Raw genomic sequence first — 235,487 nt, 5'->3', positions numbered from 1 at the left:
AGCCCTGTAACCACTTTTGTCTTCTTAAAGGCCCGGTTTTTCTATTCCGCAGCTTATAAAAACTTATAACCACCACACAACAGCTTTTAGGGTATTTTTCTGTTTGCTAGCGGACAGAAGTGACAAGGAGGCACCTTCACTCAATACAAAGTCAATGGAGAGTAGTGATTGTTTTCCCCTCGCAGGTGGGCGGGATTTAACTGCGCTCTGTCTCTATGTGCATATGTTTTACTCACTTATACACTTATACACAGTTTTACTTATACAAATACCTTGCATGTGAATGTTAACACCCATAGAGAGCTATGTCAAGACTTTTGGACGAATTTAAATGTCAAAATTGTTATCCCAGCTATGTTCTCAAGATTTCAGGTTTGATCCGTCATGACTCTGAAATCTTGTCTCAGTTTTCCACCTTCCTTTGACATGCTCTAGTAGTAGATATGTGTGGGGTAAAATTTACCCATTCAACTCTTATGTCTATACACAATTGATGTTAAAAGTATCTTTTTACAACTTATTTTATGTTTTGTTTTTTTTTTTAACAATTTGCATTTTTAAAATGTCCTTCAGAAGTGTCAGATTAGATAATAAGTAGCTGTAATATCAACATTGACCTTAAAAATAGCTTCAAACAACAACAAAAATATTGTCTCATGTAAAGTTACATTCAAGCAAACTCAGTTACACATGTAACAGAAATGGGTAAATCATGGCCCTACAATTTATAATCCAAAGACACATTTGGCACATGGAGGAAACATCTCTGTCAGCCTCCATTTCACGTAGCCAACCATAAGCCATGTGGCCTTGTGCCATATCATCTATTCCTCCATTACTAATCTTATTCTCCTCACATAACAATACAATAGATACAAATTTGAACTTTTTCATATTCAGTTGTCAAGCAAACTAGATAAGCAACTAGGCCACATGTTCATGTTTTTAGACAGTCCACTTGTTTTTTTCAATATGATATTCACACACCTAAAACAAATTAAACAGTTTGCAAAGTTTTCCACTGTGTACAGAAAATTGAAAATGTCAGTCCACTGCTGCGGCCCTGGAGAAGGTATTCGCAGCCTTTAGGCCAACACACAATTGAAATATCAAAGTCCTGCCACCGGAAGCTCAGTTTGATTTGAGAAACTGACTTGAAAAACCTAATTTTAAGTCAAAATCACATTCAATAGTAATCACAATAATTTTCAAATCATTGTATTCAAATTTGAATTGTACCTTACAGATGTCAATATATATCAATTTAAGCAAAGAGTTAAAAATCCAAAGACAAACTTTTTACAACAATTTAAATGCAGTCTCTCCTTAGCACAGAGCTGCACTACATTTATTCCTGTGTCGATCTCTGCAGTAAGAGGTTAAAGGAAGTAAATGAGAGTCTGGCGCATGATGTCCATCCACAACTCCTGGATGTGGAGAAGTAATACAAGAATTGCGTTTGGACAATCAACACCAAACTCCCTGTCAAACTTGGGATGAACTGAAATTGCATCTCCTGGCCCTGGAAGTAAAAGCTGCAATGAAGAAATCAATAACTTGTTAAATTGAAACAAATGCAAAAATTTGTAATATAAAATATACTCAAATCTTCAAAGCTTTTGTTCAAGCATTTGCTGCTGGTTAGGAGAGTGTCGAATTAATTAAATGTCAAAAGAAAGCAGGCTACACACCAAGAGAAGTGCTTTCTTAAACTAGATTATAAGTAATCCATGTTTTAAAGGAACTATCCATGAGTCCTCTATTATATATATTGTTTATCTAACAATTTGCTTCACTCCTTATCTATAAACTGACTCTTTAGAGAATAAACTTGTACTTACAAGTGAAAATGTAAACTATTTAAATACTTACATCATGCACCATCAATAATACAGTGATAATAATCCGAGATAAACAGCTATTAATCATGTGTCCCTATGCATGTTAAATATTAAACTATTATTATTTATGTCTAACTTTTTAAAAAATATTGTTAAGTCCACCCTGCGTCCGTCCTCAACCGCTGCTTGTTCAGTTTGTCCGTTCATGTCCCTCTCTCCGGCTCTTCCCCTCTATCCATCTCATTTCATGCAGGAGTGGGGTTACCTAAGAGACTCGGCCTCAATGGAGAAAATCTCTTTTTCTACAATTAACTGTGAAAGTGACAGAAGGAAAAGAAGGGAGGGATCTACAGAGGGGTGCAGACTCAGAGAAGAAAAGGAGAGAGGGGATGACAGAAGTGCACATGACAGGTAGAGAGATGTAAAGTTACAAACTAATATTTGCACTCAATTCAAAAGTTTTAACTTTAGACATTTTAGAATAAATAGCTATAATGAAAAGTGTGCTTGCTGACCACACTTATAGATCAATTTTAGTTGAGTGTTGTGGCCTTGGACAGCACTATTTAATCCAATCTTGTGATTTAATAAACATATTCTCTGTGGTATTGAGTGAGGCTAAATAATTTTTAAAATATGAGCTACAGTGAAGGATATATTTTTATTCTGTATTTGGAACTGAAAAGAGTTTACACACCTCTAATGAACATATATGTTTCAGTCTTGTAGCATCACATACTTGAATTGGGATTAGGCCAAATTAGGTTGCATTACACTGATCCCAGTGAAAGTGAATTATGTCGATCACCATAATCTCTAAAAATGCAGAGGGAGTGACCATCAGGTTACCATGGAAAGATGTACACAAAAGGGTGTGGCGTGGGAATGTCCCCGGGGGTCAGGAGTGAGGGTGAAAGGGTCAGAGGTCAGAGCCAGCTGGACAGCACACAAGAGGAGATGAGGGTGAGAAAAGGAGGCAGCCCAGGGACTGACTGACTGGACCCAATGAGACATTAACATTGAACTGATGGGAGGCTCACTGACCAATGCCTATTCAGGGAGAAACTAAGCTATGACACACTCATGTGTAATGGTCCGTGGTAATTGACAAGTGACAAGAGCCTCATTGTGGATGCAAAAGCAGTTGTCAAAATGCAGCAGCGGATTACAAGCTATACGTATTGGTATTCAGCAGTTATATGGAGATATTTAATTATATCGTGCAAAGATACAAATAAAAAGCTTATGTGTATTATCCTTAAAACTGGGTGATATATCTAAGTATTGAAAAATATTAAGGTCACTTCCTCTTAAATAGTTGGCCATAGGAATGTGGGATGCAGACACGAGAAGATTTTATTATTAAATTGTGGTTTAAGGACTCTCAATATCCACCAAATCTCATAATTCGTTTCTCAAGAGTTGAAACTGACAGCAGTCACAATCAAATGCAGTAATAAACACATATTTTGCAACAATTTTTAATGTTTTTCCACATAGTTTCTCCTTTTTCTACCACAACGAACATAGACTTTAACATGTACTAACTGACAATGAGAACCTATTTATATATTCATGTAAAATCATTCATTTGAGGAAAGGAATGGAGTTTCTATTGTGCTGTGAAAAGTGAAAGGAGTACAATAAAAATACACAAACACTGATGATATTTCTCCAGCCACTACTTCTATGGAACAAAAGTAAAGACAGTTAATTAAGAGTAGCATTTATGTCATACAGTTTGTCACAGAGATCAATAAAATCCAGTTTTGAATATTGACAGTGTTTTATCATTGCCAGTTCCCATGGTTATATATGATCCGTGTACCTCAAGGGTGCAGACAGGAAGGTGAGCGTCTGTGTGCTCTGTCCTCCATGTGGCTGCTAGTGAAGGTCAGGTCAGTGAGGGCAGCAGGCAGTCTGGATCGGGGCCGTACTTTGGTGGTCTAAAAAGACAATCTTAGGGGCCCAACCCAGGAGGTCAACATGCAAATAGTAACCCCCGAGTGAAAGGCATGGAACAGATCAATCTTCTCACATTACTCTTGCTGCCCATGACTGTGAATATGCACGCCTACGCACCACATGAGGTTTTCATATTTAATGAAATTCAGTCTCAACAATAGAGGAGGCAGCTGTATTTCAACAAAAGTAAAAGTGTGATGTCATAAGTGAGAATTAAAATCATCATATCTCTTCTCACGCAGAGTCCACTAGCTTAACGTTACAGTAGTCAAAAATACTGTATTGAATGTTAAACCCATAACTGTATAAGCAAAGCAAGTATAACCAGCACAAATAAAGCATCTCCTCACTTATCCAGCACATGCATGGCAGATGAAATTCAGTTTTTCTGTCTCAGGCAAGCCGACCCACTGCTGCCTCCCAGTGGCCTCAATGGCACCAGTAACACCACAGTCATATTTAACCTCAGATCCTTGTCCTGGGGCCCAGTTCTGGTAACAGCCTGTGGCTGAACTGGTCCAGAACCAAAAGTCAAAGTTACAGGTGTAGCGTAGGCCTAGCCAGACATGGGCTGATGTGGCGTTTCTTGCCTTTTCAGCCACTTTCTTCTGAATGTCTCTGGATGTAATGTAGACAAGGTCAAAATGATGCTCCCTGCAGTAACTCATAGCTTCAGTCCATGTCATGTTTTCCTGGATTAATATCAGGTTTCCTATAGGAGGACAATAGAAAGGAAAATAAAGAGCTAGTACTTATTATATCATGGTGCACATTTTTATGCAAAATGAACACAGGACTGTTGAAAACACTTTGCACAAAATAACGATAAATGTACCTGAAGTCAAATCTTGATTATTTTCAGTGGGCAGTAGAGTTGAAGACTGTGTAGTGTTCTGGCTTGAAGTCGTCAGTGTTGTTAAAGCAGAGACTTGCACAGTAGTTGTGGGTGGTAGATGTGTCGCTGTCATACTTGACATTTCTGTAGTTGCATTGTTGAGCACAGTAGAGTTCACATATGACAAAGGATCTGCTGTTGCTGTTGTTGTTGTTGTTGGCAGGTTACTGGCTGTTGTTGCTTCTTTGGTGGTAAAATTACTGCTATTTGATTGGTGGCTAACAGCGACCTCAGTGAAATGAAATGTTATGACCCCTTGAGATGAACTGTTTGGAGGCATCGTCAGATTGGTTGGCACTTTATGTGTTACAAGAGTCTCATGTGTACTTGTCTGATCGGTGGTTGTTGCAATTGATTTCTTTGCTGTAAGAAAAAAATGAATTAATAGACACTGAGAGGATGACAAAGATAGATGTAGCTCTTTTGTGTGCTGTATAACGTTACACTACATTGGCATATAGCATTAAACACACTCTACACAGTCACTTTGCTGACAGAGAAAGCATCTAACACCACAAACAGAGAACAGCCACTTACCCCCATGACAGACAAAATTGCGTTTGCCTGTGCATCTCAGGTCATTCCAACGCCCATTGTCTTTGAATATGGCAGCAACACAATCCTGACCTTCAAGATAGTTCGGTTGAATCGGTTTCCAGTAACGGAATGACGAGTTGCTCCCATCAGACCACTTCCATGGATCTCTGAAGAGGCCAATCCACACATCTCGTGACACCGACACATTACGTACTGCCTCATTCTCTTCTTCTGAGTGTATGCTGACCAGATCTGACGATAAACCCCTGCAATGATTCTGAGCGTCTCTCCATGATTTGGTATCAGAAACAAACATGTGACCACCGGTATCACTATTGCCTGCAAATCCCAGGGTTTGATATTTTTATCACACAGAACATAGTGGAATTAAACATTATTTGTGGCATTGGAAATAACTTTGACTGCAATATTGTCATTTTACTTACCATGACAAAGAAACCTTCTTTTAGTCCCACAGCTGCTTTCAAACCATTCACCACGTTCATCCATTGCTGCACATGCATCTTCATTCTTTTCTTTAGGTTCCCCTGCCCTCCATTTAAAAAAATCCACTTTTTGATCAGGCCAAGACCAGTGCCACATCCATACATTGTCATTCTCCAGTCCTATCCAGGCTCTGGGAGTGGTATTTGAAACCAAAGTAATCAAATTGTTCATATCTGTCGCGTCGTGGACTGTAGCTAAATCAGTGTACATCTCTCTGCAGTGGCTCTTCGCTTCTTGGTAGTTCTTTAAAAGAGTAATAAGGTGAAAGTCTGAAGATCCCACTGTGAGGTGGCAAAATCCTGTAAGATTACAGGTAGCGTGTTTAGTCGCAGCAGTTTGAATACCAGCAATAACAAAAGAAAATGTGATTCTGTGGATCATTTCCAACTCTTTTATGCCATTTTATTTCAAAATGTCATCTTTTTTCACTATTAAAAAGGCTTCTACACAAATAGCCAACTTCAGTAATGCATTTACACTGTATTATACATTTATAAATGGGATATCACAAAAAGAAGTTACAGTAGGAAAAAAAAACATGAGGTACAAACCTGAGATGAACAGCAGATAGAGAGTTGGGGTCCTTTTCATCATGATGGATCTGTTTTGAGTCATGATGGCGAAACTGCAGTGCAAAAATAAAAAAATATATACACTGTATATAATATAGTTGGATGATCTCTTGTAAGCAGCTGTTAGTCCTGACATGAGGTGCTAGCAGCTGTGAGTGACAGTGTTTGTAGCAAGAATGCCACTTGGCTTGTTAAGAGACACCTCGTCAGGAGAACCCGCAGACAAAGCACTTTTTCAAGTTTCTTTTTTTCTCTTCTATATACAATACAGCACATGGCTTTCTGCTTTGTTGAGATTAAATTATATGAAATCAGCTACCTGCCATGAAATACAGCAATGACAAATAGGAAACTGCTGATAAATTAATGATGATTAATAATTTGGCACAGTCTTTTACATCTGTGACGTGGTTGGTAAACCACTTTCTTATGTCTCCCTCTCCTGTCCGATACTGAAGATAAACAAATACTGATATTTAGTTAATATTTAATCGTACTGGCCATAAATAACTTCAGATAATCTATTCAAATGTCAAATTAAACCACTTAATAATTGAATAAACAAAACCAAAAACATATTAATCAATCTAAATAAAAGGAACTGTGATCCAACACTGAAAATGTGATAACGTAATTGCAATGACTGCATGTAACAAAGGGCAACTCTTGTGAAAAGTTTTTAGCTTTTGTGACAAATTAATATGTGCTGATAGGATTAAAAACTATTTCCAGTAATTTACAACCTTGGAGAACAGGGAAGTTTAAAGTTGAGCTCAAAAGATTAAAAAACAGAACAATGTGTTAAATATTTTTGATAGTGGAAAATAACACTAACCTCCCTGGTGCAAGAACAAGTTGTGTAATGCTGTATATACCCTCCTGCCAAAGACAAAAGCATTCCAGCTCTTCTTATAGGTGTGGCTGTCCATGAGCTTTGCTCAGGTTGGGTCTATTGTGTCATAGTTAGTCCAAACAAATAGCACATTTATATATGATTTAGCTGTGATTTACCTTTGCATGCTTGAATTTTAGTTTACACTTACCTTGTCATAACTGACACAATAAAAATGTCCCAGTTGTCCAGGTAGAAAAGTGTTCAAGATGCAGGCAAATTTGCAATTAGTCATTTTCCTATAACTTCCCCATATGTTACTTCCCCATCGATGCATCTGTGTTATGACAGTGTGTTCAGTTTGATGTGTGCATGTGTAGACTGGTTTTGTAAAGTAATTTTCTGAATTTCAGAATAGTCTAATTGTACAGTGTACTAGAACAAACCAGTAGGTGTAATTGACCATCATTTTCAAACCATGCATATATTTTAAACGGTTGCAGAGAAAAGACACACTCTGTTAAAAATCAACAATATGAGCCTGATTATATACTCAATAAAGATCATCTACTGTAGGAGTGTCATATGACAGTGCTGGTATGGGTGGTCCCATGAGACATTTTGCCTCAAGGGAGACTGCTGGCACTGAGCCATCATGGCCTGTAAACAACAACAGCGTCAAGTTGAAGTAAACTGGATCTGAGTATCGGCCTCTTGTCTGCTGCTTGTTTGAGCACGACCGATATATAGACAAATATAAAGACAACAATGCGTCGATGGTGTGTCTGGTAAGTTATTCCAACCTTCAAACGACCGTAAGCTATTTTTGTTAACATCTGCTTCTTCAGACTTAGCAACCCGAACCGTGCATTGGAGCTAATGTTAGCTATATTGGCTGAGTTAGCCGTAAGCTCACCTTCGCTAAGCAGATATAATTGTGCTACTTGTGCGGATATGTTGTTTTGTTTGATGACTGTCGGACTTAAAAGCTGTATATTTGATAAAGATTTAAGGGGTATGTTCACTTATCACTTTAGTGCAGCGTTATAGGAAGCAATATCAGCCAGACGAATTGTAACCAAAGCTAATGCTAGCTCGTATTAACTAGCCAGGTTGCTTCGAGCTTTTATGGATTTGCAGCTAACTAGCTAACGGCTACAGCAAACGTAGTGATACGTGTTATGATAAGTAATACGCTGCACCAATATCACTTTAATTACACACTAATGGGCATTAGCAGTCCCATTTATGGTGAGCTTTTAACATTAACTAAATACGGCTCTCAAGGAGCAAGTTAATGTTAACGTTGTTGCGTATCGTTAGCAGCGTTTAACTAGCAAACGTGTAACTCAGCGGTAACGTTAAGACTAACGTTACTGCGATGCCAACCGGAGCCAGCTAACACTGACTAACGTAAGCAAATGTTACTGTAATTAGTGGTTTGCTCCGCTTAAACGAAGATTTACGGTCACATAAAGGTTGTATTTCCCTTTTTTACTTGTTCAGTTTGATTTTGGGGGACTCATTGAAACCAATTTGGATGTGGGGTTTTGATTTAAGCTAACTTAGTTAACGTACTGAACGGTGTGGTTTCCTTCATTTTTTTAGCCATTAAATTACTCTTTGTCTGCGATAATTAGCGTTAGTTTACGCATGTCATGTAGATTGTTGGAGTTTTAGTTTAGCGGTAGGTTAGCAGGTAACTTCGCTAACGTTGTGTTGGGGATTTTATTTGCTTCAGTTTATTTGCTTGCACAGAAGACCAAATACCATTTCTACCTCATGTGTTGCTGCCATTTGGCGTTTTGGTTGCCATTAATCCCATGATTAAAAGCAACCAAAACTATGATTTTTTTTTAGCTTGAGATGGGTTGGCTCATTAACATTAGTGATTCTTCCTTCTTGATTATTAGTTGCTTCAGCTAACACTTAATGCCAAGTCAATTTTAGTCTTGCAAGACACGCAGACAGATTCAGGAAATGTTTTCAAAAAAACAAAAACATTGCATTCCTAATGATGTCCTTTTGTGTCACTCTCAGATTGATATCCTTCAGGCGGGACATCATCCTCTCCATTGGGTAGTTTACTAGCCATGTCCTCACAGCAACCCAACAGCTCAGCCTCAAACAGCCCCACCAACATCTTGGGTTCTCCTTTCTCAGTCATCAGTCCCTCACTTAACTCCCCAGTGGTCTCACCTTCTCTTGGATTTGGACCCATCAGCAACAGTCAGGTAATTGGCACCCATTAGAGCGAATGAATGAACAATGCAGAGACATCAGTTACATGTTGAACTATACTCAAAGGCTGAAGTCACACCAAATTAGGTGTTGTGGCGCACCCATGCAGGGTTGTGTGGAGGTGCAGGGTGGGGTTGTGGGCGTGTTTGCCTGTAACCGCCGTGACACAATCAGAAAATAATGTTTTATTCCTCTCATTCACTGGCTCTCCCTTTACCACTGCTCACTCTCTTCGTTTACTCTCTAGCTCGCTTAATCACCACTGCTCTCTCTGTCTCTCTCTCTCTCTCTCTCGCTGGTGCTCTCTGCTTACTTGAGCTCTCTCATTTTTTCTCTTGTCTTGAATTGGGAAGCCGCCAGCAAAGCCTAACTTTACTTTTAATGTTATCAAACAAAGAGAAATGTCCTCCCCTCCTCCTAGTAACGAATTTGTCCTCCCCTCGTGGCAGTGTTGACAGCTCTGATCAGTCTGATCTCCGGCTGCGATTGGCCACTGCAGCGTGACATCGGGTTGCATTTCTCCAAAAGTTGATTCTGGTTCAACTTTCTAGCTGCAGGCTGCTGCGACGCCCCTGCGGCCCCCACCCTCGCAGCCTAAATGCACTACCTGCCTGATTTGGTGTGAATTCAGCCTAATTCAGTGGTTCTCAAAGCAGGGTCCGGGGACCCACAGGGGTCCTTGAGGGAGTTCCAAGGGGTCCCCAGCAAAAAGGGAAATAATTTATTTTCACCATAATTCCATACATAATTAACACAATGACAGATTGAATGAATAATTTGGTCATGAGTTTCATACACTTTCTGTAATAAAATATCTAAAAGCAAAAATCTTATCAGACGAGGGACGCTGGGACAAAATCTTATTAAATGAGGGTCCATGGTTTAATTTGTGTCACTTTAGGGTCCTTGATGTGAAAAAGTTTGAGAACCACTGCTCTAATTACACTGGTATGGAAATATTTAGTAGCACTGGGCAGATGTTTATGGGCATAATGAATTAAAATGGCCAGTGGACGATGATGGCAGTTGCAGTTGCAAATTTTAAGTCAGGATTGTTTATACATTCTATTGACTTAACTTGTCAGACTTGTTGAGGTGATTTGCAGGAAATAAACAGGAACAATTTTGAATGGCAGAAGATCTTGTGGCATGCTAGACGTGTTACCCAAAAACCTAGATGATAATATCATTTAGATAACGCCAGTTGCCAGAAGATTTTGCATGCACACTAGACACTGTCAGTAATTTTATAATACATCGAATTATGTGACTAATGTGTCAAACTAACACACAAATGTGTGTAGTAGTATTTTAACATCATATGTAATAAACTTATCTCTGTCATCTTACTTTTTTATCTCAGTTTTTATCTCAGTTGGTATGCAACACAACAATGTTTTAAATATTTTATTTGGTTACGTTGTATATCCAGATCTCTTCTTCAGCGCCTATATCAGGGATGCACTCGATCAGCAGCTCAGAGGATATCAAACCTCCATTTGGCCTGAGGCCCATGCCAGCTCACAGTCCTGGAATAATGTTGTCTCAGAAACGCATGTGTGTCATCTGTGGAGACCGCTCTTCTGGTGAGTGAGTGCACTAAGAGCAGGATTAACAGAAGTAAAACATCAGCTGGGGAGTGTTTAACTCATGGCAATTTTAGTGTGGATAATCCTGTACCATCAGATGTCTGTGGCTGTGTTTACTCAACATTTTAACAAAATGAATCTGAGTCATTGTTAATAGAAACACAAAAAGTGTTTGTAGACCGCAGCATTGACTGTAATTTGACACTCGATCTGATGTCCCCATTAACCTCTAACTCTTTCATTTGTGTTATTTACAGGCAAGCACTATGGAGTGTACAGCTGTGAGGGTTGCAAAGGTTTCTTCAAACGAACTGTACGCAAAGACCTGAGCTATACCTGCAGGGATAACAAAGAGTGCCTGGTTGACAAACGCCAGCGCAACCGCTGCCAGTACTGCCGCTACCAGAAGTGCCTGGCCATGGGCATGAAGAGGGAAGGTATGCAAGCAGCAGCGTCGTATTGGAGCTTTTAGTTCATACGTAGAGCCTGTTTGCCTTATGGAGGTTTAGGAACTTTCTTTTGTTGTAAATTGTCTCAAAGAAAGAAAAAAAGGGAGAATCTTCCTAACCCAAAGGTGCCATACATTAGACTTAACTACAGGCAAGAGTTGAATACTTATATTTGCAACAGATTAGATGTCTTAAATAGATTAATTATGCCAAAGGTTGTTCCGTTAAATTGATAAAGTAAGACAGGATTAGTACAGTATTTCTGTGGCAGGTGAGGGTGGATGCTAGACTAGAATTTAAAAAGGGGTAGAGACTGGTGTATTGGGGCCGGTTCATATAACTAACCCCTCTCCATCTCTTCCCTTCATTTTCTCCTATTCTACCCTTTCTCCATCTTTCAATAGTGATCAAACATGTAAGGTGGATAAAAGAAGATGGAAAAGATGAGGGATGGATGAGTATGACATTGAAATTTTAAGGATATTGTATTGTAATGTTGCGTAGAGAATTAGCCTGTTGTGTTGAACATGCATAGATTGATAAACTTCGGGGTTAATGTGTGGAAAGTTGACTGGGCTGAGAAAAGGTTCTACCCAGAAATGTTTAACTGTGGTGTTGAGTTGGAGATCGAGGGCTGCTGTGGCGTATTGCCTTGTGATCAGGGTGGGAAATTAGCACCAGCCACCAGCCAGATGCTGGTCAAATATTAAAGTGGCTGGTGGATTTCAGACACACAATAATGATTTACTATTGAGTGGCTGTTGAATTTGAACATTTATCTGTTAGCGGCTGGTAGATGTTCATATTTAAAAAAGTTAATTTCCCACCCTGCTTGTGACGATAGGCTGCTTCATAAAATCCTCCAGTCAGCCAGTCGTAGTTCTTTGCTGAATATGTGTAAATTGATTTAAAATATGATGGAGTGGTTCAGTGTTGAAGAGGCAAAGAATATAATGAATCACATTTTCTAAAGAAGGTCAGTTTTAAGTATCTTGAATACATAACCGACTACTGTACATGTAGCATTAGCGGTGACTTAACTTAATCTGTGCAGCTCTAATTTAGGCACATTTACACTTTCCTTCACCACTAATTAAAACACCTTCCAATCTCTCTTTCCTATGGCTGCACTTTTTGTCAATGTCTAATCTGCCAGTGAGACGGGCAGATTATATATTACAGTTTCAGTATTTTCCAAGATGTTCTGACAATTCTGATGTTCCCCCCCCCCCAATTAAAGGACAACTTGTATTCACTTTTTCCCAGCTATAAAGTTCTAACAAACTTCATATAATAGCCTCTAAGCTCAGTTGTCCTCATGATGCACTGTAATGTCGAGGACAGCACCTCTCTGTAATAATGCTGCCATTTCATTGGGGGGTGGGAAATATCATTGATTCTTAGATGCATTGTGATTCTGTCTTTAATAATTAGATATTAGATTGTGTAACATTAAGCTAATGCATGTGAGCTACCTGGAGGACATCAGAGCACGCTGATAACAAACTCACGCATGTAACCTCAACCTGGCAGTTGCTGTACTTCTGTTGATGATAGAAGTAAATTCAGCTGACTTTTGTCATGATGGATATTATTATGCCGTTGTGAATTTACAGTAGGAAAAAAAAATCTGCAAACATTTGAGAAGTACAAAGATGCATTGAGAAACATTTCATAATTGGTTCTTAATTGAAATCAAATTTACAGATTCTCAGCTCTAAATTTTAGTAATAATTGACAGCAATCAACTGAATGCAACATCTGAAACGTGTTTTTACTGACGCCAACAGGGCTTCTCAATGCAGCAAAACACTGCAATTAGGCAGAGTATTTTGCATAATATCACTTTAACCCATACATTCATCAGTTCACCTTTTTTTTCCCCCAAACAGTCTATTCATCCTTCAGTATTAACCTCCCTGTCATTCCTTCCTCCTCCCCACCCCCCCCACCCACCTCCCTACCACTTTTCCCTCCTGTGTTGTCTGGTGCAGCGGTCCAGGAGGAGCGCCAGAGGAACCGAGAGCGTGAAGGAGAGCTGGAGTTCAGTGTCGGAGTTAATGAGGAGATGCCAGTGGAGAAGATCTTGGAAGCAGAGACTGCTGTGGAGCAGAAGACTGAGCTTCACTCCTCTGACGGAGGCTCTGTAGGCAACTCTGTGAGTAGTTGGAACAAAGTAATCAATAGATTTACTAACTGTGACAGTCTAGTGTTTTTCTCACGGCAGCTTGATGGGGTTGGGGCCTTTTTTTTTTTCTTTTTCTTTTATAGCATATTCTAATCATAACATGCTATCAAGTACAGAGTTACTGTAATTCCTGGAAGTATTAAGTTTGGATGTATCACTAAGTAATCATGACATTGTATTATTTGATTTTAGCCCCATGATGCAGTCACCAACATCTGTCAGACTGCAGACAAACAGCTGTTTGCCTTGGTGGAGTGGGCAAAGAGAATCCCTCATTTCTCTGAACTGCCCCTTGATGACCAGGTCATCCTTCTGCGTGCAGGTGAGAATGAACACCTTCAGTCATGATTGGTTTATATGAAACAATGCCTTCAAAATCAACACATAGAACATTTACGATTTATGAAAGACTGAGATCAGATTGACATGTTTATTAGGGGGGAAATTGAGGCTACAGCAAATGAATATTGCAATGTTACAAAGTAAAAATTCTGAAAGAGTGCGGCAAGGACAAGGACATCTCCTCTTTTCATTTTTAAACTTAATGCCAAAAGTTATGTCCTAAAGCTAATAATAACAATAATTTCTTTATTTTTTACATTTGGTTTTATTATGTGGCTGCTTCTTTACATCAATTCTTGGATAAAAAGTATCTACAAAGGAATTTTCATGCAAACTTCTGTGAAAACCCAAAACTTTGTTTATATTGTTAATAGCCTGAATGTTGGTGTTTGTACATTAATACACCATAAAAAACACTGTAAACTATTGCAAAATGAAATATTTTCAGATGCTAAACACTTTACACATAATTTCATGTGGCTGTAGTTGGAGAGGTACAATTGAGTGCGAGTCAAGATACTGAAATAACAGCAGCCTCTACAACCAGTTCATTATGCAAACTGTTGTATAACATAATCTTTTCAATCAGAGGCCTGTTTCACAAAAATAATTTGCAATCTGCTTACACGCAGATCCCAAATTGTGCTAATGCCCTGTTTCACAAATGACTGTCACTCACAAATTGCAGATACATTTATGAGAAGTTCAGTCCTCCTGCATGCTAATGCAAGTATCCTGTTTCTTTTGATAAGTTAAATGTGTCAAAATGAACTCAAGTGGAAATTATCTCATGCTGCAAGTCGCAACTCGCATTTTGCAACTTTGGTGAAACAGACCCGAGGACTGCAAGAACACACACCATGTTGTAGTCGGTGCTGATTGGTCCTTGTTGTGTGTTTTGTGGCGATGTTGTCCAAAGGTGCTTCTTCCCAACCCAGCAAACCCCAAGGGAAAGCTGAGAATAATGACACCAGTTTGTTTGTGATACAGTGGCACTGGTGATACTGGGCTAGCAAGCAGTTACAATAGCAAGAGTGTTTTTGTAGTGCTGGTTTTCATCACAGAGGGTAATTCTGGACACAAAACAAAGAATTTCACTTTATAACAGATATTAATTTGGATTTTTTTGATTCTCCAAATTTAAAGCCTCTGGAAATGTGGCTTGTCTTATTAAGCATCCACAAAAATCTGAATGAAAATAAACTTTCATAACTATTAGAAAACCTAGCTCCAAAACAGCTCATTTGGCTGCTTAAACCATTTCTGAGGACTGTGGGGGTGTGATCAGATCACGTTTGATTGACAGCTCAATTTCAGCTCCAGTACCATTATATTTTCCATTCAATCACTAAAATGTTTTGCTGTCGTGGAATAAACTACCACATCTATCAAATGGACCCCACTTGGTTAGAAAGCTTGACTAATCAACTAACAATCAAAATAGGTTAAACCACCCAAATCTGTGTTTTTATTTAACAATACCCCCCAGAGTATGGTGCTGATTGTTTTAGCATCTTGCATGGAATTGTTAGCATTAGCTTTTCTATGCAAAAGTTTTGAGCTTAGTATCAACTACCCCAGTAGTCTGCAAGTTATCTTGACTAATCAGCTAACTAGCAGACTAGTGTAGACCACACATATGTGTTTTTTATTGAACTATACCTCCCAGACTATGAAGCTAAATGTTTTAGCATCTGTCATTCACTTACATGAAATGGTTAGCATTAGCTTTGCTATGCTACACTTTTAGCTCCTTATCCACTCTGTGATTAATACAGATTTGGATGGTGTACCCAAGTCTGCTAGTTAGCTTAACACAGTAACTTTCAAACAATGTCAGTCTAATTTGAATTCTCAGTTTAGCTAAAAGCAAAGAAAAGTGCAGTGCATTGTTTCTCATGGGGAAGACGATAGTAAGTGTTGTGAAGTCAGCTTGGCCGGATAGCCACATCAATCATCGTTCTCCTAAATATGATCAGGCAGGTATTTATTACGTAATAAATTCCCTTGCGTAACCCCGCCCAACTGCAACCCAGTAACAAGGGAAGGGAGAGAGACTTTCTAAAGAATTACATAGGCTATGTCAAAGGCTGTGTTCTCATACTTTTTAGATGTTTACTATATGCACGTTTGATCCCAAATTACATAATTAAGAGACAAACATGGATTTTCCTCTCCAGGGGCTTTAAAACATGTTCAGACAAAAAGATACTGTATCTAGTGTCATAAATCAATAAAAGCTCAGAGACTTCATTTCATTTTGTAACTTTCTTGGTGTAGTATTGTGTTGTATATGATAATGTTTTCACTGCTATCATTAGACACCAGTGTTGAATTGTGTTTCTTTTTTCAGGGTGGAACGAGCTCCTTATTGCCTCGTTCTCTCATCGCTCCATCGGTCTGAAGGATGGAGTTCTTCTGGCTTCTGAGCTGCAGCGCGACAACGCACACAGTGCAGGAGTCGGAGCCATTTTTGACAGGTATATCGTTAGAAGCAGACGCTTGCCAGTTTTTAAAAAAATATGATTTGTTCCTAATTGCGATATCTTTCTTCTGATATTTTTATATTTGTGTAGTTTCTGCATAGTAACCAGTTTTATTTAATTCAGGGAGAGTGTGCAGAGTGCAGAGGTCGGTGCCATATTTGACAGGTAATTTTATTCTTTGTGATATTAATCTGAGTGTTTTTGAGTCAAGGAAATGTCTGATTATACTGTTTTACTTTTACACTCTGAAATCTCTGAACAATATTTGTGATAATTGTCATTATTAAGGGTTCTTACCGAGCTTGTCAATAAAATGAGAGATATGCAAATGGACAAGACAGAGCTGGGCTGCCTCCGAGCCATCGTCCTCTTCAACCCAGGTGCCTGACACTGCTGATATCTAAATAAGAAAGATTTGAATTTTTTTTATAAAGTAGGAAATGAACTAGATGCAAATATTTTCTACATTTTTCTGCAGATGCTAAAGGGCTCTCCAACACCGGTGAGGTGGAGCTCCTTAGAGAAAAGGTCTATGCATCATTGGAAGCCTACTGCAAACAGAAATACCCAGAGCAGCAGGGAAGGTAAATGTCCTCCGCTACTTTCAATGTAAAATATCAATCTTGAACACACATCTTTTAATACTTTTATCTCGTTGAACTAAATGATATCCTCTCTGCAGGTTCGCTAAACTCCTTCTTCGACTGCCAGCACTGCGATCCATTGGCTTGAAATGTTTGGAGCATCTCTTCTTCTTCAAGCTGATCGGTGACACGCCTATTGACACTTTCCTCATGGAAATGCTTGAAGCTCCCCATCAGTTGTCTTAGATAGGAAATGTGTACTGTGGTTAGGTTTAGATAGCTGAAGTCTGGGAAGCTGGAGTGGGACTGGAGTGGCACTTTAAGTTCTTTGAAGATTTGTCAGTTTGTCTCACTGCTGTCTGGGTTACACTATCTTAGTGCAGCACAGATTTGCTCTTTAGACCAAACCCAAGGCTTGGCATGATCTACAAGCTGGTGCTATATGTTGAAATAACTTCATGAGTAACTATGGTTAAAAAGTATTTTTAAAAATGTAAACATTTACATATTTCCCTCACAGGAGCTATAATTTGGGTATACATTTTTATATAAGCTTTTTAGACACCTCAAACATTGAGTTTCAGTTGTTTCTTCAACTGAACGGATCCCTAAAACCTATTTTTAAACGGAAGTCAACCTGGATCATGAGCACGCGTTAAAGACACAGTCTTCTTTTTATCATTTTTAATTCAAGTCAGATCTAAAAGTGTATTAATTGTACCAAACATCCTCTGGGAACAGTTCAGAGTGTACTTGTATCCATTGCAGAAGATAAAATCTTAACAGTGACCTGGTATAGAAGACGAGTCAGTGGGTGAAACTGTCAGGTCCGACTTGTCTGTGTTGGACGGAGGATCAGCTTTATGTGTCTGGTAGTATACAGTTAGTGTTGTTTACTTCTTTGCCATTTTATAAATCGAATCACTTTGTGGTTAACGATTAGACTGCACTGCACACTTGCTATGTACTATTTCTAAAGCCTACTTTTAACAAACGCCCGGCCGCTAAATGGTCAGGCGTTTGGTGTTTTGGTGCTATTTCAGAGATAATTTGACATTATTGGTGCAGACGCACACCAAACCACAAACCTAAGAAAATATGCAAAAATGAAAAATCCCTTTGTTAATCTTTGTTAAAAAAAATGTAGCAATATAAGATGTAAACTGCAGCAATATAAAATGTAAACTGCATAAGAGCTTTCTGCCTGTCAGTCATTCAGGGGTTTTACAAAGTAAATCATGTCTGGTGGAAAGGGAATACTCCATTTTGTAATTTATCTATACAATTCTAAGGTACTGTGCAAAAGCAATTGTTCAGGGAAAATGTATATTGATAAATTTGAATTATGATCAGGAGATACAAATTATATAATTCTTAATATGTGCCCTTGTTTTTAGTTTTCAGCTAGTATTAAGCAGAACGTGTCTTGGGTTGCACTGGATTTGCTGACAGTGTTTCAGCTGATTTTTTTTTTTAATGCTTTTTTTTTTTTGTATTTCCTACCTTTCCTCCCTTTTTTTAGGTAGCTGTCTTGTTCATTGTAATGTCTCTGCAATTTATTAAAAGCAAATCATAATCACATTTAGATCCATAACACCTGTGGACATATAGGAATTTTAAACAAGACCAAATGAGGTCTGTATGATGGCCATGTGTAAACACCAGATGAGCTGTATTGATAAACCTGTCATCGACCTCAATATGCTCTTGATGAATATAAAGTGACTTGAAGCATGGGTTGTGTGGACTAAAAAAAAATAAACGAGGCTTAAGTTTTTTTGTTTGCTTTTTTTTTTTTTCTTTTCCAAAAGTGTTTGATGTGACGCTTATTTTTTCTCTGCAGGAAATTGAGTTGAAAGATGATAAAAACATTAGTCCAAATGTGTTTTTATGAGCCTTTTTATTGTCGTTACATAGGAATTGCTGTGGGCATAGACGCAATAGAAGCCTTGGTTTGTATAGCACTTGTGTCCAAGTTCCACAGTGACGTTATGGCACAGGCAGCAATGTGTGTGTGTATGTGTGTGTGTGTGTGTGTGTGGTGGGCTAAATATTAAATTAAAAGAAGAAAAACTTTGAGTGCAATGAAATCAAAAAGGCTTCTAAGGAATTCCACAGGACTCGCTGGTAAAAATGTGACCACTGCGTGTTTCACCACATTTGTTCACTGAACAGTACATGAAGTAAAAAGATTTTAATAACACGCACACACAAACCTACAGCTCTGAGAATCAAAAGTGAACCTGCCGTTGTATTTAGCAGAAGTGACACCTTTTTAAACCACGCATGGCTTGGTTTGCTTAAATTATATTTTAGAATAATACTGCTTTTAGTCTATAATACACTATTCTACACATGGAGCAAAAAAAAAAAAAAAAAAAACAGAACATAAATGACATTGTCATGACATATACATCATTTTACAGCATTCCCCCATATTACTTTACACATCTATTCTGTCTTGTATTTGATAAAAACAGTACAATCTGGGAAAACAATGAGCTCCTCCCCCAAAACTTCAGTTCTACTTTTCTTCAGCTAGAAGTTGCATGCTACACATTGAATCTAAGGTGCTGAATAGTTTTCAGTAAATTCTACAAAAAAAAAAAAAAAAAAAAAAAAAAAGTACTGCTGGTGGTGTTTTATGAAGCTTTATCATGATGTTGCGCTAGATTCTTGTTTCAATGGCTATGTTTCCATCACAGTGAAAAATTTGCGAGCGGATAGATTTAGTTTGCAACTTGCGAGCCAAGACATAAACTGAAATTACGCATGTTATGAATTTAGCCATTCCAAATTAATTAATAGCACAATGAGCTCAGAAATAGTCAAAAAAAAAAAAAAAAACAAATAACAGGCCTACATAATCAAAAAAAAAAAAAAAAAAAAATCAACCGCGGACTCCTTCTCTTCTTCACTTCAATACAGATTTACATGTTTAAAAATCGATAAGTTACGGAGATTTTTTATGTGCGTCCATATTACTAATAAATCATGTAACCCCTGATGTTCACATTCAAAGTTAAAGAAAGGAGCGTCTCCTGCAAATGACAAAGATCTCCAGTGATGCAAGTTGAACTTACACATTAATTTGGCCTGGCCCGTTTTAAAACATTTCAACAAGATCTTGACTCGAGTGGAACAACGCGCGTCCGTATTCTACAGTAAGGCAACAGGATACAGCTAATGTGCATAACCGATCCTCGAGTTGTCATAAATACTTTAAAGCTATCTCCATAACAAACTATTTGATCCGAGACGTAACATGGAAAAAAAAAAAGAAAAAAAAAACAGAAATTTTTTGTCAGGACAAGTTTAAAAACACTGGTTAAAAATAAATCACAGCTCGTGAATGATGCAATATCATCCTCACCCCTCACAGACTGCACATCTGTTGTATTAACATTTTCTTGATTACATGTCCCTGAAAACGTCTTAATAAATAACTGTCTCTGAAAGGCACTCTGAAATGTGCAGCTCATAAGTTTCTACAAAATAACTCAATGAAGATAGCTCACATGTAACATTTGTGCCTGCTTTTCTCCGTCCAGTCGGTGCCACTAAAGACAGTGAACTGCATCAGTGAGAACAGGTCACATGATGCGATTTATCTCTATTTGTTTAAGCTAAAAACATGAGCATGATGAGCATTAATTAGTCTGAATCTAGTGGTATCACCAGTTTTATCCACAGTTATTGAACTGTAGTTAATCATTTGCACTGTTTCCTGCTCTAATTTCCTTCTTAAATCACTAAAATTACACAAAATTTAGTTGCACGTATGTGATGAAACTCTTTGATCAGACATCGTGAAGATAACTGTGCTACTGTTGAACTGCTGGTTGATCTGTTAAAAGTATATTTTTTTCGGATTCAGATGTCAAGAGTGGTTCATCAGTGTCAAGGATTTCACATTCCATTGATACCCAACTTTTACATCCAGTGCACTTGTTCCTTTTTTGAGCACCTTGAGCAAAATGACTAGAAACACAAAACTACCACAGTAGTATATTACAGAATAACCCTCTGCACGCAGACATCTACTCAATAGATGAAAAAGTCTTTGAATTTGTCACTAAAAGCTGCAGGGCTGACACTAAACCCGAGCAAACAGTTAGTGGAGAGTTTAGTGTCTGTATCAGGCTTCGTGCCGCACACCTTTCAGCCCTCTGGATTCAGTCAAGGCCACGGAGATTGAAGCATACGCACTGCCATCTTTTTTTGATGCCTTCGGCCTTTTAAAAAAACAAAAAAAACAAAACACACTTTTGCGTGGGGTGTTTGTGTGCAATGTCAAAGGATGATTGTGATTTTAGCCTCATGAGTGCAGATCGTCGATGTTTATCCATTAACAGCAAAGCTTAGTGGTTTGAATGCAGCGCTCTGCCCGTGAATAAAACTCTCGTTCAGCCTTGTATCCACTCTCCTCAGGAAGCGCTTGTGTCAAGCCTGTGTAAACCGAACGCATAAAGATGAGATCAACTCATCAAAGCTGGGGAAGGGGTGGGAGGGGGCGGGGCGGTGTGGGGGGGGGGGATTTTAGCGCCAAGCCAGAGTAGTGGGTTGCCAGGATGAGTGAAGGCAGTGGAGGGGCAGTGAAAGGGCTTGCAGACGTCTTCGTGTCTGATGGGATCCGGGTTCTGCTCACACCTGCATCTCTGAACCGCTGGACAAGCCGAGAGCGTTGGCCTCCTCTGTCGTCAAACCGTTCTTCAGTGTCCTTCTCACTGTGCAGCAAGAAAACAAAAAAAGACAAATATATTACTATAGAATTTGCACGTGAGAACGAATTAAGGCGCTCGTCCGATGCTTCTCGTAACTCACATGATTTTCGGTTGGCTCGGGAGCGCCTCCTCTCTCGAGGTTGCGTCCGCTGGCTGGGCCCCTGAGTGGCTGACCTAACTATCCTCTCCATGATCTCATCAGCTGTATCATCTGTGCAGTTCACTGGGTCGTCACTGCTAGTGCACCATGGGGGGACACGCCCTGAAAAATAAAATAAAGACAGAACGGATAAGAAAACAGCAGGCTAAATAATGAAGCTCGTGGGATATGACTGAACGCTCCGCAACAGCTACTAAATGGACCTTGAGGTGAGATTGATTGCTTCTTCAGGGCTCCTGAAGCTGTTACTGTACACCCACATAGGAGAACTAATCTCAGTGTTCTGGATATATGATGAGATTATATAAATATATGAAAGTTACGTAGGTGCTGTAACAGTGTAGCACGTTTATGAGGCTGACCTCTAGTGCTGCTGGCTCTGGTGCGTGTACGGAGGCCCGGCACCGTTGACACTCCGCTCTCTCCGCCCTGCAGGCTGCTCTTCAGCACGGCCTTCATGTTCTCGTGTTCAGCTGCATCTTCAGCGTACTGGATACCCTGAGGCTGGCTTTCCTGTGCGTCTGGTGGGCCGTTGCCGAATTTACCACTCTGTAGGGGAGCGGGGAGGACACAAGATTATGATATCTGACATTTTTCTTAGTAGGAGATGGTGCGAATCACGGCCATGCTCTGGTTACACTGGTTAATTTTTACTATGACGCAGCATTTTCCAGCCTAAAATAAGAACAGTTAGTTATTTCAAAGAGTCACAAGTTCCAGATACACTGTTTATTCTGTAAGTAAACAACGAGGCAACAATCTCCCTTTTCTCCATGACTGTACCTTTCAACAATGCAGACATGCGAGTGTGAGCTACGTATGTTGGACATATGAATCTCATTCAGGTTCAAAAGTCAAACTTTGAGTCCTCCTGAGGTCCATTAATCTCTACCAGGAAGTAGCTGTGACTCCTTCCAGTGAGATTCACTCAACACTCCTGCCGACAGCATGCAAACACCTCGCTGTCATCGCTGTCGAGCTTCCTCATTCATGTGAGGTCACGCAGACACACACAGAACCCGTCAGTCTGACTAATGACACGTCCTTTGTTAATGCACAAAATGTAAACGCACCCGTTATTGTTCAAAGTTACAACAACAAAGTCTGTTTGAATGTTAATCACGAGGTTTGCATGCACTTGACTGCACACAAAGTCACCTCCTACCTCACCATCTTCATCCTCACTCTACAGAGATTAGGGAAATGGGGAAAAATGCTGTGAAGTGTGTTGTAAGAACAGTATACAGCTGTTATCATATATATACAAAATGTAACCACAAAGTTGGTCTCACAAACCCTGAGGTTGTTTCTCAAACCACAAAGAGGCACCTAATCTTTGATTTGTATTGTAAACATTAAATGAATAGTTCTTACTTGCTTTCATGCCAGAGGTAGATGAGAAAATCAATAGAACTCTCATGTTTGTACAGTAAATATGAAGCTGGAGCCAGCAGACAGTTAGCTTAGCTTAGCATAAAGACTGAAAACAGGGGGAAACGGCTAGCCTGGCTCTGGCTGCAGCGTCATAGTGAATAGAGAGATGAGAGAGTGGAATCAATCTTCTCATCTAACTCTCAGCAAGAAAGCAAAAAAAGGTCCAACAATGTCTAACTATTCCTTTAAACTTCAAAACGGCTATGAGGTTTACACCCCCTATCAGCAATATACTATAAATGTGTAATAGCATAAAACACATTGAAAATGGATGCAAGCTGTGGAAGAAGAGAGCACATTTGATTGAACATCTTTGTAAGAGTGTGGTTAAGGTGTGGACCTTGTTATTTCTCCTTTAGGAACATCCAAAGGTTTGAATTTTCACACAGTGATTGAATTAGGGTCCCTTTGAAGAGAGAGGGGCCCCTGCCAAGGCTCGCTGTGGAGTCCACTCTGAGCAGCCGACTCCTCGGGGTTTAAGGGATTTTAATCATACAGGGAGGTGTTTGCACTGGCCTTTCTTAGCCTGCTGCAGCTACAGAATGGGATACACTAAAAACAACTCACTGATTGTTGTTACAGTAACCTATACATACGAAGACAGAGGAACTATGCTGATGTCATCACAAATGTATGCCATGTCTGTCAGAGACGGCCACATTTGGTGCCTTAACCAGATTATGGATATAACCAGCATCTGGGGATTGTTCATATTGTTTCATAAAATTGAGAAAGTACAAACCAAACAAAGACGAGGATCAGGAAATGGAGAAAGTGTACATGTGACCCTTGCTTGTGGTGAAGACCACTTACATCTGTTATCATTTTTCCCCTGGTCTTGTTCCTCTCTCGGTGGTTGGCCCTCTTCTGTTTCTGTTGTAGCACGCGCTCTCGTGTTGTGCGATACTCCAGGGCAAATTCACTCAGGATCTTGCTAAAGCGATGAATGCTGACCTCACGTACCGCGTATATCGGATGACCCAGGAATAGCAGAAAGGCGTGAAACCTGCAGATGTGTAATGAAAAATCACATCACTGTCAACATGAACAAACACAAAGAAATTGCACTGACACTGAAACAGAAATAAATAGATTGACAGTGTATTTAATCCTGGAAAAATGCAAGAAAACAGACTCATTCGGTCTATAACTGAACGTACCTGTTGAGTATTCTTCGATGTACGATCTTCAGAATAATAATCCTCTCCGCACAGTCTTTAAGGAAGTCTGACATTTTTTGTTTCAATGCTGGTTTCATCTCATGTTTCGCAATGACCTTGAGGTGATCCCATGATGCTTTGCACCTTCGCTCCATCTGGGCCAGATTGTCTTGAAGCTGGTCGAAATCCACCTGACAACAATACCACAGAACAGAACTCACTACAGATGGTTGGTGACATTTGCGACTGCTGCTACTAAAAATGTGTTTAAAAACACAAACTGACGCTTTGCAGAAATCGTTTCATGAGTTTTTTTTAAAAAAAAGTGAATAATTCAAACTTTTGTCAGGCGGGTGATAGCTCCTATCTCGGAGTAGAGGTCAGTGCTGTCTGGAAACTTCTCCACCACGATGGTGCAGGCATGGTGCAGCAGGGACTGCTTGTGAACTGTGTCCTTCACCTCTGGGACTTTCTCCAAGTAACTCAGCTCAAAGCCTTTAGCCTACAGATGTACACACACACACACACAGCAACACACTCAGGAAGAGCGGCAGAAACAACTGTCTGAAATTAACAATCAAGAGCCCCGACTAGAGGACCAAATTGCGGTGAATTTCCTTTCTGGCACAGTCAGAAAAAGGGACTCAATGGAGTGCGCCGAGCAGATATGTAGATTCATTAGGCTGTGATTATCAGAAACCACAATCTACTTCAGACCCGACCGATTGTTCTGCTCACCACAGCGGAGCTAAAAAAGCCAGAACATATCATGAAAGACATAATCCTAACAGGATCTCCCTTGTTCTTCTGCCAGTTTTAAATGGCTTACTGCAAAATATAAATGCAGCCATTATTTACGGGAACTACTTGTTTTGATGTTGATGACTTATGTTTTCCTTTTGCATGTTTGGCTCTTGTAAGGTTCAAACACACACACACACACACACTCATTCATAGACTTAACACATAGATGCATGCACACAAAGGGAACACGCAAGGCCACAGAAACCCCCATCACAAAGCGAGACAAAAAAAAAAAAAAAAAAAGCAGTCTGAGACACAGATGCAAGTTCCACACAACCAAACACAAACTTCCAGAAAACACAATCACACAATCTCCCTCCTTTTTTCTTCTCAGACAGACAGAGCCAGGTTCAGCAGAGGCCTGGACGAGCTTTTTTTTACTGTAGAAGGACAGTGTCCGGTGCAGACAGTCAGGCAGCACACAGCACATTCTTTAACACACAGAGAGTCCACTGTTATCCTTGCCAAATAAATATGTTGTCGGGGGAGTTGAGGGAGGAGGAGGAGCAAGAAAGGAAACAGAGGAAGTGAGTTAGAGACATAGCGGGAGAGAAAGTGGAAAAAAAAAAGAGGAACCTCTAAGCCGTATATATGTCTTGAGGGTTACTCACGGTAGTGCCGTTGAGGAAGTTGCCGATGGTCAGCAACGTGGTTAAGATGTAGCGGAGTGTTTTGTTTTTCTCTAACTGGTCCATCCCTTCTTTAAGATCCTGAAGAGGCTCCGCTACCTCCTAAAAGAGCATAAAAAGACACACATTATCTATATTTGCTAGTTCATATATTTCCAAAGAATTCTGCTCTTTTTTTTCCCTGATGAGGATGTTTGATTACGTAGTAATGAGAAGATTGATACTTCTCTCACATCTGTACGGTAAATATAAAGCTACAGCCAGCAGCTGTTAGCTTAACTTAAAGACTAGAAACAGCTAGCCGGACTCTGCCCACAGTCATTGCGCCCGCCAAAGAAATGGTCCCACACATAAACTCCCATAAAACCACAATAAGTGTTTAAACAAACGAGACATGATGTGTTAATTAGTGAGCAGATTTTTTTGCCTTTTCTTGCTGTTTCCAGCCTTCATATTTGTTTCCAAACTTCATATTTACCGTACAGACGTCAGAGCGATAAACTTCTCATCTAACACTCTGCAAGAGCGGATAAGTATATTTCCCAAAATATCAAACTATTCCTTTAATTCATGATTCAATTTAAAGCGTCCAATTCTAATTGTTTTACTTACTTACTTACTTATATAGCTGGCCAAGGTGTGATGTATCTGCATTAGGGCTAAACAATTAATCCAAATTTTATCGAAATCGCAATATGGCCTACTGCAATTTTCAAATTGCAGGAGGCGCAAAATTTAAGGAGAAATGTGTGTCAAAATACCATTTGTGCATCGTATTCTACAGACTTAAGAAAACATCTTTGGTACAGATCACACCGTAATCATTTTAATATGTTTTTAAATGAGAATAATGATGTATAAATCATCATTCCCTCTAATAATGTAAATCATGCAGTATCAGTCAAAATAGTTCAGTCCTAATCTGCACGGACTCAAGAGTGAACAGGAATAACCTTCTCAATAAGCTCATAGTCCATCTTGAATGCCCACAGCTGCAGGCGAGCAGACAGCTCTGTGATGGAGGAGAGGGTGAGAAGGAACTGCTCAGCGCTGCCCAAGGGGATATCAGGGTTGACCAGCTGAGCCTCCTGGATCCTCTGCTTCTCTTCCTCTGTGGGGATCATCGTCAGGATTTTCTAGGGGTGGGATGGAGACATGAGAGGAGGGGAGGGGAAGGGAAAGTCTTACCGGCTCATTCATCAAGTCAGCATATCAAAAATGTTTCAATGCCTGCGCAAAACTTTTACACAATATGTCAGGGAGTAAATCATAAAGAGGGAGAGGAAACAAATTGATTCTGACATTTCCAGCTCTGTTTATCTAAGATGTTTCCAGCTTTCCCACAGACTTGTGTGACATCTGAACTTTCAACCTTACGCTTGTCGTCTGGCTGAAAATACTTCCAGAGGCAAAAGGCGGAAAGGAATACTCCTCTCCTCTGAACTCAAGGAGAAGCTCTGAAAACGGCAGGTTATATAATACCAAAGGGATGCAACATTCATCATTATCTGCTGATGTGCAGCCCCTCAAAAGCCTACAGTATGGTTTTTATAAAGACCTGAAAATATGCATGTGGAGCTACCTTTTAATCATCACTGTGATTAATTATATGAAAACAGCCGTGCAGCCAGAAAATCACATGATATGTCAACATTGTGGTCAACCCATGCTGGGTAAATATCATTCAAGAAAACCATGTTTACTTTGGATCCTGTGAGCTTGAATGGGTTTTTATTTGATGGGACTACACTAGACAGTACTTACTGTAATAATATGGAGCACAAATTTAGTTGTACTGTATTCATCCTAAAACAAAATCTCTTTAAAAACTGCTTACCTCAATGCCCTCTTTGTTCAGTGCGTACTCATCAAAGTTGAGGATAGCTGTCTTGATGGTGCGAGGAGGGGGTAAGACAGTCAAGCCGATGTTTATTGCGTTGCTTCGTTTGGAATCCAGGACTATGATTTCTTGTCGTTTGCCATCAACTGCAGCTTTCTATGAGACAAACAAGGGTTAAATGGTGCATATTAGACAACAAACACATACAAAACAAGACAATTCATCATTTTCATTCCTGTATCCTGATGTGATCTCCTGCCTCTTCCTAATATTGTCATGCTTATTTGCTCACCGGATAACCTCATTTATGTAAGACACCAGTAGTTTAGCCACACTAAATTCACAAAATAATCCATTTCAAATACATTTCCTGGTAGCAGGAAGTCCTGAACTATGGGAAAGGAACCTTGACAAATCAGAGCTGCAACATTAATCTGGTTATGAAAAATATATTAATACTGCATGGTTCTACTGTAAGTTCGACAATAAGTTACCTTTGTAACAGGCAGCTCCTTGGATTTGGACTCAAACAGCTGCTCCAGTTTGGACGTGTCCAGTTTAATTGGCTCCAGTTTGGACCACAGGGACTCCTTACAGAATTTATGGCTCTTACACTGCCAGTCCACGGGACGCACCTCGTTCCAGAAGAGACGGATGGTCTTCTTCTTCTTCTGGAAGAGAGGCACCTCCCCTCGACTCAGTTGAGGGGAAGGTGGAGGGATGGGGGCCATGAATGGTGGAGGTGGGGGCATCATTTTGCCGAGGATGGGAGGAGGTGGGGGGCACCCGAACAAGGGCGGGGGTGGCGGTAGGGCAGCGTTGCACGGGGGAGGAGGAGGTGGTGGTAAAAGATCGCCCGACCCCATCACGTTGTCCATATCTAAAATATCCATGTCATCCTCATCCTTCAGGTCTGTGAAGTCCATTTCTTTGATCCGTAGCTCCCTGGGTGTGGCCATCAGCTGATCCCAGATATAGTCTGACTCTTTCTTCGGGGGTAAAGCTGATGAGACAGCAGTTGATGATTTGTCAGTCTGCTGCTGTTGCTGCTGCTGCTGCTGCTGCTGCTGCTGCTCTTTTGAGGCCTCCACCTCAGGAGGAGATGATAGGCCTTTGACCAAATCTCCAAATTTCTCCGCCACTGCTCGGACACTGCCCTGGTTGTCCAGATGCCCGACTTCCAGTTTTTTCACATTTTCTTCTCTGGCCTGTCTGTGAGCCTCCAGTGTGGAGATCCTGCTGGCCAGGCTCGCCACAGAAGAGTCACTGACCTCTGTCTCCTTCTCACATTTACAGTTTTCTTTCTCTGTCTCACCTACATTCTCTTCATCCTTGCTGGTCGCCTTCTGAGCATAGAGCATGTCCAGCATGAAGCGCTTGCTATTGAGTATTTTGTTGCACTGGTCGTTCACATCTGCATCTTTAATGCACTGCGTCCATTGGCCTGTTGTTGTGGAAACAATTTGACATATAGTACCAGTCAAAAGTTTGGACACACTTTCTCATTCAACATCCCTTTGATAGATATACATGGATGATTATCAAAGCATGTGAAATCAGCACCAAATCATACCTGCTTCAATGTCATTGGTGAGTTTCTCCTCCCGCTCCTCCCTCTCCAGAGTGCTACTCGTAGAGGAGATGCTGGATGCGGAGCAGTTGTCCTTCTCATTCACTTCCTCGTTCTGTCTCTCCTTCTCACTCAGCATTACACTGTCTTCTACATCCCTTTCCATCGGCTGCTCCTTCTCTAACCCCTCCTCTAACTCAACATCCACCTCCACTTCTGTCTCTGCCACCTCCGCTACATCGGCTACCTCCGCTTCTTCCACCTGCTCTTCTACGTCTCCCTCATTCATGCACTGTTTCTGTTCCTCCAGCTTCTCCTGCTCTCGCCTCTCTTCTTTCTCTGTGCCTGCCTGTTCGTCTGCTGCTGGCTCCGCAATTACACTCTGGTCAGACTGAGTCTCATCAACATCCTCCGTCTCTGCAGGCGACTCAGTCTCAGTCTGCTGCTTGTCTGGCTCAGGAGGAGGTGTGGGGGAAGGTTCTGATACTGTTAACTCTGGCGCTGGGCTTTTGGTTCTGGTCTGTGGGTCAAGGTTTGGCTCTGAGATGTGTTCTGTTCCTGGAAGAGAAATCAGAACGTGGAAAAAAAAAAGTTACTTTAAGTACTTCAGTTATGTGACTGTACATTATCTGATAGTCTTCAGAGACATTCTTCGTTTATGATTAAAAGAGCTTTAAATTGTTTCCTGACATGTCCTTAATTGCAGTGAGAAATTGTCTAAACTCAACTTACGGTTCCAGACTTTAAAAGTAATTCAAAAAGCAATCAAATTCTATTACCATGGCTCATGACCGTACAACATGACTGTAACTCTCAGCGTTACTGGCTCTGAGAGAGTTTACAACTCCTGAGAGAAAAATAGTTATATTTAAATATTCTCTTTAGTAGACACCAACTAAGTACGTTTAAAAAAAACAGCTACTATATTTGATAGGTAGGTAAAAAATAAAAGGAAAATCTTTTTTTTCTTCTGCAAAATGTCCAGAATTACACAAGAAACAAAGCTTTTTTTCATTGCAGCCATGACAAATTACCTTTAAGTCACTGAGGCTGTTTTATCAGGATCTCATTAAAGCTATTTCAAATGTAGGAAATTTAGAAGTATATGTGCACCTCCACCTCCTCATAACCACTCTTCACCCTCTTTAGACACACTTACACACTCAAAATCTCTGTATCTTTTCTCTGACAATAACCCTGTTTCACATATACACTTTGACTTGTATTTCTAGACACAGGGAGTTATTCTCAATAATAAGAAGTGCAGCTGAATCAAATTTCAGCACTATAATCACCCTGCAAGTGTTAATGCCGAGCCCTGTGTGTGTGACAGGTGCACTGACAGTTTGTATTGTCTCTGCCAGCTCTGTAAGCCAACATTACAGTCCATTCATGCTCATATCTCTCAAGTGCTAATGATGAATAAATGGTTGGCAAACACCATTTACCCGATGTCTGCTGTGCGCTGGCGACCGTGTCTTCTTGTGAGATGATGGATGAGGGTGTGGCAGAGCGAGATACAGAGCGGCTGGCAGGGTTGGAACTCAAACACAAAGTGATCTCTGTCCGTCCTCTTGTTGGCGCTCTGGGTCGCTCCCGCTCAAACTCCTCTGCAGCTAGCCTCTCCACAGCCTTGTACCTGCAACAGCAAAGAGTAGCTTCTAGATGTCTGCGCGCTGTGGTTTAGATGTGTGCTGATCCGCACTAAAAGTTAGCAACTGTTCAAATCTTAGTTCAGCCAATTCGATAGTTGTGGTATAATTTAACAGAAACTTATTGACTATCATGTGAAAATATTACAACTGCAATTGAAGGGATTATACCATCCTCATTCTATGATTTTTTTTCTAAGAAATTCACAAATTCAAAAAATTCAACCTCCTGAGAAGATAACTTTTTAGAGATATGAGGATTTCATCCAACAGTGATGAAAAATTCAGTTGGGTTTTAGTGAACACTAGCTATGATGTCGGCATTTATGCTGTTAACAGTCATGACAGGTTTGTCTTATTCCTGGGTAATTATGGAAAAACGGAGTTGTAATCTCATTACTGGAGGGACTCAAATGATGACTGATGAAATCCTTTTTCAAAGTTTCCAAAGTGTCATTAAACGTTTCTGGCTAGTGTTTTCTGATCTCAGTACACTGAACCAGAAGCACATTCCAGTTCACAGGGGTGAAATAGGTGATGGAGGTAAGAATAAGCTATAAAACATACAGATGAAGTCATTGGGAGACAACTGGACCAGATCGAAGCCAAAACACAATTACACACTTGTCCTGTTAACGTTGGGATATCTTAATGGTGAGCAGGCCTAGAGGGGCCCTGACACCTATAATTCAGCCTGACGCTGGGTGTAATGCACTTTACATCTGCTATCAATTTTAGAAGAGGATCTCAAAGCATTTACAAATCTCCTTTGTTTTTTATGTATCTTCACAACTGGAGCATTATTGTGAATCCATGTGAAAGTATGAAAGTTATGAAAGTTTACTCACCTTTCCTCTCTGGCTTGTCTTACTTCATCCCTCTTGTCTACATAATCTTGACTGAGACAAAAATGTAGAAAGACAGAAACAGCCAGAAGAGAGTGATAAAGAGAAAATTTAGAACATAATATGGATAAATTATTTTTTTTATATCTGTTTGCATTTTATGTGGATATTAAATGTGATGATTGCATAACTGAAAATTATATTTTAAGCACAAAGAAATAAAACTGAGCAATATAATATGCTAAGGCAATACACCTGAGCTGACCAAGCTGCTACCCAGGTCCTCCTGCCATGATTCACTATCTATATATGAGCCTTAACAAGAGACACAACCCAGCTCTCATGAGTTTGACTCAAGACTAGAGCCACATGTTTCTCAAAATTTCAAAGGTCAATTCGAATGTCTTCATTGGCTGTGTAGCTACCCATGATACAATTTAAAGAAATAATATTGCCACTCTGATATGAAGTCATACAGTGCTCTGACAGTAGCTGTGTCTGATTTGTAAGTTGAGACTGACTTTAAGCGGTTCCTCTCTTCCCTTTCGATCCTCTGCAGACGCTCCTCTCTTTCCAAGCGCCTCCTCTCTCTCTCTGCAGCCAGAGACTCCTGATGTTGTCTGAAAGATGAAGTTAGCAAGCCCCCTAAGGAAGGTCTGCATGCAAAAGAGACAAAAAATATGTGAAAACATGAATAACATTGAGTGATGAGTCTGTGTTTTCATTTAAATATGTTCACATTTGTTCAAAGGGAACTTTACAGATGGGGTGAGTAACATTTTAACAGCCATATCCAAAAAATGTTCTGCCTTAGCTGTGGAACAGTTGACATGCCAACCTGTCAGGTTTGGTGTCTGCTGTGGAAGTCGCTGAACTAGTGAAACGATGGATGGGTGATGTAGGAGCCTGGTGCCTGCCAGGGTATGGAGTGCCATTGGCACTTATTCTGTAAAAAGGGAAAAATAAAAAAGGGGGAAAATAAATGCTTTGTTCTCTTCTAACATATTTTTCCAAGACAGAGAAGAGGGCTGGACATTACTTCAAGGATCTGCGAGGTGCGATGTGAATTCCAATGCCATACTGCAGGGCAGTTTACACTGAGATATGACTGTGCTGGATAAAAGAACAATGCTGCTAAGCACTCTGCCTTTGGAATTTAAACAACTTTCCTGTAAAGAAATCCATGCCAAAAACCCTGAAAGGGTACCTGCAGGTGCATTGCTTATCCGTGCTTGTGCATGGGGGCAATCTTTCATAAATTCATCTTTTTACCAGACCTAGTCTTTTATGAGAGGCCTTGTAATTGTTCTGTGGAATTTGCATCATGCACATTTTGTCCTAGAAAAGTTGTGCAATACATTGTGTGTAAATAAAAACAGTTAACAAAGATGATAGAATAATAATTGAAAACAAACTAGTGTTCTTTTACTAGTGCTACAGCTACAAAACTTTTATGTGGACTTCACTATGTCCACGTCTCCCTGAAACTACTAATGCATCTCAAAAGTCAGTTCAGTAAAACAACTCATGTGGAATAGATTATTATGTAAATGTAGAACATGTACAAGGTTAATGTTAATGTTTGGCATCTAGGCTCGGACCTCCTCCCACAAGCAAACGCCATGCTCAGGACAGCAGGGAGTGGGGACGATGACACTAACTTGCCTCCTAGGGGAAAGTAGATTCAGAGCCTACAGGTGGATGCAGGGCTTTTGAATTGCTATAAGAACAGCAGAAGTGGCAGCAGAAGTGGCAGCAGCCGTAGCAGCAAGTGACAGCATAGCTTTCAGATGAGCGGTGTGGCAGCAAGCAGGCAGAAAAAGAGCAATCAGAGCACTGATGCTGTGCGTTGGATACAGGCTGTTGTGAGAGGAGTACGCCCTGTTTGAACTAGCTCGCAGGCTTCGCTTCATAAATAATATGCGTCTTGCCTCTGCACACTCTTGTAACAGTTGACCTGTTGACTTCTGTCCTTACCTTTCAGCCCAGCAGGGCTTTCTAGCAGTGAAAGATGAAGGGGAGTTGTTTGTGTCTGTCAGACTGAAGATGGAAGGCACAGTAAAAAAAAAAAAAAGAGAGTAACAGTCAGGTCAGACACTCCAAAGATAAAAGAATAAGGTGTTAGTCACACAGACAAGATAGTAAGGTAGTAGTTGAAGGTTGAAGGGCTGCAAGACCACACGACAGAGACGACAGGGGCAAGACATTATCTCTGTTAGTCTTACCCATTCCATGTGCTATTTAGAAAGCAAGAAAACTACTGTAAACTAGATCACTTTTTATGTTCCGTTGCATAAAAAACAGGGAATCATTTTTTTCTTAGATGGCATCAGGGATACACACGCAGAGGAACTACTGTGCCAGTTTAGATGTGGCTGTCCATCCTGTTTCCATTGCAACAGATCTCTGCAGGACTGTGAACAACTAAGAGTGACTATGACTCATGCTAATACTAAAAGTTCCTTAATACTTTGAATTAATTTATTGACTTGTCTTGGATTAAGTGTGGTGCAGAGCCACAATGAAAGACAGATGAGTAGTAAATACAGTATCTGCAAAATAACTGTTTCCAGCAACTGAGAAGAGAAAAGGAAGTAATTATGACTTTCCTTTTTTCTGGTACCGTGTGTCTTTGGAGATGACAGATGCCACATAAATCACTTTTGGTGGAAAATAAAGACCTTATGCTCACTATGATGAAGAAAACATTTTTTAAGGATGAAGGAGGTGGAGAGGAGACTAAGCTATAGTATGTTCACCACAAATAACTTCATGGTATGCACTTATGAAGAGCATCATTTTAAAATAATATTTAGAATTTTAGCATTTTTGTATTTCTGTTTTTACTCTGATGATGCTTGTGGGTGTCTCTGCTGAGTGTACAGTGAGCTACATAGAGACACAGACATCAGTGATGGGGGGAGGACAGTGTGTTTGGACATTGTAAAAGATATAATGGGAGTCCGTATGCAACACATGTAGGTGAACTGTAGCTCCTACGCTCTACCTGAAGTGCCTTTCTCTTTTCGAGCCCGTCTCACTCTCCTTGGACCCAACAGACACCTGGCTCTGGTTCAAGTCAGGGGATGGTGAGAGAGGAAAGGGGGATGTGGTTGGGGTAGACTGACAGTGACATTGGCTCAGACGGTGAGCAGAGCCTGGCACTTTACTCAGAGCGACAGGGAAGACACTGTCAGGTGGCTGGGGAGGTGCAGACCAAGGACTAAAGGTCCTCTGTTTAGGTGCGACGGACACAGGAGAAGATGTCCTGGTCTTGAAGCCGAGATATTCTCTCTGCCCTTCAGGGTCACTGGCTTTAGGGAGGACGCTGGCCATACACTTTAAGTTCAAACACATGTTAGGGGTGTCTGCTACAGCTGGTGCCCCACTAGGATGACAAAATACAAGAGAGCAGGAGTCCAGATGGGTAGAAGGACAGAATTATACTTTGAAACTATGGCAGAGAAACTATGGAAATACAAAGGGAATGGGGGATTGTTTCACACCTAGCAAACTAGTTATCCTAAAATACCTGTGAGCGCCCTGTCTAGAGGACTCAATGACTGGATGACTTTCATCATCTGCCTCTTCCTCGTCCTCCTCATCCTCCTCCTCCTCCTCCTCCTCCTCATCTCCTTCCTCCTCCTCCTCCTCTTCCTCTTCCTCTTCTCTGTGGCGAGAGGATGGTTCGAGGGTTGAAAGGAGGAAAGGGAGGATGTAGGCAGGCAAGAGGGAAGAGAAGTTGGACAGAGACAACATGAAAACACACAGAGGCAAATGAGCCCAGAGAGACAACACAGAAACGACAAACACCACACACAGTGCATGCTTGTCAGAAAAGCAAGAGGCTATTAGTGCGGAAGATTGAGAAGGTTAGTAGGTTTTTACAACAATCTCTCTTGACATCTCAAAATGTTAACAACGCACAGGCACAGGCAACAGTTCAAACTACACATAAATGACATTTCTGTAGTCACATTAATAAAAATTACTTCTACTTCTTCTAATTGAGAAAAAAAAAAAAGATTCATTTCAATAAGCAGTGTTAGGGCTGTAGGAGATATCTTCTGTGTTTGAACTGATAGTCTGGGATACATCGTCATACATGAGTCTGTGGCCGGTTTGCTACTTGGATCCATCCCTCTTGGCTGTCTGGATTTCATTAACAATATGGAAAATGGTGATCTTCAAAGGCGGCTTGAATTTCCTGTGGTGGGCTGGACGAAACTAGTCTGGTATCATATGACCTGCTGGATTGAATTTAAGTATACCTGAAGACCTGAATACTACCACAAATTTTAGTAGGTATGCCACTTAAAAAAAAAAAAAAAAAAAAAAAAAAAAGAAGCTGTTTGTTATTAATTATAGGGGATTGGAAAATGTGGTACTAGGAAAGGCTGTGATCGGTGGTGATTTTAAAGACAAAAAGGAAGACTTTTAGTAATTCCCTGTTTAAAATTCAAACCCAAATTTTGTCTGATGACTCATGACCTATAATAAAAAGCAGAATAACAGGTTAATATAATTTCCATGAATAGGGACTGTCTGACTAGGTTTTCCCGGTGTTTTTATAGGGCAGAGTCCAAGCTACTGTATAATTAAACGAGATTGCAATTAGCTTCTTGCCTGAATCACCAGTTGCGGTTTCCCTTGAGTTTGTTTAGTCACAAAAGGTTGACGGTATATAAAACTGATGGCTTGGTGGAGTTTAAGTTCAATACGCTCTCAATGAAGGAAGCGTGACTTGAAACAGATCGCAGATAGTTCATATCATGTGTTTACAGAAGCTTCCTATTTCCATCAGTGGCAGAAGAATGTCTTTGACAGTGGGAAAATTAATTTAAATGTCACTTTGCAGCAGCAGTTTCTTCTTCGCCTTTCTTTAAATGACTATATAATTAAATTCTCTGCTTTGGCTCTGGATAGAGTGAAAGCATCTCTCCAAGACTGAAATATAATACAACACTTGCCGTTAAGCTGTTCCCAGTGAAAAAACGAAATACTCCATGGACGCAGGAATAGTCTGTGATACCTTTTTTTTTTTGTTGCAGCTATTTCTCAGGGTTTAAAATATACAAGATCAAAACAAATCCTCCTGGCTGAACCCTTTAAAACCAGCATCAAACCAAGTTCAAGCTAAAATGGAAGCAAGGATCAAGTGTCTTTTTTTTTTTTCTTGGATATCTTCCATTTTTCCACTTTCCCATCCATCTCTGTCCTCCCCTCACCTCACCTTTCACTGATGTCTTCAACACGTTGGCCGCCAAAGGGCAGGAAGCTGCTTGTATGAGTATGAGGGCTGCTGGGTGATGCTGGGGCAGAGGCGGGACCTCTGCCATTCTGGAGCGAATGTCTCCGGCTGCGTCTTCTCTCCAGGCCTCGCTTTTCGTTGGAGCCCCCGACACTAGCCCGACGTCGGTCCTTCCGGGCGTTAGGAGGCAACTGAGATTCTTCATCACCGTCCTCATGGCGGAGAGTCATCTGGGACAATGAAGCCGAACAGAGAAACTGAGTAAATAAACTGCTTTATAAACTTCATAAACAGCAACCTTGAACATCACTTTTTGGTACATACTGCACATCTGGCAGCCCGTCAGAAGTCATGTGGCCTACGCTCTATTATGAGACGCATGTTAACACCACATTAAGCTTGTTTGTTATATGATGTGTAGGCTTCCTGACCTCATAGATGTTGAACTGCTCTACGAGGTCGAGGTCAGTGCCCTTCCTGCTCAGATGTCTCTGGGCCATGGCTTCAATGCTCTGCTCCTCCAGACAGTCTACCATGTCGTAGTAGGAGTCCTGGTCTGGGAGGCCTGCCAGAGTCTGAAACATAAGCACACACATAAGTTCTATACTGTCATGTCTCTGTCATGTTTCAGATTAACTGTTAAGAGAAAAAGAAAAGTTGGAACGTTAGAGAAGGATCACCTGAGAGACAGAATGGAGTAAAAACACTAAATCTGTTTTCTTTAAACCTTGTATTGAAAATGTGATCTGTAGCAAGATATGCTATCTAAATAAAATTCATTCAGTAGTATTTAAATGGATTTATAATGTTTGTATTTTGAATCAAGTCTAATCAGATCAGAATTTCAGTCAACTAATGAAAACATGGCATGTGAATGATGTGAATGATATTGTAGAGTTTTTACATAGTTTTTTATGTTAATGAAGGTAATTTCAGGATTCTTTTGTTGCCTCCTTCACTAGATGAATGGATAGAAAACTTTTCAGTCATCAACATTTTATTCTAGGTGACACATCTCAAATGCAATCACACACTACAGATTGGTTGACATGGGCTGGCAGATCTGTTGCGTTCGCACAAGAAATGGGGTTCCAAAGAGGCATATGCCACTTCCCAAAAGTTGCGATCTACAAAAACAAACTTGATGGGAGAATGTGCGCACCTGTACGTGAACTCTGACCCATGCGTACGAACATTTTGGAGACAGGGGGAAATTAGCGTCACAGATGGTGAGGTGTTTAATTGAATAAGTATTCCTCTCACGCATTTAATTTCACTTCATATCATGCGTTGATTCCAGAGATCCACTTTATCATAAACATTCAAACCTGCAGTGTTATCTGTACTTGTGCTTGTAGTGAGACATAACTATTCCATAAGCACCTTTCAATTTGAAAAGATATGAGCCAACTCAAATCTTAAATCAAAGTCCGCTTTCATCGGCGCTGTCTCACCCGGAGCACAGAGGAGAGGGTCAGTTGAGGAGCAGCATAGCAGCTGTTGAAATGAATGATGTGGCAGGTGGCAGGATCCTGGAAAGTCTGGCTTGCTGTTCCCCGATATTAACCCTGAATATACTGATTCCTTTTCACCTCAACCGCGTCAACTAACTGATGAACTTGTCATCGTCAGTTGTAGTAAGGTGACATCAAATAACTTAAACAAATGTAACTTAAAAATCATTGCAGAACACAGTGCTGATAGATTTTTAATAATATCTTCTAATACTGTGTAAATATCACCAAGTACGAGTGCACTGGAGACACAACGATGGCTGCCACACACATGCTGCCTTCTCCAGTCAGCTAACCCAGCACATCTTCACTACCTGCACTCATATATGGACTGTGTAGATTAGAGAAACACTTGTATGCTGGATTTTGGAGTAAATATAAATGAATACAGTGTTTATTTTATTGTAGATATTGAGTGTTACTTAAAACTACTTAAAATTGGTTAGCTGGGAACTGGCCTGCTGCAGGGTGTGGTAATAACTTAACCAAAGAAGTCTGACTTTATGATCCAGAGGAATGTTTATTGAAGTTGTACATGGTTGTTTTGTGTTACGCAACCTTACATAACTTCAAGAAGTCCAAAAACGTGGAAATAAAACAGTAAAAGTCAGTTTACGGCTGTTGCGGCCCTTCCTCTGCAGCTGGCCAAGCACAAGTGATGAGCGAAAGGGTGCGTACACTGACCATTGACACTGATTGGTCAGCCGTCTCAAGACAGAGAGACTGATTGGTGCGGCTAAAGAAACACATGTACATCAATATTCACGAATACTTTTGCATTGACAATTTATGGTTGAATGCGGGCGTGTAGAGGGATAGATATGAGGCTGATCCAGGTGCGCATATTTCCAGGTGGACTGTGATTTATAAAGGGAAAAATATGTGCATTCATGCGTACACACGGTTTTATAAATCTGATTATTTTTTGACGCACTTTTGTGTGCATGCACTTTTATTATGGATCCTATGCACTGTTTTAGAAATGAGACCCCTTATCACATTTTGGAAACAATGCTGCTGTGCTGTGAGCATTTACACCTTATATTGGCATACTTTTCTCCTCATCCAGATCAGATATTCAGATGTCAATCTAATTTTAATGTGAAAATTGGGTCTTGAAGCTAGAGGCCTAAAAGAGGGAGCTAATAGAGCAAATCATGTTAGAAAATAACTGGTATACTGCTTGTTGATACTGTAGTAATGTAAGGAAGGCTGCAAATGATTTACTGACCTTATTGATGAGTGTCATTGCATACACCAGCAGCTCTGTATCCACTCCATCCTTCTCATCCAAAATCTCCATGACATTTGACCACAGTTTTGTGCCTGCACCAGCAAAACACATACAACGCATTATAAATCACAAGACAAGCTTCAAACGAAACAGCTAGACACAGCTACCTTTACTTCAAGGTTTAAAAAGACACTGAATGATAATAGTAAAGGCTGAATAATGTCCATGTGCTCATCTTACGGCGTAAAAAAACTGTTGTAGCTCCACCAACACCAAGGAATCAAAAGAATTGCAAAGTCTTTAGCAAAGTGGAAATGGAAAAACAGAGCAGAGGCGACTTGATCTCCAACGAGAAAGAAGCTGCTCTGAGCCTGAGCCACAAGGGTCAAGTCCATCTCCTTTTCATCAGGAGACCGGGGATCAGGTTTAGTCTTCTTACGCAACAGCAGAAGTGACGGGATAAGACAGAGCTGAGACAGAGGGATACCCGACCCCTGCACGCTGATGCTCAACCCCCTGTTGTACGCCACAGCACAATGTGGAGCTTTTAGAGTGGCAGGTAACTGAACCCCAGTGCAGGCGAGAGTTGCAGTCTTTCTCAATAAGCCTCGTTCCATGCATGGCCAGGGAGCTGCTCAGGGCAACTGATCTGACTACCGTGTAATGGGAAACTGTCTGTGATCTGCGGTCACCTGAAGAGCACCACAGCACTACCAAAATGGATAGCTAGAAGGGTGGAATTGAATGGAAAAATCTACCCTAAAGAGGAAATGTACATGTTTTTTCTATAATATTTGACTGCTCAGGGTTAACTGGTGAGTTTGAACAAGTCTCCTCTTAAGATGAACAACAGATGATTAAAACCGGTCTGATGATGTGATGCAGAGACAAATCCTGGATCATTTCTGATCAGTGGGAGGCCCACAATTCAAATAAAACTCATTTGGATGTAATATCAACATCAAAAAGTGTCACCTGATTAAATTATCAATTCAAAGTCTTGAAAAGTTGACAGATGTCTCTGTCTGCAGATATGGATCTAGACGTCTGAATTGTTTTCAGTGAGACAAATGACAACCAGTGTGTTCGGTATACCAGTTTGTTTATCTGCTCACTGTCTGGTTTGCCTGCGTGTGCTTTTACCTCTTTTGGCATCCACAACATTCACAGCCTTTATGAGCAGGGTGGCGTTAGACTCTGTGTACTCCACAAACACCAGCAGAAGCTTTAGGGCTGTCTTCACCACTAGACGGAACTACACAAAGAAAAACAAAACAAAAACACAGTTAATACAGAAACTACAGTTCAGCCTCTAAGTCCAAGCACTTAACACACAATCCATTTGATTCCAACTGTAAACTTTTGTGTATTTGTTCACACTCATGGACCTACATGACACAGCACGTGTGAATATGTGTTGCCTTAGAAATTTCAAATGCTAAGTGGTATCGTATTGTCTTATAAAAGCTTTTCCTGTCTGAACCATCTGGAGTGGTTTGATAAGAGCCATGTGTGACGTTGAGGCAATACTAAATAGACCTTTTACAGCTCATGGGAACGCACTGTACAACATAGCATTTCCATATTGTAAGCGTGACAACAGCACAAAAGTTTAAAAAAAAAGCGCTGAAATCAGAATAAAATAAAAACATAGCAATGATGACCAGGGAACAGAGAGAAGTCTTAAAATACTGCGAGATAACTAAAGCAGCCCTCTAACAGATATATACACTCCCAAATTTACTAAAATGTGAAAAGACGAGAGAAATACTATGAGTAGGAGAGTAAAAGGCCTGATACAAACCAGAGTTGTCAATGTTAATTTGCCTAGGAGTGAAAATCAGCATCATGTCAGAGGCAATAAAACCATGAGAAGTAATTTAATGCCTCTGAGCAGCCGCCACATCAGCACACTGACTAGACAAGCAACACCCAAATCATCATCGTCGAAATGACTGTTAACGATGGAGATTTGCCACATAAAATGATTGGAAAGACGAGGTTTTGATTAAAAAAAACAAAGATGATGCCAAACATTATATCAAAATGTACACAGGAAGGCAGAAAATTAATTAGTAGGAACAAAAAACAAAACAGACTGACATTGGGGAGAGGCAGGAGAAGCTATGCAGTTCCCTCATCTGCTGCAAGCCTGCTGCACATGAAACAATTTGCCCACTAGAGGGCTGAGTTCACCACAGTGACATGAGCTCACGTTGACAAAGCAGTGAGGTATGAAATTTCAGAGTATATGATTATTTCAGATTTGTCAGTGCACAGATGGTGTTGCTGAGTTGATTTTTACAGTACATCTACTGTACTGGAGGAGCTTTGTGAAAATTAATGTTCATATTCTTTACCTTGGACCCGACCAGGCTGTAAAGCCACTGGACCGTTTCATTGTGAGATATGAGGCCATTCATCCCATCCACATACAGCATTATCTGTCCAAGAGCTGGAGAAAGAGAAAAAAAAGAGAGATCGACAGACAGAGATAGGGTTTGGTTAAACATCTACCGTTCCAGTTCTGTTATATTCTTTATGTCTATAAAAACTGACCATCACATTTGTCTTGTTCAACACCCAAAATAACTAGAAAAACAGTAAACTCTGCATGTTTTTGTGTGTTTTGAACATTGTTCATGAATGTCAGAGTCTCTCTGTCTTTAGATTGTGAAATATGTGTGTGAAGAATGATCTAGTACAGACAGAAAGGTAAGATATAGAGGTTTTGGAGGGAGTGTAGTCTGTATCTCTGGTATGATAAAAATAAAAGATAATTTAAAATTAATAACATATGAAATATTCATTTCAAATCATTGGGAGAATTCAGTCCACACTGTGTGTAAGAGGATAATATACATGTATTATATAACTTCTGCCTGTGCTGTGTACAAATGCACACATAGTAGCCAAGACAACTACACACAAACAGATGTGTATTGTTGTGAAAGGTGTTAATGAGAGTCCTCTCCCCATTATGATTAAAAACTACATAGAAACTGGAGCTGTTGTGGAGATAAACTTTTCGAAAACATTTAAGGCAAAGACCAAAAAAAAAAAAAAGAAAAAAGAAAAACAGCACCCGTCCAGTCATCCCTCAAGTCAATGGAGATGACTGGAGGGAAAATATTTGAGCAGACTACCTCACTGGATGCTGACATGACTTCCATCTGTAACAGGATACATAAATAAGAACAAAATAAGAGCCAAGGGATCTCAGTGGGGGGCAGTAAAAGTGTAGAGCTTCTGTTAAAGAAGGAGCTGGGGGGAAGGGAGAGAAACACTGCTGGACAGACAAAAGCCCCTTTAAATATGTAGCCTTTTTTTTTTTTTTACAGTCAGTGCTTCATCTCAGTGGCCGTCCACACACAGGGAGTTACTGCATTCAGCAGACCACATGAACAGGATGAGCTCAGCTTGACCCCGCTGCGACTAAATGTGATACATAAGCTGACAGTGAAAAAAGAAGAACTATGAACATGCAAAAAACATAAGAGAGTGGAACAGTTTTGGAAGGCCTATTTGAATAGGGGGCTAAAACACCTGAGAGTTTAGTCATGAAATTCCTTTCACAAACATGAGCAAAGTGATGTGTTCATAGTGATCAAGTTCAGAGATGTATTAATAGCTGAAGGATTCATGGGCTGCAAAAGGTGAAACACCAGGTGCTTTGTAATGTTAAAAATCCTGGAAAAAAACAGAGCAATAGACAAAAGTTTCATCTCTGACAACAACTAAATAAAATACTTAAACAGACTTGCAGAGAATTCCTTTCAAGACTCCCATCTAATCTCCTCTTGCTGTGTTTAAAACAACTCCTTATAACATCTGATGATGAGAGGCTGCAGCTTCTGTCATATATTTTTCCTCTCCTCTTCTCTAGAGGGGCATGAAAATCGTGAATACGCTGTAGATAAGCCAAAATTCCCAGGTGCAGCTGCTGTGTGTGCATGGTGCGTGAGAGTGTGTGGGTAGATGCATGAGTGCATGTGTGTGCGTCCCATGCTGACGGCCCGCTGCAGCAGCGGCAGTTCATCTTTTATCAATCAGGGTTAATTACTCACAACATGTCAGGCCAGAGCATTCCTAACAGTCCTCTCCTGCTGCGAGCTCTGAGCCGGGTGTCACAGCAGTGAGCAGCACGGACAATATGGCGTATCAAAGCAGACCACATCAGAGTGTGTTTATGAAAACATGATTAACCCCCTCAGTCAGTGCAGACTAGAGTGTCACCCTCTCGCGTAACTCCCCCACTTTGTATGGGACCACCGCTGACAGATGAGTGACAGCAGTAATGAAATGACATACAGCTGCTCTACTGAGTCCAGAATGGATTCCTATAGATTCCTAGCATCTAAAAAGTGGCTGAAATAAGGAGTTATAGTGATTCTTAATACAGGATTCTGAGAAAAGTAATGGTATCTCTAACCAGGACACAAACAGCTGTGACTTTTGCCGGATGAGTAATGAGCTACATGCTTCTTTTTGAATTGGTAGCCGATGTCTGACCTGCAGTATCATCACTGCGCAGACTTTTATCTCTTGGCTGCACCTGTGTACAGTATCTGCCCTGGTGTGCAGAGGTTTTGAGGAATGTCTATTGAAAACAGGGGTGAGAAAAGATAGGTGGCCTTAATGAGGCTTTTAAATGTGTCATTACACAACATGAATGTTCAGCTGCTGACAGATGAGACATTAGTGATTGTTCCCAAAGTCTACCACATAATGAAATGACTTTTAGATCATTCTGACATATTATCATAAGACGTTATTTAAAGATATTACAGATAGGTTACGGTTTTCTCTTTTACTTGAGCATGCAGCCAAGTGAAATAAAATCAGAATGAATGTCTATATCATATGTGAATTTAATTTTAGTGAGCAGCTAAGATACAGAAAAGATACGGTATGCAAACACGCCAGAAACCACACAATCATTACCTTTTCTCTCAGATTCATTAAAACTGCTGCTTCATGGAATTATTCAGTGCCAGCTGCCATTTATGTACATTTCAACTTTAAGTACCAGAAACCACATGGACTGCAGTTACCCTGTGAACAGTTAGGTAAAACGATACCGTAACTGTTTCAAAAAAATAAAATTACCTTCCATTATGGGAAACTGCAACCAGTCTGGTCAGAAACAGTTTAAAGGAAACATCTAATTACTCTCAAAGCAATCACTTTTCTGAACTGCGAATGGAACTTATTTCCACACACTTGTGATTAAATTAGTCATGAAAGAGCTCTGGAAAATGAAAAGTTACCTGTGGGTTGCAATTCAGGCTTTAAAATGTGTGATCATATCATAATAACGTAGTGTACGACCCCCCCCCCCTTGTACCTTTGTGGATAACAGCAAATAGCTGAGACTGTGGCTCCAGAACCGGGGATTTGTTTTTAAACTCTACAACAGACAGTCATCAATAACTTTGGAAGAGGGTTAATAAGAAGAGCATGTGAGTGCTGAGTCTGTACAGGACACCCTCCACTTCAAGCGCTGATCTGGGGCCAAAAATGTGGGCCTCCATTCAAGTAATCATGAGCAGCTCTAAAATACCTCACACAAAGTACAACAATAACATTGCTCAGTCCTTTTGCATGTATGTCACGTAATGAGATGTTGGCAGACAATGAGCTGCCTTCAAAGCACAGTGATTAGAATTTAAATGTAAGCCATTATGGGAAAGGATAGCTGAGGAAGAAAGATTTAGCTTAAAAGAAACTTGGAAGTGTTCAATGAGGAGTCTGGCAGCTGTGCAGCACTCTCACACTCAATTTCTTTCAATACTTAACATACATTGCCTTGAGAGTAAATACAAGATTTGAATGGTATCAAGATGCAGAAGAGAACCTACTGACTGGAAGAGACAGACCCAATTCCTGTGTCTGAACCAGAAACTCTAAGAGAAAACTCATGCAACTGAGTGGAAGTGTTTCTTAAGGGCCTCTCCCTCTCATAAACCACAGCAATTATCTTCCACAGCCCCAGGAATGTGCAGGAAGGGCTGCTCCCTGACCACTGTTGAGGTGAGAAGCAGTCTGAGGTCTGGGTGGCAGCACCAACACGAGCCAGCTGACTCATATGTTGTTGTAAAAAACATAAAGACAACCTTATCTGTGAAGATGCAAGAAATTGACTCAACAGCTTCCCCTCTACAAACCCCGTCCACCACATTTTGGAATTCATCAAAACTGGGTCAGCCAAACTGTCAGTCATCATGCAACATTTATTTTACCATGACTTTGGGAGAGGGGCCAAATCTCCAACCCTTACAGGGCAACTTAGAGCCTCTTATCTTGTTATGCTCTGCATTAGCTGGGAGCTGCACTCACAGGTCTCCCCCTGTATCCACGTGAGCCGGAGGTGCTTTACTGCGAGGTCTGGCAAAGACGTTTTACGTAGATTCTTGTTCTATTATGTCACTAAAATCACTGTTATTATTATTTAAATTTCAAAATGTGGATTTTACTGCCCTCACTGGATTCTAGGAACATACGGGAAGTGACATGGATAATCACTCAAAATTGACCTGTGAATTTATTGCTTCTCACGTCCTCTTTATAGTTAATATTGATAACGAGTGATCAGGTACATTAAGGCATCTTGCATCAAACTCATTAAAAGTTCAAGAATCTCTGAGTGTGTAAATATTGGTAATTTCTAAAGTTTTCCTGCTGGACACAAGATGTCTCCTACTTCACTGAAAAGTCAATTCTCAGTGTTTGTGCACTGGAGGCTTCAAGTTTCCACATCACACTTTTGTACGTTGAATATTGGACCACGATTGGCTCCAAACTAGTTGTGATCTCACAAATCATGCTCATAGGTCCACCCCTTAAAGTCTGATTTTAAGTGAGCTCGGAGAAACTTTCCACTTTCTGAAGATGAATGTGAAAACAGCCTTCTAGTGTCAAACTGCACATACATCATTCTGCACAGTGAAGCTCAAACATCCAACTGAAGGAACAAGAAGAAAAACATATTTTTGAGTGGAGGGGGACTGTAAATAACCTTGCTTCAACCGGCCTAAGACAAACATTTTTAATATTACATAATGTTTAATATACTGTAGGTTCTGCCCACTCTGTAAAAGTAAATATTTAGAGCAGTATTTGATGATTAATGAATGTTGTGGCCACCTGGAGGCAGTGAAACAAGTTGTAAACACAAATGGATACACAGTATTATCACTTCATAAAGTGTTATGGCCAACATGCTAGCAAACAAGTACCTATTTATACAGCAGACATGGCGCAACATTAGTAGTCATTTAGAGTTGTGTTTCAATGAAAGTAAGTCCATATTCACTCTTCTTTAGCTCTTCTTTGGCCTCCAGCAACTCTTAAGGGAAATATCTGAGTCTTTGGCTGGTAAATGCTCCATTATGTTCACCTGCTAGTCAAAAACGTTGCATAGTGCAGTATGCAAAGTGGGTTTATCAATTTTTTTTCTCTGAAAACAGCTGAAAACAGGGTTGATGAGAGCCGTGACAGTGAAGTTAAACAGTAAAGTCTCAAGCCATAAAACCAAAACAAGCTGAAAGACACTAAAATGCTCCGTAAACTGAGGGGAACCGCAGAGTTTTTTCTTCTCTGTGGCTTCATCACAAAGAGTGACTCCTTTCACAGTACACACAGTGATTTAATGAATTGTTAATACAAAAATATTGATTACAGCAGCTTTTAATAAAAAAAATACATTCCTTTTGTGTTGTTTTTTTTTTCTGCACAATCTAGTGTCTTGAAAAAAAGTAGTGAAACTGTGTTTAATGGCACTTTGATCATGTTAAAAGCTGAAAATTCCTTCTGTTACTGGCATTTATCATTACTGCATCCATGCTTCAAGCTAGATTCAGATTGAGAGTCTGTCTACCATAAAAAGACAAGTTTATTACTCAGGCCAATTAAACAGCTCTTACTGTATATGAACTGGATAAGACATGTTCATGGGTTACGTTCCATTTGTTGTTCAGCTAATCACCCAGGCCATTAGAGCCAGACAAACAGTGTCTGCCAAACCTATTTCAGTCACCAAGCCGACTGCCAGACTTACATTAAGTCACATACAGTAAAACAACAGGGGGATGCTTCGATTTCAGACCTGAATACATGTCTGCCAGCATTTGACACAATTTACCGTGGGCCTAAGCCCAAACAAATTCCCTAAAGACAAACAAACAAACCTAATGGAACAATAGCATGAAGTAAGGCAGGGGAGGCTCGCCATTATTTGGCTGAGCTAATTCTACAGGCACTGCAGACCTGGTGAACTACTGCAGTGCTAAGCAGGCCACAATGAGTTGAGTTGAGTAGACTACAGCACTGTAAGAAAAATTCAAATGCTAAAATATGTACTACTTTCTATACATCTCTACTTCCTCTGTATTCAAAGAAGTATAAAGCTAATCGCTTAGAGGGCTACTACAGAAATTTTAGAAAATCATTTCAGGACAATGAAAAAGTGGAGAAAGCCCAGCTGATGAGCTTTTCCACATCTCATCCAAGCGGGGAAGACTTTGGAGAAAAGCTACCGCATGACATCCACCCACTTGTAAAGTGAACTGAAAGATGAGCTGCTGTAAATTCTTACTGCTCTTGAGAGAATAGTGGTGTGATTCGCTCTGGTTCTGGCCAGCCATATGCTGAATGCAGTCCCAAAAAACAGTCAGCTCACAGGAATCAGCCGTAAAACCCACTTGAATGCAGAGCATTTGAGTCTATGCCTGTGTGCTACATTTCTGTAAAAGATTTATTTTTTTTCCAAATTATAGTTTATGTATCTTAGTCTGCAAGGTCAGAGATGATAAAATAAGAGCTAGAGAAATGAACCAAATCAAACAGTTCTTATAATATAATTAGCTTGTATAGTGAATTCTGTTACAGTATAAAAGGCTCCATCACAGGGTTGTAACTCCACTGCCAGTGAGTTTGCGAAGGCTGAAAACTTCTACAGATGAAGGGAGAAGAAAAAAGGGGGGAGGAAGAATATAGGTCAGGCAGGTGGGGTTGAATTGGGTTCAGATGCAAGCTGTCTGCTCATGTGAGGGGGATCTGAAGGGGTCTGTGGGGGTCTGACAGAGGGGGAGGACAGGGTGGAATGTATCCGGCAGGAACATGGCTGTACGCTTAACCAAAAACAAGACAACAGGTTATGTTTTCCATTCAGTTAAAGGTTGCTTGGTCAAAAGTTTTTTTGCCTCATTAAAACTTGACCTGTACAGTAGGTAAAGGATTTTTAAAATTTCAAAAATTTCAGGCTGTTTTATTTTTTCAGTGGAGTATAGTGTATGTTTCATTGCAGCCTGTATGTAAGCTGGTGATTTAATTAAATAGAAAGAGGCCACGCTGGAGGCAAAGACAAAATGTTGCCAGTGGAGTTGAGAAGTTGTGGGCTGAAACCATGTGTCGCGCTCATTTCCCAAATTTCCTCTGACTAAATGAAGTCATTCCTGTTATCCAAAAGTCTCAGACAGGTACAGGAGGCTGAATTATGTATGAAAATATTATCGGCTTTTTTTTAGCAGGAAAAAACCTGATGAGCAATGACGATACCTTTTTTTCCAAATGAGATTCTTTATATTCATGTTTTTCTTTTTCGGGGAGATGGGGTGGACCAGGTTAGGGTTAGGGAATATTATTATTTATATCATAAAATGAAAACTAAAACTAAGACAAAAAACTGTCAGTGGCCCTTGGATCAAAACCTGCACCTGTAAAAGATAAATGCAAACAAATGCGTAAGAGAGAGTGAGTGTTTTGCATATTGAAGAGCTTTGCACAAAAGGCCATCAGGAGCAGTGAGTTGCAGGAGATGGGGTGAAAAAAATACATATGTCCCCATGGGATCTCATTACAGATCAGGAGTTCAACTTTCTATTGGTACGACAAGGGCATTCCTAGATATCTTCTTTTCACTCCAAACACAGAGCTTGTCCACATATGTGTGTCAGCAGTTCCTTTGTTTTCTCTCTCTCACATTTCCTTTATCCTTGAGGAATTACCAGAGACTTTCCTCATCTTTTCCTGTGCATCATTCTTGCCTGATCAGAAAAACAAGGAAAACATTGCACCTATAATAAGCAGTTTTGCACAAAGCTGCTCAGCCCAGCGTAGACAGAATGGAAATGTTTATCCAGACGATGGGCCATAGTAAAGGTCTCCCCCCTCTAGAACAGGCGACCTATAACACAGCCAGACAACATAATACACACTGTTTCCAACAAGAGCTTCCAACAGCACTGTTAACCCAACCGTGCCTGGGCTTTCACTTAGTGCTCAGCAAAATGGTCAAACCAGAGAGGTTAGAATTCAGTTAGTTAAATATACAAAAAACTCAGGTCAGGGGATTACACATAAAACATTGGGCCTCCGGCTCGTATGTTTTCTTATTTTCCTCTCATATTTGTTCTTGCACAAAGCAAGAGGAAAATAAGAAAATCCTACGTGGGATTCAACAAACTCTCTTAACTGCCTGAACTCATTTCAGCCTGATGAATGTCACCTGTTCACGAGGAGGTGCGCGTTCGTGAGACTTGATCATTGGTATAATTGACGCCCCTAAAATTGCCATATAAGGCTCCTTGTTCCGCTCCGTTTGTGGGTGAGTTTCATTCACAAAAAATTCCCAAAGTGTGAAAACACTGCACAGCTTCAATTCCTACTTTCAGAAATCAGAAGACAAACACATGGAGTCCTGAAAGAATGAGAAAATATGAATTCAGCTAACATGTCATCGAAGCAGCTCTGCGCTGTGACAAATGTAAAGAGGGAACACTTTGATGTGAAGTAAGATGCTAAAAAAACATCTTTCTAAAGCAAAGTAGTCCCAGAGATATTAGAGAGAATATTATAGTCTGCAGGTAATGTTACATTGTCAGCTGCAACACAAGATGATATTGGACAGAGACCTGCAGAAAGACAACGAGGCAGCTGTTGGGAGTGAGAAGTTTCCTAGCAAATACTGAAATGTAGAAGTTGCTCTGCCAAAATATGGCCATAAAATCATAAAATCTAAAAAAACCTTTCAAATTAATTGGCAGCCATGATGATGAAAATATAAACAGAAAATAAATTTTAAGTTTGTTTTACTTATATACATTTTATACACTCCAAATTAATTCAGATTAGGACATTGTGATTGTAAATCAAACAAGTGTTTCTCCCCTGTGAAGAAAGCCAGAGATGATCTATTCATGACACGTATGACAAAGAAAATTGATGAATGCCACAAATTATGACAACATCCATTTGGCAGCTGTTCTTGAGCTTTGAATCGTATCACACAATTTTCCTCAGCAGATGGAGTTTGTCTAGTTGTCACAGAATTGTAGATGCTAAAATTTCCATTTCCTTCTGAAAACTTTTAGTCTTGTCCATGTTGACACAAAAGTTGAGATTGAAAGTTCCTTCTTGACCTAGTTTTAGAAATCTGAGTAGTAGTAACATTAGCTAGAAGGGATTCATTTCTATGAGTGCATTATTATCTCAACACAATAACACATTTAAAGTTAGTCCAGCATCCAACTCACTTTTTTACGTGAACAAATGATTCAATACTTACAACAATACTTACCTAGTTTGTCAAAAGATATGAACTTTAATTATTCCTATATTGGTGTCATGAAGGTCTAACAGTTTGCAGGTTATCAATCCAACCAAGCACTACAGCAGTTGGTTTTACCAATTAAACCGCCTGCTGAAAAAGGAGAAGTGAATAAGTGAAATTAGCAGCTGCTTTGTTTGTTTACAGTGAAGAGCCTCTTGGATCACACACTTTTGGCACACAGTTGAAAACCACTTCACTGATGTGTCACTGGATATTCTGCTTTGCTGACCGGCCACATTTAGTACAACATTTTATGCCACTACACTGAGAAACACTATAAAGTCCAACCATTATTTCAACAAAAGGGTCTTGTGTTTCAGGTGCATTTGTAGCTTTGTGAGAAAGACTGCTGCCCACTAAAGTTACTGCTGTGTGACACTAAAAAAGCTGGACTGAGCGCTGTTCCAGGTCCCAGACAGTTTAAGAGGCAATGAAACACTTGACTAGAGCACATCTCCCTTTCTCACTGAGGTTCTCTGAGCAGCTCCCTCTGGAAACCAGGAAGTCAAGGTGCTTTAACTTGTGGCATTGTAACGACCGTGTCATTAAAAACAGGAGACCTCAAAATGGTAGCAGGAGAAAGAGAGAGAGAGAGATACACAGATAGAAAGAGAGAGGAAGAAAAGATGAGATAAAAGCACCAAGTGAAATATGGGCATGACTTATTTCATACAGTAATACTTTTGGACGGTTCACAACATGACTCCCATTTCTGTGGAAGTTTTAAATTCATGAGTATAAGTTATAGCATGTAAGCCTGTGTATATACAATATAATACAGCATGAAATGAGATATGGCCTTCTGGGTATAAAAGTAATTTATGGAATGTTTAAGAATGTGTTTTCCAAAAATGTATCCAAGACTTATTTGAAAGGTGTAAAAAAGATTGTTTCTCGAAATTCCTATAGATCAAAAACTTAAGCTTCACTTCCAATTTTATTCCACCGAGGCTTAGAGATGGTGAGTGTTTTGTAAACAATAGTGTGCAGACAGAAATGGCAAGGCCTTCAAGAGGTGCAAAACAGAGAAAGTGTAGCTAAAAACATAGCTTATGGTGAGGAATGTCAACAGTGAACATTTCAAAGCCCGGAATAATTGCTTCAAGTTGACTGTAATTGGTTTGTTTTTAATCTGCCCTCTGTCTGCCGCTCCCATTTTTACAGTTACCACTTAAACACAGTTGTTACATGTGTTAGCGCTCTTTTTGTAAATACTAGAAATGGAACCTTGATCCAGGAAAAACCTTGTTGTTTGTATGATTATTTGTACTAGTTTTGCTTATGATAATTGGTACTATAGCCATGTCCTCATTCAACCGCTGGCTGTCGAGGTGGTGTCAAGCAAATGACACTACCTCGATGACATGGGTTTTATAGATAATTGGTGGACTTTCTGGGGAAGATCTGGTCTGATTAGGAGAGACGGCGTACATCCCACTTTTGAAGGTTCAGCTCTCATATTTAGAAATATGGCTGAGTTTGTTAGACCAAAAGCATGACAACCTAGAGACAACTTTAATTAAAACTCATCCGAAAATCTTGTTCTTAAGTCTTTCACACCCAACTTGGAAAACTTAACAGCCAATTCTATTTGTTATGGTGCACCGTCCTCCTGGTCCGTACTCTGAATTTTTATCTGAATTCTCAGAGTTTTTATGAAGTTTAGTCCTTAGTACAGATAAAGTAATTATAGTAGGTAATTTAAATATTCATGTGGATGTTGACGATAGCATCAGCACTTCGACTCAACTGGATTCTCACCTAGCGTAAATAAATCCACTTACTGTCTTAACCATACCCTCAACCTTGTTCTGACATATGGCATTGAAATTGAACATTTAATACTCTTTCCACAAAATCCTATTTTATCAGACCATTTATTAGTAACTTTTGAATTCCTATTACTGGACTACATGCCGTTAGACAAAAATGTCTTCACCAGATGTCTATCTGATAGTGCTGTAGCTAAATTTAAGGAAGCAATTCCATCAGCATTTAATTCAATGCCATGTCTCAATACAACAGAGGACTCTTATGCTAAGTTTAGTCCCTTTCAAATTGACCATCTTGTTGATAGAGTGGTAGTGCTCACTGCAAATGACACCCAACCACCTGAAATTCAAAGTAAACATCATGAAAATTTGAAAGGATATGGTGTTCCACTAAACTGGAAAAATGTTGCTTAGTCTGGTAAGATAGTCTTAAAACATACAGGAAGGCTCTCTGTAATGCCAGAGCCACCTATTATTCATTAATAGAGGAGAATAAAAACAGCCCTAGGTTCCTTTTCAGCACTTTGGCCAGGCTGACAAAGAGTCATAACTCTATTGATCAATGTACTCCTATAGCTCTCAGTAGTAATGACTTCATGAGCTTCTTTAATGATAAAATTCTAACAATTAGAGACAAAATTCATCACCTCCAACCCTCAACAGGCACCGATTTATGCCCAAACACAGGAACCTTAGAAACAGCTGTAAAACCTGATATATATTTAGACTGTTTTCTCCAATTGATCTTCCTGAACTAAATTTAATGATTTCTTTGTCTGAACAAACCTCTCAACCTCTCCCTTAGACCCCATCCCAACTAGGCTGCTTAAGGAAGTTTAAATGCAACATTTAATTGGCATCAAAGGAATTGTATTAAGCTGGTTTAAGTCCTATTTATCAGATTGATTTTAGTTTGTACATGTTAACGATGAATCAGGAACACATAGGAACACTCCATAAATGTTCATTGTTATGCAGATGATATCCAATTATATTTATCAATGAAGCCAGATGAAACCAATAAGTTAACTAAACTCCAAACATGCCTTAAGGACATAAAGACCTGAATGACCTGCAATTTTCTGCTACTAAACTCAGACAGAATTGAAGTTAGGCCGTATTTCACACCTCCACAGGGTTGTGCGGAGGTATCTTCACCAGGTTGGTGAAGACCCTTTCTTTCACATCTTTTTAAAAATGTGTCAGGAAGCTGTAAGCAAAGCCTAACTTTACTTTTAACGTTATCAAATGAAGAGAAATGTCCTCCCCTCCTCCTAGTAACATATTTGTCCTCCCTCATGGCAGGGTTGTATAGCTCTGATCAGTCTGATCGTTGGCTGTGATTGGTCACCACAGCATAACATCGGGTTGCATTCTCCAAAAGTTGATTCTGGTTCAACTTTCTAGCTGCAGCGGCCTGTGGCACCCCTGCCACCCCGACCCTTGCAGCCTAAACGCAATACCCCCACTCAAATGAATGGGAGGACTGGCTTTTCACTGCAACCCATGATTTGGTGTGAATTCAGCCTCATTGTGCGTGGCCCTTAGAAACACATTATTTAATGATAAAGCTACTCTGGGTGGCATTACTCTGGCCTCCAGCACCATCATAGGGAATCTGGGAGTTATCTTTGATCAGGATATGTCTTTTAACTCCCACATAAAACAAATGTCAAGGACTACCTTTTTTCACCTACCTAACATTACAAAAATCAGGCACACCTTGTCTCAAAAAGATGCAGAAAAAAGTTATAATGCTGCCCCAGCAAGTCTCTAAAGACTCTCCAGCTGGTCCAGAATGCAACTGCACGTGTAGTGACACAAACGAGAAAAAGAAATCATATTTCTCCCATTTTAGCTTCTCTGCACTGGTTCCCTGTAAAATCCAGAATAGAATTTAAAATCCTTCTCCTCACCTACAAAGCCCTTAATGGTTAAGCACCATGATATCTTAAAGAGCTCATAGTACCCTATTATCCCACTAGAATACTGCGCTCCCAGAATGCAGGCTTACTTGTGGTTCCCAGAATCTGCAAAAGTAGAATGGGAGGCAGAGCCTTCAACTATCAGGCTCCTCTCCTGTGGAACCTCGGACCAGCCCCTACTTATACTGCTTTAGGCTTAGACTGCCGGGGGACTTCCCATGATGCACCGGGCTCCTCTCTCCTCCTCCTCCTCTCCATCTGTATGCATTCATGTACCATTAATGCATGTTACTAACTTGGCATCTTCCCATCTTCTTTTGTGCTTTCTTGTCTCGCAGGAGACCTCCGGCTACGGACTGACTGCTGTCCAAATGACGCCCACCACTGCTGCTATTATTATTAGTCATTTTTGCCCACTGCAACCGCTATTAATATTAGTCATATTTCTATTATGATTATTGTTATTGTTATTATTGTTGTTGCTGTGCTTCTCTGAGTCTCTCTCTCCCCTCTCCCCCTCCCTCTTTCTGTCTCAACCCAACTGGTCAAGGTAGATAGCTGCTCACCTAGAGCCTGGTTCTGCTTGAGGTTTTTTCTGTTAAGGGGAGTTTTTCCTTGCTGCTGTCGCCAAGTGCTTGCTCATGGGGGAATGTTGGGTCTCTCTAAATTAAAGAGTACAGTCTAGACCTGCTCTATGTGAAAAGTGCCCTGAGATAACTTCTGTTGTGATTTGACGCTATATAAAAAAATTGACCTGACCTGGCTACTCTAGGGCTATTTTTCTTACTACAATGCAATTGTTTGAACTTGTTTGAAACTTCTTTGACCTTTTGCACAAGCTGGTTTCATTTTAAGGCTGTTGAGGCATGTAGTGTTCTGTGAACAGCAATCTGGATGGCTGTCTAGTCTCTTTGTATCTCTACACTGTAGAATTTCTAATATGGGCTTGATGACTCAGTTTTAAGAATTGTAATTATTAGACCTTGGCTCACATGTGCAACACAAGCATTGCCGATTAGGTAGCTACATATACGTGCAGTATGAGTGATATCAAACCTGCGTTCATTTATTTTCTTGGCCACTTGGGGGCAGTGCAATAAGCTGTAAACACAATATTAACACATCACCACCTTATAAAGTTGTTCTGGTGAACATGTTAGCAAACCTTTGCCTATTCACACATCCAGGAGACATAGAGCAACATTAGCATTCATATGGAGTCATATTTCTGGCAACTTGAAAAATGCAAATCTATTATCCAGTCCCATTCCAGCTCTGGTTTGGTCTCTACCAACTCCTGAAAAAAATCAGTCTCTCGCTGCAAGATGTTTCAGTCTCATCCCCGGGTAGTCGGTAATTTTGTCTGTCTGTTGTTTGATACTGGGTATGTAGTGTGCTATGGGTTTATCAGAGCTTTATCTATGAAACAGCTGCCTGTTGCTGCTGGAAATGAAACAGATGAGAGCAGTGAGAGTGAACAAACAGTGGACCTATGGGACGTAAAATCTAAACAATGAGCAGAAAGATAAGATACTCCATAGACCTGAGGAAAAGTGCAGAGTCTGGTGATAATTCGCAGTGGATTTCACACTATGAGCGACCCCCTGTCACACTACATTTAATCCATTCTTATAATTAGATTATATTTTATTTTAAAAAGATCCAGTTACAGTATTTTGCCTACTACCTGGATGTTAAAAGAGGCAGAAAAAAGTAACTTTTCTATAACTGTGAGGTGAGCACAGAGTTGTTAATTAAGGACCAAAGAGCCCGGGAGTAGCTTAAAATGTAGCACTAACAATAATTCATATATAATTGGTAATAAATAAAAATGTCAAAAGAAAAAAAACATTTTACAACCCCATGAGACCTTACAGTTAGACAAACAACATTCTTAACTACAAAACAGGCACTATGCAACATTCACTCAGCTTTTCATTTCATCAAAGATTGATAGTTTCAAGAACTATTGTAGAAAGTTTCTAAATGTGCATAGATGTTCTTTATTGAATGAAACATAACTTCTGTGTTCATCTAATTTTTTTTAAATGAACATGCAAATGCATTTTTCTAAATTAAGAATGAATAACCCTTATGAACCCTTGTGGCATTTTAGTATTTGTGGCATTAGGACTGCATGTACAGTTTACAGGAGGACCAGATTGCATAGGCACCTCTGAAAAAGTGACTTCACACCCATTCTCCTGATGGGGTGATAAAGGCATACAAGGTCTCCCCTGGGTCAGAAACGCAGGCCTCCAACAAGCTAAGCCCAGGTCTGGAAGCCCTCCGAGCCAGGTGTGAGGGGCCCAGAGAGGGACCAGACCCGAGTCAGGCAGACCCAGAAAATACCCACAACACTGGGGGAGCACTAACTGGCCACAGACACCTCCAGGGCTTTGGGAAGGCGGAATGAAAAAATGAGAAGAAGGGAAAAAAAGTGAGATGGTGTAGATTGCCGAGAGAGTGGCAGGAACCGCCATTTACAATGACGGCAATGTTCCAAAGAGCTAAGGCTGGGAACCTGTTCTTGTAAAATGCATGCAGACTGGGGCGCATGTGCGACTGTGCCTTTTTTATCTACAAAAGACCCATAAGATTGATTTTTATTCATGAAAGAGAGCAAAATTGTTTTGTCGGGAGGTTTTTAATGCACTCCAGACAGATGGGTTCAAGACTGCATTCCGACTTCTTCTTCTTTTTTTTTTTACTGGCCTCGACTTGAAAGACATTACAGCAAAAAAGACCACAAGAGAAGTGATCAATGTTTGATACCAAAACAATTACTGCTGTTGTGCTTAGTGCGCTCTCTGTCTCTCTCCCTCTCTCTGTGTGCACGTGTGAAAATTTCAGGCATCTAATTTACTTCTCTCCTGGGAATCCTTATGACATAGCTCCTCTTGGAAGTCATCAACAGTAAAACAGCCAGATCTATATACATTTCTGACCTGTGCATCTGTGCTCCAGCACATGCTCTACTTGTGTTCTCCAACACATGGCTCACAAGGGAGGGTGATCTACTGCACTCCACATTTCCTCAGCTGGTCAGGAGAAATTAGGTCAGGAGTTGAAACAGGTTAAAGGGGCTTTTGGGAGAGTGGTAGTTTGGTTTAGTTTCTCATAGTGATGTAGAAACACACAAGGAGAAACTGTAGAGTCTGCAAAGATTAAGCGATAAATTAACACATGAAAGAATAAAGACAGTCCCACAGAAACACACTGACACAGATGTTTTATCAGAACTCTTGGGGAAATGAAGGGGGAAAAAGGACAATAAGGAGGGGTGAAAAGATATGAGAAGTGGTCTCATCATTCACAGCACAATGACACTAACAACTCTTACATGTGGTAAACTCTTAAGTTTCCAAAAGCCTGCCATTCTCCTCCTCTGCCTTGTTTGGCCATTTAACCCGTGTGATTTATCTGTCTGAGTCAGGGACTAGGCTGAGTCCAGATGAAACATCAAACATTAAAGATCAGCCTATAGAAGTAGTCCAAGCAGGGGTCATGTTCATGTTTATAACCTGCCCAGGGGGCAACATCAGTACTCTGTCACAGATATCCGCCCTTTGCTCTTTGATTTTTTGATTAGAGAAGGTCAACAATGAGCAGGTTGAAAAATTAGAGAGCAAGCATGTAGGAACATTCTGCGTTTAAATGAATAAACATGACGGGGGCCAACATCTGATTACAATGTTTAAATCATGAGGGTCAACTCATTGTGACTCAGTTCAGCAAGGCTTAATGAAGTAATAACAAAGAGGTGTCTGGGTTATTCAATTCCTGTTATGAAACAATTAACTAAAAAAGTTGGAATCAAATTATGTGTTTGTGTCTATGTGCATGTTTATCATGTTCTGTACATATAACAGAATACAAACATATAACACATCAACTAATAAAACCTGACATATTGGCTCAGGTTAAATTAAAAAAAAAAAAGATAAGGGAACACATAAGGAGAAAGAAAGACGACAGAAAGGAAATAAAGGGAAGAGGGGAAATTTGTTTTATGATCTGCAATATCCTGACAGAACTTTTATTAGCTACTTAAGCATGTGTGACCTGCCCCCTCACAGCGGGCTGTTAAATGGTAGTGACCTTGAAGCGAGCGGTCCTCTAGTATCTCCGAACATGCTGCCCCCGCCCCTCATCGACCTTAACACATATGATCTTTCACCTCACTGACATGGGACGGATAAATTAACCAGCTGCTCAACTTTGCCTAGCTTCCACATTGTCTGTGGCACACATTTGAGTTTGTTTATGTGCTGGAAGTGTGTAAGTGTGAGAAGGTCATCGGACAGAATCATCAATTTACATGGTGTATGTAAACACATGTGGTTTTGGATAGGTTTATGGAAAGAAAAGTGTTACAGGATTGATTAATAACATCCTCAATTAGGCGGTGCTATAAATTGAGGTGTGAGAAAGTAGAGAAGAGGAAAGCATGTTGTTAATGTGATGAAGCAAAGCTGTGCTTTTCTGCAGTGGACGTACCCCTGAGGATATAATTCTGGTAGTTCTGGTCGGCTTCAGCTCCCACTTTTATCAAACATGTCAGTCCTTCGGCCACCACAAACTCGTGCACCAGGTCCTTGTCATCCTAGAAAGAAGTGGGAGAGAGAGAGAGAAAAATATTCAACATGCATCATACACTATGGACAGAGCCAAAGATAACACTGTTCCAATAGTTTTTTTTTTATAACTAACATTACTTTGATTTTTGGATTTAATTTGGCCTTCCAGTACATAACTATCCTCAGGGTTAAATACACCTTTAAGTGCATGAACATCTGGCTGCAAATCATAGACTAAGAATTAAAGAGCATGCAGAGAAATAAAGATCTGAAACATGTTGTCTCGTAGCTCGGTCTTTTTACGTGACACTTGAGTTTTATGTGAAAAATAGTTAAATCAGTCCAAGAAAGCTCCAGGAACTGTTGATATGATTTATGCCAAATTCAATGTGAATAAATTATACATACGTCTTGTATGTAGACACAGGTTAACACACACATGCGCACACACAGACACACACACAAACACTGTACAAATTACTTGTTATGCCTGAAGCAGAAAATTTCATGCAACAAGACAACTCTTTCTCCGTTTTCAACACCTCTTTCACCGCTTTTCTGTATTATTAAGAAATGAAAATAAGTTGAGAGGCCAGGTAGGTACAAAGACTTCTTTATGTGATGTACTATTTGCCAGAGTGCACGAGCACACTTCTCATCACACCTATTACAAAATCCTCAGCTGGATAAATGTTATCTATCCACTATTTTCTACTTCCCGTCCTAGCCAGCATGTGCAATGAGCAGTGTAGCAAGTGGCCTCTCCACTTCATCCCACATTTCGTCCTTGATGACAAAACCACCTGCATCGCTCACACCTGTCAATGACTCCCTAATTCAAGGCCAAGCAGGAGGTTTTTTGCAGGATTGAACATTTTCTGATAGACTCTACTGTTCAGATGGGATAAAGAGGAAGACAGTAATAAACACTGTGGGGTGGTCAGGGCTCCTTCTCTCCCAGGAGGATGAGTAAGTGCTTCCAGAACAGTTTTACCATAGATCTGTGATGGAGACTCCAGTCATTTGGCAAACTGTCTAAACGTACAGGAGTGCATTACAGAAACAGAATGAACAGCAGTTCTGAGACACATACAGGAACGCTACAGTTCTGCAGCGTACAGACGTCATACTGATATCAGGTCAAGTGGATATTTCATTACACAACAAGAATGACCAATATCCTCTACAACTAAAACCCCACAAAGCTACTCATAGTGAGGTTTTCTGATCTATTCTGGGCCTGCATCAAAGTCTGTTGCTCTCTTTTCCATCCAACTGTCAGTTATCCCTCCCACTCTACGGCCGACTGCCCACCAGGCCAGCCCATCCCAGCCCAGTGTGTGAAGTATGACCAGACCTGAACACTCCACAGCTGCCACGAATGCAGACTCTCAGCAGCACAACTCTGCCTCAAGAAAACAATGCTTTGTGTGAGTGTGCACAGATGCATGTGTTTTGTCTACATGGAGTTCTTGCATGTGCATGTGTGTATGTGCACGTGCATATACAAAGCCCATGAACACAACACAGTAGTGGATACTTCTCATGCTGCATTTTTGAGATCATGACAAACATAAAAGGCAATGGAATTCATTGGATCTTGTGAGCTGCAGATATTCTTATGGGTCAAGGAAGAGCTAAAATAAGAGAGAAAAATAATTACCTGAAAAATCTGCTTGAGGGAAAAGAGGGCTCTCCGTAGCTCCCTTCCAGTTGAGTTGTAGAGTTTTTCTGTATGGAGAGAGAAAAGGGGGGAGTTTAAAAATCAGTAACATGTAGTATATTTCTATGATGTTGTCAGATAAAAAGTGAATAAAACAAATGGACAAGGGGTATAGGATGAATTTTTTTGAAAAAATCAGTGCCTGTCTACTAGTGTATCAGTGTATCACTTGCTTTACACATGATGCATCCATGAACAACAAATTTTCCCTTCAAAATAACTTCCTTGTAATGTACATATCATTGGCAACAATTATCCCAAGTAGCTAAATGTGAAAAATATGCTGTGAGAGAAAAAGTGAGAGCACAAGAACAGTAGGAGCAACTCAGAGCACATCTGTGGAGAGTTAGTGAACAGTGGATGTTTCCTGCTGACAAAGCCATATCTGTAGCTTACCATAACACAAAGTCATGGCAGAAACTTAAGCCAATAGCCACCACAATGGCTAAGAAACAAGACACCCATTAATCAGTTATGGAAACTCCACATATTGCTAAAGGAGAGATATGACGGATGACAGATCCTTGTGATGCAGGCAAACACTTCCTGCAACTACTTTTGACAATCCTTCACCCTGCATGCAGTCTGCACAGTCTGCCAGGGAGTGGCAGCGTTGAGCGCAATCATAGTGTCTCACTTATCACTGCTGTGTGAGCTCTCTCTGACTCAGCAAAACCTGCCTGTTAACTGCTGCAGATGCAGCAACATACAGTCAAATCCATTGCAGTGCAGTACGTTTTAGTACTCCCACTCTCCGCCTCTCGTTCTCTCTCAGCAGTTTCTTTTTATTTACACATTGATTTTTTTATTGTGATGCACAATGTTACCTTTTCAGTGTTTGACAGATACATTCTAGCTTGAAGACATGATGATATGTCTTAACAAAAATCTGACAGGCATGTACACAATCAGGCATGAACACAGCAAGGCATTTTCTCTCTCTCTCTCTCTGACACACACACAAACACAAACCTTCACACAGACATTACTAGCACTTTGCAATGTCACTCTAGTCTGTCTGTTGCGGCACTGCAGCTGTTGCAGTCATGACTGGACGGGCAGGAAGATGATTTATTGCTGTTGGTGCATGAGTGTGTTTGAGTTAGAACTTGTATACCCAAACATGCAAGTGACAGAAACAAATATGCAGCCACAACATATGTATCCTTATGTTGCCTTCTTACACCCTTCATACACATAAACATACACACACAAAAATCTCTTGTGCTCATGAGCTCCTTGTCTTTACAAACAGCTGCCGCTAATTCTATTCAAAAGTGTGAGAAACACACACCGATGAGTGCATACGCTTGGGATTCAGAGCAACAGACTTCTATTCATTATTGTTGTTGGCCTCCTCAGCCGCAGAGTAAATCCCTTCAGCTGATGAACTGAGAGAGCGAGAGAGACAGAGGGAAACAGAGAGAGAGAGAGAGACAGAGTGTATTGTTGCCTGCCAGTTCTGTGGGAACACACAGGCTACTTCTAGACACTGGACCAGACAGAGTGAGTACTCGTGGTCTGATGTCTTTGGGTGCCTTTCCAGTGACACACAACATTTTCACAACACACATAAAACTTCACACGCAGTGTATACTGCTAGTATATGTAAGCCCCCTAAGATAGATATCACGCAACATCATAAAATCCAACCCTGCACTCTATCAGTGAAAAGGATGTAAACAGGTCAACAAGCTGGTTTTTCTTTTAAATGATTAACACTATATTTTACCTCAATGGCCCCTCAATTCATCTTAATAATGTTAAATTTAAGTCAAAGTTTGGTGTACAGCCTTGAATTAAAGTTCTGGTTAAAACAACGTTCTGGTATGTTCCAGGACATGTCATTGCAGGGTAAAGTTGTACACAACATTGATGTAATCCACTCTTCCTCAGACAGACAAGACACTGGAGATGCATCTGTGAAGCAGACTGCCTGGGACTGGGCCATATGTGGTTGAAAGGCTCCCATTTGATGAGGTTGCATACTGAAATCAAACACCTCACAATCCAATTCCAGCGGAGTTACTCATCTTAAGAGGATGTGTTGTTTCTAATTTATGACTGTGATGGTATTTGGTATGAGCGGATCAGACCTTTAAATGTTTTGTGCATTCAGTGCCGTACATGGTTCAGATGGCTAATGAGTACATGAGTATTGGTCTTTTACGGAAAGTGTTCCAGCATGTCACTGGCAACAACATCCACAAGGAATAAATCTCTACAAGTCCAGAGGTATTAAGAGGGAAAGCTTTGTGATGTTGGTGATTTATGTCTTTATAAATAACAGGAAGAAATTGTGACTGGGCTTTTTTGGTTCTGCCCCCCCAGCTGTGGAACTCCCTGCCTGAGCATCTCGGGGTTGCCAAGTCGGCATCATTTTTTCAAATCTCTTCCCAAAACTGACACATTTTTGTAGTTGTATCTTTCCCTGCTTTTATGTACTCCTTTTTAAACTCATGGTGACATTTTTATTGACTTAAACTAACCTTCGTCTTTTTCTTTTTAGTCTTTTTGTCTTGCATATCTTGTGGACAAAGTAAGGGCTCAGGGTGTTGTGGTTGATTCTTCACAATGTAAAAAGGAACTACAGCTTTGTAATTACTGCACCCTCCCCTGCAGGTCAAGGTAGGGCCATATTCATTGCTCTTTAACTCAGGAAGATGACTCAGAGTTCAGATTAGGGGTCTCTAAACATACAAGCTCTCTGATCACTGGAGTGGAAAGACAGAGGAAGATACATTGGGTTACTCATCACACCTTCTCCATACAAAAAGCAAACTTGATTTGTGGCCCTGTTTCAGCATTTAAATCCAAGTTGTATTGGTGTTCTCTTTTCCTTGTCAAAATCTTACTGTAGCTACACTTCCTCATAGACATTGAATGTTAATCAGTCAACAGATAAATTACACCCAGCACTGCTGAACAACCAGTGATGATTCTGCCCAGATCACAGCACAGCACCATGGCAGTGATGCATCAGCACCTTTCCTGCCATTGATTGGGTTTCAGTAAATCCCAGGAGGATGTTTTGTGTTTGTGTGTGCATCAATCAGCAACAGCATGGCAGAGAATTTCTTCCATGCAGAGTTCCACTGCCATTTGCACAGGGCTTGTGATCCTCTACTTAGCCCTGTACTTTGGGCTGCAATAAAACTGTCAGAAAGTTATTCCTGCCCAACACTAAATGAAGCCCATCTGCAGGAACAGACAGTTCCTTCCCTGTCCACGGTCCGCACACCGATGAACCTCCCAGAGGCCCATCTCTAATGAGAAATAGCTCAGTGGAGATTAGTTCCATACCATTTGGCACAGATATGCACCCAAAAGTATGGGCCTTCTGAATTTCCCTATTTACAAAAGGAACCTAGGCACTCATTTATTCAGAGGAAATGTTTGTGAACCCCAACTCTCACAGTCATGATCACCTGAAACCCTGAAAACAGCGGAAACTTCAAACCCAATAGCTCTCTACATTTGTCATGGATTTTTTCATTGTGCCAAGGCAATTCTACGACTAGCAGAGCAAAGAAAGATATGATGGATAACACATATTTGGGACCATGGTTGGGACACTTAAACTCCCTCTGGCCACTTGAGATGTGCCTTTTGTTCTGACTGTACTTGAGCCATAGTACAGCTACAACACAAACAAACTGCAGCAGCCAAGTAGCTCTCCACAGCTTGACTTTAGGATTAATTCAAAATACCTTTTTAATGTCAATAAGAAGTTGAATCAGAGCCTTCCACTCATGTTTCATACCACAAAAAAGCCACATTAAAAGAAAGCGTGAGTTCAGCTAAGGACAACCAGTCAGTTTGTCCCGTCATATTTACATTCACCTTAGGCTTTTACCGACAAGAACATGACAATAGAATGACTCAACAGACTGGAAGTGTGTCTTTGATGCCTCATACTGATGTACCATAGGCAGCAGCTGTTTTCTCCTCTTAAACTGCAATACACAGTCCCGTTTTCTCAGCTGCAACAGCTACAGGGAGGTAATGGTCTCGTAATTATAACAATCATAAAAGTAGTAGCGGAATTTCTATAATCATCAGGAATGCGCTCAGCTATCCACAGTAAAGAGAGAGAGTGAAGAAAAATCTGCTTTGGGGCCAGACACATTTACAGGCCAGGGTTTCATGAGACGGTCTCGCTTTTGATGAGAAGACGACTTTTAGTAGTAGATCTGTCCAGTGATACTTCAGACACCTTCTGATTCTCTGTGTGAGTGCCAGCACATTCCAGTAATGCTGTTGTTTTATTATGAGTCATGATTATCTCTGCATGCCAATTTCAAGAACAATCTTCACCTCTCACTGCTAGACAGCTAATAAATGATCAAGAAATTTGTTTGCCAGTAAAGCCATTAACCTTGCTCTTTTTCTGTCTATAAACACATGTAACATGCTTAGTTACTCATCTCTTTGAATGTCTTTATTTAAAACGAGTGCCATAAAATGAGAAGGATGACTACCACGGCTCATGCTTTGCACAGCAGGCGGAACACATAAACCGCATCCAAAACATAGCCAAGAAACCCACAAAGACCCCACTGGGCAGGACAACACTGCACACACTGCTGTAAATTAAACTGTGTTTGCTTTCAGGAGCGGAGCTGTCAGACAAGAAGCTGAGGATAGAACTGTTGATTGTATATACTGTAAAACTTTCACAATACACAATCAAAAGAACAACATTCATGTGGGATGTGGATATGCTACAGTTGAGATACATAAACTGATTTACATACTGTAAATCAGTGGTTCCCAACAAGCAGAGGCGACTTCAACACTTTCTGTCTTGCCTAAAACAACAGGATACTGACTTTAACTAATGTAGGTCATTAGTATGCAGGCTCATCAGTCTATCATCACCCACTCAGCTACTTGATCCATGTGTGCTGTGTTGTTTTTACTGTTGCAACTAGCTGGCTAACAAACAAAATACAAAAACATTGATTTGACCTGCTTAGAGCTAAGCTTTATTTCAGTCATGACACCATCAACCACCATGACACCCTTTTCCCTGACCTTATCACTCCTGGCAAGCAAAGATGAAACTCGGCACAAAGAATAATGGAGAGTGACGACAAATTTTGGATTCTGGGTTTGAAGTCTGGGGGCTTGTTAAATCCTAATTGAGCAGCAGAGCAAAAGAGTAAGAAAAGCATTGTCAGCTTCAATAGATCTCCTTATAGCAAATGGTATCCTGGATAGATGGTAGAATTTGTTATGTGCGACTGCAGCAGTGGCATTGAAGCTGGGCCAGCTTGCAGGCATTGATCTATTTATTGCACGAAGCTGCCTTGATCACTGTTTACACTTCGGGCCGATCACACAAAATTTTGTTTATCTGAAAAGCATCAGAGCACATAAGTGAAGGTTAAGGCAACTGACTACTAAACTAAGCTCCTCTACACTAATCAAATGGCAGCTGATGTATCTTATTTATGTGAAAAAGAAAAGTCAGTTTGTGTTGCAATTTCTTTTTGTTTGGTCAAAGATGGACATTAAGAGTGGACTTCAGTCCTAAGCCAGTGCCCTGCCCATGTCTGCATTTAGCCCTGTCCCAGAGAGCCCGGAGCCTGTTCCACTGGTCAGCAAAGGCCTCAGACTCTGTGAGAGGTGATGGCGGTCAGACTGAGGTCAGGCAAACTGTAGCCATCTGGGAGAGCACAGTCCCATGTGTGCCAGCATCGCCACATCACTGCCTGCCATGTGTAAGGATAAAGCGATCCATCTTTCATTTTCGGCCCCTGGTATTTTCATGAGAAACCGTTGAGTTTACAGTACGCGTAATGGCCCTCTGCAGTCACGAAACACAGCAGCACAACAACAAAAAGAGTGCTTCCTTCTCATTTTTTCCCCCCCTTTTCTCCTTTCTCGCTCTGTAAAGGAAACCTCCTGTTCCAAAATTTATGAAGAGAAAACACAAGTAATTAAGGTGGAAGACCTCCCAACATGTGCATCGGCTTGTTGCTACTTTGTGGACTGGGGTTTCTTCTGCTCTTTTTTATCCCTTTCTCCCTCAACAAAAACATAAGGTGAATGATGGGTCAATAAAAGCAGATTATAGCACTCAGGTGGAAATCATTAAGCAGGAATGCAGGTAAGAGTGAGATCACTTTATGTGTTTGGGTTTTGAGTGCAAATGAAAAGTGGATCAAGAGAATTATACAGAAAAATGCGTGTGTAGGTCTGTACATGTGTAGCTGTACATGCGAGAATATGTGCACACTCGCACAGGCCGTTTACAAAGTGCACAGAGGAATAAAGACATTAATTAATTTGTTCCTGTTGCCTGGAGTTAATTCAAATGCTTTGGAAGCTGTGATGGAAGACATATGGAGATGATTGGTTTAGATTAGAGAAAACTGAGCCTGGCCACACAGACTGAAGAAGTCTCTGTCATTGGGAGCTGGCCTCACAGGAATGCCTGCGTGGACCCACAAGGCATGAAAGTCTCTAAGCAGACAAAAGGCTGAGGCATGGGACAAGATCGAAATCATCAAATGAACGACTGAATCAGAGTATAATCTGGTAATAAGGAAACCATCATCATACAGTGCAAGACCGTAAGAACTTTTTGTTAAATATGTGCTGCCTTTGTGCATGTTTTGCTAACATTAAAGAACAGAACTGCTTATCAATATCAGGTGCTGTTAAAAAGATATTGTAAGGTTCGCAATAGGATATATGTGGACACATGTTTTAATGACAGTGTTAAGAACATGCAAATAAACCACGCTAATTCATTCTGATTTTGTTTCCTTTGCGGATGTTGTACCTGGACTTCCGCTACATATCATGCAGAGAGCATGGTGTCTAAAACCTCAAGGGAGCAGGGGAGAGATTAGATTTCTCCGCTGCGACACTCTATCCTGGCAGACGCATTTGATACCAAGACATACCACAGCCAAGTTCCAATAAACATACAACCTGGACCACAGAGCTCAACGGTACTCATTGTCCCTCGGTGGAAATGGGGAAATTGGATTGTTGTGTTTATTGATGTGTTTACTTCAGACTTTCAGTGAAAGTTTATGTTTTTGTCAGTCACAATAATTCTTCTGGAAGGCAGCAGTGGCACTTGTCTTTTACCTTTGAGTAGTTAAGTAGTTTGACTCAAAATCCTACTGTTTAGCTTCATACACCCTTTCATTATTCTTGAGAGGTTGAACATGTTCTGCAGAGCACTTAAAGGGCATCGCAGGCTAATTATGTCCTAGTAAGTCTCTTCAATAAACTGTACGTTAACCACACGTCAAGATGCTATCTGATGCTGTCAAAGAGAAACAGTAGAGGAAAGTGAGGGTGGAATCCACAGAATTCCAGAGAGAGACGTGACAGCAAGGCCAATGTGAGGACAGACAAATCTTTCATTAGTGCCTGCCTGTCTAATGAGTCATTCCTTAGCTACCAGGTGGGGTGACCCTCAATACACCCCCTGCCAAATACCCCCCCTCTCTTCCCTCTGCTTTTTTTTGTAGCCCATCGCCCCCCTTTCACCTCCTCAGCAGGGTTTCCCCACACTCACCACCACTGACACAGATACGTAGTGGAGCGGAGAGTAGGGTAAAGGCATGTACCCATTCAGCAGACAAGACAAAAGCCTGACACAGATATAAACTAGAATATCAACAATTGAAGTGGGTCTGGTTGGGGGTGGGGCACGGCCAGCTGTAACATAGTTAAACCAAGTTATGGTAACTGCTGACAGAGGTGAGGCTGGTCATTAGCATTGTTTTTGTGACTCTGTTGGTGAAAGCTCCTCTAATAATCTCTGTATATAAGGGTTGGAAGGAGGTTGGGTCAAGGCCGTTCAACATGTGTTACTTGGCAGCTGCTGCAGCCAAACAGCTTTTCTTACTGCAGTAAAACCAGCCATGTGCATATAGATGCAGGGCCAGATGCTTTAAGAGTAAGATTTAAAATATCAGTCTATATGTTCCAGTACTATCACATGTGCACACATATGCTGTAGTTCTTTTTTTTATATCCTGCGATTTTTATCTTTTAATCCATAAAAGACAGCTCCACAAAGCCAAATGCTTTTCTCAATTTAGACTTTATGAGCCTTAGAATCAAAAACGTTTCATTTCATGTACTGCAATTAAACGACAAATTTTTAAAGTCTTTTTTTCTTTGCTGGAAAATGTTCTGAACAATGACCTCAGTGACTCTCTGCTAACCTACTTCACTCCCCTCTTACTCTTTCACTCCTCTTGGCTGTCTCTCTGCCTCTGACTTTCTCTGCTCCTTCCTATTCTCAACAACCTGACACGTGGGGAAATGCGCCACTGCAAACTCCGTCCAATAAACACAGTTGTGCTGAGACCACATCTATTTCAGACTCGGCTCTAGGAATAGGAAGCAGACCGATGTGGAGGCACACACAGCTGTGACAGTACACCTTCTCATTTCCATACTGGCCACACTGTGACTGTACTTAATGGAAAAAAAGCTCTCCCATTTCATATAGTCTTTCTGTCAAAACACCTGGTTTCTGCACGAGTACGTCTCTCTCCAATTCCTGTCTTTTTCAATTTCTCCCAGGGCAAAGTGTGTTTCCTCCTGTCTTCTCAGTGAGGAGGAGGTACACCTTTGGCACCTGTCTGTCAGTGCCTTAGGTAAGGACACAATCTAGTTAACCTGACATCCAGTCTAATGAGAGAAGCCCCCTGTCATCAGTGTTGCTCCCATCCCATAATGACCCTGGGTAATTACTTCCACCAGTCATAGACAGATGGACGCTTAAAAACACATTTGAGTGTGGGAGGGAGAAACATCTGATCTTTAGATTTTACAAAACATTGCTATTCAGTGAAATGTACATACAGTATGTAACAAAACTGAGTGCACCCCTGGTCGATATCACTAAAATGTTAAGTAATTAAAAACAAAAAACAAATCCTGTCCATTCAATGCAATTTTGTTTGTTTTTAGACAAAACCCAAGAAGAATTAAGCCAATTATAATGAAAAAAACAGAATGTTTGACTAATTAAACTATAATGACAGGTCCATATTTAAGAACGAAATGCAACAAAAGTCAGTACACCCTTCGTAAGCGAGACTCCATTCTTTTATTTTTCAATATTTGGTATGCCCGTCTGTGTTTCTGATGACAGATTGGATCCTCCTGGGCATGGATGCTACCAGTCTTGCACAAATCTGGGGAGAGATGTTCTGCCATTCTTCACAGATGATTCTTTTCAGCTGCTCTTTGCTGGAGGGATTCTGTTGCTCTACTTTTTGCTTTAAAGTACTCCGAAGGTGTTCTATTGGATCCAAGTCAGGGGAAATACTTGTTCAGGTCATAGTTTTCACTTTTTTCTTCTTTAAAAACTTGTGTGTGATTTTTGCAGTGTGTTTGGGATCATTGTCCTGTTGAAAGATTCCTCTCCTGCCCAGCTCCTTGAGACTGGAGTCATCTTTTCATTCAGTATTTGGATGTACAAAGTTGCATTCATAGTGCCATCTATAAATGTCATCTCCCCTACACCTTTTGCACTCATGCAGCCACATATCAGCACTTTCACGGTCAGCACTATGCAGTCACTGCAGTAGTCCTGGCCAGGTCCACGCCAAACATGCTGGATCCTATCTGATCCAAACTAATTTATTTTGGTTTCATCTGACCAAAGAATGTGCTGCCAGTATTCATCAGGCTTCTTTTCATGTTCTTTGGCAAAGTTTAATCTTGCTGTTTTGTGAGCAATGGTTTTCTTCTTGGATGTCATCCATAGAGGTTGCAATGCAATGTCCTTTGAACTGTCTGAGCAGTCACTAAAACACCAATTTCCACAGATAATCCTTGTGCCAAGTCAGAAGCACTTGATCGTCTGTTTTTCAATGCAAGGTTGTGTAAATAGCAAATTGTGCACACTGCCTTTATGCAAGGAAGGCCACTACACCTCCTGTTATTGCTAGTATGGGTCTTCCTGCTAACCTCTGCTGCTACTGTGTTTTGGCTTCTGTTCAGTAGCCTACTGATGATTTAGTACCCTCACCCATCTTTATGAATTCTCACAATTTGGTTTCTCACTTATTCAGGCAATTCCTTACCACATAAACCCATGTCGCATTAGACACAACCGAGGTCAAAATTGAGAAAATTGTGGTGGTCACAGGTTCTTTTATAACCTTGTTCAGGAAATTGGTCTTAATTGAAAGCCACAGGTGTACTCACTTTTGTTTCAGTGGTCACAGGTGTAATCACTTTTGTTGCATTGAGGATGTACTTTGAGGCCTGTATTTTCAATTTTGTTTATTTAACCTTGTTTTTAATTAGAAATAAGATCAAATACCCTACACTCCACCCTAAAAATACTACAATTATACTAAGACGATACAGTGTTGAATCATTTAACATTTTAGTGATACTGCACAGGAGTGCACTCAGTTTTGTTACAGTGCTGCTTGAAAGTTTGCAAACCCTTTAGAATTTGCTCTATTTCTGCATAAATATGACCTAAAACATGATCAGATTTCCATGCAAGTCCAAAAACTAGATAAAGAGACGTCAGTTAAACGAATGAGACAAAAACCTTTCACTTGTTTGTTTATTTATTGAGGAAAATGATCCAATGTGGAAATTAGAGTCGGGTGTTTCAGTCAATGGGATGACAATCAAGCGTGAGTCTGGGAGGCCCTGCCTTATTTAAAGAAGATAAATCTGGGTCTTCACCATCAAAGTCTGAGCTTCACAACAGGAAGTGTGTCATGGTTCGAACAAAAAAGATTTCTTAGGACCTTAGAGGAAGAGTTGCTGATACTTACCAGGCTGGAAAGGATTACAAAACCATTTCTAAAGAGTTTAGACTCCACCAGTTGACTGTCAGACAGATTGTTTACAAATGGAAGACATCCAACACTGTTGTTACCCTCCCCAGGAGTGGTCAAACAACAAAGATCACACCAAGAGCAAGGTGTGTAATAGTCCAGGAGGCCACAAGGGACACCAGGGTAACATCTAGGAAACTAAAGGCCTCTCTTGCAGTGGCTACAGTCAATGCTCATGAGTCTACCATCAAGAGAACATTGAACATCAATGGTGTGCATGGCAGAGTTGCAAGGAAAAAAGCCACTTCTCTCCAAAAAGAACATTGCTGCCGTCTACAGTTTGCTCAAGACCATGTGGATAAACCAGAAGGCTAGTGGGAAAATGTTCTGTGGACGAATGACACCAAAATTGAACTTTTCGACTTGAATGAGAAGCGTTTTATTTGGCAAAGAGCAAACACTGCATTCCAGCATAAGAACCTTAAACCATCTGTGAAACATGGTGGTGGTAGTATCATGGTTTGGGCCTGCTTTGCTTTGTCTGGACCAGGACGACTTGCAATCATTGAAGGAACTATGAGTTCTGAGTTGTACCAGCAAATTCTACAGGAAAATGTCAAGGTATCCATCTGTAACCTGAAGCTCAACAGAAAATGGGTCATGCAGTAAGACAACGACCCTAAACACAGAAGTCAGTCTACCAAAGAATGGTTAGAGCAGAAGAAAGTTAAAATTATGCAATGGCCAAGTCAAAGTCCTGATCTTAATCCTATAGAAAAGCTATGGAAGGAGCTGAAGTGGGCAGTTCATGCAAAGAAGCCCACCAACATCCCTGAGTTGAGACTGTTCTGTAAGGAGGAATGGACTAAAATTCCTCCAAGCCGATGTGCAGGGCTGATAAACAGTTACCGGAAATGTTTGGTTGAAGTTATTGCTGCAAAAGGGGGTCACACCAGTTACTGAAAGCAAGGGTTCACATACTTTCCCTCACACAAATATGTAAGATTGGATAATTTTCCTCAATAAATAAATGAATAAGTTCAATATTTTTGTCTCATTTGTTTAATTTGGTTCCCTTTATCTAGTTTTAGGATTTTTGTAAAAATCTGATCACATTTTTGGTCATATTTATGCAGAAATAGAGAAAATTCTAAAGGGTTCACAAACTTTCAAGCAACACTATATACTGTATCTCTAAATTAGGTGATTTTGAATTGTTCACATACATTGAATGATTAAGTGTTCCTTTATGGGTTGAAAAAGTTCTCCTACTTCTACTAAAATAAATTTATCTGAAACCCAATGGATTATCAGAAAAAATGCATTGTCACACAGCTGAAAACCTGGAATAAAATCAGCACCTGAGAGCAGAACATATGTATAAGAAAGACTTTACTGTTGTAAATGGAGCAGAGGATTGCACAATTATGGACAATCCTCACGGAGTTAGATATGTAGACAGTAACAACAGCTCTATTTTTCTCATGTACACTGTAATACCTCCAAACACCACTCATTTCTTGGCTGTGTGGAGTTTATGCCATTATCTTTGATCCGCATCCACAATCTAACTGGCACAGATGTTACCTACAATACAATCATCAAACAAGCAAGCTCATGAGTCATTTTGTATAGTGTGTAATCTTTCGCTTTTGGAACTGGCCCTCAAAGTCTTTACAGTCGAAGGATTTGTAATTAACCCATGGAGGACGTACAATGAGGAATTTGATTTATCAAAATGCTATCCAGCTTTAATGGATATAGATGGACATAAAATGGGACATAAGTGATACTCTGTGATCATGAACATCAGTTACGACGACTTTCTTGGCCTTGCATGAGTGCCCTGTCAGATTGTTGCACTTTGGCACTGGCTTTGCTATGCCAAACTGGGTGTGAGGTGTGATCTGACTGCTGACAGGTGGCAGATTCTGGGAAAGGGTCAAGTCAGCAGCTATTATTGACAATCAAAGATGGAGTGGACTTGTATGAACAGCATACTGTAATTAGAGGCATGATATTATTGTTAATGGTAGACTTACTAGAACTGAAATTGTAAATATTAAAGACGAAATATAATTATAGTCCAACTGAATATGAATCAGGGGAGGCCGTTTCTTACTGAATTGATAATTATCCTCTGTTGTCAAGGAGGTGTTTTGTTTGGATAGACACTGCTTTATTCAGAGGTGTCACTGAAATGAATATAATCCATGCTTGGCACAGTCACAGGGCTGAAAGACCTGTTTTGTCCTCTGGGGCCAACCTGTTTGCCCAACTGGAACAAACTAACAATCAACATGACTGACTGCTTTCTCTTCAAAATCCTACTTAACAATGCCAAATGACTGATGTGTTTCACTTGTGGATCATATCAGAAATTTCCCACTCATGTTAGTGCTGGCAGATACGGTTTAAATATTTGCTTGGCAAGCCAAATAAGTACAGTCAACGGCCGCTTAATGGCATAATAAAACCTTTTTTTTTCTTCGTCTTGTACAAACTGATGGTGATAACAGACAAGCACTGTTGCTCAACATATACTTCAACTCCTGGCATGAAAAATGTGATTTATATAGCAGTTTTCTACAGCTACATCCTCCTTGTCACCTTGTTCAAATGTCATTTTTCTGTGTCACTGGGCCTCACAACACCCCTGACATATTTTGACTTGTCTGAATAAATACGGTGATACACTACCCTGGATGACTGTACCACACTGGGTCTGTCTCAGAGAGGAAAGGTAAGTGCAGCAGAAATCCATCAAACACTTACACACTCACACACAAACAGACATTAATTCATATTATGAGGAAAGGAGATACAGAGTGACTCCACCAACGTGAGATAAAATGCAAAATACTTCTTTGATAGATTTGAGTGCCCTATGAGATCTCATGTTACCCAAGATAATCAACAAGAGACGGTCCAGTATATTTAAGTAGGCTTTTTGTCTACATTTTTCACCAATACACTGGGCCTCTTGCTCATCATTCATCTGTCACGTGAGAGGGTATCTACTGCATTTTCCAAAAACTGCTGTTCACCCATTTGGATGAAACTGGAGGAGAGCCCCTTCTTCCATGCCTAATCCTTAATGAGCTAATGTAACCATGACCTGCATTGTTGGGACGGAGCTCAGTTTGCAATAATGTTGATGAAAAACAGTTAAGAGTAAATGTCTCTAAAAGCAAGAGTTTCCTAAACTGACTCAACTATGAGTCACAGAATATTTAGGTCATATTTTAAACAATTAGAAAATCTTATGTCTCCTGTTTACAAATGGAAAACTTGAACTGAAAAAGAACAGCAAACCCATGCACTACAGCAAATCCTGGCTACATTTAAACCAAGAGAGAGTTCTGATGCTTTATTTATTAGTTTCTCAGTTTGACAACCCAACCAATGTATTCCCAGAATGACTATTTTGAAAAATATGCATGCTTGGGAAATGAAACACACCCCGTATCTCCAATACAAAACAAAGGGGAAAAATTACTGCCTCAATGAAAAGTGAAATGAGAGAAGGTCTGCTTTACCAGCAACTGCTGCCCATTTTGTAGAGAGACATACCTGGCTTTCAACAAACATGCCCTTGCAATATACAGTAAATCACACTCAGAGATTTTTGAAAACCACCATTAGGAGCCAGTCATGCATCCCTACAGCATGACAGTGTCAAGGTGGAGAGGGATTGGCTGGCACACCTAAAGCACCCTCAATTTCTGATAGGATAAAAAGGCGTTCTGGCTCGCAGCACTACAGAGGATCAGTCGTCTTTTGGCAAGAAAGAATGTAAAGTGTTCTCTTACCTTATTTAGCCAAAGCCAGCCATCATATCACAGAGCGTGCAATGGAAAAAAGGGAGAGATATAGCCAAGATTATGGTCTAAAGCTATGAAAAACAATGTGAACAAAACATACCTCAAAGTAATGAAAGATATTCATGGTATGAGGATGACAAGAGGTGTGCACAGCCCAACACTCAAATTATTTAGGGAGGAACCACATGCCATAGGATAAGAGAGTCTCCATATTCATTTTGTAAGAGTGACATGCAGTGATAATACGGCATGGCTTGTTATTCCAATAAGTGAGTTATTCAAAAACTAATTCTAGATTAATGTAGCTTTCTGCTAAGTGTATGAATCTGACATTATCAACCATGACAAGACACACAGTGAGTGGTTTACCTTAGCCACTCTTGTTTATTTTCCAGCTAATGACACATTAGACTCAAACACTAATGGCTAAAACAACCTTTCTCACTTCTGACACAATCTGATATACCTTTTAATTAGCTTATTGCTGTATTTTGCCAAGTCTTAATTCTTTTTTTAACACAACCTCTGCAGGACTATTACTTGTATCTTTATGTGAAGATTGGCTGTTTGTGTGTCTCTTAGGATGATAGAGATAAGAGATTCCTGGCATTCTTTAAAAGGAAAAGTACTGACATATGGGAGTGGGAACTAAATATGTTACAGTAAATACAATGAAAGAGAACTTATTCTTCAAAACCTCAATTGAAAAGTTAAGAATGAAATGAATTCTTCCTCTCAAAACACCAGTGACTCAGTTACACCTTAGTAATAATAGTTCACAACTGATGTGTTTTTACCAACCCAGCCCCTAGAGGTCTCTGTCTGGTGTTTTTTTTCCAAGCACCACTGTGTAGAGCAGAGTTAACAGGTTTAACTATCCCACCAAGACAGGAGGCCAGTGTAATAAAGCCAGAGAAAAAAATGAGAGAAGGACCTTGCTCTCTGCTTAGCAGGGGGTAAGCTTTACGCATGGCTGCATCTACATCTATGGAAACTAAAGTGGGGGGGGGAAAAAAAAAAAGCTCTTGCATAATTTTGGTCAGTGTGGTGGCATTTGGTGTTGGTAATTTCATTCTACTCTTTCAAGGGGAAAAAAGTGCATAGTCTAACCAAAATACTGTCTGGCTGATATTGGCTTATCACAAATATAGCAGTATCAATATGTTGGCAGATGTGCACATACGAAGTTGTACATAACTGTTTTATAGGCTGCTTTTCTGTGTATATTCAACCCTTATTTTTTATTAATTCATGTTAAATGTAAATTCAGAAGTGCTTTTATTTACACTCTTTACCAGTAAAAAAAAGTTCTTGGGGGTAAGCTCTTTGGAAACAAAGAAAAATCAAGGGATTGATGTTGCTGCCAATCAGGTTCAAGATACATAACCCTCCTATCTTCCCAAATCTGCTGCATTGTGTTGTTGTGCATATAGTAATGTCTTCAGAACAAATTCACTGGACAATTGTTAAAGAAAAAATAACTTGGCTAAAATAATCAACAAAAGTGGCCGGGTTTGGACTGTTAATGACCACACATACCTTTGCAGTATGGTTTGCATGAGGTTGTGGGTGTACTGTGGGGTGTAGCCCTGATGCCTTTTAAAATATAAGACTTCATGGTAGAGAGATTTTTTTTTTTTTTTGCCCCACTGGGCTAGTTGTACAGAGACCACGATGGATTGTAAATCTTAAAACTTACCTCATTTGTCTTTAATCTCGATTGACCATTGCCTACCCTTAAAAATCAGATTTAAGAGCCAGGTCTTGAAAATAATATACAACTTCACACGGCCCACATATATGCTCGTTCCTTCGTTCACCCTTTGCCTCCAAAAAACGGCAGAGAAAAAATACAAGTTTTTTGGGGGGGCTTTCTGGGTCTGCGTGAGACAAGGCAACAGGCAACAGCCCTGCACGATCACACCGTAACAAGTTCAGACACCTTAGCCTAACACTCTGGTACCAGATTCAGGCTGTTTGATGTTTTCACATTAAGCAACTCCATTCCTCTGGTACTCACCCCTCCTACTTCCACCCAGTCTTGACCCTGTGCCAGTTTCACCAAAACCTTTTCAAGCACACCTGGTAGTGGTTACGCTCAATCACAGCATAAAGCTCCTGAGCGCTGCTGCAGAAGACAAGAAGAACTTGACAAAAAAGGTGTTCTCATTAACACATCTACACTATATACTGCATTTCATAGTTGGAGTAAGATGTATATAAGTGAATGCATTTTAAACTGCATGCTTTCTTTAATATCCAACTTTTTATCCAGCTACTTTGTGTGTTTATATGTAGTACAGTTGGACCAAAGGTAACTGCAGTTAAGTTTAGAAAGCCTAATAAATGTCTCCAAGTGTAAAAGTGTCATATACTGTATTATTTATTATTTTTAGATCCTCTGTGAGAAATAATAGTCCAAAAAATAGGTTTGACCCACATGGAGAGGGTGGTATTTTGTGACAAAGATTAACAGAGGTTGGTCAGTATAGAACAGGGGTGAGGTTCAACTAACATTTTGCCACACCTGCTAAGGATTGTTGGAAAGTTAAAGAACTTTACCACGGGCAGGGACAGGATTGTGTGTGTGCAGCAATGATGGGGTTACAATTTCACATTCACCACCTGCTGAATCACAGGCCTAATGGATGGTGTAATTTCACAGATTCAGATCAACTTTCACATTTAAAAACGAATATTACTCCAAATTCCAGGAACGATCCTCACCATGTAACAATAGTAATAATAATAATAATAATAAAAAACTCTATTTGTATAGCAACTTTCAAACCACAGTTATAAAGTGCTATACAGAAGATAGAATAGTACACACAGTCAGGATAAAAACAACAAAAACATAAATAAAATATAGAAAATAAGACCTGATAAAACAAAATGTATAATCAAACAAGTGAAATAACAGTGATAAAAAGGGATAGAAACTTGACAAACAACAGATTTACCATAAAAAAAGAAGCCACTGAGTTTACTGACTTAAGTTTGTCAGGTAGGGAGTTCCACAGCTGCAGGGCTCTAATGGAAAACGCCCAGTTTCCTTTTGTAATGAGGCGGACTGTGGGAACACTTAGGAGGGTCCTATTTGAGGAGCACAGGCAGCAGCTAGGCTCACAGGGCGCAAGTAAATCTATGATATAGGTAAGAGCAAGGCCATGTAGGGCTTTATGCGTAATTAGTAAAAGTTTACATTCTATACCTAACAGGTGGCCAGTGTAGCGTTGTATGGATAAGAGCGATATGGTCTTGTCTAACAATTTGTTCTGGCCAAGATTTGAACGAGCTGGAGACAGGACATGGCTTTTGGCTGAGCCCCGAATACAGGGAATTACAATAATCCAGTCGTGACGAGATGAATTCATGGATGACTTTTTCAAGGTCCGCTTGAGTTAAAAAATGTTTAACTTTTGCAATGTTCCTAATTTGGAGAAAGCATGGTTTTACTACCTTGGTGATTTGTAGTCAAAACAAAGCTCAGAGTCAAAGATGACACCCAAATTGCAGGCGGAATGCTTAACATTGGAGGACAGGTTGCCAAGATTCTTTTTCAAGGCACCGGTCAGGTTAGGGGGACCGAATAAAAGGACCTCAGATTTGATATCAGACAGACAAACCATAACATCAGAAAGTTTGTCTATGTCACTACCAGTAAGTGGAACATAAAGTTGCGTGTCGTCTGCATAACAGTGGAAATTAATATTATAGCTACGGATGATCTGACCCAAAGGAAGCATATAAATGGAAAATAATACAGAACCAAGAATTGACCCCTGGGGAACATCACATGAGAGGGCGGCAGGGGATGGGGAGAATTCTCCTATTACAACAGAGAAAGATCTGTCAGAGAGGTAGGAACGAAACCAGGCAAGAGCAGTGTCCTTAATGCCAACAGTTTTCCAGGCAGTTTAAAAGGATATCGTGGTCCAAGCACCAGAGTCAGCAGTGAACAGTAAGTCTTTGGTAACCTTAATAAGAGCTGTTTGTGTGCTGTGCTGGGCACGGAATCCTGATCATTATTTCTCAAAAATACTACAGTTATTCATATGTGGGATTGAGAGGCAACAGACTTTTCAAATATTTTAGATAAAAAAGGTAAGTTTGAAACTGGTCAAGAGGGTTATGTTTTGCTTGTTTCATCTTGATAAGGGTGATGTCATCAAGGAAAGTCTGACATGTTCTATTAAAATTATCTAGTAGATCACTGACAGAGAGACCCATCTGATTAAGGGTATTACTGTCAGAAGCAGCTAAGAATTTTTTGCAAAAATTGCTAGCTGACCTGGAATGTAAAGACTGAGAGCGGGTACAGGTAGATGGCTTATGAGCAGGAAATGGGAGCAAGGTATGGAAAATCCCAGCCTTGTGATAAGAGACATTAAAATCTAGCAGTTCAATATTAGTTTACTATTTAGAGAAACACAAGGTCAAGAGTATGTCCCTTATTATGAGTTGGATTTTTAAAATTGTTCAAGATTAAAAGACTAAAAGAGATTAATAAAATAAGCAGTTAAACAAGACTTGGAGGGGTGATCACATTAAAATCACCAAGGATAAGAACTCTATCATATTTGGCCATAATAAATGAAATTTAAAAAAAAATCTTGATTAAAACCAGTGTTAGCCTTAGGTCTCCTATAGATTAAAACACACAGTATAGGATGCTGGGCATTTAAAAGAAAACACAGAGATTCAAAAGAAGAAAAAATATTAAGAGAGACAGGGGAACATTTGTAGTGGTTATTAAAAATGATAGCTACCCAACCTCCACGGCCAGACAGCCTGGGTTGATTAAAACAGGAGTAGTTAGGGGAGCATGCCTCAGTTAGTGGGGCAAAGTATCCAGGGCTCAACAAGAACTCAGTGATGAATAAGAAATCAATATTGTTAGTCATAATAAAATCTTGGCATAAAAAAAGACTTGTTTGCAAGGGACCTCACATTAAGTAGACTAAACACAGCTGAAATGCTGTAGATGGATTCAGAAGTAGACACAGTTGCAGGGTGTAATTGATGCTGAGATGAAAATATTTCTGATTTTGTTTTTGGAGTGGGTGGAACAGAAACTAAGGTTGCTCTTATTGTAGAATTAGCGGAGCAGCTGTGTCTATAGGTGGTTACGGAGTTTGACTGATTGTTTATCCATGATGTCAATGGTGCCCACATGAACAATTAGTGTATGAGCTGAGGGATGGAGGTCTGTGAGCATTGGTGACAGTTCGATAATGTCTGCAACTTCGCTACAAGGAAGACAGTAGGTAATAGCACCTGGGAGTTCAACAGATCTGATGATGGAATCACCAATAATAAGGATTTCATATTGCCTGTCCCTACAGCCCCCATTGTAGACGGAGAGTTTGGATGAAAGAAGTAGCTGATTGTCATTAGCCACATCAGTTAGAGCAGCATCAGGGACAACAGAATTAACTGACAGATTTTCACCTAGTAATGAAGACAGAGGGATAGCGCCGCTGAAGATGACATTGCCACTAGCCACAGCAGTGTCCAGTGCTCTGTTGTGCAGGTGGATCAGAAGCTAGAGGCGAGCAGGAGCGCACTCAAAATTGGAGAAAGGAGGAGGGGAAAGGTATCAGCAATGTTTCCCATGGGATACCAGGGTCGTCGAGGAAGTCAAGGCTTTCTCGTTGTGTTGGAGTGGACTGGGACAGGCTTCTCTGGAGCAGTTGGTGTACGTGTAGCCACTAGCTCAGTTCACTTTTCAAGTGGAGCAAAGAAGTTTGACACCAGGACAGGGTCGTCATCCTTGTCTGGTGAGAACAGAGGAAAATAAATCCTTCTCCCCCTATTCACAACGGACACCCAAAAGAAAGGATGGACAACGGATGGGCCGGGCGTGTCACTTTTGACTCCCAGAGCTACAGGGAATGTCCAGCTGCAGCACATCCAAAGAGGAAGAGGAGCAGGGATTGGACATCGTACAGGAGGTTCTCAATGGAATGGAGTTCGGATCTCAGACTGGACAGCTCAGATTCCACTGTGGTAAGTGGAGGCATGCTATGGAGAGAAAAATAACTGCTGGTTCACAGAATTAAAAGTAATAGCAAGGAGCTAATATTAGCTGTTAGCAAATAGGTACCAACAGTAACTACACGCATGGGCTCTGATTAGGTGTCCACTGCAATGATCTGGTTTAGTAGTGTTATTGATGCACAGATGGACAGCTTCAGGGGACAAGACGCAAGGAGTTATTAGAAGTTGTTAAAAAGTAGGACTAGTATCTGATATTGGAATGAAAACAATAATACGGTCCCAGTGTTTAATCTGTATAAATGTGTCCATGTTCTCCAAAAGCCCTCACTGTCCTCAAGGCTGTAGTGGGTGTCTGACTGGACTATGTTTGGCTCTGATCTGGTTCAGACAAGTGTGGAACTTTGGAAATGCTGGTCTAAGCCAGCTGGATTCCATAAAGGCCTCAAACCGGCCATTGCACTCTCTGTAAAAGCCACGGGATTTAACCAGCGGACAACGTAACCTCTATATATTCTAAATATTACATGATTAGAAAGAGGGGAGGTTAGATAAGCAGTGCAGAATATACCACACAATTACAGACTTACAAACACAAGCTGTGTTTGGATTGAGAACAATGGCGGCTTGTGAATGAATGCTATGATTTGCATACTATTGAAGTATGAAGAGGAAGAAAGAACACATTTCGCTCAATGACTAAAACAAACATTGAAACATTCCTAATGGGATCCAGAGGGGGAAACAGACATGTTTGTTTACATGTCAGGATAATGGCTGTGCTATTTTATTTGGTCTCATTCAAGTGGATTGTTGTTGATATGTTTGATCACAGGGTAGGGAGGATTTGATTTTGAATTGTATTATCGCTTTTCTAAATTTTCCGTGATTAGACAGAGGGGCGGTTTGATAACTGTGCTAGAGTATACCACCGAGAATAACTACCAGTCAACACAAGTTGTAGACTAACTAGTAAAATCAAATACTCAAAAATATTTTAAAATTGGCTTCATTAAATATTCAGATCTCAGTGCCTGCTGTAGATAAAGCTGTGATTTGTAAGATGGCGTCTTCAAAAAAGTCTGATGAGTAGCAAGCAGTCATTGCTGTGGTGTTTGTGTTGAACTTCCCAGAGATCATTTTGTAATCAAACAGTGTAGCCATGCAGGGCTTCAGCATCTTTGTTTTGATTTCTGTAGCAAGCTCCTGGTCTTTTCTATGTCTTCCCTTTGTTGGTCATGTTAACTATTCAGTTTTTTCTTCTGTTAATTCAACACAAAGTGCTTTTGGTGCTGGCAGAGTTGTAAAGCTTATCAATTCCTGTGCACCACAGAATGGGGAAAGATGAAATTTAGCAAATACACACAGTAAGGTTTCATTCTGAGAGTGAAACTACCATTCAGTGGTAGTTGTATCGTGTTACTTAGTCATAGCGATGCTTTGAGGTAAACTCTAATGTCAGCATGCTAACATGCTCACAATGACAATGTTAACATGATGACGTTTAGCTGGTATGATGTTTACTAGGGGTGTAATGGTACATGTATTTGTTGCAAACCATCACGGTATGGACGTTACAGTTTGGTGCATGTAGGCATATGAAGAATATGCTCCGTGACCCAAACAATTACTATCAAAATATTTTAATAATCCACTTAATCCCACGTGCAGAACAATAATTCTATGGCGCAAGTAAAGTGAGTGGATCAAAGTGATTGACCGATCTGATCAACCGACTGACATTGCCATCCCCAGAGTCACTCTGCTGGAGAGGATACAAATGGACATTTTACACATGAAAATGTCACTGACTTTTACTTCAAAAGATGGCGGGCAAAATAAACTTTGAATAGTACACATTCACCGATAAACATCTAATTATCCTCTCAAGCCCTCATATAAAAGTCAATACTCTTAACCACAAACCACCATTTACTGGAAGTATAACCAGACCAACTTCCACTGAATCTGAAACATGTTATGACTTATTCTTTGGATATTTGGGGGGACAATGATCTCCTCGCTTTGAACTGTGAACTGAATGTGTCACAAATATATTAACAATGAACAACTTATCAGCATCTTGTACCAATTCAAATAGACTCAACACACAAATAAGAAAAAGCCTGGTAATGTTTTCCCACTGGAGAAGCAGGTCCATGCCACTGGCTTTTCCGCTTCAAAAAGTGACCTTTGACTCCCTGATATCAACAGCTCCTAGTGCCCGACTGCCTCATCAAGAGCTAATTGTCTCCTTTAAGAAAATACACTATGTTTGAGGATCTGCAGGGGGAAACCCCCCCCCCCCCCCCCAAGCCCAGCGCAACAGTTAGTCATTTGTTACCAGTCATGTCGGTGAGTTCTTGTGCCCCCCACATCTTATTCTCATCACTGTAAAGGTTTGATTTAAACAGCTTGATTCAGCTTCTTAGTGAGACAGCCAAGGCTTTTCCCAAAGAGACATCACACCAAATGTTGAGAGAGAATTGTACAGTTTCCAATTCTGATTTGATGCACTGCGTAGGCCTGATAATCTTATACTGGCAAAATGTGTTCTGCAGCCACATAAGTGCTACATCATGTCAAATGACTGGTCTGTCTGATTTAGAAGCAATTCAGGCAGGGCACAAAATTAGCACCGGCCACATGTTGGTAAAATATGCAAGTGGCTGGTAGAATTGCTTCACTCACCAGCCAAAAACAAAAAACAATGCTAATCTACTGAGTGGCTGGTAAAATTTGAACATTCATTAGTCATTTGGCTGAGGGACAAAAAAGTTAATTTGGCACCCTGAATTCAGGTGTTTAAGAATAGCTCTATTTACAAAGGTCACAGACTTAAAATGTGATCTGAAACTAGAGAAGGGTCAGGAGCAATCCTGAGACTGCTGGGTTTTAATTTGAGAGACTCATTTGAAGAGGCTGGCTTGCATGTGTCCCCTCTTTCTATGTAGCCTGAATGCAATTAATTGGAAAATTGTAAACCATGTACTTTATTGAAATTTGATTTCTACAGTAACATAAGGGTGATGTGCAGAGCTATAGTAACTACAGAGGTATAAAGTTAATCAGCAACAGCATAAAGTTATGGGAAAGAGTAGTAGAAGCTAGGTTGAGAGGAGAGGTGATGATTAGTGAGCAGCAGTATGGTTTCATGCCAGGAAAGAGCAGTACAAATGCAATGGTGGGATTACAAAGATCGGCTCTGAGCCCTTTCTTGTTTGCAATGGTGATGGACAGGTTGATGGACGAGGTCAGGCGGGAGTGTCCGTGGACTATGAAGCGGATGACATTGTGATCTGTAGTGAGAGTAGGGGGCAGGTTGAGGAGTGCCTGGAGAGGTGGAGGTATGCACTGGAGAGAAGAGGAATGAAAGTCAGTAGGCGCAAGACAGAATACATGTGCATGAATGGGAGGGAGGACAGCGAATGGTGAGGATGCAACGAGTAGAGGTGGTGAAGGTGGATGAGTTTAAATACTTGGGGTCAACTGTTCAAAGTAACAGGGAGTGCGGAAGAGAGGTTAAGAAGAGACAGGCAGGGTGGAGTGGGTGGAGAAGAGTGTCAGGAGTGATCTGAGACAGAAAGGTACCAGCAAGAGTGAAAGGGAAGGTCACAAGAGGGTAGTGAGACCAGCTGTGTTGTATGGTTTGGAGGCGGTGGCACTGACGAAAAGACAGGAGACAGAGCTGGAGGTGGCAGAGTTGAAAATGCTAAGATTTTCAGTGGGAGTGACAAGGATGGACAGGATTAGGAATGAGTACATTAGAGGGAGATGGTTTGGATATGTGCGGAGGAGAGATGCTGGTTATATTGGGATGCTGAAGAGTTGCTAAACAAGAGGAAAAGAGGAAGGCCAAAGAGCAGATGAGGGAAGACATGCAGGTGGTTGGCGCTATAGAGGAAGATGCAGAGGACAGGAAGAGATGGAAACGGATGATCTGCTGTCGCAACTCCTATCGGGAACAGCCAAAAGAAGATTTCAACAATAACATATTGTGCACTGAATCCCCTCCCATATCTTCATGGTGTTATGGTACCTAAAGATTCCCTAGTATTTCCCGGTTCCTCCCCTTCCCTGTGTTTCCAGTGTTCCCCTGTCTGTCTCTCTCTCTGTGTTTGTTTGTGTGGGTGTTTGTGTTGGCCTGGGCGTGGCTCTCCTGGCTTCCAGCTCATCACCTCTCCCAGTCTGCTCACCTGACGCTCATCAGTTCATCAGCTTGCAGTGTATATATACCCCGGCTCTTCATCCACTCATCGCCAGATAGTTGTTTCTACTCAAGTGGTAGCGTACGCTTCAGGCCTCTCACTTAGATACCGTAATTTCTCCAAGTTTGGATTTTTGCTAACTACTGTCTCTCTCTCTAGTGCTCCTGGACCATCGCTCGCCTGCCTGCCAGCTTGCCCGCTCTCTGGCCCATCACCACCTGCTCCCTTCTGCCAGCCCTTGCCATTCTCCCTCACACCTCTCAGCCCTCCAGTCCTCTGCCTCAGCCTGCTTCATCTCCACTCCATCCACCTCCATGCCCCCACTTCCCTGGCAATAAAGCCTTATTTCATTCACTGTCACTTTTGTCTGTGTCTGCATTTGGGTTCACACTGCAAACCACAACACATGGTTAATCATTGACCTTTATAATCTGTTTTTTTTACCCTTTCAAATTCATATTAACACAGCAACTTGAAGCCAAAAAACGTCTCTATATCTTGTGACTTTCCCTGAAACAAGCATTTACATGAATATAAAGAAAGCTGTCTCCCCTGCTGTCCATGTCAAAATGTGTATAATTGCAGCTGAGCAAATGCTTTGTGTTTGCATTGCGGGAGGGCAAGTCTGTACTTAGCATGTTGTTTTTAGCTTGTCTTAATGTCTTCCATGTCTGGGCCTATTTGTCCCTGGGCTGACTGGGCCACATCAGTAGGGAATGAGAAGGAGAAAAGTGAAGTCTGCATGTGTGTGACAGCTGCAGGCATGGTTCACAGGGCCACTGTGACCCACTCTGTCACACCAGCCAACAAACCCTCAACTGTAATTAGCAGATCCATGGTGAGATTTTTATTTGAACTGGTGTTTGTTGGCGCCTTATTCTTGTCTATGCATTTAGCAGATATAAAAAGAGGCCAATGTAAGCAGCAAAATGATCATTTAACAGTGGTGCATGCTGTTGTGCAGTATTGGGAAAAATTATATCATCATTATTTGATTTGAGAAAGAAACATTAGATATGAGTCTGAAAAAAGAGGAGGGAATGAGGTGTGGTTAGGGTGGTGGCGACAGTGTAGGCTGGAAGTGCTTACTGTTTGAGGGGATCCGTATCAGTCTGTTTGACAGTGAGGTCAGACTGAGTCCTCCACTGTTTATCCATACTGCCAAGCAGAGAGCTGGTACAGGCAAATGTCTGATCCCTGGACCTAAAACTCTTCAACATGCCTGATTCCCTCTTCTCTGTTTACTGATAGTGAGGGATAATTCTGCAAACCTTTCATGGAGGGTATAGTTGTGGCTCCATTGCCATAATAATAATGTAGATGTATTGTGTTTGCTAGGGATGGGTAACGTTAGGATTTTATCGATACTGGTACTGCTTATCGATACCGATAGTTATCGATACTCTTATCGATACTACTCGCCATAATTTGGTGCAAAAAATAAAGACATGCCATGAAACGATGTGAAAAGATTCAACAGTTATTTTCTTTACAACAGTTAAATTAGAAGTGCTTTAAACCAATGCTGTGTCCTGAGAAGAAACAAAGAAAATCTTGGTCGACTGAAATTCTACCTACTCGTCAACCAATCAATTGGTCGATGGGGAAAAAAGCGACGTTCACGTAACATAAACAAGCCAAGTTAGCTGTCTGAGCTAATGCATGCTAACTACTTAGTGAGTGATATGTTGGTGATGTCCATTGTCTGCAACATTTTTTCCTGACACTAGATATCAAACAAAAGTCAGAGACTGAGGCTCCGAGCTGCTCTCCTGCTCCTGCTTCCATCTCAGACTGACCCCGGTTGGCAGCCAAGGAGACAACCGGGGTCAATGTAATCCATCCATTTCCTTCTATACCTGCTTATCCGGTTCAGGATCAGTAAGGACTGAAGCCTATCCCAGAATGCACTTGGTGAGAGGCAGGGAAACACTGTGGACAGGTCTCTGGTCCAACACAAGGCTACAGACAAAGAAAGCTACACTCACATTCACACCTGTGAGTAGTTTAGAGTTTCCCATTCATCTGACCCAAATATCTGCTTCCAGAGGAAACCCACACAAACACAGGGAGAGCAGAAAGGCAGCGGTCAGCCTGGGATGGGATTCAACCCTGGACCTGTTTCACTGCAAGTCAACAGTGCTGATGCTACATTTTGCAATTTTCTGTCAGCATCAATACTGTGTATGTGATTTGGAGCTACTGTAAATAATTCATAAGCCTCAAGTCAGCCAAAGTCCATTATTCAAATAAACTAAACCTGAATGTAGTGCTACTTTGACCATGCACATTATTTTGGAAACTGAAAATTTTAAATTTTGAATGGATGGTGTAAGTGTATGATCAGTCCTAGTTCATTACATGGATGCAGCTTCACACCCTCCATCCAAAATAAGGCAATAACCCACTGTGCCGCCTCATGAAAAGTCATAAATAATAAGAAGAAAGATGTCCTGCTAGCCTCATATGAAATAAAATGGTTATAGAGTCCAGTTAAATTGTCCATCCAATCACATGGATGTGAATGCCCAGTGCAGCAGAACACTGGAAAATTAGACAATGACAGGGAAAATATGAATGTGATTGTTAAAAGAATAAAGATAAACATTTGTTTGACAATATTATATTATTTATAAGAATATCCAACAGAGATCAAAAGAAATAACAGACTTATGTATTCTTCAGGGGATGGAAAAATACCAAATATGTCCACCCAGAGCAATTTGTGACCACAATAGTATAACAAACAAACAATAAAATAAGTAAAAAAAATACTAACATTATATTCATTACATCTAACTGACATGTTCAAAACCCCAAACAGCAATAAAGTCCCAGGGAGCTAAGCAAAGGGACATGTGAATTCACTTTGTGCGAATACAATGGCTGGAAACGGTGCCGAAAGTGGTCTCACAGTTCTTTGCTACAGCGATGTGTAAATGTTTGACACTCAGATTTCAGTTATTTGTTTGCACTTCTGATTGTTATCTCTTAATGACTGATAATCAGTCACTTGGGATTAGATATTTTAAAGCTGAGTTGAAGTAGCAATGCTGGGTGTGGAGTCTGTGTCCCATCATTCCCCCTCTGGACAACACTTACTTTTCCAAACAGCTGTATTAGTTCATATGACTTAAGCAAGATAAAGGTCTCTTATAAGACTGTGAGCCAGGGGACATAATCATCTGATTTTCCTGACCCATATTTTTGTGTTGATGCATTATTTTGTCCCTAAAGTGAAATGCAGGGGTGGGGAGGATTTATTTCCATCTGTTCATTTGTTCACATCTAGTTTACATCTGTCAAATACAGAATATACCTCAGACACCACTAGCTTGGGGAATTTCTCATCACTGCATTGTTGTACTTGAAATGAATCCCCTCCAATTACAGGTCAAATTCATGTGACATATTTATGACCAGATGGCCCAGAGGTGGACTGCATCATTCCTAGGTGATGACATGTTCCCTTTTTGTGTTTTTGCTGTTGTCAAGGTGATAACCTGATAATGGGGGGTATACAAAACTGGACTCACCACATGAAAAGGATGTTACCTTTGAAGTAACCAAATCACAGTTATAATGGTTGCTACAAAGGGCAGTCACATACCAATACCGATTACTAGTGTGCCAGTGCGAGGTTTGACAACAATTTAATATATGAGTTTTCAAAGTACATTCACAAAGCACCAGAGAGGTGTGTCTAACAGGCAATAGCATCAGTCCCCAAACCTCCCGAATTATTAAATGTGCCGAGAAGAATCATCTAAGGGAATACTGATGTCATGTTGGAAAGATGTACAAGCTGCATCAGCTACAACAAAAGTTGGAGAGGTATAGATAAACATTTAAAAGGGAAGTTGCTCAATACCAAAAGAGAATGACCTAACATTTGCAGAGAGACATCAGCTTCCCAGAGATGATATTTACAGCTGTACTGCCATTTAGAAACCATTTGGGCCTATATCCAAGGTTAACACGCAATGACGTATACTCTGGCATAAGGTGTACAAAGCTGGCACCCCAGAATACTGGAAAAAGCAATATGGTGTGATAAGTCGTTTTCACCCGTCTCCTGCATGCAGATCAGCATGGTGGATCTGTAGGCATCTCATGCCAGGCATTAGGTATGATCTTAGCTCTGCATCATAGTGTAACTGCCAAGAAATATGAAGCATTTTTACAGGACCAGGTGCACCTTTTGATGCATTGTTCCCTCAGCGTGTTCAGAGATGGCAAAGCCCCCATACACACAGCTCAAACAAATTCGAGAGTGGTTTCACGAACACTGGGGTGAATTCCAACACCTTCACGGTCAAACCTCCTCATACACACAGCTCAGTACTTGTATTACAGCATTCCTTGGAGAATTGAAGTTGTTATAAAGGCTGAAAATGGCTCCAGTCCTTCTTAGGTATTATGCTTTTGGTTTATGAACCAGGGAGGCCCCTCAGATCCTCTGGTTCTTCTCTTTTAGCTGTTCCACAAAGCAGAACAAAAAAATTTGGTGATGCTGCTTTCAGGCATTACGCTCCAAGCTGCTGGAAAATCCTTCCAGAGAGGAGCTGAAAATATTCATATTTAAAAACCCATCTAGTTAGTCTGGTTTTTATGCAGTGTTTTATAATTTTATGGTTTTATTATTTATACTTATTTTCTTTATTATCATTATCATTTATTTTAATGTATTTTGTTTTATTAAAATTTTACTTTTTCACTATGATCTATTTATTTTGTGTAGTATTTCATCATTTTATTTTTTTATTGTTATTTTTACTGCTTGTATTATCTTTTATTCACATTTTATTATCTTAATTACTCATCTTTTATTGTTGTCTTATTCAATTGACTTTTTTTAAGTTGTTTTGCATTAATCTCTAAATTCATTTTTAACATCCTACGTTTTGTCAATAAAGCACTTTGAGTTGCATTTGATTTGTTTGAAAGGTGATATATATGTATAAAGCTTGATCGATTGATTAATTAGGTAATTGATATTAGTGGTTTTTCTGTATATTTTTGACCATTTCCCAGCGTCACAGTAGAAAACAATAAAAACATTCCAGTATAGAGAGGAACACTGTGTTTTCTTCCACTCTGTTTACTTGAATTTGCACACAGACCTCATCTGAATAGAATAACGGAAAGAAAAAAAAAAAGAAAGAAGTAGGGGTGGGAAGGGTTTAACCAAGCAAAGACAAACTGATTATGTACACACAGTTGCCATATGTAGACATTAGCAAAATTAAAGACAGTTCCCAAATGCTTATCCCTGCTCCCCTCTTTTTCTGAGCTTTACTGAGCATGACCGAAATTCCTCGGACATCCTGTAAAGCCATCAACCTGATTTCCCCTCATGTCACAAGTTAATGGGTGGTGGAATACTGTAGGTTAGCACAGCAGAGAGCAAAAATATCCAGGCAATGAGAAAACACTCCGTTACCAATTGCATGAACAGCAGTGTAAGCAACTTTGTGCTACACCTTGGCAAAGGTAAAGAGTGGAGACAGACATTTGTTACATAATACTGAAAATGACAGAAAAGGGATTATTCACTTCAAGTGGTAATATGAAGTCAAACTCTCAGCAGGTGGTTGAGGTGCTATACAGTAACATGGTCCAGTGGATTGGATCATTTAAAAACCATGACATCACACCTCTCCATGAACTATTAATGGCTAATTTACTCGCTTAACATAGAGCATGTTTCTAAACTGATCAGTTGAAGAGAGCTGACACAGCTGGTGCATGCTGTACGTATGTGAGAGGAAAGTGAAACCTGTCTATACTCAGAATATGTGGGTTAGATCAAAAAATAAATTAGCAGCATTGCAAACACTCTAAATGAGTCACCAGTTAAAGGAAGGGAGGTTATGCTAAATATAAATATGAGCACGTGTTAAACCGTGAGATAAAAATACAATGTGTTGCGTTAGACTTATGAGGCACATGGCATGTGGTGAAATCTCTAAACAACAATTTACCCTGCTGATGCTCAGCTCTTCTCTAAAAGGCAAAATGACAAAGCCTCTCTGTTAATATCCAGGTCAGTCTTTCATTATCAGTCTTTATCTAACTGAGAATATTATATATGAGTATTATTACCACAGCTGATGTGATTATTTTAGTCATGCAAGCAGATCAAGTGACTCAGAGTGCTTGGTCTGGTGATGATAAGAACAAAAGTCCTTTTAATTTCCCACCTCTAAGATTTCAATAAGTCATCCAGAAAAACTTTAGTGTATTTTAAGGGCTGTGGTGCAAGTATTAAAACAAATATTTATTTTTCAGTCAATCAAACATAAAATATCACAGTTAGCAAAGTGAACTAAATTGAATACCTTTGTGATTTTGCTCAGATTAATGAGGCCTAACTTTGGCTCAGCTAACATGCGATAGGCCATTTTTAACATTTGTTAGTCACTTTAAAGGGGACGTATCTTGCACATTTCCAAGTCTACATTTATATTCTGGAGCTCTACTGGAATATCTTTGCATGATTTACAGTTAAAAATAACTCTTATTTATCTTATACTATACTTATACTATACTATACTGGTCCTTGATGCAGCTCCTCAGTTCAGCCTCTGTCTGAAACAGGCCATTTTAGCTCCTGTCTCTTTAAGGCCCCCCTCCCGATGAGCTGTAAATGTAAATCTTCTCAAATACATCGATACTTTTTCAAGCCCAATTCCCATCTGAAATATGCAAGTGGACAATGCAAAAACCTTAGCAACAACCTTAGCAACAAAGGCTATGGAACGGATGGCCATTTGTGGGCGTGTGCGAACAATCTGACATCATCACGAGGAGGAATCCAGCATCATAGCAGTAAAAAAAAATAACAGAATCACAAAAAGCATGATATATCCCCTTTAAAAAACACTTGTTCCTCTCCCTATTTTGTATATGGGGAGAGGATGGGTGTATTTAGCGTTTCAGTGTGTATGACTTGATATCGTGCACGCCTTTGGTCATATATGACATGAAAAGATATTTAGTTTCTTGAATTTACAGTATGGCAATACATGATACCGATAAATAATAAGATTAAGTTGAGACTACAATAAAATATTCAAGTATGTAGTGCATATGCCTGAGGTAAGAACTGATACCAGACACTTGAGAGTTAAACATAGAATACAGCTTATTATATACAGTGTACTTTGGTTTACTTAAGTATACAGTCTACTTTCATCTGGTACCAAATGGGATGCACAGCCAACTGTGTTAAAAAAGTTTGAAATTGTATTATAACAATGAAATAAACTCTTCCATCAAAAGAAAACAGTGGATCTGATGAGAAACTGTCCCTGCTTGAAAGCCTTATGAATGTTCCATTATACCAGAACCTTCTGTTTGCCAAGTCAGGAAATGGCCATGCTGTTTTGATGAGACAAACATCCATAGAAATTCAGCATTTCTGCAGGGTGCTAATTTGTCATGCCCCGCCACAACATGCAGAATGTATAGGAGGCCATCCAATCTCCTGCTGGCTCTTGGGGGTCATTATGAAGGGAAAAATCACAGCAATATAGACAGACAGAATGAGATGGATTCCTGCATTAAGTGGATGAGGCCCTCCTCACTACAGGACTTGGGTTACACTACAGTCTACTACAAATATGGAGCTCTTTGTCCCACATTCCCTCAGATTCATGACAAAAAAAAACCCCTAGCTGTGTCAGCTACAAGAAACCCCAAATCTTGGACCATCTCCTTGGACCTCAATGTCAGAGTCAGAGTGCTCATCATGTTCCCTTATGTGGTCTTTTCAAACATGTCTGTGGTCTTTGCTGTTTGTGGAGGTTGAGAAAATGTTCAGCAAACTACAACGTTAATCAGTTTTCCTCAGTGAAATCACTAAATATTGGATATCCAGAAACATAACCAGGCAAGAAATGTTTCCTATTTTTGCTACGACAGTATAATCCTTTCATACTTCTCAAATGTGTTCCTATTCTCTACTGCTTTCTGCAACTCTCTCTATTCTGGTGCAGCACAATGTCTCCATCTTTCCTTAGTAATAGTGAGCCTGGGATGTCTAGCTGACACTGGACTCCATGCTCCTGGGTTTCTGTGGACTCGACACTTTCCAAAGATAACACGGGCCAAAGATTTCCACTCACGGGCAGGCTGAGGCCCTGCTGAGGCAGCCTGCCTGATGGGGAACAGACCAAAAAGAGCTGGCTCAAGACATCTCTTCATATCCATAGCACTGTACTATGTGATATCCCTTCAAGGTCTATAGTTAGTTACTACAGATGAGAGAAACAGGGACCAACAGTGGAAGAAAGAGGCAGATCAGCATGATTAGGGAGATCTGTGCTCCTTAAATGCACCCACATGATAAAAAACATGAGTCACAGGATGCTCAGCTGGCTTGATAATATGATACCAAAGGTTAAGAGTAATAAGGATGTCATCAAATACTAAAACGGCAAACAGCTACATTTGTAAAGGCATTTCTATATCTTACTATAACTCTTCACTAATAGCTCCTGTTCCCCATTAACATACACGTCTATGATATATTGTCCCTTTTCTATTATTCAGAGGTAAATTGAGATTTCCAGGAAAGGCTTGTCCCTCCAAGAGTGCCTGGAGAGCCCGGCCTGGCGGTGTGCACAGTCATACACCACATGACGTCTTAGCAGGGGAACATTCCTCCAAGTCTTTTTCTCTCCCTCTAAAACCATCTTTCTCGATTTAGAAATGGGGGGCACAAAAAGTGGTTTAGCGGCAAAAATATGGGGCATCAGATTAATGCAAAATTAAGCCATAAAAAAACCCCTGACATATGTGAAATGTCCCAGACAGGGAATGAAAAATCATTTCTTCTATTCAGGAATTTTCCACAGGAAGAAATACAGGGGACTGAATTCCACTTAACCTCTTTCTTTTGCATGCCAATGAAAAAAAAAAAAGAAAGAAAAAATTGTTGAAAGTTTTACCATTGCCAAACATTACCATGACCTAACAGAATCTCAGAGGGGAGCAGGTATCTACAGTATGTCAAAAAAGGTAATGTCTTGGAAGGAAGTCAATACAACTCATGCCAAACAGTCTCTTTAAAATATTTTCTTTCCAACTATGCCCCACTAAACAGAACAGAGGAAGGCAGAGGATTGAAATGATGTTATGGCTTCAGTATTGAACGTAGCTTACAGGAGCTGGGATTGTGTCTCTTCTCCATAAATCACTTCATGTTGACAGGAGGTGGTCCTCTAGTCACTCAGCCCACCCCCGCCGGCTGACCTCAGGGGCGACAGCTTCCCTCAAGCATCAACCCAAACAAAAAGTGGTGCAGCCAGCTCCCAAAGCCGAAACTATAGAGGTCACACAGGCCTGTACCAAGACAGCCCTTTCATCCTATAGCATTTACAGGATCAGCATCCTAGAACACAGGCATCAAAGTCTGAAGAAAGGAGAGAGAGAGAGAGACTGTGTATGTGTGTGTGTGTGTGAGAGAGAGAGCAACAGAGACAGAAATGACCTCTATGACCCTTAATATGTGTGCAGCCCATGTGTAGGAGGGTGTGGGATAATCCTGGTGAGCTGTGTAGGGGGGGGGTCTCCAGGTGGTCCAGAGGGTTAGCCAGGGTTAACCCCAATTGACCCTGGCTTTCTGCTGTCAGAAGTAGGAGATCTACCCTTAGCTTGTCAAGGAAACTAGAACAATGTGGCATGTCAATCATGTAAGACAGCCACGGAACAGAGATGAACTGAAATTCCCTTGCATGTGTCCTTTCATCAGAAAGAAAATGTAAAAATTACAGTCAGTTATTACAGTTATAGTCTTTTTATGAAATCAAATCATACTTTTAAATCATACTAATTTGCTCATATTGTCTAGGTATTAAATGTCATAATGACAACATGAAATCATGCCCAAACAAAAGAATTTCAGTCTAGCTCCCATTATGTGTGTGCCAAGTTCAAAGAAAATACCAATAGTATTTGTTCCACTAAAGTGAAATGATAGTGTCTGTCTGAGGACAAGCCTCAGCAGAAACATATGGCTGGTTGGCAGGTTGGGCCTAAACAGATCTTCTAATGCCGAGACACAAAGACTTCAGATAGCAGCACAAGGCAGAGGAAGGGGGGGAGGGCTCTTTAAGTGTCATTTTGGGTAGTTTAGGAGTTCTTGCTGCTTGAAACAGCTGACTGTTGGGACGTGGAGGTCACACCACACAAGTCTAATTTTACAGATCGGCATGAAGTGGGGAAACATTCTTGAGATTATTGAGTTGTGCTCAGACATCCTGGTGACGATAAAACACAAGTTTGAGTTATGTTGAGTTATGGTGAATGCTGTCTGGGAAATTTTCCTGAAATAGAAAACTGTTACAGTAAATTTGATCTGGGAAGGATGACGAAAAAGGAGATTATGTACATAAACTAGCAAAAGGTATCTTACGGCAACAACAAATACAAGCCCGAATCATGTGTTGTAGTGATAATCATGTAAGAATCACTTACAACATATATGTGTCAGTATGGGGTCCTGCATACATATTGATATACTGATAACATATAGTATACTCACTTTTGGTGCATTTAGGTTTAGTCTATTACACACACAGTTTGCATCATATAGTTAACATTTTCCCAGCCTTTAAGACCTTTTAATTAGTCACTCAGTGAGGCTGGAATTGTAGTCTGATCGACAATGGGGTCATGTGTTTGTGGAGAGAGGAGAGAAGGGAAGTCTGCTTTCTCCCCTTTGACGTGGGAAAAGGTGTAGCAGACAACCATAGTCATAAAGTATGTGTGAGCACAGACTAGCATGTGTAGACTTTTGGCAATGTTGAGTCATAGAAAACTTTGTGCTTGTAAATTTTAAATTAGACAGAGCACATCAACTACTGTACTCTTCAAGTGATGATCTTTTTTTTTTTTTAGAAGTTCACATGCCAAATGATGCATGTGTGACTAAATAAATGATAGCAATGAATAATGGGTTAGGTTCCCTTTTGTCTGGAGACAACTATTAATAACTACATATGTAGATGCAGTTACACCAACGAGCAACAGATTATTATTGGTTGATCTGCCATCAATGTAAAAAGTTAGTCTGAAACCATGAATGTGTAAATCCAAAGATGTTTGACGGTCTCATAAGATCAGCTGTCTTATAACAGATTACACTCACAGTCCTTGTTCGTCAACTGTCTCTTGTGAACAAAAGCAATTCTGAGGTAAGCAGTCAACCTAGAGGTCCGATATATGTTTTTAGGTCACAAAACACAGATGAACAGAAGAAACCATACTCTTTTTCTTGATGTCACTATTCCAGCACAGCTGCTCCTGTTGCCTGCCACTGTAGGCTGTGCTCAGCTGCAGGGATGGAAACTTAGGAAGGAGTCTGGGGCTAATATGTGGTTCGTGATGACATATAAGATACTGTAGAGCAAAATGTGCACTTATTGCATTCTTTGCATGAAGTATCCAAACTAAACTCAAACTTTTGGAATCCTGGAGTGCACTGTAAATGACTTCCCATCTTTGCCAAATAAGGTCATCAGTGCTCTATGCTATTAAGTTGAGAATAGATTTTGTACTTCCTACTGTAGCTGTGTCACAGTCACGCAGTGTGAACATACAACATAATCTGCTCACATTATTGTGCAGTATGGATTTAGGACACATGTCTGGCCTGTTAGCAGCACAAATATATGGACAAAAGAGACTTAGTTAAGAGTTAAGATTATTGATTGTTTTTTTATTGATTGTAAAAAACACTCAGTTAAGTGGTTAACCTCAGCCGGGGCCTGCTATTATGTCTATATATGTTAGTATTATATACACTAGTATGTATATAGTGTTAAGATCACCTACCATCCCACCATGAATCCATCATCGTGTTTAATGGTTGTGATTTGTCCCTTTGTTTTCTAAAACTGCATACTGGATGTAGGAATAAATGACTGACCATCATATGTTAGGTTTATTTTCACTGGTCCAGCCTCCAGGTTTCATACTTAATATTAGATTATAAGGCTTCATGCACTGGAATTTAGCTAGTTGTCTCCTGTAACTTAACAATATTAAGTTTGATTGTCAGAACTATTTTATAGTTTACACAGCTAGTTAGTATTCAGTTTGAGTAGGTTCCTTTGCAATCGCTAAAGGTATTTTGTGCTATTATTGCTTTTTCATACATGTCTAAGTGGAGATCATAATAACACCTGTACAATGTGAAGCTACCTTTGTAAAACTTAATTGTTTCATTGGATTGCATTATATTTTAAAGGTAGCTTGTGGAGTTTTTTTGTTAACAAAGTTATGTTTACATTCACTGTTTCTTAACAAAACACATTGTGAAACCTAACAAACAATCAATTTCAATTCAAAATCAATTCAATTTCCTTCCTCATAAAACATTTGTCAGGCAGATTCTTAGAAGAATTCTAAACTTATATTGTTTTCGTCCATGTTTGCTTGCTTGCAGTCTTCTTCTTTGCCTTTACTAGCACACTTCTACATTTCTTGACCATTTGACAATTTCTTGGATGTATTATAAGAGCTGGATACTGGACCAAAAATGGCGCTACTACTTACTTAATTACTACTGTAGCAATAGCGTGAAAAGGCACCTTGTCTGATTTATTTTTTTTAAATTTGAAAATAAAAACAAAAAAATAAATAAAAGAACTTGACATAATGCTAAGGAAGATAATGCTATGTTATTGAACAGATGTTTGTATATTATGTCCACCCACTGTATTTTGTATTTGTGTGTGCTCACAGCAAATTAGCAGGCTAGACTACCGTAACTACTGTAGCTCTCCTTTCTGCTTTACTGAAGAATACAATAAATCAGCTACAATTAATTCAATATTCTGCTGAACGAGTGCTGACTAAGACCAAAAGGAGAGCACGCATTACATCAATTTTAAAGTCTTTACACTGGTTACCTGTTAATTTTAGTATTGACTGATTTTATAATTCTTTTATTAGTTTATAAGGCACTACATGGCCTTGCACCAGACTTCTTAGAAATGCTTTTGGTTTATGAACCAAGAAGGCCCCTCAGATCCTCTGGTTCTTTGGTGAAGCTGCTTTCAGGCATTACGCTCCAAGCTGCTGGAACAGCCTTCCAGAGGATCTGAGAGGAGCTGAAAATATTGATATCTTTAAACATAAACTAAAAACCAATCTAGTAAGTCTGGCTTTTATGTAGTGTTTTATAATTGTATGGTTTTATTATTTATACTTATTTTATTTATTATCATCATCATTATTATTATTCATATATCCTTATTTATTTATTTTGCTTTAGTTGTTTTGATGTGCATTAGTCTCAATCCATTTTTAACATCCTACGTTTTGTCAATCGCTTTGAATTGCACTTGATTTGTTTGAAAGGAGCTATATAAATAAAGTCTGATTGACTGATTGATATGCGGGGTTATCTTAGCTTTGTGTTGAACCTCGCTAATACGAAAGGCATTCATCACAGAACAAGCAGAAAGAACAGACACTGATGTCATTGAATTCTGAGGTCCAGACACTGGGAGAGATTCAAACATTTTTCACATTTCCAAACACAGAGATTAAAGGCTTATATACAGGCTTTTATCTTATAAACAAGAGGTCTAAGCAAAACATTTTACTGCTTTGTGTGTTCAATGATCCTTAAGTGACCACTGAGAAAACCACCATAGAACACATAGGAACAGATCTGAATAGATCCCAACAATGTCTAACATTTTCACTGAAAGATGAGACTTAACTTTACACAGATTTAACCACAACAATGATGTAAACATGGCTTGCTTTCCTACCAACTTCAGGAATCACTTATGGTTTATACCAATAGATATTTTCACTCCTCTTTATAACCCAGACTAAGCAAAAACAGACAATGTTTCTTTTACTTTCACCACGGAGGAAGATTGGGTAGCTGTTTGTGCGATTGTAATTAGTGCAGAATTTATTCTTTTTTTCTTCAGTTTGAAGTTTGACTATGTATTGTTGAATTTAAGAATATTCTCTAATTACAAATTTCTTCCATTCCAGCTCTGCTACAAATAATAAAAAGCTATTTTACGCAAAATGTTCATATGCTCTGCATGAGCGTTCTTCATTTGTAAGACACTTCACTTCCATGTGCAGCATACATTTCAGACAGACACTTTGAATCCTCTTGTAACCTGCAGTTCAGATGGAGCCATCCCAACTGCCCAACATGCCTGAACTGATGAAGTAGGCTCTTGGCTGATATTCACGCAAAGCTTTGGAACCTCTTCTCTTCACCCCCCCTTTTCCTTTCATTCTGTTTAAAGCATGTAACAAAGGTTGTCCAATCTTCTCCTGCTAAGGCCACTCTAGAGTGGTCCTCTTCAGAGCAATGGGTGGCAACAAGAGGAGATTCTCCTGGTGCTTGAGCTCTTTATTCCAGCTTCATTCTCCAATTACCCAACAACGTCTGGAATTGAGGTGAGAGGATCAAGTACTTCAGCTTCAGTTGCTGCTATAATCAGAAGCCAAGTGAGAAGACTGTGTTACTTTTGCTATTTTTGATTGCTTAAAATGTACTTCCAATCTGACGAAAATGTGCTTAAACTGCCATGCTGCACTGTGTACAGTATCCTCTTTTGTGATTCTTTATAGGAGTCTTATATTTGTAAAATATCTTCTTCTTAACTTGTTGTCCCTGTTTCATCAGTGTTGAATTATTCTGTGCTCTATTCTGCATCACATGCTCCAGGGTTTTTACAAGTTACACAACCTCCCGAATCCCTCCCTCACATCAATGTTTAGTATAAACTGAATAGAAAATGACAATACTGACGCAGTGTTGTGTGGTTCACAGCGAAAATGATATTATTGTTTCATTAAAGGCCCTACAATATAAATATTACTTATCCCACTCCTGGCGTGCACTTGAGCTTACTTCAGCTCTAAAAATAACAACTATAGTTGTTCCTTGGCCATGAACATGTTTGCAGTTGATAAAATGAAACAGATACCTGGTGGCCTAGCTAATATTTACAATGAATCACAAGATGGTCTACAATATACACAGTCATTTTAAAGCTATGGATCATGCTTCTTTATGCTGTTGTGAACCAGAACACAAGTGGTTGGCTCTCAAGTCATTAACGCATCCCCGCAAAATGTCACATACTTTCTACCTTTGCCAAATGGCTCACGATGAATATGCCTGAAATCTCTGCTGGCTCACAGCCAGTAACCACAGCAAAACAATGAAGCATGGGAAGCCACAGGTGTTCCAATGCTACAGCATAGTGAGATAAGGGAAAAAAAAGGACACTGTTAATCTGTCTTACATCCTGAAATGAAATGGCTACTGTTTACCTGATAATAGAGAAACATAACATTTGCAAGGTTCCGACTGCATCATCAGCTGGCAAGTCAAAGGGAGCGAGATGACGAAGCAGGAGGCACAGAGCAAGGAGAGCATGACAGCTGTGGAAGATGAGGGATTTAGATGGCTTGTGCAGAAAATAGAAATATGCAGCACTCAAACGTTTTACCTCAGTTCTACAAATCTCTCCACACAGTAACAGTGTTCTGAAAGTCTCTCCATCACAGTTTCACAAGTGATATTTTTAGTCCAAGAATCCAGTTTGGACTTCTGACGAGACGTGCAAAAAAAAAAATGACTGTCACATCCTTCTATACTCAGGGCTAAACAGGTCATGTCAATCTTTATTTTTCCAGCTGATGTCAGCCTAAAGTCTAAATCAATCTCAGCACATGAATGTGACAAAAATCCAATAAATCCTCCTTCAAAGCAAAACAGCAATGGTAAATGATTCAAAGCTAGCCAGCTGTGGCAACACTACTTGATCCAAGGTGAGAGAAGAAATAACAACCCCGATTGATAGAACATTGGATGAGTGACAGTACTGTAACGACAAACAGAGAAAATATGTGTTTTGGTTCTCTTAAGCATTTCTCATATTCTCCTGATAGACGCGGAGAGGGAAAGAGACGTTTCCTTACAAAGACATTGACATCAAAGCTGAGGGAAAGAAAAGGAGCCAGCATGACATGTGAGGGAGGATGTGAGATGGAATTCCATGGCACACTAGGATTTGGCTGAAGGCCAGTGGGGTACTGAGTTAAAGGTCAGGGTTTTTTCTAGTCGATACTGGCATTCAAATCCTTCCTGTCCATATAGTATAACCATCCATTCATAACCCCGAATGCAAATCTCAAACATGACAAAGATAAATATATAAACTGAGCACTGCTTACGACTCTGTTAAACAGGGATTAAATGGTCAGAGGTATATGATATATGGTGGCATAAAAGCATAAAAAAACATATACAGTAAAACACATTTTCCAGAGTAACAGGTAAGAGTGATTGGCTCCTTAGTTCAAGGGGAAAACAACTTTTGTTGGAGATTCCTCATCAAATAAAATCTCATAATTGCTTCCATCAAACATATAGGCAGTTAAATCAGATATTATGTCAAATAAGTCAGACTTTTTTTTTTTAAAAAGCCCACAATTTTTATAGGTCTTCTCCTCCTGATTCTTCCCCCATTAAGGATACAGAAAAGAGGGCAAACACTGGCTGTGCGGAGGCGCCTCAAACCTCAACTCTTAACCATCATAGACCCCTGTGTAAATATACGATAAACAATTCTATGCAGACATCAAACAGATGTTGGTTTGAGCAAAACAAACTCAGATTCCTTCCAAATTTTCCTTCCTGCGAGGAGTCAGCTGTTTAAAGTCTGTGAAGTCTGCGGCTACTGAGGTTACACACCTGTCCACTTCAACAAGGACTGCTCCAGTCTCGCAGCAGTGGTAAACCCCAGAGCGGTCTGGTTCACATGGCATCCACTCTTAGTAGTCCAACTCATATGTCATGATGTGCCACTTTCAAAAACTATATTTTACTATGAGCTGACTGCAAAATGTAAGTTATACCAATCATTTCATTCGTGACAGGAGTTTGGCTGATTGTCAGGAGTGAATGGAGCAGAATAAAAAAGGACTCGATATATGTATTTACAGAACTTTAAAGAGGATACAAGAGTTGTCCACAGGAATACAGCTTTGGCTGCATGTTCACCCCATCTCTATGTCCTGTAAACAGAGAAAGGTAAAAAAAAAAAAAAAAACCTCCCCTCTTGGATGAAAATGTAGACAGCTCTCTTCTTTTTGGACGAGTGAGGAGCAGCGCTGAGGGGACTTACAACTGGAACCAGATGGGTTCTTAATATGTGCATGCCTTTGCATGAGTGTGTGTACGTGAGCACATGAGTGCGCTCATATGAATTAATGTTGTAGCAGTCTACAGCCTTGTACAGTACGTGAGGCAAATCTGCAAAAGAGTCAACAATTAGCCGTAATCCTTCCAAATGGAAAAGGAAAATGATGTGTTCTAGTTGCAGAGGCACAGAGACAAAGTGAGGGGAAACATTATCCTGTACCGCTGCCCGTAAATGAAGCATTAATCTTTGCTATGTTGTTATCTCGCTGCATGGGGCTGTTCGGGCTTATGTCCAAACTAAAAGTATATAAAAAAACACAAGTGTGAGGTGAGTGATACCATCAATCCCACCGCTGATCTACTTTTGCTATCAGCTGTGATTTGAAGAGTAAAACTCGCTTCACTCTGAGATGTTTGCTGCCTCAGATTTCTCCTCTCTGGCACAATGTTGTTTAAGTTGGCCTCCCGGGGTGACTCTAAGTCCATGATCCCATTTTGGGGTCTCTTTGAGGGAAATCTAAGAGATGAGAGACTAGGCCATTTGATCTTCCACTGTGTCTCATGGGTGCCATGTGATACGTGTGTTTTGAATCATTCTCAGCTTGCTTGACACTCCCTGGACACAGAAACACGACTATATTTGATTTAATTGCTTGATTGTGACTCCAAAAAGTGGTTTTGTGCTTACAATCCTTTGTATGTGATACTCTAACTAACTGACTAAAGGTGAATTATGAGCTATAGATATCAAACCAGATAAGGATGACAAATAAATTCTTATATTTTTAATATTTTCTCTGAATTAGTTTTAAGCAATCCAGAGAAATAGATATGACCTTGGGTACAATTAGCTGGCGCCTTTCAAAAGGATAGCAATAATTTAAAGCTGATCTTCTCTTGAATAGGCAGGTTAACAACTGGAATTGTTTTTTTTATGTGTGCTCACAAAAGTGCAGATGGCTTAGCACAGACCTGGCAGAGTGTGTGGAAAAGACAGGCACTGTGGTTGGGAGCTTCCAAGATAACCCGCAGGTGATTTTATCGTCTTAAGTCAATGCGCTGACATCCCACACACACACGCGCACACACACACACAACAATATATTAATTAGATAAACAAAAACAACATCCCACATTTCAACAGTGTACATTTTCATGCAACTATGTTGTTAGCGGCCAGGAACTCATCTTCCCAACATGGTTTGCAGAGGAATAATCGTAGAAAATTTACTGCTTCCATTTTAACAACCACAGAGTTTCCAGTTGTCAACCTGAAGATCAAAACTACCAATTTGAAAAAATTACAGCCCGAAAGAGAAACACAAGTCAACAGCGGTCACAATGAATCATGCCCTGAGCCCAGATTATAAGAGGTTGTAAAAGACAAGGCAGATAATCCACTAAGAATGTGTCACCTCTGATTACAGCTGTCACTCCTCAGCTGGGATCAATGTGTTGACAGATGAACCTGCTCTTAAAGGGGAACACCGACTTATATTAGCTTTGAACTGTAATATTTGGGTTTTTTTATACATTTGTGACTAATAACTACCAGCCAGAAACAAACAAATAAAACATCGTCCATGTCCAATTGATGTCCAGCTGGCGAGAGCATGACTATGATAAGAGCTCAAGATGATTTTCTGGAGATCAGGCAACATTTTCTGGATTGCAGTTGACAGATTTATCGTATCAAATGCTATAGCTGTGTTGCATAAATGCTATTAATTGCCGGAGGAGCTTCTGGCTGTAAATCTGTCAAACTCAAGAACTCTTTTATTTTGTTAGAGCTGCTGCTGCTGATGATGAACATTTGGGATATTTGTTGATTCTTAACTCATCGTTTAAAGTCTGTAACTCTCCCGCTATAGGCTGTCTATGTTTCTCTCCCGGCCTTGAAAGTCTCCACAGCATCACATCGCAGCAACGTGGACAGCTTCAAAAATAAAAGGCTGCTTTAATCAGGCCCTCACTACCACATCTAGTCCACCGACAACAACAAAAGCCCAATGATTATAACAGTCTGTGGCCAATGCTAACACGCAGAGGGACGAGTTCAGTTTATTTTCTGAATCCCGGGCTTTTGTGCTGGTCAAACAAATATAAACAAAGATCAAACCATTAGTACTACTGGTTATCTGGGGACAAAAAAACACATTTATTTTAAGAAATACTCCTTTTATCCCTTTCAAAGGACTAATACCCACATCAGGTTATACTTACACATGTTTATATCCGAGAGGCTTCATACTGTCATGATACAGTAGCACAGCTCTTCTTCAGGAGGAGGTCTCTTTTGTGAATTTTCCTTTAACCTGCTTAGTTTTTTGGGGGTTTTTTGGGTAAAGTGAACATAACGCTGGTACAAACGCCTGGTTTTGATTTCATCACTGTAACACATACAGTATACTACATCTATATTCATCACATCTATCAGCTGGGAGCACTGATTTTTGCCTTTGAACTCCAGGAAGGCCATTATACTGTCCCAATGGAGGTCACTCCGGACATGTGTGACCAGAACACCTAAAATGTTAATGTGAGTCATTAGGGCTTTATTTGTACGAAAGATTAGTGGTCATAAAACAGGCCAAGCTAATGAGGCTACACTCAGAGATAAATATTTGTATTGTGCCTGATAGACACTTTAAGAACACAAAAGAGCCTGGACTGTCTCAGTGCGTGATTACAACAAATCACTGTGCCAGGAGTGGATCAGTTAAAAGCAGTTTAATAAACCATTAGCTCTTTGGGTGAGCACATTCCTCCCTCTGCTGACTTTGTTGCATAGATTTTTGGCTGGTCCATGTAGAGCCATATGTATGTCAGCGTTAATGACTATGATTAGGGAAGCCTGGATTAGGTCTCGCTGTGGTTTATGACACATACACACTGGCACCCAGACACACACACATACACACACACACACAGACAAACTGAAAGCTAGCTGTCTGATGTGTAAATCCGGAGAAAACCAAAAAAACCAGATAACATAAACAAAGTTATGTACAGCTTAATTAAAACTTGAAACACACACATTTGGTTTTCCGTAAAACACTGCTAAATGACACAGATTACATACATGATGGTAACCAACTCATCATCATCTTCATGTTCATGGAGGGGCCTCTGGGATAACATATCTAAACAACAAAGTGCTAATTTAGTACCCCGTCATTAAGTGAGGGTATGTTTAAAATGGGAGATTTTATTTAACACTAAACTGAGCATTACTACAGCGCTGCTAACATTTGATAATGACCTAAAGCTAACTCAAGAGTGGTGCTATTAGTTCAAGCTTGTCAGATTTAAACAAAAGCAGCAATTCTGACGGATTTCGAGAGATTCAGAAAATCACAGTGTTAAAGCTCTGATGACTGTGTACATTGTGTTCTGGCTATTCTCCAAAAGCACTTGTAACAGAGCGTGGCTTTTTTTTTTTTTCTCATTGCATAACAACTCTCATTTAGAAAGACAAAAGAGTACGGCCGGCGACAAAAAGCACTGACAATATGGGGGCTCCTCTTTGGGGACATTTTGGCTTTTATGAACTGACAGCAGGGAAACGCTCAATCCCTTAATACAGAGCAAGTGCACGACCTAAAGCATACCATCCCATTTGTCTGTGGAAGACTAACGAATTATCTCTTGTGTGGAGCAGGAAAATCACCCAGTAATTCTGCACTCAGAGGGGCTACGGGGTAAGCCCTCTAGTCAGATAAAATTAGGCTCAAATGTCTGGACAAGTTACAGTAACAGTGACCACCTCGCCTAGAAGAAAATAAATCAGCTAGCCATGAGGCAGCCACTGAGGGAGACTAGAGAAGGGCAACAGGTGGCTGTCAACTTAAAGAGAAAGAGGGTCATCATCCACTTAAGAGAGGAGCAGCAAGTCTGTCTGCCACTCCGCAGGCTCCACTAAGCTGAGCCAAGCAACAGCAGGAAGAGAGAATAAGGTAAAGCCAGTTCAGTGTAGTGTGGACTGTTGACAAGGGAGACATAATCGACCAAATATTCACAAGTACAGCCATGTTCAGCATGTGACCTGTTACATCAGGTAAAATCTGGCAATGTCTTTTAGGTATCCAGTGTTATAAAATAAAGGAGCATCTCCCAACAATATGATTTATAACAGGAATTAAGCAACGTTCGAAAAACCTGTTAATATATTACATGATAGGCTTACTGTATCAGTTACATAATTATAGTGTCAAGAGCATCAAAGACAAACCCTTTTTTTTTCAACATGTCCAAACTAGACCTCATCAGCTGCGAGCAAAAGCTGTCTCACCGATAGTTTAATGAACTGTCATGACAAAACAATTCACCAAAAAATCCAAACTTTTCCATTACACATCATGCATCAGTAGATAAAATAAATAACCAGACAGAAGACTACGGTATTAGAGATTGCTCAGATCATAGTGACTTCATTCATACAAAAAAAAAAAAAAAGTATCTGCGCCTTTGTTTTACTTCATACTACTTCACTACAGAAAAACGACCAATTTTAAAATCTGACAATTTACAGCCTAATAGCTTTAGCAGACCTCGGGTTATGTTTGCACTTGCAGCCTGCAGAGGAGGTACTGTGTGGCTTTGTGTGACCATGTGCGCTCCTCTATGTTCTGCTACTGACATTGGCCATTGTGCCGATCGCTAACAAACCTTACAAGTCTCTGGCAAATTACTTTTCAAGAGTTTTTTTTGTATTAATGTATTAAATTATATATACATTAAACAAGGCAGCAGAATAATTAACACCTATTAATCACAGAAAGATGCAAGAAAAATAACCCTAAAGCAGGAACTTGTGCCAAAATCTGACTGAATTTATGTCAGTTCGTAAAAAACTTAGGCAGTTAACATCCTCAGTTTAATCAAAATCCAACCTCTGATTTGCACATTGTGTATGTGTGTGTGTGTGTGTGTGTTTGCACGCAGGTCACGTGCATGCATGTTTGCATATGTTTTCACTCAGCTCTTTGTGCTAGTTCCCTCACATTACTCAAAGACACCAGGAGGCCCAATAAAACAAAGTGACAGAACACAGTAACTCTAAAGACATAAAATGTTTTAAGTCTCTGCTCGGTGCCAGCGCTCTGTTTTTCAGTGTTGTTGTTAATTCTCCTTCAAATTAAGATTCCGAGCTGTTTCCCAAAACTGCCACTGTGCGAGTTCAACAAGAGCCTCAATAAAATAATCCGCTGGTAATAGAGGTCATTAAAGCCTCATACCTCACTGGTGATACAGACCGAGGAAGACAAATTAACCATCGTAAAGTGAGACGTGACAAATGTACAGTATAGAGTACAGTACGGTTTATTACTCACCGATGCAGGCGTGAACTCTGACTGACAGCTGTGTTCGGAGAATAATGCTGTGTTTCTTGCCTCTCCTGTGAAGAAAGCAGGACAAATGGAGGGGAAAGAGAAATGTTACAGGGACACGAGGACCACAGTGATTATTTCAATGTGTGTGTGTGTGGGCTTTGGTGAATCTGTATAGGGGTAGTGAGCACACAACAGCTTTATACAGTTACTGTATCAAGAAACAAAGAGAATGTCTTTCCGAATCTGAGGGATCCATCAATATGCCAGAGGAAGGCAAGTGCTGACAAGAAAATATAGCTGAATAGCTACTGTGTAAAAGGTGCAAAATAATCTTTAAGCTAATTCTTTTCAACAAATCACAAAGTTCAGTCTGGGTGTTGTCTGCAGGTTTTAACATAACAGGGAACAGGTCAAGGAACAGAACAGGGAAAAGGTCTCCATGGGTGAAAATGAAGGATGGGAGCAACTCAGAAGTCAACTCCGCCCCCTGTGTTAATGGAGATATGCAAAGACCCGATCACTATCCTGTCAACCGCTCACAATGTCTGAATGACAATCCAAAACAAAGACATCAACAATGCACCACAATGCTATTCAGCTGTGAAAGTGAACAGGGGAGCAGTGTAGTTTGTTGTCCTGCAAAGGATAATTTTTTCTACTTAGAAGCCCACTGTTATTTGTGTGTGAAGATTCAAGTAAAATTGGGATTTTTTAAGGTTTAAGGCCTGGCGTTATTGTCATTTTTTCTTGTGTATTTCAACAAATCAGAGGAGAAGACAATTTATTCCTAATGAAGACGTCGATCTTCAAAAACAGGTCACGTACTGTGTATATAGTTTCATTTGTTTTTTAAATGAAACAAAAAACTGCTGGACACTAGTTTTTTTGTAGACAGAAGTAAATAGTGCACTTTGCAGTACACATTTGATTCGCTAGTGAGTATTTATGGCAGCGAGACAGTGTTTGAGGGATCGACAGTGTTCTAATTTGATTGTGTGGCTCATTGATGTATTTTTAGACAACACACAGAGCAATAATCTATATCTTGCTTTACAACAGCTACATAAGCCAAACTTATTTGCAGGATCAATTCATTGCTGGCTTTTGCTCTTTTCATGGGATTTGCTGATGATAAGAAAAATATAGAACATCTTCAGCCTCGTTCAGTGAGTCATAATTTCAAACATATGCTTGTGTTTGCATCCCAAATGTAAACAATCCTATAAGAACATTAGAAAAAAAAATACATAACTCAGATTTAGTTGTGTCTAAGTTGACAGTGATAGCATGTTCCAATGTGTTTTGAATTTTGACGGTGGGGCCGTCCTTTTTTTTTTTTTTTTTTTTTTTTTACATTTGGATCACAGATTGTGCTTTTAACCTCCAGACTAGTTAAAGAAGCATTTAAACAAACCCAGTAGACACAACTGTAGACAAGAGCACAGCAGGTAGAGTTGCGCAACACCCTCCCCCCCCCTTCCTAATTCATCTCTCTGACAAATGGGCTTTTATGCTGGCTGCACAAAGGCTGTGTGATTTTTCCGACTGGCGCGGTGCCAACGGCAGACTGTCACTGTTAGTGACAATCAGGCAGCAGTGGGTCTGACAGAGAGAAAAAAAAGCCTATCAGCACAGACGGCAGATCATACTGCTGCCTCACCATAAACAAGCAGCATTACTGCAGAACTCTGCTCTACACATCCAGACAGACACACATACTGACATCTTTCCTGCCCTGACCAGTCAGTGGGAGAGACTGCGCTGACATGCACACGAGCAGATTACATGGCAGGGGAAGTCTGTATATGCTCACTATTTATCAAATATAATATCCAGCAACAAGCAGAGGCGACGCAGGAGCAACATCTGTCAACATGGACCTTCACCGGTGAGATGAGACGGCACACGGGAACTTAATCCTCTGTGATGCTGTTGAGGCAAACGGGTAACCAGAGCCATTTTGTCACGAACGTCTGCTTTCTCTCTGCCTCGCTGCAACAGTATCCCTGTACTTAACCGAGACCTGAGGCTACACAGGCCAACGTGCTCATTATCAAATTAAACAAACGTGCATGGAATATAAGTGAGGTTTTCAGACCCCCCCCCCCTATCTCACCAATTAAACAGGAAAATTGGACACTCCCACAGACAGCGCTGCAGGCCTGTAAAAGGTGGAGCCCAAAATTACAGAAATAATCATAACTAAAAAGAATGTCAGCCAAACAACAAATTGACTACATGTTGGAATATAATACTTACTAAACTGCTTGGTTCTTTCTTAGTCTTGCGTTCTTCTGTGCCAGAATGTTCTGGGGTTTTTTTTCTAGTGGTGGTATTGTATAATCAAGCTAAGCCAGGGTCCCATTAAATCTGATTGCTGTTCCTGAGAGATCATGTGCAACATCATGCTTCTGAAATACCACTGCTGATATCATTTGAATAATTGTGACTGTTTTTAATAATCTCATAAAAAAGAGTGAACTTGACCATTACCCAAAACAATTACTTCTTACCTCCTTACTTACCTCCTGACCATTACCGAAGGCAATTTGTCAAAACTATATGGCTTTAAAAACCATAAATGTGTTTATGAATGAATGTATTTTTATTTCATCTGTACATGAAAGCGAGTGCACTATAAATCTTTTCCTTAATGGCATAAATCTGATATTCATCATCATCACTTTGCCTATCAAACGTTCCAAACAGGATGCAGCTGTGAAACTTAACAACTATTCCTCCCAAGAATATACTCTGCATTATTTTCTTCTCTATTCATCTGCATTCTCCTATAAGAGCTCTGTTGTATAGCACACTCATAAAGCTCTGTCTTAATCCTAATACCAAGAGCAGCAGCGACTGGACCGGTGGATGCCTGCCAGCTCCATGCTCTCTGGCTTTATCTAAGGGAGCATTACTGGCCCTGTTTATAAAACAACACAAAATGTGTACCCACAGAAAGTGAACACACATACTTGGAATACAGTAAAGCCAGTACTTCCCCTCAAAGACCAATTAATGCCAGACAAGAAGGCCCCACAGAGGTCTACTGACTCAGCACTTCTTGGTGAACACCACTGCTTGAGAAACTCCTGCATCAGTGTCTGTGGAGAGACCCGCAGTGCCCAAGAACGCTAAAGATGTAACGACGCTGAAGAATCAGACTAAGAACTATCTGCGGGGTTTATTTCTCTAAAAGGGGGACTGCTGCTTCACTAACCATTGACCAGGTCTCACACACACACAGACATGCACACGTACACACAACCGCATATACACACACACACTAAACAATCACCAAGCTGTTCTATTCTGTTAATAATACCCTTAAACTGCTCTGCAAACACAGAAGGGACAACTGGTGTTTTATTTCCCTCCTTGAAGTTTAAACTGTACTGTGTTTGACAATTCCTCTGGTTCTTTTCAAATGCGCTTTTTTTTCTTTCAAAATGAAAATCTTGTGTGCTGCGAGTATCTCCGAAACAATGTCCAAGTGGGTCAGAAAAAAATGAAAATAATGAAAGCGGAGCTGTCCTAAGAGAGATGAAAGGATGTGATGAGAAACTCTGAATAGTTGAGGCCTCCGCAGAAAGAACAGTGGGATTTTAATATGCTCGACTTGTAATTGGTTGTCGAACACATCAAGAACACTCAATAAAACCGAGAAGGGCATATTCAGCTAAAAATGGTTGGCTTTCAGATGGGCTTTATGTGTACCAAGGCAGTGAAATGTTAAAACGCGTCTTCTTCCATGCTATACACATTTCACATGCTGAATCAATTATGCAGTCAATAACAGCACCTCATATTATCTTCTAAAGACAAGCCAGGGAATATGTCCTTGAGGACTTAAAACTTTACTAATCATCTGTCAATCACTGTCAAATATCTGAGCAAAAACAACACTGAGCCCAGCACATAACTCCACACACGAGTTCACTACAACATTTTTCCTACAACATCAGACCCAAGTTCCTCTGAAACACTGAAACAGGCTCCCACTCTTCAATCCATGTAATCCGCAAAAATATTCAAAGACTATAAATGTCTCTGAGCTCATGTCAGGCCATCTGATCCTAACTATGTCCCCCATACTCCACCTCTGCTCAGGGCTACAAATGCTTGAAATTGCGTGTATGCGGTTCAATCAATCTATCGTAGCTGGAAACCTGAATGACACACTGACTAGCTAAAACTGTGCAGATATGTCTGAGCACATGTCTGGGCTGTATGGTCAGTTTATAACTTGAAGTTAGGCTGTATCAGAGATGGGACAGGGGATTTATGAGTCACAATCTCCTATAGCTGAGCTTCATAACATGGTGTGGAAGTGATTATGGCCCTTAAGCTCCCGTGACATGGATATCTCCTGGCTCTGCAGCACTCTGTCAGAGGATCATACTTTAATCTGATTGTAAAGACACTAGGTATGACACAGGCGCCTCAGGAATGTAACCTGTCATTAATATCAATTACAGATGGATTCAATGGCCAATGATCAGGAGAGTGCAGGAACTCAGGCAGTATATGAATAAAGTCTTTCCCTGGGAAGGTGGCTAGGCTAGTGGGCTTAAAACAAAAATAATGAAAGCACCATTTTGCTTGTTAACTGGAGTTAGAGCTGGGGTGTTACATTGAGATCAACTTGTAAAAAAAAATACCAAAAAAAAAACTGGGAAATGACACAAGTGATTTTCTGTAGGTTAAATGAGTTCTGACTGCTGTTGACAGATTTTATGCAGAAAAAAGGAGAGTGAAAACAAAAACAAAATGGAACAAGTAAAGGTGAAATGCCTCATCAGACGTTTTATTAGCTCAATAATCATCAAATCAACAATGCTGAGCAGTGGGGGTTGTAATCCTGGGCACATCATCACTATAAAAAGCCAGCAAGAACTGCCCTATTTTTACAAAATAATTGGCAAACCACCTTCACCTTCAGCCTCCTCAGACAACACTGTGTGGGTTTAATGACACACATCCATAACAGCCTGTGCCAGCTGGCACGACACGGGCCCTGGCAGGCTTGATCTGTGATGAGAGAAGAAGTGGACCACTTTAACCTCACAGCTCTCAATAGCCTCCCATAAGCTCCCAACAATTTCGAATGGAACTGGGAAAGGACAGCGCTCTCAACGTCCAATAGAAACACCAAGCCAGAGAGCAGCTTATGAATTCCAAGTTAGACAAATAAATCCATACATGTTTGTGGTCCAGCCGACCAGGAACTCTCATGCCAACCTTTGGTTTGTGAGCATCTAAAGTGGGCGGCACATGAATGATATATCAACATACTCCACAGTACATGAAAAAACATATGGAGTCAATAAAGTAACTGGCCAAAGAAAGTGTATGAAACAGGAATGAAACTAGCACAATTTTTGAACCTTTCTCTTCTCCATCCAGGTCTAGGAGTTATGTCCAGACAAAGCCTGATTTAACTACATATTACAGGAAAACAACACAGCTAAATTAGAAGCTGAGTTATATGATGGAGGTTGTACAACTGTAGTTTGGCCACTTCTAATGAGAGCAGTGAGGTAACATTCAATTGCGATGAAGGTGAGATGCTCATGAGACGTTTCTACACCTCGTAAGGAGTTTAGATGACATCACCGCTGCCACTCGGCCAGGGAGGCCAGGTATTTTAAGGGACACGATTGGATGAATGCCATGGAAACTCTTTAACATCTTGTCTTTGAGAGAAGAGAAGAGAGAACCATATGTTTTCTTCCTCTTAAATACAATCATAATTTGGGAAGAGGTCCCACTAACTTGCCCACAGACAAAAATCACATAACCTGATTCAGTGAGTCTGTTGAGACATTTGGTGACAGATTCACAGATGAGTTAGTGAATAGTACTGATATTCATTTCCCCCAAGAGTCTCAAAGTGCTGAAAGACTTTTGAACCTCAGAGTCCCTCAGGTGGGGTAAAGACTGTCCCTTTAGCTCTTTGACAGACAGACCCAGCCACCCCCTGAGAGCAGCCTTTCGGCAGGAGAGCTCAATCAGCTAAGGCCCGGAAAAGGGATTATTTCACTAATTCATCCTGGAACGAAATGGGTATCATTATGATTCAAATCGCTGTAATAGAATCAAATTAGGCAAAGGAATATGGCAGATTATTAATATATATCCCCATGGCCAAGGATTTAAATACAGAATCTTTTCTCTCTATCTGCATTTTTATGTCTCGCTCTAAAAACAGTAATCACATTGTTCATGATTATGTCTGACTATGAGAAGAGAAATATTTTGGAGTCTCTCTCTTCTCAGGGGGTATTTTTAAAACCCATACTGTTGTAATGAACTTCAAGTCAGTCACTCTTGAATAATATATCTTTATTGCTGGTTTATATTTTAACTCTTATTAGCATTTAACTCTTGTTTTATTTATGTTGTGTGTTCTGTTACTGTAGCAATTTGAGTTTCACTATGAATGAAAAGTGTGGTACAAATTAAATGTATTATCATCATCATCATTATTATTATTATTATTATTATTATTATTATTACAGCTAATTTGATCACAACAACATGAACAATCCTTGACCTACATTATGCACCTGGTAGGCATCGCCAGTCCCTCTTATATTTTCAATCTGAGCTGCTCTGACATGAATAAAGTAATCTAGAGTCATTTAAATTTCAATGTTTTTTTCATCATGTTGCGTGTTTGCAATTGCTGGAAGTTTGATGATAGTTAAGGGCAAGCACAAAAGTTACAGAGTGAAACAAAGACATTCAAAGACTGAGGTGATTGTTATCTTACCCTCCTTCCTCTTGAAATCCCTCCAGTTCATCTCTCTGTTCTGCCAGGGTAGACTCCAAGTCCAGATAGCTTCCATTATGGGACAGCTGAAGGGCGCAGTCATCAGGCTAAACAGGAGAGAGACATGAGTTGAAACACTGATTTGTCTTCAGCACTCTAAAAAGGTCACATTTACACCTCACAATGGGTCAAGAATGTGAAACATTAAGTAGGGGATGTTTATGGTCAGTTGATGCTGGGAAGCCATTTGAAGGTCTGTACTAATGGCTGCTCCATACTGATCAGATCGGAGCCTACACAGCTCACAAACAGTCTGATTTGGGGACTCAGTTGTTGTCTTGTTACAATCACGACCATGTCTGTTATCAAACTTATACAAAGTCAATCTTTCCCAGGCTGTGAGCAGGGCAACTAGATTGTTTTTTTTTTTTTTTAAATGGCATGGACCTCTTGAGAGTTTAGTTTGATGCTTCAGGAAAACAGATGAATTAATGTTACATGTCAATAATTCAAGCAGAATATTCTTTCTTTAAATGACTCTTTCAGTTGCATCACAAATACATGCCCATGTTTGCTGCATTGAAAACACATTTTATGTTTAGACCTAGTTGTATACAAAACATAACTTTATTATTTTTATGGTTCAATGGCTAATTGTACAATGTGTTTTAGGTTCATATGTCTGGTCTGCAGTAGACCATGGACAGTCATTTTATCAGCTTCTGTCAGCGCTTTACAATGACAATCTGAGCAAGGTTAGAGAGAAGTCAAGCAGACTTGGAGCAACTTGGCAGTCTGGTGCCTCTTATCTCTCCTTTCTCTCTGTGTGATAAACTATCGTCACACGAGATGATTTTGCGGAGGAGGTATGATTTGTCTGGTCTTGACTGGTTGTCATCAGCCGACTATGTTCAAGGAGATGAAGAATGAGAAGTGTCTGTTAACGTGTCTGGTTGACCTCCAAATTGGAGGTATTAACCTATTTATATTCTGCATCTGTCAGCTCCGCAGGACAGCGGCTCCAACAGTGAAGCAGAGGACAGGAAAACAAATACCATTACAGGGGGCAAACATATGACTTAAGTGGTGAGAGCTGCACTGCACTGCCTCCATCAACAGTCAGGATGTCTAAATCAACAACATACTGTACAATCCACAAAAACTATAATACACTTGCATAAACTACTATTTACACATCCAATATAAGCAGCCTGCAAGAATTTTCTTATTTCAACAAAAGAAGAGCAACATATGTAAACATGTAAAAGCATGTGTTTTTTAAATTAGACCATTTATTTCCAGGTCTGACGGAGTTCAATTTCCTCCCACAGACAGTAACTTAATTGAACATGAAGGAATAAGGCTTGGAAAGACATTATAGGTCTGATGGCTTTGATCTGTTCAGCCACTCTGTTTGTATTACTGCACTACAGCATTCAAGGACCGCGTCATACTTGAAAACTGAAACAAAATATGTGGTTGGTTAGAATAACTCTCACTCTCTCTCCAACTCTCTCTCCAACTCTGAACTGTCTTGTTTGCTTTCCATGCATGCTGAACCAAAAGATTATTGGTAATATAATAGTTCTAACGATTATAGGGGCTGAACATCGTCATTTTAAGAGGACACAAGAGATGAGGCAAAGCATGAGGCAGATGCAGTAAACGTACGCCAAGAACTTTAATCACTCAGGAAATCCTATTGTTGTTGACAAGTCATATTTAGATTGTTGTTGATGTTCTTCTTACAGTGAGACAGACTGAGAAAGACATAGATTGAGATAAAGAGAAAGGAAGAGCAGGTAGAAAAAAAGCAAACAAAGCTGTACTGTACACAGATAGAGGAGGGAGGTGAGCGCTTCTCCAGATTACAGGACAGATTTTGGACTGACAGGAAATCCAGGCACAAGGACCAGAGTTAGACTCACTATTTTTATGCCTATGGACTTACATGTTTTTGAAAGTAATGGGTGTGACAGTGATATGAAATGCAGCATGAAGGCGAAGACACACTAAATCATATATGCTGACCATAGAAAAAACCTGTTCTCATATTGAATGTTTGTTTTATTCCCATCAGGAGTCTCGGGAGTCTGCCTAATGTCTACAAGTGTACAGTGATCACAAAATATGCAAGATTTCTTTAGGTACTAGTTGTTTTCATTTTGATTCTATCTTTGGTGCTGATCAGTATATGCTATTGTGTACTGTGCCAGCCAGAGATTTTTGTCAGTGAAACCATGTGGAAATGTTTTCATATGAAGAAGTTAATTTTCTAGTCATCATTCTCTAGTTTGTCTCTTTAAACCTGCGATAACCAGAAACAAGGTGACATATTGAAATTACTTTTTAAGTTGATCTGGTGAACTTGTTATTTACACATCCAGCAGCTACAGAGCAACATTATCATTCATTTGAAGTTGTGTTTCTGGCCACTTAATGAATATAAGTCCAATATTTAGTCTCTCTTAACTGTTCTTGGTCTCCCGAGGGAAATATCTTCGGCTGCTAAATGCTCGACCGTGTTCACCAACTAGTCGCAGACTGTGTCTTTTTATTCTTTGGTACTGTGCGGGGTACTGTATTCAGTTTTTTGAGCTTTTTTGCTGAAAACAGCTGAATGCTGCAGCCAAAAACAATGCTATGAGAGCAGTGTGAGAGGGAACTAAAGCAGTAAAGTTACAGGCCGGACAGCTAAACAATGAGCTGAAACTCACAACAAAGCTCTGTAAAGCTGAGGTGAGCTGCGCATTCAGGTGATAATTCTCTGTAAGTTTATTCACTACAAACAACGCCTCTCACATTACACACTGTTATTTGATACATTGTTATAGTAAAAATACTGATTATAGCTGCTTTAAGGATTTCATGGTGTCAATACTGTTTATTCCAACCATCAATTTCTTCTTCTGATTATTCCAAAAAAAATGCTGCTACTGTTCCAAGCAGAAAGTACTTATATTAATATATTTTGCAAGTATAAAACCTTTCAACCCTAACCCTAACCCAGTGAGATGTTTTTAAATATTGTGATACCTCAATCAGCAAGAGAATGTATAAAAATGTACAAGAGCTCATTAATTATTTTCCTAGCTGGTGTTCTTCACTCTTTGTAAATCTTTAAGTTCCTCAAATTATACTTCAAGTACTGTATGGATTGGATAACAAAAAAAGAAAATGTTTGTTCTCTTTAAGCTCTGCATCATGACCTGAAATAGACAAAACATCAGCCTGAAGTTGCAGCTGTAACCAGTAATTAGCCAACTGTGGAACCAAGAAATGCATTTCCCCACTTAAGCTTTTGACTTGCACACCAAGGGCATATAAAGCAGAATAGTCTACACAAACTCTTCGTCTATCCATTAATCTATCTGGCTCTGCACAGTACATCAATCCATTCATCTACTCTTCCATGTATCGACACATCCATCCTGTAACCGGTGTCACTTTAGGTTCTCGTTATATAATCGACCCGGATTACTAATTACAGGTCTTGCCATGTATAACAAGGCCAGGGTGATGTACATAAATGGCCCCTAATCCAGGAACAGTACTATCAGATTATCAGGAGCAAAGGCTTCCTTAGCTGTCCCCCGCCCAGGACTTGAACCCACGGTGGCCCTGTGATGGCCAAGTCCAGAGAAGTAACCACAAGTGCTCTGCTCACACACTGAGGTCTGGCCTCTCCCTTCAACCACCATACTGTGGTCCACTGACCAGGGAGGCAGTTAAGGCAGAAAGGACTAAAAATAAACACCATGCAATTTACAATTTAAAACTGCTATCTCACTCCAAATTGCTTTGTATTCAACAGAGGAAAGGCATCTGGGATGAGATAGCATATACTACATGCAACTTGCACATTTTAAACTCAAATGTGTTTGCCAACCTTACATATCTTTGTCTGCAGACTGCACTGCTCTCAAAATGACTTAAAGTAGGCCACTTTAAAGTTTGTTTGATAAAGGTGACGATGGTATTTGAGGTCTTTCTATGAAGGCAAGTGATTTAGAACACATTACGACACACTTGATGCATGAAAGAGAAACCACAACAGTAATCTTCAGTTCCTGTCAAGCATGCAGAGGATGAGTTGGTCCACGGATGCTGCATTCTTCTGAAAGGAGCCCTCTGCTGAGCAAACACTCCAAAATGCAGAGACCAGCAAAACCTCAACTCTGCATAACAATGTGTAAAAGAATTCAAAGGAGCTCTGACAGGCATGAAGGAGGAACCTGTATTTTACAGCATTTAACATAACTTCTCATTATGGGACTCTGTAATTTCTGAAGAAAAAAAAATGCAGGAAAACAACCGGTCCAAAAATTGAAATTGTTAAAGTGAGAGTCCATTCTCCAAGACTTAGCCACATTTTCCCTTCCTTGAATTATGCTTTGCAAACTGATGCAAGGCCTCAAGGCCACCAAGCCACAGACTACAAAGCACTGACAGAGAAGAAAGCATATGAAGGACTACTGATTTATGGGTTTATATTGACACAAACAGCAGATCTGGAACAATTCCAGCAGATTTTGAACAGCATGCACACTTCCTCATCTGACAAGGACGATGCATTATTCATCACAAAATCAAATGGTTGATTCAGGTAGTGACTAGTCATACTTTCCATCTGCAGAGGCAACAGAAAAGCTTGTTTATAGATGAGGTGCTACATCTATACATGGTATGGATGAACATATAGCCTATGTCTTTATCACAAATGGTCTCCTTCAAACAGGTTTGAATTTCTAATAAAGCCTTCAGAATATTCAACATTACTGCAGTAACACCAAACGTTATGTACTGCATTATAATACATGGTAACATGGCATTTTACAAAAGGCTGCAGGGTCAAAGAACTGACTTCACAGTGTGTTTGCTGTCCTGACAAATATGTTGTTGCTACACAACAAGCATTTACAGCTTGAATCCTTATTGCTATAAAATATAAACCCTGGTCCTAATAGCCTTTGATGGTTAAAACTTACAGTTACTCCTAATTGATAATTGACTCTGTACAGCAGCATAGCCAAGGTGCCAACCCATACCCAATCATCCCCAAACCCACACGTACACAAAACAACCGCACACACACATTTTTCCCCTCTTGAGACTGCAGACTGAGACTGACAGGAACAGCCCAGAGACAGCATATGCTTGCTGTTTTGACTCCCTCAGCACCATGTGTTAGCAGTGTGCTATTTATACCAAGCTGACCTGCACATCCAGAGTGACGGAGCTCAAAGACAACAGGTTTGTCATCAGAGGTATTTACAGGGTCACCTCAAAGTCACCTCTGAATCAAGTAAATTCATTGCTTAAATGTGGTGACACGGTCCTGTCATCCACCTGAGTGTTCTTGTCATGAAAAATACCATGGCTGCTTCCCTGAGTTATTGCTAACCACTAATGCCCATGTGACCAAAGCTCACTAACCAGGCGCTGCAGATCCTACCACTGGTACTCCCTCTCTGTCTAGTTTGTGGTCCAGCTGGCCTGCTGCTAAACTGAGACCAGTCGCCTGTGCAAAGTACATCAGCTCTTTGTTTGTGTTTTTAATTCTGCCCGCTTCCCTCCCTTCTCCTCTCTCAAACAGTGGAAAGCGTTCCCATCCCATCCTGCTGGTCAGACTGAGTGGGCTGCAGAATGAGAGCCAGGCTTGTGGTGATCCACAGCATCCTGAGGCTTCCGTGACTTATCTTACCAGCTCCACTCACACAAGATGGAGTACCACTGATCTGACAGAATGAAGAAAGACCTAAATTAGCTGTCTATTTACGCGACTTCACGGCCAGACTCAGATGAATGCTCAATAAAGACTCAACCTCAGATGCAGTGGCCCCTTTGCTTTGTTTAAATTTAAAGGTCAGTGGATGAGGCCTTTTGAAATGTTGTTTGGATGCAAATGCTCTCATCAGAAGGCAACAAACAGGCTACAGCATTTCTCAAGAAATACAGCAACCAGAGGCCTCTAAAAGAACAAAAGAATTATTTGTCACTGGCTTTCTTTGGGGAAACTTAAACAGGGCTATTGCAACATACTAAAGAGGAACATTAACTTATTTTAAGCTGTTTAAAACTGGCTATGAAGTTGGAGATCTTGAGAAGGCCAACTTTTGCAACCAAAACAATGTGTGCATCTACTCAAAGTCAAAAAATAAATGACAGCCAACATGATGCAGCTGAGCAAACACAACAATGTTGAAGTACAAGACTAATGAAAAAAACTGAATATGCCAAAAAGGTAACATGTCGAAATACTAATTTATGGGAAAATATGTTATGACAGTTTGGATGGATTGATGAGACGTTTTGTGAATTCAAATCTGGCACAAACTGGCTGGTGTATTACCCTCTTCCATCCCTCATCAACTGACCAACTGGGCACTTGACCCCACCTCCTCTAATTGAAGCTGTGTAGTGACAGGAGCAGTAGTGTTTTCCTACATGGACTTCAAGCCAGCTCATTCATGGTATCACAAATATAGAATAGGCTACTATGCCCATAAATTTTTTTGTATGTTTCTTGGTAGCATCATAACATGCAATACCCAGATTCTTTATGGTTAAGACAAGAAGAACTCCACTGAAAGTTGAGCTGTTGAACATTTTAGGTAAAGTCATATTAATATATTGTGTATACCACCTTTGCACCATCCATTACCTTGTTTGTCTTATACCCTTAGGCAAAATAACTTGCAGATTTTTAAAAGAAATTTTGAAAGTTCTCCAAAAGTGGAAATGATAAATAGCAAGCAAAAAAGCAGGTTAAATTGAAAAGGGATTACTGTTGTTGTAGGTAAACATTAATAGATGCCTGCCTCCTCCCCTCAGAATGGGGGTCCAATCCAAGATCATCTATATTAATATATATATAATATAATATTCCATGTCACACTGTAGGCCTATCATACTGAAATTGTGCACATAACTATTTGAATGAATGTCAATGCTCCATCAGCATCCCACATCAGCAAACCACTATAAGTCACTGGCTCAATGGTCCATTAGTTTTTGTTGGTAGTAACCATTATCAACATAGCTAATCATTAATTTGAAATTATGTTGTAAGTTTCACTAGGCTTTGAAGAAACATGTACAACGTGTAAAAAGGAAGCAATGGAGATTTAAAAAGTATATTGCATACCTTCTGTGGGGCTTTTAGCAGCCTGTGGACTCCAGCAATCTGATTTATCAGAGGAATATCTTCCCTGAAAGTGTACAGAGGTGGCCTGGTGGGCTCGGGGAAATTAGTGCTGTTAAATGGATCAGTATCATCTAAGAACTGCACCCTGCATACAAACGTAGCCATGATGTATCCATGCAAGGCGAATTTAGATGATCAAAATAGTGGATGCGACACCAAAGCCTTTGACAGACGCGCAGCCCCTCGGGCAGAGAACCACCGGCAGGTCTTCTGCAGTAGCAAAATCCTGCACCCTCTGTTATCCTTGGACCTTCTCCATTCGCTTCATGCAGCGCAGATGACTCAGGACAGTGTACACAGCAGTCCAAAAGTAAAGATCCAGGGTACCTCGTTGAGAGGTAGAGCTACTCAGTGCGGCGTGGAAATGAGCGGGGCGGCAGTATCCACTGGCATTGCGGGCAGTTGAAGTGCTGAGGCAGACTGCGGACGGGACTGCTACACTTGGCGCCTGGTCTGTGAGAGCGATGCGAAATCGGCTCCCTCCTCCAGCGCAAACTCTTTCCAGAGGACACAGCAGCCAAACCTCAGCCGGCCGAGAGAGCTCATATTACAGGCACAAGAGCGGCCTCCAGTGGTGAATATGAAAAGTGCACAAGACGAAGCTGGCAAAAACCAAACCATAAAATATGCTAATAGACACTGTATATATACAGATAGATACACATAGAAAGTCTGTTTATTGCTGCTGATTTTTTTAATGTAGTTCTTAAATGTAAAAGCACCATGCACTGACAAAATTTCATTCATCTCCATTGCATCAAGTTATCAACCTGGTAAATAATACCAATATCTATGGTTAGAATAGGGATGGATATAATTAGAATTTTTTGATACTATTTCACAACACAGATGAGTTTCAACACTGACACAAAACAATATCTTTTTGATACCTTATTGTACATACAGTATATACAGAAACCTATATATAGAATATAGACTTTTTTTTCTACAAAACTCCTTTTTCGTTCAATTAAGGAAACCAAATTTTGTTTGTTTCTTTTTGTGTTTGTGTTTCTAAACACAAACACAAAAAGAACCTTCCCTAAATAAAATGCAGTCTGAATTGGGGAATTCTGATCTAAAAATAAAGAAAAATCTAATTGAGTAGGTGAACAAGACTGAATCTAAGCATGCAATGCCAACTTTAGTACTTAATAGTTTTTGATACCCAGAGCTATAGATACAATTTGGTCGATACCAAAGACTACTGAGAGGGCCCGTATCACTTAGAGGATAGGTTCTCAATTTTTCATTCATCATCAACTATTTATAAAAACAATAGTTAGGTGTCCAAATGAACATTGAAATAGGTTTTTCTTGCTATAATCATTCCTCCTGTTCATACTGGCCATGAGAAGATCCCTTCAAGTAAGTACGATGTAAGTAATACAAACATGTATTTAAAAGTTTGTCTGAAGCTGATATGAAGCTTCAGCTGTCCAGATTAGTCAAATCAAGTAGATATCTTTCAACATTACAGTTTTTTTAGTTCCTCTTTTTGTTACTATACTTCCACCACAGTTCAACAGGGAAACACTGAGGAAACACAAAGAGGGAAATTGATGCTAAAGAGATTGTAAATGTGGCAGATATCCACTTGATTTGACTAACTCAGACAGCTGAAGTCTCATATAAGCTCAGATAAACTTCTGAAATACATTTTTGCACAAAATGACTGTGTGGACACACTATGGATTTTGGCCCCCATCACTTACATTGAAAGCACATTTGAAGGGCATCTTTTAATAGCCAGTATGAATAGGACGAATGATTACAGCGAGGAAAACCTCTTTCAGTGTTTATATGGGACTTGTAAAATTGTGAACCTGTCCTTTAAGTGAGAAAATATGTTTTTTTGTCATGTGCGTGACCAAACCCTTTAAGTCATTACCATACAACAAATGCCATAAAAATGTTATTTTTATGGCATTTTTAGTCACAAGAACAGTAACATCTGTGCATTGACCCTTCCCCATCAGATAAGACACTAGTTAACTGTCATGCATGTTCCTACTCAGCTCAGGCTTCAAAGGCTTCACACCTACAGCTGATGCTTTCTGACACTACAGTCTAGTCAATCTATTACAGAGGTCGACTACATAGGAACTCACAGTGTGAGCTACAATTTTACATTCCATTGCTGTACAGTGTGCGATTGTATCAGTACAATACTACAGTGTTTAACAGATCATGAAGCTACAACTACCAAATCCAGGCCTGGAGGACAGGATATTGTCCCATCAGCAGCTGGACAAGCTGGAGGAGGAAGAGGCTGGAGACAGACCAAAGTGGGACAACAAGGCCCAGTACATGCTGACCTGTGTGGGGTTTTGTGTGGGACTTGGAAATGTCTGGCGCTTCCCCTATTTGTGTCAGAGTCATGGAGGAGGCAAGTGATGCTTTTATGGTTTATAGCACTTATTCCACATTTTTAATAATGTATTTTTAATAAACACTGCTTGAGCAGAGGAAACATAATTAATTATAACTCATTCTGGTCAATTCAGACCTACCGAACAGTGTAACATTTAATTCACAGCTTATTTTGTACTTGCTGTGCATCATTTTATTTTGTGAACAATTAAAATTTTTCCAAAAGTGTTTGTCTGCCTGATAATGCCGTCAAAAAGCTTTTAATATTGTGTGTTTGAAAAACAAACAGAAGAAAGTTTGCTTTTATTACAGAAGTCATAAGGCCTGTCAGCCAAAGTTAACTGATAAATGCACTTACACTCATTTACATACAGTTAAGTGTCTTTACAGTATTGAAGTGTTGGTCAGCCATAGATTTTTTTGTTTGTTTCTGCTTTATTTTTTATCTTCATATGAACATATTTTGTATTTTTACATTGTTTTTGTGTGTGAATGAATTGTTTGTTGTGATTTTATGATTTGTTATTGTTTTATTTTTGCAAACCTTTGTTCAAATTGCTGAGGGATGAATAAAGTGTTTTTTGAGCTGAATAGAATTGAACTGAAGTTATGGATCACTGGGTATGATGAGGTCTGTAAAATATTGGACATCCTTCTCCAAGTTAAGTAGTTAATGACCAACATCACAAGACCGCTGATGCAACAGCAACTATACCCTCGTAAGATCTGTCAAATGGTAGATTTAAGAAAACAAGCTCAAAGATAAGACATTTTATACCCTCTGAATAACAGGAAATTCTTGTAAAGTGCTCAATACAAAGGGCAAATGGCTCGCAATTTGCATTATAAACCCTACTGCATTAGCTGTGTGATTGTATCTCCACACATGCATCAAAAATGATTAACATCGAAGTAGACATTTAAATATATTTTCTCTTGAATATAAGGTCTTCTTATCTTGTCTTCAAAGATAGTTTGTACTCTGCTTCTGTATTTATTTCTATACTTCCATAATCCTGTATTCAATGATATAAAAAAATACAAATATTTACTAACACCATGACACAACAGTTTTTCTGTTTTTCTTTCAGGTGCCTTTATGATTCCATTTCTGATCCTGCTGGTTCTTGAAGGAATCCCACTTCTGCATCTTGAGTTTGCCATTGGTCAACGTTTGAGAAGAGGCAGTTTGGGAGTGTGGGCAACCATTCATCCTTATTTGACTGGGATTGGTAAGCAACATTTTGCATAATGTTTACAATAATTTCCGGAAAGGTGCCTTAAAAAATTGTTATGGAAACATGTATTTGCAGGGATTGCGTCCATGTGTGTATCTCTAACAATCAGCCTCTACTACAACACCATCATTGCCTGGATTCTTTGGTACTTTTTCAACTCATTTCAAGAGCCTCTACCTTGGAGCCACTGTCCCATGAATGCCAATTTAACAGGTAGTGCTACAACCTATACTGTACCTCTGCAGAATGGAAATTGAGGTTAGAATCTCTTGATTTCGGCGAATTGACACATACTGCTGTTAAATTCTGTCAGGCCTTGTCTCAGAGTGTGAGAGAAGCTCCCCAGTGGATTATTTCTGGTACAGGGAGACCCTAAACACAACTCCAAGGATTGAAGAGGATGGTGGAATGCAGTGGTGGATACTGTTATGTCATATTTGTGCGTGGTCTGTCCTCTATATCTGCATCATACGCGGGATTGAGACCACTGGGAAGGTACAGCATTTTTTCCAGCAATAATAGAGAAAATGTTCATTTAACTAACTAATAATGATGGAAATATCTTTTTTTCCTGAGGCTGTATATGTGACTTCAACCCTTCCCTATGTGGTGCTGACAATTTTTCTGATCAGAGGATTGACCCTGAAGGGCTCTCTGAATGGAGTGAAGTTTCTCTTCACACCAGATGTAAGTTGTATTTTTAAAACTAATTTCAACAAACATACTTGTCTTACTGCAGATAACAAATCAGAATGCATGAAACAAAAAAAATGCATGGAATTATTACAACCCTGTTTTAGTATTGTTTATTAATCACTGAGATAATATTATGTATAATGAATAACCACATTTTTATCTATCTTGGAGAATCTACCAACCAACTGTCCAGCAATTTTAGTCCTCTGAATGCGCATTAACCTTAATTTTTTCATGAGAGTACCATACTGTGTATATCTCATACAATACAATAACTGGTTAAACAATAATTGTCTACATTACACAGTTGTCAGAGCTGGCAAAACCATCAACATGGTTGGATGCAGGTGCTCAGGTTTTCTATTCCTTCTCTCTGGCTTTTGGCGGTCTCATTTCCTTCTCCAGCTACAACTCAGTGCAGTAAGTTTGGAATTTTGTTCAACCCTGCGTCACTGAAAGCGACAAGTATATGCACTCTTCTATTAATATATAAAAAACTTCCAACATTTTTCTTTCAGTAACAACTGTGAACAGGATGCAGTGATCATCTCTGTTATCAATGGTATCACCTCTGTCTATGCTGCCACTGTCATTTACACAATCATTGGCTTCAGAGCAACAGAAAGATTTGACAACTGTCTTGCTGGGTGCAGTATATCTTTTGTGTCTAATTATACATGTTAGCATCTCATATATTTTTCTTCTTCTTCCTCAACTGTGAAGACTTTTTTTTTTTAACCGAATGAATTTGTGGTTTTAGAAACATCATGACATTACTAAATGTGTTTGATCTTGCTGAGGACAACATCACTGACAGCAACTACAATCAAGTTTTACAACGTCTTAACGAAACATATCCTGATGTAATTCAAAAGATGGATCTGAAAACCTGTGATTTGAATACTTTTCTCAGTGAGGTAAGATTTCATCAGTTCTGTGTAGGACAATTTATCCACCAGGGCAGCAGATTCACTTTTAATGGCAAAATGACGTGTTAATTTTCAAACGATGCATGTCATTCTTTGCTGTGCTGTGTCTGGACCTAGGGAGTTGAAGGAACTGGTTTAGCCTTCATTGTGTTCACTGAGGCCATTACAAAGATGCCCTTCTCACCACTGTGGGCGGTCCTTTTCTTCATAATGCTCTTCTGCCTCGGCCTGTCTTCTATGTTTGGTAACATTGAAGGAGTTCTAGTACCACTGCAAGACCTCAAAGTTTTCCCTAAGACATGGCCAAAAGAGGCTGTCACTGGTAATTCCACAGCTACAGTATTCTCAAATTTTACATTAATAAAGATCTCTATTACATTTTTTCAATTACAGTATTTGCCGTCCTTTAGGTGTAACGTGCGTGCTCTGCTGTCTGGTGGGTCTGATATTTCTCCAAGGCTCAGGGAACTATTGGCTTTCACTCTTTGACACTTATGGAGGATCCATCCCTCTGCTAGTTGTTGCGTTCTGCGAGATGATCTCAGTGGTATACATATATGGAATAGACAGGTGAAATTACAGTACAAATACAGTATTTTATAACTATATTCTTTCCTTTAAAATCATGTGTGTTGATGCTTCTTGATGTCTGTCTTCATTAATTGTACAGCACAGACACATTACATAATATCATGATTTTTCATATACTGTAAGGGATGTGAGCATCATACTAATAGCTCTGATATAATTTGCTTTATTGTTACTTGCATTTTCAGATTAGGGAAAATCAATCCTCAATCAATTTTCACCACCTCCATGATGGGTAATGCCCTTCGGGATGCCTTCACTCTTTTAAAGAAACGCTGTGTCATCACACAGTAGTTTAAAGCAGCATTATAAAGTTGATATCCACTAGGAACGTACTTCCTCTATCCTTCCTCCCACACTAGTATTTCACCACCTTTTCTATGCTATTACTTATTTTGTTTTGGCCACATCTTGATAATGTAATCTATTTTATCTCCTTAGGTTCAATGATGATATTCAGTTCATGATTGGGCACAAACCCAACATGTTCTGGCAAGCATCCTGGAGATTCATCAGCCCACTCATTATGTTTTTCATCTTGGTCTTTTACTTCATCACTAAAGTATCTGAAAAGGTCCTTTACAAAACCTGGGATCCTGAATCGGTAAATATTGGAATTATCTCCCTAGCATTATGGATGTTGATCTTGTAAAACATACTGTAAATGTACTATCAAAACCTCAAAAATATAATTTTTTCTCTCTTTGCAGGAGAATTTCCCAACACTGATAGAAAAGCCATATCCAGTCTGGATCTATGTGATCATCTTCATATTGGCAGGAATTCCAAGTATTGCTATACCTTTAGTCGGTGTATGGAAATGTTTCAAGACAAAGAAGAGTGATAAGTCACATCTCTACATTATCTCTGACCAAATTCTACTGAACAATATGACCCGAAAGTCCTCAGCCTAATACTCGTTTGTTAAATTCCAATTATTTTTAGAAGATAAACCCCCACTACTTTCTACTGAATCCAGCAAAAGCATATACTGTAATCTTAAAATACATGCACAACAGGTTGACAAACTAATGTGAATAACTCATGATTTAATATAATTCAATGCACTCCAAAAAACCCCCAAAACACAAAAACTATGAAGTTGAGTCACCTCAGTCTCAAGGTCAGGTTTCATAAGGGCAACCTTTTGGTGGCTATTATATTGGGTTGCATTATGCTGTAGTTCCTGTACTCATGATATTATGGCAATCATCTGTTTTCTTTTAGGAACATGGTATGCACCATTGGGCACAATATCTGAAATAAAATGATATGATTTATAATCTGTTCTTGAAACACTGTCTGAAGCCTCATATATAAGCCTGGTATATAAGGCCTGAGACAAAACCCTGCAATTTAGATCCCTGTAACTTCAGGTCAGACTCTGGTAACAGTGTATATTCCTAAGCAAGTTTATATAATGTGTCTGCAAATGAATTGACACAAGGGCAACCCATAAGGTTTCGGTATAAGCCTGTAGCAGATTTTTACCTTTGTAGGTTAAATTTGACTGGGTGTATAGGTATAGTCTATCATGTTGTTAAATACTTGGATTTAAGATTAACAGGAGGAGCTGCCCCATAACTTGGAGCCATGTAATGTAGTTACTCCTTGATGTCCAGCTGGGGTCACTATTGTGACGTGTTTATGGTGTTTGAGGAATGGACAAAAAAAGAGATTAAATCAGCTGCACATTATTATTTGTAATCACTTTCTGCATTTGACTACAATTTGTATCGTGAATTACACTACTGGTGCTTCATGACTGTATTCTGTATGAATATGATATACAATAGAAATTCAATACAAGGCATTTTGAATAGTGTTTCTGGTGACTAAGACTGATAAGGAATTGCATACACTGCATGTTTTTGATTCCAATGTAAATGGCATTTGGTCACTAATGTTGACCGAAATAACCCAGACTGTATGCAAATAACAGTAATGTAAACTGTATCACAGAACAAATTAAAAGGCATGTCTAGAATCAGTTTTATTTTCTGGGTTCCTTATTCTGTTTTTGCCTCTGTTATCGACATCATATCATGATGCTGATAGCATGAGGGCTTTTAATTAGACAAACAAGCCACACTGTTCCCTCAACTTCAAAAGCCAACAAGAAAAACGAGGCTGATAAAGTTAATGTCACCCTTTCGTCTCCTGAAACATACAGGTAACAAGTCACCAGGTCCTCCCCTTCTCCTCAGAACGAGTATAGACAAGCAAGACAGAACGGATCAGCGTTTGCCTCATAAAATATACCAAAAATGACAAAGGACAAACAAGTGATAGATGATGGTGCTGAGCAGGAAGACATCACTGAAAGACCAAAGTGGGACAATCAAGTTCAATATTTGCTAACCTGCATAGGTTTTGCTGTGGGACTTGGAAATGTGTGGAGATTTCCATATTTGTGTCAAATCTATGGTGGAGGTAAGAACATTTTATTAACAGTGTGCTTTCTATCATCCTGTGGCTTTCTCACTAAAATAAAATATATCAATAGTTTATACACTGCTTTAAGGGGGTGAGGTTAAAAGACATGCTTGACGTTGAACATTTATCACATCAAAAATGCATAACTTTGATTCTTGCAACATTTAATCTTTTCCATTTTCTCCATATCTATGATTTATCTACTTCAGATGTTTCCCGCTTGTATAATTCACCACTGTGCAAAATGGATGCATCATTAAAAATTGAGCAAAATGTTATCACACCTCCATACAGACAAAATGTATAGCATAGAGATAGCAAACAGTTACAATATGTCTAGCGTTAAGTTCTATTGCTTGGTATGAGTGAGTGCGATAAAGTTCTGATTGTTGATAATAAGATGTAAACGGAAACTGAATGACCTTCAACCATATACTGTATGCAATGCCATTTTTAAGGTTAAGTTGATTGCTCACTGAAAAAGTCTTGTTTAATGTTTATTTGAGAGTTATTGTAAGTAGTTTGGATCTGACTTTGTCATTTTGATCATTATTATCAGTGTTAAATTTGTTTTATTTCAAGGGGCGTTTTTGATTCCTTATATCATCGCCTTGGTGTTTGAGGGACTTCCTCTGCTGCACATGGAATTGGCCATTGGACAACGATTCCGCATGGGAAGTGTTGGAGTGTGGAATTCTATCTCCCCGTATCTGGGAGGTTTAGGTGAAATGGTTTGATATCAATGAACTTTATCCACTCAGGAAAGCAAGATGCCAAAATAAGGAAATGTCCAGAACATATATTCTGTATGATTGTCTTTATCTCACTGTCATCTGTACATTAATTTTTGATCGATATGTGTATACACAGGTGTGGCTTCTTTGTTAGTATCCTTCCTGGTTGGTCTGTTCTACAACATGATCCTGGCTTGGGTCCTCTGGTACTTCTTCCACTCCTTTCAAAGTCCACTTCCCTGGAGGGACTGCCCAGTAAACTTGAACCATACCGGTAATCTTTTTTTTTTTATCATAATAATATAAATTAACAATAAATGCTGAATAATAACTGAAGTAAAAGATAGAGGGTTCCATTAATTAATCACAATATGAATAATCTCTTTGATGCAGGCTATGTAAGTGAATGTGAAAAGAGCTCACCAGTGAACTATTTTTGGTATCATGAAACACTGAACATAACACCAAACATCGAGACCAGCGGGTCCTTACAGTGGTGGCTTGTGTTGTGTCTTGCATCTGCTTGGTGCCTCGTGTATATCTGCTTCATACGTGGAATTGAGACTATAGGAAAGGTAATTCATTATTTTGTACCATTAACAGTGTCTAAACAACTCATGGCAAAAATGTCAATACCATTAGATGACCACTGGTTTTAAATAATCATGAATTTGAGTTGTATCCTTAAGTTGCACTATTCAAGTAGGAATACACCTGCCCTATCAGCCTTAATCATGGATTCTGGCCTCAGCTTTCATTATTGGGAGGAATTTACCATGAATACAAGTTACTAATCTAAATTTAACAGCTAATAAAATCATGTCTTCTTAACATCACAAGGCGGTAAGTCCAGAAAAAGCAGGACTTACCAGAAATGTTGTTCTGTGTGTTTAATAAGCTTTTAACATGTTTACAGGCCCTGTTAAGGATAAGGATTAGAGCTATTAAAAACCTCTCAAACCTTAAGGCTCTTAACAATATCCTTCCAAAACAGACACACATTGCACATTGGCAATCAACTACATTGTAAAAGTGTTATAAATGGGAGTTTATGCAAATTATCCAAAAGTATACAAATGAAATGCATGTGTTTGACATGGATATTAAACAGTATCTAAACTTTCTCAACAGGCTATTTATGTCACAGCCACCTTTCCATATCTTGTCTTAACTATCTTCCTGGTCAGAGCCTTGACTCTGCCTGGAGCAAGTGATGGCTTAATATATCTCTTCACTCCAGATGTAAGTATGTTATTAGTTTCTTAGTGATACAGTTTTATGTCAAGACTTCATGAGTAAAATCTGAAAACTAACTGAAGTTAATATGTTCATCACAGTGGGAAACCTTGAAAAATCCTAAGGTCTGGTTGGATGCTGCTACTCAGATCTTTTTCTCTTTGTCTTTGGCCTTTGGAGGACTTATTGCTTTTTCCAGTTATAATCCCCAGAAGTAAGATATTTTTGAATATATTTCATTCATGAAAAACAGTATAATGTACAAAATACAAAAAATAAAAGACAGTATTTTATCTTTGCAGAAATAATTGTGAGAGAGATGCCCTAATTGTTGGATGTGTGAACAGTTTTACATCAATATATGCGTCAATTCCTATTTTTGCCATTCTTGGATTCAAAGCAAATGAAAACTACAATGACTGCCGAAATTGGTATGTACCAATGTAATTATGGTGTTCTATAGTACAGTATATCCAGCTTGATAATTATACAGTATTGTTATTGTATGCACAACTGATGATTATTTAATTATAAATCATTCAGACCTCAAAGCAGTGTGACTGCTGTAACTATACTATAGTCACTGTATTATTACTTAAGTATCAGTCAAAAAAAAGTTTGATATGAAACTGAAATAAGTTTTTTAAAAAAAAAAAAAGGAAAGGAAGTCTTACCTCTAACACTACAAGTAACAGATATTTTGTATTTTTACTTACATACATAACTTAAACAATCAATTAATCGTTCAAAAGAATATTTTCTATTTCCCCATCTAGTTAGTATTAATAATAACAAACTTGTAATACAAATATTAACTGACTGGTTTAATTTCTTGTTGATTTCAGGAACATACTGACATTGACAAATGCATTTGACATTGGCGATGAAAACATAACACTTAAAAACTACGATGACTGGTTCAACTATCTCAATAGAACTGATCCCATGAAGGTTGAAAACCTCAATCTAAAGACCTGCAATCTACAGACTTTCCTGGACCAGGTATAGTACATCTCTTACTATTAAAAGAGATTTCTGAATGAAGTTTAGTGAGGGTGTCTATGACGTCATGTGTCCTGTCCTACCTGTAGAGTGCCTCTGGAACTGGACTGGCCTTTATTGTGTTCACTGAGGCGGTGATAAAAATGCCAGGCTCTCAGGTGTGGTCAGTGCTCTTCTTTGTCATGCTCTTCAGCCTGGGCCTGTCCTCCATGTTTGGAAATCTAGAGGGGGTCCTCACTCCTTTACTGGATCTGCACATGGTTCCACCCTGGATGCCTAAGGAGATATTCACAGGTAAATTGAACAATGTGATATGTAAGGTATTTGCAGTTTAGCCATTTAGGGCACTGACAGCATTAATTTGTATTATATTATTTTTTTAAAATTAAAGCGCAAAAGAACTATTTTACTTTCTCTACATAACAGTGATTATAACACACATTTAAAAATATTGCATGTGGAAATCTCAATCAAACATACACAGTGTTTCAACATATTTGATTTCATAACTTTCCCATTTCCATGTGTAATTATATCTTCACATTTAAAATAAATATTGGCATATGTAGTGGCAGATTTATATACTAAAAAAATTGCTTATATGTGTGAAAAATAGCATCTAAAGTGACATTGGCTGCATGATGTCTAAATGCAGGCGCACTTTTCTTTTACACACACATGTATTCAAATGATTTTTGTACAGGTAGGCTGTCTAAAGATTTCCATATTGGTGAACAAAATCTTGATTGCTACATTTACTCTTTTTTTGCTCATAGGGTTAATATGTCTCACCTCCTTTACTGTGGCCCTCATCTTTACTCTGGGCTCTGGAAACTACTGGCTAGAGATATTCAACAGCTATGTGGGATCCATGCCTCTGCTCATCATAGCATTCTTTGAGATCATGAGTGTGGTATACATCTATGGAATAAATAGGTGATATTGTAATTTCTGTCAACATTATACTTTCAATATTACTAAGTATATGAATGATTTGTTGAAAAGCGCCCATTTGCTCGCAGGTTTAATGACGATGTTGAATGGATGACGGGTCGGAGGCCGAACATGTACTGGCAGGTCACTTGGCGCTTTATCAGCCCTTTCATGCTTCTTGTGGTTTTTCTGGCATACATTGTGATTGAGGCTGAAAAACGACCGACATACAACGCTTGGAATCCAGATTATGTAAGGCAGATTTTACAATTGTTCTACAACCTCACTGTGTGGAATTTCTTAAATCCGGCACATAATGAAGAAAAAAAAACATTGACTTTCCACTCCATTATTCCCACAGGTGCACTTCCCGCTTGCTGATGTTCTGCACTACCCTGAATGGGTTTTCGTTATCTGTGTGCTCTTATCTGTCTTTCCTGTTGTCTCCATTCCTCTTGTGGCTCTCTACAAATTCACGGGCTTCCTGAAGAAGCGCATCATGAACAGGCACAATCAAAACCCATATGCAAACGAATTCTGAAATGGAGATTTGTAAATGAAAATTTTAATCTGTTTTATCAGACTGGTGGTGACGACTACAAGTACATGTGAGAGATTTTGTCATTTAATAACGTCTTATTGTCTGTATTTTCCTTTTGGAACAGAAAGACAAACACTGAATCTTTTCATGTGTTTTTTTTCTGTATTTTGTATTATACAGCATTGCATTTTTCTAATTATGTTACAGCTTTAATGACATTATCACTGGTACAGTATTGGCAGTAACAGCTGTAATATAAGAATATTTGTACAGTTAAAATGCATACATTTTGTCTTAATTTACACAAGTGTATTTATTTTGGTGGAGGAAATACAAACTCTGTCAGCCAGATCAAATCCATAGAAACATATTAACTAGAGAATACCACAGACAGGAAGTCAATATCAGGTTTGTGTTGATATGTGATTAAAGGAAGACAACAATTAATTTCCTGTGTTGTTGTTTTGAATGGGAACAAACACAGAATGATGGATCACTTCGCTGAATTGTTTGCGATAAGCGCATTATTAATTCTCAAAAAAAATATCACAATTCATTTCAGTACACATGAACAAGCAATGCTGCACAAGTTAATATTTGTAGCGCTGTATTTTTTGTATGATCTGTTAACATCATCTGTCATTCCTTAATATTATGCATCGTCCTGTAAATCACATTCTTATCTGTCTAACGAACACATTGTGTTTAGTGATGTAGTATAGTTATGTTTTCTACCCTCTTTTACCTGCAGGTGTTAATAGTGAAATGTGTTGCATGATGTATCCTTTATGTAACTTTTTTGCATGTCAACAGTGCATGTGGGAGTACGAGAGAGGGAAAGAGAGAGAGAGAGAGAGAGAGAGAGAGAGAGAGAGAGAGAGAGAGACAGAGAGAGAGAGAGACAGACAGAGAGAGAGAGAGAGTATTAGGACTGCGCTTGTGTGCGTGATGGTGCATGTATGTGCTCACTGACCATGCGCATGTGCGTATTTTGAGTCATACGAGTTACACAGTTGTGCTTTTTGTGGTGTGGGTGGACAGTGATATTGTCCTCCCTGTGTCACGTGCTTTGGAATATGCTGGCTGCCTTTGTTGTCTCTCTGCCTGTTCTGCTTTTCTGGCACTTTCATACAATGGTGCACTTGAACACTGTGATGTTATTAAGCCTTTCAAACTACTACAGCTTGAATTCCAGCTCTCAGGAAAGACAAGCAACCCAATGTAGGATACATGGCACAAGATACATCATCAAGGAACAAGAGAAAGGATTGAGTGTAACACCAGAACAAAGGTGACTGACCCTGTTTTGACTTTAATTATTGTCAGTTTAAGACTGCATTTATAGAGCTATGCAAGGTGTCATGCTAATGCTATTTTCGCCACTGCCATATATGAATGACTTAACGAAATCTTATTGTATGCTTTTTCTGTTTGTTTTCTGGTTCACAATTTGACTTACCGAGCTATGGGAGCCATTATTTATGTGTCTTGTATATTTAAAAACCAAATGTGATGTGACTGATGTGAAGGAAATAAAACATGGAGTACTTAAAAGAGTAGTGTTGCAACATCCTTAAAAGGTTACAGCAGTTTGTTTAATCTAAAAACTTTTACTTTTTGGTGCTGTTCTAAAATTATTTCCTAGTATGTTAATGAGTAAATAACCAATACTCCTATAAGTGTTCTAAACATTACTGTAGTCGTCATCAACTGAGCTGCCTTAGAAGAAAAAGTAAAAACTGAACTGTCTGTCAACACGTCTAAGTGATGCTGTGACCTACAGTAATAAAAACGCTGTGCTATCAACAGTGGGAAAACAGTGCATCAAGTTCAACTGTTCTTTAACCTGCGATCCTACTCTAGGCAATGTCCCAGCGAGAAGATGCCTCTCAGTGTGGTGGAGTTGTGGTCGAGTTTGAGTCTGATGACATCAGGGATGCCAGAGCCAAGAAAGCTAGGAGTATACCAGGTGAACTCAATTTTGAATATCAACAGAATCTGTGCAAAGTGTTTCCAGCATATATAACGTGTCCTTATTCGATTTTCATGCGTTTCCTTGTAAGGTTCAGCTCTTATCTACCTCAAGGGTCCCAAGTTTCTCATCTATGTCAGTGGAGCCTTGTCAATGTGGGTAAGAATCATTTCCTGAAGAAACAGATTCCTGGAGCAATAGATAAGACATCGAAACTTAAATAAAAGCAAGGTAGACTACTTACTGTAAACTGTGTGTCAGCATCCGAACAGCACCTTGAAAAGCAAGACATAATGATGACCATTTATGTTGTGTTAAACAGGGTGACCGCATGTGGCACTTTGCAATCTCTGTGTTCCTGATTGAGCTGTACGGCCGTAACCTGCTGTTGACTGCAGTGTTTGGATTGGTAGTGGCTGGGTCTGTGCTCCTGCTTGGAGCTTTAATTGGAGACTGGGTTGATCGCAATCCAAGGAATAAAGGTATGCATGACAATTTTACATCCCTTAAAAATTTTAGCATGCAGTCTGTGTATCATAGAAAAGTGATATAGATCAGTGGATCTCAATCTTGGGCCCTGAAGTCTGCTAGTTTCCTATCCTACCAGGTGGTAAATTGTATTCAACTAATGTCTCAAGTGTAAATCAGTTCCTGATTCAATAGCTAGACTCAACACCTGCAGGACTCTAGGCACAAGGTTCACAGCCACTGACTCATATCTGTCATGGCTAACGTTCATTTCTTACAGAATATATTATCTATGTTCTGAGAGTCTGAAATTGTTTTTTTTGTTCCCTATTTTAGTTGCACATGCATCTCTTTTCATTCAGAACATCTCAGTGACAGTATGTAGCATTGTGCTCATGTTGGTGTTCTCATATAAGCAAAGGATTGAACAGATCTGGGATGGATGGCTTACTGTGAGTAGACACTACATATTTGGCTAATAATTACATTTCATTACTTGATACCATGTTGATTTGCATATAGGATATTCACCGTGATTACTACACAGAGGAGTTATTGCTGCTGTTGTTCCCTCTGTCCTGTGTCCCTGTTGTCTCTGCTTCTGAGCTTGTGGCTACTCTGTGCTGTCATAGTAACATGTTGCATCACAAAACTTACACAAGGTGGTTTGTTATACGGTGGTGATCGTCCTGGCAGATGTGGCAAACCTTGCAAGCACAGCGCTGACCATTGCCATTCAGAGGGACTGGATTGTGGTTATCACCGGCTACAACCGAGGTCACCTAGCTGGTAAGGGGATTCGCTCTCTGTGAATGCGCATATTCGTTGTGCTCCATGTTTGTCATGGGTTTCAGTCAGGTCAGACAAGTCCTCTAGTGGAAGCACATTAACCTCTGTGTCTTTGATCCTGACAAAAGGGATGAATGCGACCATGAGGCGGATAGATCAGGTGACTAACATCCTGGCCCCACTAGCAGTGGGACAGGTCATGACCCTGGCCTCCAATGTAGTTGGCTGTGGCTTCATCCTGGGATGGAACCTTGTGTCTCTCATAGTGGAATTCTTCTTCTTGTCACGGGTGTACCGCATCGTCCCCGCTCTTTCAATCAAACCACCGGCGGAGGAAGTAGATGAGGTGTATCTGCAAAGGATCGAGAGGAGAGACTCACAAGGTATGGACTGATCAAAGTGTGATTTTTTTAAAAATGTTTTTTGACGTCCCCTGTCATCCTAGAGTTTAACATTAGAATGCTATGCCCTGAAGTCTAAAGCCTGCACCATTGCAGATTCACAGAAAGTAAGCATAAAGGACACAATAAGTGTGAAATTAGGATAAACTACTGTATGCTGCCAGTGCTTGCTTGTAGTTGGCAATATAGAGACACACAGCAGCAACTTTTAACAGCAGGTGATTATGCAATGCAAGCTGGAATCAGATGAGCTATTAAGGATGCTGTTGAAGTGAGAGATTGGTGCCACAGGATTTTCATGTGCAGGTGGTTTGAAGGAAAGACATTAGTAAGTAAGCAAGTTAAAAAAATAGACCATCAAACAATCAGCTACCATGGGACTGTTGATCATTAAAAGGACTTACAGCAAGTAATTATAGAATTGACAGATGGCACCTGAGAGCGGTGTACATTATTAAAGACAGTCCTCAGTTTGTGTATAGTACCTTACTGCCACATGGTTTGAATTCCAATTGTGACCCATGAATTTGAGTGTAATTGGTCTGCATTTGACATGATGTAGACTCAACCATGACATGATGGTTGGAGCAAAAAGAGTGCAGTACACCAACTGAGGATCCAGCCTTTAAAATTGATGGATAGAGGTGACTGAAAAACGTCCTATTTCTCATCAGGGGAAGGTAATGTTGTGCAACCTCAACCTCTGACAGAAGGCAACTGCAACACGAGCCTCCACCTAAAAGAAATCACGAACCTACCCCTGTGCTTCCGGAGGTTTCGCTGGCTGGTGAGCACCTGTAAAGACGGCTGGAGGGCCTACTATCGCCAGCCTGTTTTCCTGGCAGGCATGGGTCTAGCTTTCCTCTACACCACAGTGCTGGGCTTTGACTGCATCACCACTGGCTACGCCTATACTCAGGGCATAAGTGGCTCGCTCCTTAGTCTACTGATGGGTGTGTCAGCTATCACAGGGCTTTTGGGCACCGTGATGTTCACCAGACTGAGGAAGACTTATGGCCTGGTTAACACAGGCATCATCTCCAGCTGCCTTCACCTGTGCTGCTTGCTACTGTGTGTGGCCTCTGTGTTTGCCCCTGGCAGCCCTATGGATCTTAGCTTGCTGATGCCCTACATCACCTCCAATTCCTCCACTGAGCTTGGAAGGATGGCTAGCCAAAGGCAAAAACACACTTATCCTCTAAGGGGAGGCAGCAATCAGCCATTGCTACCCGACCGCTCCTCCATCCATTGGACGAACAACACTGTGCTTTTTGACAATGTGCCCTCTGATACAGCACCTGAATCATACATCTCCATTATCCTGCTGTTCTTGGGTGTCATCACGGCACGCATTGGTGAGTAGACAGGCATACAAAACTGTCTGGAATCAATAGTATTGACCCTAAAAGTTAGATGAATCCACATATTACATTGATGATTATGATGCATGGGAATACTGTTAACTGTAGACCCTGACCAATACAGTGGCTTGGCCAATATCATCAGCTGAATTTTTTTAAATCATAGATATGGTGGCATTTATGTGGGGGCAATAAATAATAAGTTGAACAAAGATATGTTTGAGGTAATCTATAAAATGTTGCCATTACGTAGTTTGTCCACCAGAGAGCACTATCATTTTTTTCAAATGTAAAATGTCCTGTGCAGTACATATACTGGTCTATTTTTTGACATTTATTGATAGTTGACAGTGGAGAGTTGCAATTTCAGAGCAGGTACAATTTCAGATCAAATTTATTGAATATTCATCAAAATTATTTGATAATCATACTTAAGGGATCCTTAAAACTGTTTTTTTTTAAACTCAAATATCAATGTCAGTATCAGCCTCAAAAATCCAGTATTGGTCCGTGTGTGAACAGCTGAATATTTCTAGAACTGTTGTGACTATTGGCTAAGACTATTTAATGACTAGGTCAACTTTTAAACCCCGTTGACATCTGTGTTTTAGGTCTCTGGTCCTTCGACCTGACAGTGACTCAGCTCCTGCAGGAGAACATCTGTGAGTCAGAAAGAGGTGTGGTAAATGGGGTACAGAGCTCTATGAATTACCTGATGGACCTGCTCCACTTCATCATGGTCATCTCTGCTCCACAGCCACAGCACTTTGGTATCCTAGTTATCATTTCTGTACTATTCATCACCACTGGGCATACTATGTACTTCCTGTATGCGCACAAAGCCAAGAGAAAACGCCGCCTCGACACATAAGGAGCAGCCACGGCCCACACATCCAGGCACGAGATGCCAGCACTGACTCCACTCTGCACATGTGAAATGAATGTCTCCCTCCTGTTCCTTCAGCAATCTTATTGCATCACTCCACTCCCGACTTAGCCATTCATTTCAGCACAACACAGCAAGAGTCTGTCCCACCTCGGCTGCTTTCTTCCTGCAGGGCCATGTGCCACAGCAGCAAACAAGAACTCAGGTGAAGTAGAGTGGGAGACACACTCTGTTTCGTGTACATAAGTTGAGGTGGCCACAATAAACGCAGCAATGGTACCTCCAGGGGAGATGTCCTAATCTAACATACAACAGGACTCTAAGGCACCAGCACATGCCTTTGCAAACCCTGTGGGATTACTGCAAGACTTTCATCAAACTAGCCTGTTATCTTACATAGCTTTTTGGATGGAAGGGTGGATGGATGGAGAGATTTTTTCTAACCTTCACACAGTAAAGAACTGGTGTTGTGAGGAAAACAGTGATACATAAAAAATAAAAACAAGACGAGACGGTACTTTTACAAGTGGCATAGATGTTACTGATCCGTCCACTTGGAAATATTCCAGGATGTCCAAAAAGGAATATAAAGGGAACTTGACGTGAGATTGTCTAATTAAAAAAAATAAAAAATAAAATCAGAAAGGCAGCCTCCCCTTTTAATGGACAGCAGTGAAAGGACAAAATACTTCCTTCCCCTGGTTTGTTTCTCTGTGGATGAATCAAGCAAACATTTGCCTTTCTTTTAAGCATGTAAACCTGCTTTATGGATTACAGCAATAAAACCAACATTTTTTTCTAGAGAGCAGAACTGCCAGCTTTTATCACATCCCGTCATTTACTTTAAACACAATCCAATACAAAAAACTTTATTCGAATTGCTTGTGTATTTATATAAATGAAAAATAGTTTCCAAACTTTCTTTCCTTCCCATATAAAGAGTGATATTAATAGTTTTATAGAAATCCAAAAGGAAAGTAATCTTCATTTTGTGACATGTTTGAAATCAACAATAGCTGTATGTTGATAGCAAACGTCTATCACTACTATTGGCAGTATTGTTTTACATTTTGCTTCATACTTTTGTAGTTCTGATGAACTTAACATTACCTTACCTCAACAAAGAACAAGAACACTGTTGGGAATATGACTTGGGAATTACTCTCAGCTACTGTATGTTTTCATATTTCCTTCATGTACAGTGGAAATAGAATCAAAGTTGAACATTTTGTCATACAATCAGCAACACATCTCCATATATTTGTATAATTTTCCTGTGAAGTTTATGTATTGTGTGTTGTCATTATTTGTTTTAGACTGATAATTATTATAATAAAGATGAATGAAGATGATGTTTGACATCAAATCTTTTGACAAGAATATTCAACAAATAAATATATGTGATTTAAAACAAAGTGCTACACATCCAAGATGAATTTTTACTCAGGGATCTAAATATACTGCAAAATGTCATTGATGACATTGTGACAGTAAATGTGTTTGACTCTATTCGGTCACAGTCTGATATTTAAAACAAGACAGAGTCTGCAGCCATGCTTGCAGCTCTGTGATACTGTACTTTAGCACAGTGGTGCACTGAGCTAAATGCTAATGTCAGCATGCTAACATGCTCACAATGACAATGCCAACATACAGATATATAATGTTTACCATTTTCACCATCTTAGTTTGCCATGCTTACATTTGCTAATTGGCACCAAACACAAAGTACAGCTGAGGCTGATGGGAATGTCATTAATTTTGCAGGTATTTGGCCATAAACCAAACTATTGGAAAATTATACTTTTGAACTGTTGATGGCACTAGATGTAAAGTAAGGGAATCGCCAAATGTATTACAGTGAGGGTGACATGAATTTTCCTTGCATTCTATCCAACACTTACCAAGAATTTTGACTCAAAATCACATGGTGGCACTTGGGGAAAAGTCAAGGGTCATTTGCATCATTATCCTCTTGGCAACATTAATATTTCAGCCTGGAACAAAGTGGTAGACCAACCTAAACAAACCGACATTGCCATCCCAAAATGTCTCACCAATTAAACCTTCATAAATTAATCTTAGTACTGGAATTATTCCAAGAAAACGAACAGCACCGCAGTTTAATGCTGTCTGTCTCTTGTGAACTCATATTTCATATTTAAGGGAATACATTTACAGAATCCTTGACTCTCAAAGGTTCATTAAAGATTCTGCAGATGGGCTTCCCCTAATAACCCCTGACCTTGCAGTCCAACCACTAGAGAGCATACACACCCTGAAAAAATAGTACCTCATGTAGTTCACTATCAATCAGAATAGAGCTGTAGCACCTACAAAGCTATCACAGCATAGCATAAATACCCATTGAAGGGTAAAGCAACAGCAAGGAGAAGAATATAATACACACAACACAGTATATAAAGGACATTAACATATCACGGCCGGGGAATATACTGTAACCTTATGCAAAAGCAATGACTTTTCGTGGCCAGTAGAGGTCAATGTCACCTTTAATGGTCAACACTATGCCAATAGACAGTAGAGAAGCTTTAGACATTTGTGCATTAGTACCACAGAAATGATGTGTAAAAAATATGTGTATAAATGTAAAAAATGTCTTTCTAAAAATTGTCTGCTTCATCCAACAGTGATTATCATACTGGTGATTATCATCCACAGGAGAACAGGACATACAAGGGTCGACAGAAAATTGGTAACACAAATTGTTTTGAAGGTGATGGAAGTCCAGCTGGCCCTCCAGATACTCCCATCTGCAGTGTCTGATATCACCAGCATGTATCTCAAGTCATATTTTCAGTGAACAGGTGCACCAGTAGTACTGAACAGTTACAATACAGTACTAAAGTATGTACAGGAATCCCAGAAATGAGTGGTGTCCGCAATATTGCCACCATACAAGTCAAATGGAGTTCCAATAAACTGGTTAGTACTAATTAGCGTTAGCACAGTAAATCTGAATTTGTATGGTTATGGGGGGCATCTGTTTCATATTACTGTGTGTTAAGTCATTCCACAATGATGCTGATGACCAGCTTCTGCCACTATTATAAATCCCAATCCAATTGCTGCCCTAACTTGTAACACTGAATTTAGACTGTAATGCATCCATCGCAACCATGGGAAGTGTGTAATTACTCTGGTAATGAGCAGACAAAAGTCAAAAGTATATACAGTCCATGGGTGAAGGCAACTAGCCAGTGCTGTTGTGGAACTAGCTGATATGTTTCAAACTTGAAAATGAATCAGTACAGGTGATGCAATCATTCATTTGCAGGAGTTATTTTGCAGGAGTCTACGTTTTCTGTGGTGCAGGGTAAGAAACCCATTGAAAGAGAAATAAAAAGTATGCAGAATGTTACGTCAAGATGTTTGCTGCCTTTTTAATGCAGACATTATGCAGGTCATAGAAATAATTTTAAATAAGGCAAAGTGAAAAATAACAAAATTCCACCTAAAAAATGCAACTGGCATCACTGAAAAGAGAAAGGAAAAAACTAAATGAACAAATAAACTTTCATCATTTTCTGGTGGGGCATTATCATCTCAGGTGTCAGGATATTATTTTTCATCCAATAAATATACCAGAAAACAAAGCTTCCCTGATTAAAACAACAGCATTTTAATTAACTTTTCTGTGGTGCAATAAATTCCTTTCCAGTTGGAAGTAAAAATGTGTTCTCAGTGGCACTTCACTGAGGCAAGGTGCCAGCTGTGCCAAGCTCAGGTGACTAGCCAAGTTTAATGATGAAGAGGCACCCCACCGCCAATGCAGCTGCACTATTAAAAAAGACGCTTCATATTAACTCGTCTCCAAGACTTGCTTTAATACAGCTACTGGAAATTGCTGTATTAGATTTGACCAAGCCCCATTTTGTACCTTACATGTATTATTATCACATTTTAACATAGTGATATTACAGTAAAATCCACCTGTCTAGCATGATAATAGGGTCACTGCAGGAAATAAACCCCTAAGTTACCTTATAGATCAGCTGTTTGGATCAGAAAGTGCTGTTGTGGCATAATACCGTATGCGGTATGCGTAGGAATATGGAAGTTTTACAGCTTAGAAAATCTAGTGCCAAAGGAAAGGGCTGTCTGATGGCAAGATAAAGCAGTGAAAATATTCTAAATATAGTGTACACTTAAAACTGATTTGATTTTTTTAGGTGGGTAAAATACGCTTTGCTGCTGGCCCCGTCCACAGCAACACATTGCTTAGCCTCCGTACCAGTACTCCTGTCTGCTTCTCCAAACTGGGAGCGTGCGGACCCCAATCCACTGCAGGTAATACACTGACTATGGATAACTACCTCATACAACCCTACTTCAAAAAACTATCCCTTTAACCTGTGCTCAATGGCTCCACCCTACGGTAGAGGCAAGAACGCACAATGGAAATACAAACATCAAGTTCAAGGACAACGAGAAAAAAGTAAGTTAATTACCAAACAAATATATATATTTATTGCCATACTAACTGATATTTTTTTGCTTCTGTAGCTGCAGTCTAGTTGTGGTTCTTGAGTATCCTTTAATTTCAGTGCAAGTTGCTAATTGTTTTAGTAGTTTTTTGCTAGTAGCTAACAGTTAGCATCGCTCTGAGACTGAACGTTGATGAACGTTAACTACTGGTCACAGAGTTAGCGGTACTAATTTTCTCTAAAGCAAAACCACTAAAAAAGACGTTGTTTGACAAGACTTACCAATGCTTTGAATACATTTCTAGGTTCCCAAAGACGTACTGACAGTATAGAGTATTTTTTTTCCCACTTAATTATATATCCATGGTATTTCCCTAAATTGCAAGTTCAAACGAAGATGGTACCCGGAAGTCATGACGCATCATTCATTTATTAAAAGATTTATACTTATATTAAATGTCTAATCCATTGTTATTTCCTTTATTATTCAATTATTTTTTCATATATAACAGTTTCTTGCAATTATAAATAAAAGGACAAGAATTCAACAGCACCAAAAACAGCATCCTTTTTTACACATTTTCAACAGAACTGAACATTATAACCTTCATGAAAATAGGATTAGATGCAGAGCTGTTTTAGTTAGGTGAAGGTCTGAACTGGCGACATGTATATTACCTATAGCTATAAAGAGTTGCAACATAGAAAACAGGTTTAAAATCTGCTTTATTGTAGCAGATGGAATATTTTTTGTTTCAAGTTGGATACTTGAAGGATCTAGAAAAACTGTGTACACCTATTTTTTCAATTTACTCATGTCTTTTCAAAGTTTGGCTGGTATTATCTTTTAGATCAGATAAGACTATCCTAGCTTCCTTGGAGACAATGCTGTTGCTATGCTCCATTAATGTCCCTTTGAAGGTATAACTGCATTCGATACTGTCTCCTCAAATTAGCCACCATGTCGGAGAGAACAATATCACATTGCGTATTGCTTTTGTAATTTTGATTTGGGCTTGAAAAACACAGTAGGTATTAATGGAGGAAATATCATTCACTAGTGGTGATGTCATTGTTTCTGTAGCCTGTTATCTTCTATTTCTAGTTGATTGTACAGAAGATGAAATACTTTGTTATTGTGGAAATGGAACACTGTAACAAGCTAAATACAGTTTCATCACTTTTTTGAAATGCTGCAGGCCTACTATACCAGTGTACCCCAGATGGTTGTCATGGTAGTGCCTGATTAAAGGCAGCACTTTTAAAGCGAGTACACTAACACGTCTGACTTAAGGCACACTCACTTTGCAATTCATTTACTTGAGAAACTGGGTCAGTGGTAGCACATTAAAGCTAGAGTTGTCCTCCTGGCTTTGTCTCACTAAGGAATGTTCACTGGGAAGGAGCAGCAAGGAAGCCGTGGTTTTTCAGATATTCAAGGCCATTTATTTCCTTTGTTTCTTTCCCATAGTGAAATGGTATAGAATAACCTACTGCAGACAGACAGTAACATACAGTAGACTGGCTATGTATACTATCCAAAAAGGTTAAAAATAAGCTTGCTTGTTTTATTATTATTTAACATCAGTCCGTGAAGTTGAATTGATAAGCAATGCTTAATCAGCTCACCGTGAATATTGAGACCTCAGCAATAATGAAGTGCCAGTTAAGAAATAAGGGATGAAATTACTTAGCTGAAGTTGAGCAGGCTTTTAAAGGCATATGTTGTATATGAGGGCAGTGGGCATCTTCCCAATCAGTTACCTCGAAAGAACAAAAGAGCACAGTGGAATGATGGGACTCAACCTCACATGAAAGAGAACCAGCACCTAGAGATGGGGACCTTTTCTCATTCGGCAGTTTGCTGTATCAGCAGTTTGGAACAGCAGCACAATTGAATGGCTTTACAAGGACCCAGTCAAGCATCACACTGCTGACAGAGGGAAAAAAGATATAACGATAATAGATAAAGTGTTCATATGAAGAATTAATGTCCTTGCTTTTCCTTGGTCAATACACGTAGGATCACACTGTTCCTTCTGACAAGTCTAATTTAATTAGCAAGTGTCTGACAATTCATTGATCTTTAATAAAAAACAGTCACTTTGTGCTCGTAGAACACAAGATACAGGGACCAGCTTAACAAAACACTGCTATACATCACATATAGTGGTCAAAAAACTTTACAGGGCACTTTTAAGGCTGCACTGTTGCTTACCTAGTTAGAAAAAATAGCCGGTATTAGGGCTATGATGAGGATTTTTTCATTTATTTATTATTCTATCAATTGACTTTACAGTTAGTCAGTGAAGAACTGAAATAATTTGTCAATTAATCAATTAGCTGATCAACCAAAAAATAATTGGAAACTATTTTTATAATCACTTAATTGTTTAAATAATTTTTTCAGGCAAAAATATTCTCTGGTTTCAGCTTCTCCAATGTGAAGATTTGCTTCTTTTCTTTCTGCAGTGAACTCTTTGGGTTTTGGTGCAAATTGATAACATCACCTTGGATTTGGGGAAACTGTGATGGACATTGTGACTGTTTTCTGACATTTTACAGACCGAATCAAGAAAATAATCAGCAGATTAATTGATAAATGTTTTTTTTTGTTGCATAAAAATGTCACCAGTTCAATTTCCCAGGGCACAAGATGATGTTTTCAAATTGCTTTCCTTGCTTGCCTTGTTCAACCAACAGTGCATAATCCAAAGACATTTGATTTACAACAGAGAAAAACAGCTGATTCTTGTATTTGATGAGATGGAACCGTTAAATGTTTGTTATTTTTTCTTTAAAAACACACTATTAAGGTATTATCAAAATCTTTCCAAAGACAAATCGAATAATTGTTTCAGCAGTTACCAAAGGGTGTTGACAGTTCTTATCATTCTGCTTGCTCTTTAAACAAGTGACAAGTGGAGACATACTGTTCTCTTTCACAAAATGCTCCACATAACACATTCAAATGTGTGTCTGCATTCATTGTTTCCTCTTTCTCTCCCCATCTCTCTCCTTTGTTGTGTGATGAATATCTGGACAGTTTACTCATAACAAGTCTGTGACATGTGTTTGCTTTTTATGCTAGAGTCTGCTTACAGGTGACATTCAGTTGTTTTATTATTACTGACAAAACAGAACAGCTTGTATCACTTTAGTGCTTGTGCCCGAATGACCTTAAACCTACACACACATACAACACATCTCCCGCCCAACAAGTGTTTGACCTTCTAGTGTAATGTGCCCTACTCTCTCCTGCTTTCGTGAGATTTTGAAACTTCCTTTTTGGGGCAGTCTAGCTCACCAGATGTTTCCTGAACCCACCGTGTTCCTAACTCACTCCCCTCCCCAGTGGTGAAAGGCAGGGGGAGGACGGAGAGAGGGAGTCTGTCATTCACTCTCTTTAAAGCCAAACACACAGATACCTGGAGTCCAACTGATGAAATTTTTCCTGCGTGTCTCTCTCTCTGCTATAGAGCTACAGAGCTACAGAGCTGATCAAGGCACACATCGATTAGATTTTTACTTTGGCTGCAGTGACAGAGGAGGCTGTAACTCACCTGGACAGCACACACAGAAACACAAATGATTTTTGAGCTGCCTACCCCCTCTTGCCATTTCTTAGAGTAGTGTGAGCTCACAGACAGGAGTTCTGCTGTTTTGCCTGGTAGACAGCCAGAAGTTTGTAAGCCGGCGATGTCGTGGGACTGTGGCCTGAGGTATATGTTCTCTGTGTCCCCTGTGCTACAGCCAGGGAGCATCTGCATCCTGCATGACAAGGAGGACTTGTCCAGACTGGAGATGGTCCAGAGACTGGCCAAGGATGGCTGCCGCTTCCTGCAGAGTCACAGCAAGGGCCCAGAGAGGACAAGTGAGGTGAGATACACAACACTGCAGCAGTCAGAATGCTCTGATATTTTTACAACTTTTTTCACAACAAAACAGTGTGAAATGCTGCACTCTGTGATACATTCCACTGAACAGCTATCTTTGGTCCAGTCACAGTGAAAACATTAGTCAAGCTACTTATCAGACCTCTTTATGTCATTATGAACACCACTCAGTTAGCATACTTTCTCCCTGAATGTACAGTTAGAGCACATTAGATAGTTCATTTTACTCTGGACTATAATGTAATGTTTCATGCTGCTGTTGTGTGAGCATTGTGCCTTAGCATCCCCTCTTGCACTCCCCGTAGTGTTCCATTTATCAAACTGATGTTAATTTGTTGTCTGTTTTTATTGGCCTCTATACGTTCTATAATGCCTCTGCTCTCTCTCAAGATGAATGTTGTCATTTAGATTCTCTCCAGAGTAGGAAAATCTTCAATTAAATATACCAAAATAATCTCTAGACCACAGCAAACAAGATGTAAAACTTGGAAGATATTTTTACAGTATGCTGTAAAGTGTATTGCATTCATATGCATAACATTTGACATTATAAATGCACTGTATCTATTGTATTAATTCATCTATTTATATGTATGTTTTGCCTCCAAATACATTTTTCTCAGTGTCATTACCTTAACAGAAATGTAGATAGGCTACATGAACATACTTTAAGAATGCAGTTTGGCTCTATCAGTACAGCAGTTTCCTCATGTTTCAGGAGGGTTTCATTTCAAAGTCGTACCACTACAACCTGTCATTACTGAAAAGGTAACTACATGTCCCGTACGTTCAGTGCAACCTGCACACTTTTTTTTGAAACATTACATCACCTTCCAGTGAACTGACGTTTTAATTGGCTGACCTCATGGTGGGCTCAACTTCTCCCTTCCTGCCAGCTGTGCTAAACTGTACAACAATGGCAGGAAGAGTTGACGCAAGTGACCCAGGCCAGACCGCCATGCCAAGACATTGTGTGGTTTCAGGGTGGATTCCAGTGCATCAGGTCTCTGACCTTTTCTTCAAACCCTAAGCTAGTCTTCATCTGTGCTTTTATTCAATATAATGACATTTTGTCTGCACTACACCACTGCCAACCTGCGTATGTTCAAATGTTACTGCCGCATAATACAATAAGCTGTTGTATCTTTGTTGTTTTAGTTACAAGCATTGTGCCAAGTTTCTTATATTGTGAATTCAAAAACTGGAAAATTAAGCGTACCAATGGCACGTGTGTTTGTGTCATTTGCGTAATCCTAACAGCCAGATATGCTGACCTTGTATTTAATACTTCACATTATCTGGAAATGTTAAGAATATGTGAGATTATCTAGCAGTCTGTCTAGATTATAAAATGGTTTACAGTAATCCAATGATGCTACAATGCACATATTACATGTGACTCATATAAATATCTAAGCCCAGACATCAAAGAGCTTAGAAATCAGTTAAATCCCAGCTGGTGGAAACAGGGATGCTTAATATACAGCACTCTGTGGAAATGTGTGAGAGATTCTGGTGCAGGGAGACTGTGAGTGTTATGCAATCTCCTTTAATCTCAAAAGAAAAATGTTTAGGTTTTTCAACAAACATGTTTGTTGGTCTTTTCCTATGATAGTTCAGAGGCTGAAAGATTGACTGGTTTAAATGAAATAGTTTACAGTTTTGACAAAAATCACATCACTTCATGTCTTCAGAGGCATCAGAGAGTTTCTAGTTACTTGTAATTTGAGGTTTCTGTTGCTACATACATCTGATTAGAACATAGAACTGATGATTTTTGCCAGTACATGAAGCAAAGCACTGTTTATGTGCAAATATTTTACAAAACATGCACATATTCTTGATTATTGTATGCTACCAGAGTTGAACTGCATGAAAACAGAAATTTTAGCAGGTTACTTTTGGAGATAATAAAGTGCATTGTCATCAAAGGCTTCTTTAAAAACAACAATGATGTATGAATGCTTGGTCTTGTTCTTTTTCTTTTTCCCATTCCGTATGATCCACGCTATTCCTTAAGAGTAATTTAAACATAATCAGCACCCTGTCAGTACTGACACCTTCCAGGTCCGTGTTAAGTGTTCCATACCATTCGTGCCTGACCTGCTGCAGCAGCACAGAGACATGCAGACAGAAAGTGTCCGTCCAGCCAGTGGAATGCATCTGGAACCCTGAAAGAGACAGTAAACCACTGACGGGACATGAGTTTATGCAGAGGCCTGATAAGTAATGTTTACTCTTCTGCTGGCTGTGTCCATGTTGGGAGGACTTCAGGGGTAGCTGTAAGTCGAGGTCACCTCCAGGCCAGGGTTGGAACTGTGCAGCACAGGCACTCTGTCACATTATAAGCATCCACTCTAGAGGCCTGATTGTTTTTTGCTTTTTTTGTTTTGTTTTTTTTTTGTATTGGGACACTGGTAACCACAAAGCCCAGCGCACACTGAGGGGTGGCCTGCAGCAGCAGAGGCTAGATCAATAATTCATTGTGAGAAAAATGTTTGTTTGCTGTCTGACCCGTTAGCAGTAGACTGAGACACTCTGTTAATTATAGTCAAGAATTTAACTTGCTCCAGTGTCACGCTTAGTCAGACAAAAACTGCACTTTAATGACTTTCATGAAGCTAAGAGCACACAGTGCACGTCATGTCTTGATAAAGATAGAACCACCGGTGTCTTTTTCCTAAGAAGCAGGAAGCTAATCAGTGCTGCCTTTCCTTTCTGGGAATTTTCTAGTTCTTTGCTTTTTGTCACGCCCCTAAGCTTACATCATACTGTAGGTCCTGTGACAGGATAATACAGTCTGTTATTACCCTTAAGTATATGAAAGCAATTTTCGTGTGTGTGTGTGTGTTTGTATTGAGATAAATAAGGAATAAATTCATAAGTTGTCACTTTGACAGACATCTAAACTACACAATCACAACACTGAAGGAACACTGGAGCAGTGGTGACCTAAAGGTTAGAGAAGGGAGCTGGTTCAATCCCCCAGACTGGCAGCATAAATCTGGGTGGGGAAAGTGAAGAAGCAGTGCTCACATCTCCCTCATTACCACCACTGAGGTGCCCTTGAGCAAGGCCCTTAACCCCAACTGCTCCAGTGGAGGTGCTCAGTGGCCACCAGATCAGACTGTGGTTGTGCTGGGCAGTTTCCAGGTATGATTGTGTAACTGTGTTAATGGGATCAGGGCGTTTCTGAAAAAGAGAACATTGCTTTCAGAGAAACTCCCCTGAATAAATAAAGGTTAAAAAAAAGAACTGCCAGCAAACATTGCCATTAATGGTCCTTTCTGATGGTTTGAAAATATCTCTGCTGTTTATAGATGTGACTGCTCGACTGGGTAATGTTAATGCTGAAATCTTGGCCCACCATGATGCAGTTACGTGTTTCTGTTGTGTTGTGGAGTATGAGTGTGTCTGTGTGTTGTGTTAATGTATGCATCTCTGTTGTGTGTTGTGCACTTATGTCTGTTTGTGTATACAATATACATACACACTGATAAGTGTTAATGTGCCAGGAAGTCATGCTTAACTGAAGGGCCCTGGATGCTTCTCTGCAAAAGGCAATTAGGGCAGAAAACTGCAACCACTTCCAGTCTGTCTGCCTGACTAATTGCATGCACAGAGGCTTGTATTGCATTGACTGATGGCTGAGGAGAGGGGGGTTGAAGTGGGGAGCTGATGCAGGATGCATGTGCGTGCACCATACAGTGAACTCCTCATTAAGACCAATATCTCTGATCCAGACTCTCCATTGTCAAGCAGCTACCACAGTCTTTATTCTTCAGAGTGGCTGTAACAAATCATTGTTTTAAAAAGCTAGGGTTAAAAAAGTTCAGTTCAGGGACTTCACATGAATATATCCTTGAGTGTCTTAACCAGTGATGTATAAGAGCACAACAATTTATTCAGCTGGGAAACTCAATATGGTAGATATTACTGCTCTACCTTCATTTGGTACTCAAAGTAGGTATATTTGCTTCCCAATTTGGAAACTTTTGACTGGTCTTGGAACAAATATAAGCGAGAAAAAAAAAATTAAACACCACAATCTACCTAGTTGGATCCCACTTTTTCTTTAATTATCTGGCTAGTGAAACAATTAGTTGATTAAACGATTAGTCAATCGATGTAAAAATTAATGAACAACAATCTGGATAGTCAAGATAGTCAGTCTCTTAAGGAGTTTGTCAAATTCTAGCCTCTCAAAATGTGAGGAGTTGCTGCTACACGCCATTTTATATCATTGTAAATGGAATGTTTGGGGGTTTTGGACTATTGGTTGGAAAAACAAGCAGTTTAAAGATATGTCACATTGGACCTTGGGAAATTGTAATTGTGGGCATTTTTCACTATTTTATAGACAAAAAAATTATTGATTGATTTTTGTATTTAGTGTTTGTTTGTTTTTTCCATTTCAGCTCATATATCTGACTATTATAAGATTTTAAACCGATACATTGCCCTGTATTGAAGAGAGGGAGATGCCTTACATTAAAGAGAAGCCCAGCCTATTAACCTGGTGAAGATTTAAAGAGCAGGATAGAGGTGACAAATTGAAGGACTTTTACTGTCTTTCACTCTGGTTCTAAAAGATTGATAACATGGTGACATTGGGTGACATTGTGTGACTGCATGACTAAGAGGGCAAAGAGACAAAGAGAAAGACAGAGTGAGACAGAGAAGGAAAGTGGGAGACAGCTCAGGCATGAGGCGAAATTGATCATTCATAGCAACCCATGGTGATCATAAGACAAGGACCTAGCATGTGAGTTTAAGTCTAAACTAAACTCTGAATGACTAAACCATTCTTTAGTTTAACTATATGATGGCTTGAAAATAGATTGTCTCTCTAGACACCACTCATAATTTAATACGCTCAACATAGGAATCGGTAATTAAAATATGCATGAGTCTTTTATGTTAATCCCTGAATGGGCTCCACCGATAAGAACTGAATAATGATATATGGAAATTCTCTTTCATTTACAGTGCTGGCTCTGACAGAGTATTATGATGGAAATCAGTGGTGATTTGTGTGAGTGGGAGAAAATACAGGGGAATCTCCTTGGTGATAACACAGTCCTTCCCTCCCTCCCCTTCTCTCCCTACACAGCCCCAGAGTGACGAGGGAGTCCACGTGTGTCTGAGGGAGAGGGGCCACGATGTGCTCGTTCTCCAGAGAATGTCGTCAGAGCAGCCAGCCCTCTCCGCATCAGCGAGGGGAGGAGGGAGAGAGGAGGCGAGGAACAGGAGGTAAGCCTCTCCTCTCCCCTCCTCTCTAGATTCCCTCCCTCTCTCTCTCTTTCACTATCTATTTCTCTGCTACAGCACTCTCCCTCTCATCATTCTCCTTCTCTGTCTCTCCGGATCACACACGCACTCAGGCATGCTTACATCACAACTCCCTACACATAAACGACTACATTAAATACATATAAGTTAGCAGCATGGGACTGTGAGGCAGAGCTCTGCTGGCTGCCTTCCCATTCAAGTCATACTGAAGCTTTTTTAGTCGTGAAAATACCGGGATTCCTCAGTGAGGGATAGACAGCAGTGGACTCCGGGCTGTAGCAGCTGCAGGTGGATGGATGGATGGGTAAAGGGGGCATGCAGCAGTAACCACGGCAACGTTGCCGGTGTGAGGGCACGGGAACTCTGTAAGGATGGGCTCTCAACAGCAGCCCCGGAACCTGCGACTGGAGGAGGGCAGGCTGCTGCATGCTGCCTTGGTAGAGCAGGAGGAGGACGAGGATGACGAGGAGGGTTCCGAGGAGAGCAGCAGTGACAGCACCAGCCGGGCAGAGCCGCTGACTATGCCCACCTTTGACGTCCCCTACTTTCGCTACATAGACGATGAAGGGACAGAGGGAGAGGATGAATGGAGCAGCAGTCGCTCACTGTCCTCTATCGAGGAGGACTCATCCACTGACTCTGTTGTGTCTGACAGGTACATGGTGGTATCAGGGACCCCAGAGAAGATCCTGGAACACTTGCTGAATGACCTGACACTGGACGATGACCAGGGGATAACACAGGGCAAAGAGTCAGGTCAGTATTCATACTTTAATATCCTGCAACACCCTCTTCACCCCCCTTTGTCATTACTGTGTTTTGTAACTGTGTGAATGATTAATCCTTGTAATTAAGAGAGCAAAACTAAAAAAAAGAAAAATATTCAGTTGGTAGACTTTATGACTACAGCATTGTTATGGTAGTCTGCTTATATAGGTCCTTGTGATGTTTTTGTATGTTTGTGAAAGATAGATAGAAAGAGAGACATAGCTCCCTTTACTTTCCTTTTTACTTTCTCTTTTCCCCGCCTCTCCCTCAGCAGCCCCCCACCCCCCTCCCTCGCTCCCTCCCTCCCTCCCTCCCTCCCAACCCACCACACCCCCCCACACCCCAGGCAATATTACTGGGCTACTGGGTACTATCGTTCCCAGACTGCCACTAAGTTCAAGCCTGTTCATTTAAAAGCAAGATAAGAGACAGAGGTTACTCATATCTTTTGAGAGTGAGGCTGTAACGGACACGCAATCCAGCTTCACAGAAAAAACAAATCAACACATTTCCTCTCATCGCAGCAGGTACATGATAATGTGACACTGTTGCCAAGGCAGAGGACACTCTCTGTTGCTGAAGCTGAGAGGATGGCTCGGTGAAAAATTATGATTGCAGGCAGAAGCACAGTCAGACAAGGAGAGAAAGGATGAACACTGTAAAGGGGGGGAAAGAGAGAGGAAGAGGAATGCATGTTTTTCCTGGGAGATGGAGGTGGTCACAGATGATCTCTCACTGGGATGGAGGCAGGCTAACCTCATACTAGAGATCATTACTCATTATGATGAGGAAGTGAGTGAAATTGATCTAAATGTACTCTCAGGAGATGTGCCTGCAGTTGCAAGATGGTGCATTTGGCATGAATCATAGCAATGCATTTTATGGTGAAACTTATTGCTATAATTGAGTATTTAATATTAATGTCATGTTTAACATAGAGCTAAATAATTTGCCAAATGAATAAGACATCCTTCTATTTTTCAGTTTGTGTATTCACAATAAACCCATCCGTACTTTACCTCTTAGCTCATTTCCTATGTGGTCAGTAGGCAGTGGTTTGTTGATGAATCATTCACCATTAGCTCACCTTGCAATGAGTGTATTGAAGGTAAGATGCTGAGCGATGTTCCAGGGTCAAAGAGCCAGAGACCTGAGGAGGAAAAGGGATGAACTGAGTCCTGAACAGCAATTGATCTGCACTCAGTAATGTTTAATAGTCTGACTCCTGTTGGCCTTGGTTCTCTCCATGTGAATACTGAAACTCAGTATGCTCCAGTGCTACTTCTTAGTGTGCCCTTGGAGGTGCAGCTCCCCAGAAAGATGATGGCATGAGATCCTTGATTTCATCAAAAAGAGATTTATCTGAGCATCCAACAAGCTGCCATGTTTGGTATGACTCTCAAGGATGGCTCAGAAAGATCGTGCAGCTACATGACTGATGATTGCAGCAGATTATTGATGTTGTGTTTATGACTTCATGGTCATTCATGGTAGCACTTGCTTGCATCTATACTCAGTACACAACATTAAGAATGCAGAGGAGCTTTACATCTTTCTGCAAGAGATGGCAGTTTTCTAGAAAGAACCACAGGCATGTTTGAGTAAAAGCAATGTTGTGTGAACCACTGCAGGAGTGTATACTGTGCAGATATGCTATGGTGTCCTTCTGTGGGAAAGCATTCACAGCTGTTCAGTGTTTAGTTCTTTCCTGTGCCCAATCTCTGAGTGCAGCTATTGATTCTTGCTCTGCACAGATTCACACTGCACACTGCCAGCGCTGAAAAACATGTAATGGAACATTTGGGTTGTTAATGAGAGGATGTTCCAGCACTTTCAGTGATACACCATGTGGAGAGATGTTGATGCTTAACTATAGTTTTAAAAAGAATCAGTATTGTGAGTGAGTAGATAAAGAATTTTAAATAATTCCACTTAAATACAGGCTATTATAAGGCTTTTAAAGTAAGAGGATGGCATCTGGTTACTGCTGCAGCCAATAAGTGACACATTAACATGCTTATTTTAAAGGTTGCATTAATCAATTTTACAAATGCTTATTGAAATGCAAAAGGGATTGGCATGTTGATTGACAGGTTGATTGATTTCAATGTAGAATGACAAGCTAGATCAATTAATCCATTCTGAATTTCCTCAGAAAAAGAAAATAAATTTGTTTTGGTTTGAGTGCAGTACTATGCAGAACAGTAGAATACACTTTTGATTTTATTATCAGCTCTAGCAGATTAACACTTGAGATATGCTTACTACATGGTACATTCACATCTCTGATCCAGGCCAATTACTGATGATAGATGAATATTTTCAATGGTGTGATGTTTAAGGGTCACAAAAAACAAACATCTGGACAGACTATTAGACTTGATTTATGCAGCACAATTCAAACATAGAGATTTTTGTCACACTGAAACTAACGGGTCCTCTGCTAAATTGTTTGGATTAAATCTTTACCCTGCAGTACATTGTCTGCTTTTTTGCTGTTACCAAGAAAAACTTAAGATATGACTTTAGGTTGTAAAATTAAATATTTATTCAGTTTTTCTAACTTCAAAAAACTTGCAGAGCGTACAGCCTGGGGAGCAGTATCTAAGCTGTTACTCATGAGAAAGTGTTTCAGTTAAGATAGCTTGGAGAAAATACACAAATATACAGCGGTGTGTGTGTGAGTGGTTCAGGATGAATGTGTGTATGTGTGTGGGCGGGGGGAGTAGGTACAGTATGTGAGTGTTGTTTTTTGGCTTTGTGTTAAGGTGTGTTATGTATTCTTTATGGGAGCTACATGTGTATGAGTGTGTAACCTCTCATAAGCAGTGAGTGATGCATCCACAGCTGCTCTGTACGGATTAACATAATGATGTCAGGGAGTCCTGTGGACCAGAACGCACACAAAGGCCCTGGGAAGCCAGTGTGAAATTAAAAGGGAGAATTTACAATTCTGGGTGTGGGGCACACTTACAGAGGGGTTGAGAGGAGGTTTGCCCTAATAGGATTTGTAAAGCTTTTCGCTTGTGGCAGGAGTTGCTGTCCTTCTCTTTCTTTTTATGCCTTAGAAATGTATTTCAGTGACTTCCACGTCAATTTCTGAAACACACTTTTACAGCTTGTTTTTTATCTAATAAGAACAAACCGTACAATTGTGAAATAAAAAATGAATTTCTTACATTTTAATAACAGATTCTGACAGAAAGCTTTGTATGAGATTTTAAAAGTGCTGCTTAATTAAAGGGAGTCAGGCTTAGTCTTTTTTTATCATGGTAAAAAATGATGAAAAGTGTAGACTGCATTTCATGCTATGGAAACTTGTTAAAGTAAGCTTTCAGTAAAGTGGTCTATTTTACCAACTTTGATTTAATCAATTTACAGAAACACTTAGCCATGTGTAACCTTGGGGAAAAAATCATACAAGGGTACAGTGGCAGAAAATTCTGCTTATAAACACATTTGGATGATGGCTAAGTAATATCAGATTGCTACTATGTGAGCGAGATTATAACAATGAAAACGCAGACTTCATCAGAGGTCAGAGAGAGTCAATGTACACATTACACTATCGGCTTATGGTCACTGATACAGCCTGTGATGGCGAATGTGCGAGATTGAAGATAAAGCCGGTAAAGGCTCGTTTGAACTTGTTCGAGCAAAAGAGCGCGGAAGAATCCTCACCGGTTTCAGCACAAGTCATTATCGGTTACTGACCATGAAGGATTATGTGCCATTGAAAGGTCTCGCACATTATGCTTGCCTTTGAAATGTCTCTGCTTAGTGCTTGTTAACTGATATGTATTATTAAGATGGAATAGGAAATATTGAAGCCACGTCTTTGAGTTTCCATCTCCATCTCAGTGCAGCTCAGCAATCATACAGTTGTCAAGGTCACCGGTGTTCCTGTCCCCAAGCGTTCTGTAACGTGGTATAAACCTAATGAGGCTATGTATGTAGGATTCATAAGATGAGCTGCAAAGAATTTCAACTTGTTTTAAGTTTCTCTGTGCAGTGAGATACAGTATATTTTATATATTTTATAACTCTGTGGAAATAGTAGCATTTGAACTCTTTCTAAAGTTACCTAAAAATGTATCATACTGTATTTTTGTGTCTCTCTTTACAGATACACTTCTGGATGACTTCCTGCTAACTTACCCAGTGTTCATGTCAACCAGTGATTTATGTCAAGCTCTGCTGGGACAATATCCTTGTTTTTACAGGCATATTATAACAAAGATTCACATGTAATAACCCTTTTTTGTGGATGCTTCAGAGAGAAATAGATGAATACAAAAGCATGACTGAATTATTGACTCACTCAACCGTGTTTATCCAACAGACTCTCTCTCCACCCATCCTTAAATAAACATCACACACATTTGCTCCCTTCCTCTGCATGATATTGTATACTGTATTGGATCTCACACTCCATCTGTGCTGAAGCCTTAACCTAATACCACCTATTGCACTAAGAGATACAGAGGGAAAGAGGACAGGAAGGAGGCTCTGGAGAGGAAACAAAAAGTCCTGCACCTGGTGTCACAGTGGGTGGCTCTCTGCAAAGACTTCCTGAGAGAAGACGAGCATGTCAAACTGTTCATGAAGGTAGGAAACACGCAAGGAAAAAGGTTGGAAACTGGGTGTGAGGGCAACTTAAAATGGGTGTGACAGGGAGAAATGAAAAATTGACATTTCCTTCCAGACTTTGTGTCGTTACGTGTTGGATGATCTTTATGAGCACCCAGCCCTGGAGAAGGACATGAGGGAACTGCAGAGAGCCTACCAGCTGCATCGCAGACAGTGAGTGACCATGTGATAACTTACTTTGCTTGTCATTGGTAGGAATTAGAGACAGAGTTATTCAATACTATGTATTATATATATACTATTATAGTATATATAGTATATATACTATACTATAATACATACATAAATAATCTATAGAATGGAAAAAATTTATATGATATCAATAATGTATTTATTGATATCAAGTCTGGGTGTGTTCAACACTAAGTACAAACATGACTGTTGGAGATCTGAAAAGAAGCAGAGAGACTGGCTGGTCTCTCTTTCTCTACAAAGAAAGAGCCTCTTCTCTGCTTGTAGCCTTTATTTAGCTTCTCATCAATGACTTCTTTCAGAGATCGAAGAGTAAATGCAGTGTTCTGGGGTGTTATGCAAGAAAATATGAAGGTCATGGAGTTTTTTTTATCTAGAATCCCCAAAATTGAGGAAATACAGACATTTTGAGGGTTAATGATAAGCTGTCAGATTTGGGACATTAATTTTTGTCAAGAGAAAAAGGAATAAACATCAAAGAACCTGCACAAGTTTTTGCTCAACCACTTTTTTACTGCTGCTGGTTCTTCATGGTGTCAAACACATCCGCTTATATAATCACAGTGATACACATCATTTAGCAATTATGACTTCAGACCTGTTAAGTAATAAAGCACTTATGTAATTTAGTCCATAGCCTTAATGGAAAATACTGGGTAGTACTATAAAATAGACATATCCAGAAACCCTACAAAATATTGCATGAATAAAGTAATACTGACAATTATCACCTTTGGAGACATTGTGCCAAGTTTATAAATCCAATAAGACTTTTTCCGGAGAAAAACACCTTCATAAAATGCATGGCCACTGGACTCTTTGGGTAAATGATGCAAACTGTGTTCTGCTCTGCATGTTTACAGCACAGATTGTTTAATAGCATAGCTGAGATAAAATTTCCATTTATAGTAACCAAATTTTAGCACAAGTTCTGTCCTTGCAAGATATTGAGATAGATGATCACTGTGATGATTCAGCGTTTTTGTGTATTTTTCAATCAATCAATTCCAGTCTGTCAAATAAAGCTGAATTATAATACAAAGTGTACCAAAGTGCTTAAACAGACACAAAATAATGAATCTATGTCAAAAAGAAATAATAACAATGTCTGAAAAGGTATTTGCTGATATATCTGTACAAAAATATATGAAATATATGAACTGCATGAGCTGCACACTCCAGACAATGAGTAAATGTTAGCTCTGCTATACAAACATACTGTATATATAGAATATCCATGTACATGCATGTGCGCACATACACACATGTTTACATACTCACATGCATATCAGCAATATACTGTATCAACAGAACTAATCAACAAACTAAAGCACATGTACATATCTTCACTGACTCAACTAGTATCAGATTCTGATTTATTGCTGAATGCAGTAAAAGTAACTTTTGTAATACATGCCACTTATGAGTCAAAGCTCCTATATACAGCATTAAACAAACTTAATCTGGTTCTGTCTGCACCTAGTCTGTCTTTAAATCCTTAATTATAACTGTTCCATTCCTATGTTTCATTTTTGTAAGCACTTTAAGAGAAAGGAATGCTTTTCAAGTTATGGTTTCACCTTAACATTGGACAATATTTTATATCAGAGAGTCTCAGCTTTTAAAACTCTGTATATATATAGACTAGTGATTCATATACACCAAGTACTGTATGTACATAATTGGTGTACAGTAAACACTCCATCAAACAGAATTTTAACACACATCTCTCTGAATCATAATATTAGTCTGATTTGTTGTTAAAGTAGAACTGTTGCTTGGCTACAATTTCTTGGTTTAATAAATATAAGCATCAAATGGCTCCTTGGTGTTACAGTGTAAACAACCCCCAGTCACCAGACATACTGCCACACCCATGTCCCCCTTCACCCTCCCTCAACCACAGTCTCCAATCAGAGCCTCTCCCTGGGGATGCTCCAACCTGCCGCCCATTAGAAGCCAGTGCAGATAATTCAGCCTGACTCTGCTGCCAGTATCTGGCTCTGTCTTATTCATGTTTATATCCAGGGAGGGAGATCCACAACACCCACTCATTTAAAGCAGTGGACTTTGTGTAGGTGTTACTAACTGACATACTCTACTATTTATGAGCTTTTCACAATCAGGCTCTCCCTGTGGGAGGACAAGATTGACTGCTTTGTTGCAATCTGCTGCTGAGTGAAAAACTAAAAGGTGTCATTTTTTTTATACAAAGAAGACTCTTTAAGTCCTTTGCTCCCATTAACTTCCATCTGGCCTTTGTACAAAAGAAAGTCATATGTTTCTGAAAGGTTATAAAGCAAACACCACTCGTTCTGTTGCACTCTCTCATCATGTGGCATCATTATAATTCACAACACTGAGCTCATTGATGTCCACAGTGACTCTGTGTTTTTTGAGCAGTAGGGGATCACAAGCTCTGTTTTGAGATGACAGTGGGAATCAGGTTTTTCATTAGCGCAGGACTGCTGCTGGCCAGCGAGAGGGGATCCCTTAGGGCAGGCTTTGTGCCAACATGTCTATTGTGATGCAGAGCCCAGTAAAAGCTGAGGGATGATAATGGACACAGGGCTATCTATCATGCTAGCCAGGCCTAACTGATGAGAATAGGGTGATTAAATGAAGGGATCAGATTGGAAGGTCTAAAATCTACAAACCACTTTAATCTTGGCCTGACACTGAGCTTAAATAATGGACTGAAAGCAGCAGAAGAGTGTATATGTACATCCACTTTACCTTGATTATAGACTGTGTGGATGGTGAAGTTGTTTTTGTACTAAACATAGTTGCAGCCTAAGGAAAATCACCAGATCAGGTTTTTAGGACAAAATAACAAAATCTTTTTGTGCCTGTGTGGGCACATGATGGTGAGCTTTACTGATTTCTTCCTCCTGTTTTTTTTTCCAGCGCGGTGGATGAATATTCCCCTCAAAGAAAAGTAAGTGAAAAGATCTTGTGTTTTCTCTCTTTACAACACTAAGACAGAAAAAATTTAATTTAACAGAGCTGGCTGTCCTCCTCGACATACTGGTTTGGGTGTTGAGGCTATTGTCCTGACATTTCCTGCTGAAAACATTGTTCTGTAGTTAAACCGAAAGCGCTCAGTGTTCTCAGGCAATATGAATGTGTGTCAAAATCCACGCATTTCCCCTCTTTTAGAGCAAAGCACTTTTCCACCAATTGAGCCTGAAGGAGAACGGGCTCCAGTCCAGGGGCACACAGAGAGAGACCAAGGAAGGTAAGTCATAAAACATGAAAACATGGCAGTCTTCACACATTCCTGCCATCATACGTTGTTTCCAAAGTTGTTGAAGTGAGACATTTAGTCTGAACATTGGGACAATGGGAATCTTTCCAGGGAATAATGAGAAGGTTTGGAAATGCAAATTCCTAACTTATGACTTATGAATTCCCATTGTGTTATTGATGTCTTATAGGATCAGCTTTTTCTTTTAAGGGTCTGTTTCACCCATATTACAAAGACAGATTTTCTCACTTACATTAAGTGGTATCTAGCCAAGCGAGATAGTCTTGATTTTATCTATTAAGGTTTTGAGGTATTTGTCTCCAACAGCTCTTAATTTGAGAATTTTTTTATGGAATTACTTTCTAACAAAGATACCAACCCTTTAACCTTCGTCAAGAGATCTGTTGATTATGGTCTATCCCCAACAAACTGTTGACCTCTGAGTGGCTCCACTGAAGCAGTTGAGGGTCAGTTGCCTTACTCAAGGTCCCCTTATCAATCAGGGCAGCCTTGCTAAACCCTTTCCCTCCTATTGTTTCTCAAGAAGTCCAAACCTACTTTTCTCACCACTAAATTAGGGGTGTTCAACCACATACCATGACAGGGAAAGTTTTTATTTAAACCAGAGACTGTAGTGGGTTAGATCATTTGTTTTTCTTTTTATGGTTGAAGATGCTCTAAACAGTAAAATAATCTGCTTTGGTCTGTGTCTGAGCAATTAGGTTTAACCATGGGCCAGTTTTTTTAGGATTTTTCATTGGGGGGGCTCCTAACCATTGTAGTGGGAATGGAGGCCTGTATGTTATGTTTATTTCTTCTATTTACAGTAGATTTGTAAAAAAAAAAAAAAAAAAAAGTCAACCCAAAGTGTCTTGTACACCAGATGTACTTAATATAAGCATTGTGCATTCTGTATTGTGCCGTACTGAAACAATACTTTCTCTCTGTTGCAGTGCTGTGTCATGTGTACATCACCATGGACTCATACCTGAGCATGAGGGCCCATGCTGGAGTAGTGGCCCAGGAGCTGCTGCAGGCAGTGGCAGAAAGGATGGATGTCCCCCAGGGGGAACTGGTACTAGTGGCTGTCACTTATCCTGGAGGTAAATATCATTCAAATCAGCCAACACAACTGTCATTAAAGTGCTACAGTATATAACAACTGTGAAAGTCAGAAAGTCAGACTTTAACTGTAGTCTGTTGCACATTTCATGATGGTGAACAGTAAACAGGCATGTGTTTTTCGATGCTTGTAGATCATGTGGAATGAGAAGCAGTAACAATATTGTTCCTATTATTTTTATACTCATTATAAACCAAAACATATCACTTTCTGTCCAGCACTATCCTATCCTGTTTGAATCATCTACAACACTAGTAAAAATGGAAATATTATTTTATGTAAAATTCATTGTAACATGATTTTCCCACAATATTTAATGCTTTTTTTTCTATATTGAGTTGTATTTTTAGGCCAGATATGAATGGGTGAGATTGTTATCTCATATCTTCCCAGTGACAACAGTTAAAAGAAGAAGCATTTACAGTCAGTTATATAAATATAATATAAAGTCAGTTTCTTGTTATCAGTGACTGAGGTGACTGGCTTCCTCAGAGTGGAGCCTGGCACAGCGAGTCTTATCTCTAACTACTGATAGCTGCTCACACGCTGCCTGACAGATTTTTAATGGTGTTCTGCTGTTGGTGATATGTTTCCTCTCCTGCAGGAAGGCTCCTCCTGCAGCCTCAGGACAGAGTTTTCTCCGATTCCTTGCGGCCTGTGGGGAGGCTGCATGTTTGCAGGAAGGACCTGGGTGAAGTCCTGGTAGGGATATCATTGTAATGTGTCACTTCAACCACAATTTCCTTATCTTTATATCTGCTAACATGAAATAACTTGTGCACAAACATGTCTTTGAATGTTCACGTCAATCTTTCAGGCGGAAGAATAACCAAAAAATCGTGTTTTCTTTTGTTTTCCCTCTTCAGAACCCATTCACAGACAACTCAGAGCTACAACAGAGGACAGCTCGCATGCTCAGTTTGAACACATGGGACGTGGCTGTTGCTCTCACCAACTTCGACTGGACCATTTTTGACTCAATGCATGAGGTTTGTCCCACAGCCTGAAATCCTATAATCCTATAATTTGTTGCCTTTAAAATGTGCCTTGTAGGTCTAAAGGGTCTGATTCATTTTAAAAGACTTCAGACATTCTTTCAGCATCAGGCGCCCTACTCTGCTCAACTCATCAGAATGTGTTGGGTCTTTTTTTTTTTTTACAGCAAGAGCTGGTCTATTTCACCTTCAACCGCCACGCTAGCAGTAGCCACACAGTGGCGTTGGAGCTGCTGCTGCAGCGCTGCAATGAAGTCCAGCTATGGGTGATGACGGAGGTGTTGCTGTGCCCAACGCTCTGCAAAAGAGTACAACTCATCAAGAAGTTCATCAAGATTGCTGCCCAGTTAGTAGCTTTACTCACGTCATTCTGCATTTTGTTTAGAGATTTATTTATTGTAATTATATACACACACTGACTTCTCACACTGCCAGTCACAACATCAGCATAACCGGGCCCAAATCTTTAGGGGAGATGTCAAGATTTGCATGGGAATGCTGCGCCCTCCAGTGGCAATTAATAAACTGCATCTCCTTTTGTGCGGTTGAGCTGTCCATGGAAGTCACTGAATTGTGTGCTCATTTCATCTTTTACAGCTGTAAAGCACAGAGGAACCTCAACTGTTTCTTTGCCATTATATTGGGCCTGAACACTGCAGCTGTTAGCCGCCTCAGTCAGACATGGGAGGTAAGGATCTCCCTTTTCTTACATCATTCATCTGTGCCACATTCATGTATGTAGTTGAAGTCTATAGTACAGTATAGAATAAATAAATTATTTTGCCCCTGCAGAAAATTCCTGGGAAATTCAAAAAGCTGTTTTCAGAGCTGGAGACAATTACAGTAAGTATAACTCTTGCTCAGTGTTTACAACACACTGTACATCTGTTCCCTTTATAAAAATTTAAGTGAAAAACATTGACATCAATCCAGGGAATAACAGGGAATATAAAACCCCTGCTTCAGTGTTTATGTGCTGAAACAAACACACACAATTCATTTAATTTCTAAACATCAGACAAAACATCAGGTGTTTTGAATGATGATTAGTTTCTAATGCTGCCATAATTAAGCTCTAACAACGTGTGCATGCACAGGCACACACATTCACCCCCAGAAGGATTGCACTCATTCGATTTGAAAATGTCTTCACAGGATCCTTCGCTGAACCACAAGGCCTACAGGGACTCCTTCAAGAAGATGAAGGCGCCAAAGATCCCCTTTCTTCCTCTGCTACTGAAAGGTGCGCTCGTTATTCTGTCACTTCAATGCCACAGATCTAGTCCAACTACAGGAGGAGAGCGTTGAGAGATATCAGGATTTGACATACAGAAACATTTTATCTCAAACATCCATTGTTGACAAACATCCATACCAACACAATGTTTATCTCTTTTAGATATTACATTCATCCATGAAGGCAACAAGACATTTCATGACAACCTGGTCAATTTTGAAAAGCTGGTAAGTCTGTGAAGTCTTTGTAGCACTGCTTCTGCATATTTCTCTGCACTAAACACGGTGCTGAATTTTGAAATGTCATGTTTTTAATGAATGTACATCTTGTTTCCCAGCACATGATTGCAGACACGGTTCGGCTCATCAGACAGTGTCAGAAAGATCACATGGGTCAGTATTCAGATCATGCAGTACTCATTTTATGGTGATGACATAACCAAAACTTTTCTTGAACTTAATGTCATCATAAAATCAGGTATCACCTCCATCAGGCAATCTTAAGTAAATAACCAAATATGAAGAAAATCAGTTAATTTTAATTTTCCTTGAAACACACTATTTCCACATAGTTTAAATCAGGTTTATACTACTTACTGTGATGTAAACAATCATTTCACTGTTCATCATCCACAACATGTCCATGTGTAATAAGCTTAAACTTACACAAATGTCCTGTTGTAATAGATAGAAAGATACCTCTTTTGATTAAAATGATCTAAAGATAAGAACAGCATTCAATATGATATTTTTCACCAGGCCATCAATAACAAATGTGATTGTCAACAGAAGCTCATTTGAATCAATGTTGAAAAATGACAAAAATGCACATTCTTAGACAGACAAGTTGTCCTGGATGCTGCTGTCTTGGCTTGAAAGTAAAAAAAAAACGTATTATTTTCTTTCCAGGAAATGGCATCACCCAGAAGAGCAGCTCAGAAGTGCGAGCTTACACTGATTACCTTCATATCATTGACAATCAGCAGACTCTGTTTGAACTGTCACACAGGCTGGAGCCTCGCGCTTAGAGGACAGCTCGTACTGTATTTCCCACTCTGTCGGATTGCCAAGGACCCGTTTATTGCTGTCCCATCTTTTTACTCAGGACTCAGTCAGCAAACAGAGGACACTGCATGATCCTGGCCAACCACAGGTGGGAGTTGGTCAATCAGGAATATCAGAAAAAGACACATCTTGGGTTAAATGCATAAATATTTGCAGAGATTCACAACAGTCACGGATCCAAAGCACCTGAAACCAAGCCCAGCCAGTATCATTTCACTGCAGTGCCAGCAGTTCCACTCCAGCTTGTGCTGCCTGTTGGCAAGAAAAAGTAACGCCAACAGTAAGATGTTAATGAGTATGTCTCCATTGTGCAGGTCCTAACTGCTGCTGTTGCTTTCATTTCCGACAGGTGGCAGAGGTTGTTATATGTAGAGCTGCTCTGATAATGACACAACAGCTCCCCTTTGTGGAGGATTAGCAGCCTGCAAGATGATTTTGTGAGTTAGATGTGAGTTGCAGGTGAGGATGTGCTTCCCAGCTAAGGAAAAAACTACATAAAACAAACGTGGAGATACACAAGTGTTGAGCATGAAAGTTCAGTCTTAAATTTAACCTTTAATGACTTATCAACCACACACATCTTAAGATGCAGATTCACACCATTCATCTTTTTGCATTTACAGACAGTGATGATAAATGTTGCATCAGAGGGTTGTGTCATCAGATTTAACCAAAGAGTATTTCAACTAACAAGTCTTTCTGTTTCCTCACAATCCAATACAGTTCATGCACAACAAGCTCATATCTTTCTAAAGTGACTCAAGACTACAAATATAGTGAAAATGATTGTTAAACCTATGTTTAAATATTTAACATTTTCATATATAATTTCCATTATCTATTTTTACATTGCAGAATACTATAGGAAATTAGAAGAGGATGTACAGTATAGTGTATTTCTTTGGTGTGTGTGTGTGTGAAAATTTAAGTTATAATCATGTATGTTAGTGCCAAAAACCATAATGCCCATTCAAATGAATGTTGTGGACAATCAGTTAAATGAAGCAGCAGACCCATCCTGTTACATCTCTGTATCTGTCTGTGTTCAACCTAAAGCCCAATGCAATGTATTTTTCCTCTGACTGAAGAGGATCCACTCCAGTTGGTTTTGGTTTGATTTGTTGAGATTTGAAGATATATTAGCTTTGTGGTACTGTGAGTACCAGAAATTAGCATTTGAAAAACAACATGTCATCCCGAAAACAATTACATGATGACTCACAACAACCCACGATAATCCCTGTACTGACAACTGCTTTCTGGTTAAACCAAACACTTCTGAGCCACATTATGGGGGTGAGCCTTTAATTCTCAGTACATGTTTGGATAGATATTGTTAGATAAGAGGAAAAATAAGTGTTATTGTGTTTTTGGATGAGCTGTCCCTCTAAAGAGAAAGAGCAATAGCAAAATCAAATACTACAGCACCTTCTGGACAAAAAGGAGAAAATAGAAGCCATTTGCTTACTGTATGTACAGTATAGTGTGTAGTCATAGAAAATACTGTATTTGTTCTCTAAATTGGTTGGCTGAGAATTTTCACTTTTGTCCTAAAGTTAGACCATTTCAAGTAGGCGTTGTGAAGTGTTATAGATGGAGTTTTGCATTATATTCTTAATTTTTTTTGTATATTTTGGAATTAAAAGCCCACAGTGAACATGGAGAGACTTTGCTTTAGCATTATCCATCTAATTGTAAATTTGCTTTTTATCACAATGATGTAGAGTTTATTCTATTTATACTGTGTGTGTGTGTGTATATATACACATATATATATATAGAAATTCTGGACAAGGATATTTATTTATTTCAGAATTATTTATTTGTTTCTATAGACATTACTTATAATAATTCTGTTTAATTTCATGCTTCGTATGCACCGTTTTGGCTGGTCTGCATGATGTGGCGAACCATGGATTGACCACCAGTGTCAACTGTGCATGCAATAAAATATTTTTCATCAACATGAGCTGGTTATTATAAAAGCTGTCCTTTTATAAAGGTGGTGACATTTAAAAGTTGTTTCAAACAGGCAAATGGAACTTTCTAACTCTATTCTTTAAATAAAAACTACACAGTAAGATAGCAGATCAATAACACTGTTCATTGCTAATGCATTTACAATAGTGTCAATGTAGAACTGGTACAAGCAAAAGCACCCAAAGGAACACAACAGACACATTATCCATTGTACGAGATGAACTATCTCAGATGATTATACTTTGTACACAGTATTTAAACTGTTGTTTATAATTTCACATAAGCACAATATAATGATTCATGTTCATGTTTCCTGTAGTTTTAAAGGGGTTAAACTATGATTCTTAGCACAGTCATGATAAAAAGTATTTTTAGAAATCCACCACAAACAATGGAAAAAGGCTTCCCAAATGGGTCTGTAATAACACAAAGAAGAAAGGAGGGGAGCTGTTGAATGCAAAAAAGTGAGGCAATTTCATTTGCTCAAAGTGTGCACAAATGCAGGCACGTCATGACATGAGTGGCACAAAAAAAACCCACGGATGTTACTCTAGACTGCAAAGCATTTTAAGCTTGGCACTTGGCACATATTTAACTTTTCTGTATCCTTTCTTCTTCATGAAAAATGTATTTTTATAATCATCTGTTAGCACTAAAAGAGTTCACCTGCCTTCTGTTTCAATATCAGACCATCTCAGCCACCAATGAAGCGTCACTGCCTCTCTGTGGCTGCAAAAGAGCACTGTACAATTTAGTTCTTCAAAACTGGAAAGGTTACAGGCAACAGTAATTGCACAAAGACCTTAGTTAATTTTGTAATATCACAGGTGACTAGGCTAGATCTTGACATTTTCCTGCAGCTTAAAAATCATTTTGGGATCTGTACTTGCCAAGACGCAATATTTTACTAAATGAGAAGCTGCTTCTTCATGATACAAATGTGGAATTTTTGTGACATTTTTGGATAAAAATCAATGTCTTGCTTGGGTTCTGTGAGGCGGAGGTGTGACCCAGATGCCCTTGCTGACTTTAACCAGGTGTCCTGCTTGGCCTTTAACATGACTATCTGTGGCACGACCCCTGCTGCGCCACAGCCCTGTACCCTGCCATTTCCTCCCAAACACTGCAAGCATGGTATCATTTCCCTGTCACCAAATGACTGGCTAGCCGCTGTGGCGTGCTAATGAGAGGAAGAGAGGGCAGATGAAGAGAAACTACAGGAAGACTGGTTCTTCATTTCCCCCCGTGCAATACAATACACAGAATCAATCCTCCATCCTCCACATGTCTGTCTGCAGCCACTTTGGCTGCAAGGAGAAATTAAGAGCAGCACAGCGGTTATTAGCGTTGGAGAAAAAGAAATCAGTGTGGCTCAGTGGCTGTAATTTGTACATCATAATGTCACTTGTTTGTCTTTTCCTGAGCATATTTTTGCTGATATATCAAGTTCCTTGTTTGACATTCGTTAAGAATAATGAATGTTCAAAATATTTAAAGAAAGAATGATAAACGCAGCCGATTATTTCTTCAGTTACATCTCATTTATTCAATTGCACAAAGTTCTCTCGGAGCACCATTTCTTTGTGTTGATTAAACATATATTTTCGCTGTGTAAAGCAGCTAAATCTCAACCTTGACTCTGTAACTCCTGCAATATTTCACTCTATCTTTGATGTACATATTAACAAATACAAAGCATGTGAATCCTCCTGTGCACTTCAGTATGAATATATAATCATAGTTAAACTTTAATCTGCACATCTCAGTTTTCAATTAACCTAAGTTAAATCAATTTTAGATAAGATCGTGCTGCTTTAGATTTTTTAAAAGTTAAAGGTTTCATTTGCTTCATATGAAGTTAATCAGATGCTAACAGAGAGTGCAGACAGATAAAAGATGCGTAATCTAATGTGTTGCTTTCTCATAGAGAGCTATCAGTGTCTTTGAATAGGTTTCTCCAACAGGCCAGGCTGAATGAATTACACTAGTCTGTTAGTATTCTGCCTCCGCCGTACAAAAGGTCAATGTCAAATGCACCTCATTTAAAAGTCAATAGCAACCATGCACATCATCTCCTGGGAATTCTGTCCGGGAACCCTCCAGACGGCATTGTGTATCACTCAGTTAGTAGAGGGCAGCCGGAGAGCTTTTTTAATCTTGACCTTCCAATAAAATATGCTCCCTATCCAGAATTACATGGTCTAAAATGGAGACATAAGCTCCCAACAAATCATGCCCAGACTGAACCATCTCAGGGGAGAGGTTCAACAGCGTCAGACACAACAGGTTTAACACTGCCTGAACATGTATCTCCACTTCTTTATTTGCTTTATCTTCAAATCTATAACACGTTCACACACTACTACATCAGTATTGACACCTATAAACCAAATTGGATACAATAATAGAAATGCAAGATTATAAAATTATATATTTGTTTTTATCTTGTTAGAGTATATTAGTAATATTTACAAAACATGATAAAAATCAAAACGATAATACATGATTAAAGATCCCCTCCAGACATGTATTAAGACACATAAAATACTCTGCTTGAAACAATAATGTGTGTCTGATATTGTTTTTCCACAAAAAAGTAGAATTACTACATTGAAATCCTTAAAATTACATCTCCTTCTCCTTCCTTAAAAATTCCAGAATATATGAATATGCAAATATTTTTCATTTCAAAAGTTTAACTGCTGGATACAAGATGTCTCTTACTTCATGGTAAAGTCCATTATTAGTGTTTGTGCACTGGAGGCTTCAAGTTTCCACATCACACTTATCTGAGTTGAATATTGGACCAGAATTGGCTCCAAGCTAGTTGTGATGTCACAAATCATGATCGTAGGACCACAACTTAAAATCAGATTTTCACTGAGCTCAGAGAAACTTTCCACTTTCAGCAGATGAATATGAAAACAGGCTTCTAGTGTCAAACATATACATCATTCTGCACAGTGAAGCTCAAACATCCAACTGTATGAACAAGAAAAACACATTTTTGAGTGAAGGGGAACTTTAAATATTGTCTCAATAAGGGAAGAAATAATCACTTCTAAAACTATCCAGGTAACACTGTTTACAGAATACTGTTTTAAGATATAATAAAATACTTCTCTGTCACACGGAAAGCAGCAGTGCCACTCCAGCTACAATCCACTTGGCAGGAGGCTGTTTGTTTCTGAGGTGGAGGGTCCAGACATATGTGGGTCCACGTTGTTTAGTGCGATACACTGGACACTCGTAAGTATTCTTGAGCTCTTGCTCCTCCGCTGGCACGGCTCTAACATACAGCACCGGCATGGCTGGGGTCAGATCCCTCAAAACCGCCTCAGAGATGACTCCAGACTGAGTGTCCCAACGTGCCCCTGGGAGGACACAGGACATGCTGGATTGTGAGTTTGACTATTTTACCAACACATATGTCACTAAACATCGTCAAAAATCTATGAAACTGAATTGAGCCCAGCAGGATGTATTGCAGGGATATAAGTATAACTGATTAATCCTGACCTTCCATGAAGAGGCCGTGGATGTAGGCCCCTTCACGTGGTGGATGTCCAAAGTCGTCTTTCGTCTTCTTTGTTACATCTACAGTCAAAGTCATCTTGTCCAGGGGCCACTGATTCTTGCGAGCGATGCTCTGCAGAACAGCTGGGAGGGAGGGGGGGGGGGGGGGGGGGGGGGGATGTTTATAACTCTGGAGCACACATTATCTGAATTATCTGTCTTGTTGATTTTAAGACTGTGACCTCACCAGTGAGGAAAGACTGCAGGTTGAAGAGTCCTGAGAGCCAAACAACTGCTGGTAGAACAAAGTCCTGAGTCCAGCTGTCCAGCTCGCGACAGCTACACATTAGATCAATAAACCTAGAAAACAAATAATCAATCAATTACATAATTTATTGAAGGACTAATATCCAATCAGATCCCTTTATAATGTGTCTGTAAGGATCACACTAACATTTGCACATGTTTGAAGAAATTTAATGACTGATTTTCTACTTTGATGACCAATGCAGTGTATCAAAAGGAAACATACTAAAGGGCACAATAAAGTGGAAATGATAAAGGCCATGTTGAGTAGAAAAATACTGTGTTATTAGGAAGCAGCAGTTACCACTGTGCAAGTGTTTTAGTGGAGGGATAAGCCAGTCTGGACCATGAATCTGGAACAGAGTCACTGAACAGGACTGCCTGCAGAGCCTCCATACTGGAAGAGATGGTGAGTTCTCCCTGTGAACAGAGAAATCCTCATTAATGATAAGAGTATCACTGTTGATTTTTAGATGTGTTAACAGTACAGTAAACTACTGCTGTACCTTCAGGCCAAGATCCAGCTCATTAAGTGACTTCCTTATTTCTGCCAGCAGAAGATTCATGCGTTCACACTCCTGCAAACAGACTGAAATGTACGGGCTTCGCTCTGTTGTCTTTGTCATCATCTCTGCCATGTTATACTCCTCAGGAAGCTTATCAAGGATATCTTCAATGACAGATTTGACCTGACGAACACCAATAAACATGGTTAGGTTATTTATGTAGGTAAATCATTGTGCTTTTTTCAATAATGTTTCTTTCTGTCTGTCCTCACCTTCTCCTCTGTGTTCTGAGCTGTCCTCTCTCCTCTGGAGGAGTCCTGCGGCTGTAGCTCCAGCAGAGTCCTTAAGAGGTTGTCTGAGGTGACAGTGAGGCACTCAAGTTCAGCATTTGGATGTAGACCATACAGAGTGGGATTCTCAGATGGAAGATGTTCATCAGTGTAACTGTGGTATCCACTGTAGTCCATGAACGGGGGAGCCAGGAACCCGGGACACAGAAAGAGCTCCCCTTCAAACTATGAATTGAAATTTTGATTAATACACATACAGCACAATAAGACAGCAGTGTACCTGTAAAATTGTTGCTGCACCTACAAAAAAACACACTGATTAATGCCTGATTGTGCAAATTGCATTTGAGGAGATGCAGTAGCTGTGTAGTTTGGTGGTAAAGGTCAACCGGCAGTTCTTTGTGGGGTTGAAGAAGATGAACTCCAATTGGTGCATCTATCAAGCAAACACTTAAAGACAAAAGCACCAAATAATCGCCTGTTAATGAGTGCAGTGGGGTTTCAGGCAGCTGGGCATCTAGCACAGTGCATATTACCAAAGTGAGAGAGGTAAAGTAGCAACAGCAAAGACAGAAAGTGCACTATTGCAGTTTAGTTTCACATCCCAAGAGGGCACCCTTTACCTTAACAACACCACCAAGACATTCAAAACAGCTTTGTAGATTTCCTTTACTATTTGGCACCATCAATTTGTCCATAGCCATACTTTAGGTCGGTATCCAGATTAATGAGTAGGAAAAAAAGTGAAAATTATACAATTAAACCAGTAAAAATCAATTTTTGGTGCAATCCCAAATGCATAAAAGAAGACAAAAAATATATAGTTTATTCTTAGATGAACACTGACTCACCATTTTTGGATGCATGAATTCTTCCAGATAAGTCTTACACAGTCTTCTATCCCAGTCATCAGTAATGTGTCCTCCATACATGATCTCTCCAAAAAGATAACACAGATCTTCCCAAGGCACCTGCATAGACTGTAATAGACTTAGACTGATATGACAATGCACATACAAGAATATGAGCATCTAAAACCTTTATTAAAAAAAATTGTTCCATCATCTCATATTTCCATTTTTTATTTAAATTCTTCTACGTCATAATATTCCTTCTTTGAGGCTTCAAGCAGTAACTTTACGATCTCTTCCCAAATAAGCTCTTTTAATAATGTTAACAGTAGGGAAATGTAACAAAATTATGTTTCTTTAAACACACTGATCTAATGTATGACAGAAGAGTCTTTTTCCTCAGCGGGAGATTATGATCCGTGAGGGTGAAGGAGGAAGAAAAGAACCTGTGATTCATAACAAATTACAAAAGCTGGAGGTTCACAATCATTTGTACCTGTATTGTTTTGCAAATTGCTTCCTTCATCAGCTCTAATTGCAGTGATCACTTATGTAGCGTTGTGAACTGTCACATTGGCTGCATGTAATTACATTTAGGATAACGCTTCATTGCCCTCCTAATGAATTCTCTGTATACGCACATACAGGTTACTGTTTGGTTAACATAATGAAGGACATTCGTTTTTGGAGGGCAGTATACCTAGGAGACATAATTGGTTGTGACCAGAGTAATAGGAGTTCTAAGAGAAATGCATTAGGAGTTGTGAGGGGTGCAGCACCCCAAGAATGGATTTTTTGTCTTCCTGAAATAAAGCTAAATTATAGGTTGCGTGTTCATAGTTATAAGAAGAAATGTGGAGAGAAAAAAAGACGGGAATGAACATTTTTCACAAATAACAGAACAAATGATTTCAATAAGTAATTGGAGATACTGTACAGTAATTCAACATCCCTGTCTGACAATAACACCACTGCAAACACTATTATCATTACAAATTCACACAGAGGAAGAGAGAAGTAGTTAAAAAAAAACAATTTAAAAGTTTTATAAATATAAATTAAAATATTAATAAAATTAAGTGAAAATATTGAATTATCTTTAAAAAAATTGTGGTAAAATTACTTTGGTGTTCGCCTCTAAGTAGTTGTATAAGACATTTGCTGAGATGGTGAGGTCTCCTGTGCTGAAGGGGTAGTTATGATTCCACCCCTGGGGGCCAAATTTTCGGCGTTCCGTAACACAAGCGTGAAAGAAGCAGAGAGAGAAGAACATGGAGTTGAATTCCTGTTCCCTGGAACACATATCCAGAGTGTCCTGAAAAAAGAGAGAGAAAGAAAAGCAGAATAAATACATTTTGTTAATTAAATATAATACATTTATTGAAATTACTTAAAATTTTCAACGCACTTGACTGAAGTTGTTGAGGGCTGTGTGCAGACTGGCGTTCATGCCAGTGGGGGGCTCATTAGTGATTTTGACAGCGTTCTCCAGTATGCCTCTGGGGATAACATGCTGCTCAGGGCTCGGTGCTGGTTCGCCAGTGATGAACACTCTGTGTTTGGGGTGACTGTCCACTGCTGCTGTCTCCAGAAGAGCATCTAGAGAGGGCAGCCAGCGAGCCACCAGGTGTACATTCTGACCAACCGAAATATCAAAAACTTTAGAAAAAATATTAGAAAGAATATGCTACAAGGTTGATAAAATAAATATGTATAGCTTTGTTTGTGTTAATTTGCAGAGGATTCACTCTGAAAAAAGTCTTGTTTTGTTCTGAATTAGTAAAGAAACCTCCAGGGACTCACTTGGCTGCAGACACTTCCCTTTAAAGGAGGCATTTATAGAGCTGATCTAGCCAATTATGGTTTTTATTGAACCAAATTGAGTTTATTTCCCTTACGCAGAGGATGAGATAATATAATTAGGTGCATTACAGGCTGGCTGCAAGAACAGCCTGATGTCACTGCAATAGCCTAGTCACTGAATGGTGATGCTCCCTACCTGTAGAATGACCCAGTGCCCAAGTTCAGAGGCCTTCCTCACAACCCTTTCAGCTACTTCCTCCTGTCCCTGTCCCAGGGAAACATTGTGCAAATTTCCCTGGTCAATGGAAAATCCCAGCTTCAATCCTGCACAGAAAAAAAGTATTTAGAAAATGTATCTCTACCAAGTGATATGAGATGTATGTATAACACAAAATATATCCAGTACCTAGTTTCTCTACATCTTTGAGTGGATCCACCCCAGGTGAGAGAATAAAAAACACAGGAGTGGAGGGGCCACTATCCTCATACAACTTGTCAAATTCCAGCCCAGGCACCTCCACATATTTTGTTCCCATGCTCTCCTCCACAAAGTTCCTGCCAGGAAACATTGTCAAATCTTAATGATATATAGCGCTTACATATATAAATGTACTTTGGTCATTTACTTACCTTAGTGTGTAGGTCATCCTATCAGGGCGGAGTGCTCTCAGGATGATGAGCTTCTGGAGGGAACTCTTATTTTTCCAGTCCTGCGGAAGCCTTTCCTTTTCAGGACAACTGGATTCAACGATCTTCCTCCAGCGCTTGGGTGAGCTTTCCATGTCTCTGTCCAGTCCACTGAAGTTCTCCATTATAGAAATAGTCTATATCAGAATGACAGACATTGCCATATCACTTGAAGCAGTGTACTAGGGTACAGAGTGATGACGTGATGGTTGACAAAGTGAAAATGTGACCCTTTCACATGTAAAGGTAATGAGCCTGCAGTATACTGTACCTTAATGGCCCCCCAGGCATGTGGAGAGAGGAAGGACACTGGGCTAACTGTGCTAGCTTCCACAGGGAAATGCAGAAGGAAGTCAAATTCCTGAGCATCAATCGAGCCCTGCTTGAGCAGAATCTGAGGGGAAGGACCAAGAGTAGTTTGTGATGATCTATGTTGTATTGATCGCTTTTCAATCATTTCCACATTTCCAACAATTCAAAACTGTAAGAGAACTCTTTGGCAAAAGGATTGGGTAACCTCATCCAGCTGAATAAGTGCTTCAGAATGTGAAATAGCGACATGAAGGACAGCCTTCAGAAGCCGCACAATTTCTAAGATGAAAACAGTTGTCGCAATGACAGATAATTGCATTATGCCATCAGAACCAACCCCCTTGTCAGAACCAACTGTCTGAACAGCAGCCACAGAGCAAGGTGTGAGAGGTAATCAATAGCAGCGTATGGTCCTGCTGACTGCTTTTAATTGAAGTTAATGTGGGGGCAGAAAAGTACTTTGATTGATGGGGATGACAGGAGGCCCCACCTTTGAGGCGGCCCTGAGTCCCTCACCTGGAAGGCAGTGTGTGACAAGAAGGTTAACTTGTCTCTCTCAAACAGGCCCTGGCTGGTGTACAGGAATACTGAATAGGTGATGGCCTCAGTCAGAGTGTGCACTCTGGTCTTCACATCCTCGTCCCATTCTGCGCACTCCATTGCTTTGATAAACACAGAGTTAAAAGTCTGCAAAACAAAAGAATAAATGGATAAAGAATAAATGCATTTAGCACTGAATTAACAACTAAACACTAAAAAGGGCTCAAACGCTCAATTTTTGGAAGTAAAATTAGAAGTACACAATTAGGCTAAATTGCACAGACAGGATTGTGCTTAATGACAAATGATAAACAATTCTAATTTTAAAAATCCAACAGATTGTGTTTGAAATACTACTGAAAATGATAAGTGTCCTCTGAGAGCACTTGAGGGGTAAAGGTTTCACCTTGAGAGAAAACTGGTACATGGGGTTAATCTTGCTGAGGTCATTGATGATGAAGAAGAGGAGTGACGCTCTCTCAGCTGCTGGGCGGTATATTTCTCGAGCCTCGTTGATCTTTGTCTCGTTCTCTCTGGCCTCCACCACCTGTGTGTTCCAATTGCACAAAATGAGCTATTAGGCTCTCAGTCATGCTCCAAAACCCTCTCATTACACATATTCCAAACTACAAATAATTTGCAGCTAATGCAATAAAATGAGGCGCTTGCTGTTGTGTGACATTCAAAAACACTTGAGTGACAAAAAAACACAATGCGCTCAACTACAACTGGACAACAGAGAGGACCCTGTCGGTGTTATATCCTCACCTTGTACTGAATGTGAGCAGCTGTGGTCTTGGTGTTCTCCAGTTGCTCCACCAGAGAAATATCACCGAGAAAATTACCATGAGCTGCAGAGAGGCGACTCAATAGGTCATCCTCTAACCTCTTGAGCTCAATCTTGAAGTGGTTCTGCTGTGTGGTCAGCTCCATCTTGGGCAGAATACACAAAACAGTTTCTTTTCTCTTCAGTTTTAGGGATTGAGGTCTTGCATGTAAATTCAATACAATCAAAATGTGTCTTTGACTTAGGGATTCACCTTTAAGGCCTCCAGGTCGGGCCTTTCCCGGGACACTACCTGTCCCAGCAGCTGTTCCTCCAGGCCCACAGGAGTCACTGTGAAGTTGATGAGGGTGGTTTGCGCCTGGAGCTCAGGAGGGAAATGGGGATTGGCTAACTTGGTGTGGATAATAAGTTGGAAGTTACTGTTGTATTCACACTCCTTTCCCCCAATCCGAATGTACCTGGATCACAGGGGAGTACAATTTTTTTTTTTCACATGCCAATGATTTAATAGCTGTGTTGTTCTGTTCCTTAAGGCGATGGGTCACTTATGAGAAATTTAATGAACATCAATGAGTGTACTCTACAATTTTGTTATGGGGCTGTTAAGGTTTAAAACATGTGGAACAGATCTCAGCTTTGTTGCTGTTAGACAAGAATTCACTGAAGCTTTAAAGACATTGAGAACAATCCCAGTAAGGTCCACTTATTAGCTTTCAATGGTATCATAGATCTTCATCTATCTTCATTTATCATTATAGCCAATATAAATAAAAAGTCCTAAAAGTGTTATGGATTCATTCATAACAGCTACTAAGCTCACATGTTAACAGATCCATCTCCAGGGCAACTGAGTAAACTCCATCTGTAAATGAAAACTGAAGAAAAAGGGCTGCAATGAAGCCCAAGAAAAAGCTAGTAAGTGGAACTTCAGAGTTAGGATTGTTTTGTCAAACTTCCAAGGTCAAGAGTGAATTATCATGTTTAAAACTATTGTTCACAATTCAAGCACTAATTTGCTGAAAACATAATTATTTTTTCTGCCTGCAAAGAACAAAATGATTAGAAATAGACAGTTACAATTTTTTAAAAAAAGGATCATAATGATGATTATGATCCTCTAGAAGCTAAGAACTGTTGCAGTGCAAAGCCTTCATATCTTGAAACCTACAGTATCTCTTTTTTCTGTGTGCATGTGAGCCCATCGACCTCACACTTTTCAAGCATCGCCACTCAAACAGGAGGACGAACTTCACTTTGGCTCCAAATGTCACTTGTACTCTAGACAAATAATCTTGAATAAATATGAAAGATTATCACCACAGCAGCCAATATTTATCTGTTCCTGCATTTCAATTAAATTAGCACTGGCTTGACGAACCCGGTGGCTTTTCATTTTTCTCTAATTACCCCTTGGATGTCAGGCAAGGCCCCAATTTTACAGCACAGGTTCCTCATGGCCTGGGTCTGGTTCAACTCTATATCTTCACAAGCCAGAATTAATGTACTATTGATAGAACCATTACTCCACCAAATTAAAGTCCTTGCTGATGGATTGGCTTGTAGTCTTCCGTCAGCCATGAAAGGAATAATTAGTATTCATTACTTCACACTCTACAACATTCCAATTATTAATGAACTTCAGCTGTGGAGCCGTACCAGATCCATCATGGCTGCCCCAGCAGGTTGTATTAATCATCAACAGAAACAAGTGTGTGGGTCATCTACAAGGGATAAACTTATAATCAGATTTAGTATGATGAATTGTTACGTCTGGACAGACAGGACTTCAGAAGGAGCTCGATGAACATGCACCGAGTTGCTCAATATTCATAGTCATGCATAGATCAGAACAAGAAAGATGTAAACACTTTTGAGGGGAAAGTCAAAGCAGAATGTCAATATGTGGTATTTTCAATTTTCTATTTACTCTACTATTAGTATCCAATTTATGAAATTTGCCGGATTTTGCCTGTTGAAGGTAATTGGTAAGTGAACAAAGGTAATTACAGAGCAGCTATGTTGGTGGCAGTGTTATATTTTTGAAATGCTTTACACTGGACAACAGTGGTCATGAGGTTTGAGAATTATCCTTGAAACCAGAAAGAATCACTAAATACAGGATGGCATTTATAACTCTCAAATACATTATTTGAAGCATAAATGGTAGACTTATCCAAAGTGAAATGACACAAAATATCCAAATATGGCCAAAATACATGACTACTAACATCTAGTACTTGATTTAAGATCATCCACATACAACAAGTCATCTTAGTGAGTGTAAAGCTGATTCAGTGATGCTGTTTTTCTGTTTCCAAATAGATGAATGAAGACGAATGCTGGCAAATCACCTACTAGCATTATGAAATTATTGCACCTAGATTGAGTTTGCCATAATGATGGAAGACCACTGAATTTAGTGTGTTACATGCCAGCTTTTCGCAGGAGACAGGAGTCCTTATACATAACCATGACTGCCCTCAATTCAGCTTATACACTGAGGCTCAGCTGTTCAATATTCATCGCACCTAAAGAATATGAACACACAAATATACATCTATCACCTGTCTTGATGGGCCAATCAATATGTTGGCCTCAGGGATTCAGAACACGAACCGCAAATTCATTTATAATCTTAAGAGTGGGCAATAATAATGCATTCAGTCATGTCTCACTGCTGTTTCAATGCTCAGTGAGATTCAACCATATGGTAAATCTGCACCCATTGTCTCACACCACAGACGCACCGGGACAAGTTGTGGGCATATCGACTGCCGTATCAACAATATAAAAACCACACATTGATTTAAAAAGTTTTTGGTATGTAACAGCTCCCATGCTAAAAAGCTTCTGAAAAACAGAGCCTTTACTAAGCTGAACTTTGGCCTTCAGGCATATTGGTTTGATGCTACTTATATATGTTTTCCTAGCTTTGTAAGTACGACAATTTAAATACACTGTATTGTTGCAGTTTCAGTACTAACCTTCCTCTTTTGATAGTGTTTCTGCCCAGTAGAGGCTCCAAGACTGGGTCTATCTTTTCCTGCAGATTCTCTATCAAAACGGTTTCACCACAGGCTAGGGCCTGTTCAATCACATCTAGATATCTGCAGAATAAACAAGGCAAAACAAATGTGGTTGGGCATGATTTACCATCCTTCATCCCAACACTCCCTGTTGACTTTTGTAGAGAGAAATGTTTCAGACTCTAAAAAAAATGCTGATTAATAAATGACAATAAACAACACAAACTAACACATTAAAATGTGATTGTGATTGCAAATCAGAATACAGCCCCTTCTCACCCTTTCTGTCCCAGCTGCACCACCCTCAGGTCTGACCCTAGCCGGTTTCGAATCCACTTGATGCCCTGCTGCTGGGGGTCGATGATGAGTGGCCAACGCTCACTGGTGGTCAGGATGGCAGCGTTCTCGGTGGACATCCTATCATTTGGCAAGCCCTGGTTATGCCAGGCAGCCACAGTGGCATCATCTGTAAGCATGAGGATTGGATCCAAGCCGTCTGTCAGGGGTATGGAGATCTGGAACAGAAACCAATGAGTGATGTCACTCTAGTTGGAGCACTAGTGGCAGTAGGATTAGCTCCAGTTTAAAGACTCTACTGAGGATAATTGAGGTAAGAAAGGTTTTCTCTGAACAATTACACTATAAACAACAACAGAGTTTGCAAAACTGACTACCTTTTGAGACTGAAGGAAAGGGATCCATTTGTTGTTGAAGAGCTCCAATCGATACTGCCTGGTAAAGTAACCCATGTAAGAGACGAATGCTGAAGTGAGGACGATGTCGCCACACAGAGTTTTCTGTTGCTTCTCATACTGAACAAGTGCCTGTGACCAGCGCTCCCTCTCTGACTGCAAGACAAACAAAGACTTTAATATAAGGCTTTAATATCATTTGAATAATGCACAGGAGACACATGAGAAAAAAAAAATCAAAAAGAATGCTTCCAGACCACCTGAGCACAGTTAAAAGTAAAGAGCTAAACAAGAATCTACACTGCAAGGAAATGCACTGGGCTACCTCACACTATATTTAATGTACAAACTAAGAAGATGCAAGCAGTAAAGAATACAAATGCAATTCCCTTAAAATAGCTTTGGAAGTTTGGCTGTAGATTCACTCTGCATCAATTTACCATTCATTTAAACCTTCAATACAATGACTGTGACAGCTCTACAACAATAAATCATGCATGGCATTTTCTTACAAGGGGCTGTGGATCTAGAATATGTCACATAATAAATTCTCAGACAGTTAAAAATCACTATAATTTTACTCTAATGTATTATGGATTGCCTGTAATATCACTCAGTCTGGGGTGAGACATTGTTAATTTCCAACAGCTGTTGAGGCTTTGAGGTAAGTTAATGATTAAATATAGACGGTCTGATTTATTAGTCTGAACACTATTGCTTCCAGGTCAATGCCATAAAGACAAAACATTTATCTTGATATGCTTAAAAGCCAAGCTGTTCCATGCAAACCACATTTATTTTCTGGGATAAGAAAGTCGAACTTACAAAATGGCCAATGAAATGGCCATCTTTTATCTCATATTAGCACCCATAAACATAACAGATACTGCAGCCTGAAAAAGGCATGCACATGAATGTAAAAGACTTCAAAATAATATTCACCAACTACACAACATTGCACACACACACACACACACACACATATATATATGTTACATATATATATATTCTTTAACTTTCCCTTAATACTTTTTCAATTAGTCAAAAAATGCTGGAGAATGAATTGTTATCACAGCTCCCCTGTACATATATATATATATATGTATACATATATATGTATCTGCACAGACTGAGAGCAGTGTTAGTGTAGCGTTCTCTTCATCTCTCTTCTTTTCTCCATTTGGAAACTGTTCAGCTCAGCCAGTTGCCCAGTTCAGCCATGCGTTTTCTGTGGTCCAGCCCTCTCTACCTGTCTCACAAGTCCCCGGTATGCTGCTGAGCCAGGCTGTAAAAATCTCCCTTTGCCTGATCTACTCACACAACTGTCAGGCTATCGTGCCAAGACATAACAACTTCTAGTCCAGATTACTGATGCAATTCGATTACCAGCGCCTCTCCATGCATGCCTCTGACAAATTGACAGTTTACTTTATGCCAGGTCAGCCCAAATGACACCACCAAACTCCTCTTCCTCTCCCTCTCTCTCCTTGTTTACCTCTAAGCCCTTGACTAGTCGGTTGGCCAGCTCTATGGTCTGGTTGGTGCAGGTCACCTCTGCCTGACAACTGATTTTCTCAGCTGTAGCTCTTTCAAACTGAGCTGTAAGGTTCTGGAGGCTGGCATCAAGATCCTGGAGAAACAAATGACAGGAAAAGAGAGAAAAGACACCATTGAGAAAATATAGCTTGTAAACTAAGATAGTTTATTAACTATAATCATAAAATGTCACTCACCACTAATTTCTTTTGAACTGCCGACAGTTTGGCTGTTGCTGTCTCTAGTTCTGCATTAGCTTGTAATAATGCATGTCTCTTTGGAATGACCTCACAATAAATCTACAAAAAAGGAGGCATACTTTATGAAAAAAAAAACTCCATAATAAAAATCAAACCTTTTTGTAGTAAATATAAGAAAATGCCTGCCTGACCTCGTAGTATCTGACAATGTTAATAGTCCAGGCACAGAGTCCAGCTGCAGCTGTAGACTTGGTCCGAACTAGATCAGGGTGGAACTCTGGATTTCTCAGATACTCTTGTTTCACCACATTCAAACAGGATTCATGGATGTGCTCTTTGTCACATGACACCAGGGCCTGCAGAAAATCATCCACCTGAAAGACGTAAACATGGATTCAAAGGATACATCAATACCTGCACTGGAATTTCAGGCAGATATCGGTCTAAAATCAAGTGATGTCAACAAAATCTTACAATAAGAGAAAAATAGAGTCAGAAACCAGGAAAGGCCAAAAAAACAAGAGACACAAACATGTATTATAACTTGACTTCTTTCTCCAGTAACCTCCAGACTAATTATCCAACCTCTGTTGTTGTGCAAAATGTATAAATTGAATTGATGTTCGGTTTGGACTTATACTTGAAGTTTAATCCTTAGCAGTGATGCTGGAAGGGTTATCAACAAGCAAATAACAGCCTCTGTATAGTCATACTAAAAGCACAGTGGCTTTTCACTGACTACCTACTGGATTAATGTATTTATTACACATGAATGTAAAATATAAATGTATCATCCTGAATGTAAAAAGGTTTTTAAAGTTACAAAAAATAATAATTTGACCTTTTTCTTTTCTTTGACCTGTTGCCCACCTACACCTACCTCACATTCAGGACCACAGGGAAAATAAGATATTTAGCTTTTTTTGAAAATGATGCGTGTGTATATAAAAGGCATGTCTAAATGCATATGCTTTTTAACTTATCAAATAAATTCAATCAACTGATCTAAAAAATGTAAAGCTATTTATAAAATGCTAAAGAATATGCCTTTGGGATAGAAAGAACTGACCCCCATTTCATGTTAAAATTTACTGGCTTTTTAAAAAGCAAATGCATCATTTTATTGCCACAGTTGCATTAATAGCGTCTAGAGGTTGAGGAACGGGTCGACTCACTTGCTCCCCTTGTGAGGGAGCATATTCATAGAGCCATCCAGCTGTAATGTGAGCATGGGAGAGATGGTGGGCAGGGCCAGGGTCAAGGCCCACACACAAATTAGATTGGCATTAATCAGGCAGATGTGATTGACATGATGACAGCTTAACCTTGCCCATGAAGGCTCGCGCTGCCTTCCAGCTCCGATCCTTAGGCACTCGACCGCGGGGAGCTAGCAGAACCATCACAGCTGCGGCTACATTGATCACTGCCGCAGGAGGGTTGGGAAAGGCCTTCAGCTCGGTTAGGTTCACCTAAAACAGGATTATAAACATTTCACAATCTTTAGAATGACTGAAGATTAAATTGACTTTTGCCAAGTTTAATAACATAGAGCACCTTGTTGAGTGTGTCCAGTGCTGCCGTAGCAGCTGACAGTGAAGGCTCCGCTTTTTCGAGGTCTTTCTCACAGTCCTTCTGTTTGACTGAGACTTCTGCCTGGATGACAGTAACCTGTACCAATTACAAAAGCAAGATAATGAACTGCATGACAAAAAGTGTGTGTAGTGAATGGAGCAATATGAAGTGCAATGAAGAGGGAAACAGAATGATCACCAGTATGTGAAAGGATATCTAACCTTTTGTGCCTCGACATCCGCAGCCTCTTTCTTCCTGCTAACCCTCTCAGTCTGTAGTCCAATCTTTGTAATTAAAGCCTCAATATTCTGGTTTTTAAAGGTCAGCTCAGCTTCTTGGGATGCCAATTTGGCTTTTAGATCCTCAACCTAAAACAGAGAAAAAATGATTACACATGCTTCAACGTGTAATATACTTAAAGTCAGGGAAAAATCAACACTGTTAAGAACCAGTCCTAATTTTTATACCACAACCTTGTACCTCAAACCTTAATATTAGATCTCTACGGAATATAGTAAACGCTTACCTGAGTGGCAGTGGTTTGGAGTTTTTGAAGGCCGCTGTCAAGCCGGTTCATCTTGTGCTGGAGCTGAGCCCGGCTCTTCTCCAGAAGGTTCATGTACAGGGTGATTTGCTGGAGAAAGCTCTTGGGGGTGGTGTAATTGTACCTCTTCTCATTGCGCTGGTATTTTTCACTTGCCTGGTTGACACTGGTGTGAACGTAGGCCATGAAAAGACTGATGGATTCCTGGACGGCAGGCTGTAAAAATAAGCAGACAAGGAGGGGGAGAGGGCGAGCTGGATTGAGTAGAGTTTAACATCCCCTACCTGATGGGGACTGAAATATTATCTTCATAAATTTTGAATTCATCTACAAGTTTTGCCATCTTACTTGGCTGGCCCTGACTTACTCAATCTGAAATTTAGGTGCAGCTAGCAGGACTGATTAGGCTTTGAAACCTCTGTGAAAATAATGTGTTTAGACCACTGACATGCAGTTTGTAAAACATGCACACTGTTTACATTATCTCCAACTTTCTAAACACTATCTACAGTGGCTGCTACATTCCAACTGGGTATTCATCATATGGTGCTCAATGACACAGAGCCTCTATTAATCATACAGTTAGCGATCAATTAAAGCAAAAACAAATGAGCAGAGAATACAAGGATCAAACCAAACCATAACTCACAAAAAAGCCATTGTTAATGATCATGGAGCCAGTAGGAAAAAAATCATTATTAATTAAGATCTGACATAATGCTTTTTGACAAAGCATGTTATCTTCAGTTGAAATGCAAAAAAAGTTCTCATTGATTGTCTGTTGTAGCTGTTAGTGGGTTGTGCATTTCTAAACTTTAAATAAATTATCATTTCATTTCTTGTATTCCTGTCTCTTTAAGAATGTACAAAAAATCATTGATGATAGATATAATGTCTTACATATTGTTTTGTTTCAACTTAACACAATTTTTGTTATTAATGCACATTAACTTAAACTAGTACAAAGTCTTTTCTGCACCCACAAAATGCTATTATTCCTCAATTATTCCTTTGACTACCTTATTAATACAACTTAACTAATAACTCCAGGCTTGAATATTAGTCTACGATAGCTACTCTACGACCATTCTGCCTCCTACTTCTAATATTATTAGTGCTTAAGTCACCGCTATTACTATCACCTCGGTACTAATACTCTAATAATTCCAAAAATTCTTCTATATTTTTTACACATGAACATCCAAACATGGACAGATGTACACACACAAACAGTGGAGACTAATACTCTGGCACATGTTCACATGTGTGATGACACTTCCTGGTTGTGACAGCTGTGCCTCCTTAGAGGGTCGTTATGTGCTTAATCACTCTTCCTTCATTAACATAAATGATCCTGGGTTGTGATCGTTCCACTGCTATGATGGAAAACAATGGTATGCCTGCACTCACTGTGTGTCTCCAGGCATGTGTTCAGCAATTTGTCAGTACCTCAGCAGAGAACTAATGATGAGGGATCTATGGAAAAGTTAATCCAGCTGCACTGTAGTAATTAAAAGGTGTTCATTAAAGTCGAACTCAGTTTAGAATATGGGGTACATGGCAAACCGAGGGAAGATATGTCACACACAGATGGATCTCTGACAGCTTATGTTGATATTTGCAGTAGAATTACATAGTTCACACAAGTATGGTTGAAAGAACGGAGCAACAAAAATAATTTCATTGAGAATTTCACTATCAGGTTGAGAGAGATTAAGTACTTGGGTTCAAAGGTCTGACCTCAATGCCTTCAATCTCTTGGATGAACCTGTGGCTGACCAACTGCAGAGCTTCTGAGGTCCATGGATGGAACCAGTCAATGGTGGTGCATTGGATGAGGGCGGGGAATCGACGGGCCCTGAGACGAAGGGCACTGCCCACTGGAGACAAACACATTATCACCTACAAAGAAGGAAGCAGGAAGAGTCATCTAAAACAAATCTGTACAAACATGCACACATATAGAGTGCCTGCATGCCCCTACTTAAAAAGGACAAGATGTACAGCCAAGTCCACATAAGTAAATCAACGCAGGTCATAGATACTGCAGATGCATCCTAAAGGGAAACCCATAACTGGCAGCCTTCTATGCCCCCACTTTCATCACCTTGGCATGTGGACAGACAGCCACATTACCAGTTGGCTGAAGCAGACGGTGACGCTACCAGAGGCCCTGGCGCAAAGATTAGCTGGACCGCATACGTGTGTACTGAGACAAGAATTTCCTTCCTTTTAACCCCCCAGTTTGTCTGGGTCTGTTAATTCAGCTTGTCAAACATTTTTAATAACATTACACAGCAGTAGTGCCCTTCATTTAGTAGCTCAAAGGTGCTAGAGTATATGTACGATTTGCTCTTTCATTTCTTGTTGCTAATGTCAGCTGTGATGGTATATTACAGTGCAATCAAAAATGTCATCTTTAGTATAAGTTTTCAATTTCTGCAGGTCAATTTTCTTCACCTCAATCCATAATGGTATCTGATTTTTTTTCCAATAGGCTACTGAAAAACCAAGCAGCAAATTATATGCCATAAGAAGTAATGGCTGCTAGATGTTGGCTCCAGAAAATTCAGTTATTTAAGTCTTTGTTTTTTCCCCAAGAATTTTCCTCAAAGCAGCTCACCTAGACATGTTCACACAATAGTGATGGCAAATAATTGAACATGTTATCAAGACAGAAACTACTTAAGTGGAAGAGCAACAGTATATGACAGTATATGACAGTAATTCGTCAGACTGATAAGGGTATAAGCACTAGTGGATAACACTGTCATTAGAAGGGAAATTTACTAGAAAAATACCAGACCGTCAGCTGTAGTCGGACTCTGTCAGTAAAGAATCTCAAGCAATTCTCCCTGGTGTCAAGTAGTCCAAGTGCTCGGACTTCAGCTCTCAAACTCGACACAATCCCTTCAATCTCCTCCTCACTGAAGAGTTCAGGAATTTCTCCTGCAGGGAGAGGCACAGTCATTATCACAAACTGACAAGCTCGAACAATACTCACTCTTCATGCTACATTCTGATTTCACAATCATTTGATAGACTGAATAAGGTTGAAAACTATGTACACGGCATACATGGACATAATGACACATATACAGCCATTCAAGAACAATGTAGGAGGATGACAATAGACAATACAACTATGTTGACATCAAGCTTTTAGTCTCAGGAAGATAAAGCTGAACAGTACAGTATGACACTGGAGTTGGAATCTGACCTGATGCCAGTAAGTCATTAATAATGACCAGAAAGCGCTCATCAGGTATCTGTGCATCAGTCAGGAGCAGAGCCACACGCTGGTTCTTCACACCAGTCTTTAGGAATAAACCTGCCAGATCCATCTAAACAAAACAGGCATGGCATGAATGTACACCCATCACTGTTCACACTAAACACTGCCAACATAAAAATTGTCCAACAATAATAACAGCATAAACCTCATGATGACACCTTGCACTTTTAAGTGATTATTAAATGATTAACTTGACAAAACTTGTTTCATCGACAAGATATTGAAATATTTTCCAGTGCCCTTTAATAGTATCTGACAATGATTTCCCACATTAGTGGAGAAGCTGAACAAAACTGATTTGCATCAATATCCTGCATGCAGCCAGAGGGAATATTGATCAGGGAATTTTTTTAAAAAACCTTAGTATTTACAGCCATTTTGAATAAAAACAATATCATTCAAGACCCTATCTAAGGATTGTAATATGTGTCTCTTGAAGGTTATACATTTTAATAACAGCATATTTTATAAAGTTATACAGTGCTTCATGTTCTGCTTAGCTGTAACCTATTAACGGCATCAATATTTACCTTGAGGTCCTGGATGCTATAACCCTTACTCAGAGTGATTTGGAAGACTTCCACAGAGGATATGTAAGCAGCCAGACGAGTCAGGCTCTGCTTCCCACTGCCTCCGACCCCAACCAGTAAGCCATGACCCCTCGGAGACTCCAGGATACGACTGATGCGACAGCTGGTAACAACACAACCTTTGTTATGCCACTAAACATCTTTATCTCTCCACATTATATTAACTTCCCTTCCAGCAGGCCTTTCTTATCATTTCATAAAATTGCTTATGTCCATTGATTACATTTATTTATTAATTGTTTGAGGAAAACATGTATTATTTACACTATAGTTGCAATCAACTATACTTACACATGTTGCATTGCATCTTCAAACAGCACCAGATTCATGGCTGCATTGAGCTCATTGTAATTCTCCAGTGCATCTGTGAGGATGGTCCTGAGCACAGACCAGTCTGTAACAGGAGTGTAGGAGGCTTCCTCACCCATATGGGCAAAGTGGCAATAGAGGAGGGGCTGCTTTGTCACCTTTTTGTCCTCCACTCCCTGGAAAAGGACAAACATAATAAATCATTTGAATCTTTAGGCCAGTGTTGGTATCTGAAGGTGAAGAACAGCTATTAATACTGTTTACACCCTTAATCAGAATCTGCATCGCACCTCAAAGCATTCGTGCACAGTCTCAGTCTGGAGTCTCTGGAAGAGTTGAAGGTCCTTGACATCTACCAGTCTGTCTGAGTACACTCTGCAGGACTCGTGGAGCCACAGCAGTACCAGGTCAGTGTTGTCTTTTACACTCTCAGGCCCAGCCAAGAGAATGCCCTGAAATAACACACAGAATTATATTAATAGTTAGCTTTCAGTCAAAAGTCTAATAGTAAACTTGCTGAAAATCAGCATTACCTGAAAGGTGTTAGACAAGTCTCGCAGATTAAATGTGTAGTGAAATTTGATAGCCGTGGGCAGAAAGCTGTGAACCATCTTGTGATGAAGTGTTATGGCAGCCTGGACCACAGCTGCAGCGCTCCTCTGAACCAGCATACTGAAGGGCTGCTGCGTCAGATGGCCACACAAGATCTGACTGAAGATCGACATCTGAGCCTCAGATGAAGGGAAGTTCACAGCAAACACTGAGAAGTGTCTCTGTAGAAAGCGAAGGAACAACCAAGCAATGTATAGTAGTTAATGATAGTTAAATAATAGTTAAATAATAATGGTTACAATGATTTTTAAAAGAAAGTACTGATACTAGTTTAGGGGTGACCTTCTACCTGCAACATGTTTAAATACATCCTTGGCAGGCCTTTTGGGTTAAAACTGATTCATCTGGAGATTGTATTTAAACTAGATTACAGGGTTGTTTCTTTGTAGTGCAGTAGTAGGAATAGTTGCTAAATCATTAAAATACATCCCCACCATGCTGCCACTTGTGTATAAAATATTGTGTTAAAATCTGTTGCATGATTTATGATGATTTATTTATGCTCCAAACCACACAGGGGATTTAAGATCATGATCATTTATGGCAAATGCAATATTATGATTTTAATGTTTCTTCCCATGATAATCTTTCCACTGCAAACGTGTAAGTGAGAATGTTGGAAAGTTTGTGCAGATGAAGATTTGCTATTGACTGAAGAGTCTTCACAGCATTTTTAATGGATAAGCTGTACTTTTGTCAAAGGGAGCTGTAAAATAACAACTTGTGCACTAATTTACACATACTGTAATCTATACTTTCTTAAAACTATTCTCTATGTAAAACTTTTAAAATCATATAATTCAGTCAACACAGGTGATGAAATTTTTATAGAAAAATGAATTATGCTGCTATGCTTCTTTTAATCCATCTTCAGAAAATAAGGGCAGTTTCACTGGCAAACATACTGTACCTGTAGTCTGGGGTTGATATTGAAGCTCCCAGCAGTTGGATTCATACAGGCAACATACTGGGTGTTGTGTATTTCTTTAAGGGTCCATTTCTGTCTGTCATACCTACAGAGATAGCAGATGGTTTGATTTGAGAAAAAAGTACAACATATGTGGCTTGGAAAAACATTTTTTGTTGCGGAATGAGACTAAAACTCACTAGTGAAAAACTGGTACAACTAAGTGTATAGGGTGTTCTCACCAGTGCCCATAATCCAAATGTTGGCGTATAAGTGTGTGAGGCTGCACTGTTCCGTAACTGTCAACAGCTGGCATGTTCATATCGTCGATGAAGTAGACCAGCCTTTTGTTGCCTACAGAGGAGTAGCTTCTGCCTGCTCTTTTCTCTAATGGTCGTTCTAGGATCACTATAAAAGAAGGCAAAGTGATTTGTCACAAATTAACAACTAACTAAGATAATGACTGAAATAATATCTGAGGGTGAAGTTCGCTCCCCCTCCACCTTCTTTAAATCTGAACATTACCAGCAGATGGTGCTACAGTTTACCTGATCTGCAACTCTGTGCCACAGAACAACAGAAAAACTCCACTCACCCTGCAGCATGAGGGAGGTAGTGTAGTAGTTGAAGGGTACTTTTGTAGTCATGTAACTCTCTGGCAGACAGTCTAACTTGTTCCTGACAAGTGCAGTCTTTCCCACTCCAGCATTCCCCACAAGCATCACTGGCTGTCTCCTCTCCAGCAACAAGTCCATGAAGTACCGAAGACGCACAGTCTCTGCTGTGTGTACCAGAACAGCCTGCAATCATAGAAACAGCAGGAAGACAGAGAACAGAAACATACATGGTTATTATGGCTTTCTTTGAGTGTGATTTATTGACAGACATGTGTTCAGTGAATTGTATGTGATTTATAATTTCTTGTATTTCCCTAGTACACCGCAACTATTCTGTCATAATAGCATCATTTGCTCAGAACAAAACCCCACTAATTATGGCTCAGCAAGAGCCTTTGGAGCATTCACAGCTGTACGCAGGAGCATAAAGAAAGACAATAGAGCGTGGGTGATAGCTCAAGCCTTGTTGCTCATGCCTTCACCCCCACACAGTCTGGTATGGGGTGTAGTAGATGGTAATCAGACACAGTGGCAGGCCTATCATCCATTCTAGCACCCCTGCCATAACCTCATGATGTGACTTTACCCTCTCTTATTATGTTCATTGAGGCGTACATACATTTTTAATATGAGTGTATTGTTCATTTTTGGTTATTTTTCTTTAAAAAGGTTGCTTCTTATGATTGTGTATGTGACCATCTGTCAAACCTCTTTGAAAAGTTTGTGTTTCTTGTTTGTGAGTCACATGAACGGTCCTACATGGCTACACTGACTGTAACTCATATGTTCTCACCTGTAACGGTGTACAAGTTTCCATTTCAAACAGAGGCACAGTATCACTCCAGGGCAGGAACCGTCTGGTTTGTGGATCAAGGTAGTAGTCAAACACTGTCCCCTGTGCTGGTAGCTTCACTGTCTTCATTTCTTTGGTCCACCACTGACTGAACTCCACCTGGTAATCATAGAGCTAGACAATCATTGAAGATATAATATCATGCAATAATTCATATCATTTCAATGGACAGCCCCACCATTAGTCCAAATGACAGACAGTTAAGCTTAATTTATTCTTGGTCACTTGACACTCTCGACATGTCTCTCAACAAAGGACGCTGTCGAGCATCACCCTGTATTTATACCTTTGTTACAGAAGTACAAAGACAAGGCAAGTGGAGTGATAACTAAGTGGAGTATTACCAGGAGTATTACCTTTGTAACAAACTATCCAATAACACTAAAGCCCAGGTACACATTTTTCTATCAAAAATGCATCATTTCAATTGTTGAGAGTTTTGAGCACCCAAGCAAAAAATAAGCTTTATCAGGACACTGTCATGTCAAAACTCTTGCACCAAAATTGTTCTAATTGTTGCCTATCAGGTATGTAAAAAACAAAAATGTGAACTGTTATTGTTACCATACTCAATTTCATCGACTTGAATGAGACAAAAATAATACCTGATCTTGATACAAGGCCCCACCAAAAGCCCAGATGCAGGCAAAGGTGAAGTAGGTCTCATAAAGCTCACGTGGAGAGTCAGATGGAATATTTTCTGGTGTAAGAAGGCAATCAAGCAAAGTGCAGAGTGTCTGAACGAGAAGAAATGGGTTAAGGTTATTTTACTGTGTGTGTTTCTGATTGTACAAACATAAAAATGAAGACATAAATACAGTGCACATGCTTGTGTGTTGTGTACCTGCACCATAGAGTTCTCTGGGATAGGAGTGATTGTCTTGAACGTGTTTCTCATCCGTTCTAGACAGCGAGGAACATATTTCTCAAACAGTATGGTAAGGTGGGCCCTTTCTGTCTGGCGTTCCCGTTGGTCAATCCAACTGGTGACGTACCTGAGCAACAATTAAAGCAATCACCTCTTAATTTATTGCTGAGCTGACCTGATCAGGATTTGAATCAATGTTGGCACCCTCATACACATAACATGCTGACTTTGGTACAACAAGCACAAGAAGATGTCAGACAGATGACAGAAAGAAAACAGCACTGAATTAAAAACCTTCAGTGTTAACTATGTGAATAGCTCTGTGTCACTCACGGGTTCCAGCCCAGGTCTTGCTGGTTGACATAGAGGATTCCTGCTCTGGACACAGTGGCAGGAGTGGCCGTTCTTAGGTGACTGATTTCAAACACCAGTCTCATGGATGAGGTGAGCGGCACTCGTTCATTACTGGCTAGAGTCAGGACCTGAAAAATGTTGTGAAGCATTGCGGTTTCTAAATATCATAACATTTGAATGGTCAATATGATGGACAAGACACTACCCAAACGATGAGAAAAACACCTTCATATCTCATCAGGTTTGACAGACTTGCTTTGGAATATTTCAAAGACTCAAGATCACTGTGACATGATTCATCACTCTAGAAAAAGACCTCCAAGTACTCACACTCCGGGAAGTGATTGGTGAAGGAGAGAGAAAGAAACATCTTTTTCTATCTATACCACCTTGGTTGCTATGTGTTGTACAATAGTGTATGAGTGAACAGGAGGGAGGTACCTTGTTGTCATCCATCACTGTGTTGAGTGATTCAATCCACATCGGATCAATGTCTCCATCCAACACAATCCACTTAGGTCCTAGGTGGGAGATGTTTGCCTGCTCTCGCATCAGTGATGCAAGCAAACCTTACACAGAGATTGAAACAAACAACAACTGAGACTGCAAGGGGCAAACATTATTTACACTTCAAAATTGTTAACCATAACACCTACTATCAGTAAGCACTGTTTCTTGTAGCTCTAACTTTTGTTATTCTCATTCAAAATCATCTGTTTACCATCTTTCCACTCGCGAGTTGCGGGATGGATGAAGCCAAACAATTCATCTCTGTCTACTGCCTTTGGATTGAGGTCATTCCAAACTGGCTTTCTCCTCAAGTTTACGTAGGTTTTATGAAGAACTCTCAATATCTATTGAAAAACAAATATCTGATATTTGAAAACTACTCTACAAAATTATGGTGAGGTTTTACAATATACAAGGAATGAAAATCAAACCTGGCTTTTCCCAGTTCCCGCATTTCCAATAACAAAGACAGAATGACGCACAGCCATGAGTTCCACCAACTGCATCACCTGACAAAATAAAGACAGTTTTGATATTTTAGAAACTTTTTAATTCTTTTTTTTTTAAAAAAACACTAACAATTTATACACTATATTGTGTCAAACCTTGAGGATAAATGTCTCCTCAGGCTGGAGTCGGAGCTCCACAGTGGTCTTTCTGATGGCCTTTTCAAAGTCATAGTCTCTCTCTCTCTCCACATCCAAGCCTGGGAATAGATCTCCCAACAGTCCCAAGAAGATAGTCACATCTTCAGTCACAATTTTTGGCATGTTGAAGTCCCTCAGAGCACGCATCAGCACCTGAGAAATACCATGCACTTTAGATTATGTATGACAATGCTTCTTCCTCCTTTGGCTGTAGGATGAAGTTCACATATAAGTCACCTGATCCTCTGGTCTTGTCTTGTCTCTTCTCCTCAGTGCTCCTGCCACAACCAGAACAGACTTGACAGCACGCAAGCCCCAGTCATAGTGGTCCTAATAGACAAATAAGGATAGACAGTAAAGACGTGTATTACTATGTCTACGCGTGCCATAAATCCTATCAAACAAACTACTAAGATTTATTGAATGGTTTCATGCATTGCTGTGCTCCTGAGGTATAACTGAAAAGATTTATTATTGATGTTCTCTGTTGTAATCTAACATTATGAAATATAACAGTGTGACTAAGTGTTTTTCTCCTACCTGCCTGGAGAGCAGTTCTTTGCAGAGAGTGTACAGAGTGATAAACTTCCTGGCTAAAAGCTTAGCACCACGGAAGCCCTCTGCGACCAACATTATCTCACAAATAAGTTCAGTGTCAGGCACCACCATGGCACAGGGTCTACAGCAGGACAAAGATAGAGCGGACAGTGAACCTCACGCTAAGTAAAAGCACACGAAGGAAGGTTATCAAAGAAGGTTATCATTCCCACCTGAATAGAGCCTTGAGGTTCTCAGGTAGCTCTGTCCTGCCCGCATAGCCAGGATTCATGGTGATGAAAATCCCCACCGAGGGCTTTAAGACAATGTCCGTGTTTAGGAACAGGAACCTGTGAGATTTCACAGAGAGTTAACCTGTTTTTAACAATAAACTGCTACAACATGAGGGACTCATGTATTCAGCTATTACTACTTACCTTTTCTTTTTAGAGCGAATGGCGTCCTGTATAGTTTTGACCTGCACTGCTACTACAGACAGAACATCCACAGGAATACGATTGAACTCATCAAAGCAGCCCCATGCTCCAGTCTGGGCCAGACCCTTGTAGATATTACCAATCGACTAAAAATAAACAGGAACTGCATTTAGGACTGATGAATACATGTTTACTGAAACAACTGATCAATATATGAACTAAGCAAAGGGCTGTCAAATTTCAAACCTTGTAGTCCATCTGTTCAGAACAGTTGAATATGTACACCATGACGCCCATTGCTCTGCCAAGATCCTTAGTGGTCTCAGTCTTCCCTGTTCCAGCGGGACCTGCTGGGGCTCCACTCATGGTCAGGTGGAGTGACTGAGTCAGGGTGATGTAGCACCTAAACTTGCCCATGGCAATAGCACACAGAGAAACATACAACACTGAATGTAGCAAATGTGTTGAAACGTTAAATGCATAGGTTGAACAATGATAAGGAGCAATCTTACCGGTCCGTGAGGGGAGTGATGACTAGACGTGGTGTATTTCCAAGATACTCGTAAAGGTAAAGAAACTGAGCATCACAGATATTAACAAAGCAATGGCGCTGCTGCTCATTCCAGCAATGTCGGAGCTGGGAAAGCCACTGGAAGGCCTGTGAGGTGGTGACCTGTGAACACAGTTGACTTCTATCAAACTATCTTAAAGGCATAATATGTCACAAGACATACAGCACAAGTAGATACTAGGAGCAGGCAGTATGATAATTATAACTAGTTAAAATGTTTTGCTTCTAAGTCTATAATCTATATTTTTGTCTATCCATTTTGTTGAAATGAAAGCTGTGCCTTTATTTATATTTTGTTTAAAAAAAAAGTGAATAAATGTACTGTTGTTATTTGTTAATTTGTTACAACAGCATATTTATTTGTTAACTCAAAAAACAAACATATAGGTTGCAAATGGAGAACTGAACTATTACTATACGGGTTGTGATTTTCAGTGAATTCTTAATCTAACTTTCAAAAGTAAAATTTAAAGGAGGATCTAAGGATAGGGGATATCACATGCTGTGCAGATTGTGAAGCCCCTTAAGGCACATTTGTGATTTGTGATATTGGGCTATATAAATAAAACTGATTTGACACTACGATATGTTCATTTACATAACTATATGAGATTTTTTTTATAATGTCAGAGTTAGTTCAATCAGACAAAAATCCAATGCAGATCATGAGATGACTTATTGGTGTTAACCTTTTGTGCAATAAGGCTTGCAACAACATCTCTAGCATGCACATCAATAGTGCATATAGTCATGATCTTCTGCCGGTCGCCTGAGCTTAGCTCACCCAACAGGATGCTGATCAACAAGTTCAGTTGAGAAATCTGGAGGAGATAAGAAAAACAGTTATTCTGGGCGACAGTTAGGATTTTAGGCAAACATGAAAATTTTAAATTCACATAAGATTTCTGAATTGTCATCATTCTGATATAACATTGCTTAGACATTTCCTGTCTTGCTTGTATTAGTACTGTTCATACACTTGTATTTGTAAAGGTTGTAAAGGGAGGGGGGGTCTATGGGATTATGTTTAAAGAAAAAACTTACAAGTTGTTAACACCCCAATTGTATTGGTGTAAAGTACTGTTTCTGAGTCAGCATCATGCATGCTGCAAATGCAGCTTATATGAATGTGGACCCTGTGGATTTATTGATTTGGCAAAAACAGCACTGAACACAAATCAAGGATTGTGACTTAAGAAACAATCAAAAGTAATCTTGTGCTCTTATTTTGACCAAAACATCACTGGATATCTTGCATTTATCACAGGTCCTGTATGACAGCAGATCTAATCAGTGCAGTACAGTGGGTTGAACGGAGAGAGAGATTATTCAAACAGCAGCCAAGGACATGCTAACCTTAAATAGTGCTGATGAAACTGACAAGAGTAATAATACTACTGTGAGCATAGCCCACAACAAGGGGCTCAGGTCACTGACTCTCCTGTGATTATGATGGCATTATGGAAAATGTGTCCATCCTCTTTTCCAGCTGCCACTTAAACCTCAGATTACACACAAATCCATGTAAATGTAGTACAATCTTAACATTTAAATATATATACATGTATGTATGCCGTATGTGTAAATAAAATGATATTTTAAACCAATAATGTAATTTTACACCAACTGTCAATTAATATATTATGTGATGTTGAAATAATACTGATAGCAACCCGAAGAGGAGCCAGTTTATGTTTAATATGTGTTTGAGGTGAGAGATACATGTTTTTAAGGAGTTATTCTTATTTCTAAATATTAGGTACTCCTTGCAATAATATGCTACAATCCCATTCAACACATCACACATTATGGTATCACCAATTAACACAGAATTAAATCAACACCCCTCTCACAACACCATAACAAGAAACTGTTAGTTACTATACATACTGCTGCTTATGTATGTGGCCCAATATCTTCAAGTGAAGTTTCAGCAATTTAAAGATGAAGTTTATTGCAAAAGGCCCTCGTCAAGCAAATATTCAAAAAAATGTTCATGTTCATTATTTTGGATCTTTGGCAGCTTTTCTTCTGTGCAGCGCTGACTTGTTGAGAGCTACTATTTATTACTAGTATTTAAATGTTACTGTGTTAGCTCATCCTAAAATGTACCTGTTTCTTGTTGTAGTCTTTCAGTGCTGACTCAAATCCTTCTTCCAGTCTTTTAAACACCAGCTCCATGTCATTACTCCACCAGATCTGAGATCCAGTGAGAGCAACTTGGGCAGGGAAGTCGAGAATCCACTGCTCTCTGGGTCTGTCCTCGTACACAGACACGGCCTCAGACAGGTGACCCCTGACACATTCCTTCATGGACTCTTCCAGACAAGTAAGCCATGCCTCCACCTGATATCAAGTATTCTTATCATTAGTGAAATTATGAAAAATTAGAAAGTTAATTCAGAATCTTTGATACTGAATGTAATGTCTTACCGGCCCATTACAGCAACAACCAGTCTGGAAGGGGACATATTCCCTTTCTTTGCTGTACATTCCCACTGCAAGTCTAGGATTATCCAACTGTTCATTTCTGGAGAATTCCAGATCTGACATGTTGTCAAATAATTTTGAGAGGTGGACAGTTACCTGAAAAAGATGTTGAATGTTTTATGTCACATACAGTTAGCATAAAAATAGTGACACTTGGATTGATACTACAAAAGTTTCAGAAAATTCTACACAAATGTACCTCTTTGGGACGACTCCCTTTAGAGAGAATGTCCAACAAGTCTGCAGATGAAATAAAGTAGAATCTTGGAAAGGCAAGTCTCTTTGTCTCCAGGTATTCAGCAAGAGCTTTTTCACACAATGCCAGCCTGTTGTAAGAAAAGATGCAGGAATATTACGCACAAAACATCAAACTGTCGACAGTACAATAAAAATCAAAGATTAAAATAAACATCAACCTTTTCTGAAGATCCCCCAACTTCTCATATAGTTCAGGCTTGTTGGTGGCCTCAATGACATTTTTGGTCTTAGTGCTGTCCAACATTAACTCCTGAAAGAAACCACATTTAAAACGTTGAGAACAGTGGAATTAGCATACGTGCATGACTTAAGACTTAAGACTAAGTGCAGACCTGAAATTCTGCATCTATAACGTGGAATCTGTGTGTATCTGCAGGCAGCTGTTGGCAGATGTCATCACAGCCTTTGAAGATGCTTTCCAAGTAGGCCCATGTCCTCTGGACCTCCATCCAGACCATCAGCACAGAGTCAGCCACAGTGAGCTGTTTTTGTAGTTCCACTACTTGGAGAAGGAAGTGATCGACATGCTTGCTCTGAAAGATGCCCTGGAGCTGAAGCTTGAGGATGAGGACATAGAGACATTTGAGCATAGCCTGTCAAAAGGTCCGACCTAAAACTCAAACATGTCAAACTACCACCCAATCTGTGGTAAAAGAGAGCCATATCTTGATAACCTCACATCATCACATGTATCAGTTTAATTCCCAAGCATATTCATCAGCTAGCCATGCCATAAAAAAGTGGGGGAGGGAAACAGTCTGTTTACACAAAGACAGAGGCACTAAAGTGGCAAGACTTCTAATTGCTGGCTATAACCCCCCAATACATCTGGTGTACATGTACAAAGACTGCCATGGTGCAACAATGCCCTGTGTCTGACAGCAGCTATAAATCTGAGGACTCAATAGGGACCTCTCCACTCTCAGCTGTGCTGTTAGACAGTCAGACAGGGCGGCCCCTTCCTGCATTCTCATCTCTATTCAGCACTTAACTATCAGTGCTTCTCACAGACAACTGATCTTGAGAACTAGTTGTTGTGCTTTACAGCCATTATGCAGTTTTCTACGCTATAAGGTCACACAAAGAATCTCTTTAAGTAACTTAGAAATTTACCTGATGATCTTCAAGAGTCTCAATAAGTTCCTCGTCACATTTAAGAAGTGGCACAGAGGTTTGGTAATGATCTTCATATGAAAGCTCCATTGACGCCCACATTTGACTTATTTCTGTTACAACCTGAAATAAAATAATGGACAGCACAATCCTGACGATGTTTGACTAATAAAACTCTACTGTAAAAGATTTAATAATAGTAAAACATCTACTAATGGACCATGTTCATAAGATTTACACTCTTTAAATGTAGTCCTAAACTTTGATTCAAGAGTTTGGACATCTATCTATAATGCAGAGAACTGTGAAGGATTTGGTTTGTTAATTCAGGGCCTTATTCTTCAGTTGAAACTAGAGCAGCAACAATTATGATTGACAGAACATTAATTAGCAATCATTTTAAAAATCAATTGTTTAAGTAATTTGTTGAGGAAAAATGACAATTCATAGGTTCAAGCTTCTCAACTGCTTATGTTTGTCCTAATCCTCTATGATGGTAAAATTAATATCTTTCGGTTTTGGACTGTCAGTTGGATAAAACAAGACATTTGAAAATATCACCTTAGGAACTTGTGATAGACGTAGCAAAAGGGTAATGTTGACCGATGTTATAATGGGTAATGTTTTCTAGAAATCTATGAAGTGGGGATAACTGTTCATATATCCACACCTTGCTGTGACATTTTAATTTAAAAGTTAACTTATAAATTGCTTAATAACATAGCGTTAATAACTGAGGAAGAACCTTCTCAATGGCCATTTCTTTGACCGCCTTATCCACTATGTTGCGAACTTCCTCTTCAAAAAAGTGGAGTTGCAGAGCCAAGAGGTCTTCCAAGGTGGTACTATCAGTCACGGTGAAGTCCATCTATTTAAAAAATAATTATTGTCATGACGTAAAGACTCAAATTTTTATGTTGCAAAAAAAGACCTCTACTGTGGTTATATATGCACCTGTGTTGTTCTAATTAGCTGCACCCAATGGCGCTCCCGTATTGCCAGGTTCTGTAGCTGACTCACGGCCCGCAGTGACGTCAACATGTTCTTTACATAAAGGTCTAACCCGGAATACACATCCCACATGCGGGCCTCTTTGTCAAGCTTCCGTATGTCCTACACAAACAGAAGGTAGGTAAACATAATTAGTTATTAGGGGCATCTGTTACAAACAGCAATGGTGCATGACAGCAAGACAGCAGGAGAGATGTGCTGGTGTGATGTAGCACTGTTGGTGACCTCACCTTGGCAAACCTCCTCAATTCTGCATCCATCTGGTCCACGTTTATCTGCCTCCATTTGGTCATTGTCCAGTTTTCCACACTGCTCTGTATAGATAAAGACGCATGCAGAGGGGTCAATGGGCTGAGGGTACTTAATGGGGACGTTTAGAGGCTACATGGTATTCACAGAATCAATGACAGCCTCCAAAAGGACAGGCTGGTCAAGTTATTGAGTTATTGGGTATTGTGGTATGGTGATGAGGCCTCCTGCTCTATTTCCATTTCCTTAAGAATAGTGACATTTAAGTGTACAATATGCATTAAGCTACTTACCTGCACAAAAACAATAATGTCCCACAGTTCTTTGAGGACCGTGATCTCTCGTCTGCAGAGCTTTATGTCTCTGTAGTCAGGGATAGTGACGTCAAATAGATTTGTAGACTCTTGCAGCTCTGCTACCTCTTTCTCCATGTCTCGGATTGCTTTTTCAGACTGGAAAGCAACATGCAGTAATTGTTATCCAAAGGGTGTGATACAGTGTTAATATTTTAATCCAATAACCAAGCAATAGCTGAACTCCTACTTTCTCCAGATTGATGTAGGGATGCAGTGTTTTGTAACTGAAAGGGGCAGTTGCTCTGAACATCTCCCTGAATTGGCTTGTTTTCACCTGAAAAATAAGAGATGTCAGTTTCAATATCTTCACACTGGTGAATATGAGACAATAGTTTCAATACTGTGCATATATCATTTATCTGGAAATAGTAGCTAAAAGTGACTTTTCACCTCAAATGCCATGCAACATCTTCGTAAAACTAGCACTTCTGCATTTTGCATGGGTGCCACCTCATGCCTCACTTTCAAGGCCAGTTTTTTAGCCCCACTCCATTTTTCAGGGAGTTCCTAAAGAGAGAGTTATTTTGTATTTTAAAAGGTAGCAAGGTCATTAAATTAATATACAGTATTCTGATTCTTTGACAATCAATTAACAATAATTTGGTATCATATTATTAAATGACTTGCAAGTGAAATAGGAGAAGAATCCTACTCCTTTCCTTACCTCCAGCTGAGAATAGACCTGGTCTGTTATGATCACTCCATATCGTTCCAGGAGGATTATTGTGTCTCTAAGAGGCTCGAACATCTTGTCTGTGGCTGTTTGTCTGTCTCTTATAGCCAGCAGGTGACTCATAACTTCCACCAAGCCACTGTGGTCTCCTTTAACCACAGGCCGGGCTAGCCCTTCAATAGTGGTTTGGACAAACTCTTTCAGCTCATCAAGACTGAGTGGGAGAGCATGCAGAGTGAGATGACTGATGGTACAGTTTTCTTTGCATTTATTAGCCAAGCAGAACTCAATTTTACCTGTTGGTGACATATGTCAAGAGATGCTCCTTGAAAAGCCAGCTCCACTTTTTTATTGTGTTAAGAAGACTGACTTTGAAGAACTTGATATCCACCCGAAACCATCCATCAAACACTGTGAAGTCTTCAAGCTTGGAAGTTTTAGAGTACAGGTCCTCATAGAAATCTATCTGTAAAATTAAGACCATCGTAAATTAGAAACAAAATTTGTTAATGGAACATCTGTAATTCACGAGTTTAAAGAGCTTTTCACCTGTTCTTTGAAGTTATCAACTGTAGGCGGGCTCTCAGGGAGTACATCTGCACTACAAGCCTCCATCTCTTCAGTTGTAAGTGCACGTCCATACAGGAGAAACTGGCTGAGAAACTCAACCCTGTCATCTTGCCATAGATGGGTGTAGCAATCAAACTTTCTCTGGTAATTTACGGCTTTCTTGAGGACATTCTCCACTCGCTCCATTATTTCCTGTCTCAGGTCCAACAAATCTAGCATGTCATCCATTACACTCTGTAAGGGATATATGACATGACACATGACATCAGGAGTATTTATGATTTGTAGAAGAGTACGTTGTAATGAGTTTAGAAAGTTTAGGCAGTCACAGTAGGCGAATACACTTTTGGCTTGTTTTTGGTCAATATACTGTAGAACACTTTTCCATACTGGACCTATTTTAACAATTTTGAAGTAAACAATGTACAAATACAGAATGCTATGCAGAAAAGTTACTGGATACTACCATAATAATATAGGTACCTGTCAAAAGTTCAAAAAAATTCAGTATATAAATATACTCTTAGAAAAAAAAAGTCTGTGGTAATGTTAAAATCTACAGCAGAGTACCTGATAGCTCTCCATGCTCAGATGAGCAGCCACTCTGTTGATATTCACTGAAGTCTTGAATACATCTCCGACCAGTCCTTCTATCAGCTCGTAGAGACCATCCCCTGCGTCTCGCTCCAGTGAGGGAAGGAAGGCCATCCCTGAGCCATTAAGCATCAACTGAGCTTCAAATAAGGGGGCCTGCTTTGGCCAAGACTCCATGTTGTCCATAAAGAACTGGAGAGAGTGGCTGATGTAGCTAAAGAGCCCCTCCACCACCATCTCATCCACATACTCCAGGTAGGACTGCCATGCTTCTGAAGCAGGGTCAGCATGGAAAAGGACCATATTCTCCTGATGAAATTGAGGGATATTGGAGAGATGGTGAGCACAAAAACAGTCAATGTCAGTCAAATTTAATTTTATCCATTTCAGAATAACACCTTCCTAAGTATTGGAACATATTAAAATACATTAAAGTAACATCATTTTTGGATATCATGAAATATTAGATTTAGCTGGTCATATTTGAATCCAAGTGCAAATTATGAAATGAATAACATTTGTATAAATGTTTTAAATTGCCTGTGAACAGAATTGCTCTTTCAATGGGTTGTAATCCTGTAGTAGAGACAAATATCTCTACCGCATGCTAGAAGGTTTTGGAATCATGCCAACCATTTTTAGTGTTTCCTTACAGCAACACAAGCCTACAGTACACATGAAAATGCATAAGAGTGAATATTATCATAAATCCAGCCATATGCACCTGTACCAGCTTGTGGATAGAGTCCCCATCCTTCTTTATGGAGCTGTATATCTTGTTGACACGGTCTCCCCTGTCTTCCAGCTGTATAAGTGAGCCTCTCTTGTTGTCCTTCCTGCAAAACATGGCCTGTTTGCTCCATCCCTTCATCATTGACTGGATGGCTTCGCAGTTTTCCTTGGCTCTGCTGACTCGACATACAAGGTCATGGACCATGTCTTTGGTGGTGCTGATAAAGCTCCAGCAGTCCTGGTCTTGCCATGTAAGGTCAGTCTCTGCTCTTGTCAATTGCAGGTCTATGGACACCAGCTCAGCTCTGATGAGAGGAAGTTCCACCTCTAGCACTGTGTGCTTAAGCTTGTTGTACCATTGTACTAGCAGCTGCAGACTGCTCACATACTGGAGAAAAAAAAACTCTTTTGAGGTAAACGATAATATGACAGGACCATTGCTTATTGTTTAACTTCAACAAGCGTGCATGAGTATAAGTGAGCTCGTGTTTCTAACCTTTGTGAACATGTCACGCTTCTCAAAAACAGTCACTGCAGCTGCAGGGATGTTGATCTGACTGAGAGTTTGAATATATTTCACATCTGTCAAGACTTCAGTCAGCTAAGGAGTGAAAAGAAACAGTGATTAATCGAAATCCATAGTCACAGTGGGGTGGTGGTAAAATGTTTTATCTCAACTAACGGAATCCCTGGGAGGGTGTATTTTAATTTGAATGAAATAACTATATGAGTAAGGTTATGTCTACACGTCAGCAATAAAATCATGTCTGGTTCTGTCAGCAGTATATTTTCAAAAGTTATGAACAGATTTCTTTGAAAATAAAGGACATTTGACCCAGGGAACAATTTAGCACAATTTGGTGGTGACATAAAAGAGTTTATTTTACAGTACCTCCAAAACAACTGTTCAGCATTGTAAGAGACTTTCACAGCAAGTACCTTCAATTTTATAGGAACATTACATCAATTACCTTTGGATTGAAGTTGACTGAGATCAAGCCACATGAGGTATTTCTTGAAATCAGGGGCTGACTGAGGTTGATCAAGCAGGCCTGTTCTAAACCAGTACACCACTCAGAGTAAATGTCTTCCTCATATCGGTCCAGGAGACTCAACATCTCCATGTACATGTGGTACTCTGTCACCATCTCTACACCTCCCGTAGATCTGAAAATATTGCATAATTATCAAACAGTTGTCATTTATTAGTCTAGCACAATAGTAATTTCTTACCTGTTCTATCTATTGTATATATACATCTATTTGTCTAATTGTCTAACTGATTTATTCATTCATTCACTGGAAGTAGTAAAAATGCACTGACGTGTCAAACAGTAATCTGATTTTTTCCCAAGGGGTTTGAATGCGTTCTCGGAGCATTTTTGCCCACTTTAAAGCTCCAGACGTGTGAGCCATGTTCTTATTCAGACCACTCTCCATCTGTAAACACAGAAAGAATGGTAAATAGGTGCTGAATGAACAATTCTTATTGTGCCTTGGATACATATTGCTAATATCCCATTTTGCTTACAGTACCTGATTGAGCTGGGATTTAAACAGACATTTACATTTCTCCAGTTCTTCTCTGAAATGTTGCTGCAGTAGAGGGAAATTGGGACTGAATATCTGTCGAATTTTTCCTCGCTCAAGGAAGGGTCCCACAATAGTTAACAGCTGAAGGACAAAATCAGAAAAATGTTGGTGCCCCACTTGGTAGCTCTGTCACTGACTATTCACTTTATCTATACTGTCATCAAAATCATCCTATTATCCAGTCTTGCTTACTTTGAGTGCTGATTCAAGTCCTGAGCAATCCTTAAACGCCAAGCATAGAAGGCTGGCAAGGCGGCATTCAAAGTCCATAATCTTCACCTTGAAATCCTTATACTCGTTTTCAAAATCCTTATGAGAAAGTTAACAATTAATCAGAATTAAATGATGAGTACAACTGTGTAAAAGAATGCATTGTGAATATTTTTTGCAGTTGCAGGATCTGTAAAGTAGCGGTTTAAGAAAATCTTACTGGACAGTATAAATGCCTATAAAAAGTCATTTTTAGACAATTTCACCTCAGAGTTGCAATCAAGTGGGCTGTTTTCACTGTGCTTCAACATGTGGCAGTGGCTACAGAACTCTCTGTACAGCTGAGCAGCGTGCTCACTGTAGAGTTTGCCTTTAAGTCCACCAAATTCCAGTTTTTCCATCCGCTGATAGTCCAGCATTATTTCAAACAAGTCCTGCAAAGGGAACATATTATAAAAGGGAACAAAACAACATAAAAATAAAACCAGACGTCTGAATACAAAGATGAAAATACAATCTCACCTCCAGCTGTAGCATGCGATTAAGGAACTGGTTGAAATGTGCAAAAATCATGGCAGATGGGAAATCCCAGGGTGCATGTTTCGCATGGTTGGCCAACCTCTCCCTCTGGGTCTGGTAACTCTCTCTGAAACATCTGAAGACTTTTATCACCATCTTTACCATTTGTAGACTTTCCTCTGGATCCTCTCTGAGTAACAGATCAGCAGAGAGGTATGTAGAAGCCTGTAAGGTAAGATTTTATCTGTGAATTTGTTCCTAAGCACACACCGACAGTCTACAACTTAAGTCAGAGTAACACAGATTGACTAACATCAGCAAAACATCACTGACAAAAGAATCTGTATTTTATTGTGACCTTTTCCATGCACTGTGTCTAAGTACATTAGCGGCATAAATGTGCCGCTAATGTACATAAATGTGCCGCTAGTGTTTCCCATGAAGAGTTTTACCTGTTCAATCAGCAGATTGCAAAGTTCCTGAAGTAACACCACGATGCGTGCCGGTCTTTGATATGGCTGGCAGTTAGTCCAGATAAGGAAAAGAGTGTGAAACAGTGCAGGGATGAATGTTTCAAAGTGAGGAAATCCTTTCTTTTCCAGTTGAGACAGTTGAGCACACAGTGGTTGCAGATGGAGGTCAATGTCCTGGGCCTCTTGCAGTGCTTTCAATTGAGAAAAAAAGGAAATATAAACAACATAATGAGAGATAACAAGATGTGATAAACACACGATGATGTACATCAAACATTTCAGATTACAGAAGGTACTGTATGTTGTCTGGCTTGGAAAAAGACACCAACTAATCTTACCATCAAAGACATTCTCTATTAGAGTCTTGATTGTTGGATGATAGCTGCTATCCATCATCTCTAACATCTTTGCCATCTTCTGAACAATGGGACTCTGAAGCTACAAGTGAAAGTACCAAAAGCTTTAACAGGGAAAGGAAAGTTAAGAGATGAAAATAATTCATATCACAATATTATTGAAGCTCCAGAGGAAAAGGGAGCATGCCTGATGATAAACGTTCTGAATATTGCTCTTCCTGGAAGCCCAGAACTTCAGCTCAGCGTTGGGTCCTGGATTACAGCCTGTCATAAGTAGGTCTGATGAATCCTCCTTCAACATTTTCTGGATCAGATTGGTCCAATTGATGACTTGGGTTTCTATGGCATGGGCTAGTGCCCTGTCATAGTTATCATACCTAAGGGTTAAAATATATGTTGAGGGTGTTTCTGTATTGCTTATAGCATCAGGGTCTCTAATACAAAGATAAAATGTGTGTTTCCTTACATTTCAAAGGTACTGGAAACATTGTCCATCCAATCGGTCACTGTTGGGATAGGGAGGACCGTTTTCCCTAAAACCTGACCCCATACAACTGATGTCTTACTGCATACGCTCTCGACATTTCGAATAATGTCCTCAGACATCAGATTTGGCCACATTTGGTGGTTAAGGTTGTTTGACAGCAGTGGAACGCATACCTTAAGAAACACAAAATAGAATGAAAATTTATTCATCCAGTCTTAAAGGCAAGCTGGAAAACACATCTGCACAACCAAAATAACTGACATAACATGCAGCAAATTACTTTTTTATGAGATAAGTGTAGGATGGAGGGTTTGAGGATCACCTGTTCAACTGTGTTTGACAGCTGCAGTAGTGGTGAAGGAGACAAGAAGCCAAAAAGCAGAAGTTCCCTGTAGTTCTCAGAGTTGATGGGGACAACTCGCTTCTTGAGAATGTAGATCTGCTTGTTTCGGGATAAAGGTGGGACCTGTGTTTAAAAAATAACCACAAGATTTTACTACAAACAGATATGACACTTAATATAGGTTAAGTAAAGTCTGTCATGCTCAATCCATAAATAATAACATTTTGCAAGTGCCCTAAACTTCGTGTTAGCTAGCAGTTGTCAAATATACATGCTAAGTTATTATGTTATCTAATAATGTACTAAACTAGCTTAATGGTTTTGGATATTCTGCAACAGCCATACCTCCTTAGAAGCAACCAAACAACCTTTTTGTGATGAAAAGAAAAATATAATATTCTCTTTTTCAAATAGGTCCTTCAAAAGTGCCTGGAACTCTTCGTGGACTGCACTTTTCTCCCATGTTTGGCGCTGAAGTCTCAGAAGCCCACAAACTTTTTCTTCGACAAACTTCACTCTGTCGTCCTCAAGAAAAGAGGGCACGCTTTCCTCGTCGGACATGGTTGCTCTACCAACACGACGTACTGTAGTCCCGTCACTTCCTACAACGAAACGTAAAAAAAGGAAACTTATTTGTGACGGCAGCTCTAGAAACTATCCCCTGAATTATTTACTTCGTATTAAAATAGTTTTACTACATGCTTGTCTGCAAAGGAGACTGTCATGAGCTGTACAGTCCTGGGGGCGGTTCAGCATTCCGTTGCTTAGCAACAGACACTGCCCTCAATCACTGCCAGGTTTGTATGTTTGCTAGCTCCAAAGTGTGAAACCTTGTTCACATTGAAAATAGTGAAGATTTTAAAATTCATTTAACACGGCATGTTACATCAATGTAATATTTATCATTATAAGTTACTGCTGAATGTACCATTTAACATTATTTTAGATGAACCAAAATATAGGCTAAAGCAGGTTCTTTGCTCCGCTGAAGTACAGTGGCAAAGGACACACAATCCATATACAGTTTTATAATGACCAGCACGACCTATAATTCCTGTTGGCTTGCTGCTCTATGTGCAGTTATGATTTTCTTCTGTTTAAACCCTGTGCTGTTTATTCTGTTTATTTTGTTGGATAGCCCACTGTAGGCTTTACATCATTTTCCTCTTGTGTAAGTCCTGCTGGTCTCTGTTATCAATTTATTAGGATCCTCATTATCTAATGCCATGACGTCAGCTAGTCTTCCTGAGGTCAGACACAGAAATCACACGTTTTAATAAACAATTATATACATTATATACCTTCAGACTACAAAGATCCATTATCAAATTAGACACCACAAACAAAACAACAACAAACAAAAAACAATCAGCAAGCAAGATGAGTCATCTACTGTTCTTTCATACAGTTAATTGTATTAAGTGCTCTTTTATTGTTTTCTTGAAAGCGGCTCTGGTATTTGTTTTAATAAGGTGATTTGGTAGAGAGTTCTATCCTGTAATGGCTCTGTAAATTACAGTAGATTTGAGGGGATTTGTTCTGGGTCTAGGTGGCACTTGTAAAGAGACAAAGTGAAGCATAAAACATATAAGCGTTCATATACGTTCACATTTAGTTTAGTTTAAGAGACATTAAACTTCATGTCTATGTATAAGTTCTAGCCTACTGATTGACATTAATTGCCATGAACTAGAGTCATTTCATCACAAATTGTACTCAGTATGGTGTATATATGTCTAGCTACATCCAAATATTTCTGGTTTGAACAGGTGCAAATGAGTGACTCCTTTTATGACAGAACTCGACATGAAGGAACCTATGTGTTGGTGTTGGAGCCACAGACTGTAGTAAAATGTATGTGATGTGTTTGACTAGTTTGACTGTTGTCTTAGCAGCTCAGCACTGTACCCAGAAAATGCCATTTACAAGGGGGGCTAGGGTTTACTACACCTAATTTCAGAGCAGCCTGGTGTTCTGAGTGCTTTAAACAAATAACGAAATGGTACTTTTGGAGTATCTTAGAGATTTAATGAGCTGAGTGGTATGTTGATAAATTAAGATATGCATTTTTACAGCATGAAAACACATTGAAGATAGGGGACACAACACAGGATTTGGCTAAAGCACTGATTATATGGTATGAATTTAAAAAAAAAATGCAGCCTTAAATGTTCATTGGCTTTCTTTTTCTGCTTTTTCAAATCAAGAAACGGTGAGACGAGTGAGACAGACTCCTCAGGTTTGCAGGTGGCACTACCATTTTGGACCTCATCACTAACAATGACAAGACCACCTAAGGGGAAGAGATTGCCTGCCTGTTGCTATGGTGCTAATAACAAGTTGGAAGCAATGCATTCAAGCAGTTAAGATGAAGATGGCTCCTGATGTAATCCACACGCTCATTTTACTCTGAAAATCAGCACAGATGTTAACATGGTTGAGAACATGAGTCATTCAATTTACTGAGGACCAGAAACCCTTACAGCCTAAAATGGAATAGGATCATTATAACTATCATCACAATATAAAAAAGAGATAGAAAGGTCAGCATCTCACAAACCACTTTGTGTGCATTTACAGCTATGCATCTTTCCATCATCCATCATAGTTTGGCCTCTCTGTCAATAAAGAAAAAAAAAACAAATAAATAAATATTGTTTTCAGTATCTAATGTAAGTGAATCACGTTGTCTCTGATCCAGGAGCTGTAAAGTGTGGAAGACTGACTGCACTAATCATGCCCTCCCAAGCAACCTTAAACTATTCCTTAAGACACAATTCTGTTCAAACCTGGCACTATACCTACCGCCTCGACCATTTTCCTGCCAAGGCTTGTTACACTGCTGAGCTAGCCATCCTAATATTTCCCTCGACTGCTTGTTGTCCACAAAGAATGTGCTGCAGTCTGACCATCAATACTTAAGTTCATTTATCACTTGCAGGTATTGTCACTTGTATTAAAATTGTTGTTCTGACATGGTGCATAATGTGTTTGCCTTGATTAATCTGTTAATTAATAATACTGCAGTTTACAACACGTTAGGGTTGTGTTTGTTCTCTTATTGTATATGTTGCACTTTGTCTTTTGGCCTTCAAAAATTGCACGAGGTACATTTGTAATATGAAGCAGCTCATCAATGACTGGCAGCGACAACAGATTTTTTGTTGATGGTGCTGTATTGATTCCCAAACTGAATCACATAACAGCACTCCATCATGACACCCCAGTCATATCCAACAAGCAGCGGCGAGCAAGCAAGTGTCTTATTTGACTCTTAAATTTGTTATGTTTGTTTGATGATGTACAGTTTCTAATTAGCGGACTTAGTATCTAAACCACAGGGATGTATAAAAGTACCAATGTATTATGTTGAATTATCTTCCTCTTACAGTAAGAAATGTTTTTTCTAGCTATAAGTGGTGTAAGATTGCTAGTGGTGTCTTACTTTATCAGCAGGCAAACACTTAAGCATGATTATGCATCTAAGAACACCACAATATTACTTTATAGGGTTTTTATTAACATGTGTCATTTAACAAAAAACAATGGCAAGTTTCACTAATAAGTACAGCTTAAGTATACCTTCTTCAAGAAACTGCGTCACCTGCAGTGACTATTATGAAAATGACATATTAAAGCATTTGCAGTTTTAAGTTGGCACCGTTTACCACCCTACTGCTATTATAATTATTATTTTACAGCATTTGAAAAGAGCCACCATATTGAGTACTTTTAAAAGGTATATTAATTGATTGAACAAAACAAAAAGATGATGGGGAAATGGAAAATGTATTAAATGATTTACTAAGATTTTAGCTATCTCTATAATATGTGTGTTATTCTCAGTTTTTGTTTTGTAATGGACGTGACAGTTTACGTGATCAAATCAGTTAGCTGAAGTTGCTGCACACATGATGTAATTTGAAGTTCTACTGTATATTATAGACCCCACCAGTCCAACCTGCTGTGTGTATAACAAATCTGACCCCAGGATGTGAGTAGGTCCACACCACAAGAAGGAGCCCTCTAGGACCCTGTAGACTCCTTAGAGTAGGGCTCCTTTCAATAAAGATCATAATTATTTCTAACAACCTTGGTTGACATGGGAGGAGAATCCATTCTTTCCTTCTCTCATTTTTTATTCTTGTTTGATAAAGATGAAATAAACCATTGGCTATATTATAGAGAAACTAAATTAAATATATCCATTTATTTGCACAGTGGATATCATTGTATACTTGAGAGTTATGGTTTATGTGAGCCTCTGAAGTTGGTGATGGCGTCTCTCAATGTGCGCACCGTCACCAACAGTGGCGTCCTGCAGAGGGCACTGGCTTTTCTCTTTTGGCAGACTTTCATGTAGTTCCAGAGGACCTGGAGATCCAGCGGGGGAAACGACAGGTTGAGACAGTTTGTCAACTTAAAACGTGTTTATTTTAGATAGATAGATAGATAGATAGATAGATAGATAGATAGATAGATAGATAGATAGATAGATAGATAAAAATCAAAATTAATCTCGCTTTATTTTTATTATTCTTATTATAGGCCTAATAGTGATCAAGCTGCTGTGACAAGTCCAGAAATCAATTTGTAAGCCATATTTAAAAACAGACACGTCATGAAGGGGCCACGCTGCATGCGTCTGTTGTTTGGTGACCTCCCCTGCATATAATAATTGATCACATTGACTAAATAATGATATCTTGTCAGTCATTCCGTCATAAGTCGTTGCTCTACCTGTCTCCAGATACACAAACACGATAAACTAGTTTCCATGTGTTCGAGGCAAATAATAGCGTACAAGTGGAGAATTTTTTTGCCCTGTTGTGAATGGACGCCCCTGTAATGAAATGTTTTTTTTAAAAAAAGGCAGGACTGCTGTGCGCTCAACCTGTGGTGAGATCTCTGTGGCAGATCACACAAAATCCTACCAGATAGTGCTAAAGCTCTTGGGGTGTTATGTAAGCCCTTAGAATGAACAAATTTGTTAGCCCACACCCGAGGGCATCTGGTGATGGATATGTTGTCCTGGGGGACCGGTGGAAGGCGCAATACAACAGCCGGCCGCTTATCTTGAAAGGCTTGTTTTAAGTGTTCCTCTGCTGGGAAACAAAAGCTTTAAGGGCACCCATTACCTTACAATTGTTGTACAATCCCCATTGTTTAGTTAGTTCACACACATAGGTATTAGAGCATATGCCATGCATTAGGCTTAGGGCTAAACCAACTGGTTTAAGTGGTTTATATAAATGACATAAATTGATGAAATAAAATACTTATTAGCAAATAAATCCAAACTAGAACCTCCTGTGTGATTAGAAATGTTATGTGTAGTTTTGATCCTTGTTCTTCTGTGCTTATATTGGATGCTTAAGCATTAATTGGCACATCAAGTTACACTTTTTGTGTGTGTAGGCTACACCTGTGTGTCTGTGGTGTGTTTGTGTGTGCATTATGTGTGTATATACAAGGCACTGGGGTGTGAGTGTGTTGTGGAGGAAGCCGAGTCCAGGCCGTTAGGTGGGACTCCCCTGAGGATGGCCAGGCCACTTGTGTCTGAGGGGCTGGTTTATCCCACTTAATCAGCATCCTGAGAGACTGGCACTGCCCCCATGGCCATAATGCCTGGGGTCACTGCGGGCTTCTGAAAATGAAGTGAAGCCTCACCAGACAATGTTGCTGTCAATCAGCCTTAACCTGAGCTGGGCCCTTTATTCCTCATATAGTGTACTTGTGTAATCATTCACTCCATAAATGCAAATTAATCTCGTCAATGTTTTGACTAGCACAGGGCAAGGATACATAGAGAGCTTTTTTTTTGCATATCAAATACATTGCATTTCTCACAGTACAATCTGTCCTCCTTGAATAATGGATTATACAGGAGGACAAATCATGACTGTCCTCTATGTTAATCACACATACACCTGCTGAGATTAGATTATATCCCAAGCAAACATTTCCAGATTCTCTAAAATAATTTTACGCATTATATGTTAAATAAAATGGCAAATTCTGCTTCTCCCTGTAGGGTAAATAAGTCTTCTTAGGCTGCTCATCACAGCCACATGCTGTTGAAAATACATTAATCTAAAACACTAACAAGATAATGAAGACACAGGAGAACGCTTCCTGCAATTTGCAGTAGCTCTTCCGCTTCGTTTAGACCATAATTTGTACATGTTTGGATGGCACATACAGTCAGTGGTTTGGGGTTTGTAGCAGTTATGTCCCAGGGGCTTCTGTCAGTCCGGCACCATTATAAATGACAGAGCTGAGTGAGCCTCCTTGGCTGTTTCTCAACACGCTGGCTTCCTTGGGGCCTTGTGTAGCATTTGCAGAGCGCGTGCCCTTTTGATTTCCTAATCCCAGCACGAGCAGTGGAATGCTGCCTCTCTGTGAGATATTCCACTCACAAGCCGTGATTTATGTTCTTGTGGTACAAGGCTCAATGGTGAGAGGATCACAGGTGTTGTGGAGCCTCAGTAAAAACTTTTAATATGCACACCTCGTGGTCTCTGGCGGAGCCCAGCACAAGGATTACTGCCATTCGGTGGGGGGGATGGGTCAATAAATGTTTAAAATTCATCTGCGACCTTACAGTCTGATAGTTATTATACAAACATCTATGTACTCTGTGTGTTTTTCTAGCAGAAGTACAGTATCATACTTGATCACTGTCCTACAAGTAGGATACACATTGTCTGGCAGTTTGAATAAAACAGATATAAAGGAAATTGCTGGATTTAAATGTAAAAAATGTCTCGTTTCATAAAATATATCATTCTTATAATAAGGATAATATAAAATATAGAAGGAGAAATAATATATCGTTGGAGTGCTCACACACAGCATGTAAAATAAACCAGCAAAGGCATTGGAACCTGTTAATTACTGCATTGTTGATTGTGTAGTTAATGCCCACTTTAAAGTGAAGAGGTCGACCTTTGCTCATGTCACAGTAAAAGTCTCTGTGTAAAATCAAGAGTGCAAACTGGATGGCCATCATTCAGAGCTCAAGTGTTTATCCCCTCTGTAGCCACCACACGACTGGGCAATTACTTGATATTTTAATTAAAGCTTTGGGAGATCATCCTTTGATCAAAAATGAATAGTAATAAATGGTTTATTTCAAGTTTTTTTCTCATTATTTGAGGAATAATGAGAAAAAAAGTGGTTTACTCCCCACTGGCTTTGTTGGTAGACTAATGATTGTATGACGATTCACACAGCAGTTATCCAGGTATGCTAAGTTTCATTCATATATGCCTTTGAGACTTTTGGCATGTGTTATGAAAATAAACGTACAATCAGTGCCAATCTCCATAGGCTGAGGCAGCTATCATTTGACTATTACTATAATCGGGCCTTTTTCTGAATAAGGTTATAAGAGAAACAGATGTAGTTCGTCATTAAACGTGATGACACTAATTATGCCATATCTTCCCATCAAAAAAATTTTCCATTCAGAGATTTATTTGGGTTCTTGCTGCTGTTCCTGCTAGTGAGCCAGATTTTGTCGTGACATGTCACAGACAACTTCATGTGCACTAACAACCTTCCTGCATGATTTAATAATAGTGATCTGTGTTAATCACCCACCCTCCCTTTTCCGCTTTGCATACTTTGCCAGAGGGATTGCTGTGAACTGCACCAACTTACCTGACTGCAACTATCTCATCTTCTAATGGCTACATTTAGTCCCCATCCCCCCTTTCTTTGACTTGTTATCTAGGCGCAGAGGTCAGGAAGGCCTTTCAGTCATGTAGCCGAGTGTGTGCTGGAAGTGGAGTGACCTTTTCAACTCTACGCTTTACTGTGAAGCTTTCACTCATGTTAGTCTCCATAAAGTAAGTTGGAAGGTATACTTTTAGAATTTAAATATGTCATATGTTAGTTTCTCTTGGTGTTGCAAAATTAATTAAACATCTAATTACAATGTTTAAACATGTTTATGCCCTTTAACAGGGTTTAGAATTAAACAGACATAAGTATTAATGTGATTAATGTGAGTCTTTTAATTTAATTCCCATTACAGTGCTGTTCTAATTTACAGTAGTTAATTTGCAGTACATTATAAAATAAATGTTTTTTTTACCTTTGAAAATACGTTGTAAATTGTTTACATAATCTCAAAATTAAATTGAGATCATGGTTGCTCAGAATATGATAAATATTAAACTGAAAATGCAAATCTTTTTAAGTAATGTAAATATTTTACAATTGGTATACTGGTTACCCACAATTTGCCTATATGCCTGTAGCCTATAACTCTGTGTTAATTGAAATTGTAACTTTGAATGTCTCAATCTCTTCAGCTTTTATATGTTAAAATATTACCATAGATAAATGACAAAGATATTAATTAGTTTCCTCGTCATTTAGGCTTAATAATCTTAGTCTTAGTCTTAATAGGCTTAATCAGCTGCAACACTTTTAACAGTTACAGTCTCTGAATTTCTCTAGCACTGTCAGAATTTCACCTCTGAATTTAAAAAAATGAAAAAATGTACCTCCCCAAGGTTACATAGCAGATTCATTTAGTCCTTACTGTGCTACCCCCTCTTTCTCCCTCTCCCCTCCCCACCTCCTCCTCTTTCTTTCCCATGTCCATTAGACCTTGCAGACTAATCGAGCAGCACCAATTGCTCCCGTGGTGAGATCATTAAGTAAATTATTTTAAGATCAAACGGTCAGCAGCCACAATGAAGTCCTGTGTAATGGTAAAAGCCTCAGAAACTGCCACCCACCCTTCTCTCAAATTAAAGCCCAGTGGGGAGAGCTCTGCACCTCTCAGGTGGATGCCCCCACCATTAGGCCTTTTAGCTGCAGGCTAAGGTAGGACCCACTAATTGGTCCTTTGAACAAAACTAACCCACTGACAGGATCTGACTTGTATGCAGCTTAAGAGTGCAAAATTGTTCCTGCCCAAATACAGCAGTTTTAAACCACTGTAATAGTCCACCTACAGAGACAGTCAGCATGGACTTGTCCTGGTAAGGTGGCGACATATGGGTTATTATACAGTAGGAGGATTTATAAATGGGAGTGAAAATTGACTTCTTTTTACTGTTTGATTTTTTTATTTGATAACAATTCCAACAGGAAGGGCTGTTGTTAAAATTACATGTACTGATGACTGCACTGATTTCATTTTTTCCATCACACTCGAACTGAATCATTGATTGATTGTAAGACATGGTGGAAAAAGCTTGACAGTGTCAAGATAAAAAAAAAAAAGTTTTACTGATATTTTCTCATGTCAGAGTGAAGCAGAGAAATACTTTAAAATTGTGCTCATGTAAAATTTAAAAGTATGTTTTCCTCAAGTAAAATTTGTTTATAACAAGATTATTTTAAGTGTAAAAATTTAAATGTATAACACATTGACCGACCGCATGGCCAGTGGGTCCACAATTGTCCAGTTATGGATGGATGGCATGATATTTACATTAGAGCAGTCATTAGCATCAATGAAAACATACTTAAACAGATAATGTGTCCATTTTAATCAGTTATTTTCCACATTTTCTGCAATCTCCTATTTAAAAGTTCCACATATTTGATAGGTAAATCAGTGCATTTAAATCCTGAACATATGAAAACAAATCACCTTACAGACACTCTTCACTTAAACCCACTCCAAGCCTGCCTTTCTACAGTATATTGAACAAAAAGCAAAAGCAAAACTTTCATGAAATGAGGCCGTTGGTTAAAAGAATCAGAAGTTTCAGAAATGTGTGTGTGATATACGTTTGTGTGACTCAGTATAAAAGCCATTAGACAACGATTACTCACAAAGTGCTGTGTCTGGATGGATAGGTTGACACCTTCCCTTTTAATAGGTCAAAGCTTCGCAGGGCTTAACATAATTAAGAGCATGTACTGTATGGTTGTGGAAAGACAATTTCACATACATTACACTGAGATTCATGTACCGTTGTTGGCCTTCATGAGTGACTTTGTTTCCTCAGATTATCTCACATATGTGACTAAGAAGCTATAGTCTTAAGGACATAATGCACAACAACAAAGCATTAAAAACAATCCACGGGCAACAACGACTGTGTTCTTCTGGTTGTTTACTCCCCTCAGCTGAGTAAGTGTTGAACTTACAGTAGCTTATGATGTCGAGACAGGAACCAATGCAGCAAAGTGACTGTGAGAGTGATTTATCCTCCTTTGGCATGAAGCGTCAGTGTCATCAATCACATGGTTTTAATTAGTGATGGCTCCCCTTTGTGGCTGAGAAATGTGCATGTAATTCAATTTGGGACTCACTGCTGCCTCAAGAACCCCACACACAAAGATTTGTCAATCCACTGTAAGTTCATACAGTTTGAACGGGTTGATGTTGACGTAGCTGACCACACTGACTGGCACTGCTTCTCCAAACATATGATGCAGTGAAAGAGACTTTCACTTAACTGTCTTTTTAGACTGATTTTCCGATATAATAATAATTATAATAATAATCAAATTTTACCATGTTTGGGATGTATTTAATAATATACAGTATATCAATTTTCAATAAGAAATTAAACTGACAACTAATAACATCTTATTCAGAGACAATGAATGGCTAATTACTATTTTATATTCAGCAGAGTGATGCTACATAACACAAACCAAAATTTAACCCACAGTGATGTCTAATGAAGTGTGTGAACCAGAGTTTTAATCAAAAATGAGAAAACTAGTTGAGTTGAAGTGGAATACACTCAAGAGCAAGACAAACAGATCATCTAAGGGAAGATCAATAGACAAACATTCAATCAAAAGCCCATTATTACTTTTATACTGCTGATGCTACGTATAAATATTGATCTTTGTCTAACACTTCACATCCATTACATCAACTTTTTTTTCAGTATTCACATTTCATTATGAAGTGTCAATCAAAAAGGGACATATGTAAATGATGCAGTAATGAATTGAGAGAAGGTAGATGAGAGTGCTGTCACTATTACTTTGTTTTCCCGTGGAGTAATTCATTGAAATGGCAATAAAGTGATGCAAGACAAAAACCAGGCCTTTTTAGCTTTTGACACTCAGAGGCCTCTTATCCCTCTTTTAAATGTTGGTTTCTTCTGATTTCCTCTTCAATGGGAAACTTAACTGATACCAACAGTAAAGGCCTGAGCCTTAAATAAAAACAATGACAGCTTTGAGACTTAAGGTGGCCATTGAAATGCTAAAATATCAATAGCAGTTATTTAGTTCTCTAAAGACAGTTGAAAGTCTCTTATCTGACACATGTTAATGCGAGTCACTGTAGTGATGTTTATTTCACAGCAGTCACCCACTTTTTTGTCAAATGAAAGACTTTTTTTGCATCTGAAATCTAAATTTCTCACTGTGAATTTGACCTCTGACCTCATCACTGTCAAAATAGAGAAAGAAGAAGAAAGACATGATTTTACCCATTAAAAAAATACAAATAGCTTTGCTGTGTGAAAAAACAGATTAACTATAGACTAACTGAGTAATTAAAGAAATTATATTGTTTTGTTATTTACTATTTCAACTCGATGCAAACTATTCATGAGGCTTGGTTATGCAAAGGTTAACAACAGCCAAGTCAACCTCATTGCTATTGCTTTAGTGTTAGAAAATCACTAGTCTTCACCTCATATGACAGCCTAATTTGTCCTGTTATCAAAATACATTTTGCACTAAAACTCTGCTGCATCTATGTGTGTGTGTGTGTCTGTGTGAACAATTATATTATATTATATTATATTATATTATATTATATTATATTATATTATATTATATTATATTATATTATATTATATTATATTATATTATATTATATTATATTATATTATATTATATTATATTATATTATATTATATTATATTATATTATATTATATTATATATAAACATGAAATATAACAATTGTTTTAGTTTTAGTGAGAATGTATTTCTTTGGTTCTTCAACCTTGCTGATGTTATTAAATGAGACTGAATTCCCTGCCTGCACTTGGCATAATCAAATCCGAAGATCAACTTCTGCCAGTGTTTCAAATTCATATAATGGTCACACAAGATGTTGTTGATTTAACAGTCTGATTGTGCTGCACATCAAAATGTCAGATTTAAGGCTGTTTTTGTTCTTGGGATAGATCAGCTACCTTACAACATCTTCCCCAATCAATTTCTTGATGCCTGCATTCTGTTTAACTTTTAGAGGTGCTGATTATATTCTGCATTTTGGCTCCCTGGATCTCCTCCAACAGCACCAAATCAGTGTCCCAATTCCACATGAACGTGCCGCTTACAATCAAGCTGTCATTTGGTCTATGAAAATTTGGCGCCGCCATTAGCTGATGTGCCGAGAGGAGAAATTCCAGACCTCTGTGTGGTTGTTTTGAAGGAAATGTTGGTTTCACCCCCTGCTGATTGACTCTAATCAGCCACACCATGCCAACATCACTCTGTCCTGAAGCCCGTATACTGGTGACTGATTAGGTGGGAAGACTGGTGAATTGAAAAGTACATAAATATTTAGTATGCCTTGATGCCCTAAAAACACCAGGAAGGCTGTTTTGATATATACATATCAGGTCATGTGTTGTCTGCAGAGCCTGTAGTGAATAAACTTCAATATTATGAGCTTGTGAGATGATACATTTTTGGTTCAAATGATCTCGTTTGTGTCACCGACAGTCAATAATAAAAGCGTTTTGGTGCCAGCAGCAGTGACTATTGCTGTTGTCAAAAATCTTGTTGTCAAAAAGAGCTGCAGCCAAACACATCTCAAGAATTGGCTTGTGTTTTTATGTGTTGGGTCTGACAGGTCTGACGAAGAAAACATTGACGCCAGGCTCTTACTGTGCTGTCTGGGTCCACAACAGGTTAAAACACCACAGCACTGCAGCTCCAGGCTATTCCCATGCTACATGCATATTTTAACCCAGCCTAGATTGTGAAATCACTGTCTTATTATATCTATTTAAGTTGGTCAGTGCATGTACAGTACAAGTCATCATGAGGGTCTAATACATTGAAACATAAGCACAATCTCAAACATGCTGACATTAGGAAAGCTAGTTCAGGGGCAATGTCCAGGGGCTATGACAGACAGGTACTTCCTATATCCTGTGGTTGATGGCGAGGGGCCTCACCTGGGCTGTAATCTGGGAGGACTGATCACAAAGAACCAGAGTGAAGTGAATTCCGTCTGTCCTACTTCAAACGCAGCAGGACAGTAAATCAGACAGGTAGACGACACCAGGCGGCTCACTCATCCCTTGTGTTCACTGCTTCTGCCCCCCAGGGCACAGGAAACAAGTATGCCAACAATGTCACCTGACAACACCATTGGAGCCATTTCACCGCAAAAACCATTTTACAAGGCTGGTGAGGATGAGTGCTGTGAAGTTTTGGAGTGCCTCCAAAACACTGTGAAGATTAATTTTAAACAGAAAAGTTACACATTTAAATATATAAATCTGCATAAGACAGAAAATGTAGTGATGTTCACATTATGTGTAATACAGTGGATTTACAAAGTATTCAGACCCTTTCACTTTTTCACATTTTGTTATGTTGCAGTCTTGTGCTAAAAATCATGTTTTCCCTCAATCTACACTCAGTACCTCATAATGACAAAGTGAAAACAGAATTTTAGAAATTTTTGCAAATGCATTAAAAATGATTAAAAAGGAAAAACTGAAATATCACATTGACATAAGTATTCAGACCCTTTACTCAGTAATTAGTTGAAGCACCTTTGGCAGCGATTACAGCCTTGAGTCTTCCTGGGTATGACGTGACAAGCTTTGCACACCTGAATTTGAGGATTTTCTGCCTCTCTTCTCTGCAGATCCTCTCAAGCTCTGTCAGGTTGGATGGGGACCATCAGTGGATGGCCATTTTCAGGTCTCTCCAGACATGTTTAATTGGGTTCAAGTCAGGGCTCTGGCTGGTCTACTCAAGAACATTCACAGGGTTGTCCCTAAACCACTCCTGCGTGTTGGCCGTGTACTCAGGGTCACTGTCCTGTTGTCCCAGTCCCTGCCACTGAAAAACACCCCCACAGCATGATGCTGCCACCACCATGCTTCACCGTTGGGATGGTATTGAGCAGGTGATGAGCGTTACCTGATTTCCTCCAGACATGATGCTTAGAATTGAGGTCAAGCAGTTCAATCTTGGTTTCATCAGACCAGAGAATCTTGTCTCTCACAGTCTGAGAGTCCTTTAGGTGCTTTTTTTGCAAACTCCAAGTGGGCTTTCCTGTGTCTTTCACTGAGGAGAGACTTTTGTCTGGCCAGATCAGTGGAGTGTTGCAGTGATGGCTGTACTTCTGGAAATTTGTCCCATGTCCACATAGGATTTCTGGAGCTCAGGCAGAGTGACCATTGGGTTCTTGGTCGCCTCTCTTACCAAGGCTCTTCTCCCCTGATTGCTCAGTTTGCCCGGGCAGCCAGCTCTAGGAAGAGTCCTAGTTGTTCCAAACTTCTTCCATTTAAGAATTATGTAGGCCACTGTGCTCTTAGTACCTTCAATGCATTTTTTTTTTGTAGCTGTGCACAGATCTGGGCCTTGACACAATCCTGTCTCTGAGCTCTGCTGATATTTCAGTTTTTCCTTTTTAATAAATTTGCAAAAAATTCTAAAATTCTGTTTCTGCGTTGTCATTATGGGGTATTGAGTGTAGACTGATGAGGGAAAAATTAATCCAAATTTTAGCATAAAGCTACAACATAACAAAATATGAAAAAAGTGAAAGGGTCTGAATACTTTCTGAATGCACTGTGTGTTTTCTAAATTATACTTCAAAATTCTGAAAACATTTAGCAAATGCTGTTTTCTTTGCAAACACATTGTGCTTTGTAGGATTAACTAATTAACTTAACATCATAAGCAAGAATAGAACTGTGGATTAAATCATTGTGATCTTACTGATCTATAGATTAATAAACTTTACATTAAAAGATCTGCATAATCAATTATATCAACAAAGTCGGTTGAAGAATGACATAAATGCCCCAGTGAAAGATGAACAAAGCTGATTATGGTTCCAGTTTAGTCGTCTTTGCTAAAACATGTATTGTGAAACAAACAAAAAATTGAATTCATGCTATGTGTAAAGCCTTAAATTATATCAAAAAGGCTGTTAAAAAATCTCAGTAGGCCTCACTGCATAACAAAACACTTGAAGATTGAATTTTCTTCTTTTTTATGTGCAGTTAATGTGGTGAATGTATATTCTATCTTTCCTTTATGCAACATACCGTATATTTTGCATTTTACACCAACAAATGCACATTTAGAAATGTGACACCGCAGAAGAACTTTACAGCATTTCAGTGCTGAATTATATTCTAAAATTACAGGAAGAGTTACAGTGCAAGTATATTAGTCAGATGTCGAACTATTGAGAAATCCCATCTGAGAAGAGGGTGTCAGGGAAAAATGAATCAAAAAGGAACACCAAGGTCAGTGTGATATTTCAAGGCTTCTACTTTACATGGCCGCATAGCAAATGAAGGCCTTCAATCAAGTCAGATTGGGTGGATGGACTATAGGTACACCAACACTGAGCACTGAAGGTAATAACAAAGGAATAAATCCATCAAATAAAAGGAAAAAAAGAAAGTAAGAAAAATTTCAGGGTCACTACAAAACAGTTTCACACATACAATACCCTTTTTGGACAAAATACAATTAAAGAAATAGGCTACCATGCTTTTTTTCATCTAAAACACCTAAACAGTTCGAGTTTAAGACTAATTTGCGTTATACATCTTCATATCAAGACATGGTAATTAATTTGCAAATGCGCAAAAACGTGTGATCTGAACTAGCTGCTGCATGCTTTTCCCTTAGTTTCCGAGTAGTGCCCCACCCTTCATACTTTTCCCTTGTATTGAGAAATTGCATGTGCCTTGTGCCTTGCATGAGCACAGGGATGCATATCTGACTAATAATGTCATACGTTACTACCTTTTCATCATTATAGCAAAATGTTAACTGCTACACAAACTGCTCCTTTCTTTATGTAACCTATTTGAATTAACACTGAGGGGATTTAAAAAATTATATGTATAAAGACCCCTGATGCTTGATAGCTTTGCTGCCAAAATGGAATATATCCAGGATATTAATAATATAGGGATTAATCCATCTCCCAAGAACCATTTATCTAAAGTTTGTGCTATATAAATATGAGCCAGGAACCCAATGCACCAGTGCTTTAACAATCAATACATTATCTTATGTGCAAAGTCTAAATGTTGAGAGGTTTTTTTCCCCCCAAGTGTGTGGAACAAATTAAAAGCCCGGCCAGTCAGTAAAAGACCAATTCATAAAGGTGAAAAAGTGAGGCTGCGGCTGTGATGCGGAGGACCAGTGAAAAATCTCTGCTGACCCTCTCATCCCTCTGCTCATCTATCTCTCACTACTGTCCTCTGATAGATTTCCCCTCGCTGATTTATGGGAGAAAAAAATGTCACAGTGGAATGGGCTTTTGATAAAATTGTTCAAGAGATTCTGGGCAATAAATCCTGATCTTTACATCCAGGTTGCAAGCTACTTTCACATTCTTGTGCCATCAATAAGAGCCGCCAAACATGACAACTAATCAATAACTTTACAATATTCTGGGCAGTTTGGGATAAACAGTAACATTTATATTTAACAGAAAAGAGCAAGTCACTCTTTTATACTCATGAAAGTGCAGATAACAGGAGCTTGACTGTAACTTAGGCTGAAAATAAGTCACACTGTGTTTGCACTGCCTGCTGGAGAGAAATACTTGTCCTTCACAATAACTTTCAGAAAAACAATTTCTGTCTAAACTTGTTTTTCAACCAAAAAATGAATAGAAATGCTAACTGTTCTATTTTTCTGTATGTTATCAGATTGCATGTCAAACTGTTAAATTTTCATTTATCCATTTTCAGTTGATTGATAAATGATTTGTATTTTGCCACATTAGATAATGAGAAAATGGCAAATTAGCAATCATCAATCAAAGTGAATTTACATAGGAGACACAGTGCAAATGTTCCCTTTAAAGCAAAATAGCCCAATATAATGGTACTAACAAGTTACAGGATTTCTACTCCAACATCAGTCATGATGTAGTGTTGACAGGAACTCTTCAGTCAGCCGAGTGGCGCCAGGAAGGATGAGTGATTCAGCAAACCTGCCTGGTGTTGTCTCTCTGGTCTCTCAATCTTTACGATGTACCTAAGAGGAAAACAATGAGCCTGTTGCTCAGTACAGGTGTTTCTCAGAGGAGATGACTTGTAAAAACAGGTAGATTTCCACAGAGACGAGAATTGACTCACATAAAAGGCTTCTGCTGTTGCAATAACTCACAACTGAGTTCTGGCCGTCTGCCCAGAGACACTGAAATCATAGCAGTGTTTAATTTGCACAAATAACCTTACAGGAGGAGACTATAAAAAAAAAGTCCCTGTGTGTGAGAGAGGCATCTGACAATGTTTGTGTAATCCATTGTTGACCTGGAGATAAACATCAGCACTGTAACCTCAGATTGACAGAGAGACAAACATTGAGCCACTTAAAAGAACATATTTTAAACGACCTTTGCGCTCTCTCAATAAATGGCAAGAAATACCAGAACATGAACTTAAGTCGCTCTAAAGACAAGACTGTCACAAGAGATGAGAGACGAGGAAGCAGGAGACAAATAGAAGAAAGCGGGGGGGTTGCTATCTGGCTGACTTTGTCTTTCAGATTAAAGCCTGAGCAACAACCAGCAACAAAGACATTTCTGACAGGATGAGGAAATGAAATGTTTACAGTGAGGTGGCTGATAAGTGAGGGCACATAAGACATTCGAGAGCACTCGTTTGGACTGTCACTTTTTGCTACAGACGAGGAGTGGTTATTCTTAAAACAGGTGTCATTACAAGGCAGTAAAAAATGGCAAGTTGTGCACTCCCCCATTTAATTCACCCCATCTGTATGTCAACCAACCCCCTACAATTTAAATTCAGTGCAGCACTCAGATCAGCAATTTGTTTTTTCTTTACAATGAAATTGAAATACTTTCCCACATCATGCCAGTCATTCTTTTCCACTACTAAAAAACTGAAATTACACATGCTTGGCTATAGAAATATATCATGTATATATTGATTTATCTGGAGCCCAGTAAGATGCCATATTGCTTCTATCATGTAAAGACTCCAAATCCGAAAGGCTGAGGACATTTGAATTATTTACATCACTTGTCACAGACTGGCGTGATTTCAAAGAACATGCTCCCAGAGGCCCATTATCCTGCCCTTGTTAGACTGCTTTTCTGATTCCTGCAGGGAGAAAACTACCATGTTAATTTAATGTGTCCTGGCCCAACACGGTACACCAGCATGGAAAAAGATGCTTGCTCTTATCTTTGTAATCACAGCGGCAGGAGCAGAGGGCACACGTCCCCCGTGCCTCATTTCAGGGCTAATCTTTCATTTCATAGCCCATCTCTCCATATCAAACAACACAAATGGCTCAATTTGCATGACAGGATTTGTAACATGGCGAATCAGGTGTCAGACTCGATTAAACATTACACCGGCACACTATCATAATCAGCCGTCTAATGAGTGTGGCCGGTGGTTTGAGAGGCTTGGATAGATCAGGGAGAAGGGCTTCTCCACGCTGCCCAGCGGGGGGTGACTGACTGAGGGATTAAATCTGAGGTGCGGTCCCTCTGGCCCTGACAGAGGGGCTCCTCTCCTCTGGGTGGCAAGGCTCGAAGCCCTGTGATGCTGACGAGACAAGGCGACACAGGCCACACACATATAGGGAGGACTGGAGGGGAGAACTGCTCTTACAGCTGAAACGCACAGACAGCCGAGGGGAAGCATCTAAGGATTGCTTACTCCCATGTATCCTCAGCTTTGAATACTAATGTATGGGGCCATTACAGGAGGAGAGAAGCGCCGGCACAGTGACCCCAGCCCTAGATCACATCACGCTATCGCACAAATGAGGCAACATGATCATTAAGATGCAACCAGACATCATTTGCGTGAGAGGGAGCTTTGACAATGCTTTCTGAAGGTGTTTTTTTTTTTCTTTCCAGTGTACGTTTACATACAAATTGTCAGGCTCATTACTCTGGACTGTTTTTGGAGGATTACTAAAAAAACACCTTTTAAGAGTGAAAATATTTTTAATTATTAATACTGAGGGTTTTTTTATGTATTCCTTTTTTGTAGCAAGCATAAAAAATTTTGGAAAGTGCATGAGGTTGTGCTTTTTACATCACATCACGTGATGAGTCGATGTCACTCAGCCACCGCACAGCCGCCCCACCACTGCCATCTTCACCCCCCCTCCCCTTACTTGTGTACAGTTTGCCCCTCCCATTGTCCAGCCCTTATTGTTATCTGCTGAATATACACTGATGCTAATTCTACTGTTGGCTGTGTTGATGTGCAGCTTTTGGTTCCTGGTCCACAGAGACTTCCCTATTGCCACCATCCTACCACCCTCAGCATCAAGGACCCCCTCCCCCTCACTCCTTCCCCCACCCTCTGCCCTGCTCCCCATTTGGGGTGACCCGGGTGCTGTTCTGAGGGTTCCTCACACCCCAGAAGCTGTCAGTGGCCTCCTTCCTTCCCATGAGCGGAACACACAATAGAGAAAGGGCTCCGGCTGAGAGGTTCAGTAGCCATTAACCCCTACCAGCTGTTCCTGCCGAGGGTATTCTGTGCCACAATACGTGCCCCCGAGGGGGCCCTCACGTCCACTAATCTAGCCATTGTTGGCCAGGAATGCTGACAGAAGAAAAGAAATTTTTCTTGTGTCCATGCAAGCGTGTGTATCCATGTGTGAGAGCCGAGAAACGTAGGGCTAATTTCTATAGTTGCCTGTGAAGAAGGGAGACCATGAAGAATACCCTATTTAGCTGCTTGACAAAATTCTTTTGCTAAAAAATGGAAAGACAATGGCAATTGTTTTCAAGTGGACTCCTTTACACTGTCCAAGTCTCTGAATTTAACTTGAAAATAAACTATTAATGTCTGCTGTGCAAAAAGTTAAAATAACTTCATGAGACTTGAATTATTTAGTTATCTGTGCTTCATTTTTAACGCATGGTCAGACAAACATTCTGAAACCGTGATCAGTTCCAAAGCCATTTCTAAATGGATTAAATTTTGGGAAAATTATTCCATTTTGGTACTTTGGTCTCAGAATATATTAACAATTAGTCCATTTCAATTAACATGGAAATTAAAACAGCATTTTCCAGGCAATTTAACCATGATGCAGCCATTAGGGGCTTCTGGTGTGCCGAGCATGTTTGTTACTCCAGTCTCCAGTCTACAAATGAAACAAAATGAGAGAGAGATTCCTGCTACATATAAGGAAATTGATCTTGATATTCCAGTCATTGCACATATTAGTTTATCCTTTTTAAAATATTCTACAAAATAAATATCCAGACAAAACTCTTTTTTGTAAAAAAACTGCACCTGTACTCACAAATAAAATCTTCACAATGTTCCATCTGGGTTAAGTTGCATGATAACAAAATATCAAATTCTTGAGTTCAGTTTTTATTGAATCCCTCACACTGTAGAAGACTAATGCTGAATCCCTCTACCTACCCAAATACAGGTTGTGATATCTGTTTTTCTCTTCCCACTGGGAAGCGTCAATAGATGTGATATCAACAGTGTTGACAGCAACAGGAAGCAGTGCTCCATAGCTGTCAACAGGCTGTGGGATGCAACATTAGCATGAAGGAAGTAAACACAACAGCACCTAAAGACAGGGGGAGGGCAGCTCTAATGTAAACTGTTAGGTGAGTTTTGAAGAGGAAAGGTATTTTTCTGTATGTGCTCCGTCCCACAGCCTGTGCTGTGTTGTGACAGGCGGGGGATCTGCGTCAGTCAATTATATGTCCCAACAGACTTTTGTGCTAATGAGCTGGTCCAGCCATCGGCAGACTTCCCCTGTCGTCCAGAAAAGATCACTTTCATTGCTTGCAGAACTAATTCAGGGCACAAAAGTGGGAGCTTCACCATTGCAGCCTCTTTTACTGCTCCTTTTGTGGAGGCTTTAGAAGTGCGCTGAAGAGAGGGCCTAGCGCTCAGGCCTCTTCATCTCCAGTCCATTGCCTGTCATTAACATACATATCCATATGAAAAGTGGGGTAAGGCCGGAACAGCTGTCCAGTAAAGAGGCAGTGATTCCCTCTCCCAAATGCTGACAGAAGCCTTTAGCCTTCCTTGGGCAATAATAAACCAAACCATTTAAACAGTCTTTCAGAGAGTGAGAAAGAGATTGGGCCATAATGCTACATTCACAGGCATCGGTGGCCCTCATTGGCTTGCAACAGTCTCTAGTAGATTCACAAAAGTTAAGGGACAAGCTGGGGGAAAAAATCACAAAAGCAAAACAAGATGAATATCATAAGATGACCACAGCACTAGACTTTCTTCTTGTTGTTTTAGGAAAAAAATGGTTCAAAGTATCTACCCAAATGAGAGCAATTTTTTTTTACATTATTTTGAGTGGCAACGTTACATAAGAAATAGCTATCTTTGTGTGCAAATGCTGCATTTCATCAGGGTAAAATGATTTATTTAACTTTTCTTGTGACTTTTTAACTGTTGTCCACTTAAAGGTTGGACATTGTAACAAAAACGGTATATTTGTTTACTCTGAGAGCTCTGTGTTGACGGCTTTTCACCCTGAGCAAAATGATTTGGTCCAAGGGGACTTGAGGAGTGTATGGGGATGGAACTGAGCAAACCCTTGTTTAAACTTGGGTGGTGGGCATGAAGACAAAGGTTAAGTGACTTGCCCCAGGTCACATGGGAAGTCGTTTACTTAGGGTGGATTTTCTCATCTAAAACCTTCATCCACTCAGGCCCAAAGGGTTTCTATGACATTCTTTTATAAAACAAAACAAAACAAAAACACTTAGTGAATTCTCATTGTGCTTTATATCTGAAAATGGTTTGTTTTTTACATTATGCAGTTTAAGTGGCTGTTTTGGGTTTGTAGAAAATAGGAAATAATATTTTGAAAGGATTTACAAAATCATATCTTTTTGTATAATTATGGGGATGATTTGTGCATTCATCTGCATCAGTTTGGGACAACTTGTGTTTGAGTCTTCCTAAAACATGAAAAACTGCTACTAACAGATTATTGAATCATAAGAAAACATTAGGGGGAAAACAATCAGCTCACACAGTATATTTAACTGCACAGAATATATTTCATTGTAATATTTGCTGAAGAATGTTACCATTATTAAAATGTGATGATGGAGTAAACTGTATGGTTGTCTGGGTTTTGGTGAAGAAGGCTGTTCTTCATACTGCATTAAACAATATTTATGTTGGTCTTTTATGTTTTTGTCTCTATTTGACAAACAGAATGATTGAATTTGAATATTTCTCATATCAGTCAAAATCTATACAAAATGAAAATCACTGACAGTAAAACAAAAATAACCAGCTAGTAACAGTCACTTTCTAAAATAGATTTTAGATTTTAAATAGAAATTGTAGTCTAATATTTACTCTAACAAGATTTTTTTCTCAGGTTATTTCATATCAAAATTTGTAGAATTTATGTTTTAGGTGCTGTATAATGTTACTGCCACAAAATCTTTAATGACATCAATAATTTTCACTGATCCAGTCAGAGAAGGGGACTGCCTATGACGTTATCCTAAACTTAGTTCAGGATCTTTTTGAATTTTGTCTCCTTCCACTGAGTGCTTTTCTATGCTTGAGATGCCTCGTTCTCTAGAGGAGGTAAAGGGAGAAGCCAGAATCCGGATCTAATGAATAAGAAAAGCCTTTGGTTAAAAGGGGACTGGTTTGTCTCTTCATGGGTTGCTTTTTATTCAGCTTTAGAAAGACGAAGAGTCCTGATTGATAAATCCCCTCCCTTGCCCCCCTGGCGCCTGTGACCCCAGAGTCATCAAGTACAATGCACAGCACCTTAAGTTTCTAAATCTGCGATTGAAAAATAGAAGGAGCGAATTTGTGTCCATTGAGGGCGCCTTGACGTGCTTTTACAGCGATGATTATTCTGAGGCTGCATGCCCAGCGGGCTACCAGCAGCTAACTGCAAGCAGGATTTATTTTCCATCTGATCCTCCTACCCCCCACCTCCCGTGCATCAGCAGCATCCAAAAACTACTGTAATGGCACTTGTTGCAAGCACTTAAATCCAGCGGAAGTGTTTTTTCATAGATAACCAGCCAACACCTCAGGCCCTTACCTATCACGCTCCCCCTCTGGTCTATCCTTTATTTATCACTGCTCTGCTGTTTGTTGTCTCTGTAAAGTTCCACAATTCATTAAAAAAGGAAAAGGGGGTGGGGAGCATAAGAGAGGGACAGAGTGTGGAGAAGCAAAGCTGGGGCTGTTGTGAGGGAGCAGGGGGTAAAGGGGAGGGATTAGGATGACTTCTTGAACACATTTTCTCCCTTTTGCTGCAATTAAACAAAGTAGGCCTGTGATTAGTGCAGCGCAGGGAGCAGAGAAAAAGACACCCTTGAATCCCAATGGAGGGACCTGACTGAGCATTATTGCCTGACAATGCCTGAGTTTATTGCTGAAACCTGCTTACCCTCCTGCATGGCAAACCATGGGAACTCCAGTCAGGTGGAAACTTTTTCTCCTTTTCTTTTCCCGCTCCTTGTTTTTCTCCCCCCTCTGACCACGGAAGCCCTCCAGGAGCTCACAGTGTGGTTGAAGCCACACAACTCCCCCCTGGTAACTGAGATGTTTAGGATAAGCTCTGCCTGGTTTTTGTGCATGAGCTCACACTTGTCTGCTGTTGTTCGAACACAGTTAATGATGAGCTTCCTCTGTTTTTTCCACACCCCTTCTCTCTCTCCTGTCCTCCTCCTCCTCCACCTCCTCTCTCCGCTCCTTTTCTCCTTTCTTATTTGAAGCTAAGCGGCTGTTTAAGTGGAGTGCCTCCTCCCTCTGGCTCTTGGGAATGCTCTCAAGGGGCCCTTGCCTGGCACTGTGTGCATGACACATAATGAAAACAATTTTACGCTGCAGAGGGAAGTATGAGGCAATTACGGATGTGACAGCCACCTGCAGACTCACCCCCCTACAGTCTCCAACTGCACTCTCCAAACCACCGCACCATTGCCACAACCACCGCACAGTGTCACCGCACTGGCACCCCCCCACCCTCCCTACACACACACACACACACACACACACACACACACACACACACACACACACATACAAACACACACACACAGCCACCCATCCCTCCCAAATACACACTCCACCAGCCCACAGCTTCATGAATATGTGATGGCTTGATGATGTTGTGAATGGCTGGGGCAGGTGAGGAGGGGGTGAGAAAGACTGGGGCTGTAATAAGTTGCCCAGCTGGAGGTGGTGTTGTGGCCCTGTCGCCCTGTGGCAGTCCATAGAGGCATCTCTCCACAAGCACTGACCCTGGGATCGGCCTCCTGAGGGGAGCCAAGAGATGACGTGACAGGGGCGTGCAAAGCGCTCCCCCAAATCTCTTGTTGGCCAATTTTACACATGAAGCCAGGCCCAAAAGCCCAAGTGGCAGGCCTAACAGAGCCCTGATTTAATTTGATAACCTGCTTAGTGAATGTGAATTAAATGAGTATTTCACATACAAATTATCTCCTTTCACTGCTATGGTTTAAAGAATTACCCTTTTGGTTTGCAAAACACAGATGTCTCTGAACCTCTTGGGTATTTTTGATTTGCTTTGTATACATCCAGATAAATCTAGTCTAGTTAGTCTTCCTCCTTTCAAGTGCAGTCAAGAGAGATATGAATCTTAGAGCAAACACTACACACTGTCTGTCCATGAGGTCACGCCTTTAAAAATCCCCAATGTCTGTAAACTGAAAAAGTTGACCCACACATATGATGTGTGACTGTTTAA

General features: G+C 39.7%; 8 protein-coding genes and 1 long non-coding RNA gene across 17 annotated transcripts; 6 read left to right on the top strand and 3 right to left on the bottom strand.

Annotated features, from left to right (window-relative positions):
• Positions 1-3,149: 3,149 nt before the first annotated feature.
• On the bottom strand, positions 3,150-7,678 carry LOC137191575 (macrophage mannose receptor 1-like). The gene is made up of 7 exons (XM_067601776.1): positions 7,361-7,678; positions 7,153-7,266; positions 6,297-6,370; positions 5,685-6,044; positions 5,239-5,577; positions 4,642-5,064; positions 3,150-4,518 (listed from the first exon to the last, which is right to left on the bottom strand). Exons 3-7 carry the CDS (start codon positions 6,358-6,360, stop codon positions 4,157-4,159), a joined length of 1,548 nt encoding a protein of 515 aa, XP_067457877.1. The 5' UTR covers positions 6,361-6,370; positions 7,153-7,266; positions 7,361-7,678; the 3' UTR covers positions 3,150-4,156.
• Positions 7,679-7,795: 117 nt separating this feature from the next.
• Positions 7,796-18,805, top strand: rxrbb (retinoid x receptor, beta b). Of its 4 annotated transcripts, none has more exons than XM_067601777.1 (12): positions 7,796-7,937; positions 9,190-9,383; positions 10,823-10,976; positions 11,237-11,416; positions 11,833-11,886; positions 13,423-13,586; positions 13,809-13,938; positions 16,312-16,438; positions 16,568-16,609; positions 16,733-16,824; positions 16,923-17,028; positions 17,127-18,805. In XM_067601777.1, the coding sequence occupies exons 2-12, from the start codon at positions 9,243-9,245 to the stop codon at positions 17,272-17,274; spliced, it is 1,338 nt and encodes a 445-aa protein (XP_067457878.1). In that variant the 5' UTR covers positions 7,796-7,937; positions 9,190-9,242; the 3' UTR covers positions 17,275-18,805. The 4 variants fall into 4 exon arrangements, with proteins under 4 accessions (XP_067457878.1, XP_067457881.1, XP_067457880.1 ...); XM_067601779.1 differs by lacking the exon at positions 7,796-7,937 and adding an exon at positions 8,141-8,164; XM_067601778.1 differs by lacking the exon at positions 7,796-7,937 and adding an exon at positions 8,435-8,562.
• A 106-nt stretch (positions 18,806-18,911) lies between these two features.
• On the bottom strand, positions 18,912-123,290 carry fhod3b (formin homology 2 domain containing 3b). Of its 2 annotated transcripts, XM_067601772.1 has the most exons (27): positions 122,737-123,290; positions 115,590-115,696; positions 108,815-108,879; positions 61,397-61,464; positions 59,654-59,759; positions 42,206-42,300; positions 40,989-41,100; positions 39,843-39,937; positions 37,529-37,672; positions 37,080-37,327; positions 33,824-33,886; positions 32,685-32,792; positions 32,368-32,502; positions 31,850-31,900; positions 30,798-30,988; positions 29,353-29,907; positions 28,274-29,223; positions 27,777-27,935; positions 26,893-27,075; positions 25,922-26,041; positions 24,847-25,008; positions 24,507-24,697; positions 24,160-24,352; positions 23,078-23,098; positions 22,275-22,461; positions 21,853-22,014; positions 18,912-21,755 (listed from the first exon to the last, which is right to left on the bottom strand). In XM_067601772.1, the coding sequence occupies exons 1-27, from the start codon at positions 122,899-122,901 to the stop codon at positions 21,673-21,675; spliced, it is 4,719 nt and encodes a 1,572-aa protein (XP_067457873.1). In that variant the 5' UTR covers positions 122,902-123,290; the 3' UTR covers positions 18,912-21,672. The 2 variants fall into 2 exon arrangements, with proteins under 2 accessions (XP_067457873.1, XP_067457874.1); XM_067601773.1 differs by lacking the exon at positions 23,078-23,098 and having other exon boundaries at positions 122,737-123,289.
• LOC137191580 (uncharacterized) lies at positions 81,548-86,638 on the top strand. Its single transcript, XR_010930415.1, has 2 exons — positions 81,548-82,082; positions 86,438-86,638. It is a non-coding gene; the product is annotated as an uncharacterized lncRNA (long non-coding RNA).
• Positions 123,291-130,610, top strand: slc6a19b (solute carrier family 6 member 19b). Its single transcript, XM_067601782.1, has 13 exons — positions 123,291-123,370; positions 124,984-125,185; positions 126,261-126,401; positions 126,483-126,620; positions 126,721-126,902; positions 126,984-127,094; positions 127,411-127,523; positions 127,622-127,750; positions 127,864-128,020; positions 128,150-128,354; positions 128,443-128,602; positions 129,062-129,224; positions 129,331-130,610. Exons 2-13 carry the CDS (start codon positions 124,987-124,989, stop codon positions 129,532-129,534), a joined length of 1,902 nt encoding a protein of 633 aa, XP_067457883.1. The 5' UTR covers positions 123,291-123,370; positions 124,984-124,986; the 3' UTR covers positions 129,535-130,610.
• A 101-nt stretch (positions 130,611-130,711) lies between these two features.
• Positions 130,712-135,505, top strand: LOC137191578 (sodium-dependent neutral amino acid transporter B(0)AT3-like). The gene is made up of 12 exons (XM_067601783.1): positions 130,712-131,053; positions 131,639-131,779; positions 131,927-132,064; positions 132,184-132,365; positions 132,922-133,032; positions 133,128-133,240; positions 133,329-133,457; positions 133,872-134,028; positions 134,118-134,322; positions 134,805-134,964; positions 135,051-135,213; positions 135,323-135,505. The coding sequence occupies exons 1-12, from the start codon at positions 130,888-130,890 to the stop codon at positions 135,500-135,502; spliced, it is 1,845 nt and encodes a 614-aa protein (XP_067457884.1). The 5' UTR covers positions 130,712-130,887; the 3' UTR covers positions 135,503-135,505.
• Positions 135,506-137,334: 1,829 nt separating this feature from the next.
• si:ch211-254p10.2 (solute carrier family 40 member 1) lies at positions 137,335-142,711 on the top strand. Its single transcript, XM_067601784.1, has 8 exons — positions 137,335-137,471; positions 137,566-137,633; positions 137,797-137,956; positions 138,279-138,394; positions 138,605-138,731; positions 138,860-139,114; positions 139,807-140,487; positions 141,105-142,711. The coding sequence occupies exons 1-8, from the start codon at positions 137,369-137,371 to the stop codon at positions 141,362-141,364; spliced, it is 1,770 nt and encodes a 589-aa protein (XP_067457885.1). The 5' UTR covers positions 137,335-137,368; the 3' UTR covers positions 141,365-142,711.
• A 3,031-nt stretch (positions 142,712-145,742) lies between these two features.
• On the top strand, positions 145,743-170,255 carry LOC137191574 (rap guanine nucleotide exchange factor 5-like). Of its 2 annotated transcripts, XM_067601775.1 has the most exons (19): positions 145,743-145,838; positions 149,581-149,706; positions 154,837-154,976; positions 155,671-155,771; positions 159,910-159,988; positions 160,247-160,391; positions 160,489-160,586; positions 163,533-163,563; positions 163,785-163,863; positions 164,826-164,975; positions 165,600-165,697; positions 165,862-165,984; positions 166,158-166,336; positions 166,588-166,678; positions 166,783-166,833; positions 167,146-167,233; positions 167,390-167,454; positions 167,565-167,619; positions 168,136-170,255. In XM_067601775.1, the coding sequence occupies exons 2-19, from the start codon at positions 149,632-149,634 to the stop codon at positions 168,252-168,254; spliced, it is 1,767 nt and encodes a 588-aa protein (XP_067457876.1). In that variant the 5' UTR covers positions 145,743-145,838; positions 149,581-149,631; the 3' UTR covers positions 168,255-170,255. The 2 variants fall into 2 exon arrangements, with proteins under 2 accessions (XP_067457876.1, XP_067457875.1); XM_067601774.1 differs by lacking the exon at positions 145,743-145,838 and having other exon boundaries at positions 149,218-149,706.
• A 2,315-nt stretch (positions 170,256-172,570) lies between these two features.
• Positions 172,571-211,332, bottom strand: si:dkey-233k19.3 (dynein axonemal heavy chain 11). Of its 4 annotated transcripts, XM_067601769.1 has the most exons (83): positions 211,272-211,332; positions 210,919-211,175; positions 210,553-210,696; positions 210,210-210,403; positions 209,931-210,120; positions 209,726-209,825; positions 209,367-209,578; positions 208,918-209,139; positions 208,662-208,829; positions 208,378-208,494; positions 208,129-208,266; positions 207,917-208,032; positions 207,564-207,759; positions 207,089-207,193; positions 206,585-206,980; positions 205,837-206,169; positions 205,246-205,500; positions 204,993-205,162; positions 204,688-204,910; positions 204,414-204,530; positions 204,211-204,297; positions 203,961-204,119; positions 203,649-203,732; positions 203,362-203,520; positions 203,153-203,275; positions 202,408-202,530; positions 201,627-201,851; positions 201,453-201,544; positions 201,236-201,362; positions 200,980-201,132; positions 200,659-200,892; positions 199,236-199,367; positions 198,488-198,648; positions 198,222-198,378; positions 197,976-198,121; positions 197,772-197,888; positions 197,542-197,680; positions 197,239-197,331; positions 196,960-197,154; positions 196,786-196,863; positions 196,566-196,698; positions 196,286-196,413; positions 195,824-195,972; positions 195,467-195,617; positions 195,228-195,359; positions 194,563-194,736; positions 193,748-193,952; positions 193,395-193,560; positions 193,156-193,258; positions 192,167-192,406; positions 191,924-192,085; positions 191,616-191,809; positions 191,265-191,427; positions 190,660-190,783; positions 190,246-190,388; positions 189,180-189,341; positions 187,422-187,655; positions 187,117-187,263; positions 186,878-186,991; positions 186,649-186,792; positions 185,515-185,697; positions 185,321-185,422; positions 185,083-185,217; positions 183,570-183,743; positions 183,175-183,410; positions 182,854-182,976; positions 180,123-180,327; positions 179,851-180,015; positions 179,489-179,629; positions 179,059-179,229; positions 178,502-178,624; positions 178,174-178,367; positions 177,950-178,098; positions 177,740-177,867; positions 177,149-177,376; positions 176,864-177,055; positions 175,741-175,869; positions 174,872-175,114; positions 174,600-174,782; positions 174,398-174,513; positions 174,035-174,147; positions 173,791-173,931; positions 172,571-173,645 (listed from the first exon to the last, which is right to left on the bottom strand). In XM_067601769.1, the coding sequence occupies exons 2-83, from the start codon at positions 211,132-211,134 to the stop codon at positions 173,398-173,400; spliced, it is 13,386 nt and encodes a 4,461-aa protein (XP_067457870.1). In that variant the 5' UTR covers positions 211,135-211,175; positions 211,272-211,332; the 3' UTR covers positions 172,571-173,397. The 4 variants fall into 4 exon arrangements, with proteins under 4 accessions (XP_067457870.1, XP_067457869.1, XP_067457871.1 ...); XM_067601768.1 differs by having other exon boundaries at positions 210,919-211,303; XM_067601770.1 differs by having other exon boundaries at positions 175,741-175,860; positions 210,919-211,303.
• Between the last annotated feature and the right edge of the window lie 24,155 nt (positions 211,333-235,487).

This window comes from Thunnus thynnus, chromosome 10 (assembly GCF_963924715.1).
Source record: "Thunnus thynnus chromosome 10, fThuThy2.1, whole genome shotgun sequence".
NCBI lineage: Eukaryota > Metazoa > Chordata > Actinopteri > Scombriformes > Scombridae > Thunnus > Thunnus thynnus.
The sequence above is the reverse complement of the archived record's forward strand: the minus strand, read 5'-3'. Positions and strand labels throughout refer to the sequence as shown.

Coding starts and splice junctions, on each gene's coding strand:
- si:dkey-233k19.3 (XM_067601769.1), bottom strand. CDS start 211,134: ATGTCCGACGAGGAAAGCGTGCCCTCTTTTCTTGAGGACGACAGAGTG. Junction 182,977..183,174: donor GTGCAGCTGGGACAGAAAGG/GTGAGAAGGGGC, acceptor TTTATTCTGCAG/ATATCTAGATGTGATTGAAC. Junction 180,328..182,853: donor AACACTATCAAAAGAGGAAG/GTTAGTACTGAA, acceptor CCTGTGATCCAG/GTACATTCGGATTGGGGGAA.
- rxrbb (XM_067601777.1), top strand. CDS start 9,243: ATGTCCTCACAGCAACCCAACAGCTCAGCCTCAAACAGCCCCACCAAC. Junction 11,887..13,422: donor AAAAGATGAGGGATGGATGA/GTATGACATTGA, acceptor TGTCTGGTGCAG/CGGTCCAGGAGGAGCGCCAG. Junction 16,610..16,732: donor GTCGGTGCCATATTTGACAG/GTAATTTTATTC, acceptor GTCATTATTAAG/GGTTCTTACCGAGCTTGTCA.
- LOC137191575 (XM_067601776.1), bottom strand. CDS start 6,360: ATGACTCAAAACAGATCCATCATGATGAAAAGGACCCCAACTCTCTAT. Junction 6,045..6,296: donor CTATCTGCTGTTCATCTCAG/GTTTGTACCTCA, acceptor GTAATCTTACAG/GATTTTGCCACCTCACAGTG. Junction 4,519..4,641: donor TAATCAAGATTTGACTTCAG/GTACATTTATCG, acceptor GTCCTCCTATAG/GAAACCTGATATTAATCCAG.
- LOC137191578 (XM_067601783.1), top strand. CDS start 130,888: ATGACAAAGGACAAACAAGTGATAGATGATGGTGCTGAGCAGGAAGAC. Junction 131,054..131,638: donor GTGTCAAATCTATGGTGGAG/GTAAGAACATTT, acceptor TTTTATTTCAAG/GGGCGTTTTTGATTCCTTAT. Junction 132,065..132,183: donor AGTAAACTTGAACCATACCG/GTAATCTTTTTT, acceptor TCTTTGATGCAG/GCTATGTAAGTGAATGTGAA.
- si:ch211-254p10.2 (XM_067601784.1), top strand. CDS start 137,369: ATGTCCCAGCGAGAAGATGCCTCTCAGTGTGGTGGAGTTGTGGTCGAG. Junction 138,395..138,604: donor TCTGGGATGGATGGCTTACT/GTGAGTAGACAC, acceptor AACTTACACAAG/GTGGTTTGTTATACGGTGGT. Junction 140,488..141,104: donor TGTCATCACGGCACGCATTG/GTGAGTAGACAG, acceptor TCTGTGTTTTAG/GTCTCTGGTCCTTCGACCTG.
- fhod3b (XM_067601772.1), bottom strand. CDS start 122,901: ATGGCTACGTTTGTATGCAGGGTGCAGTTCTTAGATGATACTGATCCA. Junction 32,793..33,823: donor AAGCCCTGCTGGGCTGAAAG/GTAAGGACAGAA, acceptor CCCTTTTTACAG/AATAAGTGCCAATGGCACTC. Junction 24,698..24,846: donor CTATCACCCGCCTGACAAAA/GTTTGAATTATT, acceptor TATTGTTGTCAG/GTGGATTTCGACCAGCTTCA.
- slc6a19b (XM_067601782.1), top strand. CDS start 124,987: ATGAAGCTACAACTACCAAATCCAGGCCTGGAGGACAGGATATTGTCC. Junction 126,402..126,482: donor TCCTTATTTGACTGGGATTG/GTAAGCAACATT, acceptor ATGTATTTGCAG/GGATTGCGTCCATGTGTGTA. Junction 126,621..126,720: donor CATGAATGCCAATTTAACAG/GTAGTGCTACAA, acceptor AAATTCTGTCAG/GCCTTGTCTCAGAGTGTGAG.
- LOC137191574 (XM_067601774.1), top strand. CDS start 149,527: ATGTCGTGGGACTGTGGCCTGAGGTATATGTTCTCTGTGTCCCCTGTG. Junction 166,337..166,587: donor TTCATCAAGATTGCTGCCCA/GTTAGTAGCTTT, acceptor CATCTTTTACAG/CTGTAAAGCACAGAGGAACC. Junction 166,834..167,145: donor CAGAGCTGGAGACAATTACA/GTAAGTATAACT, acceptor ATGTCTTCACAG/GATCCTTCGCTGAACCACAA.